Here is a 288358-nt window from a genome sequence, read left to right on the forward strand (position 1 = left end):
TTGGCATGTACACATTATTTAGAAAAAAAAAACGATTTTATGACAATTAATCTCAAGAAAGACTACTTCAAATTGCATATGATGCTAATATATCATTATCAGGGGCAACCGAGTAATACTATAAATATTTGACCAATAGATAACTGACAATGTTTGCTGGAAATAAACACATGGATAATGTAGCAAATTTCCTGCATAACTGTTTTTCTTGGGGAATTTACTAAGGTGATCTTTGCCTAGTGTTTGTTTATTAACATACTATTCGATTACTCACCTATTATTAAAATATGTGCCGATTATCTGAGACCCATTCACCTTAACCAAACATCATTAAGCTAGAATATAGCATAGGAACGGATAGGTTTGCATTCAAATCATACAGACAAGTTTACATATCTCTACAAGCTCATGAAACAATAACCATTTTGAACACACGGTAATTGCTTGAAAGATATAGATAGATAGATGGATTTATTGAAAGGAAAAGGCAGAGAGGTTGGCCGGAATAATTGAAATCTGGCCTGCTACTCTGCACTGGGGAAAGATACTTTTTTCTTGGGGCCATTACAGACTGGAATAAATGTAGCGAGAATCAAAACAGTTGACTTTATAATTTACTTCCCAATCATCTTTAGGTAACCAGAAAAGCCTTTACAGTGGACCACTTCCTGTCATGGAGGAATTGTGTGGGAGTTACTGCAGACGAGTTGTACTCAACTAGGATTTGTAACATTTCGTCAGGCAGCAAAATTCACAAATAATCTTGGTACCATTTACTGTTGAGCGGTGACTCAGGTAAATAAACGTCAATTCTCGTTCTAATACACCCTTCCTGTAGCCATAATTTTGCTTCAGGATGACATATCTTTATAGAACATTGCACATACTAATTTGCACTGGTCACATATTTCATGCACTAACCAAGCAGTGCTTAGGTGTCATATTAGCTCAGAACAATGTAACAGAGTTAGCATGTTCTTAACAGTTTCCATAACTTACCCGAGTAATGAAATGATAGTGATCTCGTAGCAACATATGCAAACCATATATTTGAGTCATGCTTGCCACATAACAAGAAGTCTGAACCACTGAAAAAGTGGAGTTGAAAAGCAAATTTAAAATAACTGACCATATAATCCAATAAGCATTTATGGAGAGCAAAAGTTTAAAAAATGCACAAGCTATTCAGCATATGAGGAGCACACTGAGGAACAATGGTACATGAGGCAAAAAACAGCACACAAAAATGAAATATGTAATGGTGGCTGGGGCCAATCACGGTGTGTTACACATGATTGTACCCTACCCTAATGGACTGCTATCGGAGGCAAGGAGGTAGAAGCATTGCCACGTACAAGCTCCACTCCGACCGGTCCAGCTCGCTCTTACCTTTCATAGCACTGCAAACAGGTTGCGAGACGGAGTACACCGTGAAATATGAACTTTTTGATCCTGTGCCATGACGGAAATTTTTGATGACAGAGTGTGTGCATGGCATTGCAGTTGTAAAAGTGGCCTTACACATTTAGCATGCCTTAATCATGCTCTCTAATAGATAGCACAACTCTTCCAGTTTTAGGCTGTAGGAGTGTACATTTGCATCGTTTGGAATGAGCTTTTAAAAATGCGACAAGGGCTCCTGGCCACACCAACAATGCCTTCCTGTGCAGAAGTGAGGACAGGGAAGGTTTTGCAGTGTTTTGGGCCCAAAATGCAGTTCGCATCATTGCATGTTTTCATGGGGATGGCAGTACCAGTAATGCTCTCTAAGATACTCCACTGAGGGGAGGTAACCATAAATGTTTTAGTTCTTGACCTGAAAAGTAAAACTTGGGCTCACAGCACGAGTTAATAATGACCGTTCTAGCAGTCTTTTCACAAATGTTACCAGCCACTCATCAAGGTGAAAGAAACAGAAGAGACCTAGAGAGCCTCTAGCAGCACTACAAAATAGCATATTTTAGATCAACAGATCTTGTTTGGAGAATAATATGTATAATTTTCTAAACTGCATCTAGAAAGTTTAGCATTACCGTAACCTATAAGAGGTTTCATCATGTTGTACATTTGTATGCTTCACACCATGTTTAACACCCAAAACTGCAGCTATCTACACGAATTATGAGGTGAAAAACTAGCTTGTAATGTCACTGAACAGTAGCTCACCTTGGTTGTGATCTACAATGCAGACAATGAAAGTAAATATACAGATGCCCAATGAACACTTGCAATTACCTTTTTTTTTTTTTTTTTTCAAATATACTCAAACAGCATTTAAACTGCACACGTGCATACGCATTTCACAAGGTATTTCTCTGTCAAAAGGCATAAATGCAGGTAAAGCATTAATAAACAATGAAGTCATAAAGTAGTAACATTATGCAACATAAAACGAGAAGAATGGAAAATGAAATCAGAATTTTATTGGACAGTCAAGTGCTAAAACACACTGGCACAACACTAGAAAAACAAAAGCGGGTAGTTATTTTATAACCATCACTAGTCACAGTCACTGCATCGTTGCAAGAACGCGCACAAGCTGCAACGATTTCTCACTGCGGAAACCTACCTGAAACCTAGCAATGAAACCGGAGCGCGAGGGACCCCCGTGCATTCTTACACACACATACACTTCACGCGCAGACACAAAACATCCGCACAGTATGTTGACGATCGCTGTGTAGCAAACGCTGCATAGATAAACACAACAAACAGCGCGGATGCCACTTAGAGAAAAGCGGCCGTTTCCCGGGCCAGGAGCGCCTGGCAGTGCCGCAGTGTAAACCACGATGGGTAAATCATACGCCAGTGCAATCGTTGTCGTCCGGCGCGTGTAAGTTCTTGCACACAATACACAAAGGCTACAAAAGTGACGGCAACACCAAATTCGCACTGAATTCCACCTTGGAAATAACACAGCTGCAACAGCAAGCGACCCAAGCAAGCTCAATGAGCACAACCGGAAACAAGCTGGAGTCTGCTCGTGCAAGCACATCATCATCATCCTACTACTTCCGCCTCACATTTTTTTTCTTCAAGGTGTTTTCTCCATGCGTGAGTGTACGTACAAGTTTTAAAGAAAGTGGCGGGAAGTTCTGAAACTGATACCGTTTTGTCTCCGCCACTGATTTGAGCGAGGTAACCCATCTCCACTGGCCGATGTGACGGCAGGGACAATTCTGGCAAATCAATGTCGGTGGATAGGGTCAGTAAGTCGTGTTTAAGTGAGCTGCTTCTCATTGCGAGTGTTCAGGCACGAACGCGCGACCGCTCTAGAGCACGGTGTAAGAATTTCAAGAAAAGCGTGCGGCCTAGCTGCAAGGTGATGGCGGTAGTGGTAAAAATATTTATTTGGCTGTGTCTACAGAAATGTGCTCTGGGAGATGCCCCTAGTTTAAGTTAAAACTAGGACATCCCCTTTACGAATTCTGTATGCAACCCGTAAATTTTGATGACTTCAGTTGTACATACGGCACTATAAAATACATTTAATTCTCGTTTAGTACCTCTCTTCGACATATTCTCCAAACATCTCTTGCTAACCTTTACCACAGATTCATTCACGTTTCCTTTTTTTTTTTTTTTTTTTGTTTAAACCCCGAGGCTTCGGTGTTCGTGGAGAGTGACCAAGACAGCATCAAGGAGGACCTCCTTAGACCCCATGTACGTCTTGTTGTGGCGTGACATGGTCCATAGGGTCACGAAGAGTCGGACACGACTGAACGCCTGAACTGAACTGACGTCTTGTTGGATACTACCACCCTCCAATATAAGATGTCCTATGGTTTCGGCGCAAATATCACAGGTGGCACCGGTTTCTTCTTCATGATTGAACTTCTTTTTGAAGCTTCGCGTTTTCCACGACATCCTGATCTAGCTTCAAAGAGAAGACTATACAACCTCCAGTTTTCATGGAACGGTTCAATTTTATCAGCTTATTTTCCAATTCAATTTCTTTACCATTGCATTATTCCAGTCTTTAATATATATGTGTTTTTTACCTTTCGTTCAATGTTCTGTATTTTTCAATCCCGTCTTCCTGCACACTTACTGGTTAGTTTTCCGCTCCTTTTCCACCAAACTGAGTCAATACACTTCTGCTACAGGTGCTTAAAAGTATAGACCCCATTTTTTTTATTGGTGTGTAAGGCATTTCTGTGTATGGATCAACACAAGGTTCCCACCTACGATCATTAAGAATTTATAACTGAATTTTCTTTTCTCAAATGTTTCGTTTCGGTTTCAGCAGATGGCTTTGATGTCGTAATCATATGTATACCCACGTCACGCGAGGCACGAGAGAACTGCCTTAAAGTCGCTAACTGTTCAACTGCGATTCCTGTTCTCAAGGAAGGCTGAATTTAGCGTTTTGTTGAACTAAAACAAAAGAGGAACGGACATATCGCTCTTTTCCTCATCCCTCACGCGATCTAGATTGGACTTGCACGAAGCCATCGCTAGGCTTCGTGCTTAACCCGAAACCAGAATAGGCTGAAAAATAAATTTGATTGTAAATTATTTAGCGGTCGTAAACGAATATATTGTGCTGATCCGTATACAGAACTGTCGCATAGTAAGGATAAACACGAACCCGAAAATTAGGTGTCATACTCCTTTAAATACCTTAGTTGCCGACCCACTATCGTCTAATTTTCCGAGGCGTTCCTCGTACATTATTTTGCTCCGAGCTTCTCATGCTTCGAAAGACTTCCAGCCCACATCTCCATATACAGCATATTTCGTATTTTTGCCGAGGGTGCAAATCCTAATCATCCCACTGATATTTCGTCCCGCAGATTTATTTCTAAACTCGAGTGTACTGGCGTTCCCAAAGGTAACCCCTGGAATCATCATTGATTTCCAAATACTTTAGTAGCCTTTCATACATGTTGTAACTCCATAAGACACCGTGCTTCATTATCGCAACGTCTCTTCGTCTCTTTACGTTGGTGGTCAGTCCATGTGTTTCAATGTATACGTTTCGTTCGTTTATCCATAGACATTTATATTCCACCAGTCTTGGTATTTCTCTCCCTTGTATTGTAAGCTTTTTATCAGTGAAGTCATTGAATACCGTCGGACACGGCTTAAAGGAGTAGACGCACCTAATTTTGGGATTAGAGTTTTATCCTTTGTAATGATGCGTAAGACATTACTCTACACCAATGTGCTCTACATTAATCACCACGCGATCTTCGCCTGAGATCTCTGAAAAATTTATCGTAATTCTCTTCGCACTTGTTTCAGTTTCGGTTTCAATACCCGAGCGATGTCTGACGTCGAAATCAAGACTAGGTCATGCGGCATGAAAAAAAAAAAAAAAAAGACATCAATATAATCGCTCCTCTGTCATATGAATTCAACACATATTGCTCAAGCAAGCCTGCTTCATGAACAAGAATGGCAAAAATTGGAGCGCCAGAGATTATGTCGCAGTTCTTTCATGCTACGCATTATGCAAACTTTATTGCGACGCCACAGTAAGAAAAGCAATTTCTTGACTTATAAAGCCGAAACCGAAATTTGTGGGGAACGGATTCATTTATGCATTGTTTGGCGGTTGTAGGCGAAACAATAAGAAAAATGCCGTTAAAATTTGATAATAAAGACCTATAGAGACCAGCGTAAATAAAGAAGACAAAATTATGACGTCTCTGTTCATGGATTCTTGTGGAGATTTCGAATTTTTTACCCTTGCAGACAGCGAAATAATGAGACCCACCTGCTTCACTTCCTACTTGAGGAAGCCGATGGAGAATGTAGTGCAGAAAAGGCTCTCTAAATACTAGGAAAGAGAAGGGTTTTGTCCAGACGAAATGTTTGGCTACAGGCCGGTTCTCAGCAAACAGAATGTCACGCTTCAGTTGAAACACAGCGTTCTCCGGCTCTGGATCTCATGGAGGTTTTCGATAACGTAAATACAAGGCAGTGCTCGAAGGCCTTAACCATTCCAACACAGGAGTCAAATTCTCCAGGTACGTTAAAGGGATGCTGAACAAAAAAAAAAAAAAAATTGCCGCCGAGGTTTCTAGCGCAGATGGTAGCTGTCGCATTGAGAGTGACCAAAACAACGCACTTGAACAGAAATGAGCCGAAAGTAAGTATTTTAATGGATTTCTGAAATCGCCGCACATAGCAGCCTCTTGTGAAAGCTCTGACAAAACAGTTATGTCACTTTTACCTTACTCCATTTTGCCTGCTTAGCTACACCCATCGCGAGCGGTCGCACCCGCTCATTTTGTGGCACTCATGAAGTTCAACGCGCTTTTGAAACTGCTGCTCGTGTTGCTACGAGACAGCGGACTCAGCGCGCAGCTTTAAACTACGCTACACACAACTTATCCTTCGTCCCCCTCGACCTACCTCGTCTACAGCATTCCACATTCCACAGCATTGTGCACGGCGGGACGCAGAAGAACCGACACGGCGCGCAGCCGGTCAACCAATTTCAGCGGCGGCGGCGGGGCCGCGGGGCCATGACGCTGTTGAGGGTTAATGTGACGTCACATCCACCGGCAAAAATTCAGGAGCGCGCTGCCTCTGACCCGGTGGCTGCTCAGAAAACGTCAGAAATACAGCCATCCGCTCAAAACTAACCCAAATTATGCGTCTGTACTAGTGCAGTCGTGTCTCAAGAATGTAATTGTAGTGCTTTCTCAATGTTTTTGGATATTTCTTTAGCGTACCTTTCAGAACTTTCTCTCGGACAGACAGATTGCCATCAAATTCTTAGATTTCAAGACCGAACCTTTATCAATGGAGGATAAAGGAATGCCACAAGGATCTGTTCTCCCTCCCAAGTTGTTTACCTTCCTCTGAGGAAACTCTCCCATCTCCTAAGACAAATAGAGGGGATCCAGCATATATCCTATACGTTGACGATATCACTACTTGGACGAGTGGCGGCTCCAATTCCGGTATCTCGCATAGATTTCAGACAGCGGAGGAGAGATGGTAAAAGAATATGTTCTTGTCAGAGGACTGTCCTGCTCACCGATAAGTCTGAAGTTTTATACTCTCATCGATAGAACAGATAAGGAAAGAAAGGAGCCTTGAAAAACTTTCTCCACTGGTGGAGGTGCTGGGGTGGGGGGGGGGGGGGGGGGGGGTTAACAGAGTACCTAGGAAGTGCCAGTAATCAAAGTTCTAGGCTTTCTCCCCCCCTCCCCCCGGGAGTACGCGGCAGCTCGGGTTTCCTTCCGAGGAGCGGAATGGGCGGGCTGACTTTGGAGCCTCGGTGGCTCCTTTTTAAACCTTCGTGGACGATGCCTTGTGCACAGGGTTGGAGTCCGAAACAAAACACTAGTGATGCAGAACTATCAATAGTACCGATAGTATTGATAGTAGGATAGCAATGAAAAAAAAAATATTGATAGCACTATCGATAGTACTATTGATAGTACGTTGATAGTACTATCGATAGTACTATCGATAGTAATTTTGATAGTCTATCAATAGTACTAACGGTAGAATAAAATCAACCGTGAGAACTCAATGCAGCAAAACTTGGTTCCCTGAGTGCATGGTATGATGGTGGTGATAAATATGACAAGACTCACGATTATCGCAGTCTACGCATCACCGAGTGTGCAGTCGAGTTGCAAAAACATTAGCACTATAGTGACTTGTTTCCGGAGCGGCCGACAACAACGCTCGGCGCAGCGGTTACGACCGCGCCGATAACAAAATTGCCAATCCTGCTCGCAAAGCAGGGTGCAGTGCCAGCCGGGCGGTGCAATTTTCGCCGCTCTGGTGACGTCATTTTTTAAATATTTTTTTTTTCAACACTTCTGTACCCTTGGTAGAGTTGCTTAAGTGTCGCAAATTTCCTGTTTTTACTGGCAGCAACAACCCGACGCGTACCGTTTGGTATGTCTACTTCTGAGCCGAAATCGGTTGAAATTAACAATTCAGCTGGTATGCTTGCCGATTATGAAACATTTTTATTGCCGAGATTCGTGCTCTCTGTAGCATAGCTGCTGCTTTCAAAACAGTAGCAACTGCCGGTTGTGCCAGGTAAGCGTGTAAATAAAGGTCAACATCTGGACGCAGACTATGTCGATTACGGTAGTCAAATAATTGCCAAATCTTCGGAACTCGTAAGAGCAGCATTGTTAAAAACCGATTCTAGTTTCTTAGCCGACATTTTAGCCTGTTTTGTTCTGGGGCGGTTCAAAATTACGAGATCCCTCAAAAATAAGTTATCGATGTTCAGAATGCAGTTCGAGCAATTTTTTCGCTGGATTTGGCTGGTGGAACCCTAACGCATGCTACTTCGACTCGGGTGAAGAAAAGAAATATGTTGATAAGAAAATTTTGGTAGGATCGGTAGTGGTGCTTGAGAGGATATTTTTTTTTCTTTGTATTTTTTCTCGGATCATCAGTGCACTCTAAAGGCATTATGTCCATCGATAAATCGGCGGTGCGGGAGAGAGCTCTTTCTGATTATACTTTCTCTATGTATAAGAAATGACATGAGAAGCATACGCACCCTAAAAGTCACACTGCGGTCGTCTTCAACGAGCCTGATTACTTGCGCAATGGAGACTGGCAACTTTGTTACAGCTCGCAGCAAACTTTATTTGTTTTTTGTTTCTATCATATATAGTGACAAAAGCTGCATAATTATTGACAGCACTATCGGTGCAATCGATAGTACTTCGACTGCACTATCGATAGTCTATCGATAGTTTTTTTTTACACTATCGATAGTTTAAAAAAAAACTATCGATACTATCAATAGTCAATTCACCGATAGTTCTGAATCACTACAAAACACACAGAGCGTACAAAGAAGTTCACGCATAGAGGAAGACTCACGTAGACACACCACACTTTAGCACTGCATGGCCGCCCATCTAAGGTTTAAAAAAATCTCACAACAAACACAACAGTCGCGTACGCCACAACTTCGGTTCTTCTGGAAGTCACATTGCCAGGGAAAAAATATACGGATATAAAAAGGAAGCCCTACACTTTGAACGTAGTGGGGGTGACTGTGAGTGGGGAAAAAGTAAGGCACAGAAAAAACAAGCAGTACGTAACTCTTCCGCTCGAGCATGGGGAGAGTTCGAGCTAACCAAGGAAAACCTAGAGCGTTCTGAGGCAACGTGCCCGTACGCGTTCTTGCGCGCCCGACCGACGGTCACATATACAGCAGGTCCCATGAACATATGATGTTTACAGAACAATTCAGCGGTTGCAATAAATGCAATATGGGCAAATTATTGGATGCCGCCTGTTTTGTGAAACCCCTTATTGTAGTTTCTTACTGCTAGCTTGCTGTTGCAAAGTATATTGAGTTTCTAGTTTTGAGAGATCCAGTGACCACCATCCCGTCGTCTCCATCGATTACTGTCATTACCGCCGTCCCTTCTAGGCCGCAGGCCGCATCACAGTATGTAATTTGACTAGTCTACCCTTCGTAGTCTTTTTGTGCATCGTCTATAGGGGCGCGCCTGAAAGCCGCGCTTGTTTTCAAAAGTCCTTCCGGGATATGAGTTGCGGCTGGCCACGTATCGCTGCGAGGATTGCCGATGTTCGTGGAACAGATAGTTTTCTCTGCTCCTGCTGTTTTTTTATGCAGCGGCCTGACGCATAACTTTAGGGTTGGCCTTTGTGTAAAAGCGAGAACATTTGGGATGCTGCAGCCATCCGGAAGGAACTAACGCCTGCACGCGCCAAGTGCCTCAACCAGCGCTAAATCATGAGCTGCGTTTCTCAGCCCCGCTTTACTAGGGGCACGCCGCATCGAGTGATAAATTACTTTAACAAAATAATCACTGATTTTTTTTTTCTTTTCCAATATACGAGACAATCTGCGCCATCCACTGTTACACCGTTCCAGCACTTCTCTCTTATAGGGATATCGGTTCATCGGCCGAATTTACAAAACTTTAATGCAATGTCACTAAGAGTCCTCTGTCGCAGAAAATTCAGCGTCATCGTTGTTGTCACCGGTCATGAACGAAGAATCTCGATGGAAAATTCAGGAGCAGTTTGAAATGTTCACATTAATGCTGAATTTCTCCAGGAAGTTCCGTAATGAAAGGAAGATAATTGAATGGAAATGAAAACTAAGTCAAATTTGAGTGGGGGAGGAAGTTATAGGTCGCGAAGGCTCGCTGGTTCAAGCTGAATGGAGGTAGACCCACTGTATTAGCGATGCGAATGGGGTCCGACAGCGTTCTGATCTTAATAGGCGATGCTTAATTAAGCGCCCCGATTTTAAAGCATCCTCAAGGGGCTTAGCCATAAGCACGGATGGGATCGTGCGATGAAAGTTTCACAGCCTATACAGTCGGAAATTAGTGAAAAGTGATAAAGCGAGCTTTACAACCTTCGCTTCATTAAGCTTATGGGCTTAGGTAAAAGGAGTAAAAGGACAAATAGAGATGCGGCTTTTAATAAGCACCACTTTTAGGTCATTAAATGCACCGTATTTAATTAATTAAATCTCGTACCTGACGCTCATCATATCCGTCTTTACTTTGCACTCAGTAGTAATTATTGGCCTCAAAAAATATCCAGCACTGCACTAAGTAAATTAACTATTAAAGGTTTATGCAGTAACCAACATATCTTTTTTTCCTGTACCTAAACGCGAATGGTAGCGATCGTCAGAAAATGCACGATGATGCGCCAGTATCGTCTGAAGCGCTTTCAAAATATAAGATAGGAATGACAAGCGGCTTGTTAAGCGCAGTAAACTCGAACAGTATATGCTCTCGATCGTATTTCTTGCCGAGCATGGATGAGTAAATACAATCTCCAGCGCATTTTTTATATCTTTTGGCCATTTATCCAAGGAAAAAATTGCCCACGATTACGTTACTTCCTAATGCGAAATTTGAGCGCAGCTCATCAGCAGCTTCACCTTTTCGATAGATTGAGGCAAAGATTTCAAGCAAGACCCGTATGTACAATTACAGACAACTTTTTAAAATTTTTCACATGTATTCCTTCAAGAAAACTTCACTAACAGTTCTTGGCTGTCACGAAAGAAGCTTTGTGGTCGGAAAAATGAAGAGAGCAATCGGGTTATCGGGAGGTAGCGCGTGGGCCCATAGGAACGTTGCGCGACGAACGGATAACAGCGACTGACCAGTGCCGCTGACGCCGCTAGCGAGTGAACCGAGGGAGAACGGGATGCACGCACCGTGATCCGCTGATAGCGAGCCGGCACTTTACCGGCGTTTCGGCAACCGGAGAGCACCCCGCCGCCACGCAGGAAGAAGGGGGGTTCCCTCCTCCTCTTTTTGCATGGCGGCGGCGGTGTTCTACGCAGCCACGTTAGAGAGATTTAGCTTAGCGTGATCCGCCACCGCGCGTTCCACTGCGCATGCCCAGATCCCCTTGATGCCGATTGATGACGCCACATACTTGATGTCGGCACATAGACCTGCCGGGTCGGGACCAATCAGCTTGAGCGCCCCGCCCACGCGCGGTAGAGAGTCATGGTGGCGGATTGCGGTAAGCTAAATCTCTCTGTTGTCATAACTGGCTAGCGGCGTCAGCGGCATGAGTCAGTCGCTGCTAGCGCTGCCTCCGGTGACCCCCCCCCCCTTCCTTCCTCGTGTTCTGCGGTTGCTGCGCGCGCTTCTGTACCCATTGTTCGCAACTGAGCGTGCCCCCCCCCCCCTCTTCCTGCGAGGCTCCGGTTGCCGTAGCGCCGGCTCGAACTGGGGGTATGAAAGGGGGGCGGAGCTGGTTACGAGGCCAACGCAGCCGACGCCGACGCGAAACCCAGGAACGGGCGCCAAAGAGCTGCGCTCTAAAATATTTGCTGAAGAAGCCCCATAGTTTGTGCCACAGGGCATCTGCAGCTGATGCTGTTTATGCAACGATGCAAACTGTTAGCGATGCCGCTAGTCTCTCGGCTAACCCCACCACTAAACGAATTCATGATGCGAGGGCCCCATAGAAACACGCAGCTAGCAGACGGCGCGGCCGGCTCCGCTCCCGGAATTACTTTCAACTCCTATGCCAGTGTCGTGGCATTTGCTTAAATTTTTAACGATCGTAGGTAGAAACCTTGTGGCGATCCATATATACAGAAATGCCTTACGCATCATTACAAAAAAAAAAAAGGATGCCATAAAAATTTGGCGTCCATATTCGTTTAAATACCTGTACCAAAAGTGTATCGATTCAGTTTGGCGGAAAAGGACCAGAAAACTAACCAGTAATTGTGTAGGAAGACGGGATTGAGAAATACAAAACATCAAACGACAGGTAAAAAACACATATGTTAAAAACTGAAATAATTGAATGGAAAAGGACTTGACCTTGGACCTGCATAGAAATTTTAGAAAAGCAGATTTAAAATTGAAGCGTTCCATGACCACTAGAGGTTGTAGTCTTCTCTTTGAAGCTAGATCAAGATATCTTGAGTGACATAAACGTGAAACTAGAAAAAGAATCTGAATCATGAAGAAGAAACCTGTGCCATCTGTGACATTTGCGCCGAAACCATTGAACACATTACACTGCAGTGTGGCGCAGTATCCAACCAGACTTCCATGCGGGCCAAGGAGGTTCTCCTTGATGCGGGCGTGGTACGTGACTCTCCCCGAAGCCTTGGGGGTTTAAAAAAAAAAAGAAAAAAAAAAAGAAAACGTGAATGAATTTGTGGTAGAAGTAGGCTAGAGACATTTGGAAGATTGGTGGGTAAATAGCAGGGCGAAGAAGGGTGCTAAATAAATGAGAATTAAGAAAGGTATACCGAATGTACAACTGAAGTCTTCAAATTTTACGGAGTGCTCACAGAAGTTTCAAAGGGGATGCTCTAGTCTTAACTCCCAATAGGGGCCACTCCCGGAGCACTGTTCTGTCAACACAGCCAAATAAACATTTTTCATAACTACCGCCACCACCTTGCAGCTAGACCCCACGCTTCTCTCGAGCGGTCGTGCGCTCGTGCCTGAACACTCGCAATGGGAAGCAGCTCTGCGCCGCATAACACTTGAACACGACGTACTGACCCTGTCCGCCGACATTGATTTGCCAGAATTGTCTCTGCCGCCACTACGGCCAGTAGAAATCGGTCACCCCCCTGAAAGGACAGTGGTGGGGACAGAACGGCATCGACCTCAAAACGTCCCGCCACATTTTTTAAAACTTCTACGTACACACATGCATGGAGAAAACACCATTAAAAAAAGTGTGGCGGAAGTTATGTGATGATGATGATTGTGTGTCTTTCGCACGAGAAAAATCTAGCTTGTTTCCGGTTGACTCGCTGACCTTGCACCTTGCCTTGTGTGCTGCTACGCTCTGCTGCTGCTACAGCGGTGTTGTTCCTAGGGTGGAATTCAGTGCGAAGTTGGTGTTGCCGTCACTTTTATATCCTTTGTGTACTGTGTGCAAGAATTTACACGCGCTGGACGACAACAGTCGCACTGGCGTATGGTTTACCTGCGCGAAACGGCTGCTTTTGCTTTTCTCTGAATGGCATCCGCGCTGTTCGCTGTGTTTATCAGTGCGGCGTGTGCTACACAGCGACCGTCGTCATGTTGTGCGGATATTTTGAGTCTGTGCATGAAGAGTATGTGTGTAAGAACGCACGCGGGCTTCTCGCGCTCCCGTTTGCGTGCTAGGTTCAGGTAGGTTTTCGCAGTGAGAAATCGTTGCAGCTTGTGTGCATTCTCGCAACGCTGCAGTGACCGTGACTAATGATGGTTATAAAATTTTTACCAGCTTTTGTTTTTCCGGTGTTGTGCCAGTGGGTTTTGGCACAACTGTCCAATAAAATTATGGAATTCATTTTCCATTCGTTCCGTCTTGTGTTGCATAATGTTACAACTCTGAGATTTCGATCTTTATTAAATGGTTTACCTGCATTTATGCCTTTTGACAGCGAAATACCTTGTGAAATGTGTATGCACGTGTGCAGTTGAAATGCTATTTGAGTATATTTGAAAAAAAAAAAAAAAAAAAGCAATTGCAAGTGTTCATTGGGCATTTTTATGTTTACCTTATTTTGACTGCATTGTAGATCAAAACCAATGATGAGTCGCTCTTCAGTGACATTACAAGCTAGTTTTTCGCCACATAATTAATATGGATAGCCGCAATTTTGGCTGTTAAATATGACATGCAGCATTCAAATGTACAACACGAAACCTATTATAGGTTATGGTTAAAAGCAGTTTAGAAACTAATATGTATTTCTCCAAAAAATATATATGGATGTAAAACATTAAATTTTGCAGTGCTACTGTAGGCTCTGTAGGTACTCTCCACCTTTATGAGTGGATATTAAATTTGTGAAATGACATTGCTGGAACGACCACCATTAACTCATGCTGTGATCCTAAGTTTGGCTTTTCAAGTCAACAACTCAAACATTTATGGTTACCTCCCCTGACTGTGGCATTTTAGAGAGCATTACTGTCACTGCTATCCCCGTGGTATATGCAAAGATGCTAACTGCATACTGGGCCCAAAAATTAAGCACTGCAAAACCTACCCTGTCCTCACTTCTGCACAGGAAGGCATTTTTAGTGTGGCCAGTTGTTCACATGGAACGTGACTGCAACAATAAATATCAAGAGTAGCATGGGATGCCAGAATAAGAACTGGGTTATCTGGATTGTTGGGAGCCCTTGCTACATTTTTAAAGCTCATTCGAAACGATGCAAATCTACACTCATTCAGCCTAAAACTGGAAAAGAAGTGTTATCCATTAGAGAGCATGACTATGGCATGCTAAAAATGTGAGGTCACTTTTACAACTGCAATACCATGCACATACTCTGGCATCAAAATTTCCCTCATAACACACGGTCAAAATGTTCACATCACAGTGCACTCCATTTCATAACCCATTTGCAGTGCTATGAAAGGTAAAAGCGAGCTGGACTGGTCAGGGTGATCCACGTACATGGCACTGATTCTGCCTTTCTGGTTCCGAAGGCAGCACAGAAGTGTAGGATACAATTATGTAATGCACACCGCCCTGAGTGGCCCCTATCACCCTTACGTTATATAGTACTGCGAATAACTTGTGAAATGGAGCACAGCAAACAGAGAATTTCGCAGCTTCATCAGCTTATTTGACAGCTTGCAACTTACAAAGTCTTGTTCTCAAAATATGAAGTGTTACAGGGAGCTAATTTTTTATGACAAGATGGGAAGCCAGCCAGGGAGTAGTCACGCATGATAAGTTTTCCGAAAGCTTTCTCAGCTAAAAAGCAGTACATTATAAAGCATTAGGCAGAATAGTTTGTTCAGAAGCATCACAAAGAATGCAGCAGGATCTAGGGTGCACAGTGAAGGACGACTGAAATATGATGCATAGCACAGCATAACAATAGAATTATAAGTTGCACCTTTTACAGCAGTTCATAACAAAAAGACCCTTAAATATTGGCAATCTTCAGCGTAAGTTTTTTTTTTTTCTGCTTTACTTTGGCAACAGCTATGCATCTGAACATGTGTCTGGGATAAAAATTTCATGCTCTGTTTTGCCTCATGCACCACTGTTCCCCAGTGTGCTCCACATATGCTGAATACTTTGTGCATTTTTTAAACTTGTGTTCTCCATAAATGCTTATTGGTTAAGTGGTCAGTTATTCTAAATTTCTTTCCCGATGATTCCGATTCCTCTTAATGTGGCATGACTGTCATATATATAGTTTATATGAGATCACTATCACTACATTGCTCAGGTAAGTTATGGATACTGCTAAAAATATGTTAACACAGTGCAAATTAGTATGTGCCTTATTCTACAGATATTTGTCATCCTGAAGCAAAATTACGGCTACAAGATGGGTGTATTAGAACGAGAATTGGTTTTAATTACGTCGGGTCATCGCTCAACACAAGATGGTGCCAAGATTATTTTCAATTTTTGCTGCCTGATGAAATGTTACAAATCCTAGTTGAGTACAACTCAAGTCTGCAGTAACTTCTATACAAAACTTCTCCATGGCAGGAAGCGGTCCACTGTAAAGGCATTTCTGGTTACCTAAAGCTGACTGGAAACCAAATTTGAAGGTCAACAATTTTGATTCCTCTGGCTACATTTATTCTACTCTTTAAAGGACCCCAGAAAGAAGTATCTTTTCAACGATTACTCTGTGTGTTTGAAATGGTTATTGTTGCTGTATGTCTTCATCTCGCACATGCTATAACCTGTTGAGTAAACAAGAAAATTGGAATTATAAATGTTATAATGACGACCTATCAGATGAAACAAACTTTAATTGGGAGACACAATTGCGCTCAGCAGTCATGGGCAGTATCGAAGATACATGTATCTTTGATACTATCTTTAGGTACATTTTGTGCGTCTGTATTAGGTATTGTGTATTGAAAATGAAAGTATCGGAGTATCGGTATCAAAAATACATATTGTATTGTGTATTTTAACGATACATGATACTAAACAAAACTGCAAATATTGAAGCCGCAGTGAGACTTTGGGGTGAAGGCGTAAGCTCAGGCAGTACTACAAGCCCAGAGACAGCTCGGCTTCTGGTACTCCCTGATTTACCTCCAAATACCCCATCCCCTCAGAATCGACCATATTTCAATATTCCCTTTCTTTAAGAATAAAGGAGCCAAAGCTAAGTAGTTGTCCACGAGGTTCATCAATTGTGAGCGCTGAGTGCGTACCACAAAGCTGCTGAGCCGTTAACGGACACACAAAAAGAAAGGAACAGTGGAAACGGCAAGGAAGGCAAACGCACAGTAGGGACTATACACACTCCTGTACCCCTAGCCGCTCTCCCACCCTTTGCCATCCCGCCCCTCCCCCACCAAAAAAAAAAAAAAAAAAAACGTCTCTGCAGCATCTGATTCTCCTCAAGCAGCGTGCTCAGTGTACTGTTGAACGCAGTAAATTATGCCCAACCCTTCTCCAAGCTCTGGGCTCCGCATGTCAGCCCCGCATGTCGGCTTTGCGTGGCAGCAAAAGCACGAGCTTCTAAGATTTCAGTCGGCCACGATGAAGTCGGCTAACCGCTGTTCTTGTAGTTTAGTGTTTGAAAACAAATACTTTGTTTGTAACAGCGCACTAGACTTCAATTAGACTTTTTTTCTCGAAAAACCATCATGTTTAAAATTTTACGCAATACACAACATGAAAGCTTTGAATGCAATATTGAGCACATAAGTTTGAATAAAAATTATACTTTGTCAAACAGCTTTATTTTGTCAAAACCTTTTAGCAAACTTTAAATGAAACTTGTAAATATGTTTTTGTATCTTAAAGGCAAAAATTGTTACATTTTAAAATAAATATGCGGTTGATTGACAGCATGTTAACCACTCTGGTAAAAAAAGGACATATTTGTTTCTTTCTTAAGACCAGCCGTAGTTCTCAAGCGACGCTATTGAAACTTGAGTTACCCAACTACATTCAGTATCCTTGAGTCGACGTGACTATGGCTCAGCCTTAATCGGTAGCGAAGATACTTTTCTGAAGTATCTTGCCCAGCCCTGGCGCTCAGTCACTGGTGGTACAGTTTTGCATTTCATAAGCTTGCAGAGAGATGTACATTTCTCTGTATGATTTGAATGCAAACCTATACATCGCATGCTATATTCTTCTAAGTTAATAATGTTTGGTTGAGGTGAATTGGCCTCAGATAATCGGCACATATTCTAATAGTAGGTAGGTAAAGGAATTGTACGCTGATAAACAAACACTAATAAACGATCACTTTAGTAAATGCCCCAAGAAAAACAGTTATGAGGGAAATTTGCTACATTATCCGTGTGTTTTTTCCAGGAAATGTCAGTTATCCATTGGCCAAATATTTATGCTCGGTTACCTCTGATAATGATATGTTAGCACCATATGCAATTTTAAGTAGTCTTTTCTTGAGTGTAATTGTAATGAAATCATGTTTTTCTAAATTAATATGCATGTGCCAATGGTGATGCTTTGTGAGGTCATTATTTAGGCATACCTAGCCGTCAACTAAAAGGACATCTTTGTACTAAATGCAATCATCTGTGGAAAGCTTCCTACGCACAAAATCCTGTCATAGTGTTGTTTATAGATAGTAACAATGAAAGTGCTCCCAAAACAGATCACTGGAGATGCTAGATTCAATCTGGTCACGGGTGGAAGAAGTATTGCTTAGCATTGGAGTTGGTTTTGAAAGGTAGGTTGAAGCATTACTTGCGATAATAGAGTAATGCAAAAAATCTAGAGGTGGACTATGTAGATATATTTGAGATAAATTTAAAAGCTCCGTGTGGGGCCTATAATTACACATCATTTTTGGATAGTGCTACTGGCGACTGCTGCCGACCGATTTGAGCAACAAACTGTAGCGCCAAACCTCCCCGATGACATCATTGGGACTTGCTAGGTGGGCCATTTCTTGCGCCCCCCCAATTAGCATGGGCTGGATGGGGTGTGCTGGATTGCCATCGCGACTTGTTCCCTTTGGTTTTTTTCTTGCGTGCAGTGTGCTTTTAGTTGAAGGGAAGTTGAGCAGATCGCCGATATGTTGGGTGGTATAATCAGCCTCGGGAAGGGACAGCAGTTCACAACAGGTAGTGAAGCACGGGAAGTAGTGGGCAATTATGTCTGCTTAGGACAGGTAGTAACCGCAGATCCATACCATGAAATGGAAATAACTAGGTGAATAAGATTGGGATGGGGCGTATTTGGCAAGTATTCGCAGATTATGATTTGCAGCTTACCGGTGTCGCTCAAGAGGAAAGTATACAACAGTTGCATCTTACATGTAGTCACCTATGGGGCTGAAACGTGGAGGCTAACAAAAAGTGTTCTGCTCAAGCTGAGGACAATGCAGAGGGCTATAGAATGAAGAATTGCAGGTGTAACGTAAGAGATAAGAATTGTGCGCAGAGTGGGTCAGAGAAATGACTCGAGTTAATGACATTCTAATGTAAACTGAGAAGAATAAATGGGCATGGGTAGGGCATGTAAAGCATAGGACAACTGATGGTCTCTTAGGGTAACAAATTAGATTTCAAGGAAAAGAAAGCATAGTAGGGGACAGCAGAAAGTTATGTCGGCAGATGAGTTTAAGAAGTTCTCAGGGGTCAAATGGATGCAGCTATCACAGGGCTGGGTTAAGTGGAGGAATATGGGAGATGCCTTTGCCCTGCAGAGGTCATAGTTGGGCTGATGATGAGGATAATCAGCCAGTTTAAAGGTATACTGAATAAAAAAAAATTGCCGCCGAGATTTCCAGCGCAGATGGTAGCTGTCACATTGGGAGTGACCAAAACAATCCGCATTATGAACAGAAATGAGCGGAAAGTAAGTATTTTAATGAATGTTTCTCAAATCGCCGCACCTAGCGGGCTCCTGTAAAAGCTCTGACAAAACCGGGTATCACGTCACAACTACCCCCATCGCGGTCGGTCACACCTGTTCATGTTTCCTTTCCTCCGTGGCACTCACAAAACGCAGGGACGTACGTTTTTCTTTTTTTTTTTTTTTTGCTGCTTGATTTCCTGCGCATAATTCATCGTTCCCTCCCACCGCGCAAACAATTGTCCGCAATACGCGCCCTCCATAAGCGTCCCCCTCGACCTCCCTCGTGTGCAGCATTCCACACTTCGCAGCATTGTGCACGGCGCGACGGGGGGAACCAATACTGCGTGTAACTGGTCAACCAACTTCAGATGCGGAGGCGGCGGCGGCGAGATCGCGGGGCCATGACGTTGCTTATGGTAGTTGTGACGTCACACCCGCCGGCTCATAATCGGGAGCGCGCTGCCCACGACCTACTGTATAATGACCCGGCTAACCCTGCGGCCGCTCTGAAAGCGTCAAAAATACAGCCATCCGCTCAAAACTAACCCGAATTATGTTTCTGTACTGGTGTAATCGTGTCTTAAGAATGCAATTGTTGTGCTTTCTGAATATTCTTGGATATTTGTTCAGTGTATTTTTAAACATTTCTGCATTGAGGGGAGGACTGATGGAAGTTTTAGCCAATAGCTTTAAGATCCCCAGGTGGTCGAAATTATGCCACAGCCCTCCGCTACGGCGTCTATTTATCTCTCTCAATCCCGCCCTGCTCTTTCCCTTATGGCGGGGTTCAGGTGTCCACTGAAAAGTGTCACAGATCACCTTTGCTTTGCTATAAACCAATTTACATTTTCCGCCAAATTTATATTTCGTGTCTCGCGATGGCGCATTGGTTAAGGCGCTCGACCGCGGTGTACCTAAGATATGCGGGATTGAATCAGGCCATGACAGCCGCTTTTTGATGGAGGCGAAAAGCAAGATACTCATGTGCTGTGCAGTGTCATTGCATGTTAAAGAACTCCAGGTTGTCGAAGTTTCCATAGCCCACGTCCCTCAAGCATATCCCAAGTAACTTATTTAGGATATGTTATTGTTGTACGATGTTAAATCCCATAATCTAAATCAAGTGAGCAGCATCCACCTTTTATTTTTTCACTTTAACCTTCATTTTTTTTACTTTAATTAACTTTAACAGCATGATATATTAAAGGAGACGGTTTCTAGTCGCCATAAATATTACTCTTTTGGCTATACTGCGACAGCTTATTAGCTGGGCCCGGGAAGTTTTTTCGCGATAGCGCAAGTGCTCACGATTGCAAGTGCCACTAACAGCTGGCCCTAGAGGGGTTGGCACACCATTTGTAAGGGAGGAACCGTTACGCGGGCCCCTCCCATAGGCGAGGGAGGTTCTGCCCCTTACCTACATTTTATCGGCCAATTTTACACCACCTCTATAAAAAGCACGCAGTTTATAACCATGGGCAGTAATACGCGGCGTGTTCGTTACTTTCCCGAACAGTAAACAAGATCAGTTTTTAATGTTTGACTCTACAAACAAGCCAAAAAGCATTAAAAGTATTGAGCTTCTAATTTAGATTCATGGTTATGTTTTTATTCAGCTGACCAGAAGACTCCTTTCGGTCACGAAGATATTATGTTTGGCTGTTACTGTAGACTTGAGTTGTATCCGACTATAATAGGGCTGCAAAAAGTTTAATTATTCATTAGTAATGCTTAAGCATCGTATGGCTACTTAAACGGGCTTCGCATGGGCGGAACCTCCACAGAGCTGTAATAGCGGAACAGGTTGGTATATCGGAAAAAGAATGGTACCATCGGATAGAGCATCAAGGAAAGGTGTGCAGGTGGAAAAATGGCTGATGTGGTTTATTAGTTAAATAATTACAGCCAATTATGTCAACCAGACATCGAAATTGCCGGGAGGGATAATGTCGACGTACAAAATTAGGGCACGTGGTACTCATCCTCCGATGATGCAGGCCTAACTTCCGATGGGAATGGGGATTTGAAATGTTTGAACGTGAACGAGCGGGAATTAATAATTGGTTCACAAGAAGGGAAAGGCGCAGTATTTGCCACACTTGCTTCTGTGGACACTTGAACCACGCCGTAAGGGAAGGTGGGAGTTAAAGTCGAAAGATGAGCCGTAGTGGACAGATATGGAGTAATTTCGACGTCGCACAGCATACGGATACTACTTCATTTCTCCTCCATCGAAACGGGAGGGAGGTGGTGAAGGGCTGATCCTGGCCTTGATGAGGCTGGGACAGGTAGGCCAATGCCGCTTGCGACGGGGGCTAGCCTGCCACCGAATTTTATCTGTTGTAGGCTGTCATTGCACCCGCCACTGCTTCGGTGGCGGACGATGGCTGTTGTTGCGGCGCGCGTCTTTCTCTTCTTCTTCTTTATCTTTCTTCTCTATTTTCTCTCCTGTCCGCACGAGGCAGCGGAGGTGGCTCAGCGCTTAGCTACAGCGCCAGTAGGAGGAGAGGTGGTGAAGGGTGGCTGCCTGGCCCTACGGGGCTGGGACGGTAGGTCAACGCCGCTTGCGGCGGGGATTAGCCAGCCACCGAATTTTTATCTGTTGTAGGCCGTCATTGCACCCGCCACCGCTTTGGGGGTGGACGACGGCTGTTGCGGTATGGTGGCTCCAAAGTTGCGGCGCGCGTCTTTCTCTCCCGCTTCTTTTTCCTTATCTACTTTCTCTCTTCTGTCCGCACGAGGCAGCGATGGTGGCTCAACTACAGAGCCAGTAGCAGGCCCGTGCATTTATTTTTCTTTCTTCCTACAGCCACAACAACAGAGCCACTAGCAGGTCCGTGCATTTTCTTTTCCTACTTCCTACAGCCACAACAACAACAACATTGAAGTGCTGCCGCCGGCGGTCGGGATCGAACCCGGGTACTCCGGCAGAGTAGTCGTGCATTTTAACCACTGCATTACCTCGGCGGGGCGAAACGAACGAACGAGCGGGAAAGGGCGTGATTTGCGTGCAGAAATGGGTGGGAATGATTAGAAAGTGTGTAAAGAGAGGTAATCGACTAATTGCAGTCTGAAAAAATTCCGAATTTATGTTGTGCAGTTTCTGCAGTGCATAAATGCGAAAACCTCAGTGTTGCTGCTGCACAGCTCGGCGCCATTTCAGATACTGAAAACGATCGCCGCGAACATTATTTTCAAAGAGCGCTGGTTGGCAGGCTCTGAGACGTCAAAAAAAAAAAAAAACGCGGATTCGCTACTGGAAGTCGAGAGGCACGCTACAGGTATTTTGAGGGACCCGTGGCGGCATCGCTTGTGTTGTTAAGGTGTGCGAGACTGAAGAATTATGCGGAAGCCCCGCTCTGCGTATGCTGTTCAGAGATTGAAGCATCCAGCCTTCTCGTGGAGAATCATTGATACGCGTGTACGCAGCGATGAGAGCTCTGGGCGCCATTTGGGGAGCTTCCTTTCCCTTTGTGACTGTTCACTTGAAAGAGGCCCATTCAACTCTTTGGGGACAGACATTTTAGTCAACTCCCTGATGGATGGATGGACTAAACTTTAATGTCCAACACAGAAGGTGATCTACCCGCCCCCCGACACGCAGGTCAGGGGGCGGATGCCGCCGCCTCAGATGCAGGCTGGGAGCCTCTTGGGTCCCAGCAGCCTCTTCAGCCAGTTGGATGAGTAGGAGCTGGAGCTCAGGGTTCGAGATGCGCAGCAGTGTCTCCCAGGTGTCTCTACTGCCTATATTGTGCGTCCCCCTGGGAGAATACGGTCATTCCCATATTATGTGGTCGAGGGTCCCTCTCGCCCCACAAAGATTGCACTTATCACTCCTGGCCTCAGGGAACATGTGGTTGGCCATAACCGGGTGCGGATATGTAAAAATTTGCAGCCGCTTCCACGCGACTGCTTGTCTGCTGTTTAATTCCGGGTCTGGCGGGGGTACCAGTCTACGATCCAATCTGAAAAGTCAACGAAACTAAACGTTGGCACCTACGATGACCCATTCGCTTCAGCAAGGTGACGACCACATAGGATGCTACCCTGTGCCGTGGTGCCCTTTTCGACGCATTTTGGAGGTATCAGTTTTTCTTCTCTCCACGAGAAGAAGAGCAAGGAAGTGGCTGACGACTTTCCATGCAGACGGGGACATCTCTACACGGAAACTAATTGTCTTCTTAATTCTACTCTGCGTAATCGCTACTTCCGTTATCTTCTATAGCGAGTGCGCAGTTTTGAGCTCCCGAATCATGATCGCGTAGGAGGATAGAAAGATTGAGGTGGTCGAAATTTCCGGAGTCCTCCACTACGGCGTCTCTCACAGCCTGAGTTGCTTTGGGACGTTAAACCCTACAAACCGAACCAAACCATATCTTTTTTTTTTCTTTTTTTTTTGAGGTTGACTCGATTCCGTTATGGTCGCTGCGGCACCGCCAGGGACAAACAGCGGTGCGAAATACGAGTCGTACGAGATACAAAATAAGGCCGACAGCCACCCCGTTACCGTTTACCACACAAGTTTTGCGAAAAATCGCGCCGTCATTTTATCAGTCTAGTTATTTTTTTTTTGCCCCCTTTGTTGGAACGCGACGGCGGCCTAAAACGCAGCCGGAGGAGGAGAGCAACAACGGCACGCGTGCGCGTCGCGCTGGAATGCAGCGCGGAGCAGAAAACGTAACGACGCGCGTCGCAACCGCATGACCTCGCGCATGAATATTAAATAGCCCACCTTAAAATGCAGCTAACTAATTTGGGGAGGATGTAAATGAAGCCGAAATCGGCGAGAAGATTCTATGACAATATTTTGGAATTCAAACCCCGGCCCTCTACTTGCCAGGTGAGCATTGCAGCGAATGTATAGGCCACGAAGAGGCTGGTGCCAGGTGTGTAAGCGTTTACTAAGGGAGCGCGTTGCAGCGCGTACAATGAAAAGTTTGAACGAGAAAACCTAATATTATTTAATATTAATAATAACAAAAATCTTCGATCGCTATATCGCAAAACGACAAAAGCCTTCGATCGCTAATTTCGCGCCAGCACTTAGCGGAGCATTAGCGTCTAAGAGATGTGTGATGATTTGCTCAGTATATACAATGTGTGTGTGTGTGTGTGTGTGTGTGTGTGTGTGTGTGTGTGTGTGTGTGTGTGTGTGTGTGTGTGTGTGTGTGTGTGTGTGTGTGTGTGTGTGTGTGTGTGTGTGTGTGTGTGTGTGTGTGTGTGTGTGTGTGTGTGTGTGTGTGTGTGTGTGTGTGTGTGTGTGTGTGTGTGTGTGTGTGTGTGTGTGTGTGTGTGTGTGTGTGTGTGTGTGTGTGTGTGTGTGTGTGTGTGTGTGTGTGTGTGTGTGTGTGTGTGTGTGTGTGTGTGTGTGTGTGTGTGTGTAAACATGTGGTCTATAGGATCGAAAATGGGGATTGTCATTTATGTGAAACATGCTATGTTGTTTTATGATTATTATTCAGATATTACTTATACATTTAGAAAATATTGAAACATTAGTTTGTAACAATAAAATAATGTTTATAATGCAACATAAAACGTTATATAACATTAAAATATTCTAAAAATTCAAGATTACTGTAATGTTCTTTTGAATGTTCAACTAATTTTATCTTTATGTGACAACGTCAGGCAACATTCAGGCATATTGATAAAAATTTCATAACATTACAATAATTCGGTGAAACCTGGGTCCTATGGCAGCCTGTGCACTTGCTAAGCTCGGCGAGCCGATAATCGGCATTACACCCTTAGCCGAGCACGTGCCAATGGTCGGCAGCCAGCCAGTTTCGCTTGGGTAGGCTTCTGGTACGTGCTCGAGATTTCTGCTCCATAACTCACGGTTCTTGTTATAATATTGTCTGCTTCACTTGGCTTCTCTGTCGTATCTTTTGTTGGGCTGATGATAAGTATTAGGCCTCCTTTTTTTCATCGTCGGGTGGGGAGAACTCCTGACGTGCCACATGGCCCTCAAATGCGTACGCAGTCGGTGCCTACAAATAAAGTAGAGCCTAGACTGTCATCATGGAGTAAGGAAATGCAGTTGCAGCAAGAAGTCGGCACTCAGCAAACGCCTCATAACGCCCCTGTGGAGTCATCCTGAAACTAAAGTTCATCATCGCTGGTTCGTGTCGCAAGCCATCAAAAGGGTTTCACATAGTTTTATGTAGACGCCATGAAATGCTAGCAATTCGCAACGCACCAGGGGACAACACTCTCGAGACCTATATCCAACGTAATCTGCGTCATAAAATGTGAAGCCATTTGGAGTTCACATGGTGCTGTTCAAAAGCAATCATTTCCCTGACCTCAAAGCAGACATATATAGGAATGGAATGAATGGAGCGTCGGATAGAGCATGAGCAAGCATCATCATTATCAGTCTGACTACACCCACTGCAAGGCAGACATTTTCCGCATCCCTTCAATCACTCCTGCCTTGTTCCAGCTACATCCAGTTAATTCCCATAAAGTTCCTAGTCTCATCCACCCGCTTAACTTACTGCCACTCCTGCTAGTCCTGCCTTCTTTTGAGCAATCCGATGGTTCAGGCCCAATTCACACCTTCCCCTCGCAAAGGTGGTGCGACCGTTTGGTCGAAAAGCGACATGGTTGCGCATAACAGGCCATTCGAGTACTGTCCGATGTTCCTTCTTTGCGAAGGCATGGTCGCACATAACAATCCTGATGAAACAAAACATCTGCACAGAAGGTGCTGCAGGCTGCCTCAAGACGGAAATCGGGCCACGTTCTGGAGCGCGCCAATCGACGGGAATGCAGAATAGGCAGCGCCCACAGAACGGGACGTGTAGAAACCCTCTTTAAAGATTGCGCATGGATAAACAATCATCGGCACAGGTGAATATTGAACGGAAGTTAATTTTACATCCGCCTTCTCGCTCCTGGTGAACAGTCAAGATCGACAAGTCTCGCTCTGTACCAGTACAATACGCAAAAGAAGCCCGCTGGTCGCTTTTGCAGGTGTGAACGTCGGTCAAGCTAAGCGCTCGCATTACATGTCCTGCCTGTGTCCACTGCTTGATTTCGATTTGGCTCACTTAGCACGCTCCCTGTCTTCTAACATTACACCCATCATTTTAATATTGCTTCAAGGACAAATGCAGTGAAACGAATTTCCCTCCTTTGTTCACTCCACTGAATAGAATTAACACGTACCGAAGCAGTCACAAACTCGTACTGCGCCATCTTCTTATCAATCACTTCAGTAACCAGACAGCACGATCACTCGTCTTAAAATGCGCAGTAAGCGACCATCTTTTTCGTTTCCCCGCAAGAGTGCGATCGAGGTGACCTTCAAATCTGCGTCTACGTTGCCCATTCCGAATGTAGACTCCAAACTTTACAAATATGCATGGAGCCTGTGTGGAAAATAAATGAACTGCCGTGCATTTTTCGCAAGCCTACGCTCACTCCAATAATTATCAGTGCTATAAACCGCATGATCCAGCTATGTGGCGATTCAGTTCTGAACGCGATATACAAAGCACTGCCCGCGTTCGACTATGCATTAAACTGAACGAAATACAGTGTCTCGTCTGTTAATAAATCGGGGAAAAACGATTTTAAACGCATCTTTGGTTCTTCAGCAAAACAATGCGAACTTTATCTACAGCAGGCGTGCGCCACGAATCTGCAGGCTTCGGTGAAGTCGGCTGCACGACAGGTAGAAATTGAATAAGCGGTACAGCTGAAAGAATCGCCTTCTAATTGGCTTAGAGAACTCAACAACCGCTCAGGGGGATATTTTTAGAGCAATATCAAGACGGCTGTACTGGCGATACCGCGAAACATTCCGCCAACTGCACTACAAGCCACATCACATGCAGTGTGTCTTCTGTTTGAAAAACAGTGATTGTAGACAACGGTGGCTTGACTACTTCTGACATAACCTACTAATCTAAGAGGAATTTGTATTTTATGCCAGTTACAAAGTTGGAAATGTGCATCTACACAGTTTATTCCGCAAATTCGTATTTTAATTTCCTGGTTAAGAATTCAGGACGAGCTAGCTCGCGTGTAGTTAATGCTGGATATACGCAGGTGAAGATGTCTATGTCCCCAAATGTAAATGGAAACAGCAAAAAACATACTGAACGAGCTAAATGGCTTTATACTATGTTCAACACATTTGTTTAACAGCATAAACTTTGACTGCATGCATATGTACATCTTCTATTTTGGAAAGTGGTGAACATTTTGAAGCGTTGTTGTTTTTATGTGTGTTAATATTGAGAGTGCTGTAATAATCCTAACATTATTGAATGCAAAAAGCTGTATATTTTTAGCCTAATTTATAGAATTTGTGCCGCTAGCAACAGCAACCAAAAGACGTCAGAGGGCGCTAGAGGCTCCCAATTGTTTAGCCCTAACGCTAACGCTTGGAAAGTAGCTGTCCGCGGCCGCGACTCGAACGGTCCAGTACGTAAATAACCTAATTTTACTTATTTACGCGACTGTTTTGTGCGATTCAAGGTTTCCAAGTGCTAGCTTTCTTTGGTTTCTGACGTCTGCTTTTGCTTTCATGGGCTGCTGCAAAACGTCTAAAACGTCGCCGTAGGGTAGGTAAGTTGATCGCATCAAGGCTTACAACATTGCGCGAAGTCTTTGCGTTTGAAATTTCGCCAAGCCAAACATAGTACGCACTTTCGGGGATGCGGTGTTTTTAGGCATGCATCGTTTGTCTGATCCGGTGTGTGTGTGTGTGTGCAGCTTTTAGATGGACAGAGCCATTTCGTTTAGCGCAGACAGCGAATACGTTGATCGCCAGTTTGCAGTCGTGTTCATGTGGAGGGAAAAGCACAACATGGCGGTCATATGGCGGGAGAATTTCCGTAGTAAGGCGCGGACTGAGAGCCCCGTCCTTTGTGCTTCTGCTTCTTTCTGCTCTTGTTGTAATAAAATATTTTACTAATGTTACTGGGAATTTCGCTGGGGTCTCTTTGCTGAACAGTAGTACGTCGTATTTGTTCATTTTATTGCGCTGGACACTAGGAATTCATTTTTTTTCTTCCCTGCAAGACTTGGGTCTCTTGGCGATAGATGATTGCTTTGCTTGGGCTGTGATGTAAAATGTTCTGCAAGACTCTTTCGCCGCCGTAACGGTAATGACAGATTTTTCGACCACCGGAAGTCGAGACTGATATCGCTGGCCAATCGACGCTCAGCAGCAATAGCGCCCTCCTGCTGTCGGTTGAGCGGTCGACTCGGCAGCCATTGAAATCGTATTGTTAGGTCCAGCGAGCACATTTAACTTGAAGCTGCTCAAAGACAGTAGAATTATGCACACATAGCTATTTCTTGTTATAAGCTTTTTAGACCAAGCAACGACCAATTTGGTGCAATCTCCTCCATTCCCCCTTCCATAGAAAAGTCATTCCTGGCCCTCTTCAGTCCTCTGCAGTTTTAAAGGGACCTGCCCTTGCAACATATTGGCCTTAAAGCTGATGCTGCACACCTATAAATGTTTTAGTTTAAGCACTGTGTTGTTCCATCAGTGCCTACTTGAGTTTCTATATTTTTACCTGCTGTCAAGCTGTAACTTACAAAGATGGTCGAAATTTCCGGAGTCCTCCACTGCGGCGTCTCTCATAGCCTGAGTCGCTTTGGGACGTTAATCCCCACAAACCAAACAAACCAAGGAGCAGACTAAAAATCATTTTCAAAGTTAGCATTAATGCCAACATCACTTTCCATGCTGGGAACTTGACATTAGGTAGAAAAGCTACCACTTGATCTAAGCCTATTTCAAAAAATGTAAGAATTAGTTGTTTGGGATGCCACTGTCTTGTAACCCGCATTACTCAATGTGTGGAATTGAGGACAAGTTAAATGGTATCTGTCAGAACCAGGCAAAACACATGTACATCCTTGTGTTCACAGTGTTTGAATTGAATACTTTGCTCTGTTACATTGTCTTTTATCAATGCATGTTTTCAGGCATATCCTGCATGACAGATAACAAAACAAGTGCTTTCTTCTGCTGTGAAAAATGACCAGTAAACTTGAATATTAAAATTGTTTCTCGTATAATCAATTTCAACTGGAGTTTCAGCTGCAGAAGTAGCATGTAGTTCATATGTCTTGAGAGGAAAAAGAAACTCCTCAAATGTTAAACCATTTTTGGGGTAATGCGACATACTTATAGGTGCACCTTTTTTTTTTTTTTTCCGTACACTGTCCTGGTATGAATTTGACAGTATATTTTGATTCTGTGTTTCTATCTGGCATCAATTCAATGATTGGCAATTATGAGGGGTAGAGCTTGTGTAGTCGAACTATAATTTGCAGTTTACATTTTTTTGTAACCGGTAGTTCCACTGACATACTTATTTCTTCAAGTATTTTACTATGCTAATTAGTTGAATTTGTTGCAATGCTTTCTTCATCAAAGTGAAATTGATTGTCTGAGCTTTGGATTTCTTTTGATGGCAAGTTTTGTTAGTTATCTATTGCATTAAAATGGGTAAATTAAGCCTGTTGGCTTGTGCTGTCCTTCCTTGCACGGTTCCTTCGTCTTGCAGAATCAATTGGAAAGATCGTGAAAATGGAGGTGGTGGTGGTAATGGTTTATTAAAATCAGAAAAGAAGAAAAGGACTGTTGTTGGCCCGCGGTAACTGCTATCTAATATGTGAAGCACCCAGGCTGCGACCTGCGGAAAAGTTGTAGGGAGAGGATAGTGAGGGGAAGTGCAGAGGGGAGCAGTAACAAGAAAGGACAGAGGGAGCTTTGTACATTATTTACAAAATACAAACGGTGAACGAGTTCGCGACACTCGCACGTGGCTACATTCTTCATATGTATGGTATTCAAATTTTATAAAAATTTATGTAATTCTCGTAGCTTCCTTATCAGAAATTTGGGCAATTTTCTCGGCTTACTCTATCACGTTCTACTGCTTCTTGGTGAATTCACTACCTCTTGTTGTGGATGGAGTATGTATTCAAGTTTCCTTACCTTTTCAGTTGTCTTTTGTAAATGTATTGCATACCTTCACTGCAGCCACAAAACAAATGCTGTGCATGTCCCTCAATTGTTCAGGTTACATCTCTCAGTGTGAGCTTTTCTTTTTTTTTTTTTTTTTTCACTTCTCACCTGCTGCAGTGACACTGATCAATGTAGATGTGCAAAGCATCAAGAACATATATGTCTAGGGAAAAATTATTAGCGTGCTTTTGTGTATTACCCGTAGTGACATACTCATACAGTGAATGTGAAGTATAGAATAGTGGCAATTGATGTACCATTCTTGCTATTTTTGGGTATAACAAGTAGTTGTACTTTGTGAACTAGAAACCAAAAGAAAGCCAAAATTGCCCGACTTGTGCAGCTCTAATGCGAAAGAAATATTTCAGCCTTCCAGTGTTGCATGATTTATTCATTGATGCTTGTGGATGGCTTAGTGGTAGCGGTACAGAAAAAAGAGAAAGTAATGAAAGCACTGGGAGTTCAGCCATTATTTCAAGCCTGCTGACTTGCTACTGTGCATGTAAAGGGGGTTAAAGGGAGGAAGAAGAGAAGAGAGAAATGTAGCGAGTAGTAAAATAATAAAATAAAAAAATATGTGACCATATGCATTGTGGAATGAGATGCATTAAAAGGGAATGCTTGAAAATAATTAGAGGTGACGTGCATTGTCCTACATGTAGGGTGACAATCTCCTTTGCTAACAGATTAGGCAGTGTTCAGAAATGAAGTTCTTAAAAGTTTGTCTAAGAATCTAAAATGATCCAGATAGGAAAATAAAAAGTTCATTGCATGTCTGCTGCCTTTGGCAGACTGATGGACCGAATACAGAATTCACTGTTCATGGTACTAGACATTCATAATGCGCATGTTCTTTGGCATCCACTGGGCATTCTAACAGAATATGTTGCACTGTTTCCACTGCGATGCAGTTGTCACAGTATAGTGTGCTTACTTGTTCCAAACACAATCATAAGCTATATGTGAACATGATGTTTTGTTTGTGCAAAGCCTATGGTAAACAGTATCCAGGTGATAAAGAAGTCAGATTGGCTGTTAAGATCTGTGATATTGCTCAGTGGAATGACTAAAGGGGTACTGTGTTGGCAAGCTGCAGAAGCGTCTTTTTTCTTCATGAGCATATCTTTTAGCCATTTGGGATGCATCAGCATTTGTGAAAAAAGTCCACTTTTATTTACAAGGCTGCAGACCTCGGTGGGCCGTTTAGCCCGATCCCTTGTTGAACAGGATGCTACCAGGAGGAAGCATTCCATCCACATTGCAAGGAATATTAGCATTCATTTAGCATGTCTTGTTCTATGTTGTCCGCATATGCAGCTCAGCTGTGATACTAAAGAATTGTTTTCTGCTTAGGGTTTCAGTTTGCATCCGTATTAAATAAAGTATTAACCTTCTCTATTGGAGACCGGTCTGTAAAAAGAGAAGCTGATTTTGTTTTTAGAATTTGACAAGGCTCATGGATTCAAATATGTGATGCTTTTAGGTTAAGCATACTACTTTGTTTTGCACTAGCATTTAAAGTGATGGCATAGTCAGAAATTAAATTTGCAATTGTCTTCAGGCTTCTCCTTGCAGCACCAAAGGAACATGGAAAAAAGTAGACAGTGATGTCAATGTTCGTGGCTTATGAGATTTATGCTGCCTTTGCCTCGCATCCTGCCATGCATTGTTTGATATGTCCAAACAGCTCTTTGTGGCCTTTACCTTCGGCTGCATTGGTTTTCTTCCTGCAAGCAAATTTTTCTGTGTTGCAAAAGTTTGCAGGGCTTCCGTCCCCTGTTGCTGTGAAAGCCTGAATGCTGTCACTTTTATTCACAGTTTAGGCCATCATTTTATGCACGACCATAAGATGAATTTGCATGCTTCACCTGAAACTTCATGCACTCAAACTATGAAACTGCCTCAATCTCTCATGAATGCTTTAGATTCTTTTCAGATTGAAAAGGTTCTTTGTATAGTTATGCTAATTCTGGTGCTATTGATTTATGTTATTGCAGGGTTTAGTGCTGTTCATGGTACTGTGTACAATCTCTCTATCCTATTGGCTATGCTGTTCATTTGGTTATTCTAAAGTTTGTACAGCCTAGGGCACAGGTTGACCCGAATTTCTTGTTCTGATTTCAGTGCAGCTACAGGGAACTCATTGCTTGCTGGCACGTATGACACTCATTGCACCTGTGATGCTGGATGCATATACACACTTATGGCAAAGTTTGAAAGCAATGACACTTGTCATCTGTCTGTGCAGAAATTCCTATCTAATATTCATTAGTCTTATTGTCTGCTTCTGGTAGCACACATGCACTGCAGTGCTATGTTCCTCAGTGCTTAGTTGATTTATTTGGTTAATGGAAATGGAAAAAAAAAATCGGTTGGGATTTTCTTCTATGTGAGGGGAAATGAAGGTCAGGGTAGTATGCTGGCAAGATAAACTTAGTTTCTACCTTTCTTTTTTTTTTTTTTTTGAGCAGTTTTAAATTCTAATGACCTCCTGCTGTTTTGTCTATTCCCGTGACTATATTTTGATAACACCAGCTTGCAGCCTCAGTTTAACATCTTTTCCTCCCATTCACAGTTATAGTCATCCGAGAGTTTGTACCAATCTAAACAATGAAGAGTACAATCATTATAAACAGAAATTTCACACAGTGAGCTGATGATGACTACACTAGTCCTATAGCACTTAGTTGCTATTTCTGGCTTGAGGCGTGCACACCTGTGCATATTGGAGCATTTGTCCTGCTTCGGTCATCCGCATGTGAAAGGAGTTGCTGTGGTTCCGAGGAGGACATTTTTCTAGAAGAACTCCTCGCAGTGAAGGAAGCAACCTCCACACTGAGATGCATAGTTTGCTGTCAATCTGGCAATAGAGATGCTTCACAGAAAAAAAGGAAAGAAACGCAATTCTGGTGTGAACAGTGTGAAGTTGGCCTCTGCGCTGCAACTCGCTTTGATTTCTGTGAATTGAAAGTGTCCAATTAACTGTACTTTATGAGCTCCAAAAAAAATAGCCCCTATTCATATGCATGCTTTTTGCACAATTTATTTTTTCTCCATGTGTTATAGTGTACTGAACCCTGCAAGATATACATTCTAGCAAGACAGGAATGCAAAGCAGTGAAGCCATCTTGTTTTTTTTTTTTTTTTTGCACGATTCCTGAAGTAAAGGAACCTTACTGAATTGAAAGAACAGTGCCATTTTATTCATGAGATTTTCCATGATCTTAGTGAAAAAAAAAAAAAAAAAAAGTTCCAGTCAATTTGACACGATTTTCTTCATTTTTCATAGTTGGCAGAGGGTTAGTTTTAGTGCTTGACCAGTTAACGTCATAGTTTAGCAATTTGGCCCTAGATTGCAAAGAGTGTTCAGTATGTATAGGTGCAAAAGAAAGCACAGCTGCAGATCAGGTAGAACTAAGGACTTGAAACATGTCTCAGAACATGCCTTCAACATGGAGAAAACTTGCTCTCTGTAGTGTGTGTCTGTCGCCCTCTTTTTGAGGATGCCCGACGTCTATGCTGCATAACATTGCACATTTCAAATGGCTGCATCTGTGACTTTCATATTGCGACCAAAGCTTGCAACTTTGAGCTTAACTTTATTTTCTCGTTTACTTGAAGTAATTCTTTAGTTTTGTTAATATTATATCTTTTGAAACACACCATAACCTGAAGACTGCTTAATTCAAGCTTACGTTCGTACCCCTTTAGGCTTATGGTATTAACATTTGTTTGTAATGATCAGTGTCCTCATTAGCTGTGTTAGCTGTTAAATCTGTGATTTACTAATTTACTATTAGTACAGTAATTACTTAATAATGACAATTAAGTTGAGCCACATGGATATCTTGACCAAGATTTCACATTCTTGTTGCTTTAAGAACAAGCGGGATGGCCTCTTTTGTAAAGCAATATTCAATGGCTATAGTACCAGACTGTAGAAAGCTTTTGCTCTGTACCTGTTGGGCTGTCTGTAGAGTTTCAGCAATGTATTCCCCAGTTTTTGTTAAAAAACGTCATGTTCAGATGCGATCTGATTGCAGGTGTGGTTTCTGCCTCTTCCTCGAACATGTGAGGTGCTGGTTTCAAGCCCTGGGTTCACCAAGTATTTGGCACCTTTCGAGTGAGTTTAGTCTTTCTTCCGGTCTGGCGCTGGGCTGCCTCTTTGGGTAAAGTTCTTTGGAAAGGATGTTCTCTGACACTGCCTTGAGCAGACCATAGAAGGCAGTTATGATGTTCTTCGACCAAAGCTGCCCTTGCATCATGATAATCTAGTTGTTGTTGTTGTGAATCTCCATGCTCCCAGCACTGCACTTTCATGTTTTATAAGCTGTCACTCTGCTTTCCACGTATTGGATGGTTGTTACTCATTCCTGAAGGGTGTTTGAAGTAGAAATGTGCATAGCTGCAGTGCAGCATGGGTTGACCTTTAACTTTTGTACAGTGTTATTGTACAACAGAAATAATTAAAAAAATGTGGTGTTTATATAGTTTATTTATTTCATATGATTTATTTTCTAGGTGAAACAGAATAAGGAGAAAGCAAATTTATAGGGGTGTACCAATATCAGGGGTGGAAGTGCTGCTCCAATTGCTCCATTCTGCTCCAAACTGCTTTCCCTGCTCCATCCTGCTCCAAAATACGATATTGCTCCAAACTGGCTGTTCTAATGTTCTGCTATCAAATTTAGCAGAACACGGGAACAATGTCATATCATTGCACCAGTGGCAAATATATAACGCATCTTGCACTGGGCTTAATGCAACCTAAATTTTTGTAAGGTAATTAACCATGGAGCATAATAATCGCATAAATTTAGTATGAGCCACCGGTGATTGGAGATTATTGCGATAAAGAATGCACTGTGCATGTGACCTAGCACCTCCTTTCAGCGTTTTGAATCACCAGTGGAGAGAAGCATGATCAGCAAGTGAAGCAGGTAGCACACACACTGTGAGCCATCAGGAAGGAAACTTGTCCAACTACAAAAACTGCATAAGTTTTTCTAATGGTTGTGCTATGAAAACAAGCAGGTTCTTCACCATTGAGCCTTTGTCAGTGACAAGCTGGCCTGGCCCACGGCAGACAAAACCGTACTTGAAGCATTACGGGTTGGTATGCCAAAGCTGTCAATCACTAGGAAGCTTGTCAATAGGGTTGGAAAGACATACCAGGGTCTGTCGCCAAAATATTAAATACGCGTCCCAGCCTTGCTCAAGCAAAGAATGACGAACTGTTAGCAAAAGGCAGCGAAGTACAAAAGCTGTAAGATGGAAATGCTACCCTTCAATGCCATCTACAGTCGACGACCGATTTTTTGGACTCTCAACGAACCACGAAAATGTCTGAAAAAACAAATGTGCACCAAAAAAGCTCAATTTATTGCCTATTATTCACTTTGAGGCCGGAAAAGGTCATGAATGCTTTTCTGCACCACACTCCGATTCCGTGCTAACAGGTTCGCCTGATTTTCTCTTGCATCAGCTCAACTTGCGCCGGCTGCGCTGCTGCAGGTGAGTCATCGTCGTCATCGCTCTCAGACTCCACAAGCATTTGGCGAATAATTTCCGAATCTGTGAGCCCAGCGCACAGTTCCAACTCGTGGTCCACGTCTGTGAACTCTGAAAATGAGACGGCCGATGGAATTTCGACACCAGCAGTGCGAAGGTCGTGAATGAGCTGCTCACTGCCTGACAGCTGCTCGACGACGCTCTCCTCGTCCAAGGCAGCCGACTCGTCATTCAGCACAAATCCCACGTGGCAGAAGCAATTGCGAAGCGTTTTGGGTGCTACAGACTTCCACGCATCGGCGAACATACTAAGTGCTCCAAGTAAATTGACAAAGTAGGCTTTCCCACTGTTGAGGCACACCACAACCACTAATCACTGGATCACAACACCGACTTCGTTGAGTGCCTTCTCGCTGCCGCTATGCACGCAAAAAAAAAAAATCTTCCTTATAAAACTTGGAAACAGCTTCTTGAAGAACTGAAGCCGATTCAATTAAATGCGAGCCACAGTAGCGACAGAACATAGTTCTCACATCAGCACGACCACGGCTAGGCCTACTCGTCTCGCTCAGCAACGCATGTGAAACGTACGGCAAGCACACAGAGGAACAGGCAGTCACACTAAGAGAAAAAAAAAAAAAAAAACACTCCGGCAGCGAGCAGCGACGGCAGCAACGTTGTCCCGGAAACGGAAGCTGCTAGGCAAATAATATAGCCTCGATCCAGCGTTAGTTTAGCTGAGGAGCGGCACGCAAGGTCGGCAGAATTTTCGAGGCCATCGAAGGAAAAAGTAAACAAACAAGATGGTGGCGACACGCTCAAAATATGTGGCAGTTGGCCCGGCTGACGTTTGGAATGTCTGAAAAATCGAATAGCCTTCCCTAGAGCGTCCAAAAATTTGAGCAGTGCAATACATTGACTTCTGGGGCCGGGAAAAAGTCCGAACAATCAAGAATGTCCAAAAAATTGGGTGTCCGAAAAATCGGTCGTCAACTGTATCTGTATCCCAAAGCTGCTCCAAAATACCTGAGCCTGCTCCCACCCCTGTTAAGACCTCTGCCATATTTACAAACGGATAATAAAATCGAGGTCGTGCTACAGTCGTCTGCGATCTCATGGCAGACAAAGCACAGGAGTAGCACTAACGCTTAAGCTTGTCACGGTGCATTTTTGTGGTCTGAAGGTGCTTTTTTGGCAGACGAAATATCTATGTGCTCTGAAATTTATCAGCCCAGGCATAGGATCAAAAAGAATTATGTAATACCTCATATCTAGGGGCTTTGAGGTGTATTCTAATGAGCGGAAATGTCATGCCCAAGACTCGAAATTTGAATCTATCAAGTCAAAGTAGCTAAATGCATTAGTTCAGACTAGATGTTCAGTTAAAAGTGCACCTGCAAGCGTTACGTTTGCTGCTAGTCTTTTCCAAGTTCTTGCTAAGTTCGGCCTGTGTTATATATCTTTACATGCTTTGGTCATTTGTCTTGTCAGAGATGAGGGCAAAGATTGGAGATTTTGTTCTTCAGAAAAAGAAAACTGCAATTATCAATGGTGTTTGACTTTCGAAACGTGCTCCAAAACGTAATACAAATGCTCCAAAACTCTCGTTTTATTGCTCCAAAGCTGCTCCTGAATGGCCTTACTACTGCTCCCAAAGCTGATCCAAAATGCTCAAGCCATATTCCACCCTTGCAATATTGAAATTTTTGAATACGAGTCCAATATGAATATGAAAAAAAAAATGCAGAAAATTGAAAATAACAAACATCGTTCATGGTTTTTACTTCAGAATTCACATTATTTGCAAATAAAATTAAATGAACTAATTGCAGAGAAGTGTGCACCCTACTGTGAAATTCAGTGTAAATTTTATACAGGATTCCATTTACCAGGTTTTTGTACTGGAAGCTTCTTGCAAGAAACCGGATGGATTATATTGCTGCTGAATACAGTAAACTCTCAATAATTCGGATAGGAAAAAATGCCCGAATTAACCGAAAGCTCGAATTATTGAATGAGCCAGAAAATATTGCGGGAAACCATTTCAATCATAGTAATTGTATCTGATGAACATCTACATTATGGTTTTCTGCATTTGAGGGGAAACCAAAGTAAGAGCGTTTCTCCAATGAAATCCAGTGTTTTATGTTTATGATATATAGTGTTAGCTGGCAAGCTTTATTTTTCTAATTTGCTGGTACTTCTCTGTGCAGTGCATGACTTTGAAAGAGAGACCTGGATCTTAAAAATGATTGAATGGTGCCTGTGAAATGGGTGCAGTTTTGTGCACTCATGTGACCAAATCATAACTGTGGGTGTGGCATGCATTTTGTCTATTTTAGATTGCAAATCATTGCCATGCAGTTTAGTGTAGCAATAGATATTTTCTTTTCCGGCCTGTAATCAATTTTTTTTTAAGTTTTAATACACATTTCAAGCCATGTCACTGGCCACCCTTACAATATTCTGTTTTTTTTTTTTTTTTTTTTTTTGCAAAAAGATAAATAAAAACCATTTCACATATTGCAGCTCATAGTATGATTTTTTTTTTTCTTTTTCATTTTTTGAAGCTAGACAATGTTGAGCACTAATACAAATCAACAATTTTCTTTTAATAGGAAAACAAGATATTTTACTTCAACACCGACCACAGATTAATGATACGTCCTCTCACAGAACTGGATGGCAACATCAAGCACTTATTCGCACATGTCAGAAATAGGGAAGCACCTAAAGGGAAACAGATTGCCTGCCTGCCACAGTGCCTCAGCGGTCAGGGCACTCGACCATAGTGTTTGGCTACCTGGGCTCAAATCTGGCTTGCGGTGGCTGTGTTTTGATGGAGGAAAGAACCCCAGGTGGTCGAAATTTTCGGAGTCCTCCACTACGATGTCTCCCATAGCCTGAGTCACTTTGGGACGTCAAACCCCACAAACCAAACCAAGCCAAACGCAAGGGGCCGTATGCTGTGCAATGCGAACGCACATGAAAGAACCCCAAGGGGTCAGATTTATCCACAACTCCAAACACGTCCCCCATGACCTGAGTTGATTTCGGGCCCTCGTAAACCACATTCAGAGAATTGCCTCTCGATATGTCAAAATCGGGATCACTAGTAGTGACTAAAGGTATCTGTCCATTTAGATTTACCTTTCTGCAGGGCCGACACCTAAGAAATCTTAAATTGTGCCCCATGCTGCAAGTCTAGCAACTGTAGATGCACAGAGTTAAGGAAGTGCAATGTGTGATTTCTTTGGGTGGCATGGTAGAAGGCAAAGTGCAGGGTAGGCAAAGTTATAGGCAACAAACATGCAGAGCAGTATTTTCTTGTATTCATACAGGTCATTGTTCTTGCATTTGCTTTGCTTCAGGCCCTGTAAGACTGTGGAAATCCGCGGCATCTGTGGTGAACAGGCTGCAAGTCCGCAAGCATGTGACCACATTAATTTGTAAAGGTGAGCACCCCCCCTTGATTCTTTTCTTTTTGCCACGACTTGTCTGAACGCAGTTCACAGGGAATGCATCATTGGCCAGTGGTGTGCCTGTGTCTGTCCGTGTGTGCATAGCCAGCGTAGAATGATGAATACACAGTATGCATGCAGTGAGCAGTGGCAACTGTGATTATGCATGGAGACATGGAAATTCGAGGAAAGGGCGAAATGTAAACACCATTTTGCTGTATTCAGTGCTGATAAACTAGCTGGAGCAAACCAGGCAGGGGCGGCATTATGAAGGGGTGAAATTACAGCCGGCGTGCACTGAAGCAGTTGTTTTGCAGCAGCCGCTTTTATCATTTCATTGCCGTCCAAATCTGGAAACTGCATATTTCGTGCCGCAGAGATCAAGAAAGAAACCTCGCCTCATACGATGCAGGGCACAGGCTTGGGCAGCAAACAGCCCGTTATCAGTTTTGTAGTTCATGATAGCGCTTGGGTGGTTTGGGGACTACCGCGGGGCTTTGCATTTCGGTGGAACCGATGCACGAGGTATAAAGGCTGCACCAGTTCGGCCACATCCAGGTATGATTGTGATGGTAAGTGATTTCCAAAACGGCACTCGTGAAACCTCAACTGGGAGCTGCAGAGTTGATCGCACGCCTCTGATGTGCGCACATAAGCTTTGCGCCATTCATGCCAGCCTGTGGTAATGGTAGCCATCGGCTGCGCATGCTTCAGCCCCATAGACCTCCTATCAGCCAGCCGAGCTGTGCAGCATTCACTCATTAATGACACTGCGCATTTTCTGTCGCTTCTGTCTGCTTGGCCCTTGCCCTGCTCCAGAAATGTGTGCTGGTCAAGTGCTGTTCATAGCATCGTGCAGTGAAGCCTCTTCACATGCAACACAGGCTGCTTGTGATTGCCTCTGTGTCACACTGTGAGGGATGCCAGGGAAGTGCTCACCATTTTCGAGCAGTTTTGCATCGACTAACCCAACAGTGTGCAAGAAACAAAGCATTGATAGAAATGCTGAAAACACGCATTCTTACGCTGTTCTTATCTAAAAAGTCTAGGCTATTGCCCAGTATGTGTGTGACTCTTCTCAGTTTATTTGGAACCATTTTATAATTCCAACTTTCTGGTGACCCCATGAAGTTCGAATTAACGAGGTTACCCGGTTAAGTTCAAATTAAAACGTTTGTACTGTACTAGACTACTGACTGCCCTATGCAGGTGCTCTCGTATACTAGCGTTACTTCCAGGCAGCTACTGTGTTATGTATACTGAGGAGTCCAGATGTAACGTTTAAATAATGAAAGTAGTGTTTTGACAGCATACACAAAACGAGAGGACAGGCTGGGAGCTACGTCCTGTCTCCTATTTTTTTCTGCATGCTTATTCAGCCTTATCCATTCATGATACACATTATCCATTATGAACCATTATTGTTCAAGTTGCAGGGTGCCTGATAGAACTGCTGGGGATACTTTGGTAGACTTAATGAAAGTAAAATGCTCTTTGAGGAAGTAGCTAGGAATGGCAACATACTTTGCAAGTTTTATAGATGTAATGCTTTGTTGTGCAGGTACAAGGGTGCCTGTACTGCTCTAAAATTCATTTTGTGGCAGTTTAAACTTTGACAATTCCACATTTTAGGTGCTCCAAAACTTATCAAAAACTCCATTTTCCCTGCTCCAAAACTCCATTTGGACTGCTCCAAACATGCTTCAATTGCAGTTTGCACTGCTCCCAGAGGTGTGCCGCAATACTTGGCCCATCACTTTCGCTGCCGCAGTGGGCCAGGCAAGGAACTTGGATTAGAAGCAAGCCATCAGAAAAGGAATTCTATCCTCCTTTGTAACGAGAAGTGGAGCCATGCTTCTAAGGGGTAAGATAATCCCATGAACAGCCATTTTCCGTTATCAGGAACTCCTGTATGCCCGTCACCACTGTGATCGCTTTGCTTGCCAGGATGTCATGTAATGGATTTGTTTTGTAATTGTCTGGCACTTGACAGCCACACCTCCGTTCAAGATATCAGGCTAGCTTTGTAACCATCTCGGTCACCACTGGCCGTGTTAAGTGCATTGTATAAGATTAGGCCTGTGCCAACTCCGATAATCCATTTATTCACCAGATTTTCCAAGGTTGGCCTTTATGCGCAAATAAACGGCTGTCGATTGTGTTTCCCGCACTTAGTATCCACTTCAACGCTCCAGTAGAGCAGTGGTTGTCATTTTTGTGTACTCCATGATGCTGGATACAATTAGAACTCCTTTATAGTAAAGTCACAGGGACCAGCAAAAACCTTTACTATATCAGGGTCTTTACTGTATCAGTTGTTGGTGATGACTTGGTCCTGAAGATGCTGTCTGCTAATTAAATGCCTACTTACTGAACATATCTTGTTGCTTAATGAAAAAAAAAAAAAATTGCAATACCTTCCATCTCTCTCTTATCATCTCTCCGTTCAATTTTTTTCAGTTATAACAATTTTTTTACATCTTGTGGAAGTACCTCTTAAGCATGAGGACACTGTGGCTACAATTACAACCAAGTTCGATTTTATGTGAAAACCAAAGCCTTACATGAACATTGTGTTACTTTTTGCCGTTTCTGTCTTTTAAAAGGCAATAAATGATAAATGCGCATGGCAGTCAAGTGCTGCAAGACCGCACACGCTGCATCTCTGCTTGTCTCCGCTGCCTCATGCTTCGTGCTGCTGTGAATGTTCTCCCATTTCTTCCCCTTTCCTATTTCTTGCTGCATTTTTACTCTCCCTTATATTTTGAAGGGACTGCGCCGCCTGCTTTCCACAGCTTTACTTTTTTTTTTTCCTATGCGCTGCGTGCTTTCCCTCACGGCTCCAAGGCCTCCGTAAAGTAGGCTTCTCTGGATACTGCTAAGCCTGGTGGTAAAGTCACTCAAAAGGACATTTGATGTTATTTTTTTGGTTTCAAATACAAAAAGAGAAATCTTTTCCTCGCGATTCTAGGTAGTGCACTGGCGGCAATGTCATATCGTAGGAGTCATCGCCGCGGCCAGGCGCACTTTTAACTGATTTTTACCGAAAATGTCTTTACTATAATGGGGGGAAAATGTACAGTCGTCGTCTTTGGAAGATGAACTGGAACTTCAGTTTCACTTTACTATATCTGAGTTTTTACTGTACAGTGAAGCCTCGTTAATATGTACCCGCTTACCAAGTAGTTGCGGTTAAAACGTAGTTGTGGAGATTCCCCGGCTGAGCCGCTATTTAAACCCATGTATTGGTTGACCGCTTAAAGTGTAATGGCTCATGAAGTGCCTACCTGTTAATATGCTTTTGTTGTTGCAGTTCGGCTGACGCCATGCTGCGACGCAAAACGTTTTCACCTTTCCAGAAAGCGTTATGAACGTGCGGACTGCCGGTTATACAACTATAGTGTACTAGATAGTATTCTAGAGAAAGTAGGCGGTTATTTTGACCATGTTCCAACGAGCACCGTTTGCCGCGGTAATGTCCATATAAAAGCACTTGACATGGCTCATATACACACTATGTCTTCGCTATTTTTTTTTTTTTAGCGGGAGCAATTTTTTTTTTTTTTTACTTCGGTAATCACACAAATTAGTAATGTAACATGTTTAGGGGAAAGATAATTAAACACAAAGTAGAAAGAAAAACAACGTGCCGATGGTGGGAACCGAACCCACGACCTCCGAATATGAGTGAGGGCGCACCATCCAAATGCACACTTGTCGGAGAAATTGTGACAGGTACTGCGCCTTTCCTCCAGAAGTCTAATCATGTCTAGCATTCCTGCCACCTGCAGTCCCACAACTACCAGCCACATTGGCTGTCATTGCTGAACTATGACTTCACTGCAGAAGACGTACACGTTACATATGCTCTTGTGCTCTTTACGGAGCGAATGCATGGCTGCCTCTCTTCACATCTGTGTAATACATTTTAAGAGACACACTTTCATAAGTTTTTCACATCTCATTTTGGGGGCTTTGTGCGCTCTGTCAAGTTAGTATAATATTGGTGGGAGCGCTTTCCTTAATTTTGTTCACTGAGGAGGAAGAACAATTTACCTTGTTTTACGGCAAAAATACCATTCCCCCCCCCCCCTCCCTAAATTTGAACTCCAAGAATTTAGCACCTGAAAGATACAACTGCATGCTCGGTCATCATTTCATTTTCAGAACATTTATTCAAACGACCGCCACAATGTCGCTGGTTAACCGATTCTCAGTCGTCGCCACTCTCACTGCTACCATTCAAGACTTCATAGCCGCTGGCACGTTTTTGTTTGCCGTAGCATCAAAAATCCATGTCCTGTCATAAAGCGCTGACGCCAACCACTGCTTGAACGAAATTTGCGTGGAATTTTCATTTCCCAGGCTAGCTTCAGGCCGTCCATTTGAGCCATCTCTGTTGAAACAGCGTGGCCATGACTCCTCTGCTCCTCAATAAATTTGTGAAGCTGCGTCTCGAGGTTGGGGTTCAAAGCAGTCTTTGGATCGCGATATGCCAGCAGTGTATTCACGCATTTTTCACAGATGTTTGAAGAATTTTTTTTTAGACCAATTTTTGTTCCTTCGTGAGAACTTTAAATAGTGCTGATGTCAGCAATACATTTTTTGGATAAAAATACTGCAATAAAAGAGGTTTCGCAGAAATGTCAGCAAGCCCATTATTTTTTTTTGTCACCAGAATTGGCAGTAGTCACTTTTGGGGTCTGGGACGTTTTACATGGAATGACCCAGCAACAAGCCCACCTCAGAGGAAGCCCACCCATTGTAATGGCAGTGACCTGTTGCGCTTTATGCTAATCTGCCTTGCCTCTGTCGCAGCCGCAGTGTATGGTAGGCTGGTTGTTGCAGCGTTATGACCGTACTAGTTTGGTGCCATCAGTTGGAGGGTCTCATTTGAGGGGAATTTTCCGCTTCATTTCAGTACTTGTAGTACTCAGTTGCCTGCCATAAAATCCTTTGCTATGGGCTTAACTAGCCTAAAGTACTACTTTGGCTTTATTGATTGTAGCGTTTGGCTTTGTACGCTGTGTGAATGCTCAAAACATTCAAGTAAAGAATTGAACATTGTCATTTTCGATTGTCTGAACAAATAAAATGGGCACATTCAAGATTATCTGAAACGAATTGAGTGTGACCGAATACCTATTGGGTAGGGGTGTGTGAATATTGAAATTTTCAGATACGAATTGAATACAAACAGGGAGGAAAATTGCCTTCGAACACCGAATCGAATGTCTAATCAGTGAAGAAAAAGAACAGCATGACATGCACCAGCAGTCTGTGCAAGTGCAAAAGGCACCAACTGATTAGTGCTGATAAAAACAGCGGAAATTTTCCGGAAGGTCAGCTGCTCGACATGTTCACCAAGTTAACATTCTCTACACATGGGCATAACACCCCGTAAACGCTTTTTCACTTGATACAGAAATGTGTATGCACATAATGCCTATGCATATTATCCCTCGCATGCATCCACATGCTGCTTCCAGTACTCTGAAACTCCGCACTGGTCTTGTGCCGTTCCAGCACAGTATGAGCTTCACTTCGGTGCTTCACCGCATGAGATCTGCCGTGAATGATTGCTACAATATCGCACTGCGAAAAGGGACAGTGTTTGGCGTTAATTTTTTTTTTTTTTTTCAGGCTTATCGATAATTCGAACTTCCTGCTAATTTGCATATATTTTTCTGGTCCCTTCAGGCTCCAGTCCACAAGAATTTACTCTTTCCGAAGACTTTGGAATACTGTACAGCTGTGTTCAAATATTAAAAAATTTTCGATGTGTCTAGTAATCTTCAGATATTTGGAGCATTAAGAATACCAGCTTTTAAAATTGAATGCGAGTCAAATAACAAACATATTCAGTTCATATTTGAGATTTCAACTATTTGCACACCCACACTTTCAAACAAGCGACACAAGGTTCAAATTGGGCTCATCATAGTTCTCTCGGGTGGCCGATTCAAAGACTACTTTCTTCGACGTCGCGCAGTATGCTGCAGAAATTGGTCTGCACGTGCAGCGCCTTGACGCAGAGCACCCTAGTGGTATCACTATGGTGTTCAAAGATAAGACATGGTTGGATTCAGCCATGTTTGACAAGTCCTGCCTTCATATCTAGTATTGAAGGCCATGGGTTATAACTCTCGTTCCTCTCGTCAGCTTACTTGTGGTGCTGGTTTGTTTGCTGTGTTCTTAGCTTCGCACTTGGTGATCTCCCATTGTGCTTGATGTGACAACAGTCACAGAGTTGCCACACTGACTGCATGCACCTTGGAAGGTCACTGTTGCATTTTTCAGCAGTCACAGGCTTACCTTCGAGTTGTAGAGCCACAAATAGCGCTTCATTGTTTTGCGTGAACTGTTTTGTACCAATGTTCACAAAGTATCTAATAAATACACGAGTGTCCGTTATAGCTTCGAAAAAGTACTATTTGCACGCTCTTAACTTTAGACTTACCTTTGCACTTTGTCTAGGTGCTCAGTCATGCATTGTAAACTCCTCGCTGGATTGATAGCTCTGGATTAGAATGCCAGGGTAGCTGCAGCTGGCCAAAGCCAACACAAATATGACAATATCAAGTCAATGATGAACACAGTTGTGTAACCTGTGTATTTTGAAATAATCTTTGTTTACATAGTGTCAGAAATGGCATCTTCTAAGATGAAGAAGGAAGAAATGTAGGAAAAGACAGGCATAGAAAAAGTGGTGGACAAGAATGGCGGAGAAGGAACTGGATAGCCAATAAACATGAAGCAAGCCTGTGTGAATTTTGAAACTTCAGTGGGCTGCGGTCTAAAGGCTCGAAAACCACTTGGCATGCTATCAGTGTCGCAAAATGCTTGGGAGGATGGCTACAAAGCTACGAGTGGTGCACCATAGTGATACAACTGCACAAAAAGGTGCTGGAAGTGTCAACTGAAAAATTTCATGGTCATAGGTCTGGATGTGCAAATACCATTTCGAACACATTGCTGGGCGAAGATGACGAGATAAATGCAGAGTTGTTAAGCAAAGATTTAGAGAGAACTTCACTCCAACGATAAATCATACATGTTCAACAAAATGGAGCAAAAGTAAGTTGGGCCCTTTACCGAATACTGACGGCAGTGAGACTGTAGTGCTATATTGGCAATCTGGCTGATGACCTGCTCAGAGATTGTATCGTAGCTGGCGTAATCAATTGCCATGTGTGACAGAGGCCACTGAATGAACCTGCCGCAGATTTCAGAATGCCATCAGTTTATGCGGGCCAAGTGACAAGCATCGATGCAACTTAAGTAAATTGTGGGCAAGGACAAGAAGGCTGTTGATCATTTAAGGATGAAAATTCAGGCTCAAAAGGGACTGCCACGGAGGTAAAAATATTACAGAAAAGGATTTCAGGATGACCAAGTGTGCTTGCAAATTCTGTGAGGGCAATTAGAAGCCTAGATTCTTAAGAGCCAGCGGATGAGGCACTTAGTGACGGTGTCTCAAACGAGCAGAAAAACGCAGCTTCAAGTGCACCCATTTGAGGATAAAGAGACAAAAGAAACCAAGGCAATGTGGCAAGAAGAAATTCATTCCAAGGGGGGCACCACACTCATTACGAAGTGGGGCACAGCTGCACGGTGCCTTGTATTACCACTAAGTAAATTGCAAACAGTGCCTCTTCACATACGTCTGTCTGTTTTCGGAAAAAGCAGAAGTGATGAATGAAGCCACAGAAACCTGCACAGCAACCTGGAAAGCTGAAATTTGTAGCCATCGAAGCTGTTCTCGCGTCGGTGATAGGACAGAACGCCATTAAATTACACAGCCTGGTGAAAGAGTGCATGCAGTCTGGGGAAAACGAAAGGGAAGATAACGTCCAAGGCACTGGATGTATCAGAAAGTTTGAGTGTGATGTGGACATCAAGCAAGCAGCCTGCAAAAGCTTATAAAACAAACCGCCTGGAAGGACCCTACATGCACTCATGGATGAAATCAAGGAAGAGTGAAAAAGCATACGAAAGAAGGATACATCAGAAAATTCACAGAGCCAACTTTATTATATAATAAGACCATTTTGGTCCAGCAGAAAGAAAAGCCAAATATGTGGACTGGATCGATGTAGTAGAACTGAATGAAGTGCTTGCATAAATAAAGTATCTGCTAAAGACAATGGAAACACGAAGATATTTCTACCCTTCGTTCAGTATGCCAGGCATGTGCTGCTACAAGAGAGTGCCACTTGGAGTTGCCACTGCACATGAGGAGTTCCGACAAGTTGTCGCAAGAGTACTTTGAAGGCATGTTGAGTGCTGTCAACTCAGTGGATGGCATTCTTGTGTGCACAGAAACCAGCAAACAAGTTCAGTACACTGAAAGGGTGAAAGAGAGACTGCAGGATGCAAGTGTCAAAAAAAATAAATAACGTAAACAGGCTTTCAAAAACCAGAAGTCAACTTTTTAGGGCATAACTACAGAGTTACTCGAGACTGGTCAAGGAAAAATAACCTCATTGTTGACCGGCTCGGAGAATCTTGGCACCAAAATGGAATCCCAAAACTTGTAGACACAACACAGTATCTGCACAAATTCGGGCCCTAGCCTAGCAAGGAAAACATTTACCCTAAGAAAGCTCATTACCAAAGGTACCGAGTTATACGATGTTGGGTCTATGAAACATAGTATGACCCCCCTCCCCCCTTTTTTTTCATGCGTGCTGCATGCATTACCTCACGATCCCTATGTCTTTGTAAAGCTGGCTTCGTCTTACACCTGTGTAGCCCAATGGCAAAGCCAACTTAAAAAGCACCGCTTAGGAATGTTGGTTTCACGACCCTAGACAGAAGGTTGGCCACTATATCATCTTTCCAGGTAGTACGCCATCACAACCATGTGTTCTTTACTATAGCCACTCTTTCTTTTTTTACTAAAGATGTCTTTACTGCTGATGAAAAAAAAAAAAGAATTTAAAGTCTGGATGGGAAGTAAAAATGGGGCTGCTGTTTCACTTTAACTATATCCAAATTTTACTGCATTCAATTTTACTGCATCGGCATTCTGTTCATTTAGAACTAGCCTAGGAGCGTTGCATTTTTTATTGATGAAACAATGCTGGAAATTTCAACAAATACATATTATCCTAAGGCTAAGCCAGGATGGGGGTGAATGTTTTTGTTTGGTGAGCAAGCCTAACAAACATAAAATGTCAGTTTTTGTCACCTCTGCTCCACACAGTTCATGTGTCGACCTCTTTTGTTTTGTAAAAATAAAACCACAGTCGAGCCTACTTATAACGACCTTGATTGTCATGTGAATTTCATTCATTGTATCTGAAGCTGGTAGTTTGCCCTAGTTACCCTCCCCCTCCCTCCCCTAACATAAAATTCGACAAACGTGGAATTTCTTTCTTTAAAAAATCACTTGTCATTTTCTCCTTTATTAGCAGATACTATAAAGCAGCTAGCTCTCTAAGCTCTCCAGCATGGTCATTTGCTGAGGAGGTACTTTTGGGGATGAGCCATATAATAATCATAATTAATAGCATCAAGCAAAAACATGCAGCAGAGTTCGTCAGCATTTCTTCAGCATTTCAGTGTAAGTCGGAGCATGACCCGTCCCTTTGTGTGCGATTGAACAGATACAGTGCAGTGCTGGAGGTAGGTCCACAAATGACTCACACCCACTTACTGTGGTCAGGTGGCACAGACTCCTCTCACAAAACTAGCCAATCCTATCGTTATAAAAGAATACTCCCAGTAAGGACGTGAGGGAGTTTAGCAGGCGCAGTTTAAATTGGATGCGCTCGTGTCTTACCTTGCCCAATTCGTCAGACATGCTTGGTTTGATGGGTGTGCTACTGGGAAAAGGTCTATATGATTTCCAAATTTATTTATTTCCTTCTCTCTTTGTCACATACACCAGTAAGCCGCATTCTTCAATAGGCACCACACTGTCGGTCTTATATGGGGGGGGTCTGAAAGCGTTGGTATTTATGACATGCCCAACCACCCATTGTCTGAAAATATTACACTCCTGTGATGTGGCGAATCCGGAACCTGCCAGTAGAAAAGTTTTTTGAAAACTCCATTTAACAATGCTGTCAAGGCTCTGTCCCATCAAGCGATTTTGAGGTGCTCGTCTCTTTCTGCGTGTTCTCTCCAAGGCTGTTCTCACTCCCGCCTGGTCAGCTAGCTTTTTCAAGCCAAATTTTCCTTATCCTTCAATTTTAGAGGGAAGCACAAAGCACTGCAGATGCCCGAGTCATAGCTGTGCTTTGCCAACTGCTTTTATTTTTAGTGCATGAGCACCAGATATGCCTCATTCACAAAGGCCACAGCTGTACAAGGGATGAGGCCTGCCGAGCAACATCCAGGTGCTGCTCACAACCTGAGCCGCAAAGGCAGTGAAGTCTCCGCCGGCTACGTGAACCAGTTTGTTTCTCTCTCCCAGCGAGAGAAGAGGAAGCTCGCTGAGAAGACCCTATTTGCAGTCGACCAGAGACACCCACGCTCCTGCATTTTGCCGATGTCTGTCTGCACTGTCTCTTTGTGACCTTTGAGAGGGGAGAAAATATGGCTGCACTGGCTGAGCTACGTGTCTCGTTAGTGTTGCCATGGGTGAAGCATGCAGGTCTATTCAGTTTAACCTGGCAAAGCAGAGCTAGCACACCTACTTCGCGTTCGATTAACCTTTCAAATCGGCTACTCTTTTCTCACTGTTTGCTACCCAGAGTGCCTCTGGTGGCTTTCCATCTTCGATTCTGGGTGTTTTGTTTACTTTGTAGTCTAAACTGATTCGTAGATTGTTGTTCATTCTTGAGTTTGGGAAGTTCATGATCGTTGTCTCGTTGATGCGATCACCACTCACTTAGGAAAGCTCTTGAAACTGATCTTCTGGTGTGTGTGGGCAGTACTTTATGGTTTATCACACATTACACTGCGTGTGATTACAGGTGGTGCAACGTGAGGAGTGTGGCTGTGGGTACAACTGTGGTCTCAAAATGAGAAAGATAAAGCGCTAAGTAACAAACATACTGACAACTAGAGCACTGCACGGGCTCGGATCGGCCCGGAAGCCTGGACCTGAAATTTGCTGTTCTGCCAGGCCCGCGTCATGCTCGAGCTTGAAGTTACAGGCCTGGGCTGGGTCTTTGCTTAAAGTGGCGGGCTCAGGCAGAGCTGGGGCTAGCTGTGTATGGCTGCTTTTGTAAATTAGGGAATCCTGGCATTAAAATGGTTCAAGTGGTTTATGGATAAACCACTAATAGTACATTTGTTAACACCGAATGTGAGAAAGCTCATTTGTAGACCGGGTTTAATCAGCGGCACTCAGTGGTTTGTCCAAGTAAGGTGCCTCGTGGTGTTCAACGACACACTTGAAAAAGTTGAAATGAAAAAGCGCAAAACCCTGCAGCGCGCCCTAATGCAGTGCAGGTCTTGTGAAGTGCTGCAACGCATGATACATGGCTCATTTACATGAATATTCGCCTACTAAAATACACAACAATGCTAGCACTGAATTTTTCAGCAATCGGTGAACACACTTCATCGGATCTAGCTTTGATATTGTGTTACCGCCAACGACTGGACATCTAAAGCCTCATAAGGGTCACTGAAACAGGACATACCCGGCTGCAGCCAGTCTTCCCCCCCCCCCCCCCCCCCTCCCCACCTCCCCACCTCAAAGGAAAAACATCTCTATGCTACGAGAAACTGCATTGGATATGAACATACTGCATTAGGAATCTTCAGGTATTCAAACACACATGCCTGCACAATAAACAGCTGTATTGCTTTTGGTCTTCATAGAGATGCGGGGTGTGGCCATGAATTCTTCACAAGCTTGTGCATTTTTTCTTTTCCTGCCCATGCTCACGCAGCTTCCTGTGGCATAGCTGCCGGGGACAGTCTCTTTGTGTGTAATTAAGCAAATAACATTCCCAAAGAACTAATTGCGAATAAGGAGCCATATTTAACTGCTCCGCTGTCACGAACGTACCGCTACGTTTTCGTGCTTCCCCCCACAGTGTCGCTGACGTACCGGTACATTGTCTATCGTGCATTCAAAACTTCGCGCCTGAGTGCGAAGCTGGCGCGCTTGGACAGGCTGCGCAATCTGTCAAATCTTTCTACAAGTTCGTATTTTCGCCCCGCGTTGTGTTGGTATGTATAATTGCAAGTATGGAGCGACTGCGCCCACGCCCGTAACCTTCTTTGCAGGAGGGCGTGGTCGCTCTGCGCGCGTACTCTATCTCTCTAAGCGATCATGCAGTGCGCGCGTTTCGCGGCACGTATGTGTGGGTACGTGTTCAAGGGTTGTTCTGCCATCTGCCGCAGGTTTGCAGGTTTTTATTTTTATTCTGTTTGGCGTGTCTGCTACGACGCATCATGTTCAGGGGCTAGCACCGGTGCCTCTCCAATAGGTCGACACATGACTCGATCACTGCTTTCGCTGTCTCTTGCCGCGCCCTTGCTTGCGGCTAGCAGCAGCAAAGGAGGTTATTTTAGCTTCTTTCCATGTCCCTCTGTCATCTTGATTTCACAACGTGCCATTTATCTCCGTTGTGTGAGACACCGAAAGTGCGCCCTCCGTGCGCACGGTTACTTTCGAATGGCTGATCGCGCAGGACCTTTGACTGCAGACTGGAGCAATGGTTCTTGATTATACATACGAGTCGAGCTTGGACTCGGTCTCTCAAGAAGTATCGGGCAGTTTATTTCTTTCTCATTTATCTAATCTATAATCAGGCTGATAATGATGATGATCTTATTTAAAAACACCTGCAGAACACTGAAATGTGCATATTCCATTGACTATTTTATTTGTATAGCAACCATAATCAAAAATAAATTGCTATGCTCGTTTCCTAAAACCAAGTTGAGACTGGAGGTGCGTCACGGCCAGAAACGCCCTGCAGCGAAAGGGTTAAAATGCCTGTAATCCATAGCTCTTAAACATGCATGAGCACAATAGCTTTAAATAAAATGACTTGCCAAAAATTTCTTGATTATGCATTTGCTTCTGCTGATACAGTGCCCTTTTCTCCTAAAAAGAATATTGTCAGATTTTTTTGCCCATTTTGATTTGGTATGTGCCATTAAGCAGTGCTGTTATTTATTTGTTTTAGCAATAATATCTGTCCTATTCAGGACTAAGACAGAAGTGGGTTGCTTATATCAAAAGAAGACTCATGCAATTGAATCTCATTATAACGAAGTAGTATGGAGCACGAAAATTTGTTCATTATATCCGATATTCGTTATTAAAGTGCGGCCCAAATTCTTGTAAATAAGTTTGCTAATAAAACGAAATAAAATGCACACTAATATGGACAACACAAGAGTGCGAAAAAGCACAATTTTTTAATTAAAAGCTATTAAAAAAGGATGTTGCCTCCGAGCGCAATTTGCACGATGGAGCCAACGGACTTGGGGGAGTGTAGCATGTGTGCAAGGGTCAGCCACAGTGGCAGAGGCATGGCAGGTGTTGGTGGATGGTGGATCAGGGGGTGGTGGTTATGACATGCGTTGGACTCGAGCAATGGCGGCGAAGCTTGAGACCGGCCATGGTCGTTCATGGCCTTGGAGATCATCTCACAGGGAGGTGGGATCTTGGAGGCCACAGGCTGTTGGTGCTAGTTTTTGTCGCTGCCGCTAGATGACCCAGCACGCAAACGCGCGGGCGACTTAAACACACTTTGGCGGCGCCGCTAGAGTCCGGCCATGGCCGTTCATGACCTTCAAGATCACCACGTGCGAAGATGTGATCTCGGAGGCCATAAGCCACTTGCGGTAGTTTTTGTTGCTGCCGCTAAATGACGTGGTATGCAAGCTTGCGGGTGATTTAAACACACTTCTGCGGCAGCCGATTCGATTGAAAAATTTCGTTTCTTGATGTTTTTTTCTGATTCGTTTACGCATTTTTTTTTGCCGTTTTAATGCAAAATAACTGCTTTGTTATAACCGATCTAGCGTCAAATTTAGAAATTTTTGTTTCGTTATACAGAAAGAACTCCTGTATAAATAAACCATAGACCAACATGATTTTAGTTAATTTTATCTGATAATTCACTTTATCCATGTTAGTTATAGCTAGGTTCAACTGTAATAGTAAACTAAAAATTACACATGAAATATATTCATGGCCAAAGGAGAAAAAATTTGTGAACAGCACACCATCAAGCACTAATTCAGCAACTGAAATAACTCACAGCTCTGAGCGCATGCAATATTATTGGTAAGTTTATTACAATCTCGCTTCCGACATAGTGGCTAGCGCATATGGTGGATTCGAAGGTAGGTGAATAGTTCTTCATGCGATGGCCACTACATCCGAATCTAGCAAATAAGAGCATTGGTAGTACAGTCTCTTACTCTTTTATACTTCGTGCAGTCTTCTGGAAATGTTTTTTCTTCTACATTCTTGGAATTTTTGTTGCGTGTTATTCGGGACAGGGACTTCTTTATTGCATGTCAGTCTGGACTATGTTATGATTTAATGCAAAGTGTTAAGCATTTCTTTTTTTGCCTTAACTGTACATTCTTAAGGAGTCCACGCAGACTAATTGCCGGGCCAGAGCCGGGCCGTTTCTTGGTAGTGCGGGTCCGGTTCGGGCCTGCTCCATGTCAGCGTGGGTTCGGGCTAGGAATGGGCGTGGAGCAATGGGCCCGTGCAGTGTTCTATTGACAACCACTCTTATCTACAAAAACAAATGCAGCTCAATCAGCTCTACCTACTCTTAACACAGTATATTTTTTCTTCAGTTTAAATGCTGTTTGTACTCATTACATGACAGAAGGGCCACAAAGCGTGCAAGTGTTGCTCACAGTCATCCGAAGTCAATTTGGATCACAGAAGCTCCTTGCTTACCACGTTCCACTGCTCATCTCCGTGCCACCCAGCATGTTGCTGTTGCTGCATTTCCGAATATATTTGCATGCTGTCGCTTCGGGAATAGATTTTCATGCTGACAACACCCAGCCACAAATAGTAGCCGGCAAAGATGAATGTCGTAGGCGGCCAGCCGAGGTGGTCGGACTGTTTCCTAGCTTCGATCTGTTATAGAAAGTTTGCGATCTCACTTTTAGGTGTCTCACTCACCTATATTTAGCATTGTCACAACATTGCTACATCATGTTGCTGATCATGGAGACGGCATTGAAAGGAATTGACTTAGTTGCAGATTCTTGCAAGTCTCCTTTAATTCGTTCACTAGTGACTGCTATATAAGACAATGGTCAAGTTTTCTCCATTTTTTCTTTTTTTTTTTGTAAAGAAAGCACAACCAATATTCCAATCCTTATGCATTATATTAGCTTTTCCAAAGGTGTGTCATCTGTGAGCACTCTGAGGTGCAAAAAATGGATGAATGAACTCAAGGATATGTGAATAGATCAGATCATATATTCGAATATCCTTCAGTTCCCTCATTTCCCTCAACAGATGAGAATGCTTACAGAAGGAAGGTGAATGGTTCAGTACCTTTTGTTCATCCTTGAGGTCTGTTAGTCACATCTTTTGTTCACCAGAAAAACTGACCTGATGCCTGTGTTTCTGTCTAGCTAAATTTATACTTTCTGCTGGTTTTTGCTAAACGAGTATGTTTGTATTGCAGGCAAGTGGCCACCGCAAACGAAGTAGACAGCTCCTAGACCAAGTCGACACTAGAAAATTGGCTCACAATGTCAAACTCGGAGAAGAAAACATCTCAGAGTGGGAAAGAATTTGACGGAAAGATAAAAGTTTGGCCCGTTGCAAAAATTGCAGCAGTACTTCCACAACCACTGACGGCATGTGCTGTTTCTCCTGTAGTGCCTAACAAAATGGCAGGAGCTGGCAGCATGGTTCGAAACCCTGAACAGGCTTGGCCGAGAAATCTTTTGCCATCCAACCTAGTAGTTCCTGTGAGACTGTGGCGCAATCCATACGCGGTACCCGACGACGCACCTACATTACCTGCGACTGTCGTGACTCCCAGCTGTTCTACACAAAGTGCTGCACAACTGCCAGGTGGGATCGAGGTTTCCACGAAATTGGCCATGCCTGCATTGCCTGTGGCTGTCCAGCCTCCTAGCTCTTATACGCAAAGTGCTGCCCGGCTGCCAGAATTGAAGAGCGTGGTTGAAGTTTCCATAAAATCAGCCGCGCCATCAAAGGATGATGGAAGTGCCGTCAGGGTGCCCTCATCAGATGCCATTTTAGTTGTCAGGAAGCTGAAAGATGGTACAACATTCTACGCAACTCGAACAGTGCCAAGCAATGACACTATGCCTCTGCAGAATCCTCTCACTCGCACTGGGGGGTTGTCAATTCAGGCACCTGCTGCGACCAGCATTGGACCATATGATCAGAAGATATCCCCGTTGCCTAGTATAGGGCCAGTTGCTACGAACACTTCTAAGCCAGGTTTGAGGGAAGACCACAATATTGTTTCAAAGCAGTTAGATATGGGTGTTCCTAAGCTTCAGAACTGCACTAAAGATAGCAGCAGTCCAGTGGCTACTGAAAGGGGTGACACAAACAGCAGCAGCTTGCAGCGAGGCAAACACCCACCTGCAGTGGTCCACGTCAGCTCTGCTCCTAAACATGGTACTGTGAGAGAACTTTTGCAAAACTTGTCTTCTGGAGCACAGCCAGCGGCAAGTAACACACCACCTATGAAGCAGAGTCAAGTCTCTGTCTCGGTGAAACAGAGCGACACTGGTGCATCGGTACTGCAAAAGGAATGGCGTAGCTTGGCGCCAGGTGTGACACAACCACAGGTGTCACAGGAGAAGGAAGATGATGGCTATGGCATTAAGATTATCAGTATTTGCAGTCTTGCAGAAAAAGATGCTAGCCAGGCCCGTTCCAATCAGTTATTGCAAGTTGCAGCAGAGAACAACAGTGGCAGCACAAGCAGTGCAGCAACTAGCAACAAATCTCAAGAGGGATGCCAAAATATAAGCCCTGAGAAGGTACCAGAATTTAAAGACACCCAGGCCTCTACATGTACCCTACAGGCAGGAAAAAGCGGGAAAGAAAGCGATATCATTGAGCTGTGTTCATTTCAAATGAAAGAGGGAAATTCTATGTTTGCATCACAGATTGCTTTTAAACCAGCGCCATCTACAAGCAATTTGAGCGGAAATGTCACACTGCCTTGCGCCAAGTCTGATAAGCTCAAGACAGCCATTAAGTTGTTTGAGGAGTCTATGATGCAGGACACTGGCTTATTTTCTGAAGGAGAGAAAAATATATTGTCATCCTTGTTTCACCGTGCCAAAAACGACACATTGACTGCAGAATTGGAAGCCGGAGACAAGAGTGCTAACGAGCTGCCACTGGGTCCCAGCAAGTTTGTTATAAAATCAGAGCCTGTTTCTCCGCACAAAGAAACATGTGACTCTGTGTTCAGTGCTCAGGAAGATGAAAGGCCAGAAAATTTTGCCAGTCAGAACAAGCCATCGCAGCTCCCTGAAAAAGTTGCCATTAAAGTAGAGCCCACTTCTCCTGAAGAACCAATGGGCGACACTGTGTTTAATGCCCAACCAGAAGAAAGGCTGGAAAAATCTACAACTCAGTTTGAGAACAAGACATTGCCATCCCCTGGGAAGGATTTCAGTAAGGAAGGCCCTGCTTCTGCAGAAAAACCTGCTGTCGACTCTGTGCCTAATGCTTATCAAAAAAAAAACTTGTGTAAAGAAGCTGTAAAAAAAAATCAGGGTGTAACTTCATTCCACAAACCGCTTCGCCGCATTGTCATAACTTCAGATGAGGTTCCGATGATTAGTTCCGAAGAAGTGAAGGCTGGGATTACAGCATTCCTTAATCAGAACAATATCTCGAACGATTTTTCCGAAGATGAGATCATCAAACTGCACTGGGATGGAAAGGATGTAAGCTCATTTAATTTCAGAGATGCTGACAAAGATCGATCACCATCACCCCTCCCACCACCTAATGTGCCCGTTCCTCCCAAAATCAAGCCTAACATTCTCCGCTGTAGCAAACCAGCTGCAGCTACCATTGTTGCTGGCCGTGAAGTTTCCAGCACTGCCACCGTTAGTGTATTTGCAGGCGGACAAACTGGCTCCAGCACCAGACCTGTGAACACTGACACGCTTCAAGGGCAGCCGAAGGTTTCCAGCAGTAAGCAAACATTGCCGGCTGGCTACACGGCAGTCAGGGTAAAATGTTTAGCAGACAGTAACCAGGTCGTTCTGACACCGTTAGAACCCTCAGCAGCCATCGGAGATGGCAGTTCAGCAGCGAAGCAGCTCTGCTTTATGCCACGAGCAATACGCTATGTCAAAAATGGAGAGGTAATTGAAAAACCTCTGAAACCAGGCCAACAAGCTGTACCTGTTGTGGCACCCATTGACACAAAGGCGGCGCCTCTTCATCAGAAGTCAGCCATCTGCTTAACATCTGCCCCCATTTCTACGGTGTCCTCAGGGACGGTGAGGCAAGTTCTGCCTGGTATTCAAACGACTGCTACGATCATGGCTGTCAGACCACAGCCTGCGAAACCCGTGCTAGCAGTGGCACCCTCTGTGCCTGTGACAGCGCGCATAGTGCGTGTGAATGCCGAGGTCCCAAGTTCTCAGTCTCAGAGTTTAGGTGCTGGCTTTCCAGAACTATTGGGCAGCTCGCTCAAAACGGCCCAAGCCCCACGGCAAAAGCCCGTGCATCCCGCCGTCAGTGGCAACGCTTCAAATTTGTTGGAGCCTGATGTGCGCCTCAGAGTGTCCAACAGAATCATCCAAGTTCGGAAGAAGCTTGACAAGACATATTTTGAGAGCTCCTCTTCTTCATCATCAAGTTCTAGCTGCCTTAGTGAAGACTGTTCCATTCCAGCCAAGGCACAAAAGAAGACGGGACCAGGCCGCAAACGGGCTCCTGCGAGATCGTCAGTACAACGGGACTACAGGTCACGCAAACGCCGGCGGCAGAACACGAAACGGAACCCTCCTGCACCACGTAAAAAGGCCAAGCCATCAGTTACATCACACGATGCAATTAATGGGGCCATTCTTCCCTCGAACTGCATCGACAGACCTTGCGTCGTAAGCATGTATCATCTCAATGACAGTCTCATGTCGAAAGGTTTTGTAAATCTGGCCTCCGTAAAGCGCAAAGAACTTTTTGTATTGGTTGACACACCGGATGTTAGGCTGACGCCCAACAAGATGGTCTCAGTGGTCAAACTTAACTCAGGCCGAACTGCAGAAACTAAGAAAGTGGCCTTAACAGAAGTCTCAGAAACTGTGCCACAAGACAAGGATGCAGAGAGCCTGGAGTGCTTACTCACAGAGCAGAAAAAACGTCTGGTACAGTTGCGTAAGAGATACCACGAGTTGAGCCCTTAGCATAATATACAGTGCTAATGTGACATGTACAGGATGGTGGGTGCATTTGTGTTGTGTTCTCTTCTAAGTCATAGTCAAGACAAAGGCTCAGCTGCTTGCTTGAGCCCGCTGCTCGGTGAGTTTTTTCATAGAACGTGAGCCGCCTTCTGAAACCACTGAATGCGGTTTTATTATATATGTTGTTTTAACTAATGATAACTACTGAATGATTTGATGTACATAATTTTAGTTTTGTTGAATGATGTAAACAAAGCATTCAGTTGCATTTGTTCTGTAAATGTGGCTACTGTATTTTGCCCCTTATTTTTTTGACAACCACCATCTTGCTTGGTGTGTGTTAAACTTTCAACAGCTTTTGTGACTGTTTCATTCATTCAAATAAGTTATTTTACGAACTGTTTATTTACAGCAAACCTTCAGTTTGCGTGGCTCTCAGAAAGGAGCCGGCTATGAAGTGTTCCCAACTGGCATTTCGGTTAATATGAGCAACGTTGGAGTGCAATATGTAAAGTATAACTTCTGCTCACGGATATGATTGGCTCTTTGTGCTGCATACATGTTCTGAAACCACTGGGTTCTTAATGTTTGTGTTGTTTTAACCATAGCTAACTAATGTGATTTGGTATGCATATTCATTTTGTTGAATGTTGTAAATAAAGCATTCAGTTTCATTTGTTCTTTGAACATGGTGTTATAAATTTTCAACAGCTTTCGTGCTTAATTCATTCAAATGTTATTTTACACACTTCAGCTTGTTTAGCTGTATGAAATATATAAAGTACAGCTTCTGCTTACGGATAAGAGTAATTTTTGTGTTGCATACATGGTCATAGATGATCATGCATGCTTTTGAAAAGGTTGCCACAGCATTTTATGACCCCAGGTGGTCAAAATTATAATCTGGAGTGTTCCTCTGTGGTGCCCTTCATAGCCAGTGTTACTTTGGGACTAAATCTCATATACCATAATATGTTGCCTTCAGTTCATGGGCAAAGGTTCTCCTGATGTATCTCTTTTTGTAGACGGAAACACATAGTCCAGAATTTAATGAGTGGTGGCAGATAGGTATAATAGACCTTAGGGCTATTCTAATGCACTCGTGCTTTTGGATCAACAATCTTATTGCTATTACATGCGCATAGTGTAAACACATGAAAAACATTCAGAAGTGTCCCTTGGGCTATCTGGCAAGTAGAGGCAACAATTACAGCCTTAATGTTTTCCGAGTCAAACTTTTTTTTTTTTATGAATTCAATATTTAAGCAACCCTGGTCCTCCACTGCCTGCCGCAAGGTAGCCTGAAAGCGCCAACCACTTTCGTCTTCTCTTTTTTTGTTGTGATAAGTACAATGACTAAGTGTAACAGGAATGAGAACTCTACGCGAACGAGACCTTTTTAATTACAGCCAATGTGTCAAAAAACGGTGGTTGTTATGAGTAAAAGAAATCGAGTGTATACGAATAGTGGCGATACCCGTGGCCATTATTTCAGATTATTGAGAAATGCAGGATGGCCGGGAAAGAAAAAAGTGATTTCCGGAAGGCAATGGCGGCTAGAGCAGAAAGCTTCTATTGACAGTTTCTAGATGGCGTGACAATTCATAAGCACCCGTTTTTAGATATCAAAGGGGCTGACGGTAATGTGAGCCACGCCCTCATGTGGCAAATTCTGGAAAAGGGTATGGACAAGAAAATAAGCTTATTGAAAGACAAAATAACATAGCAGTTAAGTGGCAGGCCTTGGGCAGTGCAAAAAGCTAGTTTAGTGGGGTTTAATGGCACATAGGCTACTAAGGCCATCATGCGCCAAGCGCGAGGTTTAGTTTGTTATGCGTGTGATGGGTCTGAAAAGTTGGCTAAAAAAATCTATAACTCATTTAAAAGCTTTGCTTCTTTTAGGAATGAAACAACACATATGTATTTACAAGTGGGTCATCTCCTAGAAGTAGGCGAGGATGGAAATGCGTTACTATTAAAAGGGGACTTGGGCAGGGATGTCCTTTTATCACCACTTCTATTCATGGTCTACAGCAGCGGGATTAAACGGATTGGCTTTTACAATGTCATGGCGGAAGGGGGGTGAATTGGAGACTAGCTGCTTATCGGGATTGATATATGGAGATATTCTTCTAGCAGATAGCCAGAAAGGCCTCCAAGACTTTGCAGACAGCTGTGGAAGAGGCAAATGTTCTAAGATCAAAATTTAGCGCAGAAAAATCAAGAGTGATGGTTTTTAACAATCATGCTAAAAACTTTGAGTTACCTAAAGTTAAGGCGATAAACGGTGGTACAGACTACTTGCGGGATCACGGTGAGGAAATTGTAAAGAAAGCAAAAAGAAACGCTGCTGTCATAAAAAATCGTGGGCTCTGGGGATGTAACAAATGTGAAGTTATTCGAGAAATCTGGAAATGTGCAATGGTACCAGGCTTGACCTTTGCAAACCCTGTGCTGCGCTTGGTATCTGCCACAACTTCGGCGCTTGCAATGATGCAGAGGACAGTCAGCAGACTTGCTTTGGGGGCACATGGAGCCACTTTAATGATGCAGTTGGAGATAAAATGGAATGGTCGACGTTCAAGGCGCGGAAGGCAAAAAGTAAGGTGCACTAGCTGTGAAGAACGGTTGAGGCAAGTTAATGAGAAAAGCTGGACGGCAAAGATTTTCAGGTACCTGTAATGGTGCACTATTGATACGACATGGAGAACTAGATGGGGCTTGCAAATAAGTACAAATGTCATGGGGAAGGAAATGATAGGAAAGTCACGAAACAAAAAGGAAAATAAACTATCATTGGCAGATGAGGATGCTGGACAAACTGAGGATGGGAGCTTTATAGGGCGACTAAACCAAAGTAAAGGAATTTTTTTTTTTTTTTTAAATTCTAATGGCAGTGGTTTTTCGAGGCTAGGGCTGGGTGCTTGAGGACGAAATGCTACTGGCAAATATTTGACAGCGCAGATGACATTTTCTGCTGCTGCTGCATGCAAAGCAGGGAAACGATTGGACATATAGAATGCACGTAAGGCACTTCAACCACAGTACATGACGCAGGGATTCGGGAAGCACTGGGGTTTCGGGACGTCCATGGCAGGCTAAATTATAAAACGAAACAAGAGGCGGCTTGAGGATTGGTGGAAAAGGTCAAGGGAGTAGTGTTGGACTGTGCGGAGGAAACAATCAACTTAAAAAAGATTGAGCACTCAACGTATTACGAGCAAGGCGAAACTTCTCACCATCCCATTAAAAATAGAATGCTGATAATTACCTACCGAAAAAGTGCGTATTGAAATTAGTGACTTGAAGCAGTTTTTCCAACTGGTAGAGCCTACTAAAGATCAATCGGAGGAGTGTCACCTCAGGTGGTTACAAACTTTGTCCTCTAACAGCCCAGCTAGACTGCACGCTATTGATCCGGGTACTTCTCAATTAAATGCAGGTTTTGCGGCCAGAAAGACCTTTTAGCGCATGATGAGCTTGCCAACAAAACCAGGCCATATCTCATAAACAAAAAATTTGAGGACACTTTAGCGACTAAAGTGATGAAAGGCGGAAGCCCGAGTGCTGCATTCTGCTACGCAACTGTTGCGCAAGTAGTGATGAATGCTGCTACGAGTAAAGCGAGTGACTACTCTGGGAGCGACTACTCCGAGATGCTGGGAGTGCATTTATTCAGTGAATTCTGCTTAGCAGCGACGGGATCGCGCTTCTTGAATCTTTGCAGTTGTTCTAAGTTTACTGTTGTGTGGTTGATCTTACCGGGTGCGCGGCATTATTAACTAATTACGTAACTGTCACTAATTAGTAATCCTTAATTAGCCATTAATTGGTAATTGTTCATTGATTGGCATATGGCCATTTAAGGCACGTATTCGTGCATACTGTGGTGGTGCTCTTTGATTGGTTGAGACCTCCATGACGTCATCTTGTCTCGACCAATCAGAGCCGCTGCAAAAGCGTGACACTTTTGCAGACAATGATGTGGCAATAAAGGCTTTCGCCTTAAAACACAACATGGGCGGATTAGGAGGTGGCCCTATCTTTGCTAGGACTTGCTTGCGAGATCTTGGGCAGCGACTTCAACCAATGGAGTCCCTGTCTGAAAACCCAACCAACCCTGCCCTTAACCCATTTTCACCAACTGGTATGATCCAAAAGCTCACAGGAACGGCGAAGTACCTTCAGCCTTGCGTGAAGCTCGGAAGCGAATGTTCTCAATGAAAAGCAGCTCAGCGAAGATTCCTTCCGTGGGCACCCGCGAAAAAAGAAACTGCGTTTTATCATCTATACAAACTGTATGCAGCACTGCGAAAGGCAAGTTCGATCTGAGTCAAGGGTGGCGCAGTGGTTAGGGCACTCGGCTCCACTACCGTGCTCAAGGATGTGGGATCAAATCCCGGCCTCAACGGCCGCCTTTCGATGGAGGCCTCCACTATGGCGCCTTTCACAGTCTCTTTAGGACGTTAAACCCCATAAACCAAACCAATCCACGGACGGTCTCGAGGGAGCGCGGGACCTCCCTCGGTACCAGTCGTAAATGATGTAGGTGCCATTGTGCAATGTGCTCTTGGTGGTGGCGGCCTGTGCTGTAAGATCCCAGTTATGGGATTGCTCTTCAGTGCGTGTCGCGGCAGGAAGATGATGCTTTTCGGCGACTTCCTGAGTCCTGTACACCAGCTGCCGTTGGGCTGCCAGGTCAGAACTAGACACCCCAGCCTCCCGTCGCTCAAGTTCTGCGTTTCTTCGGGAAGAAAACAGGGTTACCTTGTCGTTTGACACTTTTGAGACTAGTGATGAATGAGTCGGTACACCGCCAGGGTGGCGCAATGGCTAGGGCGCTCTACCAGGATGCGGAGTCGAATCCTGACCTCGGAGGCCGCTTTTCAGTGGAGGCAGAAAGCTAGGCGCCCTTGTGCTGTGCGATGTCAGTGTACGTTAGAGAACCCCAGGTTGACGAAATTTTTGGAGTCCACTACGGTGTCTCTTATAGCCAGAGTCGCTTTGGGACGTTAAACCCGAAAATCAAACCAAACCAAACCGAATGAGTTGGTGGTAAAAAAATGGGCAAATAACCATTGGCGAATCAGATGAGCGATAACTTATTCTTGCGTGGTTTAGCGTTTGTTTTTTGATTTACTCTTCGAGATGTTTTTAGCGATGTCGACGCTCTAGCGTTAATTTTTAAACCACAATTACGTATAAAGGCAATTATTGAAGAACTGAATTAGTTTAGTGCAATCGTATTCGCTACAATATATCCAATACCAACAAATATACAAAAGTTACAATTAATTCTATGCAGTTCTACTCGACATAAAGTTTTTGACATGGTGATGTAGCGTGAAGTTCAATTTAACATCGTAAAGCAAGTCGGGCTATGAGAGACGCCGTAAGGAAGGGGGGGGGGAGGGGGGCTTCGAAAATTTCAACTACCTGGGGATATTTAACGTGCACTGACATCGCACAGCTCATGGGCGCCTTGCTTTTCGCACCCATACCTGCCGAGGCAGGTATTTGACCCCGCATCCTTGGGCACAGTAGTCGAGCACCTTAACCACTACACCGCCACGGCGGTGCCCAGTACGCTGGTGCTCGACTTTTGCATTAAATCTCTTTCTGTAATACGTGACCAGGAAAACGATATTTTTCAATGTTAAGGTGTTTTTGTTTAAATCTTCGTTTATTCGAAGCTCAGTGCCTGCCACGGAATTTGCTGAAGCCAGTCTATGATGGGTGAGGAAACGTTCGAAATCATGGACAGCGAGGCTCCCACTGAGGCATCGACTATCAGGAAGCGACGACGGGGGCGGCAGGTCTAGGCGCAGCCGGCGCTTCCGGTCTAGATGCCACTGCAGGAACCAACTGCTTGGGGTCAGCGTTGCCGGGAGTGTCTCCGGGCGTGCCCTGCGGCTTGGCGAACTGCAGGAAGATCTGTTCCAGCGTGTTCTCGCCCACCATGGCGTGCTGGAGCGCACATTCCTCCTCCAGGCGGCACAGCCTGCGGAACAGCTCGCTCCACGGCATGCGCTCGGTCAGGTGGTAGCCCTGCATATTCTGCGGACAGTAGTCGCGATTGTTAGCCTGTGCAGCCAGACGGCGCTGTGATCGATTGAAGGCGAATGCAGGCTTATCCATTTTGCACGCATTAAATAAAGCATTCACTTAAATACGCGCCTAGATAGCGAGATAATCACTGACAAGAATGAGTGTCGTTAGGCCAGAACAGCGTTTTTTGCATCTCGTTGAGGTGAAAGCCATGAGAGTTCTCAGTAAACAACGTTATGGCGTTCGAACCATTGGAAGACAGTGAGCCGGAAAGTGGGGCGCCACCGGAACATTCTGCCGGTAACAGTCGGTGACACACTTTGCAAATTTGTGGCGACTACTTGAGGTATTCGCGGCTTGACTAGAGGACGTGCTGTCAGCTGTGTTCCGGCGTCGGCTGTACTACGACTGTACTAGGATGTGAGGGAATGCAGGCACAATAATAATAATAATAATTGGCTCACAGGAAGGGAAAGGCGCAGTATCTGTCACACACAAGAAATTTCCGCGAGCACTGTGGAATCTGCACTGGAGAAATGCGAAAGCCTGAGCGCTGCTGCAGCATGCGGTATATCCGCGCCCCTTGTGTAAGGTTTTTGCTAGTCAGGCCGGAACTCGTGCCGCACAGTGGAATTTTCCTTTTCATGGCGCGAGTTCGTTGCATATATATATATATATATATATATATATATATATATATATATATATATATATATATATATATATATATATATAATTAAAGTTGGTTTACAGGAATGAAAAGGCGTAGTATCCGTCACACTTTCTCATCTAAGAGTGAGATTGGACAGTGCACCGCCACTCCTGTCGCATGGCGTTCCTTGGCACGCTTTCATTGTAGGTCCATTCATTCAAGTCGTCGTTTTACATATTAGTCGTTTCGTATAGTCATGACCAGTCATGCCTATTCAATGTAATGATTACCGCTCATCGCGAAGCATTTTACTCGTTTCCATTCAGTTGCGGTCATCAGAAGTCGTAGTCTGACATATTGGTCATTACAAGTCATTTTAGTCATCATTAATCATCTTTATTAGTAATTAGCAGTCAGTAACTAAATCGATGTATATTTATAACTTATTCATTACATATCACCATCAATAGTTTCCATTAATCTTCCTCCTTACGTGTCCTATATATTTGCGAATGATACACCAGCGCACAGATATGCGACGCACAGCTCCTGCGCAGATTTTCCTTCCATGAGCCTACAAAAGCCTTCGCTTTAAAAATGAGTGTTACATCCATTACATCAAGAAAAGTGCGTATACGGGTCTCTGCAACGCGCGCTGCTGATCACTGCGCCTGCGCGTCATTTCTATTGATTTTGCTCGTTCTTTCTACCTGCCTATATCTTTCGGCACTTTTTTGCTATAAATTCTCTCGTTCCCGTTCGAGCTCTGTCTGAGACACTGAACGCGTTGTGGCCTCCGAAGTCTCACCGTCAGTGATATCATCCGTGCAGAAAAAGAGGTCGCGTTACTCGCGTATTACCTCGTGTTTTTCGGTAACTGTGGCGCCTGGGAACTGTCGCTGCACGGCCTGCGTGACCTGGGCGGCCGCGACCTTGTCTTGTGTCAACGTCACTTCGAGCCGGTAGCCCTGGCCGAATTTCTCGCGCAGATGCTGCAGCGTCCCAAGGCACATCATCTCTCCCGCCGCCATGATCGTGACACGGTCGCACGAGAACTCGCACTTCTCCATGCTGCGTCACGTAGGGGATGAGACAGATGCTTTTTTTTTCTCCGTAAATCGCTGTCACAGCCACTCAGTGAGAAGAATGGCTATTGCTAGCATGGTGAATCAAGATCTCTGAACTCCCTGATCTTTTACTTTTTGGTGCGTTTTGAGCGCCGACCTGTGAAATTGCAGAAAGTGTCCACAACTGCCACTAAGCCCTGTTGCATAGAGACATGAGCCACAAGAGATATAAAGACCGGGAATAAGGGGCTTCAAGCAATGCGCGCCAGCATGTATGGTGACGTCCACATTGGCCTTGTCATGTACCAACGTCGGAACAATGGTGGCAACAGAGACGAGATTATGATATCAAAATTGTAGTTTCCAGGTTTTCGAGGCAATAGGGAGTTCTAGAATAGCACTATCCGCCACGCACTGACCCGGTTAGACTCAACAGGAAGCTGTCGGCGCATGCGCAAATGGCTCCCGAGGGGCCCCACTGCCGCGTAAGCGTGCCACCTATAGCGGGCAGATCGAGATGTGCTATGACCCTCCAATGATTACCCATTAGTGGGCACCCGTTCAAGGCCTCTACTAATGGGTTCCTACGTCACGCACTGTAAGGCGAGTACTCACGAGGCTGTCAGTCCTTAAGCGCATTTCTAAGAAGAGAGACCATGGCGTCTTCGGGATTTGTCACTTTGCCATTAATGGTACAAAGTGACAAATACTAAATAGTAGATATTTAACATACTGGATACGTGCTAGCATAGACGTATACCGGTTAACCGGACGCCTCTCACGCACGTATAGCGGCCACACCTTGCCTATCTATTTGAGATTCAGCATAGCGAAGATGTACTACGTAGACTTATGCCGGTTTACCAGACGACAGCCGCGCAGGCGGAGAGCTAGGGATGGACAGAACAGCCCCATGTATTCTCTTATTCCTCTTATTCCTTGCCCCTAATAGTAAGTAAAATGACCCCAATAATAAGTAGAATTAAACCTGACCACAGGCTGCAGATTTGAGATTCAGCATAGCGAAGATACGTTTACCAGACGAGAGCTGCGCAGGCGGAGAGGTAGGGATGGACAGAAGAGCCCGATGTATTTCAATGCCATTATATCGGCGCTCAACCAACTTAACTTGATTAATTTGTCGACCATACTTGGCGCATCGACCTATTTTCAGCAAAACTTTGGCTAGACTCTACAGTGTAACGATCCCCTGGTTTCTCTACCCAGTCGGAAAAAACTACAGAATATTTTCTGATGTTACAACAGAATTTCTGTGCGGTTTTTGACGGAAAACCTGTTGTGACAACAGAACATTGTGTAGTAACATCAGAAATTTCTGTAGTTACAACAGAGAAGTACTACAGAACTACAGACAACAGAAACATACTACAGAAAAACTACAGAAATACAGCAAAGTACTACAGAACTACAGGAAAATCTGACGTGTACGACAGAACTACAGAATATTTTGTCGTATTTTTGACACAGTTCTGTAGTTATTTTTGACTGGGTATCATATTCATTTTAATCAGTAACAGAGACAGTTGCAGCTTTAGGAACCGATTACGATTGGCAGAAAACGAACATAAAGTATCCCCCCCCCCCCAAAAAAAAAGTATAAAAAACGCATCATCAACTCGCCCGCTTAACTATCCTGCAGAACATAAAGGTCCGGGCACGCTGTAACGCAAGCTTGTTTAGTCTGTTCTGTTCAGAACACGGTCTCTTATTCCTTGCCCCTAATGGTAAAATCACCCCAATAGTAAGTAGAATCAAACCTAACCACAGGCTGCAGATTTTGATCACCCATATCTGCCTCTTCCCACAAGCAACGTCCTTGTGATTGCGAAAAGTATGTCAGTTTAAAGTCTACAGCTCAAAAACCACGCGATTACAAATGCCGATGAAAGAAGGCCCTTCTGGTAGATGACACCGCAGTCAACAATTTTGAGCCTGCTGTATAGCGTAGCATCGCAGTACAACAAGTTCGTGGTAAAGCGCCCAATGCAAGGCGGTTTACCACGAACCTTGCTGTACCAGGTCGACGCCAACGGCAGAAAGAGGGCTTTCTTCGAAGGGCTCCTTTGCGCGCATTGCTTGAAACCGGGGCACTCACTTGTGTGATGTGAGCACGAAGGCGGTGCTAGACTTCTTGCGTAACGTGGCGATGGCGCGGAATATCTTGTTTCGCGACACCACGTCCACGCCGGCGTAAGGCTCGTCCAGGTACACCAGGGGAGGGAGTCCCAGCAGGGCAGCACCGATAGACAGCTTGCGCCGGTTGCCTCCGCTGCGATTCAGCAAATCACACTTCAGTAAGTATCTGACGTCACGAACAGAAAGTATCTGTATCTGACGTCACGAAAAGTATACCTGACGTCACGAACAGAAAGCGAGACGCCTCTCGCGAGATTACGGAACAGAGCGTGCTAAAGGAGTTCCTATAAACATGTTAGCCAAAAAGCTGACGCCTTGTGTGTCCATGACACATGCCCACCCCTCTTCCTGGTTCCAACCTGTGCACATCGGTTGGTATCAGAAAGACTGGAGGACATGTGCCATATGTAGTTAATGATTAAATTATGTCACTGATTCTCGGCTTTATTCTTAGAACTGCACATTCACAGTCGGCAGAGGAGAGCCCAGTACAATACCTGAGCTTCAGAAGAAATCCTATCCAAGTTACTCTAGTGGTTGCCCGCTCTTCCGCTATCCTGCACGGGGCGCCAGCACCTGGTCAGTTTGGTGCCCATACATGGTGATATCTCTCTTTATACAAGAGTTTAGTTGCACCATAAAAATTATCGATATAATCATTTTTCCGTGCGGTTAGAAACACACTTCTTTTGCTTGTGCTTTTTTACGACTGTTGGCTTCTTTAATTAGAACCTTGACCTAACTCTGACCCGACATACCCTGGGGGATTGTATAGAGGTTTTTATATCTTGTTGCCATTCTGTGCCAGAAATTATAGAACTCAACTTCATAGGCCACTAGCCTAAATACCGAGTTGCCCTCACGGCCTCACAGGGCATACGCTTTCTTCGTGAGCTGTGAGGCTATTGACACTTTTGGTTTTTCTGATGTTTAGCGTCAGAAAGCGACTCAAGCTATGTTTTACGGGGAACTTTTTATGCAATAACACTTAAGAAGCTGCTTATGGCAGCCAAAATTTAATGAATGATTAAAAACGTCTAAAACAGCTTTCCTCAGTGATGAACTATTTAGCGGTTTATCGTTAGATTCCGGCCACCAGCTTGTGCTGATTAGCACTCATATATGACAAAACTCAAGTAACGGTTCTACATGCACTACTTAACATAAATATTGCTTAAAATTATTATTTAGTTCCCGCACTAACTTCGTGCAGTGAAAAATATTTGAGTTTACAATTATGGTCTGGAGGAAACCTTAAACCCCAGATGGGCAATGGGCATGTGTCATTACTAGCTTACAACTGCTGTAAAAAATACACCAGCCAGAAATAAGACTTTCGAGCGCCGAAGACTTATCATCGGTACCAGCCTTACGCCACCTGCGCACACTCTGGCTCAGTAATGCCACTGCGCACCTGTAAACGCCGCATGGTTTGCTGGCGTGCTCCTTCAAGTCGACGACAGACAACAGGCTGTCGACCATCGCTCTGAGGTCGGCGTCGCTGATGCCGCGAAGCCGCCCGATCAGATAGAGGTACTCGTACGAGTTCAGCCTGTCCAGCAGCCCTCCCAACTGGAAACAGTAGCTGATCTGCGACTGCCACTGCCAAAAACGACGGAAGTTTAAATGGCTGCCCCCTTTCCATAATAATAAAAAGCTTTGAAATCACTGCAGTATCTCGCATTGCAGAAATACGATAGCACGCATCCTTATCACTAAATCTCTTATCACTAATTGACTTGTCACTAATTTGTTTATTCCATTTTCTTATTCCTAATTTATTGGTCACTAATTTCGTATCACTAATTTATTATCCCTATGTTCCTTATCACTATTTCATTATCACTAATCATGCACGTTTTCACCACGTGCCTAAATTTTTATCATTTATACTAGGACTACCCCTACCACCAACACATTTTGGCTTCAGTTATGACGCAAATATGTTGGCCTCAGTTTTTGGCAAGACAATATAGCATATTAAGGCTTTCGCCTTTTGGGGCACTATACACGATTATCCTAGCGCACCGCTTTGCTAGTGGCTGTATGCGTAAAGTATCTCGCGTACGTCGCCGTTCAAATTGACGCCGATCTTCATGCACTCCGCCACGAACGCTTCTCACGAATTCTCTGCATGTAAATGTAAATTGGCTTATAACCCCGGTGCGGTGGCGCAGTGATTAAGATGCCCGAATGCTGTTCCGGAGTACCCGGGTGAGAACCCGACCGCTGTCGATGGAGCAAAACGGAGAGGCGTCTCTTTGCGCTGTTGTTGTTGTGGCTGTAGGAAGAGGGCAAAGAAAATGCACGGGCCTGCTACTGTCTCTGTAGCTGAGCCACCTTCGCTGCCTCGCGCGAACAGGAGAAAATAGAGAAGAAAAAAGAAGAAGAGGGAGTGAAAGACGCGCGCCGCAGCAGCAGCCGTCGTCCACCACCGAAGCGGTGGCGGGTGCAATGACGGCCTACAACAGATAAAAATTCGGTGGCTGGCTATAGCCTCCGCCGCAAGCGGCGTTGACCTCCAGTCCCAGCCCCGTAGGGCCAGGAACTACCGTGCGATGCAAGCGGACATTAAAGATCCTCAAGGTCGTGCGTTGTAAGCGGACTTTAAAGATCCCCAAGGGGCCGAAATTATTCCGGAGCCTTCCACTGCGGCTCCTCTCTCTTTCCACTTTCGCTATATTTTATAAACAGCACAATAGCGTGTGTTGTGATGGTGGAAATATCCCTTTCAGAAAATCTGTTAGCTGGTGTTTCTCCGGATCGCAAAAGCTACTCGAGTCCAACTGACTGTCAGGTACGTGCGCTAAACTGGCTATCAATGGTGCGGTCATTGAAACTGGACAACCCAGAATTCTCTACATGAAAAAAAAAATTGTTGTGGTTTAGCTCTGGGTAACCCTAGTTGAATTGCGAAAGCAATGGCGGAAGCTTCTTTTGCCTGCTACATTGTTCCCCTATCATGCGTTATGAGTGTAAGGTGCTACATTATTGGGGACACTTAGCTCATCATTTAAGTGTATGACGCGAGAGAGTAAGCTATCAGCCCACATATAAAGTCACGCTCTAACCAAGCCGCATGGACGTGCCTGGGTGTCGTGGGGTAACGAGAATGCAAACGGTTCTGGCAGGCTGATTCTACATCACCCTCCCATATGAATGGAGCGACCCGAGTTGGCAGCTCCTGCCCGTGGCATAGGGATATCGTAAGTTCAAATGTCATGGCAGGCTGTTGTGGCTGTAGGAAGAAGGAAAAGTAAATGCACGGGCCTGCTACTGGCTCTGTAGCTGAGCCACCTCCGCTGCCTGTTTTGGCTGTAGGAAGAAGGAAAAAAATGCACGGGCCTGCTACTGGCTCTGTAGCTGAGCCACATCCGCTGCCTCGTGCAGACAGAAGAGAAAATAAAGAAGAAAGAAAAGGAAGAGGGAAAAAAAGACGCGCGCCGCAGCAACAGCCGTCATCCACCACCGAAGCGGTGGCGGGTGCAATGACGGCCTACATCAGATAAAAATTCGGTGGCAGGCTAGCCCCCGCCGCAATCGGCGGTGATCTACCTGCCCCAGCCCCATCAGGGGAGTGAGGTCGTTTGGACAGAAGAGAAAATAGAGAAGAAAGGAAAAAGAAGAGGGAGGGAAAGGCGCGCCGCAACAACAGCCGTCGTCGACCACCGAAGCAGTGGCGGGTGCAATGACGGCCTACACCAGATAAAATTCGGTTGCTGGCTGCCACAAGCGGCGTTGACCTACTGTCCCAGCCCCGTAGGGCCAGGAACTACCTCCCTTCACCACCTCCGTCGTGGCAGGCTGATTGAAGCCTTTATTGGCTCATATTGTCGTCGACAAAAGCTGTCCGCGCGAGCGGTGCACCTCATTGGTCGACAGAGAAGTGACGTCACGAGCCGCACAATTCGAAGCGACCAACCAGAAGTCTCATTTTGTCTAGTCTTCCTGCCATCTGCAATCCCACACTTGAACGCGCGTCAAGGAACACCACACGACAGGAGCGATGGTGTACCGTCCAAATGCACACTTGTCGGAGAAAGTGCGACAGATACTGCGCCTTTCCTTTCCTATAAACCAATTATAGTTATATGTAGCACTGCAACGAACGCCGATAAAAGGCAAACAAAGAGGCAAATGATAGGAGAGGAAGGATAGGCTTTCGTCATTCTCCTCTTAAAACACATCTAAGAGACCCAATTTTTTTTGTAGCTACGGCCACCCGAGATCTCGCTTTGGCTGTCGTAGTATTGCTTTCGCAATAAAACAGCTCTCACATGGCATGACATACGGAAATAGGCGGCGCAGTAGAGAGCTGCGGAGTAATTTCGATTACCTGGAGATCTTTAACGTGCACTGACATCGCACAGCACACGGATGCCTCTCCGTTTAGAAGCGAAAAGCTTCACTTCGCCAGTAAACACCGCGCTTCGTGTGAGCCGGCTCGAAGTGCTCGGAGTAGGGGAGAGAACGTACAACTACATAAAAGACTTCTTATCGGGCAGAAAAGCCTGCATGATATTTCAAAATTTAGAATCTCCTACGATAGAGTTAGGAAGCAAAGGCACACCGCAGGGCTCAGTGCTATCGCCTTTTCTATTCAACGTGGCAATGAGAGGCCTCCCGGGTAAACTTAACCAAATCAAGGGGCTAAATTTTAGCATGTATGCGGACGATATTAACCTCTGGATTAACCAGGGGAGCGATGCGAGTACGGAGGAACGCCTGCAAGCAGCGACCTACATCATTGTCGATTACGCGGCTAAAAGGGGACTTTCGTGCTCCCCGCATAAATCTGAGTTGTTCGTTTATAACCCAAAGTACCTCCGCTGCAAGAATAGCGGGGAGTTTCATATTCAGGTGGAGGGCAAACCGGTGCCAAAAGTAGATCAGATCAGGATTTTGGGGATGGTCATTCAATCCCACGGTCACAACGGAGAGGTCCTGAGAAAATTAGAAAGTTACGCGATGCAAACCCTCGGGCTCTTGAGGAGGGTCGCCACTAAAGGAAGAGGCCTCAAGGAGAGAAATTTACTAAAACTAATCCAGGCATACGTAATAAGCAGAATCAGTTACGCCACGCCCTACCTGGACATCAAGGCCGGCGAAAAAGAGAAGTTAGACTGCCTGATTCGAAGATGCGTTAAGAAGGCGCTAGGACTGCCCATGGGTACCTCGAGCGAACGACTGCTCGAACTCGGGGTGCATAACACGTGGGCAGAATTGGCGGAGGCAGTGCGAGTCTCCCAATTAGAGAGACTAAGCACGACCGAGACGGGCAGGGTAATCCTTGCAAAAGTAAGCCTTAACCCAGACAGGGGAGTTCAAAAAAAAGTCACAATTAATAGTGAAATCAGGAATGCCTTGGTAGTCCCCCCCTTCCCTAGGAATATGCATCCAGAATTTAATGTCGAAAGAAGGGCCAAACGAGCTGAAGCTCTAGAGCGACGGTTCAAGAACATGGGAACAAAGGAAGTAGTCTATGTTGATGCTGCAAGTGGCAGAACAGGTGCGGCGGTAGCTTCGGTAGTCGATGGCCGAGGGGCACCGGTATCCGCGGCAGCCATCAGAGGCCGCAACATAGAGACTGCGGAGGAAGTTGCGATAGCGCTAGCTTGCGTAGGAACAGAAGCCAAGTTCATAATTAGCGACAGCAAAACTGCCATTCAAAATTTTGGGAAGGGGAGGATATCGCCGGAGGCGGCCAAAATCCTCATCCAAAGAACAATAAATAGGAAAATTCAGTTAATTTGGACACCCGCTCACGCTGCCGTCCCTGGTAACGAGGCGGCTCACGAGCTAGCCCGAGCTCTCTACTTCCGGGTAGCCGTCGAGCCCCCCGAACACTGGGCATACGACGAGCGTCTGCAAAATTATGGGGAAATCATCGACCATTATAAATTGGGACGTAGACTGGTACCCCCGCCAGATGTTAGGCTAAATAATAGAGAAGCTGTCGCGTGGAGGCGGCTACAAACTAATACGTTCATGAACCCGGTCTGGGCGTTTCACGCGCTACCAGACTTTAGGGACAATGATCTCTGCAAACACTGTGGGGCGAGAGGGACCCTCGACCACATAATTTGGGAGTGCCCACAATCTCCAGGGATAGGGCAAAATATTACAAGTAGAGAAGCCTGGGATACCCTGCTGCGAAGCGCGGACCCTGCGATCCAGCACCGCACCGTCCATCTGGCGGAAGAGGCCGCAAGAAGCCAAGGGCTACCTGCCAGCCTCTAATCCGCGGGCGCACGACTCCCCGTTTCCGATGGAAATAAAAGTTGTACAACCAACCAATCACCGCAAGCGCGTGTTTACCGCGGAGAGAATAGGCGTGCGCATTCAACATGGACGGAGAGTGATACAACCGATACAGAAGTGCTACTATGGTGGCTAGAAGGGGGCTTCTAGACACCATAGTGCTACCATAGGAGTTGGCTGAAAAAGAGTGCAGAAATGAAAGGCTGAAAGCTCAACGAGCGTCCGAGACACCCGATTAACGAGAAGAATGCCTCGCTAAAAAGCTGATTGATTTATAGGAAGGGAAAGGTGCGGTAACTGTCGCACTCGTTTTCTGTGGACACCTCAACCGCGCCTTAAGGGAAGGGAGGAAGGTGGGAGTGAATGTGGAAGGAGAGAAAGAGGAGCCGTAGTGGAGGGCTACGGCGCAATTTCGATCACCTGGGGATCTTTAACGTGCGCTGACCGCTAAACGACTCGGCAAAGCCGAGTCTGAAACGCCAGAAGTACGAGAGGCACGTCTCGCTAAACGGCGCCAATTTCATATTCAGTGAGATATTTACAAACAGATACGCTAGTCTTAGGAAAGCAATCTCAATAGTGTGGGCTCTCCGAATACAAATCGTCCAGTAAGTAAATGTCTATGTACAAGGCTGAACAGCGACGTTCGGCCATGTCAGCTTAGAGTAGCCAAGATGGTGAAAGTTCGAGAATTGCTGAGCAGACGCGAAGGAAGAATGAAAAGGCCAGAGCCAAACGAACTTGTGAAAGTCTCGCTAAACGACCACGACAAGATGCTCAACAGCAGCTTCTAGCCATCAGTGCCAGCAGCATGACCGAAGCTTTTCGCTTCGAGATATCCAGGCTTAACCTTAGCTAAGCCCCAGTTATATTTTCGCCCATCGAAGCGCAGCCAACTATGGTCGAAATCGAACCCGGGAACTGCGGGCATCAGTCGGGCATCTTAAGCAATGCACCACAGCGGCGGGTCGGCGTTCTAGCCAAAATCCACTTTCACGCCTTGCCTATGCAATGTCGGCAGATGCTTTCCTGCTTCACTCGGTCAGCTCTCCACGGCGGCATGCGGCACGAAGAGCAGTTTCCGCACTGCGCATGCGCGTGCCGTTCTAGGCAGAATCCGCTTTCATGCCCTGCGCATGCGATGTCTGCAGATGTTTTCCTGCTTCACTCGGTCAGCTATCTGCAGTGGCACGCTGCGCGAAGGGCGATGCCTGCAGACGCTATCTGCTTCACTCGGTCAGCTCTCCGCAGTAGCACGCTGCGCGAAGGGCAGTTTCCGTACTGTGCATGCGCGTGCCGTTCTAGGCAGAATCTGCTTTCATGCCCTGCGCATGCGATGCCTGCAGACGCTTTCTGCTTCACTCGGTCAGCTCTCCGCAGTGTCACGCTGCTCGAAGGGCAGTTTCCGCACTGCGCATGCGCGTGCCTTTCTAGGCAGAATCCGCTTTCATGCCCTGCGCATTCGATGCCTGCAGACGCTTTCTGCTTCACTCGGTCAGCTCTCCGCAGTGTCACGCTGCTCGAAAGGCAGTTTCCGCACTGCGCATGCGCGTGCCTTTCTAGGCAGAATTCGCTTTCATGCTCTGCGCATGCGATGCCTGCAGACGTTTTCTGCTTCACTCGGTCAGCTCTCCGCAGAGGCACGCTGCGCGAAGAGCAGTTTCCGCACTGCGCATGCGCGTGCCGTTCTAGGCATAATCCGCTTTCATGCCCTGCGCATGCGATGCCTTCAGACACTTTCCTGCTCCACTCGGTCAACTCCGCGATGGCACGCAGCGCGAAGAGCAATTTCCACACTGCGCATGCGCGTGCCATTCTAGGCAGAATCCGCTTTCATGCCCTGCGCGTGCGATGCCTGCAGACGCTTTCCTGCTCTACTCGGGCAGCTCTCCGCGGCGGCACCACGCATTCGCAGTTCGGAAACTACCTTTTCTTTCCGCTGGCGCGCATCTGCTGGGATGCTTGGAGGTCACTATCCTCCTCCTCTCTGTAGGGAGCGCAACAGCGAAACACCAGTAGAACGGCACAGCTATTTCCCAGGGTTACGGTGCATACGTAGTAGTGGCTTTGGCACTAGTACGCATGGCTTTGCTTGGCTTTACATGGCATAGTGAAGCTTTTGCTTCAAAATACATTGCTGTCGAAATCATGTTTCGTACTTGTGTTCTGTTCCAAGTTGTACTCGCCTTTTCTTCACAGAGGAACATCATAGGTGCAAAGTGATATCATAATGATGTCAATACGCTTGTTTGCTTGTATTCCTATAGGGTGCTATCCCACTCTATACGCAGAAGTGGCCGCAATGGCGCGCACATCTCTGGAGTTGGATGTGAACGGAGCCTATAGCTGCAATTTGGAATAACGAAATCCCGGGATTGGTCAAACAACGGAGGAGTTTTGCACATGATGCAGTAAAGTTTATGCATCATTTCTTTGTGTGCAAAATTCGCCTTCATGAAAATTGCGAGAATATCGCACCGAGCTCGCTCCTTAAAATATTACTTGCTACGTCTTCTGCTGGCATAAAAACACCACTCTATTCTCAATATCATACAGTGATACCAAATTTGTTAAGGTCAATGAAGCACTGGTAGAAGCGGTCCGCTTTGAGAAAAAACTCCAAGCTTGCCATGGATATCGTCTGACATGATTATATACAGAACAAGACGTGGAGCCCCGAAATACTTGTGAACACTTCCAGGCTGCACATATTGATGGAAAGTAACCCAAGTGTTGCTCAGCTTTCAATAATTAAAATCAATTGGCTAATCTAGTAACCATTAATTGAAACAAACGTACAGATCCAACTACATCATACAACGGCTGCAACGTCATCGAACTGGCTGCTAAAGAAATTTACGGCTTCTTCGTAGACGACGTCGTGTAACGAGAATCCACCCTAGTGCGGAAAGTGAAGTGCAACCTAAGCCTGTCCTGGGCAGCCTGTACCAATTACGTTAACTAGGATGTCTAGTGGATAGTACGGCGCCAGACAGAACGGACCAAAATTTTCAATTTGGAATGGCATTAGTCCAAAATACCTCTAACAAGGGCGAACTTCTTCTGCCGAGAAGCTTCTGAAAAAGCTATATATGTCAGTTCTGTATATCCGTATGCCTGTGCTCAGGTGAACGCCAATGCCCCTCCCTTATGTAATGCCCCTCAAAAGGGGTCTTTAAGGAAATAAAAATGAAATGAAATGCAAATTTATGCACTAATTTACACGAATTTACACACCTTGATGATGCCACTGAAATCATTGTACTAAAATCGTACTCGCTTGGAGCTGATCCGCTCGGCTTAGCTTTGATATCATGCATGCCGTTCTGGTGAGCTAGTTGCTAGAGCGGCTGCCTCGAACACAGGGTGGTCCTGGATTTAATTTTTGGACCAGGGCCCGTATTCCTAGTTTGCATCGTTATCGAAGTGTTGCTATCTCACGTGACCTCGAGTCATCTGATTGGTGGAAACGCCGGAACATGACGTTGCCGCCTCTACCGGTACCGTAGTGGCAACACCTGGTTCGGCGCTTCGACTAGTCAGATGGCTTGAGGTCACGTGAGATAGCGACAATTCGGTAACGACGCGAACTCGGAATTTGGACCCAGGGCAATTTTCCTTCATCTTCGAAACTTCGCGGAGAAAGCTCTTTCATTCGTCGCCTTTTGACAGTGGTAAGTAGATGCGTATGATTGAACTCTCCAACTCACGGTTTCCCCTAAGCACATAGGACTAACCTGGCGCGTGTTTCCGCTAAGCCGGGCCTTGGCTGTATAAGCGTCACCGTACGAGGCGCTGATAAGCTTGGCCAGCATCTGGAACATAGTGGTCTTTCCGGCGCCGTTGACTCCAAGCAGGCCGAAGCACTCGGATGGCCGCAGCGCCAGGTACAGTCCCTTCACGGCATGCAGCGTGCCGAAGCGCTTGTGCAGCCTCCAAGCAACCAGTGCTTGTTCCGTGAAGTCCCCCTTCTCTTTTAGCGCGTCCACCCATCTCCTGTGCTCCTCCACATCGTCGTCTAGCTTCGACTCAGTGGGCGTGAAGTTTCTCTCCTGGACCAGGTATCCCGAGGTCAAGAAGCTCATGGCAACGAGCATAGCCAGGCCGACACCAACCATGTACATCAGCTCTAAAGCAATGCCCCTGGTCAAGTCGAAGGAAAGCAGTTCGACGGTCCGACAAAAGAAAAACCTGTCCTCCTCAATCATACGAGCACCTGCAAATCCAGTAAAGTTGAAGGCGATCGAATTAGAAGAAGCATTATGTGGCATTCGCTCTAGTTTCACTGTAAAAAAAATGCACCCTTAGGGATGTTTTTGAGCCTATAGCTACAGCAGCGCCCTTACATTCGCCAAAAAGGGTGCAAAGTATGGCTCTTGTCACATGTACACTGGCAAATGATAGCGGCAGTTGCGCCCTTTTTCCGACGGGTTTGACACCTTCACACATTCATTTTAAGACATTTGTACAAGTACCGGCAGCTTAATTAGACACAGGTATTTTTTAGGTGCATGCGCTTTTCAGGGCGGTTGCAGAGCCCCTGCTGAAAATGCACCCTAAAACGGGCACAGGTACACTGACGGTGTTAGTATGTATACGCTTAAGGCGCACCCTTTTCCGAAAAAAAAAAATAAGGGTATGAAAAAGTACCCTCATTAGCGCTGCGCGTTTTAAGTGCGATTTTTTTTCCCGTGTAGGACTGATAATTACGAAAAAGACGGGGATATGTCAATGAGACGTCTGTTCTGCGGGCAGTTTCTTTGGAACTCACAGGTGTCAGCCTGCGTAGCAATTAGTTGCACAGCTATAGGCGATGACACATATCGGATTCAGTTCTTCCGTATATTGCGCCATAACAACAAAATAAGGTAGTAGAAGAGATGGGGCAGTAATGCCACCTTTTCAAATGTCTACACAAACACTGGAGACTAAAGAAACAGCCTCAAAGCGCTGCTAGCAATTGTATCGCTAAACCTAATATACACAAAAAATCCGTATCTGCATTCACGGGACAGCAGCTCCTTCGTCGTAATTTCTCCTTTATGGTCTGGTTTTCATAACTCCGAGTAAGTATATTCAAGGTGGTATGTTGGTGGTGGAGTTAATTATTGACGGGTGCCACAGAAACAGTGCGAACAGACACGCACAAAACAAGATATATGTTGACCAGCGCTAGGCAGCCACCGTTCTTTTTTTTTGTAACTATATGCAAATCCTTGCAGCCGCAGAATTTCGCGAACGACGATGCATATCGTACTCACCGTAAATGCCTATATAGTTTGCGGTGGGACATAGCCTCCTATATCTTCAATGCCCGGTCATTCGCTCGGGCGCGTCCATCCAAGATTGTTATCTAGAAGTCCGGTTTGCGAGCGCCGCTTCTCGACGCGCGCCAGAAAATTTCAGGGGTGGCCTGAAGTCTGCTTAGGTGCGATAATGCGAAAGCATTTCTCTTACTGCTGTTAATTCGTTTCTTTATTGCTTTGCCGTTCCTGACAGGCATTTTTATCTATAAATAATGGTAATTTGAGGGTCGATATTCATTTGATGCTCCCTGCCGCACGAGGCAGCTGTGATGTGGTGCTCTGTGTGAACTTCGCCAGATGGCACAGCACGTATGTCTAATGGTAGATTCATTGCCTCTGTTTTATTTTGAATTTTGCATGCGCAGATTACAAAAGGCTTTCGTTGTCCGCCATAACCTATACTCTGGGAAAGTTATTTATATTTTTGTTAATCTTTAAATCTTTCACTTGCTACTGTTGTCCTTCCCTCGCCGCCCTCCAGCCTCGTAATACTAGACAAAAGGAATTACAAACGCGTTATCGGGCAGTCAGCGTAGCGTAGTCGTTTCCACGCTCGGCTCAGGAGCGAAAGAATGATGGTTCAATTCCTAGCGGTGACAACTTTTAAGCATGAAATGCGTTTAGCTCCTGTTGACAGCGTCCTCAAAGGGTCGTGGAAATAAAACCGAGAGCCAAAATCCGAACACCTATTCTTCGTCATCCGGGCACCGAAACATGAACCCACGGCCACCGTTCGAGATTTCACGAGTCAAGTTCGATCACGGTACCACATACTCGGACGTATTATAGAACGCCGCCCGACGCTGGAGGTCGGGGCGGCGGTAGATTGAACAGCATTCGGTCATTTGAAATGGAAACTGTCACTGGGTCGCTCATGGCTTTTCCTCTAGGAGACGGTTGTACACTCGGGAAGCACTCGAGCACGCTGCTTCTCTTCCGTTCTTAGCAGGCCAGTGTGTCTTCGTGGCCGAGCGCACATCTGAATCGTTCTGTATTTCACTGCCGCCATCATCAGAGCTGCTTAAGCCAAGCAATAGAGCCTGAATAAAGGAGGGGTAGGAAGCGTCTTGCGGAAAAGTATCACTTTGCGTTGTTATACGCCACGGCAGAGGATGTTCGTTTCAGCTCACTCGGGCAATCCCGGGAACGAGAGGCTCACGAATATGCGCGAGGTTTCGTCGGCCGGGCGGTGAGTACCTCGCTTCCCGCGGGCGCGAGGGTGAGCTTGCATGCTCTCGTTCCGTGATACAACTAGCCATTTTAGCCTGAAAAGGCGCATCTTTTCTCCCTCACATCATTCATTAAGCAAAGCCCAGGAGATACTCTGGCGCCAGCTACAAACACGCTCCTTCCCCTGCCCCAGTATATTCATATATATTCAAAGAGCAGGTTGACCCTAAATGCAAAGAGTGCTGGCGGCCATCTGGTGCGGCCAACAATCAAACTGAACATTCACCTCTTAGCCGATGAAAATAAACGGTTTCCCACCCAGCCATCGCTCTTGCTGACAACGTCATGATTAAGCGGCCGCTGACAAACCCCGGAAGTAGACTGCAGCCATGAAATTAGGAGACGCCTGCTACTGGGAAAGAGATCCATGGTTAGCCATGACCGCCTAGTAAAGAGCAGAGACATTAGTCTGCCAACCAAGATCCGTATAACTCGTGGTATTTCCAGTTGTGATGTATGGATGCGAGAGTTGGACTGTGAAGAAGGCTGACCGCCGAAGAATTGACGCGTTTGAATTGTGGTGCTGGCGGAGGCTCTTGAGAGTTCCTTGGACTGCCAGAAGATCAAATCAGTCGATATCGTCGACCATAAACCCTGACTGCTCATTGGAGGGTCAAATTCTAAAGTTAAAGCTCAGATACTTTGGTCATCTGATGAGAAGAAAGGAGTCGCTGGAGAGAGATTTGATGTTGGGAAAGGTTGGAGGTCACCGGAGAAGGGGTAGGCAGCGAACGCGATGGTTAGATGGCATCCTCGAGGCGCTGCAGATGAAGTTATGTGGTGTTAGGAAGATAGTGAGAGACCGGAAAGCGTGGCGTAACATGGTCTATAGGGTCACGAAGTCGGACATGACTGAACTGACTGAACTGACTGACTGAACTGAACTGAACTGCACTGCACTGCACTGCACTGCACTGCACTGCACTGCACTGGACTGGACTGGACTGGACTGACTGACTGAAAGGTGACAAGGCCGCCACGGATCGCCACTTCCTACCTATAAGGCCGCCCAATTAACTGCAGGCAATCGCTTCGACGAGAACGACTGAGCGCGCTGCCCTTTTGGAAGAAGAAAAGCTCGTAGTGTGGTGCGGTGTGGTGTGCACTAGACCTATTTTAAGTTCGTGGCTAGTATCGTAAACATTTCATGCTTACGCCTACTCTCGATTACGGGAGAGGTAAAAACTTTTTTCTTAAATGTCAGTTTATGCGGATGCATTTGACGTCATGCTCTGTCACAGCCTTTGTGCAGGCTAAGGCCTCTTATAGGCACCATACATGAGCTAATGACTATTTTCGAATTCAAACTAGGCGTTCATCGCGATGAAGCGCATTTCTGCTTTAAGGCGCTCGCACCTGCAATACCCCCGCTCCATAAGCTGGGCCTCGCTCCATGACGATGTGCTTGCGATTGTTACAATGCCTGTCTGGGCGCCTGGATGTCAGCGCCCGGCGGCGGTGACATCAGGGCACCTTAGTCACAACTGAAACCCCTATCACAATGCGATGTGTACACCCCGTTGCGGAGAAGGGCCTTTCTCATTTAACCATAGTGCGACGGACATCTAGTTTCGTCACTCGACGCTAAGCGGCGCTCGCAGCCAGGATTTCCTAGAGTTAGTATTATATGTGTTTTGCGCATATGAGTTATTGACAAAGCCTATATAATAAGTCTAGGACCTCCTACCCAACCACTCGGACTGGTTAACTCTCGGTAAAAGAAGCGATCTGGCAGCACTGAAAGGTGCAGTCAGTTTTACTTTTCTAGCAAGGCGCAGCCGCAAGGAGCAGCACCAGCACTATGGAGTTTTATAGGAGGAGGAGGAGGAGGAAACTTAAATGAGGAGAAATTTGAATATTTTTTCTTCGTGAGAGGACGCTTCTCCTCAAGCCGCCCCAGGGGTTGTTCACGAAATATCAGCGCACGTGCCGCTTTATTGTAGGAACGGCTGAAGAATTGGTGGAAGCATAACCCCTAAATAACGTGCTGCCCTTAGCGGCGCGCACTTGCAGTCGCTATCCCTCCGGAGCGCGGGCGCACCGAGGGAGCATTATGCTTTCTTTCAATGGTCGGTATTCTTTGATTTCGGCGTCTCTCATTTTGGGACGTCAATTAACCCCCTAAACCAAATCAAACATTTGATCTCGGCGCCTATAACCAGGCATAGATAATATAGGGGGTATTCACCGACGCGCTGTGCGCGGTGCATTGTGGGTAATTGAGGCGCAGTCGACCATTTTTGTGTCCACGGAACGAACAGGGCGAACGTACGTATCAAGTGCTGTCATGCGGTTCTACAAGCAGTGACACCCGCAGCTATATGTTGTTTATTGAGCTATCGTAGACTGTAATAGACGCGTGTACAGTGTAAACAACGGAAGCTGAAGAGCTGCGCGAAATACCTCGGCATTTCAAGGTTCCGGAAGTACACACGAACAACTCCACCCGAACGAGACACTTCCCCGAGATGCGACGCCCCGTATGGCTGGTACGGCACAACCGCACAATTATCATAGAATATGAGAAATGTATATCAAACTGGGCTGGACTGGAATCTTCCGGATGTGTCCTAGCAGCCAGCTCTTGTCACTATCTGTGCACGACTGTTCTTCACGCACTCGGAAGACACATCGACACATTCCCGGTAAAAGAGCAGCGTGGCAATGTATCGCTTGCAGTCATGCCATGCCTTCAGCGTGCCGCCAAAACCTTCTCGTAGTATTTTGTTGCAATAAAATCCTTCAAAGAGGACTCGCTAAACTTTGTGTTGCCATACTTGCCTCATTCGATCAGAAGAAGTCGGATGTTCGCATCGTCTGTGTCGGCTGCTAGTCAAAGCAGACCGCATGCAGATTCGGCGAAAGAACGTAGGCGGGCAGAGTTGTTTTGCAGAAGGTTTGAAGAACTTTATAAACAAATTTATCTCTATAACAAATCAAGTTTAGCTTGGCCATAACTGCGCTCTATTTCAAGAGTTTTGTTGCAAAAAGTTATTTCGAGCCCGCAAGGCAACGAGGTGGCGCCACCGGTGTCATCGCTGTGGCGTGTGGCAGCGGTTTCTTTTGCTTCCTTACCGCCACAGACGATGCAAACATCCGACTTCTTCCGATCGATTGAGGCGAGTACCCCAAACAAGTTTTGTATAAAAGATACTGACTACTAAACGCCATTTCTATGCAGAATATCAGCTACAAAAACTCAGCGGTTTAGTTGGTATAAACGTTGGACGGCACGCTCGTAACTGCACAAAGAGCGAGTTCGTCTGCTTCAACCGCGGCTCTTAACCCAACCGCTTGTAACGTAGTTGCGTTCTTCGAGTGGTCAGTAGGCTTGCGATCGGTTTCTTGTGATGAAGCTGGTCTGTAGGACAAGGAATTCATGAATGTCGCACATATTTATGCGTGGGCACAGGCCGACGCTTACCGTGCAGTTGCGCGGGGTTTGTACCAGTTAATTGTTTCGTACAGGTCTCTGTCCGCGTCGCGCCCACTTTGCTGATAAATCGAACTGTCACTCATGATACCGATTGAGTTTTCATAACAACGGTGCTGGCATGAGGCAGAGTGACAGAGCAAACAGACGCGCACAAACAGCTAACCTAACCGCCGCCCCGTACTAGTACTAGTCAAAACAGGACGCAAAGATGGCGTCGGCTGCATACTGACGTCAGCTGTGACGTCATTTGAATACCCCTTATAGGAGGCTATAGGGGGGAGGGGGGGTTGTAAAAATAAAATAAAAAAGAATCGCCGGATAGTAACGAATGCGTGCCGTGAAATCAGAAACAACTCTTTGTATTCGGGAGTGAAATTTTTAGTCACGGTAATTTGCTATTTGGCGTAATGCAGTTCCCACTATTTTCCCACCAATCACCGAGGCGCGTTGCATTGCCGTCACGAATGGCGTCGCTGCGTGCTGACAAATTAAACCATGCTATGTCAAGCCAGCGTCGAAGATTCGGGATAAGTGGCTTTAGCAGGTGTCGCTGTAAAATTAAGTAAACCAGTTTACCGGCTTATTAGATTTTTTTTTACATTCAGTGCCAGCCCAGCAGTGATTGTGGGAAAGGATGAGGGTGCGGATTTATGAAAAAGCGATGGTACAAATCTTGCTCGATTATTTCCCGTTCATTGACTGGCTGGCCTCTACTGCGATCATGGCTGGAGAAAGACGGTGGGAAATGCGGTTCGGGAAATAGGAAACTTTATCTCGTTTGTGTGTGCGTTTGTGTGCGCATAATTAGGCGTGCGCTTGACTGGGTTGGTAACTCTCGCAAAAGCTAGAAGATTAGCGAGAACACTTCGTCACTCACCATCGGTCGTTTTTCCCAGCTTGGCCATGGCCTGCTTGCACGATTCGGCGGCCATGTCAGCATCCGTGATTTTAAACAGAGCTTGAGTCAACGCGTAAGGCGGGAACAGATAGAGCACCAAGCGATGATTTTCGCTGTCCAGGATAGAATTAAGGGCCCCAGAAACGGTGATGGCCATCAATCCTGCGCTTGACGTAATATACATAATGTCAAAGCCGGTTATAACAATACTGCTTCGAACAATACGTCGTATATTGGACTGCCGCAGCATCACCAGCTTTTCATGTTTTCTGCAATAAAATAAACCATTATAGTAATGCTGTCATAGCGCATTACATGGTTATAGCAACCAAATACGGTCACTGAGAGACAACCTTAAGGGAGAAAAAGACGGAAACGCCACAAACACAGCTGCAAAATTATGCTCACAATCCGTCTTTTCCACAAAATGTGGCGCCGTCTTGAAGTGGTTGAAAATTCGTCTGCTACTGGTTGAAAACATCCTTGAGAGACTCAGCCGCCAGCGAAATAGCGATGTGCGTTCTTGACAGCTACCGCCCTCTGTTGCATACGCCTGTCACGAATATTAACTGCACATGGCCTCCGAGATCAACTTCGGATTCGAACGTGCGTATGAGGTATAGTGAACTATGAGGAATCCGCCTTTTTCACAAGGCCGCTCTGCGCATGCGCGCCTCTCCGCTGGTTGAAAACAAACCACCAGCCCCAGCTGTGCATGCGCAGTTCTTGGCCTCTGCGATTGGCGCAGCCGAAGTTGATCTCGGTGGCCATGTGCAGTTAATATTCGTGACAGGCGTATGCAACAGATGGCGGTAGCTGTCAAGAACGCACATCGCCATTTCGCTGGCGGCTGAGTCTCTCAAGGATGTTTTCAACCAGTAGCAAACGAATTTAGTAGCAAACGAAGAAACGAAGGAAGAGAGAGCAGTTAAATGACGGTTAATGGTCGAAAGTTACGCGTAGAGCGCGCCGCGGCCTTGGCGCTTTGTAACAGACAGACGCGACGCGCCCTATTTACTGAGGTCACGTCAGTTGTTCCAGCCAGCCAGTGTTTGAGCCAATGCTGCAGTAAGTTAGCAAGTGCTACTGCTCGGCTTCCGGGGTCAACCCGCGGTTCGGCAAGCCTGGGAGATCTGCGAGGGAGCGGCGCTCGTCTACAGGATGGCCACATCATGACTTTCCAGACGTCGGTCTGTGACAGTGCCCGGTGAACAATTGGGTGTTTGTTTGACTCTCTCCTGTATTATTCAGTGTTGTAAAGCAAGGCTTTTCTGTGAACATCGTGTCTGTGTATTTTCAATGTTAGCGTATGTTCCTCTCTATCGTCTCTCGCTGTGTATAAAGTTTGTTTCTGTTCGTTGCTTCTGACTTCGAGCCTTACTCTGGTTTAAACCGGCGAAAGCTGGGCATCAAACTGCCACCCTCTCCAGTCACCACAGGTAGTTGACTTCCGGCTGTGTTGACACACAAGTCAAGGGCATCTCGCTTGAGACCGAGACAGCTACCCCCACTGTCTCTAAGGCTGTCTGGGAGTTTGCGCACCATTAGTGGCGCATCGTTAATAACATATAATTATTAACCGGTGGCAGAAGCTTAGACCGTGTCTATTAATATGTTCATAACAGTATCTTGCAATATTTCCCAGTGACCATACCGTTATTTTTTAAGAAACCGGGGCCATTGATTCTCTATGGTAGATTTAACTAGGACCGCGGGAAGAGATTTTAAAATTTTGAGGAGACTCTGGCGATGAAAGTGATGAAAGGCGAAAACCTGAGTGCTGCATTCTGCTACGCGACTATTGCGCGTGTAGCGATGGATGCTGCTACGAGTAATGTGAACGACTACTTTCATATTTTGCGAGTGCATTTATCAGTGCATTCTACTTGGAAGCGACGAGATCACACTCCTTGTATCTTCGCAGTTCTACGTTTACTGTTGTGTGGTTGACTTTACCGGGTGCGCAGAATTAATTAGCCATTTAATAATGATTGAATTAGGTAAGCGTTACTAATTAAATACTTAGTAGGTAATTGATTGGTAATTAATTAGTACTTGATCATTGATTGCCATATGGCCATATAAGGCATGCATTCGCGTATACTGTGGTGGTGCTCTGTGATTGGTCGAGACCTTCATGACGTCATCCCATCTCGACCAATCAGAGCCGCCGCAAAAAGCGTGACACTTTTGCTGACGACAACGATGAGGCCATAAAGGCTTTCGCCTTAAAAGCTTATTTTTCGTGCGCATAGTAAACTGAATTCATTCCCATCAACATGCGCCTAGCAGTACCTTACAGCATCTCGCGTTTCCCAAGCGATTAAAAGATGTCGCAGACAGCTCAACTTGGCCTTACCGCCTGCGTACACCATGATCATCATTCTGCCGATGGCCTTTCCTGTTGAGACTGCCCACTCAGCCAACAGGTAGGCCATGCCGATCGTCGACGGCGCGTGGCAAGCGAATGACATGAAAATGTAGCCTGAAAACAAGGGAAATGACCACGGCGTAATGTACTCGGTTCACCGAACGTCCGACAGCGAAGAGTGTCAAGGCTGAACTGCTGTTAGGTTCCCCGCCTAGAGGTCGCAAAGTGCACATGCCTGGTAAGATGCGATTCTCATTGCTAACAGCGAGGCAAGTTTTTTACATAAAGTGGGCGACATGTCACATTCCAGTCACTAGTTATATAGCAAGATAATAAAGGATAAAAAGCACCACAAATTGATTATAATGATACTTCTGCCCGTATTAAAAATGTTATCCCGGTTTCTTCAAGCCGGTCGATGCGACAGACTTTGCAAGGGACAGCACACTGATCCTAAGGTGAACGCCCAAGGTGAAGAGTATTAGTTATATAGAGTTTTATGTCCCATAAGCAGCTGCGGCTGTTATGCGTCAGGAAGGGAATTACTAATTATACTGCTCGTAGGTAGTAATTACAGACGAGTATTAGCAATTAGTACTAATTGTATGGTGACTAACACTTCTGGGGTGAATTATTATAGTGACTATTTACGGACAGCAGGCGCCAACAGTGAAATGGCCTTATAGCAATCACATACATATATTTTACTGATAATCCCGCAGTCGGCGCTTACAACCCGCAAACACGAGCTGTGAAAAAGCAGCACACTAATTTCCATGCCGACCAATGCCCCGCCTCGCGACTAATGACTAGTGAAAGCATGCGGAGTACTCAGTGAATAAAGTTCTTCGTGGGCTGCTCAAGGGCCTCATATTATAAAGAATAGTTTAGTAAGCATTGCACTGAATAGAGCTACCATGATTATAGTTTTAAGAAGGGAAGCGAAGCGATGGGGTGACGGCGGTTTGCACCCCACCTTGCAGACGAGAAATTTATTCTAGAAAGACCTTGCTTGGCCTCATTTCCTTTCGATATGACATTCAGAGAAATAGATGGTTTAGGTGGGGGACCAATTCATCGAAAATTGACCGCCCCTGGTCCTAAACGAGCAGTTTCACATGCATCATAAAATAATCGTAATTATGGACGAGCGATGGACGAATGAACGCGTACGTACGGAGCGGCGCAGAAGAGGCGGTCTTACCCTACTTAAACATTGGTATACAAGTGAAATCGCCTATTTCGATAACTCCATGGTTAACCACATTTTAACCACAAATGGTTAAGACGCTCGGCTACTGAACCAGAGTACCCGAGATTTAACCCGACCGGTTGGAAGCCACTTAGCTTCGATGTCTTCCTTTAATGCGAAAACAATACACGTGATTAGGCTAAATCACCACCAAAAATACTAATTTGACCTTGCAAGGTCCTAATTTGACCTTGCAAGGCCTTGAAGGTCATTCGCTGGCATCCGGTGAACTCTGGAGTTGTAGCCCGAACAGTAGAGCTTCCGCTCTAGAACGTTCCGTATTTTGTGTCATATTTAAATATTTACATGCATTTCTTTGTGTTTGGCTATTTTCTGTTGTGTATAATGTTGTTTTTTTATTTTCGCTCCCTATATTAACCCCCAACTAAGGCGCGAAGCCTCCACGAAGAGGAGAGCAGTTCACTGCCTTAGAGCCCCTCGTTTTTTCGCAAGGTCATATCAATTCTTAGCAGAAATAAATACGCGTTAAAAAAGAGACGCTCGAAATAAGTAAAAATGGAGAAATAAAACAACACAGTGATCAAATTTGTTGGCCGTTCCGTTTCAAAGCCAAAGGAAACACTGCGCACAGAGGCGCAAATAGCTGACTTACCAGCCGTCCCGAGCCCGTAGTCCGAGAAATAGAAATGCAGCAGGCACCAAAGGCCCATGACAATGACGTAGTGCACAAGATCGAAGAGGGCGTGCGAGGCGATGAAGAAGGCTCCCGAGATCCCAGTCATCAGCTGAACGTCCCGGGCGCCGTCCAGACGCTCAGCGACTGGGAAGGCGGCGAAGCCCGCGAATGCCAGTGTGTACGAGAGTGCCGGCAGCGCGGGCCAGTACACCATGACCACCATGTGCAAGAGAATGCCCTCGAACATGCTTTTCCACCTCGGAAGTATGATATACGCGATGGTGGCGTCGATGCGCGCCAGAGGCTGGGCCGTACTCGAGCGTAGCTCGGCCGAATCAACGAGGTTGATCGCCAGCGGTAGCGTTAAGGGAAGCGTCGGGTTCGATATCACCCGCACCCTGCGAAGACGGACATGCAATAGCGACATTCAGAGAAATAGATGGCTTCTGCCGAAAATCCATCGCCGTCATGATGATCGTTGTAGTTGTCGGCACGGTGTGTCGGAAATAATAGAGAGTTTTAGCTTACCGTGATCCGCGATCCGCTACCGTGATCCGCCACCACGCGTTCCACTGCGCATGCCCAGACACCTTTTAACGCCGATAGATGGCGCCACATACTGGATGTCGGCACACAGACCTGCCGCGTCGGGACCAATCAGCTTGAGCGCCTCGCCCAAGCGCGGTAGAGAGTCACGGTGGCGGATCGCGGATCACGGCAAGCTAAATCTATTTAATGGTGTTGCGTGAAATATCGCACACGGTCAACCGCGCCGTAAGGGAAGGGAGGAAGGTGTGAATGAAAGAGGAAAGAGAGAAAGAGGAGCCGTAGTGGATGGCTACGGAGTAATTTCGACCACCTGGTGATCTTTAACGTGCGCTGACATCGCACAGCACACGGACGCCACTTCGTTTCGCCTCCATCGAAACGCAGCAGCCGCGGTCGGGTTCGAACCCGGGAACTCCGGCACAGTAGTCGGGCATCTTACCACTGCCCAGTCCATTTCTAGCAATCAAGACGAGCCCTTAAGTTTCTCTCTGTTACTCATGAAGCTATGTGTTCCATTATTTAGGAAACGATTTTCTCCCCACTTTTTCATGCAGTCCAAGTTCTCTGTTCTACGCGTGCATGGTCGATTGATTACGGAAGCATGCGAATCGACATCTGCAGATCATGTACATTTGGCCATCAACAATGCCAGGTTACAAATGGTTCAGGTTGCTTTATACGAAACACAAAATTCTACCCAATGTTTTGTCAAATTTACCTAAAACGAGTGATCTCTACACTCCGAGCACGAATAAGCTCACAAGGGAGTAAAAAGAGAGTAGTATGCCCTCAAGTGCGCTACCTTCTATGGAATACCTGCGTTGCGTAACGGAAACTGATTTTCACTGTAAAACATGCTAGCATGTGCAGCTACTAGCATTTTAACCGAGGTTTTGAATTATTCTAATTGGTTACTTCAGAACGCCTCGTGCAGCCATCAAAATTATTCTGCCATTGCTAATTTCATGACACAAATATACGTATGTTGTGTCCGGTATAGCATTTCATACATTTAGTGATGACATTCTGCACCAGGGCTTGAAGAGAATACCGGGCCTCTACAAAGCAGTGCAAGATGAATAGAAACAATAAAACTAAGTAACTAAGTATTAAATCATGTTTTGTAAGTTAAATGTGCCATGCATACGTTATTATGGCGGTGTGAAATAAACGCCACCTGTGTAAATTGAGCGCCTGTTTTCAGCGTACTTAGGCGTACTTATGCTTTAACCAAGTCGTACTAAGTGCATGCGGGGCCTAGAGCCAGCTAGTCTAACTCGGTTTCCAAGGTTCTTGAAAGCATGGGTTCCACGACTAATAGTCGCCCACCCGTATCAAAGGTAAACCCGAGGTGGCACGACGTATGAACACGGTCATCTCATATCGTCTCGTGACGTCACAGAATTCGCTGATCAATCAGTGCCAGGCCGTGCTTCTTGCTAAGTATACGGCCTGCTAACGGCATACCCGTGATATTTAGCACAAAACACCGACGTCGGGTATCTGTAGGAGCCTTTAGCTATCATCATCATCAGCAGCAGCATCAGCCTACCCATTGCAGGGTGAAGGCCTCTCCCATATTTCTCCAATTAACCCGGTTCTGTGCTAGCTGCATCCACTTGACTCCTGCGAACTTCTTAATCTCATCCGCCCACCTAACTTTCTGCCGCCCCCTGCTACGCTTTCCTTCCCTTGGAATCCAGTTTGTTACCCTATGCGACCATCGGTTATCCTCTCTTCGCACTACATGTCCTGCCCATGCCCATTTCTTCTTAATTTCCACTAGAATGTCAGTAACATGAGTTATTTCTCTGACCCACTCTGCACGCTTCCTATCTCTTAATGTTACCCCTACCATTTTTCGTTCCATAGCCCTCTGGGTTGTCCTCAACTTAAGTAGAACTCTCTTGGTTAGCCTCCACGTTTCAGCCCCATAGGTGAGTACAGGTAAGATGCTATATGTCGCGTACAGCCTATATGTACAGCCTTAGCTATATGTCGCGTTAAATCTTCAAGCCTGTACTCTGAAGCTAATTGAAAGGTTCTGCACAGATGTTGGGCGGATACAGGGTCAAGGATTCTTTTCCTTCATTTGCGATATTTTCGAAAAGCTCTAAACATTTGCTTTGTTACCGTAAGACTACGCCCAGGCAGATGCCATTGAATACCGCTGTATTATCTCTCCACACACTGCAGGGTCCTTACTTCGAGTTTGCGTCTTTTCCAGAAGTGCTATCTCCCTGACATGGAATCATCTGATTGGTTGAAACGCCGGAACTGAAAGTAAGTACTCGAGGTCAGGCAGCTTACGACACTTTTGAAAACGCCGTAGACTCGGAATACGGAGCCAGGAAATCTCGAAAGCACAATTCACTACAAGCCAGAGTGACTCACACGTTGGACTCAAAAGCGACCGCCATGGGGTAGGTGCTCATATAGTGGCCGAAGTCGAGTATGTATTCTTGGCGCAGCTCCGTGGTGACGTTAGCAGCGAAGCGGGCGCTGCAGCCTTGCGACTCGACCAGCACCCGAAGTGCGGCGCTGACGCTGTCCTGACCTGGTCCCTGCTCGACGAAGACGGTGCTGTCAGGGTAGTGGGTAGCCAAGCTCAACTCGATGGGCAGCGTTGTTCCCACGGGCACATTGTCCTTGTCCTTCGTGGACGGTATCGGCGCAATGGCTATCACGAGGAGGAGAAGCAACAAAGGCAGCACGAAGACGGACAGCAGGAATCCCCAGCTTCTCGCCAGGTAGAGCAGTCGCTTGACCCACAGGGCATAAAAGCAGCGCCAAGAGCTTGGTGTCTTGACGAAGGGCTGGCAGACGTTGGCGATGTCACTCTCTACGGAAAACGAGGCCACGGAACGAGGTGGAACCACCGCTAATTGGTGGACATTACCGAAAACAAACGCTTAATCGAGTGTTGAATCGGTACTTGAGCGCATAAGAGAAAGATCGCAGCAACAATTTTTCCTTTCTGCGCGTATAAGTGACATCGATGTCACCATCACTCGCCTGGTTCACGGCCCCGAAGGCGGCATAATCTGCTCCGTCTCAGCTGTTTGCAGCACTGCGAAAGGTAAGGACGCTCTGTTCCAATCATGATCATACATACTTTAGGTAATTGTGCTCCTACACGCATCGCGCCCCAGAACATTGAAATAGGTAATTATGCTTCTACTATCGCCCTCATTCTAGGGGCGAGATGTGCGTAGAAGCACGGTTACCTTTATAGCGTGCATGATCCCGATTGAGCCAGGGCGCCCCTGCCTTACACCCCTGTACACATCTCATAGCCCAGGGTTAGTTTGCCCTATGTTATGACTGATGTAGAGGGGAATGTGGTTTCATGTCTCGGACATGCTTGGAATGTAGCTCCGTTTGGCTCTTGGTGGGCTACCTACAACTAATAACGTTTTATCAATTTTTGCAGATTTTAGTCTTGAAAGCGATTCAGATATCTTAGCAGACTGTAGATGTGAATCGTATATAATTGTAGTCTAATAGCCACGGTGCGAACTATACACTTTATTCTGTCGACACCTGAGCCGCGAGTTAGGGAAGGGAGAAAAGTGGGAGTGAAAGCAGAAAGAGAGGAAGAGGAGCAGTGCCATGGAGTAATGATGAACACGCGGGGATATTACCATGCACTGACGTCGCACAGCACACGGACGCCTTTCCGTTTCGTCCCCATCTAAACGCTGCTGCCGGCGGTCGGGTTCGAACCCGGGTAATCCGGCACAGTAATTAGGCACCATAACCATTGTGCAACCGCGGCGGTGCAATCACTGAGACTGAAAGAAACAAAATTTCTTCAGCAGGGACGCCATCCATAACTTTTTTCGATGAGTCTGCGTGATAGAGCTCAGTTAATAGACAGTTATGTCTTTTTATTCATGGTTTATGGACGTATGCGGTGAACGTATGCGGACGTATTCATGGACGTATGCGGCGAAGTTAAAGGCCTGTCAGCATTGAAGTCTAGCCAGGGTTGTAAATTTTCTTAATTTGGCATTGTCGTTCCAAATACCGAGTGTCAAAGATCTGCATTTGCAAGATCGTTAACGGAGTCCGCTTCTTCGCATTTCACATTCTTGAAATGAGGTCAATGCACGTCATATTGTCGTTTAAACCACGTTAACTTCTTGTGCGGATAACAGACCCGGCCAGCGCTCTGTTCGCAGCATTGTAAACATCAGTAACAAAAGTTTACAAACGGGTAACGTGGGGATTCTAAGTTAACTAGATTTCAAAAAAGTTCTTTTTTATTTTTGAAGAGTGGTCTCTTGAGACCCATTGTCGACTTTTAAAATATACAAATTAAGGTTACTTTCTATGTCTACTGTCTTCGGTTTCCAAACGTATTGTGGTGCTACTAATAAGAAAATCACTATTTTAAAATTTAGTTAATTTTTCGTTTATATAGTAGTCATCTGTGAAAAAAATTGAGCTCTACACATGCTTAGAAATTTTTGATTTTTTTCAAGGAAAGAGTTCTCGTACGTTAATTTTCAACGCATGATAACAAACAATATATGCGCTGATTTTACCCCGACAGACAATTAGGTTTCGCTACAAATTTTCAAAAATACGCTGCATTGGTTTTTTATGGGAGCCTGACTTATTTCTTGCTAGCGCAGAAAAAACTTTAAAAGCAAAATCTTATCAGACATTGCAAGCTTATATCATTTCCATCCATGTGTTAATAATAGGTATCTTACAGTGCTCTACAGTTGGCTCACAATTATTTTGGAAAACACAGCTCATCGGCTTTTTGTGGCAATGTTACCTACCCACCAAAGAGCTCAGGAAGAACTTTAAACGAAAGTTTCAGCCACGCGTCGGGAGCTTATAAGGTTACCTTCAACATTTATATACAGCATCTTATAATATCTCACAATAAAAAGATGTCCCAGAATTGCGGCTTTTCAAGTACAACGTCAGTCTTAACGCCCGAACCCATAGAAAACTGATGCCGAGTGGCAAACGACACTAAGCACGACCTCGAGGTGCCTCCTCTCGTGCATCACTGTGCACTAATTCGTGGCCCGGGTTAACGCAATGGCGCTCTGCAGGTGTGTGTGTGTGTGTGTGTGTGTGTGTGTGTGTGTGTGTGTGTGTGTGTGTGTGTGTGTGTGTGTGTGTGTGTGTGTGTGTGTGTGTGTGTGTGTGTGTGTGTGTGTGTGTGTGTGTGTGTGTGTGTGTGTGTGTGTGTGTGTGTGTGTGTGTGTGTGTGTGTGTGTGTGTGTGTGTGTGTGTGTGTGTGTGTGTGTGTGTGTGTGTGTGTGTGTGTGTGTGTGCGTGCGTGCGTGCGTGCGCGCGCGCGCGCGCTCCCGCTAAGTGTGATCGACCCTGTACATCATGTGCGCATTTCTGCACAACCGATTCGCAAAGAGTGCGCCGACACCTGCCTCGTGGATTTAAAACAGAAATATGTAAAAAGCTCAAAGAAAACGATCGGTTTTATAGAACTGTTTCGAACTACACTCAGAACCCCAGCACGTCGGTTGAGCGGCCGCTGCACGTGCAGGATTACTCCAGCTGGGTCCCCCTCATTGAATACTACCATGAAGGCCCTCCTACAGCAGTGACGTACGCGCACGTGATAATAGGTAATGTTCGGATGTTTTCATTTCTAGGTTGATGTTAGGAACAAACGCAATCCGGCTTTCTTGGAAAAGGCGCATTTGGAGTTGCTTCTAGTGCGGGCGAGAGTGTATCACGTATGAACGCGGCTGGCGCTCAACACCCTCTTTGTGGTGGTGAGTGCAACGCTTTATAAGGGCTTCACAGTAGCCCAACACGGTCTCTTGACTGTGAGATGCGGTATCAGTGACCGTGCGACGACGTTTCTTAGTGTTCTAAAGCTATTCTTGGAAGAGTGGCAATCAACCTGAACAAGGGGTCAGTCGTCACACAAGCACAATGTGGATCAAGACTCACTAATTAAAGAGCTAAACATCAGCGGTTCACTCTGGTGGTGCTACTGGCCACAAAACACATATCCACAGTAGCAGTGCCATCAGAATAGCTTTGTCTTGTAGGGGCAAAGAGGGCTGGAAAGACTTCTTGTGTTACATGGCCAATGTTGTCAATAGTGACATGTAATGGTGACAAACCCAGAAGTCACGAACTAAGACACTGGCGTTACACTTGAACGAGTATTGGGCTGATTTGCGCCCGCAAAAGAAATAAGCGAATCGACGGTGACGATAACTGCAGATGTGCTCGTCGGTCTTCGAACTAAGAATGCCCATTGTTCCCGTCAACGTTCAGTTTAAATGTTTCGAAGAAGCATCTAGATAAAGCCGCAAACGGTGACTAGCATAACCTGGAACATTGCAGAAATACACGCGAGTGGCCGGAATATTCGACACGTATCTCGGTGCGTCTTGCGCGACAAATAAACGGATAAAGCTGCGTCTCGCGACAACATGCATGAACAAAGAATACAGAATTGATTCACGCGTCAGAATAAGAGTGATAACGCGTGCCGGCGGCTATCAAAAAAAAAACACAAAAACAAATAGAGATTGGAATGGTTTGCGGCAGTAGTTTTCACGTCGTTCCGTTGCGTGCCCGTTGAGGTGACTTACCATTCACGGCTTGCTCACGTTGTTTTCCTCCCGGTGCCCAGTCCAGGTTTATTCTAAACACGGAAATAAAATGTGTGGGGTCATGCTCCGTCTTAAGGGTACGACTTGTTAATTTATGGCTCCTGCTCGCCGGGTCCTAGCTCGCGCACAATAAATTTGTCGTTTAATGACTAGTTTTTTAAACTGTGCCGTTATTATTTCACACGCCCAGTCGGAAAAAATTACAGAAAATTTTCTGATGTTACGACAAAATTTCTGTGGGATTTTTGACGGGAAACCTGTTGTGACAACAAAACATTCTGTTGTAACGTCAGAAATTTTTGTAGTTACAACAGAAAAGTGCTACAGAAATACAGACAATAGAAATATACTACAGAAAAACTATACAACTACAGAAAAGTACTACAGAACTACAGAAAAAGCTGATGATTACGACAGAACTACAGGATGTTTTGTCGTATTTTTGACGGAGTTCTGTAGTTTTTTTCGACAGGGCGCTCATTAGCATTCAGACGTAAGCTATCACAGACGTCGTACCAACATGCCTACATTGCCTACGCAGTAAAGAAAGTCGCGCCCTTTTCAACCCAACCTACAGAAAAGCTACATTACATTTTAATGGGTGCAGCATGCATCGGTGCACCCTACAAAAAGGTGCATCAGAACCTCATGAACCCTTGCTGGAGACTATGAGTTATAGCCACGTAAATGCACATTTAAGGGGGAATTTTGATTAGAGTGTATAAGCAGGGGCCGGTTGGTTCGACTACAAGCTCAATCTCGCATCTCAAAACAGCTCAAGTTGGCAGCTCCTGTCATGTCATGTAATATTCTGACGTCACACAAGCCACCCACAAATCATGTGCTCCGTCCTGCCACCTGCCTGTACCTTGCCCGAAATTTTTCGCTCACAATACGTCGGATTTTCGGCAAATTGGGTTGTTGAACGAAATGGCGTTAATAAGATAAGGGCCCAGAATCTCAGTTTACTGCCTAGTTCACGACATGAGATTTATGCAGCATTATAGCCATTATTTAATTGCTTCTTTATTACAAATCTACTGCGCCTTTCGAATAAATTCTCCTACCCACAGAACCAACGCATTTCTTCCTTCGAATTGTTGAATGTTTCACACTTGCTCGGCAATATTATATGCTGGCTATCCCGGTTAGCTCAGTTGGTAGAGGTATTTGCCCCGGTCAGTTCCCACAGTCCCGCGGTTGAAAGCCCGAAGATGGAAAAATTTTTCAACTACAGAGTTCGTGTGAGAGCTGTATGTCTTTCATTTGGAGCCGTACGGTTGATGTTGGACAGATGGTAATGCGCAATTAATCTCTAATTACAAATCTCCGACTCACATGTTTCTCCCAGAAATTAGGTCAGCCCAGGCGTGTAAAAGCTGACGCTCAGCCGTGATTTCAAAGCACACGAGCTCTTTTGGCAGTGCACGTTGACTAATAGTCATTAGAGAGATTTAGCACACCGTGATCCGCGATCCGCTACCGAGATCCGCCACCGCGCGTTCCACTGCGCATGCCCAGATCAATTTGATGCCGATAGATGGCGCCACATACTGGATGTCGGCACACAGACCTGCCGCATTGGAACCAATCAGCTTGTACGCCCCGCCCATGAGCGGTAGAGGGTCACGGTGGTGGATTGCGGATCCCGGTATGCTAAATCTCTCTATTGCCTCTCCGCTCATTTTCTCTGGGTATGTAATCAGAAGAACCGGGATCGATGCAGACATCTGTTCACTTGAACAACATGCGATCTCACTAAGCACGTCCTCAACTCACTTGAGGTACACGTCCTTCATTGATGCTACGGTGACGCCCATCTTAGCGATTCCCAGACTGCCGGCCGAGCTCTCCAGTGCCTGGAACATGGGCGGGAACTGCTTATGATCCAGCGTGTGCAGAGAAATGACTGCTTCTTCTTGCTTGTCTTCATCCACTTCCGCCATGGGAGCAGTTTGTTTGACCAAGGCGTGTACTCCATTCAAGTTGAATACGTTTGGAACCTTGACCATCGTCAGTTTGTAACCCACGCCTGCAATCAAAAGCGGAAAATATTTTGACCAAGCTGCAATATCAACGCTCTACCCAAGGTTTAAAGGACTTCTAACGTGATAGCGTTAACGTTAAGAATGCGCTTTAAGGAAGATACGACGTCGCCGCGTAGTGAGCGAAAATTCATGGCCATGACTGTGGCAAGGAGTAGTTGGCAGGAGACATGGCCGGGTACTTATTGGGCCTCGGGTTGCATGACGTCACGAGACCAGGTGACGTCGCAGGTGCTGCCGTTTCGGGATGCTTTCTTGGGAGATGGGGATCGACCCTTGGATCATGAGCCAGACACGTTACTCGTACACTCTAAACCAAATCACACCCTTAAAAGCGCTCTTTGTGTCATATTTCACACCCTCCGGAAGGGGTGTACTGAAGTACCAATACCCTTTTATTTCGGTGCAGAAAGCAGCACCGCACCCGTTAAAAGGGTGCATTAGTATTCAATGCACAACTTACATAGGGTGTGAGTTATAGACACAGAAATGCACCTTTAAGGGTGCGATTTGATTTCCAGTGAGGACGCAGACACGCTAGTACGGCACGGTTAAAGCGGGGCTTCGTATCTATGTCTAGTGAGTGCGTCTAGACAACAAAGACACACGTTCAAGGACTAGTGAGTGTGCGAGTAGCGAAATGCATGTACGAGAAGGATCAGGAAGGCGACGCGAACGGCAGGCAGTTATGCTGTTGCATCCTATTATTAGGCATATCCCCCGATTTGTTTTTAACGTAGCAATAGGCAAGACAATTTTTATTGATAGAGTAACTATTGCAGCTTGTGAGGCAGGTAAATTGCGAAAGTAGCGCAGCAAGAAAGTGAGGGACAAAATTAACAGGGACATAAACTTGCATTATATGTTGTGCGACAGGATTAGAAGTTGCCGATGCCTTTTTATTGTGTTGTGTGTCATACCCTCATGGCTGTGTTTGTGGACTCCTACATGTCTGACTGCATACAGGGGTATCTATTAGGGTCACCTATCTCGTGGTCGGATGTTTTTCCGAAGGTGTCTAGAGGTAGAAACCCACAAACAGTGAGGATGCATCAAAACTTACAGTTGTCACGTCTCCACTGGTGCATATCTCTCTCTTCAGTCAATGGGTGACTTTTATTGCTGGCAACAGTTTTTTTTTTCTCCGGTGAGACATGTAGTGGTACTCAAAAGAAACAGAACGAGCCCTAACTGTTCAAGTTTTGTTATTGTTGATTTTGCGACAGGAAATTAACTTCCATCGGTCGCCGTTTCTTGATGGTTATTCACCAATTTTTCCAATCGTCCGCGTTAATAAACATATGGAAGTACAGGACAACCGCTGGCTTCACGAAAACAGACACGATGAATGCTGATCCTGAACATATACCCAGGCATTCTGGGCAGATTCTGGGAAACAGTTTATCTCAGGTAATTTTTCGTCAAATGTTTAACTGCACTACAGCAATTAATAAATTTGCAGACCCTTCCTCGGCAGGCTAACAGTTTTTCCATGTTATTTTCAGAAAATGCACACTTTTCATTTTCCATAGTCCTAATAACTTCTTTTGGGCGGAGGACACTTTTAGAAGCAAAATTATGATACATATTGTAATCTAATTAGGCGGTTTCTATCAATATGTTCAGTATTCAACCGTTGTCTAACATTTAAAATATTGCAATTGAGTTAAGACTAGGAGAAGAGTCCATTGTACTGCAAATACCTTCGATCAGAAGAAAATTGCTGAAACTGGTATCGATGCATGGTAAACACTAGCGCAGTAAAAATCGTCCTGCTGCTATCTGTGTTGCTGTTTAGCGACCTCTACCGACTGGCCTTTGTTCCACACTGAGCTTTTGCGCCATTTTACTGTTGCCACCAAGCATTTGTCTCAGTCTGCCCCTTTTATTCGCTGATTGATGAAGAAATTGTCCCAGTACGAGTGACAATGCTATTAACTTCGCATATTTTCTCATCGGTATTTCGCACGATTAAGAGGTGCCATTCATTTCCTTTAGTGACATCTGGAACTCTAGCACCACAGCCTACGAAAATATATCTGCCTCATTGGAAGCGCACGAGAAGATAACAAACCCTCCCACTCCTGTACCGAGGCCATCGTGACTCTCCTCCTGCCATAGCTAGCCACATTCGAGGCAGCTAAGCCCTGTTATCTCTTTACCCTCAGGCCAGCCAAAGCACATATAGAGCAATAAACTTTACATGGACGGTGCTAGCAGATAGCGCATCCATAAAGGTCGGAATGAGTGTGGACGTGTGCATGACGCCGTGATCATTATGTCGAACCCATGTGCAAGAGTGATTTTAAGTTTTCCACTAGTTTCATAAATAGCAACCTCCATAAAAACTTTCCGAATGCCATATAGATTTATCTCTTCCGCACCACTCGGCTAGCTTGCAAGAAGAAATAGCGGCGCTTTTGTCCCTTGAGTTCAGGCAAAATTTGGGCACCGATAAGGGCACCAGACTTTAGTACACTCAGCGTTGTGCTCAAACTTTTTTTCGGGAAGGGGGGGGGGGGGGGGGGGGGTGCTGGGGGATCAGCCTCCTCGAAGCATAGTCCTCTAATTGTTGTTCAGACTCACAGCGCTTACCTCGTGTTTTCAGTCATCGCAACACTGTAACTTGGGGGCCTGCTTTCAGAGAGGGGCACTCGACCTCACAAGTACCTACAGTGTGCGCGCATATTGTCCATTGTGCGCTTCATTCTATTGCCAAAGGAAGCAGCGGCACTGTCGTCGCCCACTATCGTACGTGTCCCTATGACGTCCATTAGTTCATCCGCAAACTAAATGGATGAGCTTGGTTTGCTGCTGCGAAAAAAGGACGCGGCCGCTGGAACGCACTGGCAATCGGCCCGTTCCTGGCGGCGCTGCAATCGCACTCCCTTGAAAACAGGCGCAAAAGGCGGCGCCGCTGGAGACGCGCGGACATCGCCCGCTGCGCCGCCTATTTATTCTAGTTCTCCGTACTTGCGTCTACAAGTTTCTGCAATGGCTTACCTCAATCGACCATTGTCACAACGCTCGCTAAGTGTATGCACTGTTTTTGCGACAATAACGATGCACAAAGTTACTCATGAGGTCATTGTTGTTTACGTGCATGGTGCGTACTGGGACGACTGTCGCGTCCGTACATATATATCGCACATTAGAGATACTTAGTAAATGGGTGTTTCTTGCAGTAGTTGTAGTTGTTAGCTCCTCAGAGTCGCAAGGTTTAGTGACGGCCCTAGTGAAATTTAAGAAAAAAATATGAAAGTCAGCTGCATTATTTTACCGGACTGATATAAAAATTGCAGCGCTAAGGCAGCTACCGGCTGAGCGCATTGTAATGCGAAAGCTGATTGGCTGCTTGAACCTGCGTCTTCCACAGTAGGCACCGGCCGAGTTTTTTCTTACCAACCACCATCAGCTTGTACTTTTTTTCCATCCGCATCATAACCTCCACCGTTCCCCCACAGTAGCCACATTCCGTCCTTTTTTTTCCCTTCCTCTGCACATTGAGGGGCGATTTCCCCTCCCTATTTTACAAGTGTATTTCCGATATCTGAGCTGTAGGGTCCCGCAACTCCTTTATCCTCACTGGTTTTCTGTCAGCGAGTTACAATGCAATTTCAACCCAGAAGCGTTTCTGAACGCAACCTAATAGTAAGACATACCTACGAAAGAAGGACAAGATTACGGTGAACGTTGTTGTATTGTGCGAGCGTGAACCCCGAGAACCGATTGCGTTCGCGACTGGTTTTACGGCTATTTAGGCTAAAAAACACCACATAACGCAACCTAGAGAGAAACACATCCACAGAGAATATGTTGATACTGTATTAGTTGGTTGTGAATTAAAAACAAAAGTATAAAAGTATTAAAAAGTGAAGTTGAACCTATTTATTTCGGTGTTCAAATCTGTAGCGCTAATATATTGCGCCATAGAATCAACGAAAACGGTGGGATTTAATTGTGCTCTTATTCATTTTGCCAATATTTCTGCTGTTTCTCGCTGGGTGACGTTTCTCAAAGGACTTGGTCGTGTGTGTGGGTGTGCGCGGGTGGATTGCTTTTTGATTGTTTCTTTCTTTCAACCTTTTTTTTTTCGGCTGGGACACCAACCATGTGTCCACCCGATACAAAGGGCCTAGTGAACCAGACAATAATATCATAATAATTATACCACTGAGAGCGTATGCATTTTACCACCTGCAAGGATTACAGATGTCAAGGCCTCGGGGTGGGTAGTTTATTTCAATCGCAATTTCAGTTCAATTCGTCATTGATTCAGTTCTTTGACTATGTAGGTTTATTTATTTTGTATATTTACGGTTTTGCGGCTGACGTTGTACAGGGTTGTCCAATCTTAGTTCGAACGGGGTCTCTCTCTCCAAAACGAATCAGAACCGGCCGCTCATTGAAGCTAAGCAGCAAGCATGCGAAGCCCCATTTCCAGGTGCCTATGTGCCTGCATCATGTTGCTTCGATAGTCAGCCACGTAAGACGCAATGAGGCTTGGAACAATGCGATCGTCTTCAATTAAGAGTGGAAGACGATCCTGTACATTCCACGGAATAATACAGCGCCTCTTCCGAACGCTCAACTAATCTCCCGTATTGTTGCCGGCTACTGTTGCCGTCCGCCGCGGAACCTACGAACAATGATTGTGCAGAAGCCGTAGCTTGAGATTGGCCAATGAATGTTCTTATTTTTGCAATTGACTGTGAATGGCTTTTGATTGGACTCTTCACTTACCACAAGCTTTCTTGAGGAACGCCGCGGATCCGCTGCAGACGACTGTTCCAGAAGACATGATGATGATGTGGTCTCCGATGGCATCTGCCTCGTCCATGTCGTGGGAGGAGAGCAGCACGGTTCTTTCCTTGGCTACGTTCTGCATGACGTCCCAGATGGTTCTGCGCGTCTCGGGGTCCAAGCCCGTTGTCGGTTCGTCCAGTATCAAGATCTGTCGCAGACGGCGCACGTAAGCGATTCAAACATGCGCTCTCTCATTGCTCTTCACGATTAATTCCAGCTCGCACCCGCTTTCAACGCAGATAAATGTCGCGCTTCCTATATAAACGTGTTATATTTGTTGATTGTAATATGAATCAACGGTAGATTAAACTCCTTCAGGCTAGGACACCATGGTGTACGGTATTACGTGACATAATAGAACCTTTGGTTGAAAGACAACCATAAACGGACGCATTCACACTCGCGTCACATTAATTACATTAATGCCAGTGGATCCGTTAGTGGAATCGGTCACCGCGTGTTCTACTGCGCATGCCCATATCGCCTTGACTGTGCCAGGTGGCGCCACACGCTGGCCAACGGCGCGCAGGCCAGCAGCGCAGGGACCAATCAACTCGTGAGAACTGGCGGCGCACGATAGATGGCCACGGTGACGGATAGCGCTAAGGTATCTTTGATAGCGTGACAGCGTTAAAGGACTCGATTTACAGAAAATCAGGCGTCAATGTTGTGGGCGAAAAATAATGGTCATGCTTCTCTGCACATATGGTAGTTGGCAGATGACGTGGCGGGCACTGATTGATCAAGAAGTGCTTGAGAATGGGTTAGTTGGAACATGATCGTATGGAAGACGTGCGCTGCTTAGATTGACGAAGACAGGGTTATAAAAAACAACGCGAAGCACAATCAGTGGGGTTTTAATTCATTCCACTGGAAAAAGAGAAATAATACGCGGCACAAGCTTAATAATCAGAAGCAAAGGGAAACAGAGGACTAGCACGGAAGTGCAGTGAGCTGATAGTAAAATGTAAATGAAACAAAAAAAACGACTACGATGAGGAATGTCAAATAGGTGTTTGTGAAGCTAGGCTGGGAATTTCGAGGTATAAGTGCAACCACCTTGCCTAACCTACCGAACTTATTATACGCGCGTAGCTGGCGTTCATGCAATTTTTTTGTTTTATCTTTAGGCAGCTTATCAAAATCTTTCCAGGTGAATGCGACCGAGGAGGGGGGGGGGGGGGTGTTATCTCACCTCAAATCATTCGGGAGGTCTCGTTGACCTGACGTTTTTCTTTTTATTTTACCCATGCCAGGGTTAAGATTGAAATCGTGTTTCGGACAATAATTTGAAGAAACCTAAAGCCTGCAGGGAACAGTGCTTCCTTCTACTCTATTCTCGGAGCTGTTCACTTAGGCTACGTCCGGTTTATCTCACGTAGAGCTGGCACATGAAAGAGCTATTTTGTACACACCTGTTGAGCTGGTGATGAAGGCGTGATGGAATGTGAAACATGGTTAACACCACACCCCATTTCTCGAGCTGCATGTTCTACCTGGCGAGCCTTACTTCCTGTTTCCCAAATTTTTTCTAGTGTTGTAGTGTCTATGTCACACAGCTGGTACTCCGACGCGTTTGAATTTCTTCTCTATGAAAATACGGCTACCGCGATCTGGATTCGATCCCGTTACCTTGGAATCGGCAGCCAAAACCCACATAGTCAGTATGACACCGTGGTGGTTCGCTACCCGTGCTTAGTACGGTGCAGCTGGCCAATAGGAACCCATAGTCAGTATGACACCGTGGTGGTTCGCTACCTGTGCTCAGTACGGTGCAGCTGGCCAATAGGAACCCATAGTCAGTATGACACTGTGGTGGTTCGCTACCTGTGCTTAGTACGGTGCAGCTGGCCAACAGGAACCCACGGAGGTCACGAGGGTGTAGAGCAGAAGCCTACGTGACGTGGCGCAATATCGGCTATGCCTAATTTAAGTACCGCACAAGCAGAGTTACAGTGCAACCTTGACAGAATTAACTGCAACTGCCCTTGGCTTGACCTCTAATTACACTCGCGCAGCTATCGGCCCCTTATTGTCAAACGTTGCATCTATAGGAGACAATCCGTAAAAGAAATCGACTGCACGCATGTGGCAGTTCGTCTAGAAGATTAAATGCCGTAGTTAGCATTTGTTTGGCTTTCGCTTGGAGTGTAGAGGCAACCGGAGTAAGCTGACTTTATTGTCAAGGTATTGTGTAAGTGCTCAGAAATATGAGCAGGTGTACTACAAATTTTTCGAATGAAATCTTCACAACGAATATTTTTCGAACAAGAAAAAAGAAGGAGGGGGGGGGGGGGTAGTGTTCCCTTTATTTATTATTTTGTCTATGTATACTGGGGAAAATCGCGTTTTTCGGATTCCAGCAAGTGAAAAGCCAATGTTCTTTAGAAAAAAATCAAAAATCTGTGTTGTGCTTCCTTCAACACGTTCAGTTCCTCAGTGCTACCTGGAGCGACAAGCGACACCATTGTATACGCGAGCTTCTTGCAGAGCATCCATCCACCGCGAGAACGCCAAGAAATGATGTTTCGTGTAGTTGTCTTGACTTAGTGTTGGGCTGAAAGCGGATTCAGCCTCGCAGTCGGTAGTGGCGCTGCGATGATCATCTCACCAGCATATTAAATTATTACAGCTCAACTTTTCGCACTGCAACTTCTAAGGTCATTCATTCACTTGTTCGTTTGACTTTGAGCCGCTGGTCCGGTAAGTGACATCCTTGCACGTGAACCGCTGCGAAGAGGCGTAACTACAGCGCTCGCTCGAAGGCTCTACCATATACCATGTCATTAGGCGGGTAGTTTAACAACTGTTTAGTCGGCATTGGTTATTCACTTTCGCCATAGATAAGGTACGCGCCGGGCCGCGTGCGTGAATGCATCGGCGCAGCCGTCAGGCTGTTGTGTGGCCATGTTCAACGGAGGTTACGTTCTGAAAACTGGGTTTAAAGCTGTTTTTTTTTTTTTGCGTTTATAATAATTTTATGACCAAGTTAAAGTCTTGCGTTATGTTCGTATGAAAATTCAGTTTCTCTTTGAGGTTGGCCCGAGAAGAGATGGGCTGTCTTGGCTATATGCCCGCCAAAAGCCTCGCGAATTGTTAAACATTCCCTTCCTCGAATTCCTGAACTTCTGTGAGGTGGATGAAGTGCAGAGTCGCCAGATTTTCCTCAAGTTACGTTTAAGAAGCTATTTGGTGTAAACCTGCGCGTAATTGCAAGATGCCTTTCCTGATGCTTGCGATTTACCGTACGGTCCACTGCTAAAGGGAACATATGACACCACGTGGCTGTAGCGCTTTGCAAAGCTCTCCCGCAAGAGCCGGTGAGTAACTACCACTGACTGCTCTTCTCCAGCATTCATACAGTGCTGCCCATTCACGCTAGTCGGTGGCAGCGCTTTACGAAGTGTGTCGGTCATGCTATCGCACGTTCCCTTTAACAGTGGACGGTACTGTACATCCTTTGTAAAAATTTTAGAGCCCACGGTGTTTGCTTCTAAACATAATGGCCCATACTGTACTTTTATGTACAACTCTTATGGAAGTACGGTTTCGGTCGTGCCCTTTCCAATCAAGAGAACTGCCACAAATTCTAAAGTAGCCCCATTACACAGCTTAGAAGCAAATCCGTTAGACTCTAAAGTTTTTCACAATGGCTGCTATGCATTAAGGACACTCACATCTGGTTTCGACACGATAGTAATGGCTATGCTCAGCCTCCGTTTCATTCCTCCGGAGAGTTGGCCAGGCATGCTGTAGGCCTTGTCTTCCAGCTTCACGACGCTCAGCGTGCTCTTGATGGATTCGGCCAACTGTTTCGGCGGGACTCCTTTCAGCTGCACCGCGCCGAAACGGCAGTCACAGAACAAAATGTGAGATGTCCGACTACGCAGAAATTCAAAAAAGAACAGAGAGTTGACGTAAAAAAAAAAAAGAAAAACATATTAGTGATGATCGCACAAATGGTAATGGGGAATGAGCGCTAGCTAGCACGCAGTAATGATCTAGGGCGGAAAGATGAAGGCCGCGCGAGATGCCCCTATTTTATCGGTGTCGATCGATCACGTTAGTTTCTAGCTATACTAAACGATAGCTCACACCGCTCGTTCGGTAGAAACGTCATCGGTGTATCAGTAGCAGTCGGCACCGTGTGCCGAAAATAATTGCGAGCTGAGTAATAAAATCGTATTATGGTAATTTCGGGTTTTATTGATTGATGATAGATTGGTGTGTGACACAGCTCGTTCGGTAGAAAAGTCATCGGTGTTTCAGTAGCAGTCGGCATCGTGTGTCAAAAATAATCGCGAGCTAAGAAATAAAATCGTATTATGGCAATTTGGGGTTTTATTAATTGATAATAGACTAGTGTGCGATAGAATTTTAATGTGAAATTTTAATCAACTTAATCTTGTTCGTGACATATACAACACATCCGACACACCCGGAGGCTTTCACTAAAAATATCTCAGGATATCAACTTGACCGATACGGAAAAACTACAAGAGCGGACTCCTCCTCGACTTCGCTTACGCAGTAATGTGGACCACGTTTAGCTGCATTCGTTATTTTTAAACCTTTCGTTATATCGAAGTTTCTGTTATATCCGAGACTATTTTAGCTCCCGCCTTTTCCACAGAAGAGAAAACAGGAGACTTTCAGGTCTCCATTTTGTCCCCCCTACACCTCGACAGGTGGCTGGAGACTCTACCTGTCAGGTGGAAGAGGCTTCAGATGTACGTCCTCAGTTTCATATTCATGGCTCTCCCAATATGCTTTCTCCTTCAGTGTAAGTCACACGACATTCAGTTCTCGAATTCATGGCTCTCCTGAAGCTTTCGCTTTAAGATGTTAGGAACGACGGCTTGCCATACCTGCAGCCCTATGAAGTGCGTACACCAATAAAGGAGCAGTAAACTGCATGCAATGCCAGAATGAAGAGCATTAACTTGAATTGCGCTGAGTAACAAGTTTACCACGATCATTCTGATTTTTGCTGTCTTCTCCAGGCATCATAGCGATTTGTTCATTTATTTCACTGCTGCATGGAAGATGCTGTCGCTTTAGTGCACTGTTTGGATTTACAAATGGCAAAACACGTGTTGCACGCGAACGGTCTGTTTACCGATCCAAAGTAGAGCATGTTCTCGATGCATGTCAGGTCCGGGAAGAATATGTCCTGCTGCTGGCAGAAGCTGACCTTCTTGCGCACCTCGTCCGCCTGCGTGGCCACGTCTAGGCCGCACACGTGGGCCATACCGCTGGTCGGGGCCTGCATGCCTGCAGGGCAAGGCCAGACGGGAGAAATTTCCAGCTGATTAACTTGACTAATCCTAGCACAGCTTTTGAAGGTACTAGTTTGGTGTTGTTTATATTGACAAAAGCTCTCTCTATCCATTTCAGAGCAGGCTTAAACCGCTTTTTTTACAAAAGGTGGCGCCCTCTGGGAGTAGTTGAAAGCCTCCTTGGGAGACGCAGCTGCCAGCGAAATGGCGATGAGTGTTCTTGACAGCTACCGCCATCTGTCGCATACACCTGTCACGAATATTAACTGCGCGTGGCCTCCAAGATCAGCTCCAGCTGCGCTGATCGCGGAGGCCGTGAACTGCGCATGCGCAGCTGGGGTTGGTGGTTTGTTTTCAACCAAAGGAGAGTCGCGCATGCGCAGAGCGGCCTTGTGAAAAAGGCGAATTCACCCGCCTTACAACTCGATTAAAATGGTTAAATCACGTGGCACGTTCGCCACACTCCTGACGTCACAAACAGGCTCTGCAAGCATCCACAAATACGAAACAATTACTCGGAATATGACCACTTCTTATATATAGCATTCATCGATTACGAGAAAGACGCTCGTACGTGTGCTGACACGTCTCACGACTGATCACAGAACTTTCTACTGACTGTTGACGACGTATCGCCCAGGTCAAGGTCTTCTACAAGTGGTGGAGGTGCGGGGCAATATATATATATACGTGTGTGTGTGTGTGTGTGTGTGTGTGTATGTATGTATGTATGTATGTATGTATGTATGTATGTATGTATGTATGTATGTATGTATGTATGTATGTATGTATGTATGTATGTATGTATGTATGTATGTATGTATGTATGTATGTATGTATGTATGTATGTATGTATGTATGTGTGTGTGTATGTATGTATGTATGTATGTATGTATGTATGTATGTAGTGGCTCCAGTGAAGCCATAGTCCCCCGCAAAGATAGGCACAAAATTCCAATAAGGAAAGTGTTAGACGCGATCTCCCTTGCACTATTCCCCGCTTGCTTAAAGGAATTATTTAGACTTGGAATGGGAACAGTTAAAGTTAAGGGTTGATGGAGAATACCTCAGTAATCTGCAATTCGTGGGTGACATTACCCGGCTAAGTAACTTAGGGGCGAATTGCAAAGGACGATGACAGACAGGAAAAGCAGAAAGGTAGGCCTAAAAATTATTATTCGCAAGATAAATGTAAGGTAATGTATGGCGAAAACTAGGGTAATGTTACATCCTCGGAAAGGAACAGCAGTTTACAATAGGCAGCGAAGCACTGGAAGTAGTAGGCGAATGTGTCTACTTAGGACAGGTAGTAACCGCAGACTATGAAAGGAGATAACTAGGAGAATAAATTTGAGACGGAGCGCAATTAGCAAGTACTCACAGATTATGACAAGCAGCTAACCGGTATCGCTTCTAGTACCTCTTCAGCCGTTAAAATTTTATATTTCTGGCCGCTTTCAGGAAGCGAGAAATCGATCACTCTTCTCCGGTGGCAAGCACTGCACAACGTGAAGAAGTGCGCGCCATCACGCGGAAAAAGTAGGCGACATAATTGAAAGGCTTGCTATCCGCTTCGCAGAGACAAAACCATCTGGACTCAGTGGTAGGCACACTATCTGCTCCACTCGCCTGTCAGGATGCTCATCAGCGTGGTCTTGCCAGCGCCATTGTGTCCCAGGAGCACCGTCACATTGGGCTCGTACACTCTCAGGTCCACGCTGTTTAGCGCTGTCTTTGTGCCGAACACCTGTCAGAAGAAGCGATGCCCAAATTCCGCAATCAGGAAGTTCAGTTGATTGGGGGTGCTTTGGATATAAGGAGACGTTAGTTGCTGCTGCGCTTGCGCTTCAGGGGGTGCGCGTCCCACACAGCAGCGCAGCAGCTATGGCGCATGCGCAATCGGACATCCGGTAATCCGTTATAGTCTTATGCTAGTATGTCTCCGCTACACTAAGTCTCTATACTCGGCACTGGTATACGCTAAGCAGAAATGGCTTGCCTTGTTGCTGCCACAAATACGAGGGAGTCAGACGAAACTTCGTATCATGAATATGCATTACTTGTACTATATAGAGGAAAGAAGCCAACAGTCGGCGAGGCCAAGGAAAGCATTGGGGATTGTACTGTTTTTTTTTTTTTTTTTTACTTCGGTAATCACATAAACTAGTAATATCGCGTCCGAACTGGAAGAGCACCGGACACGATATTCGGAGGTCGTGGGTTCGGTTCCCACCATCGGCACGTTTGTTTTTCCTTCTACTTCGTGTTTATCTTTCCCCTAAACAGATTACATCACTAGTTTATGTGATTACCGAAGTAAAAATTAAAAAAAAAAAAGACAGTACAATCCCCAATGCTTTCCTTGGCCTCGCCGACTGTTGGCTTCTTTCCTTCATGTATTATATCGAGTACCCTCATTCGCCCTTCATTTATCTGCTTGTACTATATAGGTTACAGAAGGAAGCAAAATTGACGTTTGGAGTGCGTGCAAAAGGGATTAAAATACAAATACTACACCAGATACTCAGACTGCTAGGCGGTACTAGTACACAAACCCCCCTTACCTGAGAAAAACCAGCCTTTTTGTCGTTGTTGTTGTTGTTGTCGTTAGGTACAAGGGCGCAAACCAAGTGCCCTAACTCTTCGAAGCTGGAACACTAAACTATAGTGCCACTTGGTTCCACAAAAAAGAAAAAGCTCTGTACGATGTATGCTTTATACCCCTAAAGCAACATCTTCCGTAGAAGGAGAGATGGTTGATTTCAACCCTTACTTTCAAACTGTTCATTTTTGCAGTTTCTATGAATATTTCGTCACGGCATCATGTTCTGCAGTCTTTTTGAGGATGCTGTTCGCTTCGTGGTTGTGAATAAAAAGGCTGAGAGTTTGAAAATATTTGTTGTAGTTTAACTCTGGTTGACCATAGTTGAATTGCGATAGCAACGGCGGAAGCTTCTTTTGCCTGCTACAGGGACACTTAAGCTCATCCTTTGAGTATGACGCGAGAGCGTAAGCTACCAGCCCGCATATAAATGAGAAGGGTTCAATGCTGCTCAACCGAATGTGGAGCGAGAGCATTATTGTTGTTGTCCAAATAACATGTGGCACATAGGATCGGTCAAAAATTGGGTAGCAAAGAAATTCTTTGAAGTATACTTTCATGTAATAATAATAAAAAAGAATGTGATTGGAGAGTAGAGGAAAGGAAAAAAAAGGAAATAATTATAAAATGAGAAGTGGTAAAACACACGGGAGATTGACACTGGAATTGTAGAATAAGTGATGTTGAAATATTTAGCAAGGCAAACGATTTGATTCCAGTACAAAACGCCAAACGTGGCCCTTCCCGGGACGACGCGACGGGCTGAAACCTGGCGCTGTATTGCTATCGCAATAAAACAGCATTTGTGTAAGAGTTACGTTTACTTGTTCCAGCGCTGTTTCGTAAGCGCTCTTCTCTGACCATTTTCTTTTATTTTGTATGTTTCAGTCACATCTCCTAGGGACCTACTTTAACGAGGTTCTGTGTGACGATCACAGGACGTCGGCTTGGTGGGAGCTGCTCGAAGCGACGGGGGTCCCTCTCAACGGCGTCGACGTTGGCCGTGTTGTCCACCACCGAAACGTTCCAGTAGTTTGCCTGGCAGAAATACAAGAGGCAAGAGCAAGTGGTTAACCTGGGCCGCCACAACGCCAATCGCTATGACGTCATGGGTTGAGCAGAAGCAAGCAGCACCACTGTAATATGATTCCAAGGCACGTCATATCAGGAGGGAACCGTGAAGAGGCACGTAACCAAGCTGTATAGCGTCCATGTTCGTCGCCACCTATCACGGTACTTTTTTTTTAGCATGAAGGATTTTTTTTTGTAAAAACCCTTCAGGTGGACTGTTAACGCTCTATACATAGACACTCAACATCCGGTCACGTGATGGACATGACTAGTATACCACCTATGTGACCAGCGTCAAGCAAGAGTCTGGGCTCGGGATGCGATCGTCGCAGTAGACCTGGTCGCCACTAAGAATGCAGGTCTTCGACTTTCATGTAGTCCTTAAGCGTTAACAAGATAACATGACTGCAGCCCGACGACAGCTTATGACCATTTCAGCTCATTACTCAGCGGAGCGTTATCATTTGTCAAGTTCTTTTATTCCAACACCATTGAAGTACGAAGGATCAAGCAGGGTTTCGGAAACGGTACTCAACTATCGATCATATCCATACCATCAATCAGGTGATAGAAAAATGCTCGGAATATAACCAGCCCTTATACATAGCATTCATTGATTACGAAAAAGCATTTGACTCAGTTGAAACCTCGGCGGTGATGCAGGCATTGCGAAATCAGGGGGTAGACGAGCCGTACGTGAAAGTGCTGGAAGATATATATAGTGGCTGCACAGCAACCATAGTTCTACATAAAGAAAGCAATAAAATCCCCATAAAGAAAGGTGTTAGGCAAGGAGACACAATCTCCCCAGTACTATTCACAGCTTGTTTAGAGGAAGTATTCAGAGACTTGGAATGGGAGCAGTTAGGGATAAGGGTAGATGGAGAATACCTCAGTAATCTGCGATTTGCTGATGACATTGCCTTGCTAAGCAACTCGGGGGATGAACTGCAAATAATGATTGATGACCTAGACAGAAAAACTAGAATGGTAGGCTTGAAAATCAATATGCAGAAGACTAAGGTAATGTTCAACAGCCTCGGGAAGGAACAGCAGTTTACATTAGGTAGCGAAATACTGGAAATAGTAGGCGAATATGTCTACTTAGGACAGGTAGTAACCGCAGATCCAGACCATGAAAAGGAAATATCAAGAAGAATAAGATTGGGATGGAGCGCATTTGGCAAGCACTCGCAGATTATGGCTAGCAGCTTACCGGTATCGCTCAAGAGGAAAGTGTACAACAGTTGTATCTTGCCTGTACTCACCTATGGGGCTGAAACGTGGAGGCTAACCAAGAGAGTTCTACTTAAGTTGAGGACAACCCAGAGGGCTATGGAACGAAAAATGGTAGGGGTAACATTAAGAGATAGAAAGCGTGCAGAGTGGGTCAGAGAAATAACTCAAGTTAATGACATTCTAGTGGAAATTAAGAAGAAGAAATGGACATGGGCAGGACATGTAGTGCGAAGAGAGGATAACCGATGGTCGCTGAGGGTAACAAACTGGATTCCAAGGGAAGGAAAGCGTAGCAGGGGGAGGCAGAAAGTTAGGTGGGCGGATGAGATTAAGAAGTTCGCAGGGGTCAAGTGGATGCAGCTAGCACAGAACCGGGTTAAGTGGAGAAATATGGGAGAGGCCTTCGCCCTGCAGTGGGTATAATCAGGCTGATGATGATGATGATGATGAAGTACGAAGCAGGTATACAGTTCTGGTTGTTGTTATTGTTAATGCATGTCTGCAAACAACCTTTCACTAGAAGCAGGCTTTTCATATCGAAAAAAAAAATCTCATATTGAAACGAAAGCTTCACTACCACATGTGTCAGCCAATGTCAACCTGCCCGGCCACTTGAGCTTCAACGAACCAGGCTTCATAGTGTGGATATACGTATAGCTTAACCGTGGTGTCACCTATGGTGTGCCACCACTTGACATTTGACCTTTGACAGAGGATACGTCATCACGTGTTCCCTCTCTTGTTGAGGCATCCCCGACTCCATCGTTTCGGCAATTTAATCGCTACAAAATCATGTGTGCCCATGTTCAAACCTAAACTAATCAAATAGAAATCAAGCAGAACGATGTTTTAGCTTCACCTAAATAGGTTTAGCACGGGTAATTATCAGCATTTTTTCACTGGAAATACCAATGTCATCGCAGAACGAACATGTAATCTAATGAAATGCAACACGCATGATCATATCCGTATACACTGATGCGGGAGTATCGTGCAGCTCTAGAAGCTGCAAAAATTGAAGATACGTCCCATATTGATAGCTGCGGGAAATGTTTCTACTTTAAGAATAATAAAGGTTTTAAGAACAGTTCCTCCAGAAGTACAAGCACATTGGCATGAATAGCTGGCAGGCTTTTCTTAAGTGGACTGCGCGCATGCGCAACAAGAGGTGCTATCCAATATTTACAACAGCCACACATAGGCGGAGTCGGCTCGTGTTTCCCTGGGCTTGAGTTCTTCTATTCCAGATTCTTCTACTTTTACCGTGGATTACTCTAATATAGGACGAAACTCTACATTTCCGAAAGCAACTCTGGGTTACGTCGAACATTTCTCCGGTGCTGGTCAATCGGGGGTATTAGATGAGGCTTATCAAAATTTTCTTCCCTACATGGCTTAACAATAAAACAGACGCTCTCAAATTCCTCGGCACTGATCGATACATTGTTTCTCCTTTACTCTAATAGGACAAACAATATAGGGACACATAAGCTCAGCCTTCTACCACTTCACATATCACCCCGCTTTAACCGTTTGTGCCGTATAAACGTGCCTGCACGACCTAGAGGAAACGTGAAGTCAAGGGCCTTGGCAGGCTGACTCTGTTAATATCGAGTGGTAGTGACAATGGCGTAGAGGAAAAACAAAGCGACTAGCGTTTCAATGCAAGAAACTCTTCATTAGGCTGACTTGCGCCAGCAAAATAATTAAGCAACACGGCAGCGTCAAAAGCAGCAATCGTGCTCGTCGGTCGTCGAACTAATAACGCCGGTTGTATTCGTCACCGTTCGATATAAAGTGGGCGAATAACCATCTAGATAACAGGCCGAATGAACCTGGAAACGTCAGGAATGATACGGAAGCAGTTCTACTTATCACTCGGGAAAAATCTCGGCGCGTCTCGCACTGCGAAAAAAGCGATAAGCTGCAACTGGCGACAACAAAGCACGAAAACGATCGCTCCATCAGCTATAGTCGCAGTGATAAAGCCGCATGCTGGGGGCTATTGAAAACAACAATAAATAGAGCTTTCGGTGGTTCGACGCAATATCACCCTCCACTGTGAAAGCAGTGGTCTGAGTTCGCAACTCCTGCCGAACGTAACGCTCAGCAATCCTACGTCCTGTCACCTGTAAGTGTACGGCCATGTCAGCTACCGGCTACCGCCTTCCAGCGCCATGCTCGTAATTCATGGCGTTCATTTAGTCTCGTGGCACAAATGTGACAACAAGATCCTGAGCAACGAAGTTCTTAGGTATATAGATTGTTCTGTAGCATTTATGATGCTGTCATGGCGAGAAAGTGCCAATGACGCGAATTCAGAAATTTTGTCGGACGACGGTAAAGGTGAGGTAAAGCTGGAACTGGTGTATTACGACGCACACGTATGCCTTAAATGCTAAAAGGTGTTTTTGAGGAAAAATGTTTATCAGATTCGCCGGGCTGGTTCCGTGGCGATGACATTTGGCTGCGGAGATGAAGGTTCCGTACCGAAATCCCGGCCATGGTGGCCATATATCTTATACAAAATATATATTCTAAAGTTCATGCTTGCAGGCATTCGTGCAGAGCCCTTCAATGCGGATTCCCTTAAGATCATGTAATGCTTCGACCCCGCCGGGGTGGCGCAGTGGTTAGGGTGCTCGGCCACTGTTCCTAAGGACGCGGGATCGAATCCCGGCTTCGGCGGCAGCCTTTCGGTGAAGGCGAAAAGCAAAGCGCCCATGTGCTGTGCGATGTCAGTACACGTTAGAGAGCCCCAGGTGGTCGAACTTCCCGGAGTTCTCCACTACGGCGTCTCTCATAGCCTGCGTCCCGTTGGCAGGTTAAACCCCACAAACCAAGCAATGTAATGATTCGGGACGCCATAATTGAAACAAATCAATTTTTCTTTCATCCTCTCAACTAGTCGTAGTGATCATGTTTTATTGCGAAAATTTAACAATTATATGTAGGATCGTATTCTATCTTTTGTTTAACATATTTCAGCACTTATTAATGCAATGCAAATACTCTTGGTCACATATCATCACTCGGAATAAGGTGTACATGTATGCACACATTTGGCGGCGCGATGTGCTCTCACAACCGTATTAGTGACTGGACAACAGACCATGCCTCAAAAGCGTGTTTCGAGGCCGTTCATGCATATCATCTGTGCATTTCAAGTTGGTCCTGCATAAATTCCGCATACATTCACCAACTTATATATTTGACCGTTTCCTTCCTTTCTAATACTGTTAAAGGCACTTTTCCGGGTACTGCAGTAGCGGCCAGCGTAAGCGCAACTGCGTCACGCTTATTGGTCGATGTGTAGGGGCATCACGCGTGACACCATTGAAGAAACCAAAAGAATGCGCCACTCTGGTCCAACAAAGTGGCAATATGATGAATTTTTGATTTGATGATGATGGGTTTTAAAATAAACAGACGGACACAACCAGGTTTTTAGGTACGCATCGCCTTCAATATTTGCTTATCTTACCCTCAAGCAGAAGCAAGGTCCCTGCGGGTTGTTTGTGCTCCACGGTAGAACCTTGGAGAGGTACCAAGTCAAGAAAATCATGGCAACGTCCGATGCTAGCATCACGGCCCACAGTTCAAAGATGGCGATGTTGTCTCGTTCTAGTACCCTCCTAAAAACGAGAGACCATCCAGCCTTTCCTGCAGTATGAGGTAAAACCCATTAGTGACAACAATAACTACGAAAAGGGCAGCTGAAGGAATGAAGAAATACGCTACATGGGCATAGGTTGGTACTTGATCATAAAATACCCAAGAGCAGTACCCATGATGTCTTCCCAGAAGCAGCATCCACAGGGCATATACAAACCTGGAGGCAGACTGGGATGAAATGCGTTAAACATGCAACGTTCTGTAATTTGGCGTATAACCGGAGACTATAGATGCGTCTGAATCTAAAAGAGCGATCGGTGTCTGACATTTTTGCACTCGGCAGGGATAGTGGTTAACTAGTAGATATGCGAGTCGGCAAGTCCGGGCCATTACCATTCACTTTCCTGTAGGCACTTATTGTTGTGCTTGTATCTCGGAGCTTGTAAGTTAAATCGCTAAGCGATGGCCTTCATTCTTGTGTATTTCCATGCGCTCGCAGGTTAGCCACAGATGCCCGTGAAACACTTGGCGCTAGTAGCTTCCGGTGTACTTCACACAAATTCTGAGAGTACGAGAAGATCGCCGAGAGAAGTTGGCTGCAAGGGAGCAGCAAATCTACAAGGCCCACTTATATTGTCCGCTTTTCGCGACCGATAAAGGCAGCCATTGCGGAAAGAACAAACCTGCGAAACTGCTGAGTGCATGCAGAGAAGCTGCATATAACATTGGACTCGCACTTACCTTCGTAGTCCCTGGCGAGAAAGAGTATCCTCAGGACGTAAGCTGTTCCCATCTGCGGCAGCATACCCGCCAGCAGCTTCGTGCGTCTGGGCATCAGAATATATTCAGGCACAGAAAATCCGTCCTGTCCCCATTCAAGGAATCCAGGTCCGACCATCATGACCAGTACGCCAAGCACCAGTCCAGTCCAGCCTGCATGAGCGAATTAGCATCATTCCACGAGGCGCGCCTTGACAGACGTCACGTGTCAGAAACAAGAAAACATTCGCAAGACGGTTGCCACTGTGAAGCAAGAGCTTAACCTACTGCTGTTTTCGGTGGGTAATAGAAGTATTTTTTTTTTTATTCTCCATTGTTTTCCTCTCGAGCCGAGAGCGCCTACCGTACCTAAGGAGCAGCGGCACAAGCGCTGATAATAGCACTAATAGGCGATATTAGAGATTTAGCTTAGCGTAATCCGCGATCCGCTACAGTTATCCGCCACAGCGCGTTCCACTGCGCATGCCCAGACCCCCTTGATGCCGATAGATGGCGCCACATACTTGATGTCGGCACATAGACCTGCCGCGTCGGGACAAATCAGCTTGCGCGCCCCGCCCACGCGCGGTAGAGGGTCACGGTGGCGGGTCGCGGTAAGCTAAATGTCTCCATTTACCTCGAGTCATTTCTGTTTTCATTATTTACACGTCAATTTCTAAGCAGTCAGAACCTTTCTTACTGCTTATACTGTTCAAATAACTTAATTTTCGAGGGAGAAGAGGGACGCGTCTTCTGCTCGAGCAGACGCTCGCCGCCTCGGAGCGCGCTTTGAACGCGCTTCTAACGGATGGCTGCTTCGTACGTCAAAAAAGAACAGCATCATGTCATCATGCCGCCGATAGCAATGCCTCAAAGGTGATAGGCAGCTCTCCTGACGTGTGTACTACGATTTGCGAGACCATCTCGCGTAGTCTTAGATTGCAACTGCAGAGACGCACGTGCTCAACCATGGGCCACACCGCGAAAGCAGAGAGCGGAACAGTCAGCCATAGCCTCCGAGATTAGAGATGATCTCGGAGGCCATGAGTCAGCGTCTTAGTTTGTCCTATTGTCTCTCAGAAGTGACTCTAGGAACGGCAGCGATGCTTGGGGTACCTATACTGTATTGAAGAACTCTGCCCGCATTTGCGCCAATATTTACCTTCAGGAAACACCCATGCGATCATCACGGCGAGCAAAGTGTGACCGATGTGAAACATGACGAACGAGAACGCCAGCAGCGAAGGGTCGATGTCGTGCGCGAATGGGGTCACGTTGTCTTCCATCTTGCGAATGTACATGGCGACGATGACGGAGGCCCCTTCGATTACACCGTACGCCATTGCAGTCAAGAAATGGCCCGCGATGAACTGGCCTCCGGAGAGTCCCATGACGCCCTGCTGGTCCTGCATAACAAACGCGACACGCAAAGAGGGGCATCTGCAATGAAGTAACGAAAGCAACATGTTCAGGAGAGGGGAAGTAAATGTGAAAAACAAATTTTTGGAGGCAATGCGAAAGCATTCCTCTCCGGTTGCCGGGTCTGGTTGTGCGCGTGTGGGCGCAATTCCAATGCGTTGCGTTGTACACGGATTTTTACCAACGCCTGTCGTGTTCAGACAAGTCTGGCCATGCAGTGTCGCCATCGACGTTCAGCTGTTATGCCAGGCACTGTAACCATAAGTATGACTAACAATACCTATGAATAGTCAAATAATAATTATCATGAATAATTATAAGTGACTGATTTGATTATTATCGATCTCTGGACGACTGACAGATGCCTATGACGTTTTCTGGACACAACAAGCATAGGGCAAGGAAGGCTTTCACCTTAAAAAAAAGACAGGCCTTCGTTCCCATGGGCTTATTGATGCAGCCATGCAGATAGGTGGCGCTGTGAAGCGGTGCGTTTTCAGTCAGCATTAGAATTCGAGCTGTATTCGTTCCACTGCGCCTACGCCTGGAGACACATTCGTCTCAAATACGTTCGCGGTAGAGGGCTCTTGCAGCAGCAGCCAGCATCGGCGCTTCGGCGGACATGATTGCTATGGAGAACGCCTGTCGTCACACTCATTTCTTTCACAGCCACACACACACACACATACTGTCACACCCAGCTCAACACATCGGCCCAATATTGAAGTATGTTGGCAATAGAGTGCTCCTGTAAAGGCCCGGATATATCCGGCACAGTACCAATATTGGGTCCATGTGCTGCCTGGGGCAATAGTGGTTTTAATAGTCGGGCGGATTGGATTGCCGGGGCAGATCTTGCAGCGGAGCGTCAGACGCAGGGTACACCGACAGAGTGGCAAAGTTCGTCTTCGGGTACAACGTAGTACCGGCGCATGCCATCGTAGCGATGACGATTAGTATCGAAATTCTCCTCCCGTCGGAAAAGGAGCTGTGCTGGAGACTTATATGTGGCCGAAAGGACAGAATTATTGGTCGTAGCATAGCTTCAATCGCCTAATTGGTGCAGAATGTTTCGCGGCAACAGCGACACAAGTACACAGATGGCTGAACGACAGGTTCAACTATGTTTTTTGCAGCAAAAGTCTGATGAAGGACTCAGTTGGGACTGCGGTACCGAGTAGGCAGCCTCTCTGAAAGGCCGGGGTTGTGGCATGCACTCAGAGCAAGGGAGTCAATCGAATATGACTAAGTCTTGGGGTTTAAATAAGTAAAATAATAATATTAATAATAAAAAATACAGGGCCGCCACCTTTGGCGATTTCTCACCAAATTGGGAGTATGCTTTTTCTTACTCTTACCCATGGAGAGAAAGCTGGTGGAGCCAACTATGAGAGTTTGCATGGAGCTTCCTGAAAGCTACAATTCAGCCACTATGGGCGCTCTAAGCATGGGCCGGAGCGCTACCTGATGCAAAACTACAGCTTTTAGCCAATAAATAAAGCAGAAATAAGAGCTCTGATATCAAAAACCTCCTAACTTTTAATATCCTGGCTGTATATTGGAACAAACGAACTTTTTGAAAACCGTTTAGGTGTAAAGTTTGGGCAAAATAAATTTTCGCTCATTTTGGCAAAGCATTGCACACCACGGAAACCAATATTTCGCACCTAACATGCACGCTTTCAAAATGAAACATTAAATATTAAAAGAACTGTTGCTCAATCACGTTTACGAAGTTTTTGAAAATATTTTCGGGAACAGAGCACCTTTATTGCTGTCGTCTGCTTTTGCGTTTTCGCTACTAAGTGTTTTTACGCACTGTGTTCGCACCTAGAGAAGCACGTATGCAGATTCGAAGAAAAGCATTTTCGGAATGAGACATCTCAGTAACGCCACTCTGTGTTCCTGAAAAAGAATCTGATTATTCCGCGCCACATAGCGCTCCGGCCCATAATTCTTAGCGCTCTCATAGTGGCAGAAGTGCCGCGCCGCTGCAGCTTTCTCGCTAGGTAAGAATTGGAAACTATGGGAGTATGCACCTACGTCACAGTGGCGACCATTGAATCGTCTTATCACCGCTTGCACCGGCTGTCACAGCTGAGGCTACCATATAATGGCTCCCGTGAAGTCACTTGAATACCTTTTATTGGCGACTTTTACAGGCGTCGAACGAAAAGAAATTAAGTTGGCAACTGGCTAATTTTTGGCGACGTTTATAAGGCGAAAGCCTTTAATGGGTTCGCAGGTGTCACATGTAGTTTCGCACGAATTCCAAATATGGGCATACGCAGCCTTAATGATACCGAACAGGAAAGGAAAGGCGCATTATATCTGTCACACTCGTTCCGTGGACACCTGAACCGTGCTATAGAGGGAGGAAGAAAGATGTGAGTGAAAGTGAAATGACAGCCTGACTGTCGAAGTTCTGAGAAACTTCTTTGAAAACGGACCATGAGGTAGAAATTCCGTAGCGCTCCACTACGGCTCCCTGCTTTCTATCTTTCCAGGTTCACTCCCACCTTAATTCTTCCCTTCTCTTGCGGCGCTGTTTAGGTGTCCACAGAAAAAATTGTGGCAGATACTGCGCCTTTCCCTTCCTTTGAATCAATAATAGATGTTGGTTGGTTGGTTTGTGGGATTTAAATTACTCCGTAGCCCTCCACTACGGCTCCTCTTTCTCTCTTTCCACTTTCACTCCAACCTTCCTCCCTTCCTTTACGGTGCGGTTGAAATGTGCACAAGAAAACAAGTGAGACAGTTACCGCGCCTTTCCCTTCCTATAAATCAATCAATCAACGTCCAAAACCAATAAGAGATGTAAGTACGTCTCGGTGTTCCGATACCACAGATTTTCTAAGGCAATCAGAAAACTGCATTGTTTCAGTTCGGATTCCTCGACATTTTGTTGCATGTTGTATGGGAAGCTTAACGTTGTCGAGTTAAAATTCACTTTCTTCGATTATCACAACTATGCTTATAGTAAGGATATCTTCTTAAAAAAAACAAGTCCGCCCGGCTATTCCAACAGCGTCATTTGCAAGTGAGGTGAGGAGTCATCGTCGAAATCGTTACTACAGGGATTTCAACTCTAATTAATCTCCTCGCTAGGAATTATAATCGATGCTATTTGTCCGGTTTTACTCCTTTTTTTAATTAGAGCACTCTATTGTAGTCCTAAGGGTGTAACGCGGTGAAGTACCACTCACAGCGAGGCCGGAAGTGAACTCGTACCCCATGCTGCTAATCCTGATCAAGAGTGGAACGAAGAAAGCGGCGTAGAGCGTCAGGAACAGCACATTCATATACTTCTCCGTGTGTCCTTCAAACACCCAGCCCGGAAGGTTTTCCACTTTGATCTGAAAGGAGACGAAAAACTGATATGCGTAAGCCACAAATCGCACTGTAGTTTCTTTACTTGTGAACAGACGAAATTGGTGGCTATCTCGAGCGGACATGCTGGCGACTCTCCGGTACTTACTGCTCGCCTTTGCTAACGACAGTGCCAGTCAGAAGCTCTTGCCGCGAGTCATAGCAAAGGAGATGACTGTTATTATTAAATAAGAATTTATTGCTGCTGTTAAAGAGCAAGTAAAAAGAATTAGCCCACGTGACGGTCACCTGATCGCCGAAATTACAGCGCATGGCTCTGCAGGTTGCAAACAGGCTGATAATGATAGTGTCGGGCCTTCCCCATTCTTAAATATTAGGGAGGTTCAGCGAACTGTCACGGCACAGCAAAATTAATTTCTCTGTCTCATCCTCTTTTCTTTTTTATAGGGCTACAAGGTAACAAAAAGAAGCCATATTTGCTCATGATGACTGAGCCAAAAAGAAATGTTGCATGCACAGTCACATAAGGTGTGCACTCGGACGCTCTGACGGCGGCACACTTGATAAATATTGCCTCCTGCCGTCCCTACCTGTACATGCGAAAATGGGAACGGCCGATAGGCGTGTCTGTGAGCAACAGCACCGCATGGTGAGATATTGCCGATCAGGTTGCCAGTCACTTGTGCTAATGTTTTTACTCGCGACTAGTGCTTGGCGTCACTGTGTTCCAAGCCACATCGACTCATACCAAGATAAGTAAGATGTCTTGACAAATTTCGTGCAACACAAGCAAGCCACTGCCTGAAATCGGAAGACCTGCTGAGTTATGTATTTTCTGTTAAAATTGAACTCATCAAGAAACTAAGCAATTTCGCCAGTAAAGGCTGCGACCTTCATCTTCTCAGCTGTTTCTTGTTGCTGCAGGCGGTGTATTATTCCTATCGCTTCCTGGTAGCTACGGTAGAGTCCTGGCTTATTTCATCAAACATTTCCTGGAGGCAATTAGATCTCTCCAGGAAGTGAGGTAAGGCGAAAGCCTTTGCTGCGACTCTGCGTTCATGGCCGCGTTTTTACTCATTTGCTTTTCTTTATTTTTTGCTCCTTTCTAATTTTTTCCAAAATTTCTTGCACAATTTTGACGCATTTTTCGCAGTTTTGACGTCCGTGGCTGTTTTGACGTCTGCACAGTATATCGACGTCATTAGCTATTTTTATATCTAAAAATTCATTTTTTGGCTCCAATTTTGCAGACACATTTTTTTCACCCTCTACCCCCATATCATCGTTTTTTTGCTCATCAATCAATTTATTTCTCGACAATGACGGTGCGACGCTCACCGCAGACGCCCAAATCCTGGTTACATTCATTAGCCTATAAAGGCTTTCGTCTTAACATTTCACCTACATTATATAATTCTTGCCATCTGCGTAAAGTTTCAGTTGGTCACACGCACAAGCAGCTAGGTGAATGCACCTTTTAGGGAAGCAAGGCGTAAACAATGGGCAGCAGCGGGGCCACTTTAGACATCACAAAATGGCCACCATATTCAGCGCGCAATGCCGCTGTAGAGCCTGTGCTCGCCCCCGCTGCGCCCCATAAGAAGCTGCTGCAATGGGTGCGATGCAGAACGCAGAGAAACCGCGCGTAGCCCGTGTTGCGCTGTACACTTAAGGCGGCGCGGTGGCGTCGTGCCAGGTCAGCGCTGCAGAATTTCACCGCTAGGGGATGAATGCGCGCTGCCATCGCGTCACGGAGCTAGTTTTCGATCGGCACGAGTTGCGTAGTTAATCGCAGATACAAAAGCGAAAGAAAAGCTTTCTCTTTGAAACTTTATCATACACGCTTTGGCTTCCTTTCCTGACCCCATTTAAATTTAGTCTAGTATTTCCTTTATTTATCAACTCTCTCTAAGCGGTAAAATATACCGCTCACTTAGCGCTCTCATTATAGAGAAATGTACTGTAAGCGTCAAACAAAATGCGAACAGCAGATCGCATGAAGAATAGTTGGTCCTGCTTAGGCAGTGTGCCTGCGATCATCAGGGATAGGCGCGCTTTTCCGCTTTGCGATAATTGTGTTCTGTTTTCTTTGACAATTGTTTCCTCGTTGTGCAACTGAAGCGCCACATTCATCATTTTCGCTGGTGACAGAGACTGTTACCCTCAAGGGTGAAGCGAATGCTCTTAGCTCGATAGCCTGCAGAGCTTTGATTTTGCTCCCGTCATTGCACTCGCTTCATGCGGACACGAAGGCCACAGCCGCTGCCGGTAGTGTCCCACGCTACGCAAGTCACCATCTCTGGAAATAATGTATGCGCCGCTCCAGTGGCACAACGCGATAAATGAATGTAAAAGAAAACAGTCGCAAACCGGAATAGCGTGTTTAAATCTGATAACAACAAGCAGACTGCCTCAGTGGGATCTTTTTTCACGCGCTCCTCTGTTCCCATTTAATTTGACGCCTATAGTACACCGTCTGGAAAAAATGCTAAGCCGCAGTGTTCGTTTCTAAATCTTGCCGCATAGTACGCACCACGAGGCATCCATATCTGTTCTAAGCTGAGAGTAACTCTCTTCCTTTACTGGACCTCCATGAACATTGGACAATAGCTCTTATGCTTGCTTTAATAAAAAATTTTGAGTTGTATATTTTTGACAAGGCTGTTCGTCTACAGTTACTCGCGAGGAAATACTTCATCTCGCTGAGAGCAGCACTTCTATACCAGTCGCAAATATCCCCACAGGGGGCTTGCATGTGATGGATGCGATGTAGCATGGAAATGTCGTGAAACCTCGCTACTGCGAAACCCCGCTACTGCGAAACCCCGCTACTGCGAAACCCCGGTTTATTCGAGGTTGACACCCGCGTCCCGTCAACGCCATATGTATTATGGTCATGTAGCTGGGCCAGGCTATCATTTACGTGAACTTCGCATTGCCACTAAGAAATTCTCTCCTTTCACGTTGGAGTTATCCACATTGAACTCCACGAATGACTGAAGACAACGGGATTTCGCGCCGAATTAGGTTAGGTAAGATATGAAAGTACGCACGCGCAAAATGCGATCCCCTCACCTGAGTCCGGTTACCAGCGAAATTCGCTGCTTCTCTTCTCAATTTTTTATGTGCCTGCTCAATGACGTACTGATACTTGACAGCCCGCGCTGAAAAGATAATCAAAATTTAGTAAACTCATTAATAACATTGTCATCTACAGCATGAGTGGATTATAGGACTCTCGTCTAAATGTATATTGCAAATATTATATTGAGTAATGACCTTTTTGCAGAGCGTATGGTAGTGTTTTTACCTATACTTTTATTTGTCCTTTGATCAAATTACAAACAAAATTTAAGCAGCTAGGTAGTGTGAATAGCTTCACTAAACTTATATCAAACGGAAGCATACGCTCGCATAAAAGCGTTCAAGCAAGCTGCACTCACATATAACCACGGAAGGACTATCAGAAAGTCGCAAGCATGCATTCGTGACTCCACAAAATTGTTGTAGCTGAAACTACGAAGAAAATAAACCGATAAACTATGCAAGACCATTCGGCTGTGAAGCGAGATGACGTAATAACGGAAACAGCTGCAATCATGAAAATTTACACTGGAAAAGCGGTGGAGACAATCATTTTCAAGTATGTCATATAGCATTTCTCCGGGTTGCAAATACGTGTTTCTTCTCTTTGTCCACCCATTTTTCTTTTTTCGCGCTATGAATGTTAATCTGAAATACGCGCTGGTCTGACCCATCCCACAACTATAGGCAGCCGAGGAACCTGTTGTATATAAGGTGACTAGAAAGCAAAGCAACTATTCAACAAATAAAAATTATAGACAGTAAGAGAATTTGGTTTTCTCGTACATGCGTGGAGCCAGGGGGATTTTTTGAATGAGGAAATATTCATAGCCTGAATAGTTACTCGTCAAAAACATTACATAGCAATTCCGTTGTGTGAGTACTTTTAACAATGGAGCTACAGTGGCACGCTCCAGTGAAAACCTGGGAATAATTTTCTGTTATTAAAAAACATGCCTTTCCGTGTACTTCTGCGAAAATCGCGACAAGCTACTCTCTTCACTTCTTGAGCTGTTGCATTCCTACTTTTTCTCTAACTTTTACATCCTCCTCGGTATGCCCACAGACCACATTATGCGAACGTGTAACTGTTTATAGCCTTACGGGACACTTAGAGCAAATTTATTCGATTATGGTTGTCACTGAATTTTGTCCAGCAGCAACTGACGCGTTTATCACACAGAGAAATGTCTATTGGGATCATTGCGCCGTGGACTTCCTGACCCACATTCCAGCAGCGGGCCAGCCACATTTGGAAGTCTACTAATAAAATTTCTTCCTTCTCCATCTTCCCGCCAGTCGATTCCAGCTTAATTATTATGTCCTCACCAAAAAAAAAACAGGTCGTCATCCTGACGAAGCGAATGACGAAGCGTGTTGCGTAGTCGCTAGGATCCGCTGTTAATATATATCATTGCCGTTCACACGCAAAATTAGAGACTTGCTGCATGATCCGCTACCGTAAATCGCTACCATTGGCTCCACTGAGCATGCGCATATCGCCTTGAGGGTGCCAGATGGCGCCACTTGTTGATAAGTGGTATGTACGTCGGGACCAATTAACTTGTGCGCACTGACAGCGCGTGGTATCGGGTTACGCTAACAGATCGCGGATAGTGTCATCCTATAACTGTCTATTGGCCAGAGGTGGCAACACCTGCATTGTTTGTAATACTTCGTCCCTTGCAAAACTTCTGTTTTAGCTGACAATAGTCTATCCGTGCTTTAAAAGCGGTGCTTTATGAGGATTCTAAACGCGTTCACAAATTCCCTAAATACGCAATAAAATACGTCCACGTAAGCGGCAGCTCACTGTACGTACTGAAACTTCCTTCCTTCCCCGGTTTTTCCTGCATGACGGGGGTCTGGGTTGGCAATCCACGCACTGGAGCGTAGACGGTGTACGTAAGGTTGGCATCACCGTCAGCCTGTCCGGCTAGAGCTACGCAAAGCGGCTCATTGGCGAACGACGTGTAACTGGAGACTTTAGTGTCGTTTTCTTCTGCCGCCAAGTCGTCGCTCACAGCGGGGTGGGCAACGAGCGAGACGTCGAGTCGTTTGATGAGCATCAAGCACACGTTGGCCACTTTGTCAGACTGGTCGACGTACAGGTACTTCACGTGTGCGCTTTTTGGCGGAGGTGATCCTGCATCGCCCGAGATTTGGTGCAAGGAATTATCACAGATATCATCCTCAATGCGAGAATGTTCAAGTGAAGAAAAAAAGCAAGCAGTTTTTGTAACGTTTTTCTGTGCCAGAACTAACCGCGAGAAAGTTGTATTCAGAGTCGACAGGTGCCGCCTTTGCGCGTTGCTTTAGCACCCGGGGCGGAAGAGCACAGTCCGACTCCATCTATAACGGCTGTGTTATAGTGAACTCTCGTTTATTACGAACAGAGATCGTGCTACCGTCAAATTATGTATAAGAACAATTACTTTGGATCTCGAATACAACTTACAACTATGGCTGTCCCACTCGAATCTAGTAAACGAGAACGGGCCGCGAACTGGGCCCCACCGTGGAAAACCTATGACGCTTAAAATTAACGACACTGAACCCACTTTTATGGCTCAGTGAATATGACACTCGACTACTGAGCCGCGGGTTACCCAGGTTCCATCCCGACTGCGGCGAACCCAGACGGTCGAAATTATCCGGAACCCTCGACCACGTCGTCGCTTTGGGACGTTCAAATTCATAACCGAACCAACGATTTTTCTAGCCACCGCATCCGGCGTGAAACGTCCAAGCTCTGATATGGGCCTAATTACCGTACTCAAGGTGTCCTATCGGCGCCGTATGAGCTATTTCCCGCAAATAAAAATTAATAGACACGAGGCAGGCTTACCAGAACGGACCTCTTTCTTCGCCACCATAGAAATACACCCAAGTTGCGTGCTTTGAGGTCACCGTAGGTCGCTTCTCAAATACCTTCCTTGAGATAGTTATTTGAAGAAGAGTCTCTGCCACCCCACATACAACCGTAACCGGCAACCAGCCATCTGAAACCTTCGTATTTGATTAATAAAGCTAGCCCCAGGGTACTGTTAATTTTGGGGTGGCAGTGACTCTTCTGCAAAAAAAAAAAAATAATAAGGGCTAAAGAAGGGTTGCAGCAAAGTTGGTAAATAAACTCCCACAAGTAGTTCATTGCCTGAAGAAGTTGGCAGGCAGGTATGATGTTCCGGTTGTTGGTTGGTTTGGTTGGTTTGTGGGGTTTAACGTCCCAAAGCGACTCAGGCTATGAGAGACGCCGTAGTGGAGGACTCCGGAAATTTCGACCACCTGGAGTTCTTTAGCGTGCACTGACATCGCACAGCACACAGGCGCCTTGCTTTTCGCCTCCACCGAAAAGCGGCCGCCGAGGTCGGGATTTGATCCCGCGTCCTTGGGAACAGTAGTCGAGCGCCGTAACCACTGCGCCACCCCGGCGGGGTGATGCTCCGGTTGTGTTCTCTGCGCTAAAAAAACTCTGTAGTTTGTGTGCAACAAAAGGGAAGGGTAAGAAAGCACAGTGTAATAAGAGGTATATGTCAAGCGTTTTGTAGGCTGTGGAGTGGGAGTGGTTTATGAGATTCCACTGACGTGTGGGAAAGTATATATAGTGCAGACTAGCCGGCGTATTAATGATAGAGCAAGAGAGAATTAGAAGTCTTTAGAGAATGGAAAGGGGTCAAATTTACTTCTTTATTGTCAACAGTGCCAGTGTGAGCCATTGCTGAATAGGCTCAGGAGTTTAGGTAAGAGTTGGGACAAGATTGCCCGTGAAATTTTAGAGGTGTTTTGGATACACAAGAAAGACAGCACATGTATTAGTGATGGCTCTTGTCATTATGCAGAAATGAAATTTCTTTTCTTGAAGACAAGACTTTCCACCCCTAGTGCCTCGTCAGGATCGCCAGCCAGCCTGGACCAAAGCCAGCAGTACACCCCAAACATCACGGCGGGAGGAAGAGATAGCACTCCTGCGGGAAGAGGTAAGGCATTTAAGGGCAGCCGTTAGCTCTATTCCTTCCACATCCAACCAACCCCCTCAATCGCCAACACCCCAATCGTTCACACCCCCTCCCCAAAAAAAACGCAGACCAGAAGACGTTCCAGACATTGACTCCAAATTCAAAGACTTTGCCCAAAACCTAGAAGCCAAGATTCTGGCTCAGACTCAAACGTACATTGAAACCGCCATGGCTAGGCTTACAGAAACAATTATCAGACAAGTAACCACAGCCATTATGCAACAGATTCCAAAAATGATTGCTGGAATGCCTTCGAACACCCCAGCTAACAACCCTACACCAACTTCCATCCTTCGCCCTCCTACCCTCCAGCATGGCCCTGTCGACAGGAGGCAGTAACCCCCGACTACGCATTTTGCAATGGAACTGCAGGGGGTTTCGCCGCAAACGAGACCCCCTGCAGCAACTACTCTCTGCTTCTTCCACACACCCCGATATATTAGCGTTCCAGGATGCTGGAACAAATGTATCACTACCAGGTTACGCTCTGGTACCCTCTGACATCACTCCCAACCCTAGGGTTACCACGTATGTTCAACACTTAATTCCATACACTTGTCACGAAATACACTCCCCGGTGGCTCACACATATTTAGAATTAATCCCGTCTACTCAGAAATCCTATCCCCTATTCATCCTTAACTGTTACCTCCTTCCGAGGCAGCCGGTCGCCGAATTAATTGCTCTCATTAAAGCTGCATCCACAGTGGCAAAAAAGGACCCCCTCATTATTATAGGCGACTTTAACTGCGCACATGTGGACTGGGGCTACATGCGCACCAACAAGAGAGGAGCGGAATTACACAACACCCTTCAGATACAGGGCCTCTCTATATATAATGATCTCAGCACACCTACAAGAATCGGCAATAGTGTCACCACCGATACTAGCCCAGACCTTACATTCGGCCGAAACCTCCCAACACTGGTATGGAGCAACTCGAATGAGACCCTGGGCAGTGACCATTATATAATAACTATAGAGCTTGACTTTGCCAAAAAAAGCTAAAATCTACCGTGTCCGGCAAACTAGCTGGGATAATCTGCGTAAGCACAGAGAGGCCAGAACATTAAAGACCCCCTTTAACCTCCACACATGGATGACACAGCTCAAGGAGGATGTCCAGGCTTTCACGCAAACTTTAGACACCACCCCCGAGACTCCCATTGCAGATAGTAGGTTAATGCACCTTCTCGAAGCACAGAAGAGTATCCTTGCGCGCTGGAAAAAACATAAGCATAATCGAAAGCTTAAACTTAAACTGGCGCAAATTCAAAAGCAAGTAGAGGAGCACAGCGCCGCCCTCAGTAAACATAACTGGCACCAAATATGCGATGGGTTGCGAGGTAATCTCTCCTCCTCCAGGGCCTGGCATCTTCTTCGACACATGATAGACCCCACACAAACTAAAAAGGAAACTCGGCTTACCCTCAAAAGGCTTATCCATAAACATCGATGTAGTCAGCAATCGCTCTTAGCCCAACTGCAATCAACTTATACTACTGTGGGCCAAGCAATATCCTATCCAAACTACATAGGCCCTGATCAACCCTCCCTAGATGCCGCCATTATGGAGATCGAAGTTAGATCAGCCCTCCTTAAGCTACGCAACTCAACCCCTGGAGAGGACAAAATCACCAATGTCATGCTCAGAAACCTAGATGACCGTTCTCTTTCCCTGCTCACTGAATACTTTAACGAGTGCTGGGAAGCGGGGCAGCTACCGGATGAATGGAAGCACGGTAAAATAATATTCATTCCTAAACCAAACAAGCCCATAAATGCCCAAAATCTCCGCCCCATCTCCCTGACATCATGCCTGGGGAAACTCTTTGAGCATGTCATCCTCAACCGTCTTACGCAACACATGGAATCCCATGGACTGTATCCCCATAGCATGCTAGGTTTTCGAGCTCATTTATCGGCGCAGGACGCCCTACTACAGATTTCAAATGCTATCCTCAATCATCTGCCACACCACACCAGAGCAATACTGGCAGTAGACCTCACCAAAGCATTTGATAAGGTCACGCACAGTGCTATCCTGCAAAGCATTCAAGAGCTGCAGCTAGGGCCTAAGGTCTATAACTATATCAGGGCCTTCCTGAACGGACGCACCGCCTCCCTGCATATAGATGATATACAGACCCCCTCTTCCACACTTGGTAACATTGGCACCCCGCAAGGCGCAGTGTTGTCGCCATTCCTTTTTAATATTACCATGATCCCGCTGGCAAAGGCTTTAAGCAGTATCCCACACTTGGGACACACCATTTACGCGGATGATATCACGGTTTGGACCACATACGGCTCGGATGGAGACATAGAATCTACACTTCAAGAAGCGGCCACAGCTATATCTACCCACACGGAAAAAATTGGCCTTGAATGCTCCCCGACAAAGTCAGCACTCTTTCTACTCCGGCCGCGGCGTGTTCCTACCGCCCCCATAACAATTTATTTGCACGATACTCCCATACCACAATCCCCCAACCTCCGCATTCTTGGTATGAACTTACAGGACACGGGGAAAAACGACCTTACCCTGAAGGCACTAAAACAGTCTACTTACTCCGTCATCCATCTTTTGAGAAGGGTTTCACACTCACGAGCCGGCCTAGATGAAGCTGACAATTTAAAGGTACTACATGCCTTTGTGCTCAGTCGTATTCTTTACACCTCTCCTTACCTGAACCTCTCCTGTGCAGACAAAGATAAAATCAACGCCTTAATCCGCATGGCTACCAAAGCAGCGCTCAACCTACCGAAGACCACTAGCACGGACAGGCTCTTAAAACTAGGAATGCACAACAATATACAAGAACTTATAGAGGCACATCGGTACACACAGTACCTTCGGTTGGCTGGCACGCAAACAGGACGACATATACTGGACACTCTCGGCATTCGCATACCCGCACATGCTGAAGAGTTAAACCCTCTCCCTCAGGCCGTGCATTCAGCGCTTATCCTCAAACCTCTTCCTAAGAACGTCCACCCAGAACACCATCAATCCCGCCGCGTCGCGCGAGCCAAAGCTCTCCATAAACACTATGGGACTGCAGAGGATGTCCGCTGGGTGGACGCCGCATGTGGTTCAGACCGTTCGGTAGCCGTGGCCTACAATCCAGCAGCCCCCCCACTCACTCACTTCATAGACCCTCCCTGTAACTCGGAAGAAGCAGAGGAAGTGGCTATAGCCTTAGCAATCGCCCAAACAGATGCGGCTTACATACTTAGCGACTCCAAAACAGCCATACTTAACTTTGCCCGCGGACGCGTCCATCCTCCCGCGTGGCAAATATTGAGAATGTGCACCCTGAATTCTGACAGGCGTATTGAGCTTATATGGGTGCCGGCTCACTCTGGCAATCCCGGAAATGAGGCCGCCGATAACATAGCCCGAGGACTTATTAGCCGGGCAAATGGCGACCCATGCCGGGACTTCTCGAGGGAGCGGGCACATACATTTTCTGAGCTCACTCAGCAAGCACGCCTTGCCCGTCGACTCTACTCCCCTCCCCACTCCCAGCTGTCGCACTCCCAACAAATCCTCTGGAGGCGTCTTCAAACCCGAACGCTTCTCACCCCTCAACGCCTATCCTACTACCGACCCGTTTCCCCTGAGTGCACTCTCTGTGGAGAGTTGCACGCCACCTTGGACCACATTCTTTTCGGCTGCCCTGCCGATCCTCCCCCGCAGGGACAGCCCGCCATCGGATCATGGGAGGAATGGGAGGCCCTCCTTACGTCGCAGGACCTGGACATACAACGTCGCTGTGTGGACCGGGGTGCCAGTGCCATGGCCCTACGTGACCTGGACACATGCACGTAATGTGAGGGCCGTGCGGTGGCCCTGGGCCCTTGAAGGGTCCGAACTCGCTCGTTTAATAAAGTTTTTTCCTCCTCCTCCTCCTGCTCCCATGAGTTGTTGCGAGAGATGTGTGTTGCATGAGAGGTGCTTTTTGGACGGACTAGATGGCTTACTGAGGACTTTTCGGAAGATAGATTTGTTGTTGTTGTGGCTGTAGGAGAAGGAAAAAAAAATGCACGGGCCTGCTACTGGCTCTGTAGCTGAGCCACCTCCGCTGCCTCGTGCAGACAGAAGAAAAAATAGAGGAGAGAAAAGGAAGAGGGAGAGAAAGACGCGCGGCGCAACAACAGCCGTCGTCCACCACCGAAGCTGTGGCGGGTACAATGACGGCCTACAACAGATAAAAATTCGGACAGGCTAGCCCCCACCGCAAGCGGCGGTGACCTACCTGTCCCAGCCCCATCAGGGGAGTTAATAGATGGATTTTCTACCGACGGAACGTATTTTACAAGTCCTGTTTTTGTTAATAACCTTTGTCATCTTTAAATGTACAAACAAGGAGGCTTCGTAGTGGTTCTGACTGGCCTATGCGAAGAAAAGGCGATCCAAGCATTTAAAGAAGGATTTGCGCTTGTGACGAAGAAAGCTAGTAGAGCAAAAGCCATCGTGGCATGTAATGAACTGCAGCTGGCCAGATTGGCCAAAGTGAGCAGTGTTTGAATGAAGGGTGGCCTTGGTGTGTTTTTCCGTTAAAATCTCCACAAACTGGACTCGTTGTTTAGATGTATTGGGAGTGAACGTGAGCGTGATCCGTAGCAGCTGCAGGTGTGTGGTGGTTTTTCTAGTTTGTGTCTATGTAGCGGAAGTTGTGGCTGCCATGCTTGGACGATGTGAGTGACGGACTTGGATATGAGAGCTGCTAACATTCATTGTTGGCTAGACATCTGCTTGGGGAAAAAAAAGGTGTGCGAGTGTGATGTACTTGGGAGTAGAGGAGGAAGTTGTGACTGAGTGTTCTGAGCAGGGGGCGGCAGAAAGTTAGGTGGGCGGATGAGGTTAAGAAGTTCGCAGGGGTCAAGTGGATGCAGCTGGCGCAAAACCGGGTTAATTGGAGGAATATGGGAGAGGCCTTCGTCCTGCAGTGGGTATAGTCAGGCGGATGATGATGATGTGAAAGAGGAAGCTCGGGTTTCGTTTTGTATTACAGTTGGTAGCGTGCGCCTGTGTTGTGTTTCTATCCACGTGCTTGTCTACGTTGCGCAACAGTTCTGGGTACATTTTGACTGCTTCACTGCATATTCGGACACCCACACTTTTGTTTCGTGCGGGAGTAAGGAGGGGGGGGGGGTGACGTGGATCCAGATGCCACGCTGTCCTCCAGCTCCATATTTGACGGAAGGGGCGGTTTTTTGACTGCGCTGCTGATTTTACGGAGTCACCTCGTTCTTTCTGAGCGACTACTCCGCCGCGGTTGCTTGTTGTATCTGTGTTGTATCTCGGGTGCAATTGCATTATCCTACTATTCTGACGATAACACCGCTCTCACCCATAATATAAGGCAGTGTTGTTTGTACCTGCAGCATTGGGGGTTGTACTGCATTTTGGGGCTCTCGTGTTCTTAATAGCCCTGTCTACGTCGTGGTCTGCGTTCATGACAATTATAGTTAACTCCCTTCGTTTGATCCAACTTGGATTGCTTTGCGGATCACAAGCGACAAAAATTAAACAAAACGAACAACTCGTCAGACGCTTACCGCTACGTAAGTGAGGTTCTATGACAGTCGTCTTTTGTTGCACTGAATATAATGATCGTTATTCGTCATTTGTTAACATGTCTAGTGCTGTGCGTGCGACATGTTCACCATGCCGTCATTCATGGCGCTGACGTTTTCTGACTAGTCGGCGTGGTGCTTTGCAGCGACGTCATGCATAACGTCAGTGCGTGCTAGCCAATCAGCTTGGAGAGGAGTTCCGCCACTGCTAACGCCGATGCAAACCTCGGAAACAGCTGTTGGTGAAAACTAAATTCTTATTATAACGTATAGCTGTATTCACGTGATGTTACTAGGACATTCCGTCCCCCTAGTACTCATGTATAGTGAGGAGGACGAGGATGAAACATAGAGGAGGTTTATTCAGGCTACGCCAATAGCTCTGCGGTAACAAATACTGGTTTAGTCAAGGTTCATGTCAAGGACAAAGGGTAAATTAAATGTCAAGGTAAAAGGTCAGGCCATAGTCGGTCATAGGCTAGGCTACACTGGCCTTAATTTGAATCTCTAGCGCTAAGCCACATGATGATGGGACGAAACGGCTTAGCTAATTAGAGCGACGGCATTCGATGTTAAACGGTGTATGCCTGGGCTGGAAGCTCATTCAAACTCGGCCATGCCGTCTGATCTTATGACGTCACACAGCCCACCACCCAATCAGTGTTCGGCCTTGTCACTTGCCAGCTACTACTTGTCTGATGAATGTTCGATATTTTTTGAAGCTTCAAACGGGGGGGAGGGGGGCCATTAAAATCTCGTTGGTTGCTATAGCAACCAGTTGAAGCAGATTGGTATAGGTGTAAAGGTTATTGTGACAACGGATAATGACGTCATTCGCACTGACAACATCACGAAACAGCTCAGCCATTTAGAGCTACGAGACAAGAATTCTAACCCTCGGCTTGGTGATCCTAGTTACACTCTAAACCTGAATAAGTCTATAATGGAGTTAAAAGGGAGTAACATGTTCTCTAGTGCACTCCCTTCTAGGAGTATGGCATTCCCTCCAAACCCTGAGGCAGATCCTCAGCACTAACTGTATGGAATGCTATATTTTAGCAGCATATTCTTATTCTCTTCCTAAATAATATTTATTTTATTAGCTTTAACAATAGGCTATTAACCACTGCACCACAAATTTTGATGTTATTAATTAGAGGACATAGGAATTTCATTTAACGACTTCGTAATTACTAGAACTTCGTGTATTTTGCATTGAGAATTGGCTTCCATATTTTTGGTGATGAAACCTACCCAAGAGCTAAGACAGCATGCTCTTACTTTAATAGGGAGTGTGCTAAAGGAGAAGCTACTCTCGTTTTACTCCTTTATTCGCTTATTCGTATTTTGAGCGGACATCTCAGCCCATTAACAAAAAAAAACTGAAAAAAGAACGCGGTACATTTTCTCTTTCTGAGCAGACAGGCAAGCTAAAGCTTGACAGAGAGCATGGTAACAACAGAATAGCGAGAACCTGCCCTTCGTAAGCATTTCCTCTCTCTCAGCACGAACCTGATGAGCCGGTGTTATTCTGGTGCTTCTCGATGTAGGCCATGGCGGCGCGCATAAGCTTCTCGTTGCCACTTCCTCCGGGGCCAAAGAGCACTTTGCTGGGCATCTTGGGAAGTAGCATCGAGTCGGCATCCTGCTGCTTTGACTCCTCGTTGAGGGGACTCGGGGGTCTCATGTCGATTAGGGAGAAGTAGAAGAAGAGCGCCACATACAGCAGCTCGAAAACCGTCCAGAAAGGGTGTCGACGCACCGTCTGCAAGTACAAGGTGCGCCACAGGAAAGTGGCAATGTTGTGACCCATGTCGCTGCCACTAGGATGGTGCCCGCGCCGTTTTATAGAGATAGTCCCAGAGCTGCTAATTCAGTCCAGCAGGGGGCGTGCAATCAGCTTCAATGATGTGGGTGGTATGGCCGATGGTCGGACTTCAGCGTCGCCCGTGTAGTCCTGAGAAACAAGCGGAAGGATCAGGTCATCATCACAGCTCTCATCGTCAGCCAGTAAGCTACGCCCAGAGCTCGACAGTGGCGCCCTCCCATGGTGGAAAATTCGGCGCTTCAAAGACGCGCGTAGAAACCAAGTGGATAACATCTAGAGCAAGAGTTGTCCACTTTGTCGCTGCTCTTGTCTTTAAAGGGTTGCATTCTTGAACGCCACAAATCAACTCGCTCGAACTTTGACCAGTATGTCCCGTATATTCCCAATTAACCCTGTACTGTCCCGCGGTATCCTCGCAAGCCTCCCAGTTCCATCCGCCCACTGCTACGTTTGCCCTTTTGTACAATTTATTCCGCTAGTCTAATGGACCATATGATATCCCAGTTAGGGTATCGTGAAGTCACATTTGTTCCGCCAGCACACTTTATTTCTCACGGAGCACTGCATATAGTCAAACAGGAGCTGTTTTGTCTCGATAGGATACCTCCTTCTTAACAAAGACGCTGCTCTGAGCTAAAACGGAGATTTTATGAGCTATAAAAGACCCAAGCACTAAATACGGCCACCGCCTTCATCGACCGATTTCTCGAGCAAAATGCATTCGGCGACAGCGATGTTTGTACACGCATATCAGAGTTTCCATTGCACCGAAAACATGGCAATAATTGTATGCCTCTATTAAAACTGGTCTAATTTAATTACTCTGCGCTGATTTGTAATATGATGCATTACTTCTCTCGTCAAATAGATGAGTAATGTAATGATGGGGCAGTAATTTCGCAGCAAATGTAATTTTCAATATTACTTTTACTAAAGTGCACGGTCTTGCGTTTGACAGAACTTGATATCACGGTGCTTGACATCCGTAGGGGGCTTCAAAAGTGGGGAACGATGCGCGGTCAGCCTGAGCCAAATTAACAGATCGGTAGGAACGAGAATTATGAAGAACTGTTCATCTGAGATGTCAGCTGTCCTGTGTAGCCGGGACCCTCACTATAAGTATTATGGGATTTGGGCTTTCCGCGGGCGCAGCCGCCGCCCGTTCCTCTGCTGTTTTCCTTTTTTCCTTTCTCCCGTATCAAGAGGTGGAGGGGTGTCCGGACGGCATATCACTGTGGCTTGACCACAGCTCCGCCCCTGCAGCTTAGCTCATTGGCGCCTTTTGGCGGGAACACGGCACCGCTTCGACGACCGCGCTCGCGCGACCGTCCGAGCGAGGCCCAGAGAAAGACCCCTCCTGGACATCGCAAGGTACCTACGCTACTGTCCTTGTCTGCCTGCTTTTGTTCGCGCAGACCGCACGCTCTGCGTCGTACCTGAGAGCGCAGCTCGAGCCTGTCGATCGTGATCCAATGATCCGCGGCAGGCTACCTTGCGATGGTTGCCCACTCTCTCTCAAAGGAACCCTTTGGTTACGGCGAGAGAGATCATAGCACGCCCTTGCGTGCTTCTCACGCGCTCCCGGGACACGGTGACTGTGTGTGTGTGTGTGTGTGTGTGTGTGTGTGTGTGTGTGTGTGTGTGTGTGTGTGTGTGTGTGTGTGTGTGTGTGTGTGTGTGTGTGTGTGTGTGTGTGTGTGTGTGTGTGTGTGTGTGTGTGTGTGTGTGTGTGTGTGTGTGTGTGTGTGTGTGTGTGTGTGTGTGTGTGTGTGTGTGTGTGTGTGTGTGTGTGTGTGTGTGTGTGTGTGTGTGTGTGTGTGTGTGTGTGTGTGTGTGTGTGTGTGTGTGTGTGTGTGTGTGTGTGTGTGTGTGTGTGTGTGTGTGTGTGTGTGTGTGTGTGTGTGTGTGTGTGTGTGTGTGTGTGTGTGTGTGTGTGTGTGTGTGTGTGTGTGTGTGTGTGTGTGTGTGTGTGTGTGTGTGTGTGTGTGTGTGTGTGTGTGTGTGTGTGTGTGTGTGCGCGCGCTGTAGAATGGCGTTTCAATAAACGTCTCCTCCTTTGTGAACTTGGAGGTGTGTGTCGTTGCAGCGAAGTGCTCTCCTCCCTGCGGAGGTTGAGTGCGCGCTGCGGTGTTTCAGTGTCCGGCGTGGTGAAAGCTGATCGGGGCCTCGACTCGCGCGACGCTCGAACCCGTGGTGGTTGGTGGCCTATGCCCACGTAGAAACCACAGTATAATATGAGTAGTAGTCGCAACCATTCCAGAATCAGAGAGATATAAGATGTCAAGGGGCCGCCGAAGGGACAGATGGAACAGGAAGGCGAGAGATCAAATCTAGTTGGCAGCACGCAGCGTGAGACTCCCCCCGCCTCCAATAGTGTTGGCTCGAGCACAGGGGAAGAGCCACTACGAGGCGAAGAGGAGCGGGAGAGACAGGAGAAAATGTCCACGGCATGAGCATTACTGTGCGCTAGGTGCTATGGACGATTCCTTGTACTAAGCAATACATGCAGAGGATGCAAACTGTGTAGAAAGCTCCGGGGCAGCAAGTTGCTAGTTCACTGCTCGTTTATTTTTAGCGCTATGAATTGACGAGCGGTCGACTCAGGTTTTTGTACATCTGTTTTGTCGCAGTTGTCTTATCTTCCTAATGGTTCTTGAAGTAGGAAAGGGTAAGGGAATAGTTACCAGGCACGAAATTGGCGAAAAGACGGAAGAACGTGAGTCTCACCTGGAATGAGGGCGTTTTGTTTACTATGATTACTCAGTTTTTATTTTCTTTGAATGATAAAAGCAAATGCATTACTCTGCAGAAGTAATTGTAATGAAGTGTTGTTAATTTTGGGGGAACAGTGACTATAGGAATGTAATTTATAAGGTTTTCGCGAGTTTCAGTCAAGAAATTAACAATGTGTTTCAGTTCAGTTTAAAAAAGATTTTCCCTTATATGTTACGCCGCCATTTAAGATGCAGAAAGCCTATTCATCGGAGATCTAATGCGTGACGCCATTAGCATAATAATAACTATAGCCGACGCCAAAAGGTGTTCATTGCGCAATGAACACCAAAACTTGCCAGGCACCTTTTCTGAAGCAGAAACACAATGCTGAGAACCTGCGCGTTAATATTGTTCCCTTCAAACAAAGAAATCAAATCAGTGTTTCCGAAACCAACTGGCTTACAGGGCGATAAGCAGATCACGCGGCGCGCTGTTTTTAAATGTAGTGGACACAAAACAACTGGCTCGTCATTCCGTATTCTAAACTACCTCGGAAGATGGAAGGGTAGGCTGGGCTGCGTCTCAAATCTCTGTTAGGGTTCAGGGTTTCTGACATGACTGTGCTACCAGCTTGGCGATGAGCATCAACCAAGAACAATGTGTGCTGTAGAATAGCCTAATCTAAACTGTGCCTCTCTCTGCGAAGACAAAAGCTCGATGTCCGCATATCCATTCATTCCGCAACATGACTCTGTGGCGGTCGAACCTCACGTTAAAATCCGCAAAAACTTTCTTCGAGGTATAAATGGAAGCGCAGGAACGAGGACTGAAAAGATCACTTCTATACTTACGTACACCCTTTTAAACGCCGACAGCCTCGTTTCTTTTTTCTTTTGTGCTCGTGCACCGCTCGCACGTATGTTCGCACGCACGAGGTACAATGGGCACTTCGCTCCGTTTTTAAGCAGGGCCTTCTAGCGGAATAAACAGCTATTCGAGTGAGTTAATGCCGAGAACTGACAAGCTATTTGTCGTAATTAGTTTATTATCAAAACCTGTTATAAACTTGAGGACCTATAGACAAATAAAAACCGAGCTGTTTGATTGGTTTCCATTTTATTTGTATCTTCACGAGGTTTTTGAAAATAAGCTTTTTTCTTGCTATTATCCCCGGTAGAATTTCGGGTGCTGTACTTAGCTATTTGTAGTGGAAATTGTGGTATCGTCCTTTTGGTTTCGGTTTCGGAACCAAGGTTTGCGCAGTGGCGGCGCCACCGTACTTTTTCTCCCGTCCTGCACCCTCTTTCATGAATGAATTAGTCAGTCTGCGGGTATAATTCTCGCAGACTGACTAATTCATTCATGAAAGAGGGTGCAGGACGGGAGAAAAAGTACGGTGGCGCCGCCACTGCGCAAACCTTGGTTCCGAAACCGAAACCAAAAGGACGAAACCAAAAGGCGCATCTTTCGTGGCCTAAATGGCAAGGCACGCGGGGCACCACCTCTCGCCGATCTCCTTCTCAATGGCAACCCGGCTGATGTTGAAGATGAAGTTATACGCACCTTTTTCCCACACGCCAGCCTAACGCCTCCACCAGCAGTTTCCATTTTCCCAGTCGGAAACCCTGATCCAGATCTGGATCGCCCATTCTCAAAGGGAGAACTGCAAGCAGCCCTCGGAAGAGGCCGAGCTCGCGCCACACCCGGGCATGACCGAGTTAGTTGGCAGGAGCTTCGCAATCTCGACTCGGCAGCCCAGGATGCCCTTCTCGACATCATTAATTCTTACTGGGAGACCGGAACGGTACCGGATAACCTCAAGCTTTCTCTTATTCTTCCTATCCCTAAACCTGGCAAAAACCCTCGACTTCCTAGTAATTTGCGTCCAATTGCACTGACTTCACATCTCTGTAAACTCATCGAGCGCCTGCTGCATACCCGGATTAGTCACTACATTGAATACGTCAGTCCTGGATTTCATCCAGCTCAAGCCGGCTTCCGCCCTAACCTTGGAACGCATGACTGCCTTTGGCTTTTGCGAAGAGTTCTGAATAGAGCTCATCGTAAAACGCTACCTGACTATCTCCTGGCTGTCGATATACACAAAGCTTTTGACAATGTTCGCCATGAGGTTATCCTGGAGGAACTCGCCAAACGCTTTCCTAGTAATCGTGCCCAAATCTGGATCCGCAATTTTTTGACATCTAGACCCATTCAGCTACATGGCAAAGCTCCGGGATGGGTGCCCAAAACCTATTACTTGGATAGGGGTGTACCTCAGGGCTCCATTCTCGGACCCATATTGTTCAACTTGGCCATGACACGCGTCGCCGAGAATCTGGAAATCAGCACAAGCGCAAGATTCGCTATATATGCCGATGATATTACCGTCTGGACTGAGGCAGCGGATTACGTAGACAAATATTCTATGGAGACTGAACTTCAGGCGGCCCTTCTTTGTCTTGAAGATACACTAACCAAAATTGGCCTCGAACTCGCACCACATAAAACAGAATTGATTAGTATCGACGGAAAACATAAAACCAACCCCAGTATGCAGATCCATCTTCACATCGGAGGCAACACCATCACCTCCTCAAATGGGCAAATCCGCATTCTTGGCCTGCCCATATCAAGCTGCAACAGCCCCCAGAAATGGGTTCATCAGTTACAAAGCCTTTGGTCAGCACTGCTACATACTATTCGTCGCCTGTCCAACCGGCACGGCGGTGCGCGGCAGCATGCCTGCCGTGCGATGGCCAGAGCAGCGGCGGTCGGAAAAATCCTCTATGGCACACCGGTCCTCCAACTGTCGAAGACTGACTTCGCTAAGGTCGAACGCCTTCATCGCGCAACACTACGCACTATTACCGGTCTACCTAAGCACACTCCTATAGCCGAACTTGAGCGTTTGGCCGCTCTTCCACCGCTCACTACCATCGTTACCGAGTCACAGACGCGTCATCGAATACGTCTAGAGAACACTGTCCAGGGGCGTCGCCTGCTGGCCTGGGATGAACAGCGTAACGACAAAACACCAGCCCTATATGCATCACTTCCCCCTTGGGAGATGCCAGTAGTCACACGCGTCCATCGCCGACCTATAAACCGCGATTTTGTCATTCCCCGGGAGCTCCTAGCTGCCCATCACCGACAAGAGCGAATCCCCGATACGACTGACATATACACCGACGCATCCATTACAAGCGAATTCGCATCTATGGCCTGGGTATGCGATGACAACCCTTCCCTTTCAGGCGCCTATGCCTGCCATCTACCTCAGGGTACCCCTCTTCACGCTGAACTCCTCGCGATTTGGGGAGCCTTGTCAGGAGTGCCTTGCACCGGAACTGGGTCACTACGTATTCTTACAGATTCCTTTGAAGCTTACAAGGAAATCGCTACTCCGGGTTCACAAGATGCAACAGCTACGGCTATACAGCGCCTCCTTAAACGCCACCAACTCGCGACCAGAACTGTCGCTATTTATTGGACCCCAGGTCACTCGGACGAATCAGGGGGCAATGCGGCGGCACACGCCGCGGCTGCCTTGGCAGGTGGGATGTCCACATTTACTTCCCCACCCCCCTTGCTTCATCCTTATTCGACCTTGGGCGGGCAACTCACCCCTTCTCTTGCCCTTATGCACTATACTCGGACCAGTCTTCGTAGCCTCAGTCAACATCGCATGCAGGTGGCCACACCAGACCCACCTTTTACGAGAAGAACCCACCTCACCCGAAGTCAAGAAGTCTTTTTGAATAAGCTCATCGCCCATGCGGCTTACACGCCACGTATTATGGCCCGCTGGCGTCAGTATACGGAGAAAATGATTACGTGCCCCCACTGTACGACTCTAACCTGCGGCGGCATATCTCATTTACTTTGGGAATGCCCTGCTTTTTCTACTGGACGCCCCGAGATCGAACCCTACCGCCTGAACTACCGTTCCCTTCTAGAAACTGATGCAAACACACAGATGATATTTGCCAAGTATGGCTCGCTTAGTGGCCTGGTTAGAGCAATGTGATTCGAGTGACGACCTAAACAATGAAGATTATGTCTACTCCCCTTTATCCCCATCCATGGCCATGAGCCTTCCCATTCAAAAAAGGACATTCAATCAATCAATCAGTCTGCGTTTGGCTGTCGTGGAGTACGGCGGTCTGTTTCTTCTTGCACGCCGCCGTTCGGCGGGCCACGTGGCGTCCATGGCAGCCACGCCGACACAACAAATTGACGCAGCCTTTTTACGCTAACCTCATTACGTAAATATTGCCGCATTGTAACATGTACAACACATTGGCTGATGCTTGAATTGGGTCATGTCGTACTCACGGCTTCCGCCGGCATCCATAGCTGTGCATGTGCCTTTCAGGGGGACACCTGTACGCCCTCTTGCGTACTTCCGAACTAAACGGAAGCACAGGAGGCCAACTGCGCCGCCCATCAAAAGAAAGAAAGAAAGAGGGAGAGAGAGAGACAAAGAGACAAAGAAAGAAAGAAATAAGGAAGGAAGGCAAGAGAGAAAGGTGAGAGTTGAGGGGGGAGGGGGAAGGGGACCGCACGAATGTGAGGGGTGAGCCCAGTTCATTTGTCAACTCGTCTGCCGTGTGTTTAACAATAGCGCATGACAGCATAGAAGCGGCGGAAAATAAGACCATTGTTTCAGCCGCCGCGCACAATATATAGTTTAAGGGACGAATTAGTGCCCCAGCCGCCAGGATGTTAAAAAATCATGGCCACCCCGACATAGATAAATGTCTCGTCTCGAGACCAGGACATCAAAGCGTGGAGGGGAATGATTGCGCTCATGTCGCTGCCCGCGCTCTCCTCCCCGAGACTCGACCCCTCCCCCCGCCTTGGCTCCGAACAGACATATGCGGAGAGGCCACAACACTGCGGATTCTCTCTAAGAAAATATCCGCCCCAGGCCAAGAAGCTCTCCAAAGCACAGGAAGTTAGATAGCGACGCCTACAGATAGGTATACATACATACAACTCATCAGCCCTTTTAAATGCAATACACCCTGAGTCCTGTGACCCCAAATGCAAACTCTGCGAGGAGAAGGTAGGCCTGTACCACATGGTAGGAACCTGCCCAAGCAATCCACCTGATGACCCAAACGCAGTGCCAACTACTGAGGGGTGGGAGGTTGCGCTATCTAGCTCCGCGGACTCTAGGCCCAAAGGGCCCTCGCGACAGGCGCACGGAGAGCAGCGGCAGCCGCTGGGGTCCCGGACTAACGACTGCACCCACGCATCCCCCCCCCCTTCCTTTTCTCTCAATAAATCAATCCCTCAGTCAATAGCGCGCGGATGAAGGTTGAAGACAAGGCCATGGCAAGCACAGTGAAAAACATTTGTATACTTGACAGCTAGAAAAACTTTTTTTTTATTTGAGATGTGCAATAGGCATAGTATAAAAAAACAGGGGGGGGGGGGGGGGGGGAATCAGACACTACGGCCCACGAATTTTGCCAGACGCTGTACGCCTAGGACTATAGTGTTAATAGTGACACACTTTATTCGTGCATTCGTAGTTCGCTCTCTCTGTCTGCACGCCTACAACTGTGGCGCCGCATCTCGGCGTATACATTGACACATGATGTTAAAGGGTGGTTAACAATAAGCTTTATTGCGTATACTAAGGGGTTGCATACGCAACATACACACAGGTTTATCAAAGAATCGAGGGAGAACACGCCGGCAGAGATGACAGCTGAGCGCTGTCGCTCGTCCTCTGCACTAAACAGAACTGTTGGTTCCAACGCGACTGACGACACCAGAACAGGGAAATATCACGATATTCACACAAACTAATGCGCGGTTCTGTACACACAGGTGCTATCGCGTAGCTTGCGCCCACATCAGGCAAGAGCCGCGCGCTGAAGCCATTGTTTTCACAATGAATCATGTACCACTGTAACTAACGAACAGACACAACTGAAGGTTCCAATTACAATACTGTCCACGTCAGTGCGCAGCTAATCACCCAGCATAACTGCTTCATCGCGCTAGGAAGAGCAGAATTCTAATTTTTGGATGTGTTGTCACGTTTTTCAAAACTTTTTGTTCTTGCGAAAAAGCACATGCTCTACGCAAGTTCTTGCTAGGGCTCCGGGTGACGTAACTCTCTATATATGCACAATGACGTCAACAGGATTTGACGTCCTCCACATCAACACTGCTGCTGCTTACTCATGACCTTGTGACGTGAAAATGACGCTTTGCCAGGAGCTTCCATGGGAGAATACAAAATCTCCGACGCCAGAGCTCCTGGCTGTACAGCGAGCAAGTGTTTTTCTTAACGTTTGCGTTTGATCCACGAAGTTACGTACCTTAAGTCAACAGTATGCCTAGTATTTCATGCTATATTCACTGTTTTTATCTATACAAATTATTTATGCATACACAGACATAAATCTCACAGATATCTACGTTTGAAAGTTGTCTGTCAGTTTCACTTCGACTATCGCTGCATTAAGAAGTTTTGAAGACGTTTGCAGCATCAGCTTTCAAGGCTTGTGCAAATTATCCAGGAAACGTGTGCCCCTTCTCCACCTGTCTGTATGTCCCAAAGAACCACTATTTACGAGCGCTGAATTAAGGTAGCAAGACAGCATTAATGGTCGAGTGAAAGGTATCAGAGATTGAACAGTTGGGGCTCGAGCAGCGCTATGTCAACAACGGAGAGAAGGTGATAATAGGTTTATAATCTGTATGCATGAGCACAACACACTGTAACGATAACTTGAGCCCCTAACAAGCTGACATCACAAACATCAACGTTGACGCTTTGTCAGTAGCTGTATTTTTTAGCCAGCTGACTGAAAGCGTGCTTTTTTTTTCTACAGTTGCCTGTTATGTTACTCCCACACTTTATTACTTTAATTAAATGGTTATCCAGTTCATATGCCCCCACCAAAGCAGCAGAGGGAGCTGTGGGCTCGAAAGCGATTTTGGCCACCTGAAGTTTCTTTAAGTTCCCCGGAACTCGGTGTAATTGCACCCCTGCTCTTCGACTCTAACGTAATCAGCCACTGTAATCGGGCATTGAATATTTGACCTCCTACTAAGCACAATGGTGTTATGACGACTTATCCACCGCGGCGTGTCTTATCTCTCCCAGAGTCGTAGTTACGAACGCAATTACAGTAAAACTAAGATCACAACAGAGCCAAAACCGTCGCGTGCGAACGACTCTCGCCTTCTTTTTAACGCTCGGGTAAATTTGCGCCCGCCATTTCTGAACAATCACCTTAGCAGGTGCGTGGTGGAGTACACATCAAAGAGTCACACTGCAAAGAAAAGCACTTATGCAAACTGCAACTCGATTACACCTTTTCCTCCTCCCTAGGTTGGCAAAAAAAGCTAAGCGTGGAAGGGTCGTATGCGCATGCGTGCAGCGAAATTGCGCCCTCTTGGAATGAGGACAAAGGAACACCTTCCATAGGCAATGATAATAAGTGCACATTTGGTAAGACGACCACGCCCGACTGCATGTCACATGGTCAACGTGGGTCTGACGATCCTGTCTAGTCGTTTTTAGCCTGTAGTGGAGAAAGGTGCAAAGAAGAGAGCCCGCAAAAAGAAGCTCGGGTAGCGAAGTGTGATGTCAGCTGTTTCTTCGCTTTAGTGAAAAGGCACGCCTTCCACGCTTACTGCAGCATCTGTTTGGCTGCGATAGCTATAGTGTTTGCGCCGTTTTTGCCCGTACTCAATTCATCTGCAACTAAAAATTACCGATCGATTCATTCGAGCTGCATGGGTCAAAAGAAGTCGTTAATGTGATCCGACTGAATCAGTGAAATTTGTTTGGCATACCTGCTCCAAATTTTTTTTCTTCAGCTGCGAACAGTGAACCAAAAAATATCTATTTTTTTTTTAACTTTCAGCTTCCAGTAGTCGACAGTAAAAAAAGGTCACTAAAATACTAGCAGCTCGGAAGCGACACTTGGTCGAGGCGTCTGATGGCTTCAGTTGCCGCCTCTCGACTATGAGGTTTATACAAAGTTTACACGAATTGGAAGTTTGCAGGGTAGAGCCAGATTTACGGCCATGGTTATAAAGAAGAAAAAAGAAAAGAACGCCTTAAAAGCCAATGTATCTAACTTCATGATGACGTCATTTTTCGCAAACACAACCAGAATGCTCTCTTTCTCGCATTAAAGCTGATTTGTCCCTTTACACGACTGTTCCGCAGGCAATCATGCTTTACAGGGCTGGGTCGAGTGTTTTTCACTAAGGTATTTTGACCGACCTGATAGATATATTTGTACGTATAATCACAGAGTACAAAATAGAAGTAGTAACAGTATTTACATATATGTCCACTAAATAAATATGTATAAATATGTTACGCCGTCCAAAAAACAAATTTAGCTACGGAGACAGACAGCCATACCAAAGATACAGCAGACGGTGGGAAGGCATACATTGTTCGAAAGGATAGCAATAATTCGCAAATGGTTCGATGACGAGCCGTTTGTGTGAACGGACTGCAAACGCGGTATTTCACACGGACAAAACAAATGCTGTTGACACTTCTTCGTGGGTATTACTTGATATTGTGTGCTGTTCATCCTTAAACATCGTAATGCAAGATTTTTCAAGACAGAACAACGATTTATAGAACGCCACAGCATTCAACAAGTTTACTGCCGAGGATCAGATGGACATGCAAAAATGACGGTACGCTCTGATAACATGTAAAGTGTTCGATGCCTTGAGCCTATTACAGACTGCTGCGGCATGAATTGCAAGATGGTCCGCATTCTTTAGGCATGGGCATTGTTTCGTTAGGCGAAACCACTCGGTTCTCAGCAGCGCCAATTGATGAAAGCCTATCATATAACAACAAGTTCCAGTCTGCTAAGTTAAGACAGCCAGGAAGTCAAGATAGCAGCGAACGTTTCTACATCGTCTCTTCCAGTGTACACATTTGGGGATAATGGCTACCGTAACCAGTAAGTCGTTTCGTATACCATTTTTCTCGGCGGAGGTAGTCTCCGCTTTGTCAGTGATGGCGCTGCGAGCGGATACAAACGCTAATGAACGCCTTAGTGAGGTATCTGGCTGCACGAGCCGCGCCTTGACCCCGTGAAGCCCTCTCCTAAAGAGCATACATTTTACACCGCAGCCAGGGAGCAGCACTGCTTTCGTTGAAGCGCACAGTTTATTAGCTTCCAGTCGAATCGACTCGAAGGGTTCTAGAACGTCTAGCGACGCGCAGGGTGACGACAGGCGGAAGTGATGGTGATCCCTGCTCCTGCCGCCGGCTCACTGCATCTTTCCGAGGGCGCTGGTGAGAGACTGTAACTCAGCCCGCAGTGAGTCCACAACGCCGAGCAGCTTCTTGGGAGAGTCGAGCACGAGCACACACTGCCGGTGTGCATCGTAGCTCACCTCGAAAGGCCGGAAGTTGGAGCGGGCCACGTACTGCCTGCGAGGGGGCGCCACACGTCATCTTCTGATGGCAATTAATGCTGCACAAAGCACGAAACGAAGTTGGAATGTTTCGATAGCTTACCTCGTTCTAACGACGAGTACCTGCTATATCTAGAAAATATTTTAAAACTGACATAAACAGACATAACTGAACATAGCCATGACTAGTCAAACAATGGAAATTTAGTGAAAAGAAGAATTTGGTGCCCTTCTTTTCAGTCTACCTTTACATTAATGCATTCGACTTCTACACACTCAAATAAGCATAACAATTCATTCAAGGATGCGCGGCCTACTACCTCTGCACGGGGGCCCATTTACTGTACATAAGATGTGAAAGTTTATCTAGTTACAGTAACCGCGCATCGTCTCTTCTGAAAGGTTGAACCGCATATTGTAAAAAAAAAAAAAAAAAAAAACAGTATTTATAAATCGTTTTTCTTTTATGTCAGCAGCAGCATTTGCTTTGCACAGTGAGGAACGCGAACGTCGTCTGCTGCTTATCAGCAATAGATTATCAAGAAAGGAACGAATCGAAAGATGAATATTTAGAGAGTACGACGGCTACACAGAAGATGGCTACACAATAAGCATCCGGCATAACTGTTCACCACTCTGAAGTGAGCACCTGTGTACTGTGCAGCAATAAGAAAAGACAGAATATTGCAGCTCCCGACTAAATGTTTTAAATAATAACTTAAAATAACTCACGAGCGATATGATATGCGACAAACCTGCATGAGCAAGATTAGTTGGTCTCCAGCCGGAGTTGTGCTCTGAACCGCAGTTTGCGTTCGAATTTCAGTTAAAATGCGAACACATCAAGGACACACGAACTTTATATTATGCCGGAGAATCCAAAAATAAGTTCTCCCAAATCGTGACTAGTTGCAAGTAACTCATCAACATTATCTAATCGGTGATGTAAGGCCGGCAAGAAGTAGGTATAGTTTCGTTCATTTCTTAACATTCACGTGAAGCGAGCGCAAGTGATGTGAAGAGTACTATCCCACTTTTTTACTCGTCTCTATAATTTGAAGAAAATTGAAAGGGCATGAGCAAAAAAAATGTAAGCAATTGAAACTGTCTCATCTATAATTTCAGTGCTGGTAAAAAATGATAATTGCGGCTTGTCTGATTAAGATCTGCTTGATCCAGTCGTCAATCGTCTGAGTAAAAAATATAATTAGCAGTTTGTAACAGGTTTCGTGCTACATTTTGAGGTCTATCTCCTGGCTATTTTTGTCGCATTCATGGCTAATGCATAAACGAGATTAATATGTTTATTTGCTTATTCACTTATGTAGTAAACCTAAAGGGACTTTCAATAGATGGCCGAATGCAGTGGTCTAATTGCAGGATAAAAATAAAATGGACTGTTTGATGGCTGCCTCAAAATAAAATGACGTAACAAAATGGCACTCACGTTTTCGAGTTAAGAACTTTGTACAATAATTGAAATGTTCATATGTCTGTACTCTTTAATATGAACACAGCAGGCAATACTGCATTCAGTTAGCAGGGTTGGAATTGTCATTTTAGAGCGCAGATCTTTGGCGCCCGTTCCTGCGTTTCGCGTCGTCGTTGGCGTCGGCGGCGTTATACCTGTAACCATCTCCGCATATGGGGCAGCGCGCGCTCCTTCCCCCACCCCCCTCCCGCTTCCTACGTGGCGGCGACCGCGCGTGTTGTCGGATTGCTGCGTGCCCCCCCCCCCCCCCTCTCTCTTCCTGCGTGGTGGCGAGGGTGCTCTCCGGTTGCCGAAACGCCGGCTCGCTATCAGCGTATCACGGTGCGTGCATCCCACGCAGAGTCACGTTCTCTTCACTCGCTAGCAACGTCAGCGGCATCAGTCAGTCGCTGCTATCTGTTCGTCGCGCAACGTTCTTATGGGCCCACGCGCTGCCTCCCGCAACCTCCCGATAACTTAATTGCTCTCTTCATTTCTCCGACCACAAAGGGTTTTTTCATGACAGCCAAGAACTGTTAGAGGAGAGTTTCTTGAAGAAATACGTGTGAAAAATTTTAAGAAGTCTGTAATTGTGCATACTTGTCTTGCTCGAAATCTTTGCCTCAATCTATCGTAAATGTTAAAAAGTTAATGAGCTGCGCTCAAATTTCGCATTAGGAAGTAAATTTTTCTTTGCTCTTGCAAAACATTCGTTGGAAACAATATTATCCAACTTGCATGGATAGCAGCAAAGCTGCAAAAGGTCGGTCACAAGAAAAACCCAGCTGCCGACTGCAGCTCGACACGCACAGCACTACGAGGAGCTTCGTCTCATAAGATCTTTGCAGCACTGCGAGAGGCACCCCAGTCCAATCAGGATCACGAGTACTACAATAGGCATAGAAATGAGCAAGTACCCTGAATTTTCCTCAAACCCCATGCATCAAGAAGCGGACTTATCACCCGACGAAGATAAGGTCCTTCTAGAAGGATCATGACCCCACAAGAGCAGTCACTTCGGCTTTTATGTTCAGGCAAATCTCAGAAGGCTGCAAGGGGGGCTGCACAAGAACGTACCGAAGTTTTTCCCGGGCATCCTGAAAGCTCTCGGCCAGGAAGTAGGTATCCTGGTAATCGAGGTCCTGGTACTTCTGCACCGCCGTCCTCTCCGGATCGAGGGGAAGTATGGCCGGTTTGCCCGACAGGGCGTGCTGCAAGATCCGGTGGTATAGTCAGTGCTCCTATTTCATTTCATTCATCGCTCCAATAAACACCTTAGGGAACCGCACAGCGAAAGCAAACACAACGTTTAACTGCGAAAAAGCATGCGACGAAACAGGCAAAGAACAATTACGTAAAACAAAACAATAAAACGCGCCAAAATAGTCTGTAGCTGAAGAAATGTCACATGGTACAGACAGGTCAAAGTAACATGAATAAAGAGTTTCTTTTTATATACAAGAATCAAGATATGGACTGCAGATACAAAATTCTAAACGAGAACATGTATACAGTATAAAACGCGTGGAGTAAAAAAAAAAGAAAATGGCATTTCAAGGGATTGAAACCTGTATAGCCGGAAGGTATTGCCGTCATGAAAAACGCTCGCTATTTTCCTCACAATATGTGTCCGTTATTGCTTTAGTTTTCTATTCACATTGTCATTACACGTTTGCATGTATGCTCATTGTATGTTACGATTGTATTTAACAGAATGAATGACAACGTTACTGACCATGAAAAAATTAGTTTACAGTTAATTAGTTATCTAGGATTTTATGGCGCATAATCGACCATGGCTATCATGCGGCAGACACATGGTTAGAGATAATTTTAGTCAACGTGCGGCTGTTGATGCTTCCAATGCTGGGGCCAGCGTGTGAGATTCTAAGGTTCTGAGCATGATAATAAAGACGAGATGAGCTGCGGCGTGATATGAACAATGAAATAGAAATTGACTATGTCCGTTGCAAGAAATTTTTCTTGAATAGCGTGCACTTAAAATTCGGGAGGCGGGATTCTGTGGATCCTCAGGATTAGCAGCGAGATATATTACTGTGACAGGTGCCAGATCAAATACGCGGTTTTTTTCTTACAAAGCGAAGTACGAGTTCTGTACCTGTGTGTGCGTGCGTGTGTGTGTGTGCGTGTGTGTGTGTGTGTGTGTGTGTGTGTGTGTGTGTGTGTGTGTGTGTGTGTGTGTGTGTGTGTGTGTGTGTGTGTGTGTGTGTGTGTGTGTGTGTGTGTGTGTGTGTGTGCGTGTGCGTGTGCGTGTGCGTGTGCGTGTGCGTGTGTGTGTGTGTGTGTGTGTGTGTGTGTGTGTGTGTGTGTGTGTGTGTGTGTGTGTGTGTGTGTGTGTGTGTGTGTGTGTGTGTGTGTGTGTGTGTGTGAAAACGCAAAAATGCTTCACTAACAACCCAGCATGAGCGTGCCTTATTGGCCTATAGGGGTAACGTGAATGACAGGGTCCTAGCAAATTTATTCTGACATGTCCCATGTAAAACGAGAGACCCAAGTTGGCAACTCCTGCCAACTGAGCCGCGGCTCCGACCGCGCCACGCCGGCCGCTTGAGTTGGGAGCCCATCTCTCGCTTTTGTGTCACGTGGGGTTTGACGTCACAGCGTCTCGCGGGTAAGACGTGGTTACCGCCGCGCTATGCCGACCGCTTGAGTTGGTAGACCAGCTCTCACCCTAGTGTCACGTGGGTTGTGATGTCACTGCGTCACGTGGGTAAGACGTACGTGGCTACCGCCGCGCTACGCTGAAGGCTCGCGAAACCTAGAGTAATATTGCTTTCGCAATAATAAAGCGTCAATTTCCGCAGGTAAAACTGCGTGCGTCTACACAGTTTTTGAGGCACGGATTCCAGAGGTCCCCGTTCACTTCGAAACGGTAATCACGGGATCATTTTCGGCTTTGACGTCGCGAGCTTCAGTTGAGAGCCGGAAATTTTTCAGCCCGGTTTTCTCAGCAGCAAATCTGTGCCTTCTGCTGCCGACAAGCATCAACATTCCTAAAAAGAGCCAGATAGCCTAGTTCCGCTGAGAACATAAACCAGGTCAATTCTGATTTAAGGCCAGGCTCACGGGTGTGCGCAGAAAGTCTCAATCCGCAGAGGGTGTCAAGCCGTCCCTGTCTATAAATGAAGTGATTCATGATTCCGTGATGTAGATGGTGGTGAAAAGAAATCACGAAGTGCAAAATTTCGTTGATGTGGAGTATTTAGCTAATTAATGAGAGCCAAAAAACTCAATCGGAAGTCGAAATAGCCATGGACGTCGGTATATTGTGCAGACGTCAAAACAGCCACAAACGCCGTAATTGTGCAAAATACGTCAAAATTGTGCAGATATACGATTAAACATGCTGTAAAGCTTAAATGTCAGGCCTTGTCATTGCGTTAAAACATCGAAAACATTCAGTCAAGAGTAAAAGAAAAAAAAAGTAGTAAAAACGAAAAATAAACCACTAAAACATCAAAGAAAGAACTAACCAAAAGCAGAAGGAAGAAAAAGGAAGAAAGAGAGAAAGGAGCAAAAAAAAATAAAAGAAAGTAAGTGAAAATTTTCATTCAATAACTTTTGTGATCTAAAACCTTTTGTTTTTGTTTAGTTGTCAATTACTTTATTACATTAATTCAGTTTGTGTAGGACATTTGGCAGTCCACACTGAACCCTGGCCAATCCCCCTTCGTGGGTATGTGCCAAATATCAAGGAAGAAGAAGAAGAAGAAGAAGAAAAAATTCGGCAATTGAGTGCACGAATATTTAAAACTTTCCATCAGCGTGTGCTGTATAGTCCTTCGCTGTTTTAAAATATCCTATAATCTCGATGTGCCGCACATGTTCGCCGTCTCTTTCGCGAAAGAATGCAGTGAGAAAGCGAGTAAATTCCAGCCTCAGCGAATGGCGGCGCGAAAATTACATCGATGTGCAAAAAAAAAAAAAAAGAACAAGATCGGTATGAAAAGCCACCGTGCTTTTCATACCAGTATTGCTGTATGAAATCCTTTATTGCTGTAAACAGCAATAAAGGAAGCGTTTCATGCCAGGGCTTTCCAACGCGTGCGTTGCTACGTTGATTAAGGATTACAGAAAAAAAAAAAAGGTGGTTACTGAATCATTCTAAATGAATAAAAAAAGGCTAAAATTGTCTGGCACACTGTCCTTATCAAATTTCAGGAAGGGTGCCCGCCATACCGGCGGCATTGAACTGATTACCTGTAGCATTGCTGCCTTTGTTAACTTTCAGTCTTGCTATTTTACATCTCGTACTGCACTTCAATACGTACCTATTTCAGCCAAAACATGCTCAATAAATTATGCAAATACGCGCGAACAATTACTCATTAGCACCCACCTGAGAGCAGCCTTACAGCTACGAAAGAAAGCTATAGAGCCTCCAGAGAAACTCTGCAGCTGAGGGAAAATTCGTCCTAGCCCAGGGTTCGAAGGCACGGCATCACAGCCTTTCCGAGCCAGTCGCTCTAACAGCTGAGCTAACCAAGGTGGGCAGTAAATTAGATAGTAGGGCGAGAGCGGATTGCTCAACTTAAAACGGAAACCGTGTCGGTCAAATATGTTTCGGATCTAAATGGTTATGAAAACATGTACTAAAAATTCAGTTATTAGAAGAGCAGCGCCATTGTGTGTGTCTACCAGCACTGTGCGCCCTTCGTGTGCTCTGTTTCAAGAGTGTCTGCCCTGTTACTCTGCACATGGCCACAAGGGAGAAGCAAATAAAAGTAGAGGCGAGCGGGGTCATCATCACTATCATCATCAGCCTGACTATACCCACTGCAGGGCGAAGGCCTCTCCCATATTCCTCCCATTAACCCGGTTCTGTGCTAGCTGCATCCACTTGACCCCTGCGAACTTCTTAACCTCATCCGCTCACTTAACGTTCTGCCACCCACTGCTACGCTTTCCTTCCCTTGGAATCCAGTTTGTTACCCTAAGCAACAATCGGTTATCCTCTCTTCGCACTACATGCCCTGCCCATGCCCATTTCTTCTTAATTTCCACTAGAATGTCAGTAACTTGAGTTATTTCTCTCACTCACTCTGCACGCTTCCTATCTCTTAATGTTACCCCTACCATTTTTCGTTCCATAGCCCTCTGGGTTGTCCTCAACTTAATTAGAACCCTCTTTGTTAGCCTCCACGTTTCAGCCCCATAGGTGAGTACAGCTAAGATGCAACTCTGTGGGGAAGAGATAATAGAAAAAGCAAAACACTCTCTTCCCTCACACTTCATACCCTCTATTTTATCACGTCCCCGCGCTTTCCCGAATGCAGCGCGGCAAACCCGTGGAGGGAGAAATGAAACACGTGGGGATGGAAATGTAAGGGTGTTTTCCGTGGAACGTGTCATCTGGAAGACAGAGTCAGGCGGTTTCACTTGTGTGCTGCCTCACTTGCATTCTCTACTCTTTACATTCTCTTCGTTCTAACACCTCGACACTCGGGACCTGGTCACGTTTCCCGAAAAACAAACAATTGGGCTGAGCATCGCGTGTTCAGCTGTGAGAGACGCGGCACGCGCATGTTTGCTCAATCACTTCGGACAGTGCGTGCCGCTCGATACAACTCCAATCGGTTCTGTGGACGCTGCGTTCAAGACGAGGAAAGCAAGACAAGGGAAGAATAAATATACAAGGCCTGACGAAATATTGTCTTGTCTGTTAGTGCATTTGTGTCACTACGAAACAGCGCCAAGTCAAGGTCGGGTTTAAAAATTTTGACGCTCCGATTTCCGTACGGAAGCCTTCATCACTTCAACTAATATTTACCTGTTGTCAAACGAGTTTATTTTTGCACTTCCAGCTTTGGTCCGCGCCCCTCGATATAGGTGACGTGGCAAAACTCGACCTTTTTTTTATAATTCTTCTTTGCCTTGCTTTCACCAATTGTAAATCACTACTTGACATGCACGTCTGCAAGACGTCTGCGAGAGCTTTCCGAATGGCTACCGCAATACGAAGCTGCTCTAATTGTACCAATTAGAACGAGTTCACGGATTCAAAACTTGTCGCAGTGCTAAATAACGTCGAGTGAGTGAAGCCAATAAAAAGCTTTCCGGCGACACAATAGCCTGTGTCGACGTACCTTAATTTCGCCGACAGACGACAGCAGACCAGCACCGTACGCCCGGATCTCGCCCGCCTGCTTGCACAGCCCGAACTCCACGGTGAACCAATAAAGCTGCGTGCGTCGAAAGGGCCAAGAAAAACCCTAGAGCAGATCACTCGAACAAGGCAAGGTACATATATAGTGCATTTCTCACTTGTTTTTTCTCGCAAAAACACTAGAACTAAGATATAAATAAGGATCTGACGTGATAGCGTAGGTATGGTGGCTGGAAGGGCTGCCAGCCCACATATAAAGAACAACTCTAAAAAAGCCGTGTCAAAGTGATTGCGTGTCTTAGGGGCAACGTTAAAGTAGGAGTCCTGACAGGCTGACATCACCCTCCCGTATGTAAAATAGGATGACAAAAATGCAACGCAACGTCGACGTTATTCTGCACTTGAAAATAATAATAAAAGACTATTTTTCAGTGTATTTCTACCGTTTACTAGCAGTACCAACATGAAAGAGAGCACATTATCCGCTATCAACCAACGATTATCCTATAGAGCTTATTCCCGTGACGTCATTGCAGCCTTCCTGGCAACTATGGAACGCGTAACGCAACATGAGAGAGGGAGAAAGAAACAGAGAGAGAGAGAGAGAGGGCATACGGCAAATCATGACACGGCGTTGGTGAAATCCGAGCTCTGGTTGGACGGTGTTCCAAACGGCGTCTCAAGTATCCGACAAATGAGCAATGCGCAGCAGGGAGGACGCTGGTAGACGCTTTTTAGTTTCGAACCGCCCAACGTTATGGCGTCTCCGCAATACAGGGTTGCCACAACTGCCGCTTGCTAAACCTGATAGTCAATAGGGTCTATACACACGTGTGCAAGCACACTGTTTCCTGTTTTCTAATTAGTTTTTATCTTAAAATATAAGCATAATACATTTTCAGCCTGAGCTATATGAGTAAAAATGTAGTAGTATTTAATAATTTTTTTTCGTATGGAAATTGACTCTTACCTCTCGTATTGGAAACACCTGCATTTCACACACACAGAGAGGCGAGCACACTCACATCAAAACTATAATGAGAAATAAAAGGCACGGCACGCTGTCTAACCAACCATAGAGTTAGTCAGAGGAAAACATAGGAATCGATGCAAATTGTGCTCAAATAGAGGCCCTTCCCTGACAGCTAACCGCGCGTACCGTTGCGAGCTTCTCGATGTCCTCGTCGGCGATGCCGAGGGAGGCGAGGCCGATGTCCTGAGAGAACTGGGCGAACACCGGGTCGGCGAACATAGGCACGTGGCCTAGCAGTTCGTGGATGCAGTCCCTGTGCGCATGAGACCACGGCATCATGGTTCAAAGGGCAACCAATGAAGTATGCATCCACAACAGCAGTGAAGGAGCCAGAAGGAACATAGAGGGCAAGGAAGCTCTGCTAAGAGATTGCAGTTTCTTAAACCACATTACAAACGGCATAGCCAATGCTGTACCGCGGATTTTGAACCTTCTATCAGCAAAGGCGGATCCACAACAAAGATGCAATCGATGCTAAAACATTAACAAAAAAATTTCTTTACTGATTTTTCGTGCACTTCTACCCAACTTACCGACATTTTGCGAATGTCTGGAAAGAACATGAGGCTTCAATAGAGCTCAAGGCTGTGGGGTGGGATGGGTAGTCATGACAACACAACAAGCAGTGCAAAATTTGACCATGGCCTTGCAGAATATTAGTTTGGTTTGGTTTGTGGAGTTTAACGTCCCAAAGCGACTCAGGCTATGATAGACGCCGTAGTGAAGGACTCCGGAAATTTCGACCATCTGGGTTCTTTAACGTGCACTGGCATCGCAGAGCACACGGGCGCCTTGCCTTTCGCTTCCATCGAAAAGCGGCAGAATATTAGTGTCAATACATAGTATAGTCCCCTTCGTGAATCACTGCCTTGTCGTGGCGGAGGGGCTTGCGAAACTCGATGAAGTCGTGAGCTCTGCTGTGTAGGGCCACCCAAGATAGACAGGTCACGGCAGAGAGTTCTGACAAAATGTGATTCACTGGAGAAGGTAATGGCAACCCACTCCAATATTTCCTGCCAAGAAAACCCTATGGCCAGTCACAATACCATTAATGATATGGCGCCGGAAGATGAGCCCCCCAGGTTGGAAGGCGTCCCACATGTTACTGGGGATGAACAAAGGGCGATTCCTAGTAGCTCCAGGACGAATGAAGCGGCTGGGCTAAAGCCAAAAAGGACGCTCAGTTGTGAATGTGTCGGGAAGCAACCGGAAAGTCCGATGTTGCAAGGAGATATATCAAATAGCAACATGGAATGTAAGATCTATGACGTAAGGTAAACTGGATGTCGTCAAGCGAGAAATGGACAGATTGAACATTGATATCTTGGGTATCAGCGAGCTCAAGTGGACCGGAATGGGAGAATTTAACTCCGGCGACCATTATGTCTTTTATTCTGGGCACGAATCCAAGAGAAGGAATGGGGTCGCTCTCATAGTAAACAGAAGAATGGGTAAAGCAGTGCTAGGGTACAACCCCAAAAACGACCGAATGATTTCACTTCGGATCCAAGGTCACCCTCTCAACATAACAGTTATCCAAGTCTATGCACCGACCACTACTGCTGAAGAAGCTGACGTTGAGAGATTTTATGCGGACCTACGATGCCTTTTAGACCGCACCCCATCATCAGACGTCGTTTTTCTCGTAGGAGACTGGAATGCTAAGGTCGGGAGTGAAGAAATATCCGGAATTGTAGGCAAGTTCGGTCTTGGCGAGTCAAATGAAGCTGGACAGAGGCTAGTAGAGTTTTGTCAAGAAAACAACCTGACCATAGCGAATACTCATTTTCAACAGCACAAGAGGCGCCTGTACACATGGACTTCACCGGACGGTCTGTACAGGAATCAGATCGATTATATTCTTTGCCGGCAGAGATGGAGAAGCGCTATATATACAAGCAGTAAAAACAAGGCCTGGGGCCGATTGTGGCACCGATCATCAGCTTCTTGTTGCCAAAATTAAGCTTCGATTGAGGAAAACTCAGAAAACTAGAAGGCCTTTCAGGTATGATCTGGATCAAATTCCATTAGAATATGCTGTGGAAGTGAGCAATCGATTTCAAGAATTAGATCTAGAAGACAGAGAGCCCGAAAAGATGTGGACTGATGTTCGTGATATAATACAAGAAGTTGCTACTAAGGTAGTTCCAAAGCAAAAGAAATGCAAGAAAGCAAACTGGTTATCTGAAGAGGCTTTGCAAATAGCTGAGGAAAGGAGGATGGCAAAAGTTATGTGGGAAAGAGAAAGATACAAAGTTCTCAATGCGGATTTTCAGAAAATAGCAAGGAGAGATAAGAATGCCTTCCTGAACATACAGTGCCAAGCAGTTGAGGACAACAGCCAATTAAGGAACACAAGAGCTCTGTACAAGACAATCAAAGATATCAAAGGAAGCTTCTGTGCTAAGCTGTTCGTGATAAAGGACAAACGAGGCAAGGACCTCACTGAAGCCTCAGAGATAAAGAAGAGGTGGCAGGAATACACAGTAGAACTGTACAAGAAGGACCCGAATGTGCAAACCCAACATAAGACGGTTGTGATTACTGATCTCGAGCCGGGCATCCTGAAGAGTGAAGTTGAATGGGCCTTAGCCAGTCTTGCTAAGAAGAAAGCCAGCGGAAGTGATGGCATTCCAGCTGAGTTGCTTCAAAACCTCAACCATGACGCTGTTAACATTCTGCATACATTATGTCAGAAGATTTGGACAACCCTGCAGTGGCCACAGGATTAGAGGAGGTCAGTTTACATCCCCATTCCAAAGAAAGGCAGTGCCAAAGATTGTTCCAACTACCGCACGATCGCGCTTATTTCGCATGCTAGCAAGGTGATGTTGAAAATCCTCCAAGGTAGGCTGCAGCAGTATGTGGATCGGGAGCTTCTGGACGTGCAAGCTGGGTTTCGCAAGGGCAGAGGAACTAGAGACGAAATTGCCAACCTCCGCTGGATCACAGAAAAAGCAAGAGAGTTCCAGAAACCCGTCTACTTCTGCTTTATTGATTATGCGAAAGCGTTTGACTGCGTAGATCACAGCAGATTGTGGCAAGCTCTCCAAGAGATAGGAGTTCCAATTCACCTCATCTGTCTCCTCAGGAACCTGTATGAAGGACAAGAGGCCACAGTCAGAACTGGGCATGGTCTTACCGATTGGTTCCCGATTGAGAAAGGAGTGAGGCAAGGCTGCATACTGTCGCCCTGCCTATTTAACCTATATGCAGAGTGCATCATGAGGAAGGCTGGTCTGGACGAGTCTTCATATGGAGTGAAGATTGCTGGAAAACGCATCAACAACCTTAGATATGCGGATGATACCACTTTAATGGCAGAAAGTGAAGTGGAACTCAAGAGACTTCTGATGCGCGTACAAGAAGAGAGTGAGAAGTTTGGGCTTAAACTGAACATCAAAAAGACAAAGATCATGGCGTCTTGCCCTATCAAGTCCTGGAGCATCAATGGACAATAAGTGGAAGCTGTGACAGATTTTCTCTTCTTGGGCTCCAAGATTACCTCGGAAGGAGACTGCAGCCATGAAATTAGGAGACGCCTGCTTCTGGGAAAGAGAGCAATGGTTAGCCTTGACCGCCTAGTAAAGAGCAGAGACATTAGTCTGCCAACCAAGATCCGTATAACCCGTGCTATGGTCTTTCCAGTTGTGATGTATGGATGCGAGAGTTGGACTGTGAAAAAGGCTGACCGCCGAAGAATTGACGCGTTTGAATTGTGGTGCTGGCGAAGACTCTTAAGAGTTCCTTGGACTGCCAGAAGATCAAATCAGTCGATATTGTCGACCATAAACCCTGACTGCTCATTGGAGGGTCAAATTCTAAAGTTAAAGCTCAGCTACTTTGGTCATCTGATGAGAAGAGAGGAGTCGCTGGAGAAAGATTTGATGTTGGGAAAGGTTGACGGTCGCCGGAGAAGGGGTAGGCAGCGAACGCGATGGTTAGATGGCATCCTCGAGGCACTGCAGATGAAGTTATGTGATGTTAGGAAGATAGTGAGAGACCGGAAAGCGTGGCGTGAAATGGTCCATAGGGTCACGAAGAGTCGGACACGACTGAACGACTGAACTGAACTGAACATAGTATAGTACCACGGGAATATCTGCGACATGTTATAGTCCCCCCCAAATTGAGACATGGAATAGGCTTGGCTGAATTCGAGCAAGGCTAGCTTTACGTGCCTCGGGTGCGAATATGCTCAAAATTGAAATAGGGCGTCCTTGACAGTGTCGTGGCTAATGTCAAAAATGGACTTCGCTCACACCAGAAGTTGCTTGTACCGCTCCCGAAATTTACTTCACCCAATTCGAAAACTGAGTTGACCCACGTTTAAACTGACTGGGCACACCCCCGAAAAAGGTTTTGCCCCCCCCCCCCCCCCCACATAATGATTAGGTTGGAAAGTCCTTAAATTTCATAATTCGGCGCTTTAGCGCGGTGCTGCGTTGATTGGCGGAAAAATCTTACTTAAAAGCGTACCCATCTCCCGCTCGCAAAACTTGCATTTGACCCTTCACAGGGTAGCCTATACGTTCTCCTGCTGACCCCAAAGTGGACAGTTCGATCCCTCTTGTAACAGCTGCGTTACGTTGGAGGTGAAATATAGAAACGACCGTGTGTTGTACGATGTCACAGCGCGTTAAATAAAAAAAAAGGTGGCCTAAATTATTTCGAAGTCCTCCGCTACTGCTTCTTTCATAGCCAAGAGTCATTTCTTAATATTAACCCCCCCCCCCCCCTCGCCTCTTTTTTATTATTCACTTCTTCCCTCATTGAGCCGATCATCTGTCGCACAAGCACCTATTCGTTTCATACTTTAACGGTTCATTTTCTTCTTTCAAACATTTATTTGAAAATACTTTTGAGCATTAAGAAGCTGCTGTCTATATCTTGGCCAGTTTCATATGTTGGCTAGAGAACTGAAGCTGCTCCTCAAGCCGTGTTTATTATGTTTTGTTTGTTAAAAATACCATCTGCCTGCCTTCCTTACAAACGTGGGCACGTGCCATTTCTCACTGGATGGGAGCGTGCCCTGTTTTCTCCCAAGGGCACTAGGACAACCTTTCCTGTGTTCCGTACGAACTTAGAAGTCAGTTGTTGCACTTATTTCGTCCACTTCATACACTCTGGCCCCCGAGCTCTCTCTCATCAACCCATGAGGCGAGGCGCTTGTGAAAGACGGCTCGTACTCACGGCTCAGGCGAGTGGTGTGGCGCTGAACCGTGGCGCACGTACTGCGTGCATTGGAACACGCGGAACGCCAGAGAAGCCAGGAAGTCGCGGGCCGTCAGCAGGCCCGAGGCCGGGCGCAGGGTGAAGCCGCTGCGGCCTGCGTCAAGGCATGGCCCTTTTACAAAATGGCGTCACCGTCCCCAAAGCGGTAGCTCAGTGTGCCTTCTATGTGCTAAAACGAACTGGCAGCGGCTTTCTTCGAGCCTATGCAAAGCCGTCACTGCAGTATTCTAAGCCGAAAAGTGGTAAAGTCCAAAAATAGGTTTTTCATTCGTGAATGGGGTATAACTGGGAGCCCAAGACAGTTCTTTCAAAGAGAAACCATTGCTCCGTTTGAGACTGACTGCAAAGTTGCATTAGTCAGAGAGACCGTTCGTCGTAAGGACTAAGTGGTACAGTTAGTCCATTTCCTTAATATCTGGCTCAGAATGTAACTCACGTCGGAAGTCATCAACGTAGTATAGACCCTTCTATATCGTGCGAGAGAGACTTTCGCACATTGAAAAAGGAATCTCCTTCTCATTGGATAGTGCCCCGTTCATGTCTATCAAGCAATGTGCAAGGGCCCATCCTAGCCCTACAAGAAACCTAATACCCTCTCGCGGATGCGAAGATCAAGATGGTGGTACACCGCCTAATGCTCTCTGCACCCGAGGATGGTCCCGAAATACTATAATTACGAACGCTAACGTCCAGCTTCCAGACTCGCTCAATTGCCCCGATATTGCATGAAACCCGCTTACTTGTGGAAGCCATCGGTTCGTGCTCTTAACTTCCACCACACAGTGACCATTCTTGGTTTGCATCAAATATAGGAACCGTTCAATGGAAAATCCCTGCGCGCTGAATTTGCCGCCCTTGGACAAATCCGTAGCAGCCTGGGTTAAGTTCAAAGATCGTTGAGAGTCGGGGAAGAAAGATGGCACAGCACTTGCGTTTGAGAAAGTTGGAGACGTCGTCCAGTTGCGGGATGGCGTCCGGTCCGTAGTGCAGCTCCCTCTCGAGCCGCGCTAGAGCGTCAGCGAACTCCTGGCAGGCGTGCGTCGGCACCAGCTCGCGCATGCCCCGGTAGACCACGCCCCTGCGATGGACATGGTGACGTTACTGGAAGTCTCATGGAAGTGAAGAAATGCTACATTTCAAACCAGGCTTCGACCCCGATTTCGGCCGTCGTATTTCCAACCAAGTTACGGTGTAAAGGCTTTCACGCGAAGCTGGAGGAAAAATATGCGAGAACTGTAAAGTAGGGAGAAAGGGAGGGGGAGAGGGGGGGGGGAGGATAAGCGTTTTACGCTTGAAAATTCCTCCTACCTATCAAGGCTCACACTACCACTGTATTACTTTTTTCGTGAGTCACTCACCATGTTCGGACTTCTTCGGGCGTGTACTCAATCCTCGGGATAGGCTGTCCCCTGCGCAGGTTAAGGGGTGATTCGCACACAACACACATACACGTCCTTCATAATGCTTAATTGCGGAGGTCAAACCCACGACAGTGGATATACTCACTGCTTGTAGTCGAAGGCTATTTGGGCGATCTCCTTGCGTCGTTGTCGATACACCGCATCTGAGAAGCCCTGCGCCAAATGAGGGGGGAAATCGAAGTTACGAGGAAAGGAAAGATCCCATCAAATATTCTTCTATTGGGGGCGGACACCTGTGAGGAAAAGGGAATACGAGGGCAAACGAGGCATGTCAGTTAGCCTCCACAATGACGATGGTTGATCGATTGATTGATTGATTGATTGATTGATTAATTGATTGATTTGAAATTTTTGTATGGACAAGTACTTCAAGAATCATTAATCAGTTCCCAATATGATGTTAATAAACACTGACCCATTTAGCAATAATGAATTTATGGGGTCATTTCGGCGAATGGTTGCCTCAGGCCACCGTAACAGCGACAATAATACGTCAAACAGACTGTTAGAAGCGGCACAGACTAATTCAAGTACCGAAGCAGTGGCGGTTCGGTGGTTTCAGCATCCGCTTAGCAGACATGGCAGTAATTGAATTACAGTAATGAAATTACTGTAATTTAATTACTGTTTCCGGTAATTTGTAATGTAATGCATTACTTTTTCGGTTCGGTAATTTAGTAATGCAATGAATTACTTTTGGTAGTAATTTTGCAGCAAAAGTAATTATTCCTTTCGAAATTACTTTTACTAAAGTGCACCACTGCTCCTTCAATAGACAGAGAATAATTTAAAAGTAATTGAATTACTCAGTAGTAATTGAATTACTCAGTAGAAGTAATTTTAATGTAAGTTCATTATTTTTGGGGAGCAGTAATGAGTAATGTAATTTAATTATTTTTCTGCTTTTTGCAGCAATATAATTAGTAATGTAATTTAATTCCTTTTCAAAAGTAATTTTGCCATGTATGCCGCTTAGCATGCAAGGTGTGCGAGGTTCGATTCCACAAGCCGCTGAAAAGTACGAGCTTTTGGCACTTGGCTTATTTCGGGTAATTTTCCCCGTGCGCTGCTTGCAACACTTGTATGCATCTCATGACTTTCGTTGCGGTGAAACAAAATGAGACATAGACACAGTATAATTTCTCCTGCTCCATTGTACAGCCTTTTCACATCTGAACTAATTAATTGTACCTCATTTATTTGATTTTGCTCTGATTTTCGCTTTTATACTTGGCATTTTTTGTCGCTCGTAGTTCTTTTTGTTTATTTGCCTGGTAATATTGCTACTGATACACACTTTACCGGTTATATTATTCTTTTAGCTTTTCAATTCAGCGATATTACTTGTCCTTGCTTTTAGCACTCCGCAAAACGCCAAAGTTTGTTTTCTTTCTTTTTCTCATCTGTAGTAGCATTTCTAGATATATAAGCGAATACGAACCAGTAATAACTTTTCGGTGTAAAAATTTATGGCAAGTTTTTATTTCCGGTTCAAGAAAATCGCCGCGTGCCGTGTTTGAAAGGACATCGCTTCCATGGTAGGTAGACGCAAGGGCGCAAGCAAAGAGGACCTCTCTCACCGGGTGATCGCTATCCAGGTCCGGCTCGAACTTGGTCAGTACGTGCGTGCAGAAGTCCAGGTCGGTGATGTGCAGTGGGAACCAGATGTCTGCATTGTGAGAAGCCAGCAATCACTCAGACCACTGACATCAAATCCGGTCTCAGATACACGGACGTTTGCTTGTTATTTCATCCACTCAATAGTAATTTAATATTAATTTCAATTTTAGATCACATCCTTAACTTTTCACTCTCGCTATTGACAAACTGGTAATTGCAGAAAGAAACAAACGGAGACAATGTCGCGGCTAGCTCCTTTTTATATTGACACTAAATGTCAACGTACTACGCGGGGGCCTTAGGACCGTGGTCATATCGAGCAAGTGTGCGAATGTAACTACTTTATATCATTTCTTCTTGCAAATAGAACCCAACCGACTGGTTATGTGTCCTCAACAACATGTGCGCAAACATATCCAGAAATTTTGGACAAGTTCTGGGAACGAGCTTTTGAACGTAATTTTTATTCATGTGTCGTATAACTGCACCGTAACGGTCAATATATCTGCAGAAACTCCTTCGGCAGACTCGCAATTTCTTACTATTGGTTCTCTTCTTGGGGAGTTTAACTACACTCGGCGAGAGCGCAGGAATCACGTTATCAGCGAGGTTTTGCTGCGAACTTGGAAGCTTAGGTCGTTTTTATCAACATGTGCAAACAGTATTTTACAATATCCCGCAGTCGCATCACAATTCGAAAGGTGTTCTAGAAAGCTGCAATTAGCTTTGCGCGACGACATACGAGAACTGCCAAAGCAGGCTTGTGACAACCTAGTTTTAAAACAGGTGACGGCTACGATGGCTGTGATGATGATGATGATGATGATGATGATGATGATGATGATGATGATGATGATTGGGGGGGGGCGAAAGGGGGGGCGGAAGTGATTATGTGATAATGTGGTGACATGCATGGATATCAGCGAGGGGTCCGGCGTCCTTTCGTCGTACCTCCGGCGAGAGCGGATCCCACGTCTTTGACGACGCGCATGTCTCCGAGGCCACCCAGGGCCAGGGTCTTTCCCAGCCGCAGTAGACCGTCTCGAGCCAGACCCCTGAGAGAGGCGAAAGCTTCCAGAGGAGCCTCGGCCGTCCTTCCCGTGCGGGTCTCCAGATGCGACACACGGCCGCCACAGGCCTGGAAACCATTGAGCTCCGCCTCAGCAGCACATCGAACTCGCCTCTGATTGTATTGGTCCAGCGACCAGAAGACCAATGCGTGTTCCTGATTTCCAGAACAAATTTATCTGACCTATAATGATACCCAGTTACTGCTCTTGAACCCTCAAAAAAAAGTAAAACGGGTTAAATCTCTCCCGGGATAATTATTACCAAGGCCTAAAAGATCGTAGACAAAAATAAATACAATAACAAAACCATGTCATGTGTACAGGACGTTCCGTGAAATTGTAAAAGAGCACAAAAGTATTCGAAAAATTGTTTCAAGAGTTCACTTTTTCTGTCAGCATCGCGAGACTTGAACAAGCTGCAAGAGCTATTAGGGAGGGGTGAAAATCCAGAAATGTTTCCATTCGCTACTGTATTTCCATAACTGGGACTCGTTCCAATATGCTCTGTCTCAACGCGCACTGTCACGCTGCGCTGTTTTATGCCGTCTTCTTTTCTGAGGCTAGTATTTATAGCACCAAACATATCTAGGCTCGATATATGGATGAAGGAATGGTGAATAAATATTAAACAAATGATCGCTGACTATCGTGCAAGTGCCTGAAACATTCTGAGAATAAAGTGTCATTAAAAGAAAGACAAGGACGCGGTAGCGGACGAGCGAAATCACTTTTTGGTTCCCAGAACCGGATCGAGGCAACGGAAGCACTCTTGCAGAAGCCGGCGCAAATAGAACGTTCAGCTCCAAATTTCCGATTATCTCACCCGTATACGCTCGCTGAGCTATGCAGAACAAGGATTGTACGCTAGCCTGAGCCGGTTAGGTTCTACAGACCAATATCGAGCAGAACGTTTTTGAAGCCCTGGCACTTCACATAACCGAGCCTGAGAAAGCTATTGATGATGGCACGAATGGATGGTCGTTCTCTAATTCTTCCCAAAAACCACTTTACGCTATGTCGGATCATTCACATTCTGATTACTTCCCTACATGGGTCCGACGTTCATAGGCCAATCTTCGGCCGACAAGCCATAAAACGAGTCATATATATGCATGAGTAAACACACATGACGTCATCACGTTCAACTTGCATAGAATTCGTAGCGACATCCGATATTTTTGTGGTTTTATCGGGGATGCTCCTCACTTCTGGAAATCAGCAAACTCATAATGCATAGGTTTTCCGACATCTTCTGCATAGCCCAGCGCTAGCTCAGGTATTTTGCCCGTCACGTGACTCCTGCGGAGCGCGGATAATGCTCCCAATATTGGTACTACGTTGAAGATGTCCAGTTCCTACACAGGGCCAGTGAATTTCCAACACACTTCCAATATTGAGCAAATTGTCTGTGCTCTCTAGACTTTTACGCGGCGCATTTGAAAGTGTAGGCCAGTGTCGGCCAAAGGGCAGCGGGAATGTTTTAGAACGAGAGTCCAACATACCTCGACCTCTTTGAGTATGGCGGCCAAGCCCTGGACACCCTTCTTGAGGCCGAAAACAACGCTGATGACGGCGTCTTCACCGCTGACGCCAACCACTGACAGCATCTGCACACACACTCCGGCCGAGCGGACATGGTCCGTGAAATTCCGGGCCGCGAACACTAGCCTCCTGCGCACTGCTATTCTCACGTCTCCCTGTGTTTCGGGACAGCATTCAAAAGAACCAACCCACAGTGTTTGAAATGGCTGGAATTCCCACTGACTGGGATTGCTGGCTACATGGGGATGCATGGACTATATAGAGTCCCCTCTGTAACGGGTTGATGCCTACATACGCGGTTTGTTCTCCTTAATAATTACATTCTTTGTTGTATTACTCTCTTCTTTATTTTGCTGCGTTATAACCTTGTTTTTATTCCACTCATTTCTGTAACGTCCCCCGGGGCCTTGAAGGTATTGTAATAAATAATATTTTAACCGATATGTCGCTAATACTAATAAATACTGTACTTCTATTTACACAAAGGTTCTGTGAACATTCACGTTCAATCATGTTTCAAAGCAGAACTTGTAGTCAATGGTCGTCTGCTTGTTACTAAATTCCTGCGTTCTTTGTCCCTCACATTTCGGTTTCCCATTTGTAATAACTAAACTGTGCTGTTCCCGAAGTTCTAGCATTAACCTCCGGTGACAGTCTGTGTGTCAAACCAAATCAAATCGTTTATTTTTCACCAGGTGCTTGCTGGTTGGAGCGCATGGACTAAAAGCTGCTCGAGGCACCTTAACGTGGCCCAAGTAACCATTACAAAAAAAAAAAATGGAAACAAGGCAGAGCATGGCGAGCGTGAAAACACTTCGATCAAACAGAGCAACGAAAACCGACGAGTTTACACGTGTGCTACACAGGCGTTCAAAGACCAAGATATACAGCATATAAAACAGATTACAAATAAAAGATTCCAAATACATAACAGCTGATACTACTTGAAAAAGCAGACACTTGTCAGTCCACCCAGATCCTGGATCTCGTTACTCATTTCCCTCAATAGAATTATATCGGCACCATCCCCAAGATATTTCATATCTACACTGTTTTCATCGAGTGCACAGCCTAAAATAAAAGTCCGTCTAATTCCTATTCCTCCTTCTCCTCCTTCCGTGCTCTGCAGTCGTACTGACCTCAGCATGATGACGTCAAAAAACCGAGGTACTCACATCCTCCAAGATGGCGTCCTCGTCCTGTGAGCGCAGCTTTTGGGCCTCTCGACGCTTCTGCGTCTCGAACTTGGCATCATCCAGGAGCGACCGACGCCGCGACGGATAGCCATGCTGCAACGAATGCCATCGCAGAGGAAACACGGTCAACGTAAGGCGCCCTTCCCGTAGAGTCTTACCGGTGTTACCGCCATCACATACGTAGAACGACTTACCACGCTTACTTCCTTTAAAGTCCCTGTTTTTGGAGCATCAGATGGGGGATAAAGCATTTATGCACTCTCTTGCAATACATATGCGCAGAGTACAACTCCATTCATTTTTCTTCGTTTTGAAAATCGGTATTTTTGGAGCATTTAAACATTTCCCCACCATATTCTCAACGTCAACACTGAAAATCACTCTGTGCTCACCGTCCTGACGTGAATGGTTATAAGTCTAGCCTCCTGAGATCCGCGTCAAAAACTATGACGACGCGCTGCCTACTTGCGAAGCCATGCGGTAGTGGTAACATTAGTATTTTGATATTGCGTTTTTCTCTGTTCACAACTTTTGTTTTCATTTCTGTGAAAACAGCCTTTCCTGTATTTCGATTTTGATAATCAATACATGCCAACCTGAAGTTGTTCAAAGCTACGCTCTATACATTCCCACAAGAAATGAGATCACATTAGAGCAAGGCGTAGCTCCTCAATTTTAATTAATACACGTACACCAAAAGGTCTTGTAGTATTTGAAGTAAAAAAAAAAAAAGGTTATAGAAGAATAGCGGTGAAGATACTGAAAGTAGTTTTAAGAATACACTAACATAACCAGCTGCGAAGATGCAACCGAAACACGGTGAATGTACCATCGCATTTAAAGTCGCCAAAGTATCTGACTAGTGGAATTCTAGTGGAAATTAAGAAGAAGAAATGGGCATGGGCAGGGCATGTAGTGCGAAGAGAGGATAACCGATGGCCGCTTAGGGTAACAAACTGGATTCCAAGGGAAGGAAAGCGTAGCAGGAGGCGGCAGAAATTTAGGTGGGCAGATGAGGTTAAGAATTTCGCAAGGGTCAAGTGGATGCAGCTAGCACAGAGCCGGGTTAATTGGAGAAATATGGGAGAGGCCTTCGACCTGCAGTGGGTATAGTCAGGCGGATGATGATGATGATGATGAAAGTATATGACTGCACTGTAAACAGTCAGACTAGTCATCATGCTCCAGCCGCACGATCTTTTATATAATTTGGTAGATTTTTCAACTTTATAGTTTCGAGAAATGCGAATAATATTCGACAACAATTTACAGGGCGGTCTGTTCTGGCTGCTGAGTTTAACGCCGCGAGATTCAATACACGTCATGAAGGTCGCATTTTAGTGGAGGGGAAAAGAAAGAAATCATCTGTGTGCTGTGCGATTTCAAAGAAAGTTACCCTGAAAAGCGGTACAAGTGTCGCCATAGCCGATAATCTGAGTGCCTCCTTGGCCCACATGCAGAAATGGTGGCTCTTAGTGCAGTGATCTGGTTACCCACGTACCTACCAAACCAAACGAACAGTTACCTGCAGCTGTGCGAAAAAAAGAAAGGTAATCGGAAAAGCAATATTCTTTTCATCATTTATTTTCAATATTTTCTGTCTCTGCTGCGCGTGCTACGAACTGGTCACTGCTCCAAGTCTCGTACGCTCCTCGTCTAGTTATGTACGCCGACGATTACCAGAGGTATGGTTACTAGTCCCGGAGGTGGCTGCTGAAAATGGGAGAAGGGGCTGTATCTTGCAATCCATGTAATATTTTTACGATTTCTTCAAAAATAAAATTGGGTTCACTATGACTTCGCTATGTAAAATATCTCGCTTGGATGGTGAAATCGCCCTACTTCTTCCTTTTTAAATCATCCCCTGAAAATTACACACCTTTACTGCGGGTGAGCCGCGGCCATTTTTATTTCTCTCAATTCGCGAAGCTTCAAGCTTTGTACCTTTCGAGGTGCGAGCGTGAACACATATGCAATGGACTGTATCTTCTTTTTGTTTTTGCGAACAGAGTAACACTGTAAGCAATTTTCAGAAAGTCGGGGGATTATATACCGGCCAAGATGAAAGTTAGAAGCAGGCCTAGAGGCACTTTTTGACCTATAGAAGGGGGGGGGGGGGGGGGGGGGGGGGTTGCTTTTCAGTGACGGATCAAAATGTCGCTATGAAAAAGAGCTCCCAAATGTTGACCTTGGCACCAACGTATCGGGGTCCGCACTTTGCAACGGCCAAGAGAAGACTAGCTCGCAGAAGCGTAACCTTATTCGGATCTCTCCGGAAGTGAGCACAAAGGGGATCCCCCTTGGCGGATGAGTCTTTGTTCCCGCGCCCCAGCTTATTGTGGCGCCGGGGCTAAGCAGCTGCCCCATCCAGCCAGATTTCACGCTTCCCCGCAGCGAAGCGGGGCCGCGGCACTTGTTGCCGTCTTCTCGTCGAAATTGATGCTACGCGGAAGAAGGGACGTCTATTGGCCCCTGTACGCCAAGTGATAAGCGATGCTGAGCCAGATTCCACCAAAAGAATAAAATAAAACAAAAATATAGAGACGCGAAGGATACGCAAAACAAATTTAAACATATGAATTTTTAAAACGGAAGTAAAAGGCAACAAGACGTAGGAACATTAGGTTCACTTTTTTAGGGCTGGTAAAAAAAAAAAAAAATTAACTCACAGGACTAGTAAGTATATATAAATCGTAATATATTGAAACCTATTTGTTCTCTTTTTTTTATTGCGCAAGTATACCCTTCGGCATAAGGGTCTAAATATATTGATGCAGGCCTGTGACAACAATGAATGCCAACAGCTCTAGCCTCTCGGTGGTGTGAATCTATTTGTGGCGGGGAGCATATGTTACTTTTACATGTCTTCGTTACCAGTAAAATGGGAGCTATAATTAAATCCGTTTACCAAGCAAGACGCTTGTACAATGCATATCAAATAAGCCCAGGAGAGGACACAGGCAAAAGCATTGTGTCGTCTCAAGTGACTGACAGTCAGCGAAACTTATGCGGTAAAGATGAGTGTATATCACTTTTTATGTCCAGATAACAGCTATCTAGCCAAGCTGTGGAATAAAGTTTCAGTCTGTTGCCATCGTATGAAAAAATAACAAGCACAAATGGTTCTAGGCGAACACGCTGTTTCAAAGCTCCGAACCCCAGCACGCAGCGTGTTGGCTTCCTTGCATAAGTACCCTACTTGTGGTGAAGCAAGCTTTACAAAAACACCACTCGCGTGCATTGTTTGGGTCGAGTATCCTCAAAGTTGCAAATTAAGGTCCCTTCAATGATTATGTCCAAGACGTTATAAGCGTATATTATTGCTCTTACGGCATACCTTCCGTCACACTGATCTATATGGGACAGCAGGTGTCAATGATTGGTTCCAATCTCCGCTTGCACATTTGACCATCGTGCGTGTCGCCGTGTAGGAAGGTTGAGGAAGGTTAATGAAGTTTAAACTTTCATCATCATCATCAGCCTGACTATACCCACTGCAGGGCGAATGCCTCCCCCATATTTCTCCAATTAACCCGGTTCTGTGCTAGCTGCGTCCACTTGACCCCTTTATTTGTATGTATAAAATATATATAGTTTTTGCCCTCGAGGGCTCCTAAATGTCCAGCAGCCCTTTAACTTCCACTTCACGTCTGCATTTGATAAACTTTTGCTCATAGCCGGCAACCATAACTCGACTGTATCTGCTGCACTGCTTTTGCGGATAATCGCTGCAGTCAATTGAACTTGGGACATTGACACGTATTTTCATTATTACTTCCTGAAATATTAGAATTTCTGTTCCCATACGTGCACCAATGGCGATTCGGGACTCCCACTTTAAGCCTAATACGTCATAAAGTTGCAACGGCGATATTTCGTTACCCAAACTAATGTGAATTAAAAGCTTCCCAGTTGTGCAGCTGATTAAGTGCCGCGTGCAAACTAATTGTACGTGGTAAACTACGTTGACGAGGAGGCTAAATCGCGGAAATCTTTCAAATTGGATAGTAATGGCACGTTTGCGTTAATCGACCTTCTTGTAACTTCGGGCTGTACATCGACTGTTATTTTAGATGGCTACGGAGTGACTTCGTTTTTTGTTTGTTTGTTTATTCGCTTGTTTGTTTGTTTTTGCGAAATCAAGACCGCAAATTGATGTAGACCCAAATGAATTAAGTTTAATGGCTAAGTTCTGAGCGAATTTTTTCTTTGCTATGTCTGCTGTGTGTATATGACTCTGAATTAGTTAAACCGTGTAAAATTTGACAAACGCGTAAGCCCGAATGTGGAAACCGGTTGCGCTTGCGGACTTGCGTTCGCGTCTTTAGAGCGATTATACTAAAGTAGTCTACAATCTTAATTTTGCTGGGCTATCGTAAACATTGCAAAGCAACATTCCAGTTTACAGTTCTTGGTAATTTTGCTCTCGCAATGCCATCTCATCTGCTAGGCTTTCGGCTTAGCTCAGTCAAGAGAGAAACTGCCTGAGACAGGCAGCGGTCCTGTGTTCAAACCCCATCTTATGATGATTTTTTTCTTAACTACGAAGTTTCTGTAAAAGCCGTATAGTTCTTCACTGTAGCCGTATGTATTGGTTTGAATGGACGCCAATCTATCTCCCACTCCATCACCCATAACTGAATAGATGCGGTGATACCGAGTCCACAATTCTGTTTTCATAAGTAACGGTGGAAAGTAAATTCTTCAATGTACCAAGCCGCCACAATTTCACAAATTCGTGCTAATTTCGCTATTCCAACGAAACAAAAAAAAATGTGGGTCGTCGAGACACATAAAAGAACATTTCGTACGCATTTTCATGAGCTTCATTTCACGTTGTCTCTTTCTCGCTGCCCCACTGTTTCACCAAAATGGCTACGCTAACGCTCCAGTCTTCGAGCGCATCGTCCCAATGCCTTGCGCTGAAGGAAACGACTCATCCACTATACCATTGGACCAACCTCTCACTCTGGGCAGCAAAATTCTCAGTTCCGAAACTTTCCGACCGCCATTTTCTTCACCAACCCATGCCCGTAGGCAGATCGACCGAATGGGTTGACCGTGAAGGGAGTGCGTGGGTGAAAGTGGCACCACTGCCGGCGACAGCGGGCCGGTGGCGCCGTTCATCTTACTCGGAAGTGGCCCTCCTTCCGGTTACGCTCGGCCGCACACCCCTCGATCCGGTCCCTCTCTTCTTTCTCCCACACTCTGTCGCTTTCTTTCTTTTCTTTTAGCCGACCTTCTTGCGCCCTGCGACAGCGAGGCTAGCTTTTCGGGCCGACATGCCCTGGCCAAAGAGGATACGCGTGAGGTAGGGAAAGGGGGAAGAGGGCCGAAGTGGGAGGGGAAGGGAAACGACCACGCGCGCGCAACAGGTTTCCCTCTGGTTGGCCGCTCCATCATAGCTCGAGGCGCGGCGACTCGCACACAGCGACCTCTCGCGAAGGGGAGTCGCCACGGGAAAGTGGTTAGCACCACTCCTGATACAGCATACGAAGTTCGATTTGCCTCAACCATCGTCTCGTTTCCCACACCTACCGTACCGACAAATCGAGAGAGCAGCTTAGGGTGACTTGTTGCGGCTAACTGATCTACCGCGATTCGGACTACCCTTCATTCGGTACGAGATACATATGTTGTTCATTCGAAAAGTAATGAAGGAGAAACGTTAAAAGAATTTCCTAACGCTAGAGAGGCGTGAGTGACCTTATCGAGAGCACCTTCAGCAATGGTTTCGTCGCAAAACATGCGAGTTGCTCCGGTTTTTCGTCTTCTTTAGACGAAGTACATTTGTCATTAAACGAACACATAGCACTGTGGGGAAGCTGGCTTAACGTTTATGAAAACGAGCCTCTCCAACGGCGAGAAATGCAATCTTGCGATGCATATTTTTAAGCAGTTGTTATGTACTGGCATCCGTTAACAAATACGAATCAGAACTAACAGGGCTTATCCTCAAGGCTCAGTCCATTTGGCACAGCATGGAGTATACTGCCAGCGAAACCAAACGAAGCTTTTTTTTTTTTTTAACTGATCCGGGATCTTAGCCCTGGGATGAAATCACAACGTGAAACTTCAATATAAAAAATATATAAAATACACGACAGACAATAAAGATGGCGGAAAAAACATTAACAATAGGAACGTGCCAGGTTGGAAAAAAAACAGCAAGAACAACCAAACGAATTTTTTCAGTTGTCCACCAAGACCACCTGACTCTCTAAGGCGGCACAGAGCACGCTTCATTTCTTAAAACGTTAACATAAAAATAAATACACTAGTTATACTTGCACATAACGGCTTCTAGTAATATATGCGCTCTCATTAGAACTCATCTAATGTCCTTCGCATCCTGCCTTAGGATGTTGTTGCCTATGACCTGATTAGGCGTCGCTCTTTCCTTGCCGACTTTGAGGCACGACGGTTGAAAGGGAAGCGTTCTTAATCCTTCCGCTTTCACGTTTTCTTCTTTATATCTCTGTTATGCTTAATGAACCCCACCCAGCCAAGCCGGAACTGCGATGAAGCACCAGCAGATATCAATAATTCAGCCGACTGTGCAAGGAACATCGACACGTGCCAGCGAATACCCCTTAATTCTTACCATAGACTCATGCTCTAGGCAAGGCTTATGCACATGGAACACATCGGAATCCTTCCTTGCGCTTTTAAGGCATTGGATGGTGTGACTGTTTTTTATCGAATGCTCTTTATAACGTCGGCCACTTGCAGCCTTTAATTCTGCACAATTGGGTATAATAATTCATCGTTTCTTGATTCAGTGCCTCTTGCTCACTTATGCTGATTTAAATTGCAGCCCTCGCACAAGTCCATATGGTAGATCGCAATAATCGCTACTTCTCAATGTGTAATGGGGGACGTTGTACATCAACTGCTGAAAGAAAGAACCTGGCAGGCATTCAAAGCTCGTTCACTGAGGTGAGAAGCAACTCAGTGGAGCGTACATCGATACATTTGTGAAATCGCTCAGTGTAAAGAAGAGAATACTAAAAAGAAAAAGAGAAGCTGGAGTTTCGCCGCAATGACTGAAAAACACTTGTGCGTGAAATCGACGACCCAAATCGCTTGCACGAAACGTAATTTGAGATTTTACTCGAAACGGGCTATACAAATACTGGCAGCCGTTACATAAAAGCAGTCATATTACTGTTACACACAAGGTGTGCGATACTTGGTTACGTGATTTCCTTACCGCGTTTTTGTTTGTCTACCTCCATATTGTAACGGCATTCCCTGTTGGCATTTTCAAAGCGTCATCATTCATCGCTTTAACGGAGCGCTAAGTTTTTGAAGTGGCACAGCCACCTCCCATGGCCGCCCTCTAGCGAAGAGTCCACCTCAGTCCTGTATATTTTTTCCTTTCTACAACTCCCCTCTGGTTCGCTGTTGAGGCAACTAACGACAGTGTCATCTACAGCTCTGACATCACGGAGCATTTTTTTATTGGTACGACGTCACAGAAGACTGTGTGGCGTCATTAGAGGGCCACAATCAATATAAGAACGTCTCCGACCTATGGCGTGACGCGAATATTCAAATAAAAAGTCGGCGGTGAAGATTACATGAACCAATCGGTCAGCTGAGTTCATGTGTATCGTTCCTAATTTTCGCGATAACGCAAGAGCACTTTATTCCGAACAGATTAAATTTAAACTGGCCAACTTGAAATCTCATGTGCCTGTGCATGCCTTTTAATGGAATGATGCCACCTAATGTTTTCATTCTAGCTATATCTGACTGTCTCCGGCAATTACATTGGCGGCCCACTACCCCATCTCACTTCGACAAAGTGCTTTGCAATCCTCTCATATTGCATACCGCCGTGCACGCTAGTGGCGTTAAATGGCGCCGACACTGGACAGACTTCGCACAAAGCCACTGCTCCTCACTTCAACTCTGTTCCAGCAGTAACGCTTTTAAACCCGCCACAATGCTTTGCTCAGGTTTTAGAAGAGCTAGCCTTAATAAGAAAAAGCTCTGTGACGCAATAACCACATACCTTCTTTATCATATAATGTCATACAAATACCAAAAAAATGACACACGTTTCCATAGCATATAAAAAAATTCATTACAATTTATGATATTGTGGCCATCTGCACTATTTGTGTATAACGCTGTACGATAAATGTTGCTGCATTATACAGCTCTTTTTTTTTTTTTGTAGAAGAGTAAATAATTGGCGCGTTTCGTTGTCAGCAATAGGACCTGACAGTTTTATAACGCCAATTTTGGCAGTAGCATCTCACACCGAGGTCTTAGTTAACACGCATTTTTCACGTGGTCACACTCACTGGCAAAATGAATAAAATATAGAAGCATCTGAGCAGAAACGTCCAATCTTAAATGTCGTTCCTGTATATCTACAGAGGGCCTTCTCTACTGATCCACTATACAGATGTAACTGTACTAGAAAACAAAAAAGGAGGCTGTGGCCTTTTGCGATGACTAAGCGACTGTGTAAGCTATGACATTTCAATGATCCTAACTAATAATGGCTGTGCGCCGCTTCCAGTGAGCGCTGCTAACAGCTATGTACCCCGTTTCAAGAGACGAACGCATCGCAGAGTAGCCGCTTTGTTTTCTTCCTTCTGATGAAGATAGCTCGCATGTTGTATCCACCGGTAAGGAAACGTTACTTGGTTAAAAGGGGCGCGCTGAATCCGTGAGTTCGCACGAAGATGCTTGAGAGGAAAGCTATGCTCACTTTGTTTATTCCTGCTTCGTTGTAAAGGGCTTTGTTACAAAAAAAAAATTACAATACAATTACGATACGCCTTGAACAGACTTCCCCACAACTCTCTATTTTATCATCATTCACAACGGACACATTTTCCCCGCTGCTTGTCCCGGTACGATAGCCTCTCTGATACCAATGTACGCCATTTGCATCTTACCTGAGTTAACTGACGTGAATATGAACGAGGGACAGTTTATTGATCTCATTACTACTACAACTTGCATATGCCACCCTCGGCCACAAAGAGCGATCAAGCAGCCACTGCACGAACTGGAGAGAAAGGGTAGGGACGTATAGTGAAAACGTAAGCCGCGGGGATCCTAAACGCCATCAACATTTCCCTCTTTTTATAAGTTGGTGAGTAAAAGTTGCTCTCTTCTCGGACCACGTTCTTGACGCAAAGAATATTCGTCGAACTCCAGCCTCGACTGCGTTTCTATTTACTTGCCAGACTCGATTTCTATCCGCGCTTGATTCGATCGAGGGAACAGTAAGAGAATTCGAAGAGTCTCCCGTCGACCCCGTTTACCTCGACACTGTAGCTCTTGATGGCGAACCGAGCCCGGCTGGCGGAGGCGAACGTCGGCACAGCCATAGTGGCACAGATGATAGAGCAACAGGTGGTCGCGGACCGCGCCGGAGAACGCGCTTTTATGGGCCGCCAGCCGTGGGGGGGGGGGGGGGGGGGGGGGGGCAAAAGGAGGAGCCTCGCCTCATCGGCCGTTAGCTGCGTCACGTGAGTCCCCCGGCCCAATCAGAGCTCGCTCTCGGTTTTCCCGAAACAGCAGCAGCAGCAGCAGCAACTCAGGAGAACACTCTCCCGCTCAAAGGACACTTTCAAGGCAAGTGCATCCAGCATGCGCCCAACTTCGTCCCTATACGGGCTTGTCCTCGCTTCTCTCTCCCCAAAATCGTAGCCGCGTAAAAAACAGGGCAGGGTTGTGAAATCTAAATCGAGAAGGTGGTGTGTGTTGCAATGGAAGTGGGGAAATTGAGAAGTTTAGGTTCGTCCTGCTCACAGACATGCTACGAGAGTTTTGCCGGGGATATCAAAAATTTTGTTTCGTCCAAAAAGACAGAGGAGGCGAATTTGTAGCAATCTCGACACAGTTTTCTTTCCTTAGGTTTCCACTATGTCAATCTACACAAAGCTCGATCATAATAAGTTGTGATCATAAATAGTCATGAGCTGTCCTGCTCATGACTATTTCTTCTTCTTAATTTCACACAGAGGACATCATCAACTTTCGTTTGTAATAAAACTGAGAGTTGAGCTAGGTAGTGCATCATTTCTTTTTTAAACCCACCGCGCAACAGACCAAGGACAAGCAAGAAGACGGGAACAGCGCTGACTATCAACTGCTTGATTTATTGAAAGAACACGTATATGTAGAGAAGGAGTGGTTTACAGAGTACCTTTTACTTGCGGCAAAGATTACATTGGTCAATCAGGAAGGTGTCTTAACATAAGGCTACGAGAACATGAAAACTCCCTAGACAAAGCCCCGTCATCGAACCTGGCACTACACCACAAGGAGTGTAGCCAAAAACCCCCTTTGCACCCTCCTTGCACTCCTTTGTTCAGAGAAACTACTGTGTTGTACAAACACAGAGAAAAATTAACAAGAGAATTAAAAGAGGCCTATCTCATTCACAAGAATTTAACACGTGCCTAAGCACCCGATCTGTTTTCGTTCATCCCCGCGAAATATCATATCTTGACGAAACTGGTTGAAGTGAATTGTTTTATCTGCGAACATGCGCACTTGGTTGCCAGAGCATTTTTGTACATACACGTGTTCTTCCAATAAATCATGCAGTTGATAGTCAGCGCTTTTCCGTCTTCTCGCTTGTCCTTCGTTTGTTCCGTTTGTACCCTTACATATGCGTCCATCTGCCAACACACCCTATTACCTTCCGGCACATTCTTACAGCCCCAGGTTTCACTTCTTTTTTACAAACATACGAGCTACTGCACCTCAGATATGCGTGTATTGTCATTTTGGAGCATATCGGTTTTTTAATATCTTCCCAGTGTCGATTTTAAGGGCGAAGCAGAGCAGAAAACAGTAAGGGAACGAGAGTGTCATGATGCGGGAGAGAGCGTCGTCTGCTTAGCTTTTCTGCAGCTCGTTTGTTCCTTTTGTACCCTAACCTATGCGGCCATCTGCCAACACACCCTATTACCTTCCAGTACATTCTCTACAGCCCCAGGTTTCACTTCTTTCTTACAAGCATACGAGCTACTGCACCGCTGATATGCGTGTATTGTCATTTTGGAGCATATCGGTTTTTTAATATCTTCCCAGTGCCGATTTCAGGGACGAAGCAGAGCAGAAAACAGTGAGGGAACGAGAGTGTCACGATGCGGGAGAGAGCGTCGTTTGCTCAGCTTTTCTGCTTCGTGCGAAGATTCCCGCAAAGCAAGTTTTATGGCTGAGTTCCGAGCGCGTTTGTCTTATGCTTCGTCTGCTACGTGTCTACGGCTCTGAATTTGTGCAAACGTGTAAAGCTGCAAGCACAATTGTATCGAGTTATCTCAAAATCTCAAAAGCGCATGTCTATCATACAACGCGTCGACTATTTCCTAGTACAAATGCCCTTTTTTTTTTTTCTCTTTCCAATAAAATGCTTTTCCATGATTTCTACGGTGCTCTAATCCCGATTCCGGTAAATGACGGTGGTCTTCTTAACACTGATTTACAAGCCTCCTTATTATTTTTTCTATTACTTTCGCACTGTGTGCAGTGTTCAGCAAAACCTGAGCGGTAGTGTCCGATGAGAGATTATTACGCTCCATGAGCTAAACGTTCAAGCAGCACATCGTTTGATCAGTGTACTTTTTTTTTATGGAAAGAAAATCATAGATGACGCTACATACACACTTCACGAAAGGTGAACTTGTGATGTCATTTCGCCTATGCTTTACTCTATGTTTCTCCACTGCGCATAGGCGCTGTGCTTTCAATGATGTTGTGCACACGACTTAGAGCCAAATCTCCCAACGTTATTGAGACTGCGCGCCATGCGGTGTACATAAAGAACTGCTATGGCCTTGTTTACTTTATTATTCTTTCTCTCTCCCTCATCACCGCCCTCAGCGTTTCTCGAACGTTCGCCATTTACTTTCAAAGAAAGAAGGTTTTCAGATCACTTGAAATCACCATGTCTAGAAACCATGTGGTTACAAGCCGTTGTACGGTTGTACCTGACGGAAAACACTTTCCGCGATGTAATGAACATAAGACTTAATGATAGCAGAACGCGAACATGAGATAACAGCACTATTTTCATCTAGATCAGAGTGAGGAGATAAGTTAGATAGGTTGTTGTTGTTGTTGTTGTTTTGCCTTAGTTTCTTTCACTAAGGAAACATTCCTTTGCTTGATCATTAACCTGATATAAAGAAATTAAAGCTCGTCATTCATGGGTACTTCTACTGCGAACTTTGGGTCCATGGCATTCTCTTCAAACACTTTCAAAACGTCGGCAATACATCTTGCATGTTCTTTATTTTCTAACAGTACCAGATAATAATCCTACAAATCCGTAATGCAAGACCATTTATAGGCTTCGTGAAATAGCACCTGATTCCCCAAAGAATAAAGCCGCTGCTGAGAATGAGCTATACAAGATTCGATGCACACGCACGCACGCACGCACGCACGCACGCACACGCACACGCACATCCTGCTTCTGAAGGAACGAAGTCACAGGACAGAGCGCTCTCTGTCCTGCCACTTCGTTTCGAATTTCTTTGTTTTTGTTTGTTTTTTTGTCTGAGCTGTAAACCAATTTCAGTATTTTGTCACAAATTTCAACGCATGTGAATTTGGGAAACGCCTGAATCACCGCTGCTGTGACACCACACGTGGCATGCTGACTGCTGTCGCAAAATTAGGTCTGAGACGGTGCTTGGCCCTGGGATGTCAAGAGCATCGGACATACTGACCACGGTACACTGGCGAAGTCGTTACACGTTAATCACTTTTTGTTTGTGTTGTAACTTTATCTTCTTAGAAAGTGCTAGTGTGCTTCCTTTACCTACACTAGAAGCAAAGCATTTAGTTGGCTAGTTGGTCCATGAATGAAGCAGCGTGACATGAATGAATGAAGCATGAATGAAGCAGCGTGAATGAAGTTGCCCGAAGGCGAAGCGAAGAAGCGACAGGAAAGAACGCTGACTAACAACTAATCTTTATCGAGCAATACGGGCGCAGTATACATACCAAAGCAGTAGAAGGAATAATCAGATGCAGTCAACGTCACGTGGTGTAAAGGGCCACAATAGCGATAAAAATCAAATCAGCATGATAAAGCTAAAACATTACGAGAGACTTTAGCGACTAAAGAAGTGAAAGGCGAAAGCCTGAGTGCCGCATTCTGTTGCGCAACTGGCACTAAGTAGCAATTAATTAGTCATTTTTAACTAACAAAAGTATTAAGTAAGTAATCAAAGCTGGCAATAAGTAAATAATTATTTAATCATTAGTTAGATAATGAGACATTTACATAATTAGTGTCTAATTATTTGATTAATTGGTTATTCATTAGTAATTGATCATTGATTGGCATATGGCCACACAAGGTACGCATTCGCGCGTACTGTGGTGGTGCTCTGTGATTGGTCGAGACCTCTATGACGTCATCCAGCCTCTGCCTATCAGAGCCGCCGCAAAAGCGGGGCACATTTTGTCCACGACAGCATGAGCCATTAAAGGCTTTCGCCTTAAAAAGTGACGACAGCTGATAAGATTGGAAACAAAATTAGGGGACACATAAGCTCCGCTTTAAGAGTAGATGCGAAGCGCCTTTAACATCGCCTTTTCACTGCGCGATTTCTTTCTAAATTTTTCTTGGTCAAATCATTTAAATTTTAAAATTATTGCTTCTGTAACATCAGCACGCATCCAAAACAGATGTTAGGAAGTCATATGCCACACACGCGTTAAGTAGGAGCCCCTCTAGCACCAACCTTTCTTTGCGTCTGACTGGGGAGTGTCAAAGCTGCCCTGAAAATTAGCCAGGAATTTGGTGCTCAAAGTGAAAGTTTGTTAAATTATGGCAAATGTGTTTGTGGCACGGCTCTAACGCGACGCCAGCTCTTCTCGAAAACGCTCACTAGTCCACAACACCGAGCTCGTACATTGGTGTACCACTAGACAGCTATAGTATAGTGAAAACGAATAGGTTTGGCCCGCATGGCAGATGAAATGAGAGAGCTGACCAACCGATGGGGTGCGCGTGCCTGTCTGTATTCGTGCGTGCTACTCGCAATGTATATCTGGCAATCAAAGTTATTTACATCTTGTAGGCCCTGTACTGTACACGAGCGAATATACAGAAATTACATCGCATATTTGCGGCTTTCATATAGTGTTCCAATTTGGAGAGGACATCACAAACGAAGTCGGTGAGCAGGTCCTCGGCCTGCCTCACTTGTTTCTTCATCAAGTAGAGTTACAATTTATGTTTCTTCTGTTTCTGCTCTGCGGCTCTTCTTCCTTTCTTTATACTTTCACCCCCTTCCTCCCTTCCCTTACGGCGCGGACAGACGGAGTAATTTCGACCACCTGGGGATCTATAACGTGTGCTGTGCGATGTCAGCGCACGTTAAAGATCCCCAGGTGGTCGAAATTACTCCGTAGCCCTCCACTACGGCTCCCCTTTCTCTCTTTCCACTTTCACTCCCACCTTCATCCCTTCCCTTACGGCGCGGTTGCGGTGTCCACCGAAAACAAGTCAGACAGTTATCGCGCCTTTCCCTTCCTATAAATAAATCAGAATGTGTGTGTGTGTGTGGCAGTAGGGAGACTTTCCAGTAAACCAATTATGATTATTATTGAAGAAAATTATGAAAAAAACGTGGATTGAAAAGGGGCTGTGGCAGGGGTTATCACTGCAACATTCGCAGTTTTCGCTATAATAGGCTCAAGTCATGAATAAACCCTCACACTTTTGTAGCGAAATCTACACAAGGCTAGTAGAAGCGCATTTCTCGGAGTCAGCCAGAAGCCACCGCTACGCATACGCCATTGACATCGCAGTCAGCTGCGCCGTTCCACGAGTGTTGCGCCGCTGCGTCGCTACAGAGAGGAAGAGGGGGTAGCGACATCCCAGCAGATGCGAGCGCCGGAGCGGAGAGGGACTTTCCGCACTACGCATACGTGCGCCGCCGCGGAGAGCTGACCGAGTGTAGAGCTGACCGAGTGGAGAAGCAATGCGTCTGCCGGCATCGCATGCGTATGAAAGTGGAGTCTGTCTAGAATGCCGGTGAGCAGGGATGCGTTCAACGGAACGCTGGTTGTGTTAGTGCAACGCTCGATCGCACGTAGTCAAAGCTCTCGCTTCACATTTGGTCCAGCAGCGTTAATAACTGGTTCACAGGAAGGGAAAGGCGCAGTATCTGTCACACTTGTGTCTGTGGACACCTGAACCGCGCCGTAAGGGCAGGTAGAAACGTTGGAGTTAAAGTCGAAAGAGAGAAAGAGGAGCCGTAGTGGAGGGCTACGGAGTAATTTCGACCACCTGGGGATCTTTAACGTGCGCTGAAATCGCACAGCACCCACATACACACACACACACACAATTGTCTAAAGAGACATCAACATAAGAAGGTCACACGCAGCACTTCACCTGGACACACCCCACAACCGCGCCTACCCTCACCACACACTCACACCCCCACACCCGGCCCAAACTTCATCACAGTTGGCGAACTGCACTCCACCATTCGGCGAGCCTTCTCGTCGTCGCAGCAGTTGCTTTAAGCAATGCTTTCTCAGCGGCCGCGCTGTCTCCGGCGGCGCCGTCCACTGTTTCGGGTGGGGTTGAGGGGAAACCGAGCGCCTGTGGGAGTATGGCGCCCTCTATGGCCGGCATGGAGAGACGAGGGCAGCGCAAGGCTAAATGCTCCACCGATTCGTCCTCAGTGCCGCACACCCTGCATAGAGTACACGACACAGCAGGATCGAAACGGCGCCGGTAGAGCAAAGTCCGCAAGGCACCAGCCCGCGCCTCAAAAAGGAGGCCGCTGCCTATGCTGTTGTCGTAGAATCGCACCGGGCCGATGCTCTGCTTGTGCTCCCGGTACAGCGCCAACGTGGACTTGGCTTCCATATCCCTGGCCCACCTGACACCCTCAGCCTCCCCGACTCGCAGCCGCACTTCAGCAGCCCATTTGGATGGAGAGTCAGCCGCCATAGGGTGGGTGAAAAAGCCAAACTTCTTCTCAAGTTGGTAAACTCGCCTGGCCCAGTCCGTCCGGATGCAAGTGGCAGCCAAATACTCGAACACGCGCCTCGCCCAACGCTTCCGTGGCAAGAAGAGCAGTCGGCCGCGAAAGGCCAACTTGCTGGCCGCCTCCCGTGCCTCGAAGGTGGACCAGCCTACGTCGCCCTGGATGGCCTCAATGACAACCTGGCCATGGCAGCCAAGGGCAATGCGCCCAACCTCATGTTGTCGCCTCTCAAGCCATCCGCGCGTAACAGCCGACAGGCAAACCAGAGTTGGCGAACGACAGTGCCGGCACGTGCACCAACTTCCAAAGGTCGCGCACCATCAAATAACGGCTGCAGCCCCACAGGCACCGGTGGCGGAGGATGCACTGAGTCCGGAGAGCACTCTGGCGTAGCGCCGCTTCGTGCACAGAGTACATGTCCGCCCCGTCGGAGAGGTGTATTCCGAGGTATTTATATGCTGTGCAGGTGGTCAGATGGTGCCTCCCAGCGTGATCTCGTCCTCGCCCGCGCGCTCGCCAGCTAGCCGGACAACCGCCGTTTTCTTAGTGCTGAACCGCAGCCCCAGCACGGAGATTTCAGCGTGGCAGATATCGACGAGCCGCTGAAGGTCCCTCGCCGATTCTGCCATCACGACCAGGTCGTCGGCGAAAGCAAGTCCTGGCAGTCGGCAGCCCTCGTCGACTCCGCTTGTGCTGAGCCGTAGGCGAAATCCCAGGCTTGATGCAAGCAGGGCCCGCTCCACGCTTGACACATACACCAGGTACAAGAGCGGCGACAGTGGGCAGCCCTGCCGAAGGCCTTTCGTCACCACTATGCGCTCTGAATGCACATCACCAAAGTATACAGTGATGTAGTTCCGCCTGTAGAGGCGCCGGATGGTCAACACGAGTGTCCTTGGGAGACCGCGCGATAGCAGGCACGCAAACAAGGCCTCATGGGGCACGTTGTCATACGCTTTCTCGACGTCCATGAAGCAGCACAACAACGAGCGCCCCTCCTTCCGCGCGATGCCTGCGCACTGCGTGATGACAAATAAGTTGTCATCTAACCGGCGGCCTGGCCGGAAGCCATTCTGCAGTTCGATGAGCACACCGCGAGCCTGCACCCAGCCACTGAGCCACTCCTTTAGAACCCTGGCAAAGAGTCTTTACACGACACTGGTGACTGTAATCGGGCGGAAGTCCGGCAGGTTTCCCGTCACTTCTCTATTCTTTGCAATGAACGACTCGCCCCCGCCGCCATTCATCCGGGATTGGTGCTCCCTTGATAACCGCTGTCAAGAGGCCAGCGAGCTGTTCTCTTGACTCCGGGCCGAGGCTCTTCACCAAACGAGCCGGCACCTCATCAGGTCCCGGGGCTGTACGAGCACTTATGCGAGTGAGCGCGCGCTCTATGGTCTTGCTGGAGATCTCCCACCGCGGCTCCATCTCTTCCGGAGACCCCTCATCCATCGGCAAGGTTACGGTCTCCTCTTCGGGCTCCTCACATGCCACCGTCTGTCCATACAAGGTGGCATAGTATGCCGTCAGGTACTCTTGCTGATTTTCAGCTGGCTACCCTGTCGTCGCATCGATGATGGGGGGCAGCGGGGGATCCCGCCGGTCCATTGAACGCACATAGCCCCAAAATTTCTGCGCTGCCGTCTTGCCCTCCTCGCGCAGGGACCTCATGAGCCGAAGGTTGTGCTCTGCGAGTTTCGCCTGCACCAGTGTTTGCACCTTGTGCTTTAGGTGCAAGTAGTCTGCCCAAGCGGCCGCTATCACATCCGGAACACCTTCCTTAATCGTCATCCGGTGGTTGCGATTTGCTGCACGCCGCTCCCGCCACGCCACTTCCACCTCTCGGTCCCACCACGGATTCCTCCTCCTACGAGGACGTGAGCTTTCACGAACCATGTGGTCCAGAACTGTTGCATGTAGCGCAGACATGTACTGGTCGTAGGTCCGCGCCTCCATCCTCCCCGGGGACGCCTCGAACTCGTCGACCACTCGCTCAGTCGCCTGGCATGGAAGGTATGGAAGGTACCGACATCCAGTATGTAGCGCCATCTGTCGGCGTCAAGGGGGGTGTGGGCATGCGCAGTGGAACGCGCGGTGGCGGATCCCAGTAGCGGATCGCGGATCCCGGTAAGCTAAAACTCTCTATTCTCAAGCGCTGCGAAGACATCCGTAATATAATATGCGTATACAAACAAACGCTGACTGAAAGATTAAGGCAGGGGGTGAGATGGAGGAATATTTTAGCGGTGCATAAAAAAAGCGGAAGTATGAAAAAATAAATTGCTTACGCTTCACTAAATTAGCAGCGCACCAAAGATAATTTCAAAGAGTGGTGTGAACGCGGTATGTTCGGATAATTTCGCCTTCTCGAATTGTACTCTGTTGTTGTAGCTTGTAGCGTCGTTTCTGCCAGGGCATTTACGTGACTTTATGGGGCTTTTGGAGTGTGTGGGAGGGGGAGGGAGAAGGGGGGGGGGGGGGGTTGCCTACACGAGATCGGCTGCAACGATGGGGCATTGTGCGGACCGCGCAGTGCCCCAACTGCCCATTTCAATAATCCAATCGTCACATGACCCAGCAGTGCGTCGTTGCTCGTGTTTTTTGGAGGGCAGTTCATGCCGGTTTCAGAAGTCTAGGTATTAACCGATTTCAGATAAATGGTAGATGTCCTCGCGGTCGCTTTGCACGATTGCTGATTGTAGCTGGAGCTTTCGCGTTATGCCGCAATCGTTGTGAGACTGTCGCTTCGAGCCGGCGCCGACGTGCGCTTTTCCCTGTCCTGGCGCGTCAACGAAAGGAGATCGTAAGCTTTCTGGCTGAGCAACTTTTCTACCTTGGGGAGCGTGAGTTCCTTCGTCAATGGTCATGCCCCTTTGTTTCCGTGTCGAATCGACATGTCCGGATGGTTTTAATATAATGTAAATATCTATTTTCACATCGCAACCCACATGCGCATTACATACTATACATGCGATTGCTGTATATGTTTATATCCATTTTATTTGGCAAATTAATCTACACTGTTTATACCTTCATGTATATTGCCATTCATTGTTGTATATGTCATCATCACGAACTGCCAAATTTTATTCTGAATGTAAATACTGATTTGTGATGTATTTGTTCCTTAGGATGTATCTTATGTGCACTTTCATTTGTTGTTAATCATGTGTATTTCCTGTTTTGGTCATTTGTCGCCGCTCATGTGAATGTCTGATGTGAACGTCTAAGAAAACTTTTTCTAAACAGACTGGTGTCGGCTCCGGTGTTTTCGGAAGCGGTCGGAATGTAGTAGGCCTCCCCGGGATCCCATACCCCACCGTGCGCTACTTCAACCCGCTTCCAAAGGAAGGGCGCAAGCAGTTTGACTTGACACTGGCAGAGGTCAACTATCAGGTGTGTTTGGCCCGCTGTAAAGCGGCCTACTCGAACAACACTCCGATCCTCCATGAAGTGAAGGCCAAAATAAAAAAAAAAGAAAACAATGGTTCCACCTAGAGAGAGACGCCACTTGGGGGGGGGGGGGGGGGGCAGGAAATTTTAACGCGGTAGCGTTAAGGGCCCCGTGTCGCAGAAAAGTTGGTGTCGTCGGCGGCGGCCGCCGTCTCGCGTCGTCCGGCGTTGGCCGTGAGCGAAAAATCCCAGAAGCATTAATAAATAAAAACCAGTAGGAAAACTCGCCGACTTGAGGAATCGAACGTGGGCCTCCGGGGTGCGAGACGAGCACGCTAACCACTCAGCCACGCCAGCTTTTTTTTTCTTTTTTTTCTCTATTACCAGTATTTTTTAAACACACAGCATACACTCTGAATACACAGCAACAAAGCAAAACAAAAGGAATGCTAAAAGCACTAGGCACGTTCTGCCTAAAGCGCTAGATTTAAAAGGGCTTTACTGAAGCCAGCTGGTCCAGTACAGGTAGCCACTCCGGAGAATTATCTTGTGCACGTAGAATTTCTCTCAGGTATACCACGCTCTCGATGAAGTAGTGTCGAGCGGGGTGTACAACGGTTCGCTCATGCCTGACATCCATACGCGTTTTCCATACGCTATGCATACATAATAGCATCAGCATGTCATTCGGCATTTGGCCACGCCAGCTAGGTGGTTTGAAATGGACAAAGGCGCGTCTATTGATTGCGGTGTTGTCTCAGAAATGTCCCTTAGAGAAGTGTATTGTGGCTTATAATAATAATTATGAGCATGTAAATTACAGAATTACAGAACACACAGTTAAGCGAGTGGCAAATTACTTTTCCGCTGTACTTCCTCTCCGCTTGGCGTGCACGTAGCGCCATCATGCGTGTGGCGCACGGAATAAGATAGACAGGGCATGGCCTCCGAGATCTTCATCGCGCTAAATCGGATCAGCAATGATGTTGCCGACGAACTACGACTGCAACTTGAGGCCCGCGCGTTTCGGCAAGGTGGCTGGCAGCGCTTCTACATCCCAGAATCACGTTTCAAAACAAGTAATTACCAAACAGTCATGCTTTGGACAAGTTAACGAGTGTTTTATCATGTGAACTACTAAGACTTACTCGCGTCAGGCTTCGACCCACCGGGGTGGTGCGGGGTGCGGGCGTGGTGCATATGCACTGCGACCCCGCCCCGGTGGGAACAGGCCGGATTGCATGAACCGCTTGGCTGGGAAAAGCCCGCTCCCCGAAACAAAAAAAAAAAACCAAACCTTATGGTGCGGGAGGCCTTGCCTGGGGCAGCCGTAGGATGATGATGGTCGCAGGTTGAGGTGTGTACCCTCATAGGAGGATCGCACCTAGTGTATCCTTCCTTCCATCTGGCAAGACAAGGAGACAAATATGGAAAGGTATAACGTAAGTAGGCAAAACGAAAGCGTGCAAATCTTCGAGCGTACGTCAACCTGGAGGCGCAGAACGACGGGGAACTTAACGCAGTCACTAGACGGTATGGAGCTGTCCTTGAACACCCACAAAGGCCTTAATAGAGAGCAGTCGGTTGTGTGGAGACAAATTCAGACTAACACATGCCCCAACCTGTCTACTCAGAAAAATTTATCACACAGCATACGAGAATAAATGCCCGCTATGCAGGGAACACCCTATGCTTTAACATGTTGCACGGGCTGTCAAAAAACTAATGTCGCGCCAATAAACACCACACCGACACCGGAGCAGTGGGAGGCTACGCTGTCCTGCTTTACGCCTGATGACCAGCTCAAAGCAATCGTCAGAGCTCGCAAGATAGCAAAGGCAACTGGGGCCCTGGACTGAGGGCCCCACCCAAGCGAATAAAATATTTTTATGTGATTAAATTTTTCTCTCACTCACTCTTTCGTGGATGTTTGTGAGCCTCAAGGACTCCACAGCCGGGTCTAGACGACACGAATGTGTCGAGGGCATTTTGAAGAAGGGAGCTTATGCGTAGGTATTAACCGTTTAGCGACATCGTTCAGAACTGGCACTCCAAGCGGTAACGGTGAATACTTATAGCTATCGCTAACTTTGTACAGCGGACCTTTAGCCTTCAGTAAACTGCCCTTACAATTCTAGACGACACGAAGATGTTAAGGGCATTTTGAAAAACGGGGGGTATGAGGCGAGCCAAAGGGGCAGCTGTGGTGGGAAAGGGCAGGCAAGGGACTGGAAGGCCGTCAAGGTTGTATATTTTAGGAGGTATGTACTGGTACGAATGAAATTTTCCAGATGTGTGAAAAAGAATAAGAAGAAGCGGGTGTACAATGTAGTAGAAGAAGCGATAGCCGCTGGCCCTGCGCGCCACACGTGCGAGGAAGGCACGTTCAACACCTTACGAAGCACACGCCGACCAAGCTACGGAAGGTGTAGTAAAGCTTTCGCGCCAAAAAGCAGTGCCTAGATGATTTAATGGCAGATTCCATTTACGGACCAACTGCGCTAATTGCCATAATGCCAGTTGTTCACAGAGAGGTGTTCAGGAAAGCGATTTCGGTATTTCGAGACATTGGAAGTAATAGCATTGTGCAGTGCCAGGCCCTCTTACCCGAAGCTTAGGGACCCTACCGAAGCTATGTATATTGGCGAAAGAGAGGCTCTGCTCAGCAAATCGGTCCGACGTCGAAGTTCTTGCTGCAGAGGTGATGATCAAGTCGCCAGACTTTTAACTAGAAATCCACTGTAGGATGCTTTCTGCAGCCTTTATCTCATGTCATCGCTGGCAGCGTCCCTGCTGCACACGCTTTCGAATCTCGGTCAATTCGACAATCTGCGTAACAGGGGTCCGCTCCTGCTTCGGTAGGCAGGGTTAACGCTAGTTTCACAGCTGTGGCGGAAAAAACTTTAATCCGTTGTTTGACCTCGGTTCATTTGTACAGTTACCGCGTCCACAGCATCTCCCAACCCGTGTATCTCATCGCAATGGCCATTATTCCAAGTAGCTTCCCAACGCGTCCGCACTCACCATAGGGGCCCTCTTAATGCTTTTTTAATCGGACCCTCATCGCTGTTAATGCGCCCCTGGTTGGTTTGTAAGGTTTAACGTCCCAAGGCAACTCGGGCTATGAGAGACGCCGTGGTGGAGGAGTCCGGAAATTTCGACCACCTGGGGTTCTTTAACGTGCACTGACATCGCACAGCACACGGGCGCCTTTCTTTTCGCTTCCATCGAAAAGCAGCCGCCGAGGCCGGGATTCGATCTCGCACCCTTGGGAAACGCAGTCGAGCGCCGTAACCACTGCGCCACCCCGGCGGGGCTTAATGCGCCCCTGACGCATCCAACTCTTAAGAATAATTAAGCGTCCTCAATGTTTTTGTATATGAAGGTGGTTCTTGTACAAACGTATTTGTTTTCTAATTTTGACTGTGATATTGTCATTTTGTGCATTTCATCTGTCCCTTGCCTACCTTGCAATGTGGACCTCGTAAATATTTTAGACTTATAACTGTTCTATAAAAGAAAAACGTGTTTTGATCATTTTTAAATATGGAACTGCTTCTCTTATCTTGGAGGTGCGGATAAAATCGGGCTAGTAAAAACAACGATCAATTAATTACCTAAAATTTCCTATGGAAATTTTTACATTTCCATGTAATGAATGTTTTACATTTCCTATGGAAATGTAAAACATTGAATACACATTAATACACGCAAAAATACGTTCAGAACGGGCGGTCGAACCGGAACCGAACTTGAATTTCGGCCCTGAAACGGCACCGAACTGAACCCACATTTTTTCGCCATCTTGGAATTGAACCTGAACCAGGAAAATCATATGAACCGTCCCTAACCGGCTCAGGAAACGGTTTTGATCCACTTTTGCTGCAACCTTCATTATTTGTTTTTATTTATTATCGCTGCTCGTACCGCGCTCTTCTCGCTAATTTCCAAAGTGCCAGGAACGTCACAACCGTTTTGAAAAATTGCCACTTCCAAAAACATGAAAAGAACAAATGAAAAAAAATTAAAAGTACACTTAAGCTTCACCTTAAGAATAGACGCGATAGCCTGCGTTCATTTGCGTCACCTACATCTTAGCTACGACGGATTACAACGCAATTATTCAGCGCTTTTAGCATGACGGACTATGGCAGAATGACTGATCACTAATTTTCTTAGCAATGATGGGCCTGCAGCACGATGACTCGCTACTTTCAATTTTTAGGCGTTTACGGGGTTTAAAGTCCCAAAGCGGCTCATGCTATAGTTGAGGGCTCCGAAAATTTAGACCACCTGGGGCTTTTAACGTGCACTGACATGCACAGCACGCGGGCGGCTAGCTTTTCGCCTCCATCTAAAATCAGGCCGCTGCGGGCGCGATTCGATCCCTTGCAGCATGAGAGTGCCTCGATCACAGCTGGAGAGGAGGTATTCCTGACGTATGCGAAATGCGAAAACGCCTTTGATACTTCTGCGCGCACTGAAAAACCCCAGGTGGTCAAAGTTTATTTTTGTATTTATTAAGACTGTTGTGTCGCTTGACTCCAAGCAGTTAATCATGTTCTCTATGCGGCGGGTCTCATGTGGCAGCTTCGGTGCGTTACACTGCTGAAGCAATGTTGAAGTGTAGACGAAAGCTCAAATGTGGGATCGTGCTCTCAGCAGTCATATGGATTAATGAAAAAAAAAAAGACATTGCACTGAATCTATTTCAATGATGAGGTCAGAAGGAACCAATTATTATTATTATTAAATGGCAGTGGCCCGAGTCACCACAATCGGCCTGCTCTTACAGTGAGTGGGGAGAAACGAACAAATGCGAGAACGCAACCTTTCCTTTTGCGCCCCATGTCGCCTACACGCCAACACCTCACCTAGTTACTTATGCCACGGTTGTCAATGCTAATTTGGTGTTGCCATTTCACCGCATCCTTCTCGTACTTCTTGGTGCCATGCACTGCAATAAGTGAACATCGCCTTGGCCCACCAGTTCTCCCAAAATCTGCACCCTCAGCGACCTTCGTCCTTTCGACACGCAACGGACCCCTGCAAGCCGGTGCGTCTCTCTTTTGTCATACATGGGCCTCATTGTTCCGACCTCGACTCACCAGTCTGTCATTCCAATGGCTTCCGTAGGGGCCGTTCACCTTGCACCACACAAATGCCTCAAAGTTGACAAGCCCCTTTGTATGCTATGAATACAACAGGAACTCTCGCGACCAGGGGCCAACACTTCACAGTGTCCTCCACATTATCGTGTGCCTACATCGACATTGGCAAATACTTCATATAAGACGAAACTAAGACAATAAGTCTGCAATTCTTCAAGATACACCCTTAGAGATAAAGTTGTAGGGCATAGTGTATAAAGGGTGGCAAATTTTAAGTTGTACAACACTGTAAAAACAAGATTCCCACATGCAATGAGTTATCAAGCACAGCAGCAGAGTGTGTTGTTTAAAAGACATGTCCACTGTAAAATTATAAACAGTTTATTTCAGAATGGTATGTCCATGACTCAGAACGTGCTGCACAGTGTTCCCATCTCCAATAGTAAATGCTATGTCCGGGCTTGCTCCAGATCAGGGATGTGTGAGGAGTAAATCATCAATTTAAAGCAAACTAAAATCTGATATCAGAGTCAAAAGGACAAAAATATATAGCCAGTGAATACCGGAATTCACACATGGAAGTGCTAAGGAATGAATATGCCAGAGGAAGCTGTCTACAGTTCAGAAGCAGCCTACTCCTTTACTTTATCGTGAACCAGTATTGCCAATGCAAAACCTTGCAAAGATGCTTTAGAAGTGTAGGATGCTGCCCTTCTTTGCAGTCCCTGACCAAACTTCACGTTAAACACGTCCTCCACTATATTTCTCACGGAATGCTTAGTACACTTCATTAACTGGCTCACAAACATAATATGTGGCAAAACAAGAACACGTTCACGTCTAACGACACATGCTGCACTCAGCTGACATTGTGAATACATCCAGCGACACCAGCTGCTTCATCACCTTTACTGAGGAGGACGGGGAAAGATGGTATGCAGTAACACTGTTAATTCGGCCTTCTCCAGACTGAAAAAAAATGTTAAAGCTAACCAAAAATTCACGTTAGTGAATGGCCCCAAAACATCTACCGCAAAGTGTTTGTATCTCAGTAATTTTACCTAATGATGGCCGTCTGTTTTTAAGATAAAATTCTGTTTAGTCAATTGCTTTGCTTTGAGCATGCTGTCTGAACATAGAAGAAATTCGTCAAAATCGTACAGGCCCACCCCTACCCTTTCCGTAATATAACATAGTAGCAGTGGTGCCTCTTTACAGACTTTCCCAATACATTATGAGGATTTGCGGATGCTGCACAGCAAGGAAAGTGAAGAGCATGGGAGTGAAGCATAGTTTGAACATACTGGAAAAAGAACATAGACGCAAGCGAGGGCAACATGCGCAGGTGTTAGAACAGCATGACACCGTCCTCCCAAAATAAAATTCTGCATACAAAATGGCGCAACTGGCTGATGTGTGCTCCCAATCGCAGCCGGGAGTAGCATGAACTCAAGGTAAGTGAAATGCGACTGAGCTAATTTCAACAATGGCCGATTTTTAACTGTCATCGAGCCCGCCGCGGGCACCATTGCTCCATGCAAGTCATGCTCAGGGAGGCTTATTTAAATGATCATTTAACTAGGAACATCGTACGGTGGCAAAACCCCACCATCCAAATTAACTGTTGCAAGCCAGCCCATGTCCAAATTAATGGGCATCCAGTGCCATGACTTACATAATCGTCACCCAGACCCACGCTCCTAATTCAAGTTATCCAAACTTCCATGTTAACTGAAGTTGTATTAATAGATTTTACAGTGCTGAAGGAGCTCCAGTACAGAACCTGCATGTGCTTAGTACTAGTCCCCATGCCACGCTATGCTACCACATCATATTCAGCAAATCGTGTACAGATTTAGAAAGACTTCGATGTCCCATACAACGGATTTTTGCTTGCCGAGAATGCATTGTCATAGGAAATTTGTTTGCTCTTAATGCAGCTTTTACATGATGCTGCTATGCAGATGTAGAAGAAAGAAAAAATAAGAGAAATGCACAATGATGAACAGGCAGTAGTATGCATAGCAATGCACAATACATTTAACAACAGCTTCTTGTTACAATGTAAACATCAGCTATTAACACATGAAATCAGGTATTAACACTTGCAGTGCATGCTTTTGGGCAGCGCTTAGTATGGCACAGATCACCGCAGCGTTTGTTGCGGCAGCTACAGGAGCAACCAAGTTGTGGGTAAACCAGATTAGAAACCAACACGCAAGACAAGCATCAGGTAGAGTTCTGCCCAGGTGGATGGCATATTTCAACTACAGTTTCACGAGACGAAATTGCATGGAAGAGGAGAAGAGCAAATAGCACCATTTGTGGCACGCATTAACACCCTGTAGCACGGGAACAGCCTCCCATATCTGGAACTCAAATAACATAGACCTCCATGGCCATGTTTGCACGCCCAGGTACCTAATCCTACAGCTTGACCTGAATGAATTAGACTGTGCAATGTAATGTTCCAAAGAGACACGTGGGCTATGAAGAACGACATAGTGAAGGGCTCCAGATAAATGCCTACCAACTTGGGGTTCATTAATGTGAACTGACATCGCATAGCACACTGGCCTATTTGCATCTTTCTCGCCTCCATCGAAACACATATATTATGGTGAGGCTACCAGAAAAATACATAAATTAATGTGCCTCTGCACAGCCACCAAGGAAAGGACATAGTCTGTGACCACGTGATAAGCAGCCAAAAAAAAAAGGCAGCAAGACAAAGCTGGGGTAGCCCGTGCCAAACCACAATATACAACTCAATACAGTCGAACCCGGATATATCGAACCCGGATAATTCGAATTTTGTTTATATCGAGCTCACGGAATATCCCCTTGAAAATCCCATGTAAAAGTATAGGAAAGCTGCATCGTATATCGAACTGCAATTTCACCGGTCGTTCGATATATCGAACTCCGCACCATGCACTGGAAGGTGCGCCTTCCCGAAAGACGATCGCATCATAGTTGGCTGATCATGCTTTCAAGCCACGCGCGGAAGAAACGAGAGAAAACAGTTCTACGACGGCTGGTCTAGGGCAGCGTAAACGCCCTTTCCCCAAAGGCGCGAGCATCTGCGGTGATCATCTGCCATGCGCCAGCACGTGACGTTAGCAAGGCATGTGCATGAAAGAACAAGAGGGAACCAGTTTGGCAACGGCCAGTACGGAGCAGACGTAGCCTTGGTGTTCGGGAGAGGGAAAACAATGCGATAAAGCCAAGCGCAAGGGTATGCCAATTTCCCTCTTCCCTTCATCTCTCTTTCCCGGTCGTCATTAGCAGCAGCACGCACTACGCATGAGCCCACAAGCCAGCTCAGCCCATGGCAGACAGAATGTCGGACGCTTTCTTGAGTGTGTGTTGTGAACCCTCTGTGCACGGCGAGTGATGTGCGATGCATGTCTTGTGTAGTCATGCTGAACGTGCCACTTGGCGTTAGCTATGGTGGCTGCGGACGTGAAGAAGCGGCAAATTCCTATTTTTTTTTTTTTTTTTTTGCAAGAGTCGTTCATTTTTGTCGTCGTGCTGAACGTGCGGCGTAGCGTAAGATATGGTGGCTGCAGACATTAAGAAGCAGCAGATTTTTTTTTTTTTTTCGTGAATCGTCCATCCTTGCATCTGTGAATCAACGAAAGCATGCGGTCAGCTGCGATCATGACACTGGCTTTCAGCATTGTTCGCTTCAAATGGCATTTGCAGCTACCATGCTTTCCAATGATTTTATGGCAGTGGACTACGCGCGCCCCAAGCGCGGCATGATAAATCGAACCAGGCCTGAGCAATCAAGCCATCATGGGCACTCTGCCAAGTTCGCTCCCCACCGCTGAAGGAACTAACAAAACTATAAGTCAAAAGATAAACACGCTGTGACGTTATCGCTGCGCAGCATCTTGGCGCGCTACCAATAAATGAGCTGTGGATGCGACGGCCGAAATGGAGGAACGTACCACCGACTAAAGTTTCTTTCTTTCTTTTTTTTTTTTTTTTTTCAAATTCTCGGCAGCAAAAGTGGAGGGTGGGTTCATTATGCAAGTGGGTTAATTACGCGACAAATACGGCATCATTTTTCATGATTGCAAGCGGCATCTCAAGCTGATTTTTGCATATCAAATTATCGATATATCGAACTATTTCACGATCCCCTTTGAGTTCGATATATTCAAGTTCAACTGTATTACTCTATTTTCAAATTCCAACTTTCGCAGAACTCCTAGTCTTACTGTGCAAACATTTCAGTGCCTCAGTAACAACCTTAGTAACAACAGTTCCCGGCATAAAAGTGCACATTGTATGTCTTAAACCAGTACAGATAGCAAATGTGAGTGCAAGAAGAGTAGAAATAAAACAAGCACTTTTCCTTCCCTTGCCTTTGCTTTCTATAGTGTCAACTTCCAGATGCAAAACCAATAAGCATAAGCTTCTGTTCCAGTGGACAATATATATCACACTTGAAGACAGCACGTTGAGCTGGGACGGTTTCCGCCTCGTTAATGTAGCACGTACTGCTGGCGTCGTGCACCTAGCGTTACGGTGACCAAGAGCTCCCGCCGACCCTGGCGTTGACACTCCAATCTTCCACTCAATTTCGTTGCACCTGCATGAATAGTAACGCCATGACTCAATCAATACTGCACCACTTCTCAGGCCCTACAGTGGGAACAGCCTTCTGGTGCACTGAGAAGATGCGCCCAAATGGGTGCGATGACTAACAGTGGGTACACTGTTCTTTTGCTAAAAAAGAAAAAGCCAAATGCAGACACCTCTGAATGGCAGAAAACAGGGATGTGCCCTCATGCATGAAAACAAACGAAGCATCACTCCTCACCACACTTACTGGAAACTGTTCATGCCATCATTGGCAAAAGCCAAGCATACCTTCTCTCCGTGTTTTATTGTCACTGAGCTGCCTTCCAAGCAAGTAAATTCATACCGACACATTCAATATGCAGTTCTTTTTAAGTCCATGCAATGTCAACAATTTTATTCACAAGTATTAAGTCACTGCTACCATGACAACCTCAGCGTTATTATATAAAAAGAATACATGAGCACTCAGCTCACATGCTAGAATTCAGCGATATGCTGCAAATCATGTGGCCCTCTCACCTCGCTTAAAGACTCACTGAAAAGCTTATAGGATAGACACCCAATACAGCAGAACAACTTTATAGCAAAGTCACTGGCAGAAATCTTTACTATATCAGTGGTTGGCAATGACATGGTCCTGAAGACACATCTAGTAATTAAATACCTACTAAAAGAACACATCTTGTTCCTTAATGAAAAAAGTAAAATACCTTCCATCTCTCTCTTAAAGTCAGTTCGTGACACTCTTTCAGTTATAAGATTTTAGCTTCCATCTTGTGAAAGTACCGAACATGGCTACGAATACAACCGTGTTTGATTTCATGTGAAAACCAAAGCATGAACATGGCATCATCTTTTGCTGTTTGTCTTTTGAAAGGCAATAAATGAGAAATATGCGCTGCAGACAAGCGCTGAAAAACCGCACATACCGTGCCTCCACTTCTTGCCCCCACTGCCTCATGCTTCGTGCTGAGCAATGCTACGATGTTAGGCTGTTCTTCCTTTCCCTATTTCTCGCTGCGCTTTTACCCTCCTTTACTTTCTGAATGGACTGTGCCGCTTTCTTTCCATGTTTGTAGATAACACTTTTTTTTTTTGCTACACACTGCATGCTTTTTCTCAAGGCTCCAAGGCCTATGTAAAGTGGGCTTCTTCTGAGTGCTGCTAAGCATGGTGGTAAAGCTATTTAAAACAAAAACTTATTTTTTTGTTGTTTTTTTAATGCCTCGCGATCCTAGGTGGTGCGTGTGTGGCAATGTCATTTAATGTGAAGTCGTCGCCGCAGCCAGACGCACTTTACTATAACCAATTTTTACCAAAAATGTCTTTACTATAAAAAGGGGGGGGGGGGGGGGGGGAATGTAGTCACCTATGGAAGATGAACTGGGACTTAAGTTTCACTTTACTATATCAGAGTTTACTAATGTGGGGTTGTGCTGCACCTAGCAAGAGATGTACAGCCTTTGCCAAAAATATGTCAGCCACCAAGCGTAGTTTGCACAAACTCTAAATCCACCGAGCATGAGAGGACAGCTCCCATTGTCCGCTATGCTGAGGTTTGGGTGGATATCTAAGGGCCCCATACTGGAGCTGCCCTAACAGATGTGGTGCTGCAAGCACGCCCATTGGGCCCTTGCATGTTTTGACAAAAGGCTGCAACATCTGGACTGCAATGCTTTTCCACTGTGCCACTATAAATGTCATCTACTATTAAAGGCTCATTAATTCAAACTTCATTTATTCTGATAACTGGTCTATTGAAACAAGCATCCATTCATGCTCCAATGAAAGACTCCTTCCTGATCGCAATGCACTGTCTTTTCTGTTCATTTTTTTTTTAGTTCAAACTTTAATTCAAAGTCACTGGCATCCCAGAGCAGTTTGAATTTATGAGCTTTTACGGGGCAAGTGTCTTTAAAGAACTGGCCTTAATCATCACTTTTCACTGTGACAAACGCACTGTACTGCTGTTGTCACTGTCGTCGTGGCAACAACATCCCAGAGACGAACTCTCACCTTCAGCCAGCACCAGCGGCTCCTCCAGCAAAAACACTGTCTGCTTCCAGTGTGTTGGCTCTGCATCCACAGCTGTGCTTAGCACAACCTGGGGGGACAAAAAGAAAAGCACTTGTGAGGACCTTTTCTCTGCTGGTGCTTCAGCAACTAGTGCAACCAATTTGCAAGCTATGACAGAAGATGCACACGTCCACTATACCACAAGGTTGCCTGCAGTGCGCGCATTGTAACATGTGAACAAACACTTGCGGGTAAGTCCCACCGATGCTACAGACTCTGCACACCTTTGCCACATATCTGATGTGGCTCCTCTAAGCTAATGCACCAAGGGCAAAATGGCATTGCTAGCACCTTCTTTTTGTCTGTCACCTTTCTCTATATTCATTCTTCCTATTCCTACTCCCTTCACCTGTCCACATCAAACTAAGGATAGAGAAAGAAGGAATGAGAATATGGGACGAACGCTGCATTCAAAACCTGGCATATTTTTCAGATGTATCCCAGAGTAGGCTCCCTGAGAGCATAGCCATAACCACTACCATAGCCATAACCACTACCATAGCTATAGCCAACTATGCCAAGCAAGAGGACTAACGCCCATCGAGGTGCATGCTCTGAAAAGCCTCGGGAGACTCGTATGTTGCCATGCCGAACGAGTTTCTTTTGGATTGGATTTCCTTTGTAGCACTGCCGGGTCTAAGAGGTCACGAAACAAATCAGCTGGCCTGACCTTCATAGGAAACTCTCGTTAATTCAGCCTTCAAAGGAATGTACAAAATGTCCTAATTAACCGAAAGTTCAAATTATCGAATGCCGAAAATCTCCCGAAAACCGTTTGCATCATGCATCGCAGTAATTTTATCTGATGAACACCTGCATAACAGCTACGTGCTTTTGAAATGAAACCCAAATGTAAATGATAATTTTTTCTTATTTCTTCAAGCGTTTTCTTTTGTGCACACCATTGAAAACAATGAAGGATTGCTCCAAAAATCGTACAGGTCCCTTTTCACAGTGCGACGAGGTGCAGTGTGCGCGGTAGGATGCTTCACCGCACCCTCTGCGCAGTGAAGCGTTGCGGCGAAGCATGCAGTGCGATGAAACTGAGCACGATAAATACACAGCTTCAGCGTACTAGAGGCAGCATGTGGATGCATACAAGAAAAAAATATGGGTAGGTATTGGAAATAGCACGACACCATCCCGAAACAAAAATAGAAACAGTGGCGCACCAAGCAAAATACAAAACTACGCAATTAGCCAATAAGGGCATCCGATCACTGCCACGGGATGGCCGAAGTAAGGGAACGCTAAACTGAAACTACGCAACAGAGCTTTACTTCAGCAATGGAGAACTTCTGATTATTGCCATGCCTGCCACAATGAGAATGAACTACACATTCATCACTGTTGCATGCAATTCAGGTTCGGGAAGGCCTGCCTCAGTGACCGTGGGCTGCGCGGATCGCACCACGAAGCGAACTCCTGTCCAAATTAAGCGGAGCGTGCCCATTCATTCCCGAATTAATGCGCGTAAGACGCAATGGACTTACATGGGAATTGGCTGGAACCGCGCTCCTAGTTCGAATTATTCGAATTTCTGAATTAACAAGGGTCGCATTCACCAGGTTTTACAGTGCTATGTTGTGCAGAATTTTTTTCCCTCCCCTACTTTCCTGTCCAACTATTATTCAGGTGCCCATTCGAGACAATTCAGCACGTGTGAACGGTGGACACAACGCAACCACTACAGGAACAGCATTTTTCGAGCCAGCACTACCACCTACCTATAGAGCAAAGCCTTCCACATACATGACCGCAAGAGCCCTCCACCACAAGACACCGTATAAGCAGCTGGCATGCAAAATATTTTGAAATAAACGCAGACAGGCATTACCGATTAAGGTTCTAACTGCAAAGTCAAATCGTGAAAGTTAAACAGCAATGTGCAGTAAGAACTGGCGTTACACACTACACAGCAAGCAAACACAAACAAACCAAGTGTCACATTCAAGTGCAAGCAAAAATTAAAGACAAGCAGCATCCTCTCACTGCTCCTCTGCAAGCTTATAAAAAATTATGATCACTACTCACAGGCACAGGCAGTTCAAAAGTGCAGTCGAAGTAGCCAGCCAGGGCGGTAACTTGCTGAGTTCCCGGCAGGAGCTCCAGCTCAAAGTCCTTCGCAAAGTCGCTATCCTCCATACTGCAGGTGTTTAAATCCAAATTCTGCAGAAATAAATTCGTTTGGTTTGGTTAGTTTGCTTGTTTCGTTTTCCTTGTAGCACAAATGATCTGTGATGAGGCATTACATAAGGAGTCTCACGCAATAGGGAAATCTCGGAAATCTCGAATCTCGGTGTGCCAGGCGGGTAAACGTACCAACCTTTGGCAAACTGATCACGACACTGTCTACATACTCTTACAGAGAAAAAATGAACCATACAGTAAAAGCTCGTTATTCGAACTTCATGGGACCGGGGAAAAGTTCGAATTATCTGATGTTCGAATTATTGAATGGCTCAAAAAAACTGACAACAACCACTTGCATTATGGTAATGTACCCGTTTCGCACCATCACAGTCCCCAACACATTTCTTGGCAGTGTGCCAAGATGCTGGGCAGCGATAACAGAGTGTTTACCTTTTGACATTAGCCCCAGCAGGGGGATAGGGGGAGAAGCGAACTTGGCAGAGTGCCAGCGCTTGTCCTGTTGTGCAAGCCTTCTTTTCAGTACATTCGCTTTATCATGCTACGAGCGACTGGGGCAGGCGCTGTCTACTACCACTGAAATCATTGGAACGCACAATAGCAGCAAACGCCTTTTGAAGCGAACGATGCTAAATGCCGGCGTCATCATCGCGGCTGACCGCGCGCTTCCGTTGATAACTGATGGGTGGAAGAATGGATGGCTGTCGTAAAAAAAAAGTTTAACCCGTAGTGCCCATCTGATATCATAGCCTTTCACGGGGTTTGGCTGGGACCGTGCCAACAGTACTTATCCGTATTTCCAAATTAACAGGGCTGGAACTAATTAGTATTTAGTTGCGAGCTTCGGAGGTTGAACGAAAGAGAGAGCAGGCAGTGGCCGCCGTCCCCTCCCTCCAATGCCGCCCGCCGCCACGCCGGTCATGGCGCCATTTAGGTTTTACCTACTCTTCCATGATTTTACCTGATTTCATCTTCTATCCCAGTTTTGGACGTGTGCAGCCTCTAATTATGCCTCCCTATGGCGTAGGTGTTTCTTTTTTCTTTTTGCCACGTGATGTGTGCCAAGCCGCCCAGACGCAGCAATGCGTAGTTCGAATGATCCGTAGCAGAACCAGCTCGCATTCGAATTAATGGACTTTTCTGTACACAGATCTCTATGGCGCTTGGGCGAACCAAGATGTAGTTCAAACAATCCAAAAATTCGAATTAACGAGCTTTCACTGTGGTTGTTTCTGACCAGAACTAGTGCGAAAAAAAAAAGACGACAGAACAGCAGTGACTAACTAAGCAGGTACGGACGTGCACCAAGCCCAAGCCCTCACTGTGTGAAACCAGCACCAACGTTGAGCCGACATTTTGTTAAGCAAAATGGGCAGCCCTTTGGTCACATCCCGGTTACGTTATGCATAATACAGACAAGAATTTTTATTTGCATTACACAGTGCATGCAACATGGATGGTACTACGCAGATTATTTTTGGACCTCTGCACGTCACCGAATGGTAGCTCACCTTTCAGAAAAAGTCCTTAAGTGACCCAGTCCTATCCGCTTATTGTTATGCTCAGGTCTGACCCCAGCCACATCATGAAAAGTTCATAAGAATTCATGTAAAATCACAAGAAGCTCACAAGAAAAACCATGAAAGCTCATAAGCTCACAAGGATTACAGCACCGGATGCAGCAAGCTTACCACAACAGTGCATCTCACAAGTGTGACGGACGATGGCGCTCTGGCTGTCTGTTTCTCAACTGTCATTAGGCTTATACTGCTTTACCTTGAAGTCACAAAGGATGGTGCTTTGTGACTGATCAACAATGCGTTATAGTAAATGGGCTACTGGATTATGAAACTTCCTTTCTCTTAACTCTACTGTTCATAGTAAAAGAATACAAGATGATTATTTTCGGTTCCGCCTTAGCGACAGCGCTAGCATACACCTGATAAACAAGCGCTGCAGTGGCAACAGCTGCAATAAGCGGCTCTGGGCTAAAAACTCCCAAGAAGCAATCATTTCTGAAATACCTTAGGGCACATTATTATTACGAGAACAACAAATTTTAGCATGCTTTTCTGAGAATGGTGCAAGGAATCTGCTGTATCACTGGTGCGGACGGCTTGATGGCGGCAGTGGCTCTGAAGGTGGATGTGTGGGCAAAAACTAGATTGCGGTTTATTGCAGTCTGTGTTGTTTTCAAAACTAGTATGCTGAGCACACTCATCAGGAGTCAAGCTAGTCTGTGAGCAAGTGCGAACACAGTACAGTTTTCCAGGCAGCTTATCAAAGCCAGCACAGTAGCAGACGACACGGTAACCATGTCGGTCTGTGACGTCACAAAGCATTTCAGCATGACGATAGCTGTCGCCATGCTGAAATCGACGACGACCATCGTCAGGACGAGCATTGGAGTCTCAACTTCCGTCAGTTACTTCGAAATAAAGAATGTATCTAGAGCGCTCAAACTTCAAAAATAAAATAATAAGGTCCAGTATTACCTGATAGACGACAAAACTGCAATATAATGGATTACTATGGCATGACCCCTCTAAATATACCCCTTAGAGAGCCATTCCACACTCGTTCTATCCTAATCCCTCCACACACTTTCTCTAAGCATTCTCATCTCAGCTCCTTCCATCCTGATCCCTTTAAGCACTGCTGTAGTTATATAGATAAAAGAATGTCACCTAGCCACACATACCAAAACAGAAGCGGGCCGTGCTGAGCAGACGCTCGAAGCTGTGACGTCCATCACGTGGGCCTCAGTTAGCACCTCCCGCCGCATACAGCTCATCCGGAAGCCTTCCACATTGTCCCAGAAGCCGACCATCCGCTGGTAGATGCCTTCGAGCAGGAGAAAAAAGGAGTGGCTCAAGTTTCATTCCCATCAAAGGCACGTGTACAGATTTGCAAACAAGGGGCAGGGGGGGGGGGGGGGGGGGGGAGAAGAAAAAAAAGACAAATCATGCAAGACCAGGTCAGACACTCACTGCAGAATAACCACGTGCCTTGATGAAGAATCAGTCGAGATTTTAAATTTCCTGTCTCTCAGAAGAACTGCCACTTTACACACATGCTGCCACAACAGGAAGTGCAGACTTGTTAAGTTACTGTGGCATGTTTACATTCACATATGCACCTTCCAAAGCATGTGCAAAATGAGTTGGCACATGCTACAACGTGCTTACACCCCACAATGGATTAACTCTCCACAGAGTGCATGTCTGATACGGAACAACTATACTCTCAATTCCAGTCGGTGACTTCCGCTGATCTACCGCAAAGAAAGACAAGCTGGAGCTCAGCAGGGGAAAAAAATACAGCCAAGAAGAAAAGATCCAGTAGGGAATGGGAAGGGGGGGGGATAAAAATAAATGTGTGTACATGTGTTTATGCACATGAATCCACAAACACATGGGTGCTCATAGCGGTGTGTACATAAATTCAACAGAGTTAAGTTGATATAGCTTGTTCGGTAAAAAGCCTGTAGTTGGGTTCATCTAGACGCAATGTCGTCAGGTAAAGCAGGTGGTGAGTCAAGTTAACTAGCCTGAAGCACTTTGTGAACTGCATGTAAATTTGGGTTTGGTTAGCTGGAGAGCAAAGGAGAGATCAAAGCCTGTTGGTACCTCCAAAACAGTGGCAGTGCAGTGCACTGCGATCTAGAACATCGCCCTTTCATGCATGTACTGCACTGTTCTACATTCAGTGTCACTGGAGTCATTTCAGTCTCAGTTAGATAAGACCATCACGTTCATGTACACGTGCAGTCGAGTAGGGTTAACCTTTCTCAGCCTGACACCATACTATACTCGCTTCTACCACATTCATGTAAATAGACTAATATATTACAGCATGCCCCCTCAAGTCCTCACTTTTACCTCTTTTTCAGTCACTAATACTTTTAGGGCTCACAATATTTTATATACTATTCAGGCTCCAGCCATTAAAGAGGATGCCCCAGATATAAAGTTGTCTCAAAATGTTGCGTCCTAAAGCGGATGACACTAATTTGTGGAACCTTAGAGACAAAAAACACCATATTGCACTGCTCTGCCCTGCAAAAGCATGCACTGTTTTTCACTCACGCATGGCATTTAGGACGGAAACGCTGAGCTACCTTAGAAATAAGAACAGATTTGAAAAGAGCAGATTGAGCTCTATTAATTTATTAAAACACATATTTATTGAAAGCCCTGGGTCATGCACTTTTGCTTCTGACCCACCTCAACCACCTCACGGTGGTTGAGGTGGGTGCTCTATAAGTGGCGCAATTTTCGACCACATAGTTTCAATATTAAAAAAGAACAAAGTTTCCGAGGTGCACAATCCCTTCATACCAACAAACCTATTCCAGTTTGTTGGGTGACCCACAAACTCACTCCGAATCAAACGGCAGGGCTACTGCTGAGATTCACACAGAGCTCGACTCACCCATGTCCCCTAGGGCCACCAGGAAGAGCTGACACCGGCTGGGCAGCATGAGCCCGCCCGGTCGCAGCAGCCGATCCCTCGCCCTTAGGACGCTGTCAAGCATGCCCTCGAAGAGCAGGAAGTAGCCCATCCACTCAGATACGAGCACGTCCACCCGCTCGGGGATTTCCAGCTCTTCTGCACAGCCATGCACCAGCGTCACCTGCTCTGACAGCCCATTCTCCCTGAAATCCCAACGGCACTCCCTCAAGACCCGCTCTTCTTTGCACCAGAGAGAGCTGTGTGGTGCTGCAAACTGGCTCAAGGTACCTACACATTTTTCTAAGCACGACATCTCAGAGCAAATTTTGGGGAAGCTTAAGTTCCACCTTTCAAAGTAGTATAATGCAACAGTGTTATTGTCTCCAAACTATGGCTTGATTTGCAGATCATCCTCACTCGCGTACTCGCATTTTGTTACTCGCTTCATCATGGATCCCTTAAAATCACATCTCCATTATTTCGTACATACTCATTACCATACAGTCATGAGCAAACACATTATGCAAAAAAACTACTGTACAGACATGCCTGTGTGGTCTACAGGTACTGCACCGGACTCTGGATTCAAAGGTCCCAGGTCCGATTCCCGTCTCAACCTTTTTAAATTTTCTTCTTGGTGCAATTCATCTACTTTTCGATTTCGCTTCTTACATCTTATGTTAAAACTTTTCGACTGATCCAGGTTTTCTCCGCATGCTGGCAGGTACTCCCTTAACACTGCCGCTTTAAAACTCCGTGAGTGACCTTGCTAGCCTTCAGGAGAATCTCCCGGGCGTCATCACTGATCAGCGTAAACCCAACTACGTTCACTAATGGACATCCCTGGTGCCACCAATTAAACCCTGTCATTATCTCAGCAAACCTCCTGACCTTATGCCCTTTTCTAACTCTCTGTTACCTTTCTGTTGTGTCCAGAATCGATACCGTGCCGCCCCAAGGAACCACCAGTCCCCAACTCCCCACATGACAGCCCAAACCCATTTCTTCCTTTTACAGTTTTTTAGGCTATAAATGCGTCTTTTGCTTCCAGACAAACATCAACACAGCCAAAAGTGTCATAAAATATATTTTTACTGAAAGCAGTAATTGTGTGAAGCTGCTCTTGTCGTCGATTCACAAAAAATATGCATTAGCACTGCTTATGCCTCAGGGGGGACTGTATATTTCACCTAACCCAGGCATCTCTAGCTACCCCTGTTAGCTGATTTGGCAGGGCTGCAGCGCCAATAATATAGTGGTGTAAAGTTATGCCAGGACTAATGTTTCTACGACTACAATGATTTCACAAAAATGCACAATCATTTCTTTTACTGTACAACTTCACTTGAGTCAGCGTTAACTGCGGCCCTTTCCTTGCAGACTGAAGGCATTATAATAGGTGAAGCAGGAAGTAACAAGTAGACTGAGCTGATCAGCAACTAAAAGCAGGAATGCGGTCAGATCAAGGTATTTCATAGCCACATGAATGTCCTCTAGGGTATACTGACTAACTCATACTCACCCGAAATGTGCTCCGCACTAACCTTTTATGAGCTTCAAAAGTTGTGGGAAATGTTCCATAACATATACATTAAAAAAGTTTACTGATTCTTCTAAGTGCACCAGACACAGTTTAGTCAATGTCCACAACCTGCACAGAATGCAGCGCGTCTCACCTGACAATGTCCATCGCGTTGTAGACTATGTCCGAGCGGTCAACGCCTATGACTCCTTTGGCGCCTGCCCGTGCGCACAGCATGGACAAGATGCCCGTACCGCAGCCAAGGTCAAGTACAGTTCGGCCGCGAATGCATGCTTCCGCATTCAGCTCGATGGCTGTGCGGTATGACTGCATGCGGGGCCGATCTGACAACATCTCCAAGTGGATGCTGTGGTGGCCGTACGACTGGAAGTATGGTTCATCACGCTCTACTTCATCCTGCTCACTGGGCTGTAGCCAGCTTTCTGCTGCTTTCCTGTGCAGAGTTTCAAGTATATGATCTGTTAATGTGATGCTTTATTTTAAATTCTTTTTAATAAAGTGTCACCGCACTAAAACATGTCTGACAGTAGAAACAAAAACAAAAAAAACACAGAACCCATAAAACGAATCACAGCTGCAATGACTATCAAATGACTTTTTTTTAATCTGCCAGCCACAAATAGACAAACTAAAAAAGCTGAAGCTAAAAGATACCTAACTATATATAAATTCCATCACAATTCGATCATGTTCAGCTGGGCGTATCACAAAGCAAGTCATAAAGTCAAAAAGCCATTTCTTTTTCAAGGAGGCTGGCAGATGGTACACTTACATAATCCAGGCCTTGCTTATGACTAATCAGTACATAAGAGGTTTCTCTGACTCGCTGGATTCTGTATTTTGTGCTGTCAAAGACAGGCATGCAATATTTACAAAGGCAAGCTTTGCAATGAAAGAATCAGTTGATAGTCAACGCAGCATGTCATAGGTCCTATGCTTGCCGCTGTTTATTTTTAAGGAATTCGAATCGTTTGCCCAACTCCACTCATACTCATACTCTTGCTCATCTACTCATCTTGACATCTCACTGGCCTTATTCATAGGAGCATTAGATGTTATCCGAGAAGAATACTTAGCAGTCAGCAAGAATTTTAAACAAATACAGAAAAAAATACTGACAGAAATACATAGTAGACAGAATCATGCTATAAATTACCATTAGCAAGGCAGCAATCATTTTGTTTCGGAAAAATGTTGAAGTTAGACGCAGCTTGTAGCAGTATTTTCAGCATTAGTGAAATGCAAAACGAAAAAAAAAAAAAAGGAACTAATGCTTACTATGTTCAGTGTACCCCAAAAAGAGTCTAGACAATCAAGCAACTGGAGAGAGCAATTGAGCAAGTAACATCTCAGACCTCTCCAATCACGAGTACAGTAGAAATGCAACTGGAAAGACTTCAATGCCTTCCATTACTGGCACCATTAATTAAATAGCTCGTACGATTACACAGCAGCACGAGCCTTTGATGCTTATGCAAACAACATGAGATGCGGAACATGAAATGAAAGAAGCGATTAACTAATGGAAGGCTTTCCAAGCTATATTAGTATTAAGCAAAAAAGTGTTGGCACTACTTATGAAGTTCTTCACTAATGTTCTCCCAAAGCCCTTGCAGAAAGCTAAACGCCACCATTGACCTGCTGGTGCTACCACTCTGAAGTGGGTGTTGGCCAAGGTGCCGGAAACAGCCCACAGTGCAAGCGCAAAAAGACTTGCTGTGTAATGAAGCATGTAATCAAGTCAAGGAGCAAAGTTAGGAAGCATGCAGCTGATTTCAAAAAGCGGACACACCATTCTTCTTTCCCTTCACCCCAAAGTAAGCCCCCCCCCCCTTCCACTATCCTTTTTATTTGGCGTATTCTTTTGCACCCCCCCCCCTCCCATTCCTTCTATCTTGGCCATATTCTTTTGTAGCAAGTACCACTTAGCACCCCCTTGTTTGATATGAAAGTGATAAACGACATTTGGTAAATTGCAAGAAATATACAACAGTGCAACAGTGTGTCTATATACCTCATGCATTCTATGGTCTGTTCTGCTTGGGACAACCGGTCACGCAGCTGACTGAGCCCGTCGTCAGGTTTGGAACCACCACTGGAGAGCTCTTCCACATCTGCATCAACAAGAATGTATTACTCACACACCAGTAAAATACTTAGGAAGCAAAATGTACCAAAATAGTGAACAAACATGCTTGCTTGACTTGGAGAATAACGAACAGAAAAGTGAAGAAACAACACACAAGAACATAGTACATGCCCTTTACGGTTGTTGCAACAAAGAATGCTGCACAAGGACGAGTTCTTGTGAAGAACGTACAGTGCTATAAAGGATGGCAGCTCCTAAAATTCAAAATGCTATAACGGCGTAGTGGTAGACAGCGCTGTCCAGCAAGGGCCTGGAAGAACGGTGAAAGTTGATTGACCAGGTCAAGATCGCCGTGGCAGCCACACAGGCCCTGGACTTGTGGCTCTGCCTGCCCATGACCAAATCTTTTCTTTCTTGCACAAATCCTTCATAGCCACAATAAAAATGTAGATATTGTGCACTACACTGTCCTCGCCACATAAAGCCTGTGTGTTACAGCTACTAGGATGCTTGAGAATGCATTTTCCCCAAAACAAACGAAGAGACACATAACAGGCATGCATGTACAGCCTCCATCAACGTTTATGGACTGGAAGGTGTGCATCCTAGGCTTAGAATGAAGCACCGTGTAGCCCCTCAAGTTTCATGTCTTCTGAAGGTGAAGAAGCAACACATTGTCACTTTTCACGACCGCTAATTGCCTAAATATGCGCTGGAAGTGTTCCTATAGACTGTTTAAAGAGGCCCCAAGGATGAATGCTAATCCTTTATGCTGTACCACCATTCACTTTGAAACGAAGAACATTAAGCTCTGTCTTAAAGCCACAGGTCTGAACCGAGTGGTGCCAAAATGCCTAACCAAATTTTTTAGCAGTAACACATCCTTATCTGCATACAGCTAACATGGCTAGAAAAGCTCGCAGAATCGATTCGTTTTAAGAATAAAAAGTGGATGGCGCTTTCCTCAGAGCAATGAATGCATCATAATCAGCAAAAGCAGCTGTCTAGACTAATAACAAAAGCAGAAAAATGCAGGCTTGGAAAAGCATTATAAACAGTGTTATGAACGGCCTCTCAAAATTAGTCTAAATGCTTTAAACCAGAACTCTCCGCCATTAGCATTTTGGTAAATAGTGAAACTAAATTACTCATAACCTACTTCACGTCTTCAAATTAGAAACATTTCCCTTTACAAGCACTGAAAATCACTGGCCCACTAGCAAAATTTCTAAAGGGGTAAGGATCGATATGACATCTCCATTCCATTTAGTTCACAAAGCAAAACATAGAGAACACAGAAGTCAAAAAATGAAACGACACAAGCATTGAATCCATTGTTTATAGCTAAAACTAAAAAGAAAAAAGAGAAGTATTAATCATAACACAATGACATAACCAAACACAAGAGGAGTACAGCAAGCACTATGAAACAAATGCAGCAAAAAATGTGACACCTTCTTTCAGGTGTGTAATTTTTTTGTTTCACTTTTTGCATACAGCACAGATGGAAGGAAATATCACATTTTAGGTTTCTAAAACAAATAGTTCCAAATATTATTTCTCTCGTTTGCATTTGTCACATTTTCATGAACTATTCAGAAAACCATCCTCCCTTTGTCGGAGTGACCATCTAGGCCGCTCCTTAAACAGAAAGTGGCCCACCGTATGTCAGGAGCAAGTCATCTGGGACAACAGGCACAAGGTACAGGTCGTCCTCCCAAGGAATAGAGCTTGAATCAGCTTTCCGTACCTCTTCTGGGCTCACTTTCTGCAAAATTTCAACAGAAACACGTATCAGACTGTAATGAAACTTTCTACGAGTGTTGCAGAATGACATTGACAAACCAGTGCAGAAGCACAGGAAGTTGGTCGCTGAACTTAAAAAAAAGCGGAACTAAATCAAAACAAAATTAATATACAGGGTCAAGACAGCAAGTTCAACAGACTTATTGCTTTCAACAAAAAAATAAATAAATTGGGGGTTCCTAGCTTAGTAGCTGCCAGGATAATGAGCTGTCATTGTTTGCATTCTACCCAGTCTCAGAATCTGTTTGCAGCACTTGCGAAAGGCAAGGGCGACCTGACTCAATCCTGGTCCCTCTTGCCTATGCGTATTATAATGGACATATGTGCTCCTACTGCTGCCCCCCACTCCCCCCCACAATTAAGGAGGCGCGAGGCACGTAAGAGCATAATTGCCTCCTATAGTGCACACAAACCTGATTGCGGCAGATCGCCCCTGCCTTTCTCAATGCTGCAAACAGCTTCTGAGATAAAGTATAGGGGTGCTGGCTTGTATATCCGTATCCTCAGGATGTCACTTAGTAACACGTCTGCATAATCACAGCAATCAAAAAGAATGATAGAAAGACAAGGAACCACAGTGCTTTATGGAGTGTTATCTGTCTGTCCTCCATTTTTTGTGCTGTGATCATATCGACATTTGTACCCACCTCAGTGCCCATTTACTAAGTCTAAGTGACGAAACCAGACGTGCAGTTTCTATCAGAGACGAAACTGCTTAAAGAAAGGTGCGCTCTATAATACCTTCTCTGCCATGTGCGACAAGCTTACATGATGAGCAGCGACGGCTGAAATTTAAAACCATGTGGCAGCTGATGTGGGAATGTAGGTTTATGCCTGGCCCCATCACATGGCACTTTCAATCTTCATTGGTTCAATACTCATCGAACTCAATGCAGGTCGGGAGGTCATTATGCAGCAACTTTCAAGCGCAATCATGCCCAATCCTAATCGGCTAAGTTGCGATTCCCAAATACACTTGAGGTTTTCAAGCACAATCTAAAAGCGTGTATTACCCTATCCCTTTTGATCCTAATTGAACTCAACCTGCATTGAGGATTTCAAGCACAACTGACGTATCTGATACTGCACGGGTATTTCCAAAGATCACTGATTAAGTGTTCCTCCCTTTCTGTCACTGTGACAGTTGCGACTCACGAAACCTTTTTCCTTCGCCTATATAATTTCGCCAGCCATGCGAGTAGATGCAGATGAAACGGTCGCAGCAGTAACTGACAAAGTTGGAGATTCCTTCTTTGTGTGCACTGAGTAAAGCAAAGTGCTGATATTATGCTTAAATAATTATTCTTTATATGAAAGCATGGTGCATTGAAATTGTTCTGTCAAGCGTTTGAGTCAGTTTATCCAATAACCTTTTGAGTTTTTATTTTATTAATTTCACATCTTTTTTGAAAAGCTCAGTAAGGATGATGGTGTAACAGCCGCTTTGGACTGTGCTTCAAAACCTCAAGTTAACCTGGGGAATCGCAAGTGAGCCAAGCAGGATATGTGGCTCGATCGTGCGATCTGCAATGAGTTCGATGAGCACTGACCCAATGGATCCAAAGATCAATTGATTTAAATGCATGATAGGACATTTTTTGTGCACTTTGCCTGCCTATACAAAAAAAAAATGTTATTTGTCAATAAACTCAGCACCCTGCTTACATACAAAGAAGGCACTGCCAAGGTTCGTCAGCTAACGCTGCGACTTACAGCTGTGTCTTCTCACAATGCTGACGAAGGTATGTCGGAAAAGAAGAAGGAGGTTCGATGAATCGCAGCTTACACAATGACGCAAACTGAGGACCAATTCTCAATGATCACTGAAAAAGTTTTGTGCAGCAGGTTCGCGATCGAAATCCTCGATGCAAATCCAGTTCAAGCAGGACCAAAGTGCCAATTTGGTGACAGGATTATCAACTCTCCGTTAGCGAACACGCATAGAAGTGAGGCTCATAATTCACGCACATTTCGTCGTATGTAGTTGACCATCTTGATGTATCCGAAACAGTCCAATCGGAAGCGCTCGACCATCGCCTTGATGCAGAACGCGTGGTCCTGCGCGCAGTGCTCGTACACCAACTCGGGAGAGGGACGCACTTCGCCGCAAAAGAGGCACGCGCTGTCCGCGAGCTCAACTTCCAGTTCCTCGGCGCTATCCCAAGCAGCGTCATTTTCATCGTCGGACATCGCGCAAGTTGAACCGAACCCACGTGCGTGAAGCGTATCCAACCGGCGGTATGCCGGCGGGCGCTTATGACAAAATTAAACAAAATAACAATTGATGCAGCTGCCCGTGCTGCTTATCCTGCTAGCGACACTAGCAAGTGGTTGCGTGTGTTCATTCGGTTATTACTGCATAAAAGTATACATAAACGTCAGTCGCAGTCGAATACGTCAGCTATTTAAACATTGTACGTAATGTCTATTGTACAAAAAGCAATTCTGCAAAGCCATGCAAGAAAACGCGGAAGCCGGCTAGAGTCGTCGGGCAACCGCTCAAGCGCGCTTTTTTAAATTTAGCGCGCTTTGTAAGTGCATTGCCGTACCATGGTGCATAGAGTTAATACAAAGACTCTAGAGGGAAAGCTGGGCAGGGAAACGAGCTTCTCACTGGTTCGCCGCCATCATCAAATTTATCATTGTGGCCAGCACAGTTTCTGCTCACTGCGTCAAAAATGAACAAAGGTTTGAACAAAAGTTTTAAAAACCGCTGCCGATAACACAACTGTAGGAAATTTCTATACATTGTTTTCAAGTTTCAAGCATATTATATAATCTTTCAGGCACCTTCTTAGCCATAAAGGAATGATGTAGAACAATTGGAAACCATGTTTGCGAGCAGACGTAGTGGACGTAGTAGATCAACAGTAAACACACACGAGCACCCTTTGACATTTACTGTATGCAGCACTAGCCATCCCGGATAGACCAAGGGCCGTTGCTGTGGAATTCGTCACTGTTTTTTTTATATATATATACTGTGGTCGTCGTCTTGCGCCAAAGCAAATTTCTGACATACTTTCAGGTGATCGGGCACAGAGGAGATGCATGTGCGCTCGACGGTCGAAATGCATGCGAAGCGCGGAACAATCGCAGGGATAGCCGGCCTTGCGATAACAACTCAGAAGAATCAGGACACCTATGTGATGTTACAGTAGGTACGCGACGCAACATATCACAAGAAATGCTCCACACGCGACGATTCTGCCGTTGTTTACAGCACCTACTGAACAGTAGCCGCCCGCCGTCGGTTAACTGCACGCCGCCATCTTCCCACGATCTAAGTTGCCAGCTTCAAACCATCTTCATGTGCCAGATTTAGCAAGTAAAATTCATCTGGCAACCAATGAACAGTGGGATAATGGCGGCAATCACGCGGTAACCCCTCGAATGCATTGGGTGAACGGGCAGCTTTCCCTCTAGAGTCTTTGTATTAACTCTATGCCATGGTGTGTCGTCTTCTTCTTTTTCCGTGTAATTCTTCACTACAGAATGGAAAAAAAAAAAAAAAAAAAAAAAAAAAAAAAAAAAAAACAATATAGTCATAAACCAGTTAGCCAGTTATGTGTCTCAGGTAACTGGAATATTTCGTAGAATCTCACTCATGGCGAATTCCAATCGCAGAACTGGAGCAGCGCGCACGCTCCATGACAGAACGCCTCAATCCGGCGGAGAGCACGCTCCCAGACTCTGCGTTTCGAATACTCTTGCTCCGGCCGGAGCAAGTAGGTGGCGCTCGCGAGCAAACGGAGACGGAGAAAGTACCCATCATTCCTTGCACTTGCCCGCGCTTTTCGTGCGCTCGCGTCGTCTGCTTTGCAAGCCTGCAGCCTTTCTTCTATTGATAAGGAGGTTACACCAGCCGTTTACGCAATTATATCCTCCTTGCTCGAAGAGCCGAGCGCGGACACACACGGTAAGACTCCTTCAGCACTTTCTTTAATATGGAAGAAAACTTCGGTTCACGTACCGAATGTTTGCAGTCTTCCAGAGCCGAGCTGTAACGTGCGCGGCTTTGAGTTTACGCGGACGCTTGATTCTTCGACAGATGAGTCGGAACTGCTGCTCTCCGACTCGCTGTCCTCAAGCAAAGCGAGCGCAAGAGCGCGACGCGAATCACCATCCATGGCGGCGGCAAATACTGATCGTCTGCTATGGAGCGGCGCGTTGCAGAGCAAGACCTACTGAAATACAGACCTGCCCAGATAGCACTGCTCCAGCGCGCACCTTCTAGTTCATAGCCTTCGCCGCTAGGGAACGAACACTACAGGTAACCTGGCGCTACTGTAAACCTGTTAATAAGAAGGGTCTATTAGTTCTGTCATTTTTCTTCGTCGTTATAGTTTATTTATCTGTCCACGCTGTAATGCACAAGCACCTGTTCTGCGCATGTGCAGCGAGTAACTGCAGTGCCGTCGCACAAAGCGGAATCGCGGTATGTCTTCTGGCGAGAGAAAAACATTATAAAAATAAACACTCTCGGCTAAAATACAAAAAGGCAAAGTTTTAGAAATATAACTTGGGCAAAGATCTTTTTTTTCTAATTTGGGTACAGTTTGTTTATATTAATTTGTATTAATTTGTGATTTGATGATGATGAAAACGACAGACGAACAGGTCAACCGAGCGCCCTCAACGACGAGAAAGGTAACGAAAGTTGGCGCACGAGGTCCCATAGGACCCTGTTTTTTGTGCAGGTCTGTATTTCAGTCGGTCTTGTTGCAGAGACCAGAAGCCAACGCGGCGAGCCACCGGAAATGGATGCGCTAGCTAGCGCATGCGCAAGCGTCGCTCGGAAAGTCACGTCACGCAACTTCCGGTCGGTTCCCCCGATTTCGGCGGAGCAGTTTTGACTGCTCCGCGGAGCGACCCTTGCTCGGCAATTGCTCCCGTTCTGCGTTTGGAAGACGCGATCCGTGTTCCGGATCTGCGTTTGGAAGACAATTGCTCCGAAAGGAGCAGAAAACGTTGCTCTGGAAGTGCTCCTGCTCTGCGATTGGAATTCACCATCAAAGATAAGGGTTTGCCGGAGCACTGCCTCAATTGCGCTTAACACACGCGTTTATTATCAGCAGGATCGCGTATGCAACCCCGTTCCTCAATCTAAGCCAGAGCGAGGAATAAAAACTAGATATTGTCATTAGGAGGGCATATAAAAGAGCACTCCCACCAGCGTCTCAACTGAGAAGCTGTTGAAAACGGGGGTACATAATACGTGGCATGAAATGGCTACAGCGGTGAGGGAAGCTAGTAGGATGTGTAATATCACCTGTTTCCTCTGGTCAATATCCTGACCATTTTCTTGCACCCAGTGTATCTGGATGCATTTCATTATTTTCTTAATGAAAACATCTTCTGAGCCATTCTTAGGATTTTGCAACTCTGATGAGCTGCACTCAAATTTAGCGTTAGGAAGTAACGTAATCGTCACCAATTTTTTTTTTCTTTATTATCGACCTTGGCATGGGATAGGTACAAAACGTAATGGCAAAACACGTCCACAGCACATTTACTAACGTGACAGGCTTAAAGCTTTTTCGACTGCACCAACAGCACTGAGGAGCCAGAATAACGTCTCTTGGAGTTACGAGGGACAACGTCGACTGCGACGCCGACGCGAAAAGTAGGACCGGGCGCCAATGCGCTGCGTTCTAAAATTTTCTGCGCTCTAAAACTCTAATCGTCCGATAAGTCTCGCCAACGTAGACTACAATATATTTATGAAGGTCGTGGCCAAAAGAATGCAAAGTGTCATTACCATACTGGTAAGGGCACACCAAACTTATGGTATCAAGGGCCGTTCCATCGCTACCAACATAGACATAACGAAGAGTAGATTAATTAGAATACTGTGACGTACCGTGATCGTGAAACGCACATCATAATTATCCTTGTCTACCGTGTGGATGGTAGCGATGACAGTGACTGTGCAATTAGTGACAATGACAATAATGACAGTAACGTGTTGTGTTTAATGGCACAACACACAACACAACATGCTACTGCTATCATTCTCGTTCAAGCTGCATCCAGGACATATCCGCCGGAACTTCAAAATGCTGTGCAAAATACAGACAAGGACATTCAACTATGGGCCGTCCAGCAGGCCCGGGGTGCACTCGAAAAGCACAAGCCTCACAACCCACCACAAACAGGCCAATTGAGGTAGTGCAGAGTAGGGCATAACCCCGGGTTGACGCTTGGCCAGCGTCACGATGCTTTAACCCGTCGTTTGCCGGCTCCTTAATAAAGTTATACATACATACATACATACATACATACATACATACATACATACATACATACATACATACATACATACATACATACATACATACATACATACATACATACATACATACATACATACATACATACATACATACATACATACATACATACATACATACATACTAATATATACATGGCAGTATGAAAGTAGCAATGATAATGACTGTGCATTTAGTTGATAATGATAATGACAACAAATGTGATGCACCGTGTGCACCAGCAACACTAGACTTTCGCATTTCTGCAGTGTAGATTCCACAGTGCTCTCGGAATTTGTTTTTACCTTTATAGTGTACCAGTGCCAAAATTAGACCTCTTACTGTCGGCAGCGATTTTTCCCGAAGAACCGGTCGAAGCAGCTTTGACGCCACCCCCAACACCAAAGGCACTTGTGCCAAGCGCCGCAAGCCGACGCTCGACGGACGGGTGCGCGCACGTGCACCTCGCGAAAAGCTGCACGCGTGGCCATCGGTAGACTGCCAGTATGCCGGCATTACGCGTATGGCAGCAGAAAGCGCGCCGCTAGCTTGGGAACACCGTATACACGCTCCCAGGTTACAGAGAAGATCACCTGTTGGCATATATCGAATTATCGATATATCGAACTATTTCTCAATCACCTTAGAGTTCAATATATCCGGAACCGACTTCTTCAGGGCCTATTTAATGTTTGACCGTCAAGTGAACCAGAAGCAAGCAATATTAACTGCTGATCTATAGTGGCCGCGCAAGGCAGCTAAAGCCAACGGAGTCCTGGGCCAAGGACACCACCCGAAGAGGTAGGTGACCGACGTTTCCACCTCTTTGACGGCGGTCTTGTCAACGGAGGAAATCAGTGAAGGGTTTGTGGCGGATGAAAGAAGATTTACTACGGCTTGATCGGGTTAACCGCGGCATCAGAAATATCGGTCGACATCATTTTCTGAAGAGCCTTCCTTCAGGGACGTCTACAATTTCGATTTTAGTGATTTATTTCCCATCCCAACCTAGATATAGAGTAAGTTCTCGAAAGTTATTTTATTACTATATTTACTCGAATCTACCTCGACCTCAGCTCTAAGCCGAAACCCAGAAGTTGAAGAGCATGGGGAAAGAAACTCCTGGAATGTAATCTGACCAAAAAAAGAAAAAAAAAACAGGACATTTAAAATGACAACAGTTACAAAATGCAAACGACAATCATATGAGAAAAGACTGGTGGGGGGGCCTCCAAGCTCCCATCCACGTGGGAGGAAGCATGACCCGGAAAATTTCATGCTGCGTCCATGAACAGCCATCCTCTTAGACTAATGAATAAATATTTCTAGAGACCCTTCGGTCCCTACTTCGGTCAAGTAAGGCTAGCAGTAGTACTGTGTTCTTATTTATAGAGCCTTTTATTTTTTTCTATCATCATTTGCGTGCCATTTTCCAGCATTTAAAATCCTTGAAATAATAGTTCGGATGTCGTGTGCTTGAAGAAACTATAGTCTTACATACGAATAAATTCGGTAGTTCCTGTCAATGTCTGCCTGCATTTTTCTTAAAGGAGGTTAGCTGTGCGAATCTCTACATTTTTTTTAACGCAGGTTTTCTCTACCGCTTTTTTTCTAGACCCTGCCCTTTTAGTTCTTTCAGGCACGCCCGTACCGAAATTAACACAGTAAGTTTCCGAAGTGATGCTTTGCTGTATTACCTAAATTATTGCAGAGCAAAGGCAAGCATCACGGAGACAAAAGGAGCTGCATCAAAATAGAGAGAGAATAGTCACTCCTTCCAAAGTTCAACAGGCAAATATTTTAACGAATAATATACATATATGTATCACAGAAGGAGTTCCATTGGAAATGTCTCAGACGCCAAAAGCGACGACCAAAAAAAAAAATTAAAGAATTCGGCTTATTGACCATTGTACGAAAGGATTCGTCGAAGCCTGTTTCTTATATCCATTTTTCTTTTGTTAGCATAAGCAAAGCTTGGAGATAAAGAAAATCCCTAAATCAAGGATAAATGTTATTTTCGAATATTTTACTTGCTTTCCTCTTTCATGTGACTTCACGAATGAAACGATAGAACGATTTTTGCACATTTTCTTGTGTCACTAAAGCGAAAAAAAAAATGTGGTGTTGAAGCAATTTTTTTACATTAACGTGGATGGTGCTTCAGCCTAAAAACATATTGCGCTTTCACACATTGCTGTAGTTAATTGTAAAAAAAGAATGCAAACTTTGAATGGAGCAACTTTTGAAAAAAAAAAAATATATGCTGCAACATTCGGAAAACAAAGTGACTTTTTCTTGATATTAAAGCCGGAACTGAGAATAAATTCAACCAGATGAAAACACTTGAGATGGCTCATTATACACATCAGCGTTCTGGCTTTTAATCTAGAAGGTTTCGTGCTAGTAAATTTCTCTCTATTTTTTTCTTAATTTATAACCTGACGCAGCGGCAAACACTGCCGAACTGTGGATTCTCCGTAGTTGCCGTCACCGCTAGAAGACGATAGATGAAATCTGCATAAAGGAAATTGACTCCTAAAAAAAAACCTATACATTGAAAGGCAATGTGTTACTCTAAATAACGAACCATCCGAGTGTTGGTATCTGGAGGGCATTTTATTACCAGTTTCGGTTTTACAGTGAAAAAGTACAAAAATAACTGCTTTTGCAGTGACCTTAAAAAAAGCGAAAAATTGTGACAATGTGAACGTCCGGGAATATTAGCGATGGTGCAAAATATGAGTCTTGAACCTTTCTTTTTTTCTTCACGCGCAATTTGGGTCCGTCATCTCACATCTCACAACTGTAAGGGTGAACGTGACCGACTTCCTTGATGTCAGTGGCTAACGAGTCACTCATGTGAACTTGCATTTGTTATCTAAGCAAATAATAATTTCACAAAAAAAAAACATTACTTGAGTAGTCGACGTATTTACAACTTTATTCACTTATGTACATGTTGAACTGAGCATCAACAAACTGTTGGACATCTATTGCACATAAGGCCCAAAGAGAGCGCAGGAAGGACGTGACTAGTGGCGATTGATCAGCAGAGCATGATGTCTAGTTGCAGTGGTTCATGATGTAGCGCAGCTTGAATCCGCCAACGTGCGGGTTCCTGGAGTCCAGTGCGCCGGCGGCGGCAGCAGCTGCAGGCGGCTCCTTGACGCCCGAGCCAGCGGCGAGGTCGGGCCTCTCGACAACCGTGATGACTGTGTGGTGCGGGTGATGAGGCTTGTCTTGGATGTTGTGGGGCACGTGCTTGATCACAGAGAAGGAGCCCTTCACGAAGCCCACCTGGGTGCCGCCCTTCTGCTGGTGCTGCTGCTGCTGGAACGCCTCGAACGCTTCCTTCGTTGGGTGAGAAATCACTGGAGGCGGGACACCGTGGCGGGCATCGTTGCCATCGAAGGCGCGCCCAGCGATTGTGCCCACGCCGCTGCTGGTGCCACGGGGCCTGGAGGTCACCACGGCCACGGAGAAGGGCAGAACGTCCGCTAAAAAGAAGAAATATTTAAGAGGACGCTTAAGGCTTCGACTAAGTGGGACTGCATTTGTATTCCACAATTTTATTTACCTTGTTTTTTTTTTTCTTATTTTGGGATAACGGAAGGCGCAATATCATTTACTTCATAAGGGATACGAACTTATCTAAGGTACACACGTCATCGGTTCGAATTCCTATTCACGAACGAACCTAGATGGATGCAAATAGGAGGTAAAATGGTATGAAACCACCATGAACGCTGCTCAAATAATGGTTACGTCACAGCTTTGATACGAGGTCACGTGCACATTCTTCGAGTGAAGCTATCACGTGCGCAAGAAAACGAAGGCATTACTGAAAGCAGGACAGTAAGAAAGAGTTTTACCGTTTTACGGCACAGATTACACTGGTAAGTATCCCAAAATTTAAATAAATAAACCCCGCAGAGCACAGGTAGATAAAACAGAGATAAACTCACAGCTCACGGCTCCTCCGGGGAATCCCCGACCACAGAAGCGATCGGACGTGACGTCATCAAGGAAAGCCTTGTTGGATCCGCTGGGCACAAACAGGTAGGCGTCTTCGCAGTTACGAGCTCCAGTCAGTGGCTCCGCGGCACGGCCCATTTGGAAGGAGTTGGGCTCACTGGGGCTATACTGCAGTGAAGAGAGCGCCGATGACACTCATTACATTGAAAGCAGTTAGCAGTTCCTAGCCTACTGAAAAACCAAAAGTTCTACCGGGCAATAACCTCACAAAATCTCATCTAATCGCATAGAATCGATTACGGCGCACATTGTCATAAAATATCGGACATAATTTATGATAATGTGCAAGAAACTGAGACCTTATGCAATTATATGCGACTTGTCTGATTTTTTACGTGAATTGATTGAGACTGTGAGAGAAAAGGTGAAGTTATTGCCTCGATTTTTTCAATAGGGTAGCGCTCCTGATTAAGTGAACTGAGGATATCTTACGGTGATCTGGCAGAAGCCGAGCTGCTTCTTGAAGCACACGCTGTACTTGTGGCCGGCGATGAGCTGTTGGTTCTGTGCAATCGGCAGGTAGTTGAAACTGCTGAACTCTCCAGAGGGGGCAGTGAAGTACTGTACGCACGAGTCGGGTGCTGCAAGAACGGGACAAACGTTACTATCGCTCGACAATTACAGCACGGCCTAACTTGTTGCTGCAGAGACAATCTGTGGTCATGCACTACCACAGAGACCACTTACCCTTGACTGGGGACAGACAGTGCACAGTGGAGACCCGGACGTGCCACTTTCGGCCGAGGGGCACGTCGTTGCCGATGTTGAAGCTCAGCACGGCGCGAGTTGCCTCAGAGACGTCGACGTACACTGGAAAAGGGCGGGTGAGCTCGTCAGTGCGAGAACAGGTACAAACACCGGAAAATGCGACTGCGACCAAAACGCAATGGTGATTTCAAGGCCAAAGCAGCGGTACTCATTTGCAACGGTGTTAGAGGTGCCTCACTATACGGCTTGCAGGGAAGCCCATATGACTATAATCTTGACAGAGGTTGTAAACGATACGTATGAGATCGTGTACCTGCCTGGCCAGCTGTGAAATACCATACATGGCAAAATTACTTTTGAAAAGGAATTAAATTACATTACTAATTACTTTTCTGAAAACAGCAGAAAAATAATTAAATTCCATTACTCATTACTGCTCCTCAAAAGTAATGAAATTACATTACAATTACTTCTAGTGAGCAATTTAATTATTTTTAAATTATTTCAGTTTCCATTCATGCAAAAATTATGCAAAGCTAGTAAAAAAAAACTTGTTCTCTAAACGTAAAGCACACACACACTATTTCGTCTTCCCGCCAAATTCTGTCCCAGAGAGCTCTTCCTTCGCTCTTTCCTACAGCACTTGCCATTACAAAAACAAGGCAATCGCAAAAAAAAAAGGCAGAAGCATGGTCGAACGGTCGTGAAATGACCGGCGAACCCAGCGTCTAGTACGCTGGCTTTGGCTTGCCGCACGTCGTTCCTGCTTTCCCGGCACTCTGTTGTCTATTGAAGGAGTGAAGTAATTAATTACTTTTGCTGCGAAATTACTACCAAAAAAGTAATTCATTACATAACAAATTACCAACACAAAAGTAAATTACAGTAATTTCAGTACTGTAATTATATTACTGCCATGTCTGTGAAATACTCGTATGAAAATAGTGCGTATAACACAAAAGCGTGGATACTCACTGTGCTGTCCATTGTTCTGTCCGCACAGAACGGGGTAGGTGGTGCTTCCCAGACCAGTGGTGACGGTGAACACGTCATCGTCGCACAGGCCCGCCCGGGGTCCCGAAGAGTGGGGAGGAGCCAGACTGAACAGCACGAAGTCCAGCCTCAGCTGGCACACCTCGCGGCCGAAGGTCACCTCTGCGCTGCACATGCCGGCGCGACGGAAGTCGGCGGGAAAGCCCGGGTTCCGGAACGACGTCTGGTTGCCAGTGATGGCGCCGCCGCAGGTCACAACGCTGGGAACCTCCACGGGCACTGAAAGGGGTAGGGAAAAATGTCATTTGCGTGCGTGGACGCGACACATTTTTATTGATTCTTGGGCAGCTGATGCATTTTTGGCGTGAAACTGAATCCCACCTCTTTGAGGGTGAGTGATTTCAGTAAAAGGGGCATGTTTCCAATGCTTTGTTGTGCTGCTTTACTTCCAGGTTATGAACAAGCAAGCCCTGACTCAAATGTCTTACTCAAAGACCTTCAAATCGTTTCTTGACGTCAACAGCCGCTTGCTGTCTACCGAAAGTTCATAGGCAAACAGTGTGCTTTTTTCAGTAATGCATCAAAATAGTAGAGACAGGCCTAATGGCGACTGCGCAGGTTGATCCGCTAAAGTTACGTCCTAGCAATGTAACAAAAGGCTCACCCTTGCAACACACGGTGGGGTGGACGCAATCGCTGGACGACACTACGGTGCCACCGGAGGAGGCGCAGTTGTAGTGTGCCACGCAGCTGCCGCCCTCGACACCGCTGAACGAAGAGCAGGGCCGGTTGGCGCCTCGGATGCGGTCCACGATGGTCTGCAGCAGAGCCGACGGTCGGGCCCAGTCGGGCACCAGACCGCCTCCCAGGGCGCTGGTGGCCACCTGAGTCTGAGGGGGCTTAGGAGGGCGCTTCTGGTCCAGGGGATTCGGTGCCCCAGGAATCATCCCAAGGCTAGAGGCCATGTTGGTGGCCGTGGCGCCTACAGGGCGGATTGAAAGTGGCCGTGATTAGCGTAACAGTGCCGTACGCACCGATCAGCAACAAGGAATCGATCACTCATAAATGTCCAATCATGCACGTTTTGCAATTGAGGTAACCCTCGTGATAGCCACACTGGAACCGTATGACTGGTACCACGTGATACTGCATTGCGTTAGCTCTGGCTGCCCTTCAGTCTAACGTGGTTGTTTCAAGTCTTCGACTATCTGTCAGCGCTTTCAGAATATATGCGTAAGAGAGATGCGGCTACATATAGAACAGAAAAGCTTTCCACTCTTCCCTAAAGCTGGCAGCAAAAAAGAAAATGGCTTACCCATGGCGCAGCAGGCCACGATGGCGTAGAGGGCGAGTAGGAACGAATTCATGACCTGAAAGAAGAACGCAAAGGATTAACTACGTACGTCCAAAAGTAAATAATTTGGATTGTAGGTCCAATGAAGTATGCATAAAACATTTTCCTAATGCACTCACAACCTGCTGAAGGCCTGCTGGCGATTGTGCACGAGACTGTTTAAACCAGTTAATTTAATGAACTATTCTTACAACTCCTACTGCAACCAAATACGTTACTCCAACATGTCACCCAATACTCTATACCTTTACTAGAGTTTCAACGAAGGGCGATCGAAGATCATAGGTACAATGCCTGGCACAAGTGACTCTCGACGACAACTTACTAGATGGGGTCTCTGCGGTGCGCTTGCTGCCTGCAGACTGCCGGATGATTGCGCTGCGGGCTGGAAGTCGTGTGCGCGGCCTGTCACGTGGTCTCACTTCCCATGAGCCTCCGCGACAGAAAGAGAGGAGAACAGAGGAAGCTTTTTCTCTCTCAATTCCTCGCTCAAGAAGCTTTTTGCCATGCTCCTCACACGTCCTCTCACCCCTATAACATTCTCTCCACAACCCTCTGAAATGTTTGTGTGGGAGGAGCATAATGAATGGACACGGGCCCAACCCACCTTGGTTCAGAGCTCCGCCTCCTGTTTTCCCTCTCCCTAGAGAAAAAGGGGGTGCAGAAGGTGACACTGCCGGAGGACACGGTGAGAACCTTTCGAATGCAAAAGTTGGAATTAGAAAACAAAGGCCTAATTGGCAAGAGGGTTTTCCAAGCATTGTGATGTTTTATGTGATGAAAAGTGCATTCTCCAGTACTGAAAAAACAAAGAAAGTTTATACACAAGATGACACCTGTGGGTTTGGATGATGTTTTAGCTTTTTTCTTACCTTCAATGTCTTCGGCACGTGTTACATCCACGCGGCGACCCTTCGACACCAAAACTATTCACTTAATTTAGGTATTATCAGAATTTCAAATTATGTTAATTGGTTATCATAGTCTTACATCCTTGCGCTTTTGGACAGCTTCGACATACAACTTGAGACAGCACAAAACGCTGATTCCCAAATTGTGAAATGAAAATTTATTCCGGATTACAACCTCACGTAGGCATTCCAAGTGAAAAAAAAAAATGCAAAAAGTGGAAATATTACTTCAGCAACACGCAGTCAATGCGAGCTCGCTCTTATCCTGTTCTAAAGCACAATAACGTTCGTACCACTAGTAAGCCTTTCTTTTTGTTCTTACTTTTCCACTCATCAGAGAGTTATTCCACTCAGGAATATATTTCTGGCTCAAGGAAAGCTATTTCGCTACTTGCGTATTCTGATGACCTGCTCGTCAATCAAGACACTGTTCGTGTTTTCGAGCCTTCTCAATGAGAAACACTGCGCAAAATTTTCCGCCGACATTCGTTGCTTTCAGTCGATACTCAGCTACACCTTGCAGCTTTCCGCGCCTGCCAGAAATATAAGCACGTGTGAACAAAGAAAGGCACGAAGCAGAACACCCACACCATGCTTTTTTGCTTCCTGCCGCAGGGGTGTGATGCTGTAATAGATTTATTAATATCCCTGAGTGGTTCGTATTCACACAATGTCAGTTTCCCTTGTCCACAATGTCAAATTACTGTACTTCAATTAAACCAACAACGCTCACACACATCACTGTCTCTCGTATCCATCGAAGTCAGCGTGCCACGTGGCATATACGGTAGCAATCCGGGCTGGCGATTCAAGGATTGTGGGTTCCAATCCCGAACTAAAACATGGAAATGTTTACGTAAAGTCATTTGCGTTAATTTAATTACTTTCATTCGGAACATATACGCGTGAGGCGTGTTTCCCGGTAGGACAGCGACGCCGCCCGGAGGATGCCGGCTTCTTTGCAACACGAAACACTTGAGCTGCTCGGCCGTTCGATTATAGCTCCTCAATTTCTTTAATCTCCCGTGCGATCAATTTCTAATAAATAACGGCAATTTACATGCAAGGCGCGTGCCGTAAACCCGCAGGTATACTGGCTTTGATTATTGATTTGCAGGACCATGTTAACCACCACAAAGCAACCACGTGGCACCTCGTACCTTACGCGTATGTGTCACGGCGTGCATGCTTCACAAGGCGCTAAAACGCAGGAGAATTGCAACAGGCATGCTCACAACTTATGTTTAGCAGCTCTTCTTTCTTTATAAACAGGAATCTGCCATGTGACATGCTACGTCACGCCGCAAGCACATAGTTATTTGCAGCAAGAAAATTGATTTACAATGAATCAAAATTAAACAAAACAGCTTTAATCAGAATACCATGGCTGTGACGGATTTGCAGACTGTACACGTGGATGCTGGATTTCCTCTTGCATGCTTGTTTGATTTTTTCGTCGGCCCTGCTTAATCCTACAGTTATTTTGGCTACACCTAACACCATCGCTATAATGGGTAACCCACATTCAAAACATTTGCGCAGAAGCCTCAAGCACACTGGGTTACCTATACGACGCAACTTGAAGGCCGCATCCCCTGAAATAAAGAAACTGGCATACATGGCTTTCATTCCCCAGAATTTAGAATATGCGTCATAGATTTGGCACCCATCTCAAGCTTATCTCGCCGCCGACCTCGAAGCGGTACAGAATCGCGCCATCTGATTTATAACATCTTGCTATTCAAGAAAAAACCAGTATCACAGCACTGAAACAATCCATCTCCATTTCATCGCTCATGTCATGCCGCATCATATCTCGCCTCTGTCTTCTGCATCATTTCTATTATCATCCGCGCACGAGAAGAGGGCAATCATCTCAATCATATGTCGTACTTTATACAGCCAATTGTCTTTGTTATTGTTTTTTAATATCATGCCGTTTATTCTGCGTTTATTCTCGTGCTCTTTTTTTTTTTTTTTACTTCTTGCATTTCACTAAGCTTTTTATAACCTTTTCACGTCACTTTCCTGATGTATATTGTTATTCCTTCTTGATTTTTTTTTTTTTTTGCCCAAGTATTATTTCTCTGTTTTCTAGTGTTCTTGTTATTATTGGCACAAAATCTTGAGTTTGCTCCCCCCTTTGTAATGCCGTCAGGCCTTTAAAGGAAAAATGAAAGGAAATGATGCCATGTTAGAAGCGTTGAGTCGAGTGTGGGAACACAGTTCTCTCAATCCAGCCACGTTTATTAAAACAGAAATTGATTTCCAGCAGCTTACTGTTTATGAATGTGTTTCTTTACTTTTCATTTGGAATGTATCGAAAGGTAGCCAATGAATATATGATCTAGAACCTCTATTGCATCGATTTACACGGGCGTGACTGCATTTTGCAACGGTTCGAATACCAGCTCCCAGCGCTAGGCATCCGATAGACAGCTTGGTGAAGGCTAAGTCAAAGTTACCCCATCAATGCTCTGAAGAAACATTGCCCGTTTATCAAAAAATAACTAGCTAGCAGAGGAGAAAGCGTTGGAACGTCCGCGTCATATACTGAGTAAATAGGAAATAGCTCTTTACCAGTGAGCCTCCTATAGAAAGGCTTTCTACGATTTTGTTTCAGCTGTGAATGCACACCAAAGACTTCAAAATCCAAACCAGTGTCGATGCCAGTCGACAGCATACCAAGAATTTCTGACAAGTGCATTCTTCCGAGCGGAAGTTGTTTAAGGACCCGCTTTCTTGACATGAGGCGCCATACAACCAACAAATTTACAGATCGTCCCTCCGGATTCTGCAAAAAATGCTTCTCGCTGGTTTTCCATTGCAGTGTCAACTGCTGAATACATGTTCCGGAAAGACGCTACATTTTGGCGCTGTTCAAAAGTTTGGATAATTTTCATCATTCTTTTTTTTATTAAGGTTTCTTACTATACTCAGCAGTTACATCATAAATTTTTCCAACGTATGGGAAAATTCCATTGTTTCCTCCGTCCCTATGTCCTGCGTATGCGCGATGCCTCCTAGGCCGCCAATTTTGGCGCGCATTCCAGGTGAAGATGGAGGAGTTAGCGGCACATATTTTTCCTGGAACGAGAATTTCTGACTAACCAACCGGACAAACGACCAGAAAATGTGTGGTCCCCCCTTGCAGGAAGGTCATGTGGCATGACCTGTTCACATTCCCCATGGTCCCTTTCTCCGAGAGTAAACAACGGATAAGTGCAGTGCCCAACCTGTAGCAAGGAGTCTCTATGGATGACTGGTTTCCTGCATCCACTAGCTGAAGACAGTCTGCATTCACTTAACTGCTGCCTGCAAAAGAAAAAAAAAACCACTGCAGCATTGTGAACAGTTTTCTTGGAAAATATGCAAGAGGGCCTCTGTGATCAGGCCTGGCAAAGGACCTTCCTCTGGTGTCCAACTAGACAAACAACACCATCCATCCTATTTTCTACTCATTTGCTTCGATAATTGATTTAGATTTGTCTATTTGTGCAGCAACATATAGGAGTTAGAAGATGTGGGACAATCCTGTGTGGTTCCTTTGTTTTACCTCCTTTGCATTATTTCTCCTGGTATACTCTGCTGGAACAATTTAATTTTATACTTTGAGGGATTCTTATTACTGAACTGGCGCTCTATACTTCAGTTACAGCAAGGTTTAATTGATATCTAAGCAGTCATATTTTTCTGAGTGTTTATTTGTGTGTGTTCCCTATTCAGTGGCACAGATAAATTTCCTGACAGCATTTGTCACAGGGTAATTTTGGCTTCCCAGAAATGTTGAGAGCAGAAGCATGGCTCCAAGAAAGCCTAACTGCAGATAGATGGCTCACAGTGTTCATGCCTCCAGTTCCTTTTGAGGATGACTCATACCCTAAATCTGCTGGCCTCAGCCTATCCTGGGAGTCGTTTCCTGAGTTTTCTGGCATTCTTGGAATAAAATGCATTTATCCCCACTAAGGGCATCCAGGCCTGGACAATGAACACACACAGATTTCAAACCAGAGGACAGACCCAAATATAATCTAATCTCCTTCAAGCCACTCTTTCATTCCTTTCTAGAACTTTAGCAGCAAGGGCTGACCAAACAATGGACATTCCAGAGGTCATTTCCTGCCTGAATTCCTCATGCTCTAAACCAGGAAATGTTGCTCATTTCATATATTTGACATGCCACAACAAAAGTTGGCTGAATATCTCTTCCATATCACTCTTAGGGGCTGGTATTGTTAGACCTTTCAACTTATCTTCCTATACCAATGCATGCCCTGCCTGTCACCAGGCGCCCAATTACCTCAATTGTTCCCCTTCAATTTCCTTTCAAACACACACATCCTGTGTGGACCTCCAGGTCCTATCTGGTAGACACAATTAGGGAGTGCCTGGCAGGCTTTGTGTTTTCTTGCTTCTCCCAGAAACATGTCTCTGCATGTAGGTTGTTCTGAAAAGTGACTCTGGCATTTTTGTGCCAACTTGGCTTTTTCTTTCTCTCTTCTCTGTAAAGTACTAGGTCCACCAAGATGCTGCCCACAATGCAGTCACATGAGGCAGGACTAAACTTTTCAACATTGAGTTTAAACAGCATTTCATTAAACAGGATTTTTTTTTTTTTTCAGCGTTCACAAGTTCTGTATACTACAAGGCCTGAACTGGGTTTCCCAATGGCAATTCGCAATGATAACTCGTCGGCTTGAAAGTTACAAAATGTGGAACTTATGCCGCACGCTCGTTACAACAACAACAACAAAAAAAAAAAAAAAATGGTGGCAACGAAAAAAAAGTCGATCTTGCCAAGAAAAAGTGCGTCTCTAGATCGTTCTGCGCATCAAGGACATCACTGGTCGAAGCGTCCGATTGAGGGATTTTTCTCGGCAGCATCTGCGCTCCATGACAGTGATCTGATCTAGTTCTCGAACAGCGGACCCGTTAACATCGGCATTGCTTGCGCTTCGGTCGCGGGAGAAATGAACTTGGGAACATACATTGCATAATACTAGCCGGATGTCACATTGTGAATGCGTTTTTTCTCCATGCTTTTCCGCCAAGTCTTGTCCAGTTCCTGTAAACATACCAGGAACCCAGAGGAGCCAGGTTCCAAACGATGGTTTCATCTATTCACAAAATAAGAGTTACTGTCTCCTTAAGAGAACTTCATGTTGGGCTAGTTGGCGTCTATTTATCATAAGTTAAAGGCGCCAAAACAACACGCGCACACACAAGAAAAGAAGAACGGGACGTTTCTTCCTTGGAGACGTTTTTTCCTAAGGACCGCTTTCTGAGAGGCCTTTTCTTCCGGGGACCTTCTTTTTCGGGCACGTTTTTACCTGGGCACGTTTTTACCTACACCCGAGGTTGCTTGCCATCCATGCTGTCATGCTTACTACAGTAGTTCCAACAGGCATAAGGAAGTTGTTACATATAGAATTTGTCTCAGCGATGTTTTAGGTTCTGAAAGTATATGGCGATGCAGCGGCGTTGCGTGCAAAATAGTCAAACACAGAGAACTGAGTTCTGTCGATATTCCTGCGCTGAATCATAAACTGTATGGATGTATCATTCGACTAGAAAGCTGTTCAGAGAGCTATACATAGATACGGATATTCAAATCAATAAATATTTCGAAACTGGTCGTGTGATTTCTAGTTTACGCTTCCTTATTTATGTGATGGAAGTACTGGGCAGTGCGGAGCTCCTGCGGTGTTTTCAGTATATAGAGTCGCATACAACCAAAGTTTGCAGTAACCGTCACACGCAATTCCTCAGTGACACAGATTGGTCCGGTGTTAAAGTTTGTTTACTTAGGCAAATAAAAAGCTAACGAACAAAACAAGTTATAAGAAAAAAAAAAGAATTGATATTCATTTGGCTTGTTTTGTCCAGCCTTACATTAAAAACTGATTTCGTTAACTGTTAAGCTGAGTGATACACACGTCGCGTGTCATTGCCCATAGATAGCAACAATTGTTTTTATTTATTTATTTATCTACATATTGTTGCCTCGCAGAGCGAAGCATTGCAGGAGTGGGTATATATACGCAATCAATGATCACAATATAGCAACAAGTGTGCAAAGGACAGCAAAGAAAATAAACACAGTCACACAATTGATATGAAAGGACCTGTTAACAAAGTGTGGGAAAAAACACTACCACCTATGGTTTTGTAGCTGACTGGTAAACTCATCACGCGGCAATGCACGAAAGTTGCTATAATCGTTTGATGCCTGTAATGGAACTAAGTTGAGCGGGCTAGAACGCTACTGCGTCGCGTGCGTGGCGCAGAAGGATTGGATAACGTAAATTGGTACTTGCACAGATAAAGTGCCATGTATAATCTTGTGAAAGAAAATGATGCAGTCATGCATGCGTCTGTCAGCAAGTGAAGGAACCGATAAGATGGTAGCTTGTGTCGAGGGCGAGAGGTTGCTGTCATAATGACGATAAATAAATCTGATTGCACTTTTTTTTAACACACTCGAGCCTTTTATGTCGCATAAATGATAGGGTGACCAAACGGCAGATGCATATTCAAGTGGTCTAATCAGATATTTATACGTTGTAATCTTGCACTCTTTTGGGGCTGTTTTGAAGCTGCGTTCCAGAAAACCAAGTTTCATCCGCGGTTTTGCGCAAATTATTTCTATATGCCCGTGCCACTTCAGATTTGGTGTAAACGTTACCCCTAGGTATTTAAACTCATTTATCTGTATTAGACTATTGCGTTTAATAGTATAGGTATACCTAAGTGGTTCTCATTTGTTCGTAAACGTCATTCGTAGTCCTTTCTAATGACTGCTCGAATGTCGTCATATTGCTCTCTCAGGTGTGTAAAAACGTTCCCGGAAACAAAGGTCCCCGGAAGAAAAGGCCTGTGAAGAAGCGGCTGCTCGGAGAAAATGTCCCCGAGGCGAAATTTTGTCCAGAAAGTATAACCTTTCAAATTAATTGGCAAAAAAAAAAAAGATGAACAGTTGAACAGTTTATTGCATTCTGCGCCGACTTTGATAATAGATGTAACCATTCTGTAGGGTGTGGGGCTTGAGTAGCCGCTAACAAAAAAAAAAAAAAAAAAAAAACCGCAACTGAAACACTCGCAGATCTTTCAATGACGAGGGCCAACTGTTCCGGTGGCCATGTCTGCATTAGAGGGGGTGATATGGAAATTAGGATAGCCACTCTGAAGCACCGTTTCCAGCGTCCACCCCCGAAGCCGGTGGTCAGCTCGCAAATAAGACAAATACGAAGCCGCTGTCGGAGTACCAGATCATGCCACGATCATGTCAAGCCATGAAAGAGCTGACTACGGCTACAAATCGACACTTCGATCAGTGAACGCTGTTGAAGCGCAGAATGATCCAGATACACAGTTGCCCTTGGTCACACTTTTCCGCTGTCATCATGATTTTTTTTTTCGTTGTTGTGAACACCCCGCATGAGCATACATCATTGCAACTCGCCGTGTAGAATCACACTCTGGGTTTTTATAGCACAATGAGGAGCTTTTAAAGCACGTGGAACGAAAAAACACTCCGAGAAACAAAAACAAAAATTCAAATCATGTTCAAGCTAAAGCCATAAAAGGAGATACAAAGTCAAATAAGCAAACAGGCGCAACGTCATTAGTGTCATCTTGCTAATTTGTCCTGTGAAAGCTCGCTTGCGGCCGTTTTTCAAGCTATGTCAGGCCGAGCACCCTTTTTCGAAGCAATTCATCCCAGAGAAGCTCAGCCCCAGGCCAGGCGAAAGATTCTCGTTATAATACATTTGACTTCACCCGTTTTGTGGATATTCTTGTAGCGTAAAGCTACACTACGTGGGTCAGCCCCGAGTTTCGCGTGAGTGTGCCCCGCCCGTTATGCACATGCGCGAGAGCCGCCAAATTCGAAGCGACCAACCAGAAGTCTCATGCCCAATCATCAATGAATCGATACTTAACAATTACATTAATAAACCGCGTCTTCCACCGGGTAACCGAACCTCCATCCCTTGGATCCCCAGGCCAGCGCTTTACCACTGCGCCACGCTCCGGATTGTTTTTCTTTTTTTTTCGAAACAAGGCACGTTTATTTACAAAATAAATACAATGCAGGTGGTGAATAGACCGAGTGTCATCCAAAACATCTAACATTCGCGAAACGCTCTACATAATTCCCCTTATTTACAGTGAGAATGATAGCGGGATTCCGCGAGTGACAGATACTTTCCTTTCCTCTATACGAATTATATAGAACGCCGGTGAACTTTACTTGGTTGGTTGGTTTGTGGTGTTTAACGTCCCAAAACGACTCAGGCTATGAGAGACGCCGTAGTGGAGGCTCCCGAAATTTCGACCACCTGGGGTTCTTTAACGTGCACTGACATCGCACAGCACACGGGCGCCTTGCTTTTCGCCTCCATCGAAAAGCGGCCGCCGAGGTCGGGATTCGATCCCGCACCCTTGAGAACAGTAGTCGAGCGCCGTAACCACTGCGCCACCCCAGTGCGTTCAATGAACTGCTGGTTGCGTTCGACAAGGGGTACGCGATGTACCATCACAAGACACACTCCCAGAGCGGCCGAGAGAAAAGCCCGCGGAAGACAGGATCTTCCCTGAACAAGAAGAACGCAGCCTAGCGAAAAGACGTCGCCAGGAAGCTCAAGGACGTGATATGGCTGCCGCTAAACAACAGCAAAACAGCCCGAGGAAAGTGAGGAAATGGACGAGGAGGACGAAGAAAGTGATTCCAAGACTCGTCGGTGCACTGAACACAGGACAACACTCAGTGACTGTGCAAGCTCGGCATCAAGCATAGTAAACGTAACTTTACCAATCATATAGCAAAGCTAAGCCACGGCCAATTTTTTCCTGTACTTCGCAAAAAAGGACTTTTTTCCGGGGACGTTTTCACTGGAACCCTGCTCTCTCAACTATTGTATGCACCAAGGCGGATGTAGGTAAAAACGTCCTCAGAGAAAAGGTTCCCGGAAGAAACAGCCCTTGAAGAAGCAGCAACTAGGAAAAAACGTTCCCAAAGCAAAAACCGGCCCTAAAAGTGATTTCTCCCGGACCTCACGTGAATAAAAAAAAAAAAAAAAAAAAAAAAAAAACGTATTTTATGCCATTCTTTCTTGCCTTTGAGTTAAATGTAATCATTATTTGGAAGCAATGCTGTAATGGCGGCTAGTTGGTTTTCCATCATCTTGTAGGCGCGCTGAACTTTAAGACAAGACTGGTACGTCAGTTGAAAGTTCGCGCACGTGCCAGTCTTGTCTTGTGTTGGTGAATTGTCTCGAGTTAAAGTTCAGCGCGCCTACATGATGATTATTTGGAACTTGCGTCATCTGGCACCCGAATTGTTTACAAGAAGTGCGTAAAAGCATGGTGAAAGAGCCACCTAGCCCTTTATTTCTTGCGAGGTTCCGAGCTCCGCAGCTCGTTAAGCAATCATATGTCAGGTCTTATAAGCTTGGTAATACTGCCCACTAAGAAAGGCACAAGCGGATCGGCATATGGTTGTCTCGGGGAACCGGCCAAAGCAGAAGGCGTCACTAGAATTACGTTTCAGACTTGGTGACGATGTTCAACCGTTCTTCTGATGATGTTGTACAATTATTAAGGGTGATGGTGGTATAAGCAGGACAAGACTTAGCCCGTCGTGCATCATATCCATACTAAAGCATTGCTCCAAGCTTCTCCGGTAAAGCCGGCGGTCAGCTCGCCTATTCCCCGCAAACAAACCAAAGACGAGACGCTGTCACTGTATTACCGCTGTCATCATTTGTTTTTGTTTTTTTGTTTTTTGTTATGAATGCCCGCATCAGTTCGATGTTCGCGGTCAATTTCAAGCCGAGAGGTAAGGCCGCTGTAATAACGTTAACATGCATCATTCATCACTGCAGCTCGCCCCGGGGAAATGCAGTACATTTTTTTTTTTTTTTTTCTGCTTCGCAAATATAAGCATTTTTGTCCGGGGATGTTTCTTCCGGGGACATTTGTTCCGGGGACGTGTTTTCCGGGAACGTTTTTACCGGATCCCGCAGCAGGCACAAGAACTGCCGAAAATTGCAGCATGAGCGCACATACACGGAACAGTGTGAAGAGCGAGGGCTTTGACCTCTGCGTTCTAGACATATAGTCCGTAGGAAGGCGCACAATGAGAACTGACAAATTAACGCAACAAGAAAAAATCACATTGCTTCGACTAATGAGTCTTTCCTCCTATGATAAGGAGGGTTACACTTTATATTAGGCTACCAAATAGACCAGGATTAGGCGAAAGCAGTCGATTGCTTGTGTAGTGAAGGCAGTCTGCAATGCGTACTTTGCATTTATCCCACGCAGGGTGTACATGTGATCAAGTGGTGTTGAAGATAAAAATTATAGTGCTGAAACCCTCTGGTTATCACTATATAAACCTATTCTGTTTGTACGGGCACTGTTGTGACAGCCCACATGATGCAGCTAAAATTATGAGAAGCGGAGCGCTGCTTTACGCAAAGCCTAAAGTTGACACCAGGCAGTCTTTCACTAGGCCGGATCAACAGCCAAGTCGTGCGTGCACGACAGTGCCACGGTCGCCGCCTTAGCCTAGACATTTTCCCAGCTATAGCGAATGCACTAAATAATATTTATCACATCAGCGGCACTAGTTGTGGTACCGCATCCCCGTCAATTTTCACGAACGTAGAATGTTACCTCTTACTCATTTTCGTTTCTTTTTTTTTTTTCGCATGTACCGTCACAAAGAAAAAAAGAAAAAAGATTCCACAATGCCCAGGGCAACAACTTCACAGATCCTTGTAATTCAAACTCGCAGATTCGAGCTATGTGGATAGTTTTTGCGAACATTTGAATACGTGTGAAACAAAAAATATATAAGTCGTCTTAATTCTTTGCCCAAATTGTCCAGTTGGCTTTTTTTAGGCTGGTATATACAATTTTCAGGTATACAAATATTAAGTGTTGAATTTAAACGACGAACGACGCTTGAAATCGGGCTAGGCAGACAGTAAGTAACGCGACGACTTGACGTGTGGCTCGACTCTAGAGACGGCAGTAAGATTCCAGTGTGAAATACGATGATGGCGGCAGTGGTTTATTTAGAAAATAGTAATAATAAAAAATGAAGGAAAAGACTGTTGCAGGCCGCGATAATTGCTATCAGCATGCGGCAGGCGGGAAAGAAATGGCACTGGGAGAAGATAGCTATAGGAGAAGTACAGAGGCAAAAGAAAACTGCAGCTCTGAATTCCGCGAAACAAGATGTTACATTTTGTGGAACAAACACACATGCCGTGTGCCTTGATCGAGGTTACCTTGGTGGTCTCGTAATCAAGGTATACAAGAAAGCAAGCGCGCTCAACTATAACCTGGGTTATAGCAGATTAACAAAAGTGAGGTATAGCTAGTCGGCATCTTTAATTTACCTGCCTATTATTTCTACACCCCATTGCCAGATGAATGGTAAGAATCAATCCGTCATTATTTTATCTAGAAAAGGTATCGAACCACGAAAAGCGTTCTAATATGGAAGGGGTAAACTTTCACAGTTACGTGCGCTTATATTCTTAGAACAATTTGGTTGAAAAGAATATATATAAGACATGTTGAAAAGAGAAGACAAGGGAAATTCACCTTGTCACAATTCCTCATTTTTACGACATTTACATAAATTCTTAATTCGTATCCTTTGTTTCCAGGACTGTGAAACCTTGATGCGTGGAAAGCTTTTCCTTACGCATCTCTGGACACCTTTACAGTAAAAACAAACACCATAAGTTATGACCTGAAATGTTAAACTCTAAACTGAGAACAAGTTCAAATTCCAGTAGGTATAAATTCGCCCCATCGTGGTGTATCAGCGGTTACGGCACTTAGTTTCTGTGCCCAAGGATGCGGGATCGAATCTCGCTCGAGATGGACATGCACTTTTCGATGGTGACGAAAATCAAGGCGCCCATCAAGGCCTACTAAGCTGGCGTCATTATAGGGCAAGACATGTGCAAGCAACGTGCACAGGCATGCCTCCCCGTCGCCATACACACACTTGGCACAATAGAACGCTGGCAAGCATCCTGTAAAACGCCTGGTCTTGGTGGGTATTCCCCAAGAAATTTCGCGGAAGTAGCCATTGCACTCCATGGCTGCAAGCAACTGCTTCTACAAATATAGTGACTTATGACTAAGCTAGGAAGGCATTTTAATGTATACAATACACTCAAGAAACGTTTCCCATCTGGAATGTCAGTACTTGGAAGTCATGCTGAGGTTCTCAGGGTGGGAGTACCATCTGAATAGGTGAATGAGTCACGCCAATTTTCGCTTCTGTTGTCAAAGTGTTAAAAAGAAAATGGACAGATTTACACAGTGTGCATGTACTTAGCTCGCGCTTAACGAGACGTTTGAACCTCAACGAGGCATGCGTTTTATACAGAACAGGCTAGTAGAGTTAGATGGCTGGCACCCAAGCAGGACTGCTAGGTGCCCATTTTCAATATGAATTGTTGGAAGTAAACTTCAGTTTGTCAGCTATACTTCCTCTCACAAGATTTCTGCAGGGCTGTGAAAGGCAGGGGAGCCATTGCAATTGTGCTCCTAAGTGCCTCTAGCCCCTGAGCACAATAATAGAGACTTGTGCTCCTGCTGTCACCCCCGCGAATTTGGAGGGCCAGAGGCCCCTAGAAGCACAATTGCCTATTGTAGAGCCCGCGATCCTGATTGGACTGGGGTGTATCTGACTTTCCCAGTGATGCAAACATCTTGTGAGAGGAAGTATAGTGACATGAAGAATCTTTTGTTTGGTTCTTGGAAAGCCAGGGAGGTGAGTCAGCCCGGGGTCTCTTCAATTGTTGTCACCCCAGGTTATCTAAGCACATATCTAAAGCAAAGCCAAACATTTTTTTTTATGCAAAGTGGATGCAGTTCCTTTAGTGGTAACCAGCCTTTTCGCCGAAAACTATCCTCGTGTCTTGCTCAAAGTAAATCTGCAGCAGCCACGTGTTGGCGAAAGACCGGTGGTGTGGGAGAGAACCTGAAAAAGGAATGTGTTCTGGGAAGGCTCCTTTGCTGAAACTGAACGCCACACTTCCTGCCTCTTCCTTTCTTTCTCTCGGGCCGTGCTGCATTGGTACTGTCACAAAACAAGTGAAATGAATGCGAGGGAACCCTCTTCAAACAGGTTAGAAATAGGGAAAGTGAGATACAGGAAACGCGAAAGCCCCGCCTCCAACAGAGGCGGGGCAACTAGGAGCCAATAGGAGCGGTTTCTACACTTCCCCGTGTGGGCGGTCTGCTGCCAGTAAAACCCGGTGACACTCAGCAACTTCGACTAGTTGTACACGAGTCCTGCCAGCCGCGCAGACCACAGCCATGTCTACGCCAAAGCTCTTCTTAGTCATCCTCGTGGCGATGACGGCTTCGCCGGTCGCCGGGGAATATGAGATGGGCACGCTGCGTGACGGGGACAGGACCAACCAACAAGGCTGTAAGTATATACCCATCTCTACCAGAGAAAATTGTTCAGTTCAGCTCAGGATTGCTGTCAGCTAGCTCTTGCGATCCAGCTACGTCGACAGCAATGTCCGCCTGCTTAAGCAATGAAAGGCAAGGTGGAACTTAGAATGTTAAAGTTATTGCGACCGCATGTGTCGTTCAAAGCAATATTCATATAGACCGAAATTGCTTATTTACTGAAATCACTAGTAACGTGTACAAACTGTCTTCGAATCTGTAACTGTTTATACTAGGGTTACTGCAGGCCTCCGCCATATGCAGCGGTGCACGAATAATCAAAGCTCTGATCTTTGTTTGCAGTCGGCAACTCCATGTCATCGATGGCGGCGAGCCTAGGACTGCCCGGCAACGAGGCTATGTCGTCGCTGGGCCAGAGCATTGGCCTCCCCAGCTTCCTGGTGCAAACGATGGATCGCGTGACGGCCGCGCCGCCGCAGTGCGTCGCCGAGTCCGGACAAGAGGGAACCTGCGTGCTGCCCAAGACATGCCTGAAAACCGGCGGCGTCTCCCTTGGACGTTGCTCGGACCCCAATACCATCTGCTGCCACCGTGAGTGTCCCACCGCGCGTGAATTCCTCTAGGAGGTTCTTTCCTAAGCCTAAGCGTCCATTTCGCTTAGATGCCATTGCCCGTAAGCTGCTGCACAAGAAAATATTTCTGCCGGTAATGTTAAATGTTTCTTTTCGCAGTAAATATTCGTTGAATTGTTCAGTGTTACGGATTTTTCATTTCGCATAACCGCCTAGCGTGTATAGTTTATCGATACCGCGAGGCGGCTGTGCTCGTACGGCTAACGCTGCTTGACAAAGTAGTTAACGAAGTAAACAGACCGTGGAAGCAGCTACCATGCCATTACAGAGGGGATGTGCTCCTATCGTTAATATCTCCTGTGCCAAAACTGTCGAGCATAAATTATGCTTAGGAGAGCGGAAAGTTGGGCGAGTTGGTTGACATGCATACTGAAAATTTTGCGCCTCAAAAATTGTCCACACGCAAACTTTCCAGTATGCGAGCTAAATCATCTTTACAATTCACTGTGAAACTTACGTATGCAAAGCAAGGCGATGTTTCGTACAAATCTCAGTTGACATAATACACCACAACGTCAATGCAGGTCCCGAGGAAGAGACCCTGGTCAAGTGCGGCAGCGTGGTCACCGACGACGAGGTGATCTTCCGCAGCCCCGATTACCCTCACCAGCAGGCAGTGTTCGGCCAGTGCCAGGTGACGGTCAACGCCCGCGCCGACGTTTGCCAGCTGCGACTGGACTTCTCCGAGTTCTCGCTGTCGCCTCCCGAGACGTGCGGACAGCGCGCAGGCTACTGCCTGGACGACGCGTTCACCGTGTCCGCCGGCCTCGAATCCTCCGTCTACCCCGTCCTGTGCGGCTTCAACAGCGGGCAGCACAGTAAGCTTTCTACTGTCTCTACGCATACAAAGCCCGCGTGGTCGCTGTGAAATCATGTTCGACTAGGCAGAGCGTCCATTAACTGTTCATACAAGGAGACATCTTTTCGTTTTTGTTCGTGCTACGGTACCTAGGCAGGAAAGGGAGAGACACGCCTTGGTCGCCGTGCCGTGTATTGCTTGGAGTAGGGGCACTGTGGGCTGAATGTAGCAACCCACAGCGCAGAGAAACTGAAAATCCCAGGGGAAAATGTATCAATTTATTTGCAGCGAAATCATATCGGAGAAACAGGAAACTGGTGCAAACCATACATGGCAAAATTAGTTTTGAAAAGGAATTAAATTACATTACTAATTACTTTGCTGAAAATTGCAGAAAAGTAATTAAATTACGCTACTCATTACTTCTCCCAAAAAGGAATGAAATTACATTACAATTACTTTTACTGAGTAATTCAATTATTTTTAAATTACTTTCTAGTTTCCATCCACGCAAAAACTAAGTAAACCTAGTAAAAAAGACAACAAGCTTGTTCTCCAGACGCGAAGCACACACATTCTTGTCTTTCCGCCAAATTCCGTCCCAGAGAGCTATTCCTTCCCTCTTTCCTATAGCACTTGCCATTACAAAAACAAGACCAGAGCAAAAACCGGAACAGACCAGACGCACTTCAGTAAAAGTAATTTCGAAAGGAATTAATTACTTTTCCTGCGAAATTACTACCAAAAGTAATTCATTACATTACTAAATTACCAAACGAAAAACGTAATTAATTACATTATAAATTACCAAAAAAGGTGATTAAATTACAGTAATTTCAATACTGTAATTCAATTACTGCCATGTCTGGTGCAAACGGATACAGCAGCACAAAAATGATGTAGCGAAAGGACACAGTGCTACTAACGCTCTGGCCGAACATGTGCAAGAAACTGGACACGCCATCAGTTGGGACGGGGCACGTGTGCTTGCCAGAGAACGGATCGCTGCAAGACGATTGTATCTATAGTCTTTGATGATTCAGACCACTCATGGCACGCTCAATCGGACGCAGGGGAATCTACCATCTGATTATGCTAGATCATTACGATGCATTTTAAAGAAGCTATAAACGCATGCTTTATGTCTGGTTTCCCCATTGTGAACAAGGAAGCCGTAGGGCTTCCGAAACGTCATTTCGTTTTTATTAAACTTTGACTTCGTCAGTGACCCTATAATTTTCTTTATTGTTTAGTTGTTACCAGTGTGCTGACAGTGTCGTTCGCTTGTTCCTGAACAGTGTACGTTGACGTGAGCCAGACCAAGCAGGCCATCCTGTCTGTTCGTCTCAGTGCACGGACAGAAATGGAGCGCCGCTGGAGTATCCGCATCACTCAGGTTTCCTGCTGGAGTCCCAACATGGGTGAGTGTACCACCTGCTGGCTTCAAAACTCTGCGTGCACCCTAATGACCCGTCTTATTTTCACGTGTACCATTTTCCAGCTCCCGACGGCTGCCTGCAGTACCATACCAACGCGGCGGACACAATCACCAGCTTCAACTTCGTGCGCAACCCTATCGGCATCCACTACTTCGCCAACCTGCACTACTCCATCTGCATTCGGCGCCAGCTTGGCTTCTGCTCCGTCCTAGTAAGTCGCCAGTCTTGACGACTGTCGTGGGTTTCTCGCTGCCGTGGGCACTTACATAAGTGCTCCATCCACAGTTAGCAATGCTGCTACTGTTTTATATGTGGAATGGTATCTTGACCCATCACATTTTTGCAGTTCGAGGAGAATGGCGACAATGGCTTCCGCCTGAGCCCCCTGACCAACGACAGGTGTCGCGAAGCCTACGTGCTCATCCCTACTGGCTCAACTGGCACTGTTACTGAGGGCAACTTGGGAGACCGCATCTGTGGGACAACCTTCACACCAGTTGCAAGTAAGCCGCGTCCTTGTTCTCTGTTCTTGGCAGAATTCTCGACTTTGGATGGGAATAGTCTATAGCTGCTGCATGCGAGGACTCGTGAAAGCGTGATCAGGCTAGTTCTAGGACGTATGGTTTTTACATTTAGTTTACATAGCTCTTGCGATGCTTGTTCTGAAGAGCTCGACGTGTTTGTGCAATTGGTTTTTACACCTCTTTGCAGCAAACCTTGCCCCCTTCCGGGTGTCTTTCGTGACTGGCCCCCGCATTGGCTACACGGACTGTCCCTGCCCTGGGCAGCGGCCGTCACCTCAACCAACCCGCCCGACCCAGCCCACGCGACCTACCAGGCCATCCGTGCCGGTCCGTCCCACCGTTGCACCAAACCGTCCTCCTGTGGCTCCCATCGGCGCCCAGCGTCCCGATGGCCTGGGTGCTGCCCCGGCCAACGAGACTGTGCCCCAGACCAGACAGCTCCCCATCGACGAAGCCCTCGCATGCCGTGCCGGTGGCTTCAGTCTGCGCTACGTCCAGCTTCCCCACGGATGCTAAAGCGCCATGTAATGCTCCTTCACCCCCTCAAATTCCCATCCCCTCCTTGATATCCCTTCCCCACCCCTCCTCAAATCCCCTCCCAACCTCCCCTTCCTTGAAACCCCTCCCCACCCCACCTGATAACAAGAGAAAATCTAGTCTTCTGTACAGCGTTCTCCGACAAATACATGGTGTCTAGTCATGACCGCATATAAAGTGTATTGTTGGCTCGTGCAATAAAAACCATTCTGTACAGAATAAGCCTTCCTGTTTGTTGCTTAAAGGGAAGCTGAAACGGTTTTCAAATGCATGAAAAACGCGCCACGGTCACGCCATCGTCGCTGGCGGGGCTGATGCTGATGCGGCCATTCCTCTTTGTATCGGGGGATCACAATTTTCTGGATCAGGCCAGGAGAAACGGGTAGAGAAAATTGAAGAGTGAAAGAAAATGCTATGCTAAATGTCCAGTCAAATTGTCCGAAGTAAGAAAGAGTCAAAACTGAAAATGACGATAATCGAATCTTGGAAATCGATAATCGAAAATGGCAGCGATTGCGGCCATTTGGGATTCCAATTACATAGGCATCCAGCTGAAGTCCGCGGTCTTTGTCATTGTTCCTGCACCTGATTAGGTTAATACCGCGCTGTTGCATGGATGGCTTCACCGTCGTTACGCTTAACCGAGGATACCGAACTTAAAACACGATTCGCGGTTCACTCTTGTTACACAGCTAGCTCGCCGCCGTTTTCGGCTACGTCAGCAATTACCAATTAAGTACAGCAAACGAAATGCATATGATCGATAGAACGAAGCTGCATTTGCAATAGTCATTTATAACGCAGTGTCTGGAGTGCCATGCTGCTCGCGCGGCAACAGAGCGAGCATCGTCCGAATGCAGCACTGCCTCCGCATGCCGCGCTGGCCGCGCCTTCCGCAAGCTGTCCGTGGATCAAGAAGCGTCAAGAAAGCGTGCTCAAATTTATTGATGCCTTAAATAATAAGCCCAGGGATAACGCAATGTCAAAAAATAGCCACTATTGAGGCTCGCTGACCCGTATCGAGGTGCTGGTAAGATAACTGCGATACAAGCAAGTTTCTCTTCACAGCAGTCGCGGCTCGTGTATGTATATTAGCTCATCTAAGGCGGCGCCGTGATAAACGATATCTTCTTTTCATTGTGAGATAAAGTGATTTACATTAGGCAGTTCTACGAGTAGCCTGTTTACTACAGCGCTGCTCAATTTCTAAACGTCGTCTGCTGTGGCGCCGGACCATTATCGGCGTTGCGTTGAATAGCGCACCGAGAAAACTAGCTGGAAAGATAGGACGGGCAGCAGCTGCAGTACGCGTGCGTTTGTTGTTGCGCAGTTTGGCGATACTCGAAGGTTGTATAAACACGCTCTCGACTAGGATTGCATCACATGAATGCCTATTCCTTATGTTGCTACTGAAACGAGCTTTAGTGCGTAAAGGGCAGTTGTTAAAGCCGGCCAGCTCCTGCGCTTTTCGACTCGAGCAAATGTGCTGACTTTGCCTTCGCTATCGACGCGTTCTCGACAGTGTTTTTTGTGTTCTCGACACAAAAAAACTATAAAATGCCACACATAACTTTTTTTTTTTTTTTTTTTTTTTTTTGCGAAAAACGTTTCGGCTTACCTTTAGGGCTGCTGCCTCAGTACGCATCCTCGCAATTTGCCCCCGAAGAAAGTAGCGGAAAGGTATGTTCACAGTTTGGCAGCACGACAAGTGCAAGCTAAGTTTCTGTAATGGCATTTCTATAGGCCGCCTCCTTAGCGATGTATATCGGCAACTGAAAAACAAAAAAAATGTTCACTTGTTTCTGGCTCGTCACAATATTGGCACAAAGGAGAGGTTGCAAGACCAGAAAATCATCTAGGGAAATAAAGGAATTCTCGCCTTAAAATATAATTACGAAAACGTGCTGCCGTGATCGCACAGGTTGGACGGAGGTCAATGATCTCAGGGCTGCTTTTGCTAAAGCGTCAGCAGACTCATTGAAATGAAGCCTCCATGTGATCAGGAACCCAAACTATCCTAATCAATTAGTCATGAAGAGTAATGAGAAACTTGAATGTGCGAGACGAAGATAGGGAAGTTCACAACGATAATGAGTCTGTTAAATTTAAAGCCGTTGAAAAAGAATTTGGGAGCATGCGCAGGGCAAGAACTATGTACTGTTACATATGTAGGGGTGAAATCTGGATGACGGAGAGAAAAAGACCAGCCGAGGGACTGAAGAAATGCCCACACCCGCCTTTTTTCACATACCGAGGCATCAGACGCAGTTATAACATGTGAGCGAAAGGTCCTCAAGTAGGCCTGTACTATGCCGTTTACCAAGAGAAAAGTATAGTAATTTGACATTACCTGGATAAATATCATCTACGATTATATTCACAAATGATGTATATTTGTCCTACGGGAACAATTTCAGCCATTCACACATTCAGTCGGCCCATGGGATTCAACGAAACAAGTTTGAGGATACTGAAATCGAGACACACCAACGGCACACTAGGTGTGCCGGCATACCTATGTGTCTCCTACTGGTCCTGCGTCCTTCTTCGCTGTTTTTTCTTCTTTCCTTTGAACGTATCGAATCGGCCGGAACAACAACACTTCTAAATGACCCCGTCGGGGTGGCGCAGTGGTTACGGCACTCAACTACTGTTCCCAAGGGCGCAGGATCGAATCCTGGCCTCGGCGGCCGCTTTTCGGTGGAGGCGAAAAGCAAGGCGCCCGTGTGCTGTGCGATGTTAGCGCAAGTTAAAGAACCCCGAAATTTCCGGAGTCCTCCACTACGGCGTCTCTCATAGCCTGAGTCGCTTTGGGACGTTAAACCCCACAAACCAAACCAAACTTCTAGATGGAGTTACTAACTGTAAAATTTCAAGCAAGTGCCCCCGACCCATGCAAGTGCCCCCTCTAAGAGAGCGCCCCATCTCCCGCGCCGCACCTCACCGCTTGGCATGTGCCCCATCCAGGCTAAAGCCCCTCTGTTGTTGGCTGGTTGGCAGAGATCGTCATGGAGGCCTTTAACCCTAGCTACACAGGCAGCACTGCGATGGGCCTGGATCCAATCCAATCTAAACTCTAAGCAACATCGCAAACAAAAACGGCACCTCAAAAATGTGGGCTGCGGCCGCACAGCGAGGACACTATGAGTAGCAGCTCGCCGACGTCTCGGCGCATATCTCAGCCCGATTCCCCGATCAGAGATAAATAATATTCAAATCCATGTGCACTGTATTCAATATATATGTGTGTGTGTGTGTGTGTGTGTGTGTGTGTGTGTGTGTGTGTGTGTGTGTGTGTGTGTGTGTGTGTGTGTGTGTGTGTGTTCGACATACGCGCGTGGGCCGTATGCTGCAAAAGCCATATTCTGCACATGCGCGAAACCGAGGCCAGCTACGTAGCCCCCTCGCCAAGCTCTGCCGGCGTTGCCTAGCAACGCTTAAGAGGTGTGCGACTCCTCATTGCAAAAAAAAAAAATTGTCTCCATCCGGGAATCGAACCTCCATCTATTGGATCCACTGCCGAGCGCTTGTTTTTGTTGTGGCTGTAGAAAGAAGGAAAAGAAAATGCACGGGCCTGCTACTGGCTCTGTAGCTGAGCCACCTCCGCTGCTTCGTGCAGACAAAATTCTAGTTAAACATCCATATTTATCTGAATACTCCAGTCCTTGAACATAAATATTTACAATCTACAATGCACCCTGGCCAGTCCCCCGCCGTGGGTATGGGCCATTTTGTCTCAGGTCACCATCATCATCAACAGCTGTCGTCCACCACCCAAGCGGTGACGGGTGCAATGACGGCCTACAACAAATAAAAAAATTACCGACGATTACGTTACTTCCTAATGCGAAATTTGAGCGCAGCAAATAAGCTGTTTCACCTTTTCGATAGACTGAGGCAAAGAAATCGAGCAACACATGTATGCGCTATCACAGAATTTTTTTTTTTTATTTTTCACACGTATTCCTTTAACAAAGCCTCCCTTCTCGGCGGCGGCGATGAGCTTCTGCTTCAGCCTCGCTTACACCTGGTTGCTCTCGACGGTGTCGATGAGCCTCCGCTTCGGCGGTGCGAACGGCAGGGACTTCTCGACGGCGGCGATGAGCTTCTGCTTCAGCCTCGCTTACTGCTCTGGATTCTGGCGGCGACGGCGCTGGGCCTCTGCTCTGGCAGCTCGTTTAGCAGCAGCAGCAGCAGCAGCAGCAGCAGCAGCAGCAGCAGCAGCAGCAGCAGACGGAGGACTTCCACCGGTCGTCTCGCTCATGGCTCAGAAAGAACTGCCAGATAATTTCGCAGTGGCGAACGGCAGCGGCAATTTCGGCTCGGGCGGTGCACATATACAGATCCGCCGCCACCGATCTGGCTCTCTGATTGCCACCGCACAGGGGTTGCATTGGAGGAGGAGCGAAGAAAGGAATTAAGTTCGAGCCGGCGCTTTGACAATCGACTCGCAGGAAGAGGGGGGAGGGGGGCGGCGTGTACACCCAGCGGCAAACGATGGGGGCAGAAACGCGCGCAGCAAGCGGACAACGCGATAAAGGGAGGAGGGAAGAGATAGCAGCGACTGACTGATGCTGCTGATGCCGATAGTGAGTCAACCCCAGCTGCGGAGTTGGTTTCAGGGACAACGCCGCCGATGCCGACGCAAACAATATGATACCCTCGCTTCCGCAGCGCCAATAACCAGGTCTAGCCGTGGGAAGGTGGTCACGTATTCGTCGACGTGCCTGGGCCTACGTGAAATAACCGGCGCGTCGGCAACTGAAGAGCACCCTATCCGCCACACAGGAACAGGGAGGGGGGGACCCTCCCCTCCTCATTCTGCATGGCGGCGACGGTGTTCTATGCAGTCACGTTATCTTGACTCTCTAGCGGCGTCAGCGGCATCCAGCGATATCAGTCGGTCGCTGCTAGCGCTGGGGGGATGAAAGAGGGACGGAGCTGGTTACGAGGCCGACGCCGACGCGAAACCCAGGAACGGACGCCAAAGAGCTGCGCTCTAAAATTCGGTGGCAGGCAAGCCCCCGCCGCAACCGGCGGTGACCTACCTGTCCCAGCCCCATCAGGGGAGTGTCACGCCCCAGGTCGTGAAACGCTCTTCATAATTCCGCTTGTCTATCGCGAGGATGATAGCGAGATTCCACTAGCGACAAATACTGCGATTGGCGCGCAATTTGAAAGTATTAAAATAGTTAAGTCACTCAATTTGGGTAACGTCACCCACCTGCCATCAGCTTAAAAAATCCTAGCTTAAATAATAAAGAGGACATATCCTGGCGGCGATTACAAGCCGGAAATTTCCCGAACCCTGTCTGGTTGTTTCACACCCAGATGAGAGAAAAAATGATAAATTTAAAGCCTGCGAAGCGAGGGGGACCCTCGAACATATACTTTGGGAATGCCCTATAAGTCTCCGGGCGCTAGGGACAACATTAAAAGTAGAGAAGCCTGGGTAACCCTGCTGCGAAGCGACGTCCCCACTGACCAGCAGAAATCCGTCCGCCTGGCGGCTGAGGCCGCGAATAACCAATGTATATTCGCCAGTCCTTAGTCGCGGAGGTTCCAGCCCCCGTTCCTCAGGCCTGCGAGCCAGGGGCGGGGAGTAGGGGGCCTCCTAAATCGGTGGAAATTAAAGTTTTAATCAATCAATCAATCAGCTATGCTGTGAGGACAAAGCAGGAAAGAGTGCGCTCCAACGCCGCCGGGTGGCGCTTCTTGCCTTCCGCGAGTTACAGATGCAGCGCCTTTCCTTTCCTGTAAATGAGTTATAGAACGCCGGTGAATTTAAACGCGCTCGACGTGGAAGACAAGGAGAGTTTTTTTGTTCTTATAATTTGTTGACACATACCCACACAGGGGGACCGGCCAAGAATTGGGGTGCAGAGATATTAGATTTTGAGATGTATAACTACATCGCAAAAATAAATAGAAATAGATGCTAGGGAATATAGAAGGAAATGTAAATATGAAAAACCAAAATAAAGAAGAGTAAATACTAACGCACGCAGTAGGAGAATACTAAGATTTATATGTACAGATTAAAAATACAAAGCATATTAGCAAGGTAGACGTTTTGTTTCTATTAAGAAGTTTTGAATGGCGTTAAAAACAGGCCTGTGGCTGTACCCAAGCATGGTGGCACCGAAGGAGAGTTTAGCTGCTGGCAAACGGCGCAGAAGACTGGAGAAATTAACTTCTTATCCCGACTGAAAGCTGAAAACCTTCCTTACCTCTACAGGGCGTGAAAAGAAAGTGTCAGCAGAAACTGTGACCAGGAAGCATTTTTTGCACTGGCATTCACCCGTAATCCAACCACTAATACTGATCCCCCGCTGAGATCACAAACCACTTCTCCATGCCGGCTTGTGAGAAACAAATTCTAATTTTCTTTGTCTAGCATTAGGATAGAAGGGATGACAATGACGATGCAGTTAGTGATGACGATTGCAGTAATGATAATGACTGCAGTTAGTGATAACGATGATAATAACGATGACCGTCAAAGTGCATTTAATCGATGATAATGGCAGCTGCAATAGTGATGAAAGTAGTGATGACATCGACACAGTGATAACGATGACAGTACTGATGATAATGAAGGTGCATTTAGTTGATAATAATGATGATAGTAGCAATGATAATGACGATGCAGGTAATGAAAACAGTCCTGTTAAGTAGCTTTCGCCGTTTCCGCACTTCAGAAGACTTAAGAGCAGTCCTGTACGCTGTAGCATTGAAGTCGAAAGTGAGGATAGCTTGGTCCAGAAAAATTGCAAACCTCGCAACTCTGAGATTGATTTTACTGACGACATGAGCAGCAGCGAGTCTGAAGATCTCAAGTTCTCTCACAACTCGGCATGACAGCAACGAAGGAAACTAGCCTGGAACATCGATGGCCATGTGCAGGTTAGTTTTGTCTTCGTTCTGTGTGTCCAGAATGGCATTCAATGGCATGGTATATTATGTAGTAAGAATGGTATTCAAGACAGTACTTTTATTTTTCATAGACAGTGGCCGAAAGAGACCAGGCATTTTGTATATTTCTAAAACATGTAATATTTCCTCTTTATGCACAAGCATATTTTTGCAAGTTTAATTTTTCCTATAAACCTTGCTCCTTGCTCTTGGAAATTAAAATTTTGTTTCAATGCATATTTTGTTATTCAAACAAAATGCCTAAAAACAATGTTTTCTTGTGTACTGCACAAAGTTTTATACCATATTGTGTTTAGAGAAAAACGAAACTACTAAACCTACATTGCAAAGGTCTATTTCCTCACTGTGGAGAGAGAGAAACAATTATGAGGAAAGGCATGGTAACAGAACCTTCTTACAGTAGGCAGAAACCTAGGCCTGCTGTCATGAAGCCGAATTATAGTTCCCAGACCAGTCTTTTCGCAGCCTGGGCTATCCATTGATTTGGTGGTAAGGAATTAAACATGCATCAACTGTCACACTTTCTTAATAGACGTGCACCGCAACCAAGTGAGCCGTACACTACCAGTAAGCCAGAGTGGCAGTCGCTGCAAAATGTGCGTCACTCGCCTGGATGCTTCTTGCTCCTAGGTTACAGGTAATGCTGTCTACTGCCACATTTCCTTACGTACCAAATTACTGAAAGATCAAAACTATTCAGTGATTTCCGAGCTTGCTAATCCAGGTTTGACAGTACTACTGCATTTTTTTCTTGCGATACCTCAGTCAGCAATCAGCACAACATTGAAAAATCTTCTGTCAGAGTTGTCACATTGTTGCTCTGAACGTACAGACTCTGAATCGTGCTCCTGTGTAGCCCTGTGCCGTCGAAGTCGGAGTTCCCTCTTGAATTTCCTTTCTTCTGATAATGCTCGGCTTGACGGATATGGCTTACTCCGATATTATTGTACGATTTTTGTATTTGTATTTACTTTGTTTCCAAAATGAAGCAGAAAAGCGTAACAACCTGATACCAAGCCAACAATTGAAGAATTTATTGAACTTCCAAATAAGTGTAAAAATCCACAGTCTCTCGCCATCCAAACAAGCTTATCAATCAGTCCGTTTACTCTAGAAGCTTGTTAGCATGGCACTACTGCCACACATATTTTTGTGACTTTTTAAATTTTCTGCATGTGCAACCATGTGTAATGATTCTTCCTTGCCATTTTGACAAAGTAATGAATAAATAAAAATATTTTTTCTCAATATTATGATGGCAAAATCATGAGATGACAAGACAGAGCAACAGACCGTCCTGGCATAACTACATTACTGCAGGCCATTACCGGGAACAAAGGATGGACAACTTGTACCTCCTATTACAAATATGCGGACCTCCAAGTAGAGACAATAAGCTTAAATGGAGCTTAAATTTCACAAAAAAAGAAGAAAAAAAAAAGCACTGCACCGCACACAGCTCTGATGATTCCTGGAATCTACTAAGAGAACTGGGGTTAAGGCCAATTAAGTCATAAAACCGTGCATGCATCCACCAACTGTATGTAATAAACACACGCGGCATTAATGTACAGCCTGTGTGCGCCCTCGATTGCACACACAGAGGACATCACCCCTGTGAAGTTCTGTCGTCTCGGAGTGCTGCACATTATTAGATGCAGCAAGTTCCCTATTTTCCCACCCTCGCGTTCCCGATACACTGACAGCACCCCACAAGGCACAATTTCAGTCAGCAAAACCCCCTAGATATCCTCAGCAACTCCTCCTTCCATTCAGAAGGTTAACACAGTTACAGATGTTCACACCTGCCCATTAAAAAATGTCTTTCCCGATGGTAACTATAGATAAGGAGGTGTTTTCTTTTTCTTCGGGCTACTCTTTTATTGCCCCTGTATGTGCACAACACAACCCCTCCCCCACTCCCTTCCCCTCCCAAGCACACCCTTCCTTCTCCCCTCACTCGATGAGCTTCTTTGCCTTGAAAAAACGGCGCAGATAGAGCACCTGCCAGGTGGCAAGTCCCAGCAGGCAGCACATGGAGAAGATGGAGAAATAGAGCACACGCGAGTTGGTCGACTCGTTGGTGTCGCGCATCTCTTCCTCCCGCTGGCGCATGTACGCAAAGTCCTTCACCACGGCTTCCGACAGGTCTTCCAGCTGCTGCAGCTTCATCTGCGACAGAGGCAAGGGAAGTAACAGAACACATTGATACACTGGTTACGACTGCAGCCAACGCCACTTCCTCAATTATGATGAATGTATGTCCGTAACAGCACGTATCACTAACTCACGCAGGCACTGTTCACATTTGTATATGCAACTGAACACTGTGAAATCCTTGTATACAAAGCGCAATGCTCGCAAATGCGAACACTGTAATAAAGTGCTGAAATGTGAGGAATCTTCCAGAAGGGCATCTCAAGCAGTGATGGTGCCAAGGGGAGGAGAGAGACACCAGTCACTATTACAAAAAAATTGTCGGGCAGTACAAAAACGTTTACCGACCACCAAGAGGAGAGACAAGTTTCCTAAGAATGCAGCCTGAGCTCTCTCTGCTGAATTTTATACCATTTAATCTGCATGAAAGGCAATGTCACTAAGGCATCATGAGTAACTAAAACCCTCCCTTTCCCCTCCATGTCCTCCATGCCAGCCCACTACAAACATCCTAGCATTGTCCCTGACCTCAAGCCAGACATGCAAAGAACGCAGGATACTAGTTAAGGTGGATGTTGGCTATGTCTGTGCACATACAATGACTTATCATAAGAATCATTCAAAGAAGCATAAATGAGACTATGACAAATGTTCTGAGTTGCACTGTAGACACAAGGGGGCTTGACAAAACCTGTATCACCCAAGTTGGCAGCAGTTTTTAATGTGTAATGTTTCCATGTTTTTCGATATACGAGAAAACTGAACATGTTCTTGTATGCCTAAAGTGTCCGACAGGTGTATTCACAGTGCCCGAAATCTCGTATTATAGTTTAGGGGAAATGCAACGGCACTCACCTCGAGAGGCTTCAGCTTGCCAACCTCGGCCAAACCCTGGTAGTTCTTGGCCTCGGCGCCATGCTTAAGCAATAACTGTACCTCGCGGTCTGCACCCTTCACTTCACTTGGCATCTTGGTGGTGAAGCAGACTTCGTACACGTCATACGCATCAGTGGTAAAGGCAAACTTGCCCTCTTTGATGTCGTCCTTGTTGTACAGTATGTGCCCATTGCTGTCCTTCACCTACACGTTACAAAGAAGGATGGCATCCTGTAATGTTGCACTCTTAGATATGGCCAAAACCTGACAACCAAGGAAATGTGCAAAATACACAACCGACATGCAAAATGCAATAATTAGGGAGTACTCATTCATTATGTCCACCTGACTGCAGCCATACAGTTACAAACGAAAGTTGTACAGTTTATTCAGATGTTTTGCAGATTAAGAAAACATTTCCCCTATTCAGCTGCAAAGCTTCTAAGAAAGTTTGCAGCCTTCCTTGGTAGCCGTACGGTTGCAATCAGGCGAACACTAATGGTTAATTACTCCAGTTTAGGTGGTTGTTAGAATGTACTGAAATACAAGAATGGAGCTGTGGCTATGACGCTACACGTTAGCCGGAGTGTTACGCGGGCAAATGGACAGATGCACTCGGAGCAGTTCTCACTTTTAACAGAACACACTATTCCAAACAGCTAACATCTGTAACACCTGCGCGGCAGCGTTTCTTACTCGCGGCATCAAGGAATGTAGAGCACCAGACGCGGTGGTCTGTAATAATTTACCAGTATAGCTGAACTCTTTACGAAGAGTGACTAGACTGCTCCTTACCAGAAAAATCCTCCCCAAAGCGCTGCACACAAGCTGGTCTATATTCAGGATGCCTACTGCGTAAACGTGCAAGCGCTGGCAGAACACTAAAGGCTAAAGTTCAGCCAGCTGTTGTCAAAATAGCAAGAACAGACACATTACTGGGGGCAAAAACAACGCGCGCTTCTAAAGCAACCGCGCGCGCACGTTATCACAACCGTGGTTGGCTCCTGAAAATCCGGCTGCACGAGGCCTTGTTTCGGAGCCAGCTCGCGGCTTGTGCACGAGGCCTGTTGTCCCCGGCGAGCATTTAACGTCAACAATAGCACACATCACCAACTCCTGGGCAGATGCGCATATGCACCGCTACTTACTATCAGATCCGTCTTGTGGCCCGGCGTCTCTGAGAGGTGGTACTCGCCCGAAACGAGGACGTCTTTGAGCACCTCATCCTTAAGACAGCGCTTCGTGTTGGGCTTTATGTGAAAGCGTATTGCCTGCGCTACGCCCAGGTATAAGGTCAGCACCGATATTAAGCTCACAGAAGACACCATCGTATTTAACAGCCGCGAAGTCTGCGTACCGCAGCGGTTGAACACTGACGTGGAAGAGAGCCGAAAGCGGACTAAGTCAATGGCTGCGCTGCGGATTGGATGCCTTTGGATCGCCGAGGCTAGCACAAGCCGTATCATAAATAACGTAAACAAAAGTGTATGTCCCTCCAGTACCAAGGTCAATGAACGTACTACCAAGCATCCATTTGTTTGGTTCATATATTCATAAACAAAATTTATTATTACCGCAAGTTCACTCGAAGAACTACCGCCTTTGCCGACAGCAGTATTTTAGGCATACACATAAGCAAAACCTTGTGAAGTTATTTTTAGAACGAAAGGTAATAGAATTTTTAATTTTTAACGTGAAGATCTCCAACAGTCCCACTCCTTACGGCCTACAAGCTTACAAGGTTACGTTACAACCATTACAACACGCACAGCACGCGCGGTTTCGGTTTTGAGTACGCATACGTGTCGCTGGTGTCGCACTCCATGCCTGGCGCAACCCACCCACTTACAAGTTACCACGCACATTCGTCATTCATCTCGTCGCAAAGGTGGAGTTCGGAGCGCTGTTGACCCCACCTTTTCGAGTCTTCGAAAAATTACCGTCGACGACGCGTTTTGTCGTGTTTCAGGCTTGTTCGTTACAGGTGGGTGAAGATTCTTGACAACCATTGTTCTATGTGATGAAGTTAAAGTGCGAATATCTACGTGCGCTAGCCGCGCGTGGATCGGCGAGCCTACCTGCGCCTGTCGTAGTGTTCCACCGATGGCTACAGTAGCTGGTTTCAAATTATCTGGTTAATTCACTCATACGGTTAGGTGTGAGTACCCACTTTCGCTGCACCTTTCTAGCCCAGTAATAGCTTTGGGCTCCTTGGAAATGGTAACGCATTACTCGTTGCGGTGCTTTGGTAGTTGCGTAAGCCTAATACGCCGTTAGCGTAGAAAGGAACGATGTCTTGCTTTACTTGTCGTTAAACGGTTTTGGAATTGTGGTTCGTTGATTGTCCGTAACTAAGTATATGCGCTTCGTAGTATTTTGTGCGGCTAATGTTTTCGCAAGGCGCCTGCGAGGCTTCGAATGCTAGCTGCGAGGCCTAAGTAAGGCACCATCTTTACTCTGATATCCAGCGTCAGCGGGTCACATTTTCCTTTATCGCGTGGCTTACCATTCCTTTTGTTTCCTCAGCAGGTCAGCCACCATGCAGATTTTCGTCAAGACCCTCACTGGCAAGACCATCACACTCGAGGTCGAGCCCAGCGACACGATAGAGAACGTCAAGGCCAAGATTCAGGACAAAGAGGGCATCCCGCCTGACCAGCAGCGTCTCATCTTCGCCGGCAAGCAGCTGGAGGACGGCCGCACGTTGTCGGACTACAACATTCAGAAAGAGTCAACCCTTCACTTGGTGCTGCGTCTGCGCGGTGGTATGCAGATTTTCGTCAAGACCCTCACTGGCAAGACCATCACTCTCGAAGTTGAGCCAAGTGACACAATCGAAAATGTCAAGGCCAAGATCCAGGACAAGGAAGGCATCCCGCCTGACCAGCAGCGTCTCATCTTCGCCGGCAAGCAGCTTGAGGACGGCCGCACACTCTCGGACTACAACATTCAGAAGGAGTCAACCCTTCATTTGGTGCTGCGTCTGCGCGGTGGTATGCAGATTTTCGTCAAGACCCTCACTGGCAAGACGATCACTCTCGAGGTTGAACCGAGTGACACAATAGAGAACGTCAAGGCCAAGATCCAGGACAAAGAGGGCATCCCGCCTGACCAGCAGCGTCTCATCTTCGCCGGCAAGCAGCTTGAGGATGGCCGCACGCTCTCAGACTACAACATTCAAAAGGAGTCTACTCTTCATTTGGTGCTGCGTCTGCGCGGTGGTATGCAGATTTTCGTCAAGACCCTCACTGGCAAGACTATCACTCTTGAAGTTGAGCCGAGCGACACAATCGAGAATGTCAAGGCCAAGATCCAGGACAAGGAGGGCATCCCGCCTGACCAGCAGCGTCTCATCTTCGCCGGCAAGCAGCTTGAGGACGGCCGCACGCTCTCTGACTACAACATTCAGAAGGAGTCAACTCTTCATTTGGTGCTGCGTCTGCGCGGTGGTATGCAGATTTTCGTAAAGACCCTCACTGGCAAGACGATCACTCTCGAGGTTGAACCGAGTGACACAATAGAGAACGTCAAGGCAAAGATCCAGGACAAAGAGGGCATCCCGCCTGACCAGCAGCGTCTCATCTTCGCCGGCAAGCAGCTTGAAGACGGCCGCACTCTGTCAGACTACAATATTCAAAAGGAGTCAACCCTCCACTTGGTGCTGCGTCTGCGTGGTGGTATGCAAATTTTCGTCAAAACCCTGACCGGCAAGACCATCACACTCGAGGTTGAGCCCAGCGACACGATAGAGAATGTCAAGGCCAAGATCCAGGACAAGGAGGGCATCCCGCCTGACCAGCAGCGTCTCATCTTCGCCGGCAAGCAGCTTGAAGACGGCCGCACTCTGTCCGACTACAACATTCAAAAAGAGTCAACCCTTCACTTGGTGCTGCGTCTGCGCGGTGGTATGCAGATTTTCGTCAAGACCCTCACTGGCAAGACTATCACTCTTGAAGTTGAGCCGAGCGACACGATAGAGAATGTCAAGGCCAAGATCCAGGATAAGGAGGGCATTCCGCCTGACCAGCAGCGTCTTATCTTTGCCGGCAAGCAGCTTGAAGATGGCCGTACACTGTCTGACTACAATATCCAGAAGGAGTCTACCCTTCATCTTGTCCTGAGGCTCCGTGGCGGCCAGTAGGCCGTACCCCTCCTTGTGGTCTTGTGCTGACCTTCCAAACTGTCGTGTAGCTTTGGGACAGCTAAGTAGATTGTTTTAGCATGGTCCTGTGTGAAGCATTTTTTTTTGACGCAAGGCTCAGTGTTGCAGATTTTTTTCCTTTCATTCTAGCTTGTCAAGTCTCTTCTTATGGCATCATCTCAAAATGACTGGCATTGTAAGGATCTGCACCCTTTTGTTTACATGTGCAGCTGGAATAAAATTGATGCATTTTTCAAGTGTGTTTATTGCAAAATTTGCTTACTGTATCACTGTGCATCCCAAGCTGGAGTGTACAAACATAATCATAAGCACTAGCATATCCTGCAGGGTTGAAGGGATGATTGGTGCAGATGTGCTCACTCTTCCACTTTAAACAAAACTAGCCATATTTATTGCTACACAATGGAGTCAAGTACCGTCTGTTGCAGAAGTTTGCGGCCCAACGTGCCGGGCAGAGGAGCAGTATCGCTCCCGAGAGGTGGCGCTGCCTGGTGACGTAGCTATAAAGAGTGAGGAGGCTTGTTCTCTTCCCCTCACCCCGCGGCTGAGAGCAAAGATGTGCGATATCAACCGCGGGATGAGGGGAAGAGAACAAGCCTCCTCACTCTTTATAGCTACGTCACCAGGCAGCGCCGCCTCTCGGGAGCGATACTGCTCCTCTGCCCGGCGCGTTGGGCCGCAAACTTCTGCAACAGACGGTACATGCTTAGGCTAACTGGGGCAGCACAGCCGTTGACAAAGTGGAGAATGGAGTGGAATGCTGCCTGTGCTTTCATTATGTGCCAAAGAAAAAAATTGGCTGCACATTAATCCATGGCCATAAGACTTATTTTGTATGTCATTAGAACCTCCGTCAAAAGTGCAGTTTTATTAAGCGCCTTTGTTCTGGTATTTTGGCAGAGGCTTAGCTCGGCTATGCCAGGATATACGTAGCGTTGGCTAAGGTTCAGCGTTCAGCTAGTTATTCTTAGCTTTCCCAGCATGTTCAGCCGTATGTTTGCTATTCATACATTTAATTGCCAGGAAACTACATTGCGATCCGATGAGTTATGCTTCTCCGCTCTTCTGCACTGCTGAGCAGCAATTTTGCTCTCCTTCATGGCTATACCACACTGTTGTAGTTGTGGCTGTAGGAAGAAGGAAAAGAAAATGCATGGGCCTGCTACTGGCTCTGTAGCTGAGCCACCTCCGCTGCCTTGTGCCGACAGAAGAGAAAATAGAGCAGGAAGAAAAGGGAGAGGGAAAGACGGCGCGCGCCGCAATAACAGCCATCGTCCACCACCGAAGCGGTGGCGGGTGCAATGATGGCCCACAACAGGTAAAAATATGGTGGCAGGCAAGCTGTGTGCCATGTGACGTCACTGCTCGTACTTACGCAGCACGGCTCTCCAGGAGCCACGCGAAACTGCTAAACCTCGGCCAGTGTAGCTAATGTTACAAAAGGAACAGTTAGTGCAGTGAATACAAAAGTCCACTCCAAGCAATAGTTGGTGGTTTGAAATTGACCTGGATCTCGTGACTACTATAGCGAGTTGTTGCAAGGACAATGTCACTTGGTAAGCTAAGTACAAAAGATGCACGCTTTTGCCAAGTGGGCCTCTAAATGATTCATCCCCTTATACTTTTCCAAACCTCGCCCATAATGCATGCATGCAGGCTGATTATTCAACCAAAGAGAACTCCCCAGCAAAATACCTGCCAACGTATGTCACTCATTTGCTGGACTACCTACTTTACACCTGTGCATCACAAGGCTTGGGGACCAAAATGTCCAAAAAATTGTTACACAGGCTGTCGCATGATTTGGAAAGTGCACCAACAAGGTGTAATGTTTTTTTCACCAAACAAGCTATGTGGAATCGGCAGCCTTTAAGCGCTCTCGATTTGGACACATGCGACACTTATTTCTTATATAGTGGTACCTTATACAGGTATCAGTTTCATTTCGTTTCTCGGGAAAACTTTAATGAGCCAAAACAGTCGTAGTGTATGTCAGCAATCATATTCTAATGAAGCTGATATGGTAGGACAATTAGGTTAATACTTCTAAAGGTTGCTGCTGGGGCATGGATTATACTGGCCCTGTGGCCACGTCTGGCAGTGCCCTGTGCACTGGGAATGAAATTGTATAGCAGGGTTCAAATTTGTAGCCGATCATCAAAGCAGGATGATCAATACAAAGTCGGCATCGGTTCCAAAATGAAATCTTGCTGCAATGCACAAACAAGTTTGACGTCCATTCTAACCTGCTGGTGTACTCATGTGCATGTAGAGCAGGTGGTGTACAGAATTATGGAAATGCGTCACGCTACGAATGTGGCGGCATTAAAGGATTAAAGTAATGTCATAGAGTTAATACAACATAGCTGATACAGGTTTCTGTCATTGCAGCCCAGTGTGCTCTATGTTGCCTTTTTTACTGCTTATATTTTTTAATGCATATAGTAGGTTGTGGAACCAACCCATGGCAACCAAACAGCGTTCGATCATGTCATACGATTTCATGATGCCACACCCGGTCACCAATAAGTGCTTGACCGTGTCATGACCTTGTGACTTCAACCCTCAGGGAATTGCATGGCGTCATTCAAATTGGAGAACTTCCTGACACCACTGGGTCTCCTGTACATGTGGACCCTAGCACTATGTCGGATTAATATAATAACGCACTGAGACATTTCTCAACACCTCCACATTAGACGCAGTGCTCCTGTTTCATAACTTCATCCCTAAGCTGCTGCAGCAATACGAGTTCACTATTTATTAATTCATGTTTTAGTGAAGCTTTCTAGAGTTTATTTGTTCATGCTCGAAGCCCCAACATGTGGCGTTCACTTTGTTTGTGACTTGAAATATGTGAATGGATTTATCTTGAATGGTTGGTTGGTTGCGACTGTAGGAAGAATGAATGATAGCCACACCTGACTACATCTGCAATAACCTGACATTGGGTACTAGTTACTTTTGGGCATTTAATCTTGGAGACACTTTGCCACCTTTAAACGTAGCTGTGAGCAGCAGTAATTCTGCTCTTCTATATGACTCCCATGCATGCTTGCAGCTTTTGTTGCCGCCAAGTTGTTCAGCTCTCTATGTGGGCAAAAATCAGCCCCACAGAGATTTCATTTCAGGGCTACATAATCTGATGATCTGATATTCAAGTTATTGTCTTTACCACATGACAAATGATCTCGGACACACTGCTAAAGCCTCGAAACTTTGCAAATCAACTGTATATACCTTTCCTGCATGAAGAATTTGTGAGCCAGTGAGCAAATTTATTTATGCAAGTATTTTAATTTTAAGAGTGCCTAGCTCAGGATTCAAGAGCCCTGAAGGGCTGGATTCCACTTTCACACTCCCGTCTCAAAAGCGAAGCCAGAGTTAGCTTTCCTTACGCCACTGAGGCATGTTTGTTTGATTGGGCTAAAATGCAGTCTATGAAGGCAACAAGCACATTGATTTCTGCAATAGCATGCGCCAGGAAATTTCCTAACAAGCGCACAAGGCGTATATGTTAACCGAGATTACACTGAAAAATGATATGGGTCCGACAGGGATGCAGATGTAATATCTGTGAATTTCATAAATTTTGAATAAACGTTGTTGGAGGAAAAAATTAAGGACAATTACTTTTTGGATACCCCTCTTATCACATATCAAGAATGCTCTATTTATCTTGAAGTGTCACTTAAAAGTTATTTCTCTTGAAACAATGAATTCGGTTCTAATTTTTAGTTGACAGGTACAATGTTTTGCTAGACTCCTTTGTTAGGACTGTTATTAGTGCCTGGTGTCGCAGTAAGACAACATTAAAAAAGGTTTTCTTTCATTTCAAATTTATACCTGATTTGCTTATAAACATCTCATAAAAGGGTATCTGCAAAATAAAATTTGCGACTCAACTACACCTCTTTATTTTTCACTTTTGAGCATAATTTTTCATATCTGGAGAAATCTATGCAATATTCGGTTGACAACTGGAGGTGCAAAGGCTTTGGAGGTTGGCATCACTGCGAGGCCTGATATGGCGAGCCAACAGCAAGTGAGGCATCGGTATGCATTTAAGTTCATGAAGATTGGCTCTCACACTACCAAAGCAGTCAAAAACATGAACCAGAGGACCACAGCAAAGTTTTCAATATGCGCATGCAACACATGCACTCAAAGTTGCGTTCACCAAGTCAGAGCCTTGCAGTGAAGGTGTCTGCATCTGGCTGTTCAATTTACGTCTGAACTGATGGTGTCACTTCAGAACAAGTTATTTTTCAAACACAGCACAACTGACTATACCGAGTTAGAAATGCCCCAATGGTTTACAATACTTTAAACATATGGGACGATGATCCTCAGGACTTTTTTCGGTGCATCACAGAACACCCAGTTTATTTCTACAAAGCATGAACTATGCTGCAGTCACTGCTATTACTGTACTTGCGCCTGCCTGATTTATTGCCCTCAATGCTAAAGTGGTCAGCCGCTCAGAAAATGCGGTTTTGTCAGCCTAGTGGCTGGGACTGGAAGCGTGAAGTGTGTTGCACAAGAGACAGAAGGCTGAATATTTCACCGGGCACTAGAAAGTCATTTCGCATTTGTTTCTCTCGAGAAAAAAAAAAAGGAGGAGGAGAAATACCGTAATGGGATACGCAAAAGACTCGGCATACATCCAGACTCGCAACAGATGTTATGGTTTTGCATACGCCTTACTTTAACTCCCTTTATGATTGAAGCGATGGCGTCAGTTTTGCTAAGTGGTTACTTCTGAAGCATACAACTGGTTCATTAGTTAAGTTACGAAATGCACACATGAAACAGCTTAAACAAAACATGGAATTAGTAAAAGGAGGAGAACAGGGAATGGAAACTGCATGGTCCCAACGGTTTACATACCTCAAACACATAAATGGTATATGTACACGATGCATTTGATACATGCAGCTCATGTACAAAGTTCAGTTCATGTACAAAGTATAATCTACAGGATGCACGACTTCGTTCATTAGCTTGAAGTCGTGCTTTGCGTATCTTGGAACCACAAAACTTGCAAAGCAGTACACCACTTTCACAGCAATGGAAGCTCTTGGGTCACTAAAGGCTGCCACAATGTCCACAAGTTGTCCCGCCAACAGCACCGACAAAACTGTACAGTTTCGTTCATGATGCACACGCCCATGTTCTTATAAACGGCTGTGTGGCAGTCCGATGTGATGATGACTAGACAAGCAGTTCGTCACCACCTTGCACCACGATGTGCGTCTCCTGCACCACTTCTGATACCTGCGCAAGAAGTTTATGTTACCTCTAACTTTTTCATTCCACTTGCAGTTAATGACATTTCAAAATCTTTCCCAGCACATTGCAATGTGAAAGCATTTGCAGAGATTCAAGTCATTTCCAACAGGAGTTCACTCTTCAAAAGCAGAGACCTCCTTGCCAAAAGCAATGTCCTTTAATGACAATCCGAGTACCTAAGACAGATTTCTTTAAAACTGCCTACAGGGAAAAATGATGCAGCACTTCATAAGTCAACGGCATGCCGGGAAAATGAGGTTTCATACTTGACTTGGCTAGTATTGGGCTGAAAATATGGATTCTATCGTAGAATCAAGGCTGCGCCACAACAGAGTGGCTAGACCTTGTCACCACACAACTGATGCTTTCCATTAAGTGCAGAACGAATTTGTTTAATAAAGCATGTTTTATTTACTTATTAAACCAATACAGCGGGAGTGACTGCTTGTAGAAAAATTAGCAAAACATTTATTGTCAGCACTGAGCCTACGTGGATGTTTTACTAGATGGCTTCATGCTGGTGGCTCTCGGAAACTTTGAAGACCCACTCAGCGCTCTAGAGAAGAAACTGGTAGTAGGTCCGCCGGTAGTGGTGCCTTTTTGAAGCTCCATAGAATGCAATCATATCTGGCTATCTCGCTGCATTCTTTGTAAGGGGGATTGTATTGTATTGGGTACGTGAGTGATAGCTTAACAGGCTAAAGAAGGCTCACGTCGATAGCTTAGACAGGCTAAAGAGGGCTCACGCCTGAAGCCGACACCACGTTACCTCCTACTTCTTGTTGAGCTTCTTGTCTGGTGGCAGTAATTTTCTCCTTTCCAGTTTAAACTGATTAGTGTAGTCTTCAAAGGATATGAATGCATCTCTCGTGAAATTGGGGGACTCAACTTGACTCACATACTGCTCGGCTAACATAACCTCAAGCTATACTGTAAGCCAACTCATTTCCTGTTTCACTGCAGTGGCACAGTGGTTAGGTTGCTTGACTGCTGTGCCCAAGAATGCGGGATCGAATCCTGGCTGCAGCAGCTGCTTCAAGACAGAGGTGAAAAGCAAGGCTTCCATGTGCTGTGCGGTATCAGCACACATTAAAGAACCTTAAGTGGTTGAAATTTCCGGAGCCCTCCACTATGGTGTCTCTCACAGCCCGAGTCACTTTGTAACATTAAACCCTCCAAACCAAACTAAATCATATCAGTTCCACATCGTTTTGGTTCCAGTCTTGATGTCTCAGAATTCGTTCTGTCCCCTTGGAGATTATATTCCTCACGGAACTGTTTATAGCAGCTTTGGAGTCACTATTTGCAGTGACTGCTTTGGTGCCAACCATTACCACAGCAATAGCCACCTTCTAGGCTGTCCCTAAGTTACCGAACCGGGCATTAATGTTTCACCCGAGTCATTCATGCCCATGACCACAAAGGAGTCACCTCCTTCGCGTTCCACCGCATATATAGGTAGTGTATTCCGAGCTTTCTAACTTGGCTTCAAAGGCCTTTGTGAAAAGCAGGGTGCATATTTTTTGGCAGTGGCTTAATAGTAAGTTCCATACTTCGGTCATTAGTTCAGCCTGCGTATTTCTTTCATGCATTCTATCAAGTAGTCCTAGGTTGACCAGGGCTTTCCATTCTGCAGGTGTGGTGACAAGTTTCCTTAATTGTGCAATTATATGTGCCTTGCCCAGTTCCGTGGTGCTGTTGCAGGCCCACAACTTCTAAAATTTTTTCGTAGGGGTGCAGTGGTGTAGTGTGTGTGAGGACATGCGTCGTCGCCCATGACACTCCATGAAACTTGCTTACACAAACGATGTCACACTCTACCTAATTTTCCTACCACACTCCTCTAGTGTGCAGCAGCGGGTAGGGTTACGCTTCCCCAGACTGACCTTCCAGCCTTCCTGTCAAAAAGGCCTTCTCTCTCATCAAAGACGCAGGGTAACAAAGATGGATATGACTCGCAAGTGGAGTCTGTTGTGTGTACTAGGTATCCCCAAATTTGTGGCACCTCGTGCGGGAATGTGAGAGGCTTCAGACAGTGCACGACAAGCATCGCCCTACAACCATGACAACCATGACAACCTATTCAGCCACGAATGTGTATGGACTTCGCTATGAAGCTTCACATGCAAAGCTTCCTTAATGGCTCATATGTAGCCCTGCCCTACTATCCTTAAATTTATTAGGCCCTGAGCTGACCCTTTTTAATTACCGTATTTTAGAATATATAAGACGCATTCTTTTTTGTTTGTTTTTTTCTGTAGTGCGTCCTTTACAACGGTGAGTCTTATGTGTGTCTTTTTTTAGTTTTGCGCGATGCTCATAGACAAACTTTATCGTGAAACAGTAACGGCAGTGAAACCTGCGATTACAATATGTCCAGTGTCTACTGTACACCACAAGTAATGGTTCTTCTTCTTGTTCTGTAAAGTATGTTTGAGTACACGTCTCATTATGTGCAAACCTGCAAAAGCAACCAGGCAAGCCCATAGTTGAACAGAGCAGAATTGGCCGCAATTTGCTAAGTGAGCTGTATAGTGCGTAATTTTAGCAAGTACACATTTTTTGTCATGGAAGCAGGCTCTAATGTAACTATGGAGGATGTTGGAAGTGGCAATGAAAGTGTCCACATGATTTGGGCTTGAGTGTGAACTGGTTTTCCCCTTCTGCCTTGTGTAGAAGCAGCTAGTTGAGCATCTTTGTTTTTTCTCACAGAATGACTTCAGGGACTACCCACTGCTGCTGCGGCAGGCCATATCACTGGCCAGGCGTATGCAGGGTCCAAAGGCCGTACTAGCGCCGATGGCCGGTTCACTTTTTTCTCCGCTCCTTTTCCCAGAACAGAAAGTATAGAGGAGACGCTGTTCACAACATTGTTTGGTGGCTATTATATGTGTTTTCTCCTTCCTGCATGTGCTTTGCCGTGTGCGTCAAAGCGCCCGCGCGTTGCAGCGACGATCGGCGCCGTGATTATGAGCGCAAAGAGGACGCCTGAGCGCTGTCGCGAGAAATCTGCAACTGCGCACCAAGATGAAGCCTTTCAATGCTTTCAGTAATAATAAAGTGTTTCTGCTCTCATTGAGTGGGAGTGTTTTTGCGCATAAGTGTTACCTCTTTTTTTTCTATCATTTGCATACACACATAAAAAATTTTCTTTCAGGCACATGGCACGCAGTGCTCGAGTAAGCATATATAGTCAAGTCCTATTGCCCTAACCTGAATAAACTGATGTGTGTATTATACAAGGGTGCATATTATATACCAGTTTTTTTGTTGAAAGCTTCTAAATATGAGGGGTGCGTCTTATACAAAGGTGCATCTTATAAACCGTAAAAATACCGTAACTCATCTCTCTCTCTCTCTCTCTCTCTGTGCTACTTGTGCTCTGTGTTGGGATGCTGCCACTAACCAACCCACTTGGTTTTCACCCTCCCTGTTCCCTATTGCAATTTTTATGTGGCTTTTCCTTTCCTGTAAAAAATGTATTGGATTTATTGGTTCAAGTCATCTTAGTTACGGAGCCTGAGTGCAACCATTGTAAAAATTTCCTAGTTGAAAAATTTTCCCAATGTTGTAGTTGACTGGGATAACATTGGAATCCAATGAACATGGATGCATACTAATGGCAGGAAAGAGTTAAATTTCGATCGGTCTGTTTGTGCCTAGCTTGCTGTACCTGCTGTGATGATACAGATGAAATTCACGAAAATTTACTTTGTGGAGTGTACCTAGTTTGAAAAGTAGCAAAATTATTTACTTTCAGGTTCAATTCTTTTGCAAGTTGTGCTTTATATTTTCAATTTAGCATAGAAACTTCTGACAGCAGTTTTGGTTTAATGATATACCTTTGTACTTTGTACCGACATGCTTTCAGCCAGTGTAGCAAATGGCCATAACAAAGAGCCAAGCTTAGATTGCCCTGTTTGGGAACTCATTGCTTGGCTAAGACAAGGAAATGTCAAATTAAAGAAGGCTGTTGAAGTTGGGGTTTAGCATAATACTAAATGAAGACCTTTTCTTGTCTTCACCAGTTAGGCTGAAACGAGCTTACTTGATGCCACAGAAAGACTACGTGACAGGCCCACCTTTTCTTTCTTTTTCTTTTTTTTAGACTACAAAAGAAAAACAACATGTTTTCTAAAGACAGGGGCTTATGAAATGTTATCACTGCATTGTTAAACTCACCTTCAGCCAGCACACAGAGGTCGTTAAACTTCACTATCCATGACAAGGAAGAAGGTTTGACGCCTCGTTTTTCATTCAAGCCACAATTTTTACCTGTCCTGCATTGCAGTGTATTGCAAAGAAGCCATTCAACAATATTTCTAAGACTCCTGGCTTGCTGTCCACCTACCTCACCAGTTGGATCCCCAGCAGCGGTGGTGACGATAGCGTACTGGTGTCCCGGAAGCTCCAACAACTGGCTGCCAGCTTCCAAAACATGACCGCTGGCCTCCACCAGCTCTTCACTAGTCTCCACCAACTGTCCACTAGCCTCTATCAGTTGTCCATCAGCCTCCACTAGCTGTCCACCAGCTTCTATCAGCTGACCGTTGGCGTCCACCAGCTGTCCATGGGTCTCAGCTCCTACCAATGCCTCCTCCAGAGTACTTTCACCTGGTTCTGAAAACAGAAACAACAAACACACGCAAGTCAATATGACAGTTCTTTAGAGGGACACTTAGAGAAAACTACAATCAATTTTTCTTTGTCAGAGAAAGAATACTAGCAGACGACAGACAAGGATGAGGAGGACACACACATGCGCTCTGTGTGTGCCCTCCTCATCCTTGCCCATCGTCTGCTAGCGTTCTTGTAAAAGTATTGAAATACAATTTTCTCGGTTAGACAGAATGGGTCTTTCGCTGTTGAGCAAGCGTCGAAATAGTCAGGCAGAGCCAGGGAATCAATTTTTGCTGACATAAAAAATTGAGCAAGGTATATTGCTGGACGAGGTGGTTAATCATTGTCAGAGAAAGAATGCTAGCAGACGACAGACAAGGATGAGGAGGACACACACATGCACTCTGTGTGTTCCCTCCTCATCCTTGTCAGTAAAAATTGATTCCCTGGCTCTGCCTGACTATTTCGACGCTTTCTCGACAGCAAAAGACCCATTCTGTCTAACCGAGAAAATTGTATTTCAATACTTTTCCACTAGTTGATCTAAATTCGCGACGTCCTTAGCAAAAGGATGGGTTTCAAACTATTTTGAAGTGTGTGTCAGTGTAGCCTAAACTCTGAGACCTGTGCCCGAAATCAAGCGTAGACACACGCATTTTCATTGTGAGATCCACTAGTGAATGGTGACACTTGTATGATGTTTAATGTTTGTTTTTTTTCTAGCTTAGAAAAGGCCGACAATGCCAGCAACCAAACTGCTACTCAAAATCTAGGCTTACCTACCACATCAAGAGGTGCTGCATCCGCTATCAGCAGCACCATCCAATAGTATAAAACATCTTCCATTAAGGTGCTACTAGAGCAACCTCAACATATTCGACATCCATCAGTGGTGCCGGAGCAACCGCAAGGTATTTGACATGAGTTTCTATTAACTAGCATTTTCGTTCTTGTCTTGAGAGCTAGCTGAATGAGTCTGTCAATGTGATATCATGCTGTCTGCTGCGTAAATTACTCTAGAAGGTCACATTGGATGCCTGCAACTTTACACCACTTAAGAAGCTTCCAGCTTGTTTCAACACACCTGGATCATCTGTCGGCCCTAGCAGAGTTTCGGGGGCGGCCTCTTCATACTCAGTGAGCTCCTGCTCAATCAGGTACACTTCACACTGGGCACTCAACTGATGCTCCTGCCATGGGAAGAAAAAGGCAGAGAAGGTCAGCGTCTCTCGTAGCCCGAGTCACTTCAGGCCGTTAAACCCTATAAAACCAAACCAAAGGCCACGGCGCGGTGGTGCAATGTTTAAGATGCCTAACTACTGTGCTGGAGTACCCGGATTCGATCCCGACCCGCCGCTGGCTGCATTCTTATGGAGGCTACAGGGAGTGGCATCCATGTACTGTATGATGTCAGTACACGTTAAAGAACCCCAGGTGGTCAAAATCACTCCGGAGTCCTCCACTACTTCGTCTCTCATAGCCTGAGTCACTTTGGGACGTTAAGCCCTACAAACCGAAACCAAACCAAGCAAAGAAGGTCAAGTAGGCTTATAATGCCCGGCATGGCTGCTCAGGACTGACACAAGGGGAAAGTAATTAGGAGAGCAGCAAATAAAAACTTGCAGCGCATTAAAATACTGTACGGGGCGGAATTTGTGACAGGTAAGGTTTTAATGACGGAATACGCACAAGTGGTACTGGATGTGCGCACTTCATAAAAAGTGTGTCATCAAAGCTATCAAATTCAATTCCGTCCGCTGGACTGATTTAAATTTAAACTGATTCAAACTACACTCAATTTCATCAGCTGAATTAAATCACAAGACAAAGGATGAAAACCTCCGAACTGAACTGATCTCAATTCAAGTGAATCCATTCCATGCAGAATGAATGTCAATGCCTCAATAATTTGTAACACTACAATTTATTTTCAGTCTTATATCCTAGGTACATCTCAAAAATGAAACCACCTTCCCGCTGAAATTGCACCTATCAATGATAACAAACCATTTTGAAACTGTTCAGCTAACATTGTACGATTAGGAAAACCCTATTTTTATAACATCTTGATGCATTGCATGATTAGGAGATAATTTTTCTTTTTTATATGTTTAACTGCACTTCTGATTCATTGATATACATTTCTGACCACTCCCCTCTATAATGCCTCTGGCCCTGAGAGTGAATAAAAATAAACAAATAAATTTGGACTAAACTCGAGCTGACCTTGAGCAACGCCTGTGTCTTGAAGGCCTGTCCACAGCGGTCGCACAAGATGGTGTGGGGATCCGCGTGTCGGCGTTCGATGTGCTTGCGGATGTCGGTGAAGGTGTAGCCGTAGAAGTCGCACACACCGCACTTGTAGTCCTTCTGGCCCTTGTGGCGCTTCAGGTGCAGCTCCTTGTTCTTGATGTGGCGGAAGGAGCGGTTGCAGATGCTGCACACATGCTTCGGCTCCTCGTGGATCAGCATGTGCTTGGTGATGTCCGAGCGCTCGCATCCCCTGCGGTGGGAGTCCCCGCCACCCACGATCAGAACCTGCCTCTGCTTCTTTTAATGTTATCAGCGGCACTTGGCTTTTGTATTGATCAAGTCACAATCCTTTTTCCTCTCAGTCATCTTACTGTCTGCATTCGTAGTGCACACTTCAACACCTTACTTGAAAAACCTGCACCCCATCTAACGCGACTACACACTGTATGTTTTGTTGCTTTACAGTATAAGCACAGCAAATGCTCTTTTCCTATTTTGACTGATCCAGTTCACAGTATTTCTTTTTGTAAAGGAGTAAACATACATCAGCATTCCCAGAAGTGAGGGAAGTGAGGTCAGAGATACCAACTGCAATCAAAACCTTGTTAGTTTCATGAAAGGGTCTTGTGTGAACATTGTTGTGAATGCTGCAAAACTGGCGAGAGTCCCTTTTACCGGTCAGTACCATAAAAAAAAACTCAAACGCTGCTGCAAAAAATTCTACAAGGCCCTTAAACTGCTTAGATGCAGTAAGGCGAAAGGCTTTCCCTTTCTATATTTTTTATTTTATTGTCCTTTTCTTTAATTTACTTTTTTGTGTTGCTTTTGGATATTGATTACCCAATGTTTAGGTACTTTAGCCAATTTAGCCAATATTGACTTGTTATGTGGCTACTGGATTAGATTCAGGACTTTTGGATTGATTTAAGACCTTTTTGGATTGCCTTATGGCTTTTATGGCTTTTGCTTGTTTATCACCCAAGATTTAGATAGTTTAGCCATCGCCTCCTCAAGAAAGATGCCTACTGTGTGCGCCGAAAACCCGCTGCCCTTACCTTTCCTTATTTTCTCCTTTCCACCTGAGGTGGTAGCTTTCGATCTTTCCGGCATCCGCCTGCAACATGCATTTGCACATGCGCTTTCCAGACAGCAGCTGCCACTTCGACACCACACCACCCCAACCCCCTTGCCGAGATAGGAGCATATCTGGCACCACCTCTCAACGACCGCCTGCAACTGAGGGGGCAGTGGCTCCAATGAGTAAGCGAGCGATGACACATCTTTCTAGAGGAGGCGATGGTTTAGCCAATTTAGCCAATGCTGACTTATGTGGCTGCTATATGGATCTGTCGTTTGACACATTCCCCCAGATCCTACTCATGAACCAAGAAAGGCTTTTCCCTTGATATTGCCAGCTGACAAACAGTGTCACAATGTTGTCACGCACGTACGTCGACAGCAGCAGGGAACAGCAAATAACATCAGCAGCAGGAGCTGGACCACTGACCGGTAGTCGCAGAGGGGGCACTTGAGGGGCTTGTTGGGGTTGTGGGTGCGCGTGTGGCGCTTGAGGTGGGCCTTGCGGTTGAACTTCTTGCCACAGAGGGAGCACTCGAACAGAACCTCGGCTGGCATGTGCACCATCTTGAGGTGCATCTTGAGGATGTATGGGTCCTTGTAGCGCTTGCCGCACATGGGACATGTGCAAGAACCAGGCTGCGTGTGGCGTGCCATGTGCCGCCGGATGGCGTACGCCTGCACAGCATGCGTGCATTCACCCGAGGATACGAGCATGCACAGGGCATTCTGTATCTGTCCCTAGTTGTGAAAAATTCCCCTGCGAAAACTACTGGACTCTTTGGGCTCAAATGCAGACCACAAGAAAGCATGCGATGGTTTACATTTTTCGATAAGTAAGATAATGTCAGAACTTGCCCGAATTTTCTGGATTCGGCGAAAACGTAGTTCGCCAGATGGCACAACCTGTCGAATCGGCTGATCTGCTCGCCATGACGAAAAGTTCTGTCGTGGACGACTGCAGTTTTTCACCCATTCCGGAAAATGTAGGCAGACTCAAACGTCAAATTATGTTACACAAAAGCGTAGACCATGAAAAGTTACCTTGTGGTAAGCAGCTAAGCCCAAATAGTCCTGTGGTTTCGCCAGGAAATGTTTTCACAACTCGGACAGATAAATACAGAACACCGTGTATAGTGTTGCGCATTCTTATCCTGAAGACTTAGAAAAAATTGCCTTCCTCAACCTACGGCTCATTTGCAATGAAACTGCACAAATCTTGCACATTGCAGCAGCTTTTTTCTTGTTGCAAGTTTGACAATGGTAGCTGCCTGGTTTGGCCACACATCATGCAAGCATGTCTGTGTCGAAGTCAAGGAACCAAAAACTGTGAACACTAGGCCGCCGCCAAAGGGTGGTGGGTGTACCACTTGTTGTCTGCAGAGGACTCACAATCCATGCAATGCTGGCCTTGGCACCTTTTTCATCGTGGTGCTTTTTTTCTGCAAACAGCAGACGGACCCCTCTACTGCTCTTTGGTGCCAGACAAAAGTTACCACAATGTGTGAGCTCCACGTCCAGTTTCACTGCAAACGAACCAGTGACTGACGCAGGAAAATTTTCGAATGTTGTCACAATAAAGATGTATGACGCTGTAAAACCTCATAATGCCCAGCACGACACGTACACACAATACAGGCTAAAAACAATGTTAAATATGTAAAATTAATGTCACTTATACTCAAGACATACACGCCAGCAAGCCCCAGTGTTGAAACGGCCTTTCCCAACATAGTATTTATCTTAGCGAGGACGAAGTGTCAGTCGGCAGGAATGCAGAAGGCCTGCTGAAAGAAAGCTCGAAAAAAAAACTAACTGTAATACTTTTGTGGTCATGCTGTGGAAGAGGCAGGTGATGGAATTGAAATGTGATACTGATTTGTAGCGTGTGCCCGGTCATTTCTGTGCTGATTTACCATCTTTAGGCACTCCGAAATTATAATAATTTGTTACTATCAACTATTCAGCAACCATATCTTTCCAAACAAACCAACAGGTTTTTTTTACATTACTGCACTGTAGCGGGCACCAATGATGAAATACTAGGCAGTCCTGTCTTTCCATGTTTTCATTGCTCATGGCCATTACACAGCTAAAATCAATATCTTACCCCAGTGTAAAAACTATCACTTATTGGCAGCTGGGCTTCAGCAGAAAATTGGAGCAGCAAGATCGAAATGCTCATTTGCATGTCTGTTAAATAAGACAGCTACTTAGTACCTGGTAGAAAGTTAGTTGGCTCGATGCGTGCAACATGAGGTGTAATGGTAGTGAAGTAAGGAGACAGCACAGGAGAGTGCTGTGTGAATACATTCCAACGTGTTAATTGCTCTTAATTTCACTGTCACCATGCCTCATTCTACTGCTGCACCTGTATTATAAGCCTTTAGGGTCACGTCACAACACTACATTCAGGATTTGTATTATGCTTTAAAGGACAGTATAGCAAAAAAAAAAAATGGTGTATAGCAAAGGTGGTTGAACGTTCCTCCGCAGCTGCCCACGGGCTGTGAGAGATGCTATATTGAGGGAATCTAGAGTGATTACTTTAATACACACTGCCACTGCTTAGAGCACGAGCGTAGTCTGCACACTGAGATGCAGCCGACTGGGGAAAAATGTTAATAAGGTGTTAATAAGGTGATAAAAGAAAGGAAAAAAATAAATGCTTAAACCACCAAGAAGTAGAGCAAGTGAAAAAATCTAAAGGAGAGTATGCTCACCTGGTCTGCAATGTGGTCACAGTAGCTGCACACGCATCGCGGGTGCTGTGCTCGGTAGTGGGCAATGAGCGCGTTGCGCGACAGGCAGGCGTGGGGACAGCGACGGCAGCGCTCCACCGCGTCCGCATGCTGCGCAAGGAGGTGCTCCTGGAGCTGTTGCGGGTAGCCCGCCTGGAACTCGCATGCCGGACACTGCAGCTGCTGCTGCTCTTCCATGCTCGCGCCTGCAGCAAAAGAAAAAGCAACGGGACGTGCAACCTCTCCATCTTGCTCCAACTGTGTTTCCTAGCTCAGACTTTTTAGATTTTGTGCGGTTCCTGCTCCAGACTGTGAGGCAGAGCTTGTACATTATACAGAAAGCTTACACACTGAAACCCAGCAAAAACCCTTTATAGTAAAGTCACTGGTACTGGCAAAAATCTTTACTAATCAGTAGTTAGTGATGACATATGATCATGAAGATGCTGTCTGGTAATGAAATGCCTGTTTACTGAACTCATCTTGTTGCCCAAGGAAAACAAAATTACAAGAGTTCAACGCTGCTGAACCAAATATTGAGTGAAAGCATTAGCTGCGAATGACCGAGCTTCTTTTTCTTCCTCAACCCACATATAAAGCCCTGCTTTAACCAAGCCGTATGAACGTGCCTTAGTGGCCGCCTATAGGGGTAACGTGAATGCCAAGGTCCTAGCAGGCAGATTCTGACATAACCGTCCCATGTGAAACGAGAGACCCAAGTTGGCAGCTCCTGCCAACTGAGCCGCGGCTCCGACCGCGCCACCCTGACCGCTTGAACTGGGAGCCCATCTTGCACTTTTGTGTCACATGGAGTGTGACATCACATCGTCACGTGGGTAAGACGGGGCGCTACTGCCGCGCTACACCGACCGCTTGAGTTGGTAGCCCAGCTCTCACCCTAGTGTCACATGGGGTGTGATGTCACAGCGTCACGTGGGTAAAATGTACGTGGCTACTGCCGCGCTACGCTGAAGGCTCGAAACCTAGAGTAGTATTGCTTTCGCAATAAAAAAATAAAACACTCTAAAATACCTTCTATCTCACTCTTCTCGTCTCTTTGTGCCATTTTTTCAGTCATGAGACTTTTTGTTTACATCTTATGGAAGTACCTCTTAAACACGAGGGCAGCATGGCTACGAATATAAGAGAGTTTGATTTTATGTCAAAATAAAAGCCTTGCATGAACGCGGCATCATCTTCCACTGTTTCTGTCTTTTAAAAGGTAATAGATGAGAAATTTCAGCGGCAGTCAAGCACTGGAAAACCGTACACGCCGCACCTTCAGTTCTTGCCACCACTGCTTTGTGCTTCGCACAGTACAGAGCTGCGAATGTTTGCCCGTTTCTCCTCTTCCCTATTTCTCGCTGCACTTTTACTTTCTCTTACTTTCTGAATGAACCAAGCCGCCTTCTTTTCATGTTTGTGAAGAGCTTTACCTTTTTTTATTTTTCCTATGCACTGCATGCTTTCCTTCATGACTCCAAGGTTTACATAAAGTTGGGTTCTCCTCATCAATGCTATGTTTGATGAGAAAACCATTTAAAGCCCCTCAAGCTAAAAACACTCGGTATTCTTTTGTTGTCTTTTTAATTGCCTCGCGATTCTAGGTAGCATGCGTGCAGCGATGTCATTTCGTGGGAGGTTGTCGCCGCGGCCCGACACACTCTACTATACCAATTTTAACTAAAAATGTCTTTACTACAAAGGGGGAAAAGTGTGCAGTAGTCTATGAAAGATGAATTGGAACTTCAGTTTCACTTTACTATAACCTAGTTTTTACTACATACAAGTTTACTATAGCGGAGTTCTAATGGTATAACAAGGCCAAAGCTTGGAGGCTAACCGAACACTGAGATAAATTTGGCCAGTAAAATACACTGGCAGTCGTAATACACGTGGGTTTATCGGCCTGAATCAGCATATGGACTATGAGGAACACTACAATGCAGGGGGATAAAAAGAGAAGTAGCAAAATAGATGCAGTAACGAAAATGCGTAGGTACCATTTTGACAAGTAAAATAAAAGGCAGAAAATGAGCTGTGCGTTTAAACATTTGTGAAGGTAATGAGGATAAACGGCAACTGTTTAGACTTTCCATTCCTAGCTGGCACCTTCATCACTTGCACATCTAGCAAACTCCTTTTTCACTTTGACTGTGCAGAGACTTCTTTGCGGGAATGTTAGTGCACTATGTCTAACCTCAAACGTCAATTGTTAGTAGTAGTACAGAACGATGATGTAAGAAGTGGCAGCTACTTCAGGACTGTTGATAACTCGATGGGCTCAGTTGAATCGTGTGACACGAATGAGCTGCCTGGCCTGTATCTATGTTATGATGCGATATAAAAATGTCCCTTTGTTTTTCCTTCTTTGCATTATCTACTCGAGCAAAAGGACACTGTTGTTTTTGTAAATTCCATTCGTAAAGCACTCAAGTCAAACGAACTAACACAAGGCTCAAAATTTGTTGTTTGCGCATTTAGCAGGCAATAACGTACGATTTTAAAGTGTGTGATGTTGCAAAAGCATCGCCGCCTGCAACAACTGCCTACACCGAAGCCACGGAACCAGCAAAATTTAAAACCGATTTGCATGGATATGAAATACCTGGTGGATCCTTCAAAAGTTACAACCCACTCACCTAACTTTGGTAGCAGTAAAGTGACCAGCTTGTCTGGTACTGGAACCACTGCGGTGTCCTCATTGCTTGGGGCACAACTTTCCACTTTGGGCTGCACCATAATACAAAAATGTAGCCATTTGAGAGACTCTGGCTTTAGCCAAAGCATAGACACCAATCAAGTGACCAGCCAAGCAACCCTAGCTCTTTATTACAATCCCAACACTTCACCACAATTAAGAAGAAAGTTACACACAAAAAAAAAAGTGCGGCTAAGCCCATTTAGCTGTTTCAAATTAGCAAATTAAGTTCTAAAGCCACGCAATAAGAGAAAAACAGGGTTGCTTTGGTTTATGGTTTAGTTTTTAGGGTTTAATGTCCCAAAGTTACTCGGGCTATGAAGGATGCTGTAGTGGACGGATCCAGAACTTTTGACCACATGCGATTCTTTAAATTGCACTGACATCGCACAGTGCACAGAAGCCTTGCTTTTTCCCTCATCAAGAAGCGGCCGCCGCAGTTAAGGTTGAATCCGCATCCTTGGGTTCAAAAGTGCGCGTTGTCGGGCTAGTTGGTTCTGCATATTGTAGAAAACAGAGGAGACACATGTGCCAAAAGACAGGTGCCTGTCTTTCGTCGTATGTGTCTCCTCTATGTTCTTGTCAAAGGTTTTGCGCTAACTTCATCTACAATACTCTTCGCTGCAGCAGTCAAGCGACTTAACCACAGAGTGTTTACGGAGGGGTACTATGGTTACTGACTATGCACTGAAGGACTGGTTAGTTAAGGTGGCAGCGTAACCAATATTTTAGAGAGGCTTATAATAGTTCTTTTTCTCTTTATTTGAACAAATAGAATGGGAGCAGACCAGTGAAACAAAGCTCTTTAAGGGGATCCTGAAGACAAAACGAAGTTGGTCTGTATGCAAAAGGAAGGAGGCACCTTCACTAATACTTAAGCTTTTGTAAGCTTTTTAGCAGGGATCCTATAGCTTAAGTGAAACCATTGCTTGTTTCCAACTGCTGACGACAGAGCTTTTTTTTTTTTTTTCGTCTTGACGTCACAAGTTTGAATTGAGTTGGGTTAAAAGAAGAGAGATAAAGAGGAGCCGTAGTGGTGGGCTGGGGATCTTTAGCATGCACTGACATCGCACAGCATATGGATGCCTCTCCGTTTCACCTCCATCGAAACGCAGCTGCCAGCGGTCGGTTTCGAACCCAGGTATTCCGGTACTGTAGCCGGGCATCTTAACCACTGTGCCACTGTGGTGGAGCAAGATCAATCCGAATATAGTTCGGTTTCGAGCAAATCAGCATCCCACCTGTACAGGGGAGACAAGGTCTTCTCCCATGGCCGGATCGGCAGCTGGACCCAGCACCTGAGCCACAGCGTCCTCGAGACTCTGAGCCACGACAGTGGCCGTGTTCTCAGAAGCCTCTGTGCTGTTATCAGCAGAGATATCAGGCACCTCTGCTGCATTCTCCACCGTGGTGCCATCCGGCAGAACAACAGGCATACTATTCGTCCGAACATTCAAAGCACCATCCACCACAGATTCAGCTGGCGGCGTTGGAAGAGACACTGGTGGCGGTGTTGGGGGCGGTGTGAGAGGCCTCTTCCTTGGCCGACCTGGCCGGCGCTTGGCTGGCTGTGGTGGTAGCTGTGACTGTGGCTGCGGCTCTGGCTGTAGTTCAGACTGCAGCTGCAGCTGTTGCAACTGCACCTCTTCTGAGCCGGCCCCCTGCAGTGCTACAAGGACTGGAGCTGCACTTCCTCCGTCAGCTGACAAGCAGCCGCCCGACAAGGCTTGTTGCTGCAAAGTGCATCAAAAAAGGAACCCACATTTCAAGATACAGTAAAACAAAAAGTATGTCCAACCCTGTGCTGCTTGATTCCGTTCTCTCAACACTACAGCACCCAGTACCAAATAGGAGGAATTGTATGAGGACAAATAACAGAACCCGTGCCCATCTGGTAATTAACGCACCGGCTTAGTGTGCCAACCCCCTCCGCGCCACATAAATATTTTTTCTCTTTTGTTTTCATTTTCACACCAAGAATTAAAAGCACACTATGGTACAATATGAGTGATCTTTAACGTCTAAAAATCGGCACGTGCACTATGAAAGACGCCATAATGGAAGTCGCCAGTTTAGTATTTGTGCCCTCTTGTGAATCATTTACAATTTCCTCTGGGTTTTGCGCTACCCTTTATGTTACATTATTATGCCTCCAGAGGCAAAACTGCAGTTTAGTAGGCAGGCAGACACACTGAGAGGCAAATCTGGAATTCATGGTAGCATGCCATAGAGGGAATTATGCCCCATGTGTCAAGTCCACTCAGGAACAGATGAGGACGTAAATGCACACGACAAAAGGTACCGCACGCCTGTGTCAGACTATATCATATATGCATTTATCTAAGCCCAGATGTAGTTCTGTGCTGCCAGGTCATTCTGCACCGTGCTGTGTCTTTTTGACTGGCATCAACTTTTTGTGGATTTCCTAGTGTGTTGAGACGTCACACCATACTGCATTGGTGAGCAGCCTTGTCTAGAGAGTGCCGACGGCTCTCTACATAGCAATCCAGCGACATCTAACGTTAGGCTCTGGATTTGAGCTATGCGTCCCGTGCTCATGCACTGCAAATCAGAAGGATGCCTGCTCATCACTTCCTTGTCCAGCCCCCGCCTTGCAGGTATTTTCCGTACCGCTAGGGTGCACTGCCTGCATTTGTGAGGCTGGGACGGTCGTCAGGGCATCGCGATGCCGCCATGTTTCTCGAGTGTAACGAAACGGCCAGGCAAGCAAGCGCAAGTGATAGCGGATTAACGCCTGTTTTTACATACGCTCCAATTGCCACCCCCGTGCTTTCGCATGGAGGAAGTCAAGTACCTAGATATGTACGGATGCCAAATACTGTGTCCTTTAGAGCTGGTAACCCAGACAATACGCCTGCAACGCATGGTGTGTGGTCATAACCTTATACGAACAGGATGAAAACAGACATCAAACAACGAACTAGGCCCAATTCTCGCACTCTTAGCCTGGTGCTTGTCTGAAATGCGCAATCATCCGCTATCACATTGCATTCGTCACTTATTGATTAGTGTGACATGCGGTTTTTTGGCTGCTGTTACACATCATCAAGCCGCGTACCTGGCGGCATGAAGCGCAAGCACTGAGCGGAAATGAGGCCGAGAAACCACGAGAAGGCGCTGCTTTATTTTGGCCGCGCATGCGCACGGGACGCATAGCTCAAACCCAGGGCCTAATGTTGGATGGCACTGACTTGCTGTGCGGAGCACAGTCGACACGCTCTAGACAAGGCTGCTCACCCTTGTACCGATGCTTGGGTCATGGGAGAGATGCTGAATGTACACGCAATGTTCTTCACGCCCAATGCCACTATTGGGAAAGTTATAAAAGTTACAAGACATTAAGTAGAGAATCCCATAGATAGCCTTAAGAAGCACACCAGATCCAATTTTCATCCGTTATTGTTGTACGAACAAGCACTTTTACATGGAAATGCATCCGCAACAAAACAACCTGCATAACGAAGGATTTGGTATGTCCTAGCCAAATTGCTACCTTTCATATGCGTTGCAAACGGCTCAAAAGTGAATACGGCTACAATGAATTGGCCTGTATAACTTAGGAATTTACGTGACCACAATGGCTGATCCATTACTTTACAATGGATGCAAGTAGTGGCACAACCACTGCCCTCTGCAGAGACCGCCAGTTGATACCACAGCAAAGGTCGCACAGGAGAATCTGAACTCGTGGTGACCACCACATTAAGGCAAAAGCAAAGTGTGCAGTGGGTTGAATAGCCAAACATGATGACCAGCAGAGTGCTGCATTCAGGCAAAAAGCAAAACTAGACACACTGATCTGCACATTCCCTCTTTGTGGTGATTTCATTAGCATCTCTTCAAATCATGCTAAATGAAAGTTCTTTCGTCGAATGCATTTAGCTTGCTTTATTAGATGTGATAGGGTGTGCAACGTGTACAACGAAAGCATCATTACAAAGGCGCTCCACTGTAATATTTCCCCTTTCCCTTTCTGCGAGGACTTCTTGTCTTCTTGCAGCAAAGCCCCTCTTGCTAGGGCCATAGCGCTGGTCCTAGCAAAGGAAAAGTAAAGAAGGGGCGAAAGATGATAGATGGAAAAACCTAGTGCTGCAGTGGTGTCATGGCAGCGATGATCATTGCTTGTGCGTGGGGGACTGGGTGCACTAAACTGAAGATGTGGCTTCACTCGATTGTGGCGTGCGCATCTGAAGCACTGCCTCTGAAATAATATTGACGCATCTGCTGTTTCTGTAATTTAGCATATTTTTTTTTTCGCTTTCTAGATTCTTAGGATGTGACCCACTGGTCATGTGACCAATCGAACATTTCACGCGGCCCATTTAACTTTCGTCATTATAGTCACGCCAACATGTATTCTGAACCCTCCGACACATTCCCCTCTCGCACTTTTTCTTTCAAACTGAGTTTATACATACAGACCACACCACAACTCGTGTGACATTACATGAGCAGTTTGAGCTTTTCCGCCTGTTTTGATTCACCATTGTCAGCGTCTTCAACAGCATCACCAGCCGAACAAGGTCCACTGCATGAAAAGGGCCTCTCCTGTATCCCTCACATAATCTTGCTCTGTGCCAGCCGCGGACACTTTGCCTCCGCAAACGCAACTGACCATCTTTCTGATTGCACAACTGCTGTACTTTATAAATTTTTGTATCTAAACATCAATGAAATGCTCTGGAACAACACCCGACAATGATGCGACAAATGGAAGCATGATACACAGTAGTCTATGGGCATTTGCTATGAGTAGTGCTTTCTCGGATGGCCGCAGTACCTTTTCCAAAACCCCGATTCCTCCCACCCAAGCTTCATCATCCATCCAGCTGTAATGAAAGAACGAGCTTGGCCAAACTGTTTTGGCCAGACTCACAGCTGCAGCTGCGTTGAGGCTGGTGGCGATGTTTTGTGCCACCTGGTGTAGGTCCATGCCTGGTGGGATGCTCGCTGCTGGAATCTGCATCATGAGGGTCTGCCCATCCGCCATCTGCACCAGGAAGGCCTGCATCGGGTTGCTGGACGAAGTTGCTCCTTCGCGCTTCCGGCCACGCGGTCGCCGGCGTCCAACATTCCCTGCAATATTTGTTTAAACATCAGTGAACAAAAAGCGCCACTTGAGTGCTACAAGCAGGGTAGGGGGAGGGGAGGGGGGGGGGGGGGTCCCAGTGATTGAAACATTACATGCATTTCCTGTGCAAAACAAGATCATGCATGGCATGCACAAACATTACAAAGATATAGAGAGGGAGGCATAATATGAGGCATAGCATCTATGAAAACCAGACATGTTTACAGAGAACAGTTTAGTTCTCTTAATTTAACCTTGGGCCTCCTTTAAGTTTGCTTTGATTAGGAGTGTGTACACTTAATTTCCGATAGCGTGCTTTCTTCTTTGCAATGACACGTAAGACAGTACACACGAATCAACGATTTATAACTGACGCTCTACTGTCATGCTGCCTTGGGCTGGTATAGTAACATAAAAATTATGCAACCAGCTCCATTACAATTTCAGATTTCCCACCCTTCACCATTGTTTAAGGAAACATCTACTGCTTTAGCAATAGTTAGTCATCGGCCATCGAAGATGCTCAGGGCAGCTGATGTGAACGAGGCACATCCGGTATTGTCCACTCCAGCGAAGGCACTCAAAAGTGGGCACATTCAGAAAGTCACTTGCAAGCTACACATTTTCAGCGAGGATTTTGTATTTCTCACTGGCAGCAACTGCATGCGATGAAGTCTGAGTGAGAAAATACACGGTGTCCACACTTCCTGGTGTGGCAGTTATGCGCTCTATGGCAATATTTCTAAACTCTACTTCAGTTAATAAACAACCCCTCCTTCATATCGGAAGGCATGTATTAGCTGGTCTTAGCCGTGTCGAATGGCCACAATTTTCTTGGCGATCGTGAGAAGTTCTGCCCTGGTCGGGATGTAATAGAACCAAGCATAACCCAACAACTACAAAAATGTTTCCAGAGTCACTGTTCACAACTTGCTACTTAATAGTATTTATGCTTTGTCTGGGCCATTGAAATGGCTCCCTTCATACGCAGGATTGCTTTGCAGTGTGAGTGCCGATTGGAGCTGTGGCTCTTCTGAGTCCAAACTTCGATGGGAAATGAAAACACACCCGTGCATTATGTGTTATGTGTGACAAAGGCTAATGCCTGAACTTATGTTTCAAGCTGCACCAGACTCTCAAGAAGTACCAGGAACAGTGGGTCTCCTTTTTTTTTCCATGGTCTGCATTTTGTTGGTGTTTTTTTTATTAGGAATGCATGCATGTGTCACTCCGGGAAGACCCCATACTGAAAGGGTGGCTTAAGGGGCGGCTACAAATGGCCAATGCAGCCAAAATTCTCGCTTCCTTAATCAATTTATTTTTAAGAACTTCCAAATCTTTAACTCTATCCTAACAAAATATTGCAGTTCGGTATATGTGTAAAATTTAAAATTGTATTTTTTTAATGTGTGCTAGTAGAAAATCACTGAGAAAATTGTACACTTCTGATGGTCTCGGTACATTGCAAATTAAACGCACTTCCGACAACAGAGCACGAACCATCTTAGTATCGCCATGACTAATGATCAGATGATCAGTGCCCCTATTGGTTGCAATGCCCTACTTCTCTGGGCCAAGGCCAAAAGCAAAAGCATACAGGTGGTAAATTATGCAAACGCAAGGAAAGACTTCAAGGTTCATTTTCTTGGCTCTCACTTTTTGTGCAGTTACTGTAACTGATCCCTGAAGCATTTTAAAACCAATGGTGGCGGAGTGGTTTTGTTCATTGCGCACAACTCGGGAGATGTCGAAGAGTGCAATAAAACCATTAATTTTCTTGTACGCTGGTACTTGGTCAGTCATACGCTAAGCTATACCGGCCTTAGTTTGAATCACTCATGCAAGGCCACGTGGTTGTGATGTCACAAAAACAGATTAACTAATCAGAGTGACGGCACACGATGCTCAACAACGTTCGATTCTCATTTCCCCCTTCCACATGGAAAGACCTGTCTGAGCTGGCAGCTAATTTGTGCTATCTGGTCTCGTGACATCGCATCTTTGCGCTCGTTTTTGTCACAGGAGGCGGGTGGGTTCAAAATCCACCGCTGGACACCCGCTGGTAAAATGAGCACAAGTGTCCCCCGGCCTGGCACCCAGCTTTACTCAGAGGGTGTACGCTTGGGAGGAGTTCCGTAAACCCTGCAGCATCCTTCGCGGGCCAAACCCAATTTTAAATGACCTTGCAGACTGCAAAGATGGTTCCTTGCCATCTTAGCTCTAGCATTGGACCTTCACAGCAGCAGCATTATCAACAGCAGTTCTCACAAAAAAAAAAGGCCTACATATGGGCTTTTACCACAAAAGGCAGATTTAAGGTTGCTTGACAGCGAATCTAATCACTGACCCATCAGTGCAATGGTTTAGTCCGAGGCTCATTTCCCGAGCATTTTACCCAGAGGAGTTGAGCACCAGGCTGGGAGAAACGTCCCTACTGGAAAACCAGTTGGTATTCAATGGCACCATGGATTGAACCTGGTAACTCCCGAATGCAAAGCAGATGCTCAAACACTTTGGTCTTGTGACGATCTTGCCATCTGGTCTCATGACGTCCCACAGCCCGCCAGCCAATCGTGCACAGCCTTGCCACCTGCCAACTACCACCTGCCAGAACAAATTCTCGCGATTTTTTTAGGCTGCGAGCTTCAACAGAGGATACTAGGGTTCTGGTGGTTGCCAGGGTGTAGGTTGCTATGGCAACGTCATGATGTCATTCACATTAACAATGTCACAAAATGACTCAGACAAACAGGGCGATGGCACCGAAACTCCAATGCTCGACTTGGATAATCTTAGTAGTGTACTGCTAAGCACACTAAAAATTGGGGGGATACCAAAGCTCAGCGTTTAAGAGTATGGCACAATAGCATTAACGGCTCCTTTTGTGGATCACCGTTCGCCTGTGTGCCCTTTGCTATTCTCTTAATCCCTGATTTCCTGCAGAAAGGGGCCCTTAACACCATTGCATCAAACATTTCAGCCACAGTGGTAAAATTACCAGCCTAAAATATGCAACAAGCCTATGGGAGTGGCGTTCTTACAGTCACTAGTATATCTACCAGCTCTTTCATGCAACTGGCTTCAATCTGCTTGGAGCTTTTCATGAAACTATACTACATCATAGGGCAAACTCTTTTTCGTGGCGTACACTATCACCCCAGTTAGTGCCCTTACAAAGCAAACGCTTAGGCTCACACAAAAGACCCAGCACTTTGCATGTACGTACGTTTCCAAAAGGGGTCCTCTTCGTGATAGTTCTTGGGCGGCCGGCCACGTCGCCGGGGTTCGTCTGGCTCTGGCTCTGGTTCCGGCTCACTCTCGCTGTCTTCACTCAGGTGATAGTCTGTGCCGAACCCAGCCGAACATTTTGAGGCACAAACTCACATCACTTTCCACCCACACAAAGTTTTGTGCACCAAAAGCATGGAGCACACATCCCAGCACAGACCCGCACCAATCATTAGGCTGCAAGTAGAACTGACTTTAAAAGCATTTAAGACATGTCAAAACAAAAGTATGGTCATTTATCATCACTGTGTGCCATCGGACCAGAACAAATACAGGACCAAGAAGTGTAGACGAATCTGTTAAACCCTATGTTCTTACAATATATACCGCATATTCTACAGACACTAAACTTCCTTAAGCTGAAAATAACCTTACTATATTTTACATCCATCATCATCGTCAACCTTACTATACCACTGCAGGGCGAAGGACTCTCTCATATTCCTCCAATTAACCTGATCCTGTGCTAGCTGCATCCACTTGACTCCTGCGAATTTCTTAACCTCATCCAACCATCTAAATTTCTGCCGCCCCCTGCTGTGCTTTCCTTCCCTTGGAATCTAGTTTGTTACCCTAACCATAAGTTGTCCTCTCTTCATTCTACATGCCCTGCCCATGCCCATTTCTTCTTCTTGATTTTCATTACATTCCATTACATGCATATGAGAATATATGTGATGGATAAATAGAAAGCATTCTGAGGAAGACACAATATGGAAAATGTCACACAGCATATCTTAAACATTGCCTCCGCACTCACGAGTAACGGTCACCCACAAGGGCCCTTAGAGCACTGAGAATAACTAAACAAACACGAAGATGAAGCCTCAAGGCATTATTTACTCGAAATTCACCAAGAGAAAAGGGGGAATCGAGGCATCTGGAACACTTCCCCACCACTCTGGAAGGAAGCGCCATCTTTAAATGCTTCTCAATGCATCTGACAATGTAATCACGAGTGCCGTGAATGTTCGGAGAATTTGAATGCTCCTTCTTACTTCCCGAATGCCGTCTTTTACTTAGCTGCAAACGGCAAACGAGACTTCATGTTTTGTTAACAATGAACAATAAGCACATAAAATTTGCATTATGCAATGCAAGCTACAAGGGAAATTTTCCCCGCTAGCAGGTCAGGGTTCAATTAGGAAAAGAGAATCCAGTAATCTAGGTACTGATGAGGAGAGCAGTTCACCTTGCATGATGCGGGCAGCCTTTCGCCGTCGACAGCTCCTGCGTACAAGGGCGCCATCTGCAATATAGTGCAACGCCACTTTCAGCCCCTCGACACAATAGTTAGCAACTGCGGTTAAATTCGCTACCTTTTACTGCTTTGTGTGCAGTGCACTGAGGCCAGTCAAGAGAAAAAATTTCAGCTCTCACTCTGAGTGAGGAATGATAGAATTGCCATAAGCAGACTAGAGTCTATGCCTCTCTGCGTTCCTTTTTGACACCATGCTTGCTTGCATAAGCCTCTATGTATTCTCGTAGTTTAGCAGAGTGACACAGTGGTAGCGTCCAACCTTCCGTGACGATGTCCATCATTCCTGTGTCACCCTCCTCTTCCTCTTCATTGGTTGGGGGCTCTTCCGGCCTGGACTCTTCCACTGGAATGGCCGGTGGCTCCTGCTCTGAGGGTGGAACCACCACCTTCCTGCAGTATGGTCAAGAAATAAGCAAAGGGCATTCATAACAGTGCCCTGCCATTTCTTCT

At 45.8% G+C, this 288358-nt stretch overlaps 11 protein-coding genes and 1 pseudogene across 14 annotated transcripts in view; 4 read left to right on the top strand and 8 right to left on the bottom strand.

Annotated features, from left to right (window-relative positions):
* Nucleotides 1–12521: 12521 nt before the first annotated feature.
* LOC146173276 (uncharacterized) lies at nt 12522–54956 on the top strand. Its single transcript, XM_084585167.1, has 6 exons — nt 12522–12557; nt 27663–27691; nt 34301–34380; nt 39140–39223; nt 40943–41093; nt 54817–54956. Exons 1-6 carry the CDS (start codon nt 12522–12524, stop codon nt 54851–54853), a joined length of 417 nt encoding a protein of 138 aa, XP_084441293.1. The 3' UTR covers nt 54854–54956.
* LOC146173277 (uncharacterized) lies at nt 54855–59236 on the top strand. Its single transcript, XM_084584113.1, has one exon. It carries the CDS (start codon nt 54884–54886, stop codon nt 58550–58552), a length of 3669 nt encoding a protein of 1222 aa, XP_084440239.1. The 5' UTR covers nt 54855–54883; the 3' UTR covers nt 58553–59236.
* Nucleotides 59237–64313: 5077 nt separating this feature from the next.
* LOC146173278 (phospholipid-transporting ATPase ABCA3-like) lies at nt 64314–78910 on the bottom strand. The gene is made up of 5 exons (XM_084583840.1): nt 78472–78910; nt 69888–70075; nt 68433–68606; nt 66110–66320; nt 64314–64606 (listed from the first exon to the last, which is right to left on the bottom strand). The coding sequence occupies exons 1-5, from the start codon at nt 78856–78858 to the stop codon at nt 64340–64342; spliced, it is 1227 nt and encodes a 408-aa protein (XP_084439966.1). The 5' UTR covers nt 78859–78910; the 3' UTR covers nt 64314–64339.
* Nucleotides 78911–85575: 6665 nt separating this feature from the next.
* LOC146173279 (ABC transporter A family member 2-like) lies at nt 85576–137695 on the bottom strand. The gene is made up of 17 exons (XM_084585168.1): nt 137395–137695; nt 128166–128425; nt 123072–123221; nt 119609–119852; nt 118429–118620; nt 117557–117735; nt 112672–112800; nt 110790–110907; nt 109001–109155; nt 107559–107714; nt 103819–104029; nt 98810–99062; nt 97010–97062; nt 92808–93255; nt 89841–90262; nt 87964–88089; nt 85576–85766 (listed from the first exon to the last, which is right to left on the bottom strand). The coding sequence occupies exons 1-17, from the start codon at nt 137693–137695 to the stop codon at nt 85576–85578; spliced, it is 3588 nt and encodes a 1195-aa protein (XP_084441294.1).
* Nucleotides 137696–149707: 12012 nt separating this feature from the next.
* Nucleotides 149708–179925, bottom strand: ple (tyrosine hydroxylase ple). Its single transcript, XM_084583375.1, has 13 exons — nt 179860–179925; nt 170549–170662; nt 169334–169438; nt 167713–167899; nt 166722–166810; nt 165227–165294; nt 165079–165129; nt 164653–164798; nt 163679–163814; nt 158612–158738; nt 157433–157528; nt 152403–152536; nt 149708–149870 (listed from the first exon to the last, which is right to left on the bottom strand). The coding sequence occupies exons 1-13, from the start codon at nt 179923–179925 to the stop codon at nt 149708–149710; spliced, it is 1482 nt and encodes a 493-aa protein (XP_084439501.1).
* Nucleotides 179926–186035: 6110 nt separating this feature from the next.
* Nucleotides 186036–187718, bottom strand: LOC146173281 (uncharacterized; annotated as a pseudogene).
* Nucleotides 187719–195437: 7719 nt separating this feature from the next.
* Nucleotides 195438–216022, bottom strand: LOC146173282 (protein arginine N-methyltransferase 3-like). The gene is made up of 9 exons (XM_084585041.1): nt 215759–216022; nt 213647–213752; nt 211910–212009; nt 210029–210328; nt 208332–208555; nt 206599–206741; nt 203781–203915; nt 201687–201774; nt 195438–199677 (listed from the first exon to the last, which is right to left on the bottom strand). The coding sequence occupies exons 1-9, from the start codon at nt 215978–215980 to the stop codon at nt 199571–199573; spliced, it is 1425 nt and encodes a 474-aa protein (XP_084441167.1). The 5' UTR covers nt 215981–216022; the 3' UTR covers nt 195438–199570.
* A 6984-nt stretch (nt 216023–223006) lies between these two features.
* LOC146173283 (uncharacterized) lies at nt 223007–227168 on the bottom strand. Its single transcript, XM_084585169.1, has 7 exons — nt 227117–227168; nt 226466–226783; nt 225784–226080; nt 224788–224910; nt 224533–224681; nt 224031–224208; nt 223007–223562 (listed from the first exon to the last, which is right to left on the bottom strand). The coding sequence occupies exons 1-7, from the start codon at nt 227166–227168 to the stop codon at nt 223129–223131; spliced, it is 1551 nt and encodes a 516-aa protein (XP_084441295.1). The 3' UTR covers nt 223007–223128.
* Nucleotides 227169–241409: 14241 nt separating this feature from the next.
* Nucleotides 241410–245654, top strand: LOC146173284 (uncharacterized). Its single transcript, XM_084583717.1, has 7 exons — nt 241410–241534; nt 241864–242112; nt 242678–242971; nt 244251–244373; nt 244454–244602; nt 244738–244894; nt 245103–245654. The coding sequence occupies exons 1-7, from the start codon at nt 241420–241422 to the stop codon at nt 245429–245431; spliced, it is 1416 nt and encodes a 471-aa protein (XP_084439843.1). The 5' UTR covers nt 241410–241419; the 3' UTR covers nt 245432–245654.
* Nucleotides 245655–253398: 7744 nt separating this feature from the next.
* On the bottom strand, nt 253399–256847 carry bai (Transmembrane emp24 domain-containing protein bai). Its single transcript, XM_084584690.1, has 3 exons — nt 256570–256847; nt 255401–255625; nt 253399–254560 (listed from the first exon to the last, which is right to left on the bottom strand). The coding sequence occupies exons 1-3, from the start codon at nt 256747–256749 to the stop codon at nt 254345–254347; spliced, it is 621 nt and encodes a 206-aa protein (XP_084440816.1). The 5' UTR covers nt 256750–256847; the 3' UTR covers nt 253399–254344.
* A 398-nt stretch (nt 256848–257245) lies between these two features.
* Nucleotides 257246–259836, top strand: Ubi-p5E (Ubiquitin-5E). 2 transcript variants are annotated; one of them, XM_084583959.1, is made up of 2 exons: nt 257246–257405; nt 257948–259836. In XM_084583959.1, the coding sequence occupies exon 2, from the start codon at nt 257961–257963 to the stop codon at nt 259560–259562; it is 1602 nt and encodes a 533-aa protein (XP_084440085.1). In that variant the 5' UTR covers nt 257246–257405; nt 257948–257960; the 3' UTR covers nt 259563–259836. The 2 variants fall into 2 exon arrangements, with proteins under 2 accessions (XP_084440085.1, XP_084440086.1); XM_084583960.1 differs by having other exon boundaries at nt 257251–257405; nt 257951–259836.
* A 2953-nt stretch (nt 259837–262789) lies between these two features.
* The window catches only part of LOC146173287 (uncharacterized), a 37591-nt gene continuing 12022 nt past the window's right edge, over nt 262790–288358 (bottom strand). The window contains exons 5-16 of one of the 3 annotated variants that reach the window (XM_084584590.1): nt 288168–288298; nt 287840–287896; nt 286586–286702; nt 283165–283364; nt 279509–280000; nt 278209–278299; nt 275549–275772; nt 273256–273503; nt 271722–271998; nt 270580–270685; nt 269227–269495; nt 262790–264860 (exon numbers count right to left, since the gene is read on the bottom strand). In XM_084584590.1, coding sequence (XP_084440716.1) covers nt 264798–264860; nt 269227–269495; nt 270580–270685; nt 271722–271998; nt 273256–273503; nt 275549–275772; nt 278209–278299; nt 279509–280000; nt 283165–283364; nt 286586–286702; nt 287840–287896; nt 288168–288298 — 2275 coding nt within the window. In that variant the 3' untranslated portion in view covers nt 262790–264797. The remainder of the gene's footprint in view (nt 264861–269226; nt 269496–270579; nt 270686–271721; nt 271999–273255; nt 273504–275548; nt 275773–278208; nt 278300–279508; nt 280001–283164; nt 283365–286585; nt 286703–287839; nt 287897–288167; nt 288299–288358) is intronic. The other 2 variants (XM_084584589.1, XM_084584588.1) reach the window with 2 other exon arrangements.

The sequence above is a fragment of the Amblyomma maculatum genome, chromosome 11 (genome assembly GCF_055883805.1).
Source record: "Amblyomma maculatum isolate TAMU_Amacu chromosome 11, ASM5588380v1, whole genome shotgun sequence".
Taxonomy (NCBI): domain Eukaryota; kingdom Metazoa; phylum Arthropoda; class Arachnida; order Ixodida; family Ixodidae; genus Amblyomma; species Amblyomma maculatum.

Coding starts and splice junctions, on each gene's coding strand:
- LOC146173282 (XM_084585041.1), bottom strand. CDS start 215,980: ATGTCCGACGATGAAAATGACGCTGCTTGGGATAGCGCCGAGGAACTG. Junction 206,742..208,331: donor GGTGGCCCTAGGGGACATGG/GTGAGTCGAGCT, acceptor TCCTGCTCGAAG/GCATCTACCAGCGGATGGTC. Junction 199,678..201,686: donor GCCGCTGGTGCTGGCTGAAG/GTGAGAGTTCGT, acceptor CTATTCATGCAG/GTGCAACGAAATTGAGTGGA.
- LOC146173279 (XM_084585168.1), bottom strand. CDS start 137,695: ATGGGTCACAACATTGCCACTTTCCTGTGGCGCACCTTGTACTTGCAG. Junction 119,853..123,071: donor AGTTCACTTCCGGCCTCGCT/GTGAGTGGTACT, acceptor TTTGTTATGCAG/GACCAGCAGGGCGTCATGGG. Junction 112,801..117,556: donor GACCTTGCTTCTGCTTGAGG/GTAAGATAAGCA, acceptor TATTTCTGCCAG/GCAAACTACTGGAACGTTTC.
- LOC146173277 (XM_084584113.1), top strand. CDS start 54,884: ATGTCAAACTCGGAGAAGAAAACATCTCAGAGTGGGAAAGAATTTGAC.
- LOC146173284 (XM_084583717.1), top strand. CDS start 241,420: ATGTCTACGCCAAAGCTCTTCTTAGTCATCCTCGTGGCGATGACGGCT. Junction 241,535..241,863: donor CAGGACCAACCAACAAGGCT/GTAAGTATATAC, acceptor CTTTGTTTGCAG/TCGGCAACTCCATGTCATCG. Junction 244,895..245,102: donor AACCTTCACACCAGTTGCAA/GTAAGCCGCGTC, acceptor ACCTCTTTGCAG/CAAACCTTGCCCCCTTCCGG.
- LOC146173278 (XM_084583840.1), bottom strand. CDS start 78,858: ATGTACATGGTTGGTGTCGGCCTGGCTATGCTCGTTGCCATGAGCTTC. Junction 70,076..78,471: donor TTAGCGGAAACACGCGCCAG/GTTAGTCCTATG, acceptor CGTTTTTGGCAG/TGGCAGTCGCAGATCAGCTA. Junction 64,607..66,109: donor CAGTTACCGAAAAACACGAG/GTAATACGCGAG, acceptor TACTGTCCGCAG/AATATGCAGGGCTACCACCT.
- LOC146173276 (XM_084585167.1), top strand. CDS start 12,522: ATGCGGGCCAAGGAGGTTCTCCTTGATGCGGGCGTG. Junction 27,692..34,300: donor GCCGCGACTCGAACGGTCCA/GTACGTAAATAA, acceptor ATCTGATTGCAG/GTGTGGTTTCTGCCTCTTCC. Junction 39,224..40,942: donor GACCACATTAATTTGTAAAG/GTGAGCACCCCC, acceptor CTTCAATTGCAG/TTTGCACTGCTCCCAGAGGT.
- ple (XM_084583375.1), bottom strand. CDS start 179,925: ATGGCTGTGCCGACGTTCGCCTCCGCCAGCCGGGCTCGGTTCGCCATC. Junction 169,439..170,548: donor AGGACGCCATCTTGGAGGAT/GTGAGTACCTCG, acceptor GTGTGTGTGCAG/ATGCTGTCAGTGGTTGGCGT. Junction 166,811..167,712: donor GGGATCCGCTCTCGCCGGAG/GTACGACGAAAG, acceptor CTCACAATGCAG/ACATCTGGTTCCCACTGCAC.
- Ubi-p5E (XM_084583959.1), top strand. CDS start 257,961: ATGCAGATTTTCGTCAAGACCCTCACTGGCAAGACCATCACACTCGAG.
- LOC146173283 (XM_084585169.1), bottom strand. CDS start 227,168: ATGAATTCGTTCCTACTCGCCCTCTACGCCATCGTGGCCTGCTGCGCC. Junction 226,081..226,465: donor CCCCACCGTGTGTTGCAAGG/GTGAGCCTTTTG, acceptor TACCCCTTTCAG/TGCCCGTGGAGGTTCCCAGC. Junction 224,911..225,783: donor ACAGAACAATGGACAGCACA/GTGAGTATCCAC, acceptor GCCCTTTTCCAG/TGTACGTCGACGTCTCTGAG.
- bai (XM_084584690.1), bottom strand. CDS start 256,749: ATGGTGTCTTCTGTGAGCTTAATATCGGTGCTGACCTTATACCTGGGC. Junction 255,626..256,569: donor GCCACAAGACGGATCTGATA/GTAAGTAGCGGT, acceptor TGTAACGTGTAG/GTGAAGGACAGCAATGGGCA. Junction 254,561..255,400: donor GCAAGCTGAAGCCTCTCGAG/GTGAGTGCCGTT, acceptor CCTCTGTCGCAG/ATGAAGCTGCAGCAGCTGGA.